We start from the raw sequence: 285,082 nt of genomic DNA on the forward strand, positions 1-285,082 counted from the left end.
AAAAGACTAAGTCCCTAAAATCATTTGAGTGCCACAATCACTTCACCTAGGATTTTTTACCTAGCCCCATCCCCCACTTCACACTTAGGGCACCTCAAGGGAAGTAGGACTTTTAGACCTATTTCCCTAGCTGTGCATCGCACCTACAATGATGCATGAACTGGGTCCTCAAGTGTGGGACAACATTGCATGCTCGACCCAACTCCCAGTTCCACTGACACCTACACCATGCACTACATGGAGAGGTAGATACACCCCTTAGGAAGTGCACAACTTTGTATTGTAGGTTAAGATCACGTCGTATCGACCTCAAAGGGCACGAGGAGGGATCCGTCCAATACCATCGTCAATTTCAAGGATAGATCCGTCCATCTACAATTCTCTAAGAAGGATCCGTCCAACACCATCTTCAATTTCAAAGGACAGATCCACCCACCGTTAGCATTGGAAAGGGACCTATCCCAACACCATCTTGAATTTCAAGGGTAGATCCATCCAAAACCATCCTCAACAAGGGCTTATATACAAATTCAGAAAGCCATCTACCCTATCTTCTAGCTACTACCCATTAGTGCCATGGGACTTGCACTCGGCTAGGATGGGGTATTGTTAACCTCAATGCAAGAAAAAGCAAAAAAAGTTGAAAAGCAAAGGTTGGGAGCCGAAAGAGGTGGCCTAGAAGGAAATTAGATTTGAAGAGCCCAAAAGCGCAAGCATGGCCACAAGAATTCCAAAGCATAGCCATGAGCCCAAAGAATGCTAAAAAAGAGAAGGTGCACCTTTGAATGTAAAGGCGCAACCAAAATCCTTGTAAAGAGCATCGAGCTCCCTCTTGTGCAAATTGTAAGGGTAGACGGATGATAGAAAGGAAGCTAGGAAGATAGGAGGACAATAGGAAAGAGGGCACCGCCATGTAAAAAAGGGGATGACTGTCCAAAATGGATAAGGGTTTTGTATATAAACTCAAAAAGTGAATGAGAAGCTCGTTCTTTGGTGTGTGGAAAAAGCTCTTCTGCTTCTTCTTCTTCTTCTTCTTCTTTTTGCCTTCTTACTTGTGCTTGAGAGAGGGAGTGAGTGAGTAAGGGAGTGAGTGTGTGAGGATGAGGGACTTGGGTGGAGAAGCTCCCACCATCTCCTCTCTTCTTCTTCTCTTCTCTTCTCTTCTATTCTCTTCTCTTCTCTTCTCTTGTCTCGTGTGGCTATGGAGGATGGAGTTTGAAGGAGAGGGATTGAGGTTGCTCGAGCTTGCATCACGAATTGTGGAGCTACTGGTGTGCACGAGGGAGGAGGGTACTCAATCGGGCATCAAGGTAAGCTCACTACAATCATAAAGAGGGATAGTATGTCGGCTATGTGATTAGTACTTGGCTTGAAACACTTGAAAGAATAAGCGATTAGTGGGTCTTGGCGATCGAGCATGAGCTCCCATCAACCACAATGGTCATTAAGGCGCTTACCATTATGCTTGCTCGTAATAGTCAATTTATGAGAAGTATAGGTTGCATCCACATTCTTTATAGTTATCTCCTCTATGAGTAAAGCACCCCTAACCTCCAGGATTTTCAAGCCATTCTTAGGCATATTAGAACACATGGTTGTATGAAAAGTGTTCCATGACTCATAAAGTATCACAAGTAAGAATAAGGGAGGTAGGTTATCCTTTAACTCAATGTCGTGTGAAGTCAATTGGCTTAAAATAGAATGAAATTCATTCAAATGTGTACACATACTAGTCCCTTCCTTCATGAGAAGGCCTATAAGTTGTTTCAATCAATACATTTGTGATGCAAAACTTTGCTTGTCATGAATATGGCATATCTTTTTCCATAACTACTAGCCATTATCCTTAGGTGCAATAACATTGAAATAAACATGTTTAGAAAATGATAGTCTAACGGTGGATTTACATAGCTCATCCAACTCATCCTAGTCATTATGATCCATGCCTTCAGGCTTTACACTCTTGGTTTTCAATGGCCTAGCTTGCTTCTTTTGACCCAGTATACTTGCCATACCTACATCTTTCAATAGGTAAAATTAGTGCCATCAAGCTCTTCAATATTGAAAATAGTACTACCATTTAAAGAAATAGCCATAATGATAGTATATCAATGCAAAATCTAAGAGATTGGGTTGATGTAAATGATCGAAAATCAGCCCTAAGAAGTCAAACATACCAAGAGCAAAATAGGAGAAGTACTAAAAGTAGAGAGCTATCTACCATTTGCAAGCAATAGATTGCCAAAGTACAATGTTTGCTTTCCAAGACAATGCTGAAAACTATTATTACAAACATTGTTGTAATAAATGTAATAGTATGAGCAATACCAATGTGGGCAAATAATCAAGAAATACCAAGATTTTATTGCCAACAATATTTGGGTAACAAGCGAGATATGTAAAAGCAACTAGCAGTGAATAGGTCTATAACCGATAGTGAAGTCTGTAATAAATTCAAGGGAGTCAGTAACCAATAAATCCCATAGGCATAGACATAGTGTGTGTAAGAGATCTCAAGATGAAGTGCAAAGATATGTCAAATATAAAAGTGACTGAGTAGAGAGTAATGAAGCTCAATGCGTAATCAAAAAATAAGTTAACATAATTGAATCCTGCTATAACAGAGGTAAGTGTCAATGTGCAAAGCATGTAAATCAAATCAGCCCACTAGTAGGTGTAAAGGCATCCTAGAGCATCCAAAAGAGCATGTACATAAGGCATGAGTTCCACTATCTCAGTTAACTAAGCTCAACTGCATAGAAAAACTAAAGCTCAAATGCAATGTATCCAAATAAATGCAAATATCTTAAATGCACATCCACTAAAGTATATTCGGAGTTTAAAAGAGAAATGCAAGGCCTATTACATCAAGTACATGACATATAGATGCCCAAAGACATCAGTTGATGCATCTTGGAGCATAAAATCCATGTAAGTCTTCAAACTTGTAAAATGACAATCACAAAAGCAATCAAAGCAGGTAGTCAAAGCTCTAAGACATCAAATGTAGCTCTAATCCAAGTATCAAAGCATTCCATAATCTTATGTGGGTTAAAACATCAATGCTAAACATCAATACATTCAAGTGGAATACTTGAATGGAATCAAACCTCAATAGGTATAACCTTCCCAATTAAAAAGTTTGCTGCCTAAACAATGTATATCAATCAAACCCTACATAAATTGAGCTATTCTAGCTCTAAACATCCCCAACAAGAATCTAAATACATAACCATGAAATCCACCAATGATCCCAACATCAATCTATGAACATATGGGCATAGATGAGCTCTAACAATGAGAGATATGGTTGTCCAAACCTGTATACAGTAGGTTTGCTATAAATAACAGCTAATGATAGGGATATATCACCTCAAGAGAGTGTCAAAATGAAGCCAATCAATACAGGGTACAATGCTAAGTATTATTCAAGTGCTAGATAGTGTCTAGGCGAAGTGATTACTGCAAGTAAGAGAAGGAGGCTAGAGACTCCATGTTGAATTTATACTTGTTTGCTGATCTATTTGTTGATCAAGTAAGTTGAACCTACTAGAGGTATAATGGTTGTTGGCAGTGCTTGAAGTATCGATCATAAAATCCTTGATAAGTATAGAGAAGCTTGAAGAGAGTTGAGCATTGATAGCTACCTTGATGTTGAAGCAATGGCTACCATGAACTTGAGTTGTAGGTATTTGAATTGGGACTAATATGAATGATGAAGAAGCTCTTTGAATGGTAGGCTTTGATACCAGTTGAATGGTGAAGTCTAAGTGGAAGCATGAGCAAGCAAAAGTGAGAGAAATATGAGCTATGACAAAATGGAGCACGAGAGAGAGAGAGGAGAGAGAGAGAGAGAGAGAGAGAGAGAGAGAGAGAGAGAGAGAGAGGTAGGGTAGTTTATTATCATCCATGGAAGGCCAAATTATGATCCATGGGACCTTTCCAGATATACAATGATTCTCCTCCCCCATGGTAGGAAAGGGGTAGCTACGATGAAAGAATGATCTATGCAGCGTGATTCTCTCGAAAGTGTAACATGTAGGTGATGAGAACCCCTAACTTTGATATAGGAGTAGTGGTCAAAAATTTGTGAAGTGGCCCCTCTAAAGGGATATCAAAGTTAGCCCGTATGTGTGCATATGCTAGGCATGTGATAATCATGTGCTCCTTTGATTCTACACTCTATAGTCCACATAGTTTGCATAACCTTGTCTCTCTTGCCTGTCCACTCCATGCACTTGTCTTGATCAATAAAGTGTGTGATCGAGTTCAAAGTCATGCAATTCTCCATCTAAATACCATTGAGAGCGGGTTGGCTATGTATGGTTGCGTGTGTTCCTTTGCTTGCATGTAGGATCCCCAAAATGAAGGATATATATGCATACTGTAATAAGCAAGTTTTCCATTTGCTCCCTTGCTTTGATGTTTTGCTTGATATGCTTGTAAGAGGTTTGATTGAAATGTGTCCATGCATAAATCTTCGATTGCCATATCTAGATATCTATCCACTCCCCACTCCCCACTCTTTAAACCATTTTCACATATCCAACACCCATCCCGTTGAAAGCAGTTTACTTTTCCACATTTTTTGTAGCCGTGTGCTAGCATCCCATGCCAGTTTGGGAAGCCTATTGTCATCCATTCAACGTACTCAGGTGGCATATCTCAGTACTCAGATCATAGCATGTACCTCAATTGGCCAATGGCCATTTTCCAAAAGCATAAGTACATATGGTGTGGTGCTTTTCATGCCCAAATGTCTATGAATAAAAGCTTTTTGCACCTTCTCAATGTTGTTCCATGCAGATGAGGAGATGCTCCCCCCCAAACTTCCACTCCATATAATATTGTCTATAGAACATATGCATAAAAAATCATACAATATATTTTTCAACATTTAGTATTTGTATGGTTGCAGTCATTTTCAAAGTGATAATACTTGCTTTTCCCTACTGCTAATCGCCACTCCACGCATGTATGCCATTTGTGGTCTGCAAGGTATCTCAATCCCCAAGTATTTGAAAGTAGATACTACCTCTATAGACTGTCCCGCATAATGTACTCTTGGTGGGGTCTTTGATTGCTTGGTACGCACAACCATTAGCTTTGTTTTTTATACATTCATCGTCAAACCACTATCTTGACAAAACCATTCAAGAATCCCCATGAACTGCTACATACATTCCCCTATATATGTAAAGAAGACCACATCATTTGCATAAAGCAGGAGCAAGATGGCAAACATACCAATATGCGGGCCTTTGGCTTCCTCTTCATTCATAGATGTGAGAAGTATTTCCTCCAGCTTATCAATGCATAAACCAAATAATGTAGGGGAGACCGAGCAACCTTGTTTGACTCCCATATTACTCTGAAATACTTGTGACAATCTGTTGTGACCTTTGAGGCGGCACACCACTTGTTGATATATCCTATTAATTCCCATGCATAGATTATTTAGGACCCCTAATTCTTGTATTCGTTACCATAAGCCAACTCTTGGCAATTTTTAGGCATGACTTGAAGAGATATTGTGTGTCTTTCATGTTTTGATCATGATTTGTTGCATGATGGAATTTCTAGATAGTCAATGCAATTTGACAGTGGGTGCAATGATTCATCTCTTTATTTTTGTTCCATTTTCAAAATTCACTCTGATTTCTATATCTGATTTGTCATTGTTAGTATTGTAGAGTGTGGTTCTATGTCTTTACGTCATTGTATTCGAGTTTTTGGTTGATTGCTTCATACATCATTATGTATTTTCTACATTGTCTAAAGTAGTATACTCTATTCTTGTATGGGGCAATTCAATTCTGTAATGCATTTTGCATAGATTTGGGGTTGAAACACCTTGACGATCCTACCATGCTTTCCTAAACCTTTCCTGTGAAAGTTTAATAGAAAAAGGCCTTTGTTTGATGACAAACATTTGAAATTTTTTACAAAGACCTAAAATCGTGATATACTACTTAAAGTAGCATGATACAGTCCAAAGCCCTTGTTAACCCCAAGCTGAATCTGCCGAATGAAAAAGTGAAAAGAAGATGGAAAAGGAGCAAGGACACATAGGCGGTCTTCAAAGCTAAGATGGGGCCAAAAGCGTAGTTTTAAATAAAAGGCACCTCAAAAACTCCAAAAACTCTTGTAAAAGAGCACCAAGCTCTCTCCTGTGCCACTTGTAAAAGAATAGTCGAATATAGGCCTAGGGCACGAAGCGAAAAGAGGGAATTAGAAAAAGGGACCTTGCCACAATGGTCAGTCATGTAAAAAAGGATGGGTGCCCATGGGGTTTTAGGGTTTGTATATATACAGTTCAAAAAGTGAATGAAAGCTCATTCTTTGGTATGTGCTCAACAAGAGCTCTTCTCTTCTTCTCTTCTTCTCCTCTCCTTGCTTGTGTATGCTCTTGAGAGAGGAAGTGATTGTGAGAGTGAGGGAGGGAGTGAGTGGAAGTGAGGGATCAAGGGGGCGAAGCTCTTCACCATCTTCTCTTCTCTTCTCTTTCCTTTCCTTCTCTTGTGCGCACGGCTATGGCGACTGGAGCTTGGAGAAGGAGGATGCTTGAGCATGTTTTAGCTAGCATCTAGGATCGTGGAGCTACCGGAGTGTGGAAGAGAGGAGGCAACTCATATCGGCATCAAGGTAAGCTCACTACACTTGTAGGATCGAGGGTGCATCGGCTATGTGAGAGGTAGCCATTAGAGCTCGTTTGGAACGCTTAAAACAATAAGCGGTCCGTGGGTCTTGGCAGTTGAGCGAAAGCTCCCACGTTTTGGTTCCGTTGCCAGGACCAACGGATTCAAGCTTGAGCACTTGCGCGCCCCATAGCAAGCATCGAAGTAAGGGATTCTCCCTTGAAACGGAGCTTGAGGTAGGTAGGAAGGTTGGGTGTTTTGATCTTTGAAACAAGTAAGTATTTTGGGTTAGTTAGTTTGTTTGATGATTGGAAAATAGGGAGAAATCATGTCAGTTTGTTGCTTTCGATTCTCGTTGTATTTAGTGTAGGATACCATTAGGGAATCGAACCGGGAAAGGGTAGGGTTTATTGTTGCAAACATGGCAAAACAAGGTATAAAACATGCAAAAAATGGCAAAAAGCTACCTTGGGATGCTTAATGCTGGCAAGTGAGTGATTGAGAGTGTCAAAGCCCTGCCCGGGAAGGGGTTTAAGGGCTAGGAGGCCAAGGGAGAGCTCATTTGCAACCATTGCAGTGAGTGAGAGCGAGAGAGAGAGAGAGAGAGAGAGAGAGAGAGAGCCCCTGCAAAGATTCGATTTGATCGTGTCGTCAGAGAGCCTATCACTCACCCTGGGTATACCAATCACTTCCCTTGGTGCCTTAGCCAGGATCTGGAAGTTTATGTAGGGGATGATTGCCTGACTAGGGAGATTCAATCGAAATCGTCATTACGTGGCATTTGTCGTGCCGCGTTCGGCCCATCCGAACGGCCCTTGTTAGGCCGAGTCCCAAACTCGACCCTCGGACCCGCCCATTTGGACCTCGACCCAAAAATCCTAATCGGCTCTCGGACTTGATACTTGACTCAGCCCTTCTGAGTTACTCGGCTCGGCCCATTCGAGTTACTCCACTTGGCCCTTTGACCAAACCAACACTTGGCCCGAGTGTCCACTCGGCCCATGACATGATACTCGGCCCTTGGCCCAACATCTGGCTCGGTTCGTCCGAGTTACTCCACTCGGACCTCAGCCTATGAAAAACCTTTTGCACTCGGACAGGAGAGATTCGGCCTGTCTTAGTCACTCTCTCGACCCCTGCAATTCGGACCAATTGGGCCGAGTGTGTGCCTAACTAAGTCTCAGAGATTTGACTTGACCTAACTGGAGCTCAGCGGCACAACATGTCGTAAGCCCTCTTGACTTTTAAAGCCTGATTCTAGCACACTAAGGAGACAAAATCGTAAGGCATGGCTGCTTACCAGTTTGAGTGGGCTGTTGCGATACCTAGAAACTCAGAGACCTAGAGGTAACCCACCGAGCCATAAACCCTGATCAAGCCCAAAAAACAGCAAGGCAACGTAGTCGAAAGGCCCTAAACCCCATCTAGATGGCTAGAGAATTGATCTACCAAGCCTATCAAGCCCGAGGGTGCATGAGACGCATAGAGGCTATTTGGTGCACTCACCTTGAATTTCCACACTTGAAGTGTACTTAAGAAAAACTGAAAGACTGATTGAATACACGTGCACCAGAAAAAACACACGCACGGAGTGGAGATAACTTGAGGACTGCATTTAATAAGTCAAAGAACTCACTCAGATAAGCCACTCAAGGAATCCACGAATAGGAGAGAACCCACGGACGGAGACAAACCATCAACACGCAAAGTAGGACCAAGAAAATGGCGCAACCGAAGGGGATTTGACAAACCCACTCAATCTGATTGATAGCTTGGTAAAGCACGAGAACTTAACTATGGCGGAGGAAAGCTCATACCTCAGGTCTAACAAGGAACTCAACTTGGGCTTCTTCCCAGAGGCTATTCAGCAATTGGTCAGCAGCTACGATGCACATGCCCGATATGAGCACCGCGGTCGATAGCAGATGCTATCATCGCAGACTTAGAAGAAGAGAGGAAGCTAGCCCATAAGGCATTGCAAGGCCTAGCTACGTACAACAGAGACCAGTAGGTCAGGAGGCAAAGGCAAAGCACGGAGTTGTGTGAGGTACAGCGAGTGCTGAACTTAGCCGACAGAAACTGAATGGATCACGAGAGAGCCCTAGAAGGAGACTTAACGTTGAGCGAACTTCTTACGAAGCGATTGTTAGACAACACCGCAACAGAACAAAGTGCTGCAACATTAGCAACCTCATTGCTGGCAGGGTTAGGAGCAACCCAAGGCTCTAAGAGCCAGTCTAAAATCGTGATAGTCGCAAAGCAGCTCGACAAGTACCAACCCCATGACAACCCATACAGCTTTGTAGAGCAGTTCGAGCAAGTCTGTGAAGCCAACAACCTCAATGACTTGACTCAGCGTTCTCAAGCATTCGGACTCTACTTAGGTGACAAGGGCAGGACCTGGTATACAAGTTTAGACGCTGCAGAGAGGAAAAACTTCAATAGCCTCAAGCATCTCTTCATTAAGAGATTTGCTGAGCCTCGATACTCCGACAATCTGCTGGTGCAATTAATGAATTTCAAGCAAAAAGAAAAGGAGGACATTCGTGATTACATAACCCACGTAAGGAGCCTCTTCAAGAGAATCCATACAGGTGAACGACCGACTGAAAGAGTAGTTTCCATTGTGTTCATCAATGGAATTCGAAACAAGGAACTGTATAAGGCTTTGGCAACCAACTCGAGCTTGCAGCGAGACATGGTAGCTAGGGTTTTTGAGGAAGCTATCAGAGTTGATGATCAACTAAAAGAGAGGAGCTCCAAGAACTCCAACTCAGAAGAAACCATCTCGCGAGGTTTGGAAAGAGCACCAACCTCTGGTGAGAAACCAGCACCATCATCCCAAGATAAGGGGAAGGCCACTGAGACGAACCACAACTTGGATGATGTCAAGATGGAGATAGTCAAGCCGTAAGACCTGTGGAGATGACCAACGTGGCTACACATCCAATGTGTGTACTGTGGCGGAAATCATTTGCCAGTCGAGTGTCAAGACCTTCGGTCGAGTCCTTGCGCTAACTGGGGCAGGTTCAGTCATGACACTATGCACTGCAAATTGCCCAAAAGACTTCTGTACTCCCAACTATATAGTTAGCCTTACCTAGCAAATAGAGCACAGCCACTTTTTGGAAGGGGAGCCCCATTGGCCCTTCTTGCACCTAACGACATGAAGCCGGATGTCCCCAGGATGGACATAAACCCTACAGGTATACCTAGGCAGCCTGGTCCCTATGTGACCCATCCACCGAGTGATGCTCCAGTTCACTACGTGGAAGAGCCAAATGAGAAAGAGACTTGCTTATACCCTTATGTCTCTCACAACGAAGAGGGTAATGCCGTCCTCATGGACTATAGACCAGTACGAGTGATGGCATTAGGAAGAAGACGAGGTAGAGGCCTAGGGGGGCAGACGTAGGATCCAATCATCTGTTGGACCTGTGGACATCCAGGCCATGTCTCATCACGTTGCCTTGAGAGGGAGTAGCAGAACAGAGACAAAGCTGACCTAAGGTGTGTAGAGTGTGGAATCCCCATCTCTTTGTCAATTTCCCAAAGCGGAACCTTCTATAAATTCAGTCGAAGTACCATCTGTCCCATTGGGGCTGTTCGGCATCAAGAACCTTGATGGGGAGGCCACACCCATCTCGTTGCGGGTCATGACCCGTGCCCAGACAAAGTAGGCCGGCATATCACTACCAGGGCCCAGCAACCTCGATGTAGCCTTGATGGGAAAAAAGAGCTGCAGGCAAAGGAAGAGGAGGCCGGAGGCTAAGATTGCATTGAAAGCTGAGAGTGCCACAACTCTACCTGTTGGAAAGAAAGTCGAGGACTTAGAGACAGAAACTTCAGCCCCCGAGATGGCCAAAAAGGGGAGTGCCAAGGTAGGGGAGTACCCGCATCCAAAGAGCCAACTCGAGGCCATAAAGAAGATGAGGGACTGGGTAAAAGAGGCACAAGTGCACTTAGGAGATGCTGAGCCCGTCCTAGAGGACGAGAGCGAGGATCTCATCAACATGAACATGGCAGACTCACCCCCTCAACCAAAGTCAGGAAGGGCAACCGCACCCCAAACAGCACCCCTTAGGGCAAACCTTGATGCCAAAGGCCCACAAATTAGTCACGGCCATTGGCCAGGACAATTCGGCATAGGAGAGGGATGAGCAACTGACAGCCTCCTCACCACGCTAGTGACCACCCCAGTGACGTTAAGCCTAGAAGACATGCTTAAGCAACACCCCACCCTATGGCGAAACCTCAAGTAGTGGGTCGAGGAGTCACGAGAACATGCATCGGATCTGCAGGATCAAGACGTAGAAACACAAATATCGAGTCTAATGCTACACTCTGTGCCAAAATCCTTGCACATTAATGCTTTCTGGGAAGGCACTGAGATGCATGCAATGTTACCAATCCTAGCCTTAGGAGACACAACAAGAAAGGGGATCATAGACACGAGAGCCGGGGTTAGTGTTCTAAGCCATGCAGTACTGCACACCTGGGGAAACCCACCTATTGAGACCGCTCGGTTTAACATCACATTAGCAAACGGCATGAGGGTGAGGCCATTCGGGCTACTTAAAAACTGGCCAGTGAAAATCGTAGGTGTCTAGTTCTTTGTCGACTTTATAGTCATGAAGGGGGTGGACTACGATGTATTGTTAGGCCGGCCCTGGATGGCAATGCCAGAGTTATTGAAGATTGGGGTAACAGCTTGATATTCTTAGGCAATAGGACAGAAGCTGTGAGGGTGGAGATGGACACTTGGAAAACCTCACCAATCAACTTGGATGCCATCTCCTCAATGCTCAAGGGCGACAGTCAGGTCAAGAAGTCTTATGGGCCCCTGACCAAGTATATCCCATGTCCAGAAGACGAGCGGGATTGGATGCATGTCCTTGCTACAATCGACCTGCCATTCTCGAACCAAGAAGTGCATGAGCAAGCCATCAAGATGATGGGCATGATCGACAGCATTCCCTCTATACTAATGTGCTCGATGGAGGGAACCCATCTTGGGAGACCTAAGCCCGTCACCTTCCAAGTGCCAGGCAACAAGAAAGAACTCCAAGAAGCCCTGTAATACTTTACAGACAAGCTGGCTGACACTTCAGCATCAAACCTCACACCTCTCTAGAACCTCTTACTAGGCGAATCCGAGTGGCAACGAACTAGAGTGCATGACTTGAACCTTATGTACAACTGGGCCTTAGTCCCGGATCGGCAACAAGAGAAGTACCAAGCCCTACGAGACAATGAACTGGTTGGCGTAGAGGACTCTGACGACGAGTACGAAGACTGCCAACCCTTCAGGGATGAAAGTGAGGGTGAGGTGGATTCGGTGGTAGAGTACGACACGGAGGGACATGAAATAGAACAAATACAAGCAGATTCCAAGCCGCAAAAAAGAAGGGCCTACAAGACAGAACGAGGACTCATGCACATAAATTGTGACCGTGCCTGGTTAGGACACGTAGCAGCCATAGACCTTGAGCAAGCGGGCGTAGCTCAACCAGGGGCAACACAGGTGCTTAGAGCAGAATCACCATCAGAACTGCGACCACCAAGGGAGACCCCCTCTTCTAGCGAAGACGGCGACGGAGTCAGAAGTGAGCTCGGATAGCGACCTAGAAATACCTAGGCCACCCAAGACCCGATGCAGAGCCAGGGACTTACCTATCCACCTGAGGCATAAATGATTGAAGCAAGAAAGGGCAAACCAACCCAGGGATACCCGAACAGACGAGCAATGAAAACCATGGGACCTTCCAAAATGATTTACGAAATTCAAGAAAGGAGATAGGGTGGTGATCTTGCTGGGTGCCAAATGGAAAGGGCAAACAAGCGAACCAATCGAGGGACCAGCCAGGGTCAAAGAGGTGAACTTAGCCCAGGAAGGGGAGACACCTTGACTAGTCTTCGTTGCCGATGACTTGGCTAAGGACGAGGAGGCGAGTTTTGGTTGCTCTCGTGCGAGAGTATGTGGATGTGTTTGCATGGTCCTTGGAAGAGATTAAAGGGGTAGATCCGAGTGTAATGACTCATAATATACCCATGACACCAGATGCAACGCCCAGTGAAGCAGCGACTGTACTCAATGAATCCTAAGCATGCTCATGCTGTCAAGGAAGAAATTGATAAGCTGATGAAAGTAGGATTCATTTACGAAATTGAGCACACAGATTGGGTATCACCCATAGTCATTGTGATGAAAAAAAACAGAAAAATTAGAGTGTGCATCAACTATAAAAAGGTAAACGTTGCTACCAAAAGGATAATTATCCATTGCCATACACCGAGCACATGATTGAAAGAGTGGCAGGCAAGGAGGCCTACAGCTTTCTGGACGGCTTCTCAGGATACAATCAGGTGCAAGTGCATCCTGCCGGCAGGCATAAGACTGCCTTCGCCACCGAGTGGGGCGTCTTTGCATACATAGTCATGCCTTTCGGGTTGACTAATGCCCCTGCCACCTTCCAATGTCTCATGTGCACCATATTTAAAGACATGCTTTGCAAGGCGTTAGAAGTCTTTGTCGATGACCTCTGCGTTCACTCGACCTAGATGGAACACTTGAACAAACTCCAAGCAGTCTTTGATCTGTGTCGCCTATATTGTCTCTCCTTGAACCCCTTGAAATGCCAGTTTTGGGTGAAATATGGATGCATCCTCGGCCATGTGGTGTCGAAGAACAGCATTGCCACTAACTTCTCGAAGGTCAGGGCCATTGTCGACCTTCCACCCCCAACCAACTACAAGGGAGTGGGAGTTCAATGCTTCTTAGGCCATACGGGATACTATCGACGGTTTGTGTTGAATTACGCATTGATAGCAAGACCTTTATACAAACTGTTGATTGTCTTCGAATGGACTGAAGCCTGCCAACGCGCATATGAAGAGCTGAAGAGGGCTCTAACCACATCACCAATTCTACAAGCCCCGGATTGGACCATAACCTTCCACATGCATATCGACGCTTCTAAAATTGCTGTGGGGGCAGTGTTGTGCCAACCTGGCGAGCACAACCTAGATTATCCAGTGAGCTTTGCTAGTAGACAACTGACAGAGACGGAAATGAATTACTCAATGACCGAAAGAGAGGGCTTGGCCATGGTGTTTGCTGTGAAGAAGTTCGGGCATTATCTATTGGCTATGCCCTTTACCTTCTTTGTAGACCATCAAGCCTTGCTATACCTAGTGAACAAACCTTGTGCTACAGGATGCATAGCTCGGTGGCTCCTTCTGCTTTTGGAGTTTGACTTCTCTATGGTTGTATGGAAGGGGAAACAACACTACATGGCTGATCATATGTCACGCATCCCCACAGGGGAATCCGCTGTAGAAGGCATTGTCAATGAATTGCCAGACGCCCACCTCTTTAACCTCTCCAATGGGAGGGATTTATTCAAGGCCGATTTAACACCATATTGAGCGGATGACATAGGCCAACTGCTTGAGCACGGGCTACCTAAATGACCAATAGAGAAGGCAAGACTGAGGCAACTTATTCTAAAAATCCAACCCTACTAGTTGATAGCATGCTAGCTATATCGCTTAGGGCAAGATGGATTGATGCACAGATGCATGTGCAAACATGAGATGCACAACGTGCTCTCAGAGGCACACATTGGGATTGCTGGTGGATACTTTTACGGAGACACAATGGCCCGCAAGGTGTTGCAATCTCAACTATGGTGGCCAACACTATTTCATGATGCCGTGCGATTTGTTAAGAATTGTGACGAATGTCAGCAAGGAAGAAGGTCCCGATTTGCAAGGATCAGATGGAGTTGACCCCAGTCATTGCACGACAACGCTTCGAAAAATGGGGGATCGACTTCATGGGACCCATCAGCCCTGCTGCACAGTATTCTCAGGCCAAATATATCATTGTGGCCACAAACTACCTAACGAAGTGGGCAGAGGCGAGAGCAACCCGAAAGAAGGATGCTCGAATGATTGCCAAGTTCTTATGGGAGGAGGTGATCTCATGATTCAGATGCCCAATTGAACTAGTCAGTGACCAGGGGACACACTTCATCAATGAAGTGATAACTCATCTCCTATCCACCTTCCTAATTATCCATCGAAAATCTTCATACTACCCTCAAGCAAACGGCCAGGCAGAATCCACAAATAAGATTCTTGTCAACATCCTAACCAAGGTAGTCTCGACCTCACATAGCGATTGGGCCAAAACGACCGTTGGACAGACCCCCTTTAGGTTGACCTACGGAACCAAAGCAATTCTCCCCGTAGAATTCTTCATGCCTAGCCTACGAATTGCACTTCAGGAGTGATGGGAAGGAAAGGAAGCATGGACGTAACGCCTAGTAGAACTCGAACGCCTCTCGGAGACCCGTCTTCTAACCACTCATGCATTCATATGCGAGAAGGCACGACGCAAGGACTGGTTTAACAAACATGTCAAGCAATGCGACTTCGAACAAGGTGACCTAGTGCTCCTATACTCAGTCAAGGGGCATAAGCAAAAAATGAAGTTTCGGGGTCTTGGACCTTTCAGGGTCCGTGCGATCAGCCGAACGGCAATGTCGAGCTCGAGACTCTAGCTGGCGAAGGAATAGGATTCTTGAAGGTTCGCCCTAGAAATACTACCCCCCGCGCATCCTTTACATGAACCACCAATGTTGGAACCACCAGTCAACGTCCGAGTAGCCACCATCACCGAAATCGATGACGCGGATGAGGAAATCTTGGAACCTGCATACCTGCACATCATGGTCACTACCAAGCAAACATGCATCTTCAATGCCTTAATTGACGCGAGGGAGTGGACTTTAATGTCCCGACTCATGATCATTGGACCCAACTTGGCAAACCCCCACTACAACCCACTAATGCCAGGTTAAATCCATATGGGGACCGCTCTTATGCACTCCTCGGCAAGTGCAGGACCGTCGTTTCTATCGAGACTGAAACAGTACCAATGATCTTCTACGTGCTGCCAAACACCAAGGACGCAGGCACGGAGACGCTGCTAGGGCGAACCTTCAAGAAGCAAACTCGTTGCCATGTCGATTATGAGTCACAGTGTGTTCACCTCACCATAGGCAACATCCGCATTGATACACCTTTCAACAAGGGTTGCGCGATGGAACAGTCCGCACGAACACCGATAGAACTATTAGCATTCGAATCTAAGGAGAAGGGTACGGCCACCCCCCACCACCTCTCAAAAACCACTACTCGTGGTGACAAAAGTTAAGGCTCAACAGCTCAATTTCGAATGGAGGTCTAAACAGCCGCAACTGCTGCCTAGGAGTCGTCACACATGACCTTACAAGACCCATAGCTCTAAACCTAGGACATGAAGGCACACTTACAGAAATCAAGGCATGATCCGGTGAAGATGGGTCTCTAAATCCCTCCTGCACGTGCAAGAATACTATGAGGGAAACACCTGGTTATATATCCCTAAAGCCCACCTGGCCGAGACCGCCACTTGTATGCTACCCCCGAGCTTGATCACCCTCAGCCCCATCAAACCTCAAAACCATGAGCTATAGTGCTCCCCAAGCCCACATCCATCAATCCCATCTACACATATGCCCGAGAGACTCGAACAAGCCTACTAGCCCAAATGACAGACACCATCGCATGACCCATCACCCAACCACTAGAGTCCATTCAACTACAGTGATACACTCTGAAGGCAACAGTCCATCAGAAGTAGCTGCTGCTCCCCCAGCCCTAAGCCAGGAAGCCCAACTGCTACCTAAGGTACACCTGCAACCAGAACTATCCACTGTCAAAGGCTCTAGTGCCATCAAACCCCAACCACCAGCACGTCTTAAACCCTCCTACGAGCAGAAGTCATTTTTTATACTGGCCTCAGATCTAGCCGCAGATACAAGGGATGACGTGGTTGATTGCATTAGACGGCTCAATGCCACCTTTAGAGAGCTAGCTCTGAGCTATGACTGCTTGGACTTAGGCTTGTTGCCCAAGTCTTTTGCAACCGAAATTTGCACGGTGCCTTGTTCTTTGGAGACGTTTGAACTTTCCTTCGCAAAGGCAGCAAACTCTGCTGCTGTATTGCTCAACAGCGAGGTCTTTAAAGAGCAATCCCTCAAACAACGCCTCATAACGTCATACAATCAACGAACCACTTCTGCCATCACCAACCAAGAAATCACAGAATTATCCCAACTTGCTGGGATTGAATCCCCATTTTTGCGGCACTGGTACACTCTTAGGTTGCAATGGGAAGTAGAGGGATGCCGAGTCATGACCAATGTGGAGTAGTGCTGCGCAATCAAAACAACGGAGTACGACCCCACTTATATCGCACCAACCTCCTAAAGAGTGTTAACCACTCTTCGCAATCGCCCCTTGGAAGAGCACATCAAGGGACATCCTTACCTCGATCGCCTACTACTGACTGAGGAGGAGCTACACATTGCTAGCCGCGGTGCCTCCAGTGACTTCCTAACAACAGATGTTCTCACTTACATAACACACGTTGGCACTCGCCCGTTTGATCTCGATTGCATAGCTCAGTTTGAGTACAACCCCGATTTCTACACTTGGTTCCTACACTGATGACTCCTAAGACCCATTGCCGAAGGTCCTCAGCCTCCCACCCCTTCAATCCTAGTAAGGATTCTTCTCAAGTTGGGAAGGGAAGGGGAGTAAGGTGAATCAAGAGATCAATTAAAACCAGTGAAATCCAAGAAAAACACATAAGCGTAGACAACAAGAAAGGTAGAAAGATGCCAATAGAACTTTAAAATAAAAGGCACAAAGTTAAAGCTGAAAGGGAAGGCTCCAAATTGGATAAGATTTTAAGGCTCTCATTCAATAAACACATAGAGTCTTTCCTTTTTAGTCTATGATGTTTTTGTATTATTAATTTGGAAGAACTAATGAAAACTGGGGTTTATGACATGAACGAAATATGTCGCAACAAGACCGTGCCCATCGACTTCCATTCACGGAAGAGGAGAGAGCGCAGTACAGCATCACTCTGGAGAGCCGCGCCTACAACCAGCTAAAGTTCCGAACCTTTCACAACATAGAAGGTTTGGTGGCCAAGGAGGAGGTGGCCAAGAGAGTCGTTGAATAATGCAACTTCACCAAGTACCTGGAAAGATTCGCACAAGAACCCGACCACACAAAGTGTGTGGAATTTCTCAACTCTTACGACCCCACAACGAGTGCGGTACCATCACAATAGGAAGGGGACGAAATTCCAAGCAGGTGCTGGTTCGCTTAACCCCCACCTTGGTGGAGAAGGCATTGGGACTGGAGGCGAAGATAGAAAAGAAGCAGAAAAGAGATGTGTACACCATGCTGAGGATGAGAAAGGAGGACGTGCTGACAAATGACGGCATCAGCATTGAGGACATCCATGATGTAGAAACCAAATTGCAGGCAAAACTGATACACACGCTTTTCTCCAGCCAGTGCTACAAGGCATTGATGCACCGAATCAGTGTGCCTGTGCTGGAGAACGTAGCGGCTCATACCTTGCATGAAGTCGATTGGAACGGCTATGTGCGCGAAACTATCGACCAAGCGGCTAAAGCACTGGCCTTAGAAAGCACGCCCACAGGAGGAGAGTCTCCAGCATCTAGGGCCATAGAAAGAAAGAAGGCCTCGTCCAAGGCCTCATTCATGGCCTACAAAAGCATTTTAAATGCACTTATCCAGGAGGCAGTGAAAGAGACGCAGGATGCAGAAGAGGGGGAAGGGGAAACGCTTGACAGGTCACCCCCTCATCACTTCCAAGAGAGGTCCAGCAGACAGGATTGAGACTGATAAAGAAGGACAGGGGCAAGAAGAGAAATCAAGCAAAAAGCAGGTCAAGGAAACCAAGAAGAAGACAACGCAGAAGAAAAAGAAATTGGATGAAGGCCACAGGAAGGAGAAAGAGGATTTGGAAAAAGCAAAAAGACAATCCCTCAAGGAGGCTAAGGAGAGGGAGAAGAAGAGGAAGCAAGAAGAAGAAAAAACAACAGAGCAAGTCAAGAGGGCTAAAAAGGCGTCAAAATAGGAGGCTGAGAAGAGAAAAAGAGAAGAGTAGGAAGAAAAGGAGAAACTGGAGGGAGCATACAGGAAGGCCAAAAAAGAAAGGCAAAGAAGAGCTACGGAGAAAGAAGAGGAACTAAGAAGAAAGGAGGAGGAGGACTTGGCCGAGGCCACACACCGGTCCATTGAGCAACAATGCATGGCTGATGATCTAGGAGCCTGGAGCCAGCTGAGGGAAGAAGGGCCTAGCTCTAGCATGCAGGTACCAGAAGTCACACTGCCCACAGCCCTGGAAGGCAAAGGCAAAGCCCTCCTCTATCCCATCCCCACCCTCATAGCACCCTCCACTGAACCCACTATACTCACCCCTAGCATCCCCACCAGCATGGAAGTTTCCAACTTCGTGGCCTGGATGCAATACTTCATCAGTAAAGAAATGGCCCAAGGGAAGAGCACAGAAACCATGGCCATGGGGCAAGAGAGGCTAGCCGCAGATGATGAGTCGAGGCAGGACCAGAAGCGTCCGCACGTGGAGGCCTCGACCACCCCCACCCATGCAGCAATGACGGCACCATCTAGTTACGATGAGTACGTCACTGAGCTGCTCTTCCAATTGGAGAGGGCGAAGGAGGAAAAGAGAATGGGAGTGGCTGAGTTGGTGGCAGAAAAGGAGTCAGTACCCGCCTTCCAGCTAGAGAAAACCCGCATAATAGCCATGCAAGAACGACAAATCCTTGACCTCAAGCAAGAATTGAAAGCCAACAAAGACATGGAAGAAAGCTACAAATAGCGACTTGAGGAGGAAAATCAAGAACTGGTGCAGATGCAGCGGAAATACAAGCTCCTCCTGATGCAACATGGGAAACTGGAGGCGAAAACCGCCAACATCGAGCAAATGATGGAGGAACTAAATGCCAAAGAAGAGGAGAGAAGACAAGAGAGGGAGCAGTAGTGAAAAGAGATCGAGTCTATGATCGATCAATTGTAGCTCAAAAGGAAAGAGCACGAGAATATGAGCAGAGAACTTAGAGCCCAAGAGTAGAAGCTCGTAACCCTCGCACAGAAGCAGGGAGAGAGCATGGAAGGAATGAACAAAAGGGTAGAGGAATGGGCCACACAGAACGAGAAACGGGTGAAGGCACTGGCGCGGTGCCTCGCTTTGGTTGAAAAAGAAAAAATCCAGGCATAAAGTAAAGCAGACGCCGTCTAGACAGCCTTCAGTGGGTGCCCAGCAACAGGCCTTCCTCAACACATTACTGGACACGACCCGACCAGAGGGAAAGGAGTCGTTGGAGGTGGTGTAGAAGAAACTGAGCATCGCATGTAGGGCCTTGCATGCGAGGCTACAGATGCCACCCCAACCTGTAGAGGTTAGGCTGGGCTTACAAGAACAACGAAAGTGCCTACTATTGGCCGGCCTAACCCCCCAAGAGTTGGACGCACTCGGCTTTGAGGAAGGAGCGCAAAAAGAGGACCAACAGGGGGAGGAGGTTGACATTGAATTTGTCATAAGGAGAACTAGCAAAGAGATAATCCCACAACCCCCCTCATCGCATGATCAACAACAACAACAGATTGACCCGCCCTCCGACAAACAAACCGCGCTCAGGGAGCGACAGAGGAAATTAGTTGAAGAAACCAGGAGGCAACTAAGAGCCAAACCAGTCGTGCGGCCATCCGCACCCCTCCCACCGTGCCTCGATGACCTCCCTGTGGGATTCCACGCTGAGCTGGTGATTTGGGAACGGCAAGAGAACGAAAAGTACCCTTTCATCTTCAGCTTCCTCGTGCCTAACAACCTGAGGAGGGTCCTAGGAGGTGATCATGACTGGCGGCCGACTGGGCCAAAAATGGCTGGAAGAAAGAGAGAAGACCTTCACTTTGTGGGGCACGGAGGAAGCAGAGTTTTGGCAAGACATGGTGTTCGAAATACCACACACAGTACATGGCTACAACTGCCAACCTCTTTGGAGGAGGCGAGTGTGCGATATTAGCATGCTCTCCAGGATGGCGTTTTGCAACACCCTACCCTACGAGAGGAACGACCCCACATTCATGGCGTATCCTCGTAGGGTAGGTGTGGATTTTTTTGCCACCCTCCATGGGCGGCATGATTTTCCCATCATCTACAACTCCAACACCGCCTCCTTCGAGCATGCCCTCCTTTTTGACTTAGGAAGCCTAGATGATTCCATGATGCGCTTTCTCGCAGACTTCTCCTCCTGTCTCGATCCTGCCTTTATAACTACCTGTAATTACCTTAGGCTACTTAAGCTATTACTCAAGGAGGACCTGACCCCACAAGAGCGTGGCCTACCTCCCCTCTTTTTTGACCCCAATGCTATTGATAGCTGCACCATGGTGCACCTAATGATGAGAGCTAGCCTTCTTCCCTCCTTTTGCCTAGCTCTCCTAGAAGATATGAATGACAACCAGTTTACTAGGTGTAACCATCCCTTCCTCTCCACCACCTCTCTCCACGTCTGCATGAACCTCAAAGGGTACATGCAAAGCTGTCAATTTTTGAGCAAGTCCATCCGACCCCCTTCTCTGCCTCAATCAGACAAGGAAGATTAGGTACAGACTATTGTTCTCCTAGTATAACGCCAAAAAAAAACACACACACACACACACACTGCGCAGGTGGATCCTTACGCATGGAATAAAAAAAACAACTCACTTCCATAACCACTCAGCACCACATAAAGCACAATCACCGCACCTAGGGGTCCTCAAGTTAGGCGTGCCCGGTGGCTTCAGTCGACCGGCTCCACTCCTAACCCCCTAGCCCTTTTTGCTCTCCCGATTCATGCTTAGGGCCCATCAAGGGTAGGACATACCTAGGGAGGCCACTTGCCTATGGTTAGACCAGTCACCCTGAGCCATTCGCACTGCACACTAAGATAGACACCCCCCTCCTTAGGTGGAGCACCACCCCCTATCCTTCCAAGCACCACCAGCGCGCCCACCCACCAACTTCGAAGGCCCCCGTCAACCACTAGCTCTCTGTTACTTCTCCAACCAACCTTACTACCATGCTTCCACGAGCACCTGAGTCTACATGCTGCCCTACCCTCACATGACTGCTTTGGCAACTCCCTCTTAAAACACCAACAGTCGACAAGAGTGCCATGGGACTGGCACCCGTCTCGGAGGGGGGTAATGTTAACCCCAAGCTGAATTCATTGAATGAAAAATCAGAAAGAAGATGGAAAAGGAGCAAGGACACGTAGGCAGTCTTCAAAGCTAAGCCGGGGCCAAAAGCGTAGTTTTAAATAAAAGGCACCTCAAAAACTCCAAAAACTCTTGTAAAAGAGCGCCATGATCCCTCCTATGCCATCTGTAAAAGAATAGTCGAATATATGCCTAGGGCATTAAGCGAAAAGAGGGAATTAGAAAAAGGGACCTTGCCACAATGGCCGGTCATGTAAAAAAGGATGGGTGCCCATGGGGTTTTAGGGTTTGTATATATAAAGTTCAAAAAGTGAATGAAAGCTCATTCTTTGGTGTGTGCCCAACAAGAGCTCTTCTCTTCTTCTCCTCTCCTTGCTTGTGTGTGCTCTTGAGAGAGGGAGTGATTGTGAGAGTGAGGGAGGGAGTGAGTGGAAGTGAGGGATCAAGGGGGTAAAGCTCTTCACCATCCTCTCTTCTCTTCTCTTCTCTTTCCTTCTCTTGTGCACACGGCTATGGCAGTTGGAGCTTGGAGAAGGATGAGGCTTGAGTATGCTTGAGCATGCTTGAGCTAGCATCTAGGATCGTGGAGCTACCGGAGTGTGGAAGAGAGGAGGCAACTCATATCGGCATCAAGGTAAGCTCACTACACTCGTATGATCGAGGGTGCATCGGCTATGTGAGAGGTAGCCATTAGAGCTCGCTTGGAACGCTTGAAACAATAAGTGGTCCAGGGATCTTGGCGGTTGAGCGAAAGCTCCCACAGCCCTATTCCCGCTTTCTATGACAATTACCCATATCAATCAAATGTTATTTTGACCATGTGAAAATATAGGGAACTTAGAGAAGTGTGGGCACAACCACATCAACATAGAGGCGTGAAGGATGATAGTGAAGCAGTGGGAGGACTCAACAAAATGGATGAATAACAATTTTCAAACTACAAGGATGATTATGGAGGTGGGGTATGTCTAGTACTGCCATAGTCTACCAATCCCTTGCTACATCTATGGAGTCTCCCACAACTCCTCTGACCCCTTCAAGTTTACCAAGATTATCGGATGATGATGAAAAAATAATATTGCCAAAGGATTAGGATACTTCTCCTAAGCAGGCATTTGAAAGATTACAGCATATAGTACTACTATGGAATACAAGAGTGGATGCATAGAAGTCTTTGAAATCCAACCCTTTACCCCCATTAAAGAAGCCTAAGAAGTAATACACAATGAATCCTAATTAGTCGATCAATGCTAAGGTAAGAGCCTCCAAATTCTCTGGCAGGAAGAGAGAAGACTTGGATTGCCATGTGGCTCAATCTGAGATGAGGTGGGTTACAAGTAGCTTTAATACCATGTATAAGGATCAAGTTAAGTGATAGCAATTTGTGGCAACTTTCAAAGGGAAGGCCATGGATTGGTATAGTACTTATGGAGCTACTCACTTTACTACATATACAACACTTAAATATGCTTTTCTTAGTAGATTTAGGAAGCATTAAACTACTACACATGTTTTGAAGAAGTTGAAACAAATCAAGCAGAGATCAATGCTTATGCAAGGTTATGCACAAAAGTTTAAAAATCTTCTACAGAGATTGGGTGCAGTGCAGGCAGACCATCTTTAGATATGCAAAGCTTGGATAAAACTATTGCTAGTGCAATATCTCATGTGGAATTAAAGTCAAATGCTACAATTGATGTGTTGAAAGAGACTATCAAGAGGGTGGAGAAGAGGCTTGGCAAAAGCAAGTCCAAGAAGAAGACTACTAAGGACACATTTGACTCTGATTTGGAGGATGTAGATTTAGAAGATCGTAGTGATAATGAGGATACCTCATTAGGTTTAGACTCAAATATGGAGTCAAGCGATTTGGAGGATGAGAAAGAGAAGAGGTGACAAAGATGCTGGAAGAAGAAGTCTAAGAAAGGCAAATGAGTTTCTAAAGATAAGAAGAAGGGAAAAGAAACATAAATAAATATAGCTCTTGAAAATATAATAGAAATAAAATAAAAAAACAATTATTGGATATGGGAGTTATTAATATTCCAAGGAATGTTAAGTCATGCAGCATATGTCTGATGGGCCTTGAAGCCAAAGAATGTCGGTACAACCCAATGGTATAGAATGCAAGGATGCAAGCACCATCACTAGTGGCATCAATTAATTAAATTGCACCAGAGATGACACACAACATGGATTTAGAGGTTTTGGCAGGAAGGGTCAGCCAACAAATCAATGGGATAATGATGGTAATGACTAACCAAGATAGTGGAATAATGCCCAATAGAGGTAGCGAGGGCCTTGGTACTACTGTGGCAGGTAGGGGTATATGTCAGGACCTAATTGTGAGTTATGGGTACACCATAGGGTTGAGAGGGGGATGCAAATGAGAAATCAACAAGAAATGCAATTGGCAAGAGCACCTTGTGGACAATAACCATTGGCATGTGTAGTAGTAGTCCTAGTCGGGATCCCTACAAAGACCATAGAGGGCCATGTCATAGGCCAATAGCTCAAGCAGAAACTTCTAAAAGATAAGCAGGAAGATGTGCTAAATAAGGGTGTCTTTAGTGCAAGTCAACAAGAGTTGGAGCCACATGTGGGCTATGATTGTTCAAACTGCATCATTATGGGGGACTGTCTGGATGATATAAAAGTCTTGGTTGTAGCTAGATCTGAAACTAAGAATGGATTCAATTGGAATGAATAGGAAAAGGCTAGGGAAGTTGCAGAGGAAACAAGAGTTAAAACACTGCAACTTCATAGACCCACTATAGGGTATACAAGGGAATTTATAGAAAAATGAAGGTAATTATCTTATTGTGTGCCATTGATAGGGAAATTCTTAAATGGATAGCAACAAAGTCTCAATCGTGATGATTACTCTCAAGGCTCACATGAGTTGTTTGTAGCATTAGCTAAATCCTCTTTATAGTTAACTTTGGAGAATATCCTTGATTTGATCCCAGAATTTAAGAAGAAACTCTTAGAAAATATTATGTTGAATCAAGGAAAAGTATGGTATCAATATGTGGAACAATGAAATGATATTTCAAATGATTGCCAAGTTGTAATTCCCATAAAGGTATAAGTGGTAGATTATAAGGTTCCTACCATCCAAGTGGAGTACTTGGGTGATGATGCTCTATTAGACGGAGGTTCATGATGAGTAAATATTATTACTAAGGAATTATATCTTGCTCAGAAGTTACAAGGACTTGTTCTAGCACATTTTCAAGTAAAAATGGTAGACTAGTAGAGGCTTCAACTGTTAGGAATCCTTAAGAATCAAATTATTCAAGTTGCAAGTTTGAAATTTAAAGTATGTTTTATGGTTCTTTGCATGGAAGGTTTAGGAGATTCATATTATATGCTTTTGGGAAAACCTTGGTTCAAATTGTCCAAATTAGTAGCAAGATTGGGGTGCAGATACTATGATTATACCTCATGGTGGTAGTAAAGTAAGGTTATCCACCCACAACCAATCAGCTTGTATTGAAACCTAAATACCATCCGTTGGTTGCTCAAACCATAAATATTGGTTGCTCAAACAATAAATATTTCACTTGAGATAGATGATGATGAGAAAGAATTGTTTTTACAAGCTAATTCCACCGTTGTGCTCATTTTTGAAGTGGATGTTGAAAATATTTTATCAATATATAATGTGTTTATAACAATACTAATGCAATAAATAGGTTTGCTGCTACAAGTGGAAGGTTCATCGTTGTAGGAAGAGGCTTTACCGTCATAGGCAACATGTTCACAGCTACAAAAAAACAATGACTTGATGCAAAAAAATAGTAAATTTGATGAAGTGAGCATGGACAGTCTTAATGAAAGCATAGAAATTGATGTTAAGACTCAAGAGGAATAGGGTAGTGCTTTAACAAACACAGAAGAAGATTTGGGTAAGGTTAGTCAACAAGCCATTATTGATGTTGAGTTAAAGTATGAGCATATTACGAGCAAGTCTGCTAGAATACTTGAAGACAATGTCTAGGAAGTTAATTTGGATGTTGAAGCAAAGTCTAAGCCTATCAAAACAAGCATTTTTTTAAAGGAAGATTTCAATGAGTGGTTAGTTCACTTATTTATGCAAGGAATTTCAATACATTTTTGCATGGGAATACACAGATATGAAAGGTTTTGACCCAAGATGTGTCAACATAGGATCAATTTGAAGGTTGATGCTAAACCCATAATATAGAAGAGATATTGCATGAATTTGAACTATGCTAAACAAGTGAGGAAGAGATTGAAAATTTACTTAGAGTTGGATTTATTAAGCTTGTGAATGAGGTTACTTGGTTCTCATCTATTCTATTAGTGCCTAAAAAGAATAGAAAAATAAGGGTTTATGTTGATTATAGAAAATTGAATATAGAATTGTCACTGATCCATTTCCTTTTCCATTTATGGATTCTTTGCTAGATGATGTAGTTGGACATGAGATCTTTATTTTTTGGATGGTGTGCATTATAATCAGATTATAATGCATTCAAATGACATGGGTAAAATGGATTTTATAATTGAATGGGGAACGTAGGACTATTACAAACTTTGGATTAAAGAATGGAACACTGGAGTTCTAGGGGGGTAGTACATAAAACTTTTGATCTGTACCTCACTACCTTTATGAGAGTCTTCATTGATGATTTTTTGCATTTTTGGTAAGAAAGCATATCATTTACAACATCTACGGCTTTGTTGTGAAAGATGTCGTGAATTTGGAATGTCTCGTAACCCATTCAAATTAGTATTTACTGCAAAAAGAGTTTGCTTAGGACATATCATCTCAACAAAAGGGATGACAATAGATCCAAGGAAATTTAAATCAGTTTTGAAAGCATCAACTCCTACAATCATCTAAGAAGTCATGATATTTGTGGGATAGGTGAAATGGCATAGTAGATATCTTCGATACTTAGCCCGTATATGTGCCCCTCTAACATTGATCACCAAGAAGGATGTACAGTTCATATGGAGGGGAGAACAATAGAAAACTTTTGATATATTGAAAAAAATGTTGGTGGTGGTACCCATCTAATTACAGCCCCTACAATGGGATATTCTATTTCATCTCTTTGTCGATGTTTCGAACATTATGGTGGTAGATAGAAAATATTCTAGGTTGGTTTAGACCCATTTACTATGCTAGTAGAAGGCTTACAATGGAAAAGAAGAATTATACTATGACTGAGAGAGAAGCTCTTAGAATGGTATTTGGATTACAAAAGTTTAATCACTATTTGCTAGGAAATCAAGTAAATTTTCATGTGGATTATCAAGCTCTATCGTATCTTGTTAAAAAATGATAGTTGATGGGAAGGTTAGCAAGGGGGATGCTCTTGTTACAAGAGCATCCAAAATAGTGCATACACCAAGAAAAGATCATGTTGTAGCTAATTTTTTGAGTAGAATTGAATTAGCAAACCCTAAAAAAGGGGTGAATGATTAGCTACTTGATGGAGAATTATTCCTAGTACAAAACTTTAATTCATTCTATGATCAATTGCTTTACTTTTGGCTTGATGGAGCAATGCCTTCAGAGTTGTCTAGAGATTAGTGGAGAAGGTTGGCATTGCAAAACAAGCACTTTAAGGTTATAATGGGAGTATTGTACAGGTGAGGAATTGATAATGTCTTTAGAAGATGTGTTCCTATTGAAGAATAGCCCGCTGTACTTTGTGAATACAATATAGGATTATTAGGAGGACACTTCTTGAGTGAAATTATAGGAAAGATGATCCTCCACGCAAGTTGATGATGGCCAACCATACTCAAAGATGCTTATCAAAAAGTAAAGGAATGTGTTACCTGTATGTAGGAAGGTCAACCTCAACCAAGGGATAGGATGCATGATCATCCGAATTTTCCATTGGAGCCATTTCAAAAATGGGCATTGACTTTGTAGGCCCTATTAAACCTGTAGCTATCAAGAGGAAAATCCAATATATTTTGGTGTGTATAGATTATTATAAAAAGTGGGTTGAGGCTAAAGCTCTGTGGGATAACATTGTAGTGAGTGTTTCATAGTTCCTCTACTCTAATATCATGACACAATTTGCATATCCTAATGAATTAGTAAGTGACAAGGGTAAACACTTTCTTCATGAAGTTATCCGAGAGTTGACTTCCAAGCATATGATTCTTCATAAAAAGTCAACACCATATCATCCCTAGGAAAATGGACAAGCACAGAGCTCAAACAAGATTTTTTAATGGATTTTCAAGAAGATAGTAAGTGATGACCTCAAAGATTGGGATACTAAACTAGATTTAGCATTGTGGTATTTTAGAATCGCTTATAAAGTGACCATGAGACTTACCTCGTTTAAGCTGGTTTATGGCATGGAAGTTGTTGCACCAATCTTAGTTCCTAGCTTAAGAGTGGTGGTAATTCATTGGTTGTCTCACGAGGGTTCAGTGTAGGATAGATTGGAAAAGCTAATGTAGCTTGATGAGGATAGGATAATTACACACTACTTGTTAGTGGTAGTGCACTCAAGACGATAAGCTTGGATCAATAGACTTATAAAAAAGGGAATATTTAAGGAAGGAGACCTTGTTATGGTCAATAATTCTAAGCTTGACAAGCATCTAAGGAAGCTTAAGTTGTGGTATATAGGCCCATATGAAATTATCAAGGATGTTGGCCAAGGGACCTTTCTCCTATCAACACTGTAGGGTGACATTATAAAACTAGCTATGGTTTTAGGTTGTAGAGATTGAGCCAACCTAATTATGAGGATCTAAAGCAAGAGCCAAAGGATAGTTAAATTACTTAAGGTTTCTACAATGATTCTTGAAGCAATAAACTATGATAATTTGACTCTCTTGGTTGTTTGTAAGTTTGCAAGAATTCATTCTTTCAAGGAAGTGCCAAAATATCATTGTGATATAGTTGTGGATGTCTTTATTCTTCAAGTTATTTTTGGTTCTTATCAAAATGCCCAAATCTTGTTGTAGGGGGTGCGGGGCATCATTCCTTTTTTTGTAGTCCTACTACAGGAAATGGATGAGTTAATTCTATTGCGGCATTTTGTGTAAAAAGGGCTTTTGGATGTCTAACCAAAAGTTCATGGTTGATGGAAGATGTAATGGATTGAAACTAACTAGAGGGAGTTGTCCACTTAAACTACATGAAGTGTTGAATTGGTGATTGTATGAAGTACAATTGATAGGCCAAAGGTCAAGTGTTACATTTGGGAGTACCACATGCAATTAGTGTTGAGAGCATTTTCTCTTTTTGTGGAATATCACCATTGTCTAAGTGAAAAGGGGAAAAGACAAAGGAGAATGGCTAAAAGGCAACCTCATTCTCTCTCATATGTGTTTGTAGATGCGAATGACTAGTGTCCCCCCCTCCCCTCCCCCCTCCCTTTCTCATAATTTTCTTCATCTCTCCACAAATGCTCACCTTGTCTCATAGCTACCATTTTAGCCGCATGCCAAAATTCCAAATGTATCCATAGTAATCGTATTAGTCTTAATGAAAATCAGAAACCTTTCCATAAACCATCTTATGAAATATCTTTGCTTAGGGTTAGCATGCCGAAGTGCATACTAATTCCTAGCACCTGTGGCATTACCGAATTCCTCCTACATGGCTTCCTCCATACAACAACAATGCTTGATATGATCATTGAGTTCAAGAGAAAAAAAATTGAATAAAAGAGATTATGTGATCTCTAATTTAGCTCCTATTTTACTTGTTTCATGGAGAATAGACAATTGCTATTTGGCATGAGGGTTATTGGCCTGCGATGATCAAGGCAATTTAGCAAATTTCAAGAGACTAATTTGCATTAACCCCTTGTATTGGGCTCTAATGTGTCTATGTAAAGAATAGAATCAACTAAGGTTGATAGCTCACCATCCTCTTCACTAGAAGCATTTGATGTAGGCTTAGGAGTTGAGTCCTTTGCTCTTGAAAGTGTCAATTCAAGTGGATTATCACTCCACTCCTCCTCTTCCACATGGACTTCCTTTTGCTATTGTCGCCTCCTCTTGATAGGTAGCTTCTAAGACTTTTTATTCCTTATCTTCACCATGGTCCCAACTATGGTATGTTGAAAATGTGGGCATGCCCAATTAGCATGGGACATTTCATGATAAGTTTATATAGGAGGTAGATGTTCCTACTATGAGGAAACAACAATAGAAAAGTTGAATTGGCTCAATGCTTGGAACTTTACATGGACACTTGCAGGTGGTATGCCCTAACATAAAGCCTTCTTTAGATGAGGGACATCAAACCTGGGAAAAGCTTACTACTTGCAAGAGGAAGAGGATGGTTGATGGTATTCTTATTGATGCCTATGACAAGGATATGGGTTCTTTTGGTGCATTGGGTGATAACGAGACTGATCATGCATGTAAATGACTTGCTCCTTTGAATGTGGGATTTGGTTTGCATGATGCACAATAGGATGATGCTTTTGTTTCTTCTATGCCTTTGGACTTTGTTGAGTGTCTCAATTATGATACCAAATAGGATGTGTCTCATGATGATGTTGTTATCACGGGTATGCAAAAGAAAGTTTAGAGCCTAAAGTCAAGATGGAGACAATGCATACGACACATGACTTGATGTAGCATCAAGATGTTATGCATACAAAAAGGAAACTAAAAATTGTAGCTTATGTGCCTAACAGTCTTGGAGAAGCATGCTCCATCATGATAGGATTTCATGAGTTCATGATGGATATGTATGCAAGTGGTGTAGTTAAGCTTGATGTGGTTTGGTCTCTCATTGTAGCATCAATTGGCTTGTGAAAAGTCAAAGAGGCTATCATGGTTGAGATGGATAAAATGAAGCAATTGCATGAGAGTGAGATAGATGCATTCAGAAGGAAAATTGATGAATATGGACATATGCTCCATAAATGTAAGATATCTTCATCTACTTTCAAAGGAGTAGATAACAACTATGTAGGGTAGGTTTCAAAATGAGATTGATATGGTAGCATAGGAAAATGCTAAACTCAAAGCAAAGAGGATTCTCTTGGATGCACGAATGCAACCTTTGTTGAAGGTTGCAAGGTAGCTGTTACATGACATGGAAGTGGATTTGGATAGTCGATATTCCTAGAGAAAGATCTAAATGCCATGAAGAATGCATTGAATAAGTCTATGTGTGATAAATGGAATCTCACTATAGGGAGAATGTCTCAAGTAATCTCTCAACCATATGGATTACTCTAGTAGGGTCTTGTATCTGAGAATTTGAAAGTGTTAAAGCATGAGAAGGGTTCTCTAAGGAGAGGTTGGATGGATTGCAAGTTGAGTATGATAAATTATTGGTTATGCTTTTGGGTTATGCGTATGATCTAATATTAGGGAGGTCTTGCAGGATATCAGTTAGCACATCATTAAGATAAGAGAACTCATTGTAGAAAAAATTCATCAAATGGATGTAGTACCTTTTACATCACATGATCATCATGTACAAGAACAATCTCGCATGTGATGTCCACTATTGAGTCTCATGATTCTCATGAGCAATCTAGCTCATGAGGTGTTTTGGTAGCACTATCAAACTTTATATTTCCATCATACTATGATATATATAACTTTGTTTTGTCTTGATTGTCCTTTGGGTGGTTTATGCAACTACATATAAGAGCTATGAATGTTCTACTGGAGAGGCTCTGCTCATGGTCTCTTTGTATGGCTTACTTCATTGCGTGAGGCTTTGGGTAAGGCATAATCTATCTCACTTGATATGTCTCTTTTGATAAGGCATTTGACATTGTCACATGCAAGGGTTTGGGTCATGGCTATGCTAGCCATCCATTGAGTTGTGCCAGGTGTTAGCCATTGGCTTGCCACATTATCTTTCCCTTAGCATGATCTATTACCTTGGTCTTTACTATTTCCCATATGAAATAGGCTTAAAATGTCTCATGAAGCTAGATGGCTCATGAAGTGTAGTTGTGTAGGCAATTTTTAAGTGTGATTTGAAGAGGTATTGTGTGTGTCTTTCATGTTTTGATCATGATCCTTGATCAGGATCTATTGTATGACCTAATTTTTGGATAATCAATGCAATCTAACAATGGGTGCCATGATTCATCTCTTTGTTTTTGTTCCATTTCTAGCATGAACTCTGATTTCTATCTTTGATTCGCCATTATTAGTATTGTAGAGCGTGGTTCTATGTCTCTATGTCCTTGTATTTGAGTTTTTGGTTGATTGCTTGATACAACATTATAGATTTTCTACATTGCTTGAAGTAGTATACTCTATTCCTGTATGAGGTAGTTTACTTCTATTATGCATTCTGCATGGATTTGGAGTTGAAACATTAGGGCTTGTGAGATTGCTAATTGAGCTCCCCCACCACATAGAGGTTGTGGGCCATTTGTGTATGATTGAGGCCTGAGAAGCCTTGTTTTTGTTTGAATGGAATTGTATATTTAATCATGTTGTGGCATTTGCCATCTTCTTTATTAGTAGCAAGTTTGAAGTAGATCATAGTAGTAGATTACCCATAGATTGTTTTATGTTTAACTCTAGTAAAGCACTATCCAACTAGAGTGGGTAGCAACATAAAGGTAAATGCATTCAATCTACGGTTAAAAAGGGGTTTTCAAGGGAAGATCCTTCTCATGTCTTGAAGAAAGTTTGAACTATGAACGACAACAAACATTGATGACAATAACAATAGTAATTACATATCTACGACAAATAATGTGGTAGGTCAAAATAAAGAAAAAAGGTCTAATGGTATGATCCACTAGAATTTAGAACTCTATATTGATAAGTATAAAAGTCCTTTTGCTACTTTCTATGCTAGAGACATTTCTATAGATACTAGACACAATACAAGTCTATTTTTACTAAATTTGCAAGCTTGAATAGACTAATTTTGGTATGTAGTAGTAGGGGTTTTGCATGGAAAAACATCATCATACTTTTTAGTAGAAGTATTATTTTTCTTATCAACTCATGAACAATAGATCATTGATTTGAATTATCACATTAGAGAAGCAATTGAGCATTTGAAAAGTAATAATTTGTTTTTTTAGAAAGAACCACTGGCCAATAGAAAGATAGATCTAGGAATGTTTGAGCTTTAACATGAACAACAACATTGTCACTAAAAATTTTATAATTTTAGTCCATTTGATTAGCATTATATACTAGAAGCACTTGCAATGCTTTATTAAAGTTGTGAAACTTATGGTGATTTCAACCATTGCAAAAAAAATTTACATTGTAATTCAAACATCATGAACAAGATCTATGTGCTAGTTTTACTTGCATTATGGACAAGATTTGCATGCTTATTTGATTGTGACAAACGAGATCTATCATAAATAAGATTTGCATGCTAGTTTGTGGAGAGAGAGAGAGAGAGAGAGAGAGAGAGAGAGAGATTAAAAGTTGTGTGGGCATTTGAAATATTTCTTGAAAAGAACTATTTTTGGATTGATCCATATTAGGCAGGCCAAATTATAGAATAGCAATGAACAACACTTCAAAATCCAAGAATCACAAGAAGTACCTCATTCTAGCATCATATCTGAGAGAGATGACTACGCATTTAGGGCCTATATTGAACACTTGAGGGGGATGGCAAGAGAGAGAGTTTAATGGTAGGCCCATGTTGTGTGTGTGATTTAAGATTCACCAAATCAAAAATAAAGTGTGTGGATGCCTTTGGGCAAGCCAAAACGTTTGTTAATTACAATATAGACTTATAGATGAAATATTCTAGCTATGTCTAAACAGATCATACTTTTACTAGTTATTCTAACGTTCTTGTTAATAATGGTAAGATCCTGGCGTTTAAATAGCTAGCCTCTTTCTTGGTATGAACCATTTTGTGCTCAGCTTAAAACTCTCTTTGTGTGATCCTAGTAAATTTGCAAGTCGGGCTAGTAGGTAGAGTAAGGATACGATATAAGTGAGTGATTCTCTCGAGTTAGCGTCAACCTCATATAGCAGTGTCACAATGGGCATTAATGTTCATGCATGCTCTCGTGCTTTTGCTTCTATGGCGGTTGTTGTTAACTGTCGTCGAATGATTTTAATAATGCTAGTTTATGGGCTGGGAGGAGTAGCTATAAATTATGCTGATGATTCATCGCAGTCCATAGGCCCCAAGAAATTATGCAAGTGTCTTCCTCAGTCGGATTGTTGGCCGAGTGAGGTGACCTGGAATGCTTTGAATCAGTCGTTAGGAGGGGCTCTTGTAAAGCCATCAACGCCGGGGGCAGCTTGTCAGAATGACAGTCCTACAATGACTACTGGTGATGCTGGTACGTCGTCGTGCAAGGCCGTGAGCGGCAACTGGCACAATCCCTTTTGGCGGGCTGATCAGATCGGGGCAATGCAATACACCAACTGGGAGGGCAGTGCTAGCGCATGCATCGATACCACGTCCAGTTGCTTCCTGCCGGCTTATGCGGTGGAGGCTCGCCACGCGTGGCAAGTGCAAATGGCGGTGCGCTTTGCGGCGCAACACAACCTGCGGCTCACCGTGAAATCTACCGGCCACGACGTCCTGGGCCGAAGCACGGGGGCTGGCTCGCTGAATGTGTGGGTGCATCGCATGAAAGGCGTCCAGTTCCACGACAGCTTCGTGTCTGAGGGGTGCAGCAGCCGCAGTACTACTGGTGCAGCTATAGGTAATGATTCAGCTGTAGCGCCTACTAGTGCTGTGACGGTCGAGGCGGGCGTCCAGTGGCAGGAGGTGTACAACATGGCGGACACGCGGCAGGTGGTGGTGGTGGGAGCCATGGCCGGCTCGGTGAGTGCGGTGGGCGGGTACTTGCAGGGGGGTGGGCACAGCCCGCTCTCTCCGAAGCTGGGCCTATCCGCCGATAACGTGCTGGAGCTGAAGGTCATCACCGCCGACGGCCGCCTGCAGACCGCCAACGGCTGCGGCAAGAACCAGGACCTGTTCTGGGCTCTTCGCGGCGGCGGAGGCGGCACGTTCGGCGTGGTACTGTCTGCCACGCACCGCACCTTCCCTGCCCTCTCCAACTCCTCCTTAGGCGTCTTCGTGTACGCCTCCGCCAACAACCCCAGCAGCCTCCGCGGCCTCCTCGAAGAGGTAAGCCGCGTGCACGCGACGCTGACGGTGGAGGACCAGGCCAGCAGCTGGGCGGGCTACACCGAAGTCCTGGCCAGGCCGCCAGGGCTGCTTAGCCTCACTTTCCTGCTACCCAATTTCGACAACGTCTCTGCCGCTCGCGCTGCCTTCCAGCCTCTTGCCGACTTCGCCGACCGGCAGCCCATGAACGTTACCGTCAACATCACCATACGCGCCTTCTCGTCCTTCCTCGAATGGCAAAGCGCAGTGCTGTGCACGGCCAACCCGGGCGTCTGCTCCGACCCCAGCGGCTCCAACTCGGAGGTGGTGTCGCGCCTCTTCCCCAGCCGAGTCTTCAGAGAGAACGCATCTGCGGTGGCCGACGCGGTGATGGAGGCCGTGTCCAGCCCGGAGGTTGAGCGAGTGATCGGCCACTTGGTGGGCGGGCCCGGTGTCGCCGCCCAAGCCTCGGTTTCCTCCTCCTCTGTAAATCCTGCATGGCGGAAAGCTGTGTGGCACCTCGTAGCATCCGCAACCTGGCCCAATAACGCTACCGAGAAGGACAAGGCAGCCATATCCAGTCGCTTGAGCTATATCAATCAGGTCTGGCACCAGCTCACCCCTGATTCTGGGACCTACTTGAACGAGGCTAACTTGTATGAGCCTAACTGGCAACGAAGCTTCTATGGTGATAACTATGATCGATTGGTTGAAATAAAGCAGAGGGTGGATCCAGGCAACCTCTTTGCATGCAGGCTCTGCGTAGGTGCCGAGCTCTGGACTGACGATCTTAATTGCCAAATCTAAACTTTGTCATCGTGAGCCCCGACATCTTGGAGAGAGAAATCAGACTAATATATTCTCCTTCGATTTGTATATGGACGACCTTACAAATTGGCATATTTAGACATGATACCCCTGCAATCCTAGAGATAGCCATGTTTTTTGGTGGTGGGTTAACCTCTTATATGTAGTTTTGGCCATCTTTAGACATGATATTACAATTCTAGAGATAGCCATGTTTTTGAGTGGTAGATTAACCTCTTACACGTATTTTGAGCTACTTAGGAGGCTAAAGTGAATATGCGATTTGCATTGGCAATTTTTTGAAGCAAGAAGGTTAAAAGTAGTAACTTTAATTTTTTATTTTCAATGCTTAGTCTTGGATTTCATTGATATAAATGAGATTTTGCCATTAGAACTAACCTATCATGTATAATTTTGGTGATGGCTAAGGAAGGTTCAAATCTGTGGAGGACCCCCCAAACCTATAGGATGTGTGAAACATCCCGAATTTGGTCTTTGAAAATCCTCTCTCTCTCTCTCTCTCTCTCTCTCTCTCTCTCTCTCTCTCTCTCTCTGTGACAACCAACATCACTTGCGTGTGCATGCACATGCCCGACTCCTGATGCACCAGAAGATGAGGTAGCCATAAGAATCATCTATCCACACTGCACCTACCTGTAGAATGGGGCTCTCATTGGCTAGGAAAAACTTGAGATAACATAGCAGACTTAGATTCATTTGACTTTTGTGCATCAAACTATCTAGCTTTCTTTGCGAGCATCATCTTCCTTACTGTCACAACTTTGAAAGGCTTGCAACAACATCATTGAGCAAGTAGGAGCATAAGTCTTTAGTGGGTCGATAGGATGTGTGGGAGTGGTTCAACATAGCACTCCATGCATAGACCTTCTCATGATTACATCAAACACATTAGCATCAATAAGAGCAAAGTTATCTCACTGTACTTTTTTCTCACTAGCTCGCTCCATCACACGGACTGAATCCATTGGGAGCACTCAGGAGGGTCAAGCCTCCTAGCAATTGATATTGCATCATCACGTAGCCATTTGTGGGAGCTCTCACTCAACCACCAAGACCCATGGACCACTTATTGCTTCAAGTGTTTCAAGTCAAGTGCAATGGCTACCTCTCACATAGCCATACACACTCTCATACTAACGAGTGTAGTGAGCTTATCTTCATGCTCAATCGAGTTGCCTCCTCCCCTAAGTTCTTTGGTAGCTTCACGATCCAAGGTGCAAGCTCAAGCAATCTTGATCCTCATGCTCCAAGCTCCAAGGTCTATGCTCCATTGCCACGCATGCAAGAGAAGAGAAGAGAAAAGAGAAGAAGAGAGGAGAAGATGGAGAGCTTCTCCACCATAGTTCCTCATCCTCACACACTTACTCCCTCACACTCGCTTTCTCAAGCACAAGCTCAAGCAAGCAAGAACAATAAGAAAAAGAGAAGAAGAGAGCTAGTTTTTGCCATGCACAAGAATGATACTCTTCATTCACTTTTTCCTCTTTTATACATGCCCTCCTCCTCTTTGGGCACCCATCCCTTTTTACATGATCAGTTGTTTTTTGCCTAAGCCCTATTTGTTTATTCCTTCCTATTTTTATGGTTTCTTCACCCATGCCCATCTATGTTTAGAAATTGCACAAGAAGAGAGAGCTTGACACAGAACACACCAAAATGGATGAGAGGTTGTGGAGACCGAGGATGGATTGAGTGGATAATAGGGGCTTTCAATATCAGTGGTTGATTGCGGATTGCCAAATGTACCAGAAAGGAAAAGGAAGTGTACTACTTGGGGGTGTGTCTTATACCTTACTGTGCAATGCATGGTGTCTGTGCTAGTGGAACTAGGAGTTGGGTTGAACCTTAGGCACAAGCCCATGGTGTTGTCTCATACTTGAGGAACCAGTTCATGTACAAAGGGAGGTGTTGTGGATGTGACTTAGGGAGACGGGTCGTAGGAGCTCCCTAGGTGTGTTCTGCCCTTAAGGTACTCTAAGTATGTGAAGTGGGGGAGGGGCTAGGGTGGTCCCTAGGTATAGTGCTTGTGACGCTCGTAGAGTATAGATGGATTGATTTCCTTACTATACTTCTTTTCTTTCTACTTTTTTTCTTTCTTATCCTTGTTCATTTTCTCATCTTTTTTTTCTCTCTTTTACTTTTCTTTTTCTTTTTCTTTTTCTTTTTTTTTTGAATGAATAAATTTAATAAGGGAACATGCTAAGAGGCATCTTGTTGGTGAGCAGGGGGGGAGGCTGCGTAGTGGCTTGAGGGCTTTATTGAGGAATGCCTTGCTCTACGGATACCCTTTAAGTTGGTTCTTATGTCGAGTGGGGTAGATGACAAAAACATGTGGTTACACCTAGTGAATCTACTATCACTCGTATCTTTTAAGAGGTTCATAAAAAATACTGGCAAGAGAGTGGCTCTCATCATGAGAGATGCACCATTACATAGCTATCTATCCAAGCATTGAGATAAAAAAAGAGGGGTGGCAATCTCTTCCATCGCCTTATCTCCCCAATAGTTTGTATGTTCCTACTATCACCTTGTGCGGTGCCTCCTTCGTTCCTGTAGCCACCGTCTTTCTAGTCTTTCCAAAAGCTCGATGACATCCTCCATCACCCTAGGAGACAATAATCTGTCCAATGTGCGAGGGAAAGTGAAGGAGAACTCGAAGGGATGGCCGTGATTCTCCCCATTGCTCCCACACTACAAGTTCCTGGCCCTAGTTGATGGGATCCCACTCCTTACTTTGAGGGATGGCCACTTGTGGAACTTGTGGTGTCTTGGCTTGTAACTTCTTGTGGGCATGTTCCACTTGCTCTTTGCACCTATGCCTTATCTCTAACATCTATTTAGATGACCCTACTTCCTCCCCTTGCTCTTCTAGTTGCACTTGTGTCTGCATAGGGAGGCTTGGTTCCTAAATTTGTTTTTCTTCTTGATAGTCTGGTTTGAAATCAGGCCTTTCTTCCCTCCCTCGAGATCAGCTCTAGTGGCTCCTATTGAGGTAGCTGCACTTGCTCCTTTGGCTCCCCAAGCCCTAGCAAGGCGAGTTCTTGTATGGCTAAACTAGCTGAGAATAGGTAAGCGTATTTGTAACGTGCCCGCCCCTCAAATCACGGGACATGTCTTAGCAGACCATCGAGAGATATATCTGGAAGACGCCGCCCGACACTCCCAAGGAATGACACGGGGTTTGCCAACTAGGGTCTCTCGAGTTTGCCCCACAACGGAACTTATTCGGCCGTTCCCACTAGGATCGACTTGAAGTCCAGGTTCCTAGTCAACATTGTCTAAGGTCATAGACCGACTTTTTCCTAACATTTCTCGTTAACATTTCCTTTGAGGAAAGCTCTCGGCTAACCGAGACTACCCTTCCATAGGATAGACCCATTGGTCACATCCCCCACGCTTCCTCGAGGGTTGTTTTAGTTATCTAATTACCTACCACGTTATGCTTGGCACATAAAAGCAGCTTCCTTAATTAACCCGTTAGTCACAGGTTCCTTTACGTAATTTAGGCCACAGACACAAAGACAAGATAAAACAAGATAAAACACTTCCTTAACTTATCTTTGGATTAATGTGTGTCTCCTGCCCATATAGGAGAATTAAGTACTCATTTCTGCCTCCGCATAAAAATCCTTCCGTATTCCAGCAATAAAACCCGAAGATTTATCCTTCCAAGATTCCACCTTGTAACTAGTATCAAGACCTCGAGATCCCATCTCAAGTCACGTAGAACACTTGTGTAGGGCCCGGAGGCATTGGGATTTAAAGCCAGATCCCCCACTAGCACCCAAGCATCCTCCTACGCCAAGTGATTTCCACGGAGAGACCTCTCGCGGCAGGTTCGGTCCACATTCCCGATGTGGACTCATAACCCCCTTGGTTAGGATTTGGCGGCTTGCGGGGGGTAGCTAGCGCCATCCTTCCTTAATTATCCCTTTAGGAAATCAACCATAGCTGAAGCAAACAGCATAGTAACAATTGCTGGGGAAAACATCCCTTTTGTTTCCATAGCAATCAGTCATCTCAGACCCGGCCATGAAATCGTCAAACACTCCCCCCTTGGGTTAACATCCAAAACCACATTAACAAACAATTGAAAGCACAACCTCTTGCTTCAAGGCATCGCAACCCCATTTCATGCACAATCAGAATTTTAACTGGATGTATCAAAAACACTTGCTTAAGGGACTTACAACCTTTTCAAACCACCAAGCATAACTTGGGTCAACAATCCATTTAAGGTTAGGTCACTAGCTTTAACTAAGCTAGGAGCGTATCCATTTGCGATAGTCCATAGCAAGATCGATAAAACAATTCGTAGGCAATTATACACATTCCTAATGCACCAGATCACATGTGACTTGCGTCTATGAAAGTCTAGGGTTTTGTCTAACGATGCAAGTGTATCTCAAAAATTAACATTTCATGTGTTTCTTTTAACTATGATTGCGAAATATGAATTCTAAATGACTATTCATGCACTGAACTGGTTAAAAAGCTATCATTTTATGTGAAGTAAGGTGATAACCTGATCATTTTATGTGTGTAAAAGCTATCATTTCATGCCTAAAATCTTGTGTAAATTCGAAACTCTACCATTTCGCGCATGCAACTTAGTTCTTAGAGTAAACAAAACCCTATGCATGACATCAATCCTTTCATCCCTTCCACGAGAAATAATTTCTAAATTAAATTTTAATGCTTAGAACCTGGGCTTGATTTGTGTGTGCTGCGTTGGTCGTTCAGCTCGCCCCTCCAGCATTACCGGTGGCTTGGGCGCCTATGCTTCCCGCGACTTTCTTCTTGGGAGCCATTCACCTTGCGGAGATTGGACAATCTGGACCTTAACGGTTTCAATTTGACACGTTCGGTTGGGAAAGACTGCTGGATGGGATTCGTTGCCGAGAGAGTGGTTTGGGTAACTTATGGCGGTTATTCTCTTTCTCTCTCTTCTTCTTCTTCTTTCTTACACTCCTACTCTCTCTCCCTCTCCTTCTCTTCTTCTTCACTACAAGGATTTGGGCCAGTAGTGACGCCGATTAGCGACGGTGGATAGTGGCGTCGCTATTTGCATTGCATTTGAGACGCAAATAGCGACACCAATAGCGACGGGTTGCAGGGAAAAAACGCGACTGAAACCGAGCACGGTTTTCATTTCTTGTTTGCTCCATTGAGAGTTTTGAGAGCGAGAGCGAGGGAGAGAGCGACCATCGTGAGAGAAGGAGAGGAAGAAGACTTGCTAGCCGCCGCCGCTGTTGTTCGCGAAGGAGAGGAGGAGCCTTCATCGCAAAGAGAAGCCGCCCACGCTCGCCATATCTCATCGGTGAGTCTCCCTCTCTCTTTCTTTTGCTTGTTCAAGGTTTAAATCACTCTCTTTTGCTTCTTTAGGAGAGGAAATGAAAGAGAAAGAGAGGGAGAGGGAGAGAGAGGGAGAGAAAGAGAAAGAGAGAGAGAGGGAGAGGGAGAGAAAGAGAAAGAGAGGGAGAGTGCATTCTCTCTCTCCCTCTCCCTTTTGCTTGTTTAATGTTTAAATCACTTTCTTTTTTGCTTGTTTAGGAGAGGAAATGAGAGAGTAAGAGAGAAAGAGAGGAGAGAGAGGAGAGGGAGAGGGAGAGAGAGAAAGAGAGAGAGAAATTGAAAGAGAAAGAGAAAAAGAGGGAGGGGGAGGGGGAGGGGGAGGAAATGAGAGAGGGAGAGGGAGGGAGAGTGCATTCTCTCTCTCCCTCTCCCTTTTGCTTGTTTAATGTTTAAATCACTTTATTTTTTGCTTGTTTAGGAGAGGAAATGAGAGAGAAAGAGAGGGAGAGAAAGAGAGGGAGAGGGAGAGGGAGGGGAAGGAAATGAGAGAGGGAGAGAAAGAGAAAGAGAGGGAGAGTGCATTGTCTCTCTCCCTCTCCCTTTTGCTTGTTTAATGTTTAAATCACTTTCTTTTTTGCTTGTTTAGGAAATGAGAGAGAAAGAGAGATAAAGAGGGAGAGAAAGAGAGGGAGAGGGAGAGGGAGAGGGAGAGAAAGAGCAAGAGAGGGAGAGGGAGAGGGAGAGGGGGAGAAAGAGAAAGAGAGGGAGAGTGCATTCTCTCTCTCCCTCTCCCTTTTGCTTGTTTAATGTTTAAATCACTTTCTTTTTTGCTTGTTTAGGAGAGGAAACGAGAGAGTAAGAGGGAGAGGGAGAGGGAGAGGGAGAGGGAGAGGGAGAAAGAGAAAGAGAAAGAGAGGGAGAGGGAGAGGGAGGGGAAGGAAATGAGAGAGGGAGAGAAAGAGAAAGAGAGGGAGAGGGTGAGGGTGAGAGAGAGAGAGAGTGCATTCTCTCTCTCACTCTCCCTCTTGCTTGTTTAATGTTTGAATCACTTTCTTTTTTGCTTGTTTAGGAGAGGAAATAAGAGAGAAAGAGAGAAAGAGAGAAAGAGGGAGAGAAAGAGAGAAAGAGAGGGAGAGGGAGGGGAAGGAAATTTAAGATAATAGACTTATCGATAATGGTATGCAATGTGCTTTGCCATGGGCCACGTACATTGGTAACTCTTTAACATGGCTTAAAATTGGTCATGTTCTTCATAATGTCCAAGTAGGGGATCTAATTGTGATATGCATAATTCATTGTTTTTGTATTAACTTTATAGGCATAACAAATTAGAAATCATGCCAACTAGTCAATGGAAGGACTAAAAGAAAATGATACCCTAGCTAATGGTCATTACGGTACTTCATCAAAATGAACCCAAAAGTATTGTTATAGAAGAAGAATCCCTTAAATTGAGTATAGGATATTTTTTCTCAGGTCTTATGACTATGAGTAGATTTGATTGAAATAAATTTTATTACTATAGTTGATAAATTTCATAGATGGCATTAATTTTAATACGCAATCCTAGGACAAAAAAACCACATTTCTAAGATGCTTTTTGTTGAGACTGATTTATTATTAGACTAAGAGATCCTCAATGATGCTCAAAATGGATTACTTATACTCAAAGCCCTCTAGTGCAGTTTTTTACAATAACGAATAATTATCTACCGGGACAAGCAAATCCTTGAGCATGATACAAGGCCGAGATATAACATCGGAAAATCTCTCAACTACTATGTACAATGCAAGATTTATGGTCAACTTGCAACTTGACATACATCTCCATAAAGCTATCCATTTAAGCCTCGTTTGCTGTAATGTAGATAAGATGGAAAACGAAGAAGGTCTTATTGTTCAAGACCGCGAGACGTATCTTAATCAGCGTGTCCCATGTCCTTGCTCTCAATGCAAGTTGGCAATTAGACGAAAACGCCATTTGTATATAGAACACGTACGACGATCTGGCGAGTTTCCATCTGAGATCATTGATCAGGCGATTGCGGATTTTCAGCAAACAGTAATTTGAAGTTAATATTAATCATGCATTGTACTCGCAAGCTAATTGAAAACCATACACAATAAGATTGGGTCTTGTTGGAAAATTTTCTATCCAGGGGGGTGATGTCTCGACCCAAGGGGGAGTGCACCCTTTGCGGCCAATTAGAAGAGTTCGTGGACGTGCGATGGATGGATTGCAGGAGCCAATCCACCACTCGCAAGGCCCATCTATACCGTCAATGCTAGAGGAGACAGACAACCTTCCCGACCTACCTACAATCTTGGAGCCTGAGATGGAGGCAATGATCGATGCATTGATTCCCATGGATATTGAGACATCTGACCCGCTTAGAGAGGAAGCATCCATACCATTATATGATGGGTGCCGAGTATCTCGATTGAAGACATTGCTTGCACTCTTAAGTGTGCAAGCAAAATACAGTTGGAGCGATACGAGTGTGACTGAGTTATTCAGGTACCTTGCACATAGGCTTTATTGATTTTTTTTTTACAGTATTATTGCAAACATTTGTGCTTTTTCAAGGTGTTTTATGATTTTTTTCAGGTTATTGAAATATCATATATTACCACCTACAAATACCATGCCTGAGTCTCGTGATGATGCACGACATGTTTTACGAAAGCTTGGCATGGACTACAATAACATCCATGCATGTATCAACGACTGCATATTGTTTTGAGATGAATACGAGAGTATGGAGACGTGTCCAAAGTGTGGTGCTCACATGTATTGACAGGACTTGCAAGGGCAAACCATCCCTCAAAAAGTTCTCAGACACTTTTCGCTCATCCCCCGCATAAACCACATGTTTCACACGTCTGGCATGGCAAGCTTGACAACGTGGCATGTGCAGAATAGGTCCACGGATGGAGTTCAACGAATATCAGCGGATTCGCGCACATGGAGTCACATTGACTCTACCTTCCCAGGCTTTACGCGAGAGCCAAGGAATCTTCGGCTCGGTCTCACCATGGAGGGTGTGAACCCATTCGGTCTGCGCTCGACTTCTTACAGTGTGTGGCCTATAGTGCTTGTCAACTACAATATCCCTCCATGGTTTTCTACGAAGAAAGGACATCTCATCCTTAGCTTGCTCGTCCCGCGCCGCTACAAAGTAAAAAATATGGACGTGTATCTTCGTCCATTAGTCGATGAGCTTAAGATTTTGTGGGAGGAGGGGGTCACTGTGCAAGATATGAGCAGGTGCGATGGTCGGCAGTCAGCCAACATTCGAGCCATTCTCATGTGGACGATGCATGACTTTCCGGGATTGGGAGAGTGCTCAAGTGAGCAAACTTCTCGCTGGTAATATCTATATTTTATTTCATTCAATCAAGTATTCACTAGGTCGTGGCTCGCCTTACAGGTCTGGTTACCTCAGGTTATCATGCATGTCCATTGTGTGGGCCACAGTTAGACTCCCGAAGGTCACGAACCATGAAGAAGATGGTATATCAAGGACACGCCGCTTTCTTGCCGGAGGATCATGAACTCAGGGAAGGTTTTCTTGGACGACCTCCAGCACCTATGAACGCTGCAAGCTGGTATGAGCTGAAAATGGTAAACCCGGAATCACATCCAAATGGAATGCGACGGTTCTCAGTTTTCTACGAGTTGCCATATTGGACCCACTTACAGGTCAACCACTTATTGGATCCCATGCATATTTTCAAGAATGTGGGCAGCTTGCTATGGGACCACATCACAGGAAAGAGAGACACTATAGGGTCACGAATGGATTTGAAGGAGGTAGGTAAGATGGAGGTGCTTTGGCCGCAGTCGAGTGCTGAAGGGGGAGTCCAGCTTCCTCGCGCTCCCTGGGTTTTCTCTACCAAAGAAGAGCGCATTGTGAAGCAAGTAATCAAGTCTATCAGCACTCCGACGGGTATGATGCGTTCTCTCAGGTCCGCATTTTCTAAAGATGACCAATTGTCGGGGCTAAAATCCCATGATTGGCATAAGATATGTCAAGTTTGTGAATAGAATGGATTGTAATTAGCATGGGCATTTTGCAATTTGAAGAGTGGCCATTATTCATAATGCTTTCTCATTTGTGGCAGTTTGTCCTACCGATCGCGATCGCAGGATGCCTTACTCCAGAAATTCGCGGGGCCATTTACAAGTTGTCGACTTTGGTGCAATGGATCTCACAGAAAGAGATTAAGAAGTCCTCTATTGAATCCGCAAGGCGGAGAGTAGTTGAGACAGTCTGTCTCTTTGAGAAATACCTGCCCACTAGCATGTTCACGATACAAGTTCACCTTCTTGTGCATCTTATGGACGAAGTGGAGATTGCTGGACCTGTCCATACGCGATGGATGTTCTTCCTGGAGCGCTTCATGAAAACCCTGAAAGGCTTTGTGCGACAATGAGCTCATCCAGAAGGTAGCATGGCGGAAGGTTGGTTGGTGTCAGAGGCGTTAATGCATATCTCACAATGGCTACCAACGGTGGAACCAGACAATGAAATGCTATGGACGCTAAAGGACGATGATAGGCTGACTAGAGATGTGGTGGTTGGAAATGGGGTAGAAAAAAGAATGGATGCCTCAATGGAAGAGAAGGTGAATCGCTTTTGTATGTTGCACCATGCCTCCATGGAGACGTGGCTCGCCAAGTACCAGATTGCAAGGCAAGATCGAGAGGAAGCGTGAGCTAAATTCCGAGTCAGTACGCGTCACCGACCGATTCGATATCCCGAAGGCATGGAGGAGATGCCGCAGTTTATGTCAACACTATGGTTGCATGGAGCCTTGACCGCAGCATCCAGCAAAGGGACAGAGGTCTCAATGGAGGAGTGGGAGTTCTCGAGGGGATGTAGTCCAAAGGTAATGAGGGGTTTAGAATGTGTTGTATCTAAATTTGCTTGCTACATCTAATTTGAGTGTTTGAATGTACATTACAAAATATATAGTTCAGAGTGGTCGCGCGGACGGCATTTTCACGTGGAGCATATTGACAAAATGCGCTCCACAATGGACTGTGGTGTCATGGCAGGGTTTGAGCAAGAGAGCCGACGACGAGCAACGGATCCGAACACGGTTGTGGATGAGATGGAGTATTTTGGGAACTTGCAAAGTATTATTACAGTGGATTACCGTAGCTTCTCCATGATACTATTCGATGTGCAGTGGTTCAAAGTGGTACTTGGAGGAACTGGAGCAACAGTTCAACGAGGTCCATCTGGATTTCTCGAAATAGATTCCGAAAAAAAATGGACAGATTTGCGCGACACCTTTGTGTTGCCGGCCCATTGTGAATAGGTGCAAAGAGTCATTTGCTTGCTAATTGTAATACGACATGGTTTATGTCACAATGGTTTGAACTCGCTTTGTACGTGTTTGTGAACAGGTAATCTTCTATCCAAACCCCCGACAACCTCGATGGTGGTATGTTATACCTTCAACTCCTCGAAGTGCGAGAGTATATGATCAAAGCGATGTTCCAGGTATAGATGAAAAAAATATGCAAATAGAGGGGTCGATATTACAAGGGGTGGAGGCCACTGCAAGTTTGGAGCCCACAACGGCTAACAATGATGGAAATACAGAAGTCTAAGAATTTTTTGAGAACGAGACAGACTCGTTCTTTTGTGGTGACATGTCTATCGACCTTCCAGTGTATGCAGAGTTGTGTCAGGAGATTAACATGGGACCATAGAATACTTCATTCTTGGAGAATTGTATTACTCAATTCGTTGTTTAGATATTCCATAAAGGTACATAAGATATGCATTTTAAGAGGGATTTTTCAAAAATGATTTATATTACTATACTTTGTATAGTTTAAATTGATTATTCTAACATCATTTTTTATCTGTACAGGTGACATTTTCAGGATGAGTCGAGGGATGAGCGATGAGGAGTTTCAGGACATGATGGCATGCATGTCTCCAGATCAGCTCACGAGATTCAGAGAGATGGCAGACCAGGAGCTATCTCGTTCTTCGTCAGGGCGCTCTGCTAGATCTGCTTCAGCGCGATCAGATGCTTCAACTTCGAGCAGACGATCTCGACGCTCACGACTTGGGCCAGAGGGAGGGACTGCATCGGGATCAGGGGGTGCTGCTGTGGAGACACGAGCGTGGTGTCTCCGTCTCGTCGTTCAGCTGGAGCTGCGTCACCTCCAGGATTTGTCACACCTATGGGGACGTCTACTCCAGTTACTCCGGCTTTTGCGCAACCGTCAGCAGGTGGCACCCCTTTGAGTGGCACTCCGAGAGAGGGTATCCCCATCGGTACACCGGATGTACAATGGTCTCCTGGATATGCCCAGGAGCGTGGACGGAGATGGGAGAGGACCCATCTTAGGCAGACTCCTAGGGGTTACGGATACCTAGTTGATAGTAGGTCAGGAGCGGTTATCATGAATGATGAGGGGAGGAGGGTGATGGCTCGCATGAGGGAGTTGTGCCAACAAGTTTTTTGGCACAACGTCCTGGATCATTGGAAGAACATACCGGAGGGGAGCAAGGACTACATAGTAGCATCCTTGCACGAGGAGTTTCCAGTGCTAGCCGCAGTAGATAGATTCTCTACGGGCTGGATGATGGATTGCATGCGTGCATACATGTCACATAGACGATCCGATACACGCAAGGCAATCAAGAGTGGGGCTGCAAAGCCCGAGTGGTTAGATGTAGAAGACTGGCGTCGACTGAGGAAGGAGGGTATAGATTCGCCAGGACGTTGGAGTCAGCACAGCGGGAGGCGGCGAGGGCACGACTCGAGGCTGGAGTGGTGCATCATCTTAGGAGTGGCGGCCACAAGACATATTTGGAGGAGTTTGTAAGTTTCTCTTTTGTTTTTCTTATTTGTTTTTTTGAAATATTCTTTGTACTGACAATCATATTTCTGACAATTAGCATTTTGTTTTCTTTGCAGCACTCCATTATAAATCGCGATTGGATTCACTCGGAGTAATGCATCTTGCAAGTCCGTTGGGCGCATTGATTCCAATCGAGTGTTTATGGGTGGATTTAACCCAGCACAGAACTTTGACACCTGTTGTGTCATATCCATTGGGGGTGCATACTTTAGGAGTGAAACGAACTTTGAATAGTATGCTTCAAGGAATAATCCTAGCTGCTTCAAGTCATAGAATTCATTCATCTTTTGTGTGCGGTAGGCAAGTGGCAGATAACTCCCTCACACAGCTTCCTTAAGCTTATCCCAAGTGACTGTCCCCTCCGAGATTGCTTGGTCTTTGCACCAGTGTTTCCACCAAAGTCTCGCTTCACATGTAAGATTAAGTTTGGCGAGCATGGCTTGGTTAGTAGGTTCAGTTTCTGCTGCCTCAAAATAGTCCTCCATGGACTCAATCGAGATCTCGGTGTCAACTTGAATTGTCCGTCCCTTGCCATCAAACTCGGGTGGCTTAATTTGCTTGAGAAGGAATTTCTTCTCTTGCATGTCAGCATTCGTGGATGCAGAAGGTGCTTGACAATCAAGCCATACCACTTAGGTTATTTGGGATATGTCTATGATCCAAACATTAATCAATCATGCATCATTAAGAAGTTTTGCTTTGATACCAACTGTAATGTGCCTGTCGCTCAAATCGCGAGACACGTCTTAGTAGACCATCGAGATATATATCTAGAAGACGCCGCCCGGCACTCCCAATGAATGACACGGGGTTTGCCAACTAGGGTCTTTCGAGTCTGCCCCGCAACGGAACTTATCCGACTGTTCCTACTAGGATCGACCTGAAGTCCGAGTTCCTAGTCAACATTGTCTAAGGTCATAGACCGACTTTTTCCTAACATTTCTCGTTAACATTTCCTTTGAGGAAAGCTCTCGGCTAACCGAGACCACCCTTCTGTAGGATAGACCCATTGGTCACATCCACCACACTTCCCTCGAGAGTTGTTTTAGTTATCTAATTACCTACCACGTTATGCTTGACACATAAAAGCAGCTTCCTTAATTAACCTGTTAGTCACAGGTTCCTTTACGTAATTTAGGCCACAAACATGAAGACAAGATAAAATAAGATCAAACACTTTCTTAACTTATCTTCGGATTAATGTGTCTCTCCTACCCATACAGGAGAATTAAGTACTCCTTTCTGCCTCCGCAGTAAAATCCTTCCGTCTTTCGGTAATAAAACCCGAAGATTTATCCTTCCAAGATTTCGCCTTATAACTAGTATCAAGACCTCGAGATCCCTTCTCAAGTCATGTAGAACACTTGTATAGGCCCCGGATGCATTGGGATTTACGACTAGAGCCCCCGCTGGCATCCAAGCGTCCTCCTACGCCAAGTGATTTCCACGGAGAGACCTCTCGTGGCGGGTTCGGTCCACATTCTCGATGTGGATTCATAACTCCCTTGGTTAGGGTTTGGCGGCTCACGGGGGGTAGCTAGCGCCATCCTTCCTTAATTATCCCTTTAGGAAATCAACCATAGCTGAAGCAAATAGCATAGTAACAATTGCTAGGGAAAACATCCCTTTCGTTTCCATGGCAATCAGTCATCTCGGACCCAGCCATGAAATCGTCAAACACTCCCCCCTTGGGTTAACATCCAAAACCACATTAACAAACAGTTGAATGCATAATCTCTTGCTTCAAGGCATCGCAACCCCATTGCATGCACAATCAGAATTTTAATTGGATGTATCAAAAACACTTGCTTAAGGGATTTACAACCTTTTCAACCGCCAAGCATAACTTGGGTCAACAATCCATTTAGGGTTAGGTCACCAGCTTCAACTAAGCTAGGAGAGTATCCATTTGTGCTAGTCCACAGCAAGATCGATAAAATAATTCGCATGCAATTATACACATTCCTAATGCACCGGATCACATGTGACTTGCGTCTATGAAAGTCTAGGGTTTTGTCTAACGATGCAAGTATATCTCAGAAATTAACATTTCATGCGTTTCTTTTAACCATGATTTTGCGAAATGCGAATTCTAAATGACTATTCATGCACTGAGCTGGTTAAAAAGCTATCATTTTATGTGAAGTAAGGCAATAACCTTATCATTTTATGTGTGTAAAAGCTATCATTTTGTGCCTAAAATCTTGTGCGAATTCCAAACTCTAAACAAAACCCTATGCACAACATCAATCCTTTCATCCCTTCCACAAGAAATAATTCCTAAATTAATTTTTAACACTTAGAACTTGGGCTTGATTCATGTGTGCTGCGTTGGTCGCTCTGCTCACCCCTCCAACATTACCGGTGGCTTGGGTGCCTATGCTTCCTGCGACTTTCTTCTTGGGAGCCATTCGCCTTGCGGAGATTGGGCAGTCCGAACCTTAATGGTTTCAGTTTGACACGTTCGATTGAGAAAGACTGCTGGATGGGGTTCATTGCTGAGAGAGTGGTTTGGGTGACTTGTGGCGATTATTCTCTTTCTCTCTCTTCTTCTTTTTCTCCTCTCCTCCTTCTTTCTCTCTCTCTCTCTTCTTCTTCTTTTTTCTTACTCTCCTACTCTCTCTCCCTCTCCTTCTCTTCTTCTCCTTTTCTCTTATTCCTCTACTCTCTCTCTCTCCTTCTCTTATTTTCCTTCCCTCTTATTTCTCTACTCTCTCTCTCTTCTGCTCTTCTTTTCCTTCTCTCTTATTTCTCTACTCTCTCTCTCTCTCTTCCTTCTTTCTCTTCTCTCCCTCTCTTCCTCCTCCTCTCTCTCTCCCTCCTTTTGTTTCTCCCACTACTTCCTTTTTTCCTACCACTCCTTCTTCTCCTTCTACTTCTCTCTCCCTCCTCCCCCTCTTCTCTCTCCCTCCTTCTTTCTCTTCCCTCCTTCTCCTTCTTCTTCTCTCTCCTTTCCTTCTTTTCTCTCCCTTCTTCTTTCTCTTCCCTCCTTCTCCTTCTTCCCTTCTCTTCCCCCTCCTTCTTAACCTCTCCTTCTCCCTTTCTCCTCACGGCCAGTCGGGGTGGCAACCAAGGGGGGGCTTGTACGTCAATAGGGGGGAGAGGGGGGCGCAGCGTCCGTCGGAGGGCCCAAGGGGCTACCTGCAGCAAACGGGGGGGGGGACATTATCGATGAGGAGGAGGAGGAGGGTGGCCTTTTAAAGGGGGGGCACAGCTGTAAGCCGCCACCTGGGCGGCATGCACCCCCTTTCCTACTTCACTCCCTCTCTCTTTCTCCCCGACGTACTGTCGGGGGGGAGGGAGAGGAAAAAAAATTTGAAAAAAAGAAAAGAAAAGGGGGGTTTCCTATGGGCACGGGGACATTACAGTATTTTTCCTTTACTCCCAAGCTAGTGCTAGGCTTGGGTGCCTTGTCATGAAGTCCATGTTGTAGGGCCCTCCTTGTTAGCTCTAGTTTTATTCTTAGCTGCTCCAATGTCTCTTCCTCTCCTGGCTATGTGGCATTCAACACTGTGCTTAAGAACACGTGTTGTTGCTCCAACATTCCCATCTCGATAGCTGCAACTTTCCTTTCTGCCACGAGGTGCTCACTCTTAGAATGGGCCAACTTGTAGGCTAAGTTTTTGATTCAATCTTTGTTCTTGGTTGCCCATTCTTTCACTTTTTTTTTCATCTGCTCTAATCCTTGGTTTTGGTATTGTGCTAGGGTGGCAATCATGTGCTCTTGCTCTCGTTATAGTGTATGCATTTGCTCTTGCTCTTGGTTTTTTCATTGCACCCACTTTTTCAGTATGTTTTGTTCGTGGATAGTTGATTGTAGGTGGTTGTGTAGCTCTATCAATTTCTTTGTGTTCTTCTCATCCCTTTGGTTCCTTTCCTCCTACAGCTCTTTCCTAGCCTCTTCTCTTTGCCTCTTCAACTCCTTTATCTCTGGCTCTAACCATTTATTTTCATGGGAGTTGAAGACACACATTTTCCTAGCTATTCATTCATTTTTAACATGTGATAAGCTGGTGGCAAATATCGACCATGCACAACTTCTTTCAGCTTTTCCCAAGTAATAGCTGTCTCAGCAAGTCCTTGGTCTTTACACCACTTTTTCCACCACAGGCATGCCTCGTCGGTCAATTTCAACTTGGTGATCATAGCCTGATTAGCAAGGGTAGTTCGTGCGATAGTAAAGTAGTCCTCCATGGTCTCAATCCAAATCTCTGCCTCGGCTTCAACATCTTTGCCCTAGCCATCGAATTCCGGTGGCTTAACCTGCTTAAGGAGATACTTCTTCTCCCAAATTTCAATTGGACTAGTGATAGTTGTATTACCCTAGGTTATCATAAGTTTCACAAATTAGTTTAGCACTTAAAATTTTTAGCTTCGTTTCCACATTAACATATCTTACTAGTTTTGTAAAACAATGATGGGCCGAAGAGCACAATATTTTTACAAAATCTAATCGATGTTATCTTTTATTTTAGTAGCCATAAGCTATGATTTAAACAAGTAAGGGATATTTACAAATGATAGATGTTTACAAGTAGAGATACATAAGCATTGATAGGATAGACTGGATGCTATGTACAATTTTCAAAACATGATATCATTATATATTTCTTTTTCAAGGATGGATATCAGTAACATTCATGTAGAAGAAAGTAGGCCGATTGTTGTTATGTCCAAAAACCTATACTATGGAAATGGCAGATCTGAAAAACCATGAATATGGTAATCTTGATACTTACAACATCCTTGGATTATAATCTTGTCGGCTGGGATTACCTTTAGTACCTTGTCATAGACATAATGGTCTAGACGTACCTACCGACCATTGGTAATCATAAGTGGATTCCTTTTGGACGGACAAAATATGAAGGCCTCAACTACTTTTAAATTTTCCATCCATTCAATGCATTTCAGATTAGTTTGCATGTTGAAGAATTGATTGAATTGATCGGCCTCAATGTAACAGTAATGCTAATCACAGAACCATCTTCTTTTACGATTCACAGGGGATGGATCGTATAGGCGATCGAGTATCCTCATCATTTCTCTTATCCACTCATCATCTATGGAGTTAGTGCAAATGTGTACATTGCTCGAAAAATAAGGAACTGGTTCCAAGCTTCATTAGTCTACCAAAGTTTATTCCTTAACAATTAGCAAGCTGATTATTACTTAGATAAGTTGGGCTTAAAAACCATAGATATTTTTAATTTCGATTATGCTTTGATACAACCTATCACGTACCTGCCAACAATTCCCTAGTAGCATGTTTTAGTGGTTCATCGGGGAACTATCTTAGACGGCTTCGGCCATCACTTGTGCAAGAATACACGGGGTCTATCGTTTAGGTTTCCTAGATTCCACCCCGTAATGGAAGGTACCGGCCATCCCCACGAGGATCAACTTGTAAGCTCGGGGTCCTAGTTTGACAACTGAGGTCTCTATACATCAACTAGCTCTATCAAAGGTGTCCCATAAGGGCTTCTCATCCGATTAGAGTGATTGTAGTTACCCTTGGTTCATGGAGCGCAACGCTTTTTTCCAGTTAATTGGTTAGGATTCAGGGAACCTTAATGGAGTTCTGGCATAGCCGCTACACCTTTCCCCTCGGGGGGGTCACTCATGAATATATGTATATATAACATGAGTTCAAAATAAGGGATTTTTAAAACACAATTTTTATACATTTTTTACATACAGAAGGGTGTCATATAAAGGGGTTACTTACAGATTGAATAGAAAAGGGTTTTGTTTTATTCAAGAAAAATTCACAGATTAGGATATTTATAATTAGGCCATGAACGCATGTTATATAGAGAATATATATATATAATGAACCCCCCGAGCCTTTCCCCTAAGATAATTTTTTATCAAGGTTTAAGACCTGAGCCTAAGTAAGTCAACACTTGGCTCTGCCTAATTTTTCCTAATTAACATTTCCCACAAATCTGACCCATCTTGCCCACCCGCTTTCCACAAATGGTTTTCTTTAGTTTTCTAATTACCTATCACATTAAATTATTGCATATAAAAGCAACTTCGTTAATTAACCCATCATCATAGGTTCCTTTGCGTAATTTTATGGCACAATACAAAGATAGAGAAAACAATCTTTTGATAATTTACAAGGATTTTTTCCTTCTGCCTACGTAGAAGATAAACCTCTGTTCACCAAAAAATCCCTTATGTCTGCGTACAGAAGAAAAGAAACCCTCCAAGATTTCTGTCCCTTCACTAGTTCTGAGGACTCCAAGATCCCATCTTGATTCATGTGAGGGTTAGGCAGGTCCTAGGAGCAATCAAGAGATTTATGGCCAGAGCCCCCTGGCACTCCTGCTTCCTCCTAATGGATTCCTCATCGAGCGACCTCTCACTATCGGGACCGGTCCAAAGCTCCTCGTAGTGGTACAAAACAATCCCCTTGGAGTATGGTTGCATGTCTAGCCGTGGGGGAGGCATAACATGATCTTTCCTCTTATTATCCTGATTATATATTTACAATTAGATCTAACTGTTGCAAGCATAATCAAATTTTCCTATGCAACCATCAATGTGTGCACAAATAGAAAAGAAATAGCAACAAGTGTTTTTAGCATAGGAAGCAGCCCCACCCAAATCTAGGGTTTCTTTTTAAGGTTCCACCTTATTCTTAGGGTTTCACTTTCTACTTGCAACTCTTTTTTAGAATCCACAAGTTATTTCATGAATCTGATTAATTATGAGAAGGCTATTTTATCCTTATGAAAAATTTAGTATTTTCACCCTAAAAGATAATATGGGCATTTTTGCCTATGGGGGATGATAATCTTGTCATGGACCAAATAAGGCTATGCTTGAGCTAATATTGGGAGTTTTTAGTGTGCTACTTGCCCTGCCCTAACCTACGCTTAGTAGGATTTCAAATGCTTTTCCAAGTTTGTTTAGACTTTAGAATTTGTATTGACAAATTCTTATCAATGTTCAACAAGTCTTATAGACTTCTAATATTTATTTAATTTCTCGATACTGATAGTTTCAATTGAATTATATTTTTACACACCTAATTTATACACGTCTAGTATATATTTTTCTATGCATTTTTTCATTGATTTAATGCATTGATTATTTTATGATATTATCTAAGTATTTTTTATCAATTATTATTAAATTTATATATTTATTTATTTATTTATTTATTTATTTATTTATTTATTTATCATTAAAAAATAAAATAGAGATAGTTGCTTTTGGAAAAAAATTATAAAATATTCCCTTCCCTAACAACGTCTACCATTTTATTATTATTATGATCACATGCGTCATTAATGAAAATTAAGATATTTTTGTAATGACACGTATATAATCCTTTTTGAAGTGAAATAGTCTTTTCACGAAATAGCTAATTATTATATTACTTAGGTTATTTTCTTAAGCGGTACTTCATATGCATTTTCATTAGAATGCGTTTATAATCGTTTAAAGTCAAATAAAGCGATAAGCTTAATTTTTTCCAAACCGATGAGATGTTACCTCTCTCAGGTTTTCTGTAATAAGGGTCTCGCCAATTCCTACCACATCATTTTCTCCATTGGCTGCATTCCTTGCTTCTCTTGCTTCAAATGTGTTTTTTGAATTTCTATGACATCGCAGACCATTAGATGTTAGGCAAAATTGACATAGTAGTTCGTGGATAGTTGGTGGTTATCTTTTTTTTTTTTTTTGCCAAGGTTTCTCTTAGCGATATGGTCGTATGGGGCGAAGGCATAGTAGGGGGTAGAGAAAATAAAAATGAGGTAGAAGGGGAGTATTTTTCTCTTTCAAGGCTCAAGCTTCAATGGATAAGAGAAGTAGATAAATTTTTCCATCATTAGGAGATTTTCCTTCTTGCTTTTTTTGTGAAGGAGAGGGGATGTATTTATAGGTATGAGGGGGAGTATGCAGTTGATTGATTCATTTGACTACTTGTCTAGTTCCAATTGAGCTTGATTAAATATTGATTTTGATTGCTTACCTATTGGATGGTGGCATGGGGATGATTTTTTAATGCTTTCTCTCCCTCTAGGAGTAAAAAAGTCATGTATTTTGACCTATTTTTTCAAAAACGTATTTGTTTCCTTCAAAACGACTTCTTTTGGTGGTTTTTGGCCTAGTTACTTCATGACTTATCTAGTATATAAAGTCATGCCATACTCTTTGATACTTAACTTACTCAATATCATGCTCGTTCTTGTGTGTTCTTCATCTATCGATTGAGGCTTTTACAATTTGTCTTGTGCTTATGAAATCAATGCGATCCTCGACACATTAAATGGAATCGGGAATGCCAAATCAAAGATAATGCAGGAAAAATCATATGATCAAGCTGTCGTAATATTATTTACAAGGCGTCTTTGCTTTTTGTTGGCTGGGATCATTGAGGCATCTTCTTATGTTGGATTGCAGAATTGATTTAATGAGAGAACCTATGATGTATAAGTGTCCAAAGTGTGATGTTTGATCAATTTTCCAAGGATGTGCAAGGGGTCATATTTCTAGCTAAGGTTTTTGACACTTCATGATTACATCTACATCCAAAAACTACTTAGGTGTAAAATTATTACCTTTATAATGTTTTGACACTCTAAGAGTTGGCCAATGAATAGGGTGCTACACATCTCTACTGGAAACAAAACTAGGAAGTTTGTTGAGCACATAAGATAAAGTCTGGAAAAGAATTTGAGACATTTGTGGGCTAGGCCTTGCATGGACAAGTTCAATCCTTTTGTCCAATGATCAAAGACTTATAGTGTCTGAATGATGGTATTGGTGAACTAGAATATCCCACCATGTCTTGCCACAAATAAGGACTATCTAATCCTTAGTATTCTCATTCTTATAAAGTAGAAAGCAAAGGACATGGATGTCTATCTTTTACATGTACTAGAAGAGCTATAAAATTTATAGTTGGATACGATTAGGCATTTAGAAAAGAAGACTGCAATCATTAAAAAATCATGATTGTGCACGAATATTCTAGTTGTGGGGATGCTCAAGTATACAAAATTTTTTCATGTTTTTAGTTCTTCTTTTATGTATGTGCAATCTATGGCAAGACTTCTTACTAGAGGTTACTATGATTGCCTAATTTGCAAGCTAGTTTTGAATGCACAAAGGTCAAAGGATTTGAAGGAGATGATATATTAATGCCATTACATGTTCCTTCAAAAAGGAAATGACATGATAGAAGGCTTTTAGGGAGACAACCAAGACATATGATGATAGTTGGTTGGAAGGCCTCTACTTGTTGCAAGGGAATGAAATGTTTCCATACAATATTAAGAGGCTCTCAATATTTAATGGTCTATCATATTGGGACTAGTTTTTGGTCAACCACGTATTGGTTAAGAAATAAGATGTCTACTATGGTAGCATCACCTCAGCTCAAGGGACTCTCTTGCCACATGTGAGGACCTTGTGAAGACAAACATCATGCAAGATCCCACAAGCTTGCAAAGATGAGAGAGTCATAATTTGAAGGCCCCTTAGTTGTTGTTGAAGTAAGAAGAGCAAAGGGTGAATGGCAACATTTAAAAGATTTGCAATCTAACTGGCCTCATAGATATTCTATTTAGGAGGGAGGGGGGCTTCATGGGAGACATGAATCATAGTAGGGTGAAATCCCACAACTTGCTCCTAAAGTGGAAAATTGACTACCATACCTTAGATATAAGTTTTCTTTGAAGTGCATTGTGTAAGCTGTTATTTACTTTGATGTTTTTTTTTTTCAATTCATTCTTTTAATTAGACTAATTAGATCATTAATTCAAGAAGCATGCTTAGGAAATACATTATCTCACATAGTTGGTACAACGGATATAAAAAAAGGAGATCCCAATCACATCTATTATGGTCTTTAAAAAAAACTCCCTCAAAGTGACAGTGCTCATAGTGAAGAGCTTCCCAAGTTCTATTCTTGTGAGTTGAGTGCATCTTCTAGTACACAATGTGTCTGAGGTTGTTGTGGCAAGTATGTTCATTGTAACTTATAGAACTTCATGAAGCATCAGGCCAAAAATTCTTTTAAGAAGGCACATGTAAAAAATAATTAAGTTGATAATTAGTTGAGAATTTGGAAGAATGAAACCTCCAAATTTTGTTGCTTAGATGTGATTAATGAGAGAATATTTGGTTCATTGAAGGGGTTGCCCTCATCATTTATTTTATGTCAGTCACCTTTTCGACCATTTTTGTCTTGGAAATTGAGAGAGATTTTATTTTCAAGATATTTGCACCAAAATTGTGTTTGTTTGCTCCCACGTCTTCTTTTCACACACCATTCTCTTTTGCATTCTTTTCTTTGCATTTACTTTCTATCACTGTGAGATTCTTTTGTGGTTGATTTGTTATAATGTTTAGTAATGTCTCTTCAAGTAACACAAGTGCATGTACATGAAAGTACAAAATTACCATTCAACTAGATCTTATTTATATATCTTAGAGAAATATACATCATTGAGTACTGATAGATGAGATGGAGGCTAACAAATTGTGAATACCATGAAAGAAGCATATACATTTGTGTGTGGATGGAAATATTTATCCCAAGGACCATTCTATAGCTAAACCTCCTCCTTTTTTCAATATTCATGACTACATAAGACATGTTGAAAAAGGTTACAATGGGATGCTTGGCTACTATATAAGGTTATGCTCTGAATCTTACATATACATGGCTCAAATGCACGAAATGAAAGAAGCATTATTAATTGCACGAAAATTATTTTCAAGCTAATAAATAAGATTGAAATTTGGAAAAATGCTAATAATATGTCATTACAATACAAGCTAACATGTTTGAAGAAAACCCTAATAAAATTTAGAAAGGGAAAGAGACCACTAAAAAATATAATCAACTTATGTGAGAGAGTAAAGAAAAGGAGACTAAATCTTGCAAATAATATTTGTATCTAGCATATTAGAAATTCTTAAGCCACCTAAAAATGTGGACTACAAAAATGGTTAGGGTCATGCACCACTACATAAGTTCCAGTTCGAGATGGAGATTTGGTGGGTTGGTGTAGCTCGGGTACCAATTGAGAATCATCGAATATTGAAATGGTTGTTCACTCATATAGGTATTCCAAACATTATAAAGTCTCAAGTAAAGGAGAAATGTTAGTACTTGATGGGGTTGGTAATTTTAATATGGAATGACATATTATCATTGACTTAAAAACTATTAAATATATGCTTAGAATATGTAATGGGAAAAATGTATAATATCCTTGTGTTTATTACATGAAAAGTGTTGGGTCTAAAGATTTGAGCAATTTGCACCTAGCAAGAAGAGCCCTAACTAGAGACTTTATATATTTGAGCAAATTTGAAAACATAGAAGATATATGAGCTCCCATTCTTTCAATTTCTCTTAGGAATATTTCATACTTGCACTTTGCATGCAAATATTTGAATAATTGACAAGCTTCTCAAGTTGCATCTCTACTATGCATACTCAATTAAGCCATTGTCTTTATCAAATGAGTGTATTGACAAATGTGAGGCATTACTCTCAAAAATGGGTTTTCATGGGGATCAAGTTCACTTAAGACAAGATCCAACACTTTCAAGGAAATAAGAGATTTCTCGGTCAATGTCTCTATGGAAGGCTCAAAAGCCAAACACTTTCTAAGAAACCATACAAAAAACATGTGAGCATTGCTTGGGAGTATTGTAGAGAGCTGTGTGGGATCACAGCAAATATTGCAAGCACACAAGAACTTGCTTTTCTAAGGATAGAGGTTTGGAGATACCTTGATGTCTTTCTAAAGCTCAAGATATAAAAGAAAACATACACATATCCAAAAGAGTTCATATGTTCAATTATAAATCTTGTTAAAGAAATAAAGGAGGCATGTGGAGAAAGGATATAACATTTTATTTGGTAAGATAGAGAATATTTAATGTAAGTTTTCTTTGACAAATTTACAAATGGTGTAAAATTATTATTACTCTCTTGTATTGTTGCACATCCTTCATATACATGGGTCTTACTTTGTGGAGGAGCAAGAACCCCTAACAACTTATAGTGGCCAAGGCATGGAAAAATCTCACTATCAAGCACGTGAAAGTTTTTTTCAAAGCACAAGACATTGGGGGGGGGAGGGGGGAGATTATGAAAAACAATGCTCTTGAGGAGCTATTCAATTGGTTTTTTTAATGACAATGCCAAAGAATGAATACTAAACATGACAATGAAATGTGAGAATTCATAGTATTTTTTAAGATAGAAAAGTACAAAGCTAGCTTTCAAGAGCTTACACATACTCTTCCTCTTTAGGGATCTTTCCTCTTTAACATATAAATTTTCTTCTCTTTAGAGACAACTATGTATTTTATATCTGTTTGATTGCTGCCAAAGCATATATGAGAGGGCCAAAAAGTATCTTGCTCTAGAAATAGAGTAGCCATGACCATAACCAAATATCCTAATTGCTATTGTCTTCTCCAAAAACATCACCATGTGGGCATTATATTGTAACCCAAAGAAACTTAGTAGCATTGTAAGTGCCTTACTAACATAGTATATGCCATGTTGCTTCCTCTAAGAAGGTATTATGGAATACCAAGAAAACACGAGGATCAATCCTAGCCAAGTAATGCCCAAGTGCAACACCCTTCAATGAACTATCACACCAGCTCTCGACCCTTTGCCACATCCCAAGAAGTTATCAAAATCTGCAATCTCTAACTACAACAAAGATAAATACCAAACGAAAGTCAAAGTCAAACATATCAATGTATCTTACAAAATCATAGATAATATTACCACTTGTTTTTCATCATGCTCTAGTTTAGTTGGATTCCATAGATTGATTGATGATGGTGTCTCATTGATATCTTGCAATTCTTTAACATAGTCTAACTATTCTCTTCCAAAATTGGAAATTCCAAGTTAGTTGATCTTGAAGATGGTTAAACTCCTCATATGTTATCCCCAACTCTTTCTTTGCATCTCTTGCCGTGTTGAAACAAAGAGAAAGAGCATCCCCTACATCAATAAACTTGTCATTGACAATTTCTATATTTAGTTTAAGTAACTCTTCATTGGATTCATTCTCAACATCAACTATGCTATTTCCAACATTGGAAGCCTTTGCATGCAACGATTGCTAAACAATAATCCTCTCTAAGATTAAAGAGCGTTTAGATGTCTAATAGTAGTATGTATTCATTGTCCTTGATAGGAAAAGTTGGAAGAGAGGGGACAATATATGTAATATTCCTGCCACATCATTTATATCAAGAAATGAATTCGGGCTTGAGGCGTTTTAGAAATTACTTGTCGAGGTGTCACACAAGTGACCACATGTAATTTTCTTGATATCGAGTCTCACATTAAATCAATTCCGTAATCCAACATGAGAAGATGCCTCAATGATCCTAGCCAATAAAAATAAAAAACGCCTTATAAATAATATTACGACAGCTTGATCATATAAATTTTCCCCATCATATTTGATTTGACATTCCCAATTCCATTTAATGCGTCGAGAATCGCATTGATTTCATAACTGCAAGACAAATCGCAAAAGCCTTAATCGGTAGATGAAGAATGCCCAAGAACAAGCATGACATTGAGTAAGTTAAGAGTCAAAGAGTATGACATGACTTTATATACTAGATAAATCATAAGGTAACTAGGCCAAAAACCACAAGAAGAAGTCGTTTTGAAGAAAAAAAAACGTTTTTGAAAAAATAAGCCAAAAAAATGATTTTTAAATGCCTAGAGGGAGAGAAAGCATTAAAAAATGATCCACATGCCACCATCTAATAGGTAAGCAATCAAAATGAATATTTAATAAAGCTTAATTAGCTTTTGAAAAGTAGCCAAATGAATTAGTCTATAATATTTCCGCACGAAATATTAATGACCCCGCACACGACGCACGGTGCAAAAAGCGGTTCAAAACAATCTTCTGCATCGATAAATGTTGGTGGCTAAGTGTTCCCTCCGCGCGCATTAATAAATTCCAGCTTCGTGTTGTGTATGGAAGACCGTGGCTTGAAACAACAAGCCCACACGGGAACACCCTTCACGAGAAAAGGCAAATGGATAATGGACAAAATTTTGCAAATTTTTTTACTATTAATTTTCTCCCCTCAGTCGATGCATGGCGGGGAGAGGGAGTATGAGGGTAAGAGGAGTTATGTGTTGGAGAAGCATGGGGGGGAGGAGGCATGCAAGTAAGCCACATGGGTGGCTATCTCCCCCCCCCCCCCTTATTCTATATAACCTCCCCCTTAAGCTTCGGGGGAGGAATCGAGAGAGAGCAGAGTCGTGTTGCCGCCATCATCGCCATGTCACGGGCTGCTGCCACCAGGCCGCATTGCTACCGCCTCCCTCATCACCGTTGCCATTATCATCATAATCATCATCCTCACCTCCTTCATCATCATCCTCATCCTTTTCCCGATCACCATCCTCTCCACGCCTTCTGTCAGGAGGCAAAAGCTTGGAAGCTTCCATTAAAGGCCTCCTTAAGCCCTATTCACCCGTGCCTTCCCGGATTGTTTTAAACCCGCAACCGCAAGGCCGTGTCCTGTGCGGAAGAGGGAGACCGCAGACTGAGAGACTTTGGAACACGCGAGTAACCCAAGAGGAAGTTGCTGAACCGAGATTTAATGGCTCCCAAGCAAAAGATGCGAGGCGCACACGTGGGAGCTTCCACTCCGAGTTCGCATGTGGATAACACCCGGAACCTCAATGCCCAGGTTCTTAAAATTTGATTCCGCATGAAAAGAATGCACTAGGCATGTCCAATTCTCGTAGGCAAGTTTAATTACATTTGGAAATTTTAATTGCTTGCCCGATTTACAAGATTTAGTTGCATGTCATACATTTGAAATTGCTTGCACTTCCAAGTTGCAATCCTGAACGCATATTGCATAAGTAAAAAGGTGGATTTGTCTAAATGCATCCTTGATTGCCTCGTGGAAAAATAATAGCGCATAATCCTCTTAGGTAATAATTTCCTAGTTGTGATTCGTATGAGATAATCGTTGACGTCCATTAAATGTTGTCCGAGTAGTTGCAATGCATGAAAGGGATTTATGTACCTTGCTAATTGCATGAGGTGATAATTACATCCTAGGTTGGGCTAAGTGTTGAAGGACGAATTAAATCAATAATGGTCTCATGGCATTCGCTCATGCATGGAGTTCTTTCATCAAAGTTGTATCTAGGAAATGATGATTTGCATATTAAATCTTGAATTCAATGCATTAAACGAAGGGTTTATAAGCATAGTACTTGATGTAAATCAACGTAGGTTTTATACCAGTTAGCATTGAATTGTTGATCATATAGTTAAGGCAAGGAAAAGTAACGATCATTGTAGAACATTTAGCTGCATAGAAGGAAAAAGTCTATGAATCGCATATTTGCATGGAATGTTATATCTTGCAATTATTTACATCTTTTAGGACAAGTATTTTCATCTCTAAGGAAAGATCACCTCTTGTAGCAAGACAATTAGATCAATTAGGTAAATTACTTGTAATGGTGTAACTCAAATGATGATCACCTCAATGCGCTAGGTAAAGCTAAGCCGTGATAAAATTCTGCCTAGTATCGCACTCGGAAAACCGACTCCATATTTTTGACCTCAAAGGTCCTACCCACATTCACGAATGTTAGGGTTAGTTAAATGCCCATGCAAGAACAATCTAGGGTTCTTACCCTAGGGTCCATAGGCCTAATACTAGACTTCCGTAGGGAAATTAAAAACCCCAGGGCTAAGCGTTATCGGCCTAGCAGGGTTAGGGTTGGATTGGATCGAGAGGACTCCCAAACCCTACATCTCGACCAAAGGTATTCTTGACCAAGGAATACCATGTGATGGGAGAAATAATCCCACAAGTTAGGTGTGACACTTGTCTCGTGCAACAAGTTGCAACATTGCATGATCTTGTGTTAAATCACAAAATAGTATTGCCACTCCTTAGAACAAGGTTGGCGAGTTCTACGTACAAGTCTAATTTGCAAGAGGATGAGTAGACATCCTGCTACATCTCCCTTCTTTGAGGCTGAACTGCCAAGTTAGGGAAATTATGAATTGCCTAGCAAGAAATTGACCAATCAAGATAGGACAATGGGGTTGTCACGGATTTATTGACCTTAATATAAGGAACCTGAGGTGTTTGTTAACTTGGGTTAGCTTAGTATAAACCCTAACCCAAGGATAAAAGGGTTAAACAAGCAACTTAGCTTATGAAACCCTTGGGGATCTTTTCAAGTCGCAGCTGATCCCGGATCGAATGTTGGATGTATTCGAAGAGAAGGATTCACACCTTAGCAGTTGGCCATACAAACGACCACTAGAATGCTTGTGTTTGTACACTTAGGAGCACTGTTTGTACTTCTTTGCTCAAGGAACTAATGCTGGAAAATAACTAATGCTTTAGGTTGAAAGCCTGGAGGGAGAGGCAACATTAGTTACCCCCAACTGTCTGCCTGACCCTATCCAAGGGGGTTGTTAGCCGCGTCGGGTACGTGGACCGAACGCGTCGTGAGAGGTCTCTCCGTGGGTGCTACTTGGAGCAGGAGGATGCTTGGGTGCCAAGGGGGCTCTGGCCATAAATCCCTTGCCTCCGGGTCTTGCACAAGAGGCCGATGTGACTCGAGATTGGATCTCAAGGCCCGCATGCTAGTCTACGGGCGGAAACTTGGAATAGCGATCCCTGAGGATTGCTGGAATTTCCTTTGGGCGGATTATGGATTAGCCTTCGAGTAGATTATGGAATAGCCTTTGGGTTGGATTATATGTTGTATTCCAAAGACTGATAAATAAGGTCAATTGTTGAAAAGGAGCTTGCTTGACATTGTTTTTCTATGTCAATGCCTAAGTTACGTGAAGGAACCAGTGATTAATTGGTTAATTAAGGAAGTTGTTTTTGCTTGTCAAACTAAATGTGGTTTGTAATTAGACAACTAAATCAACCCGAGGAAAGTGTGTGGATGTGACCATGGGTCCATCCTACGGAAGGGTGGTCCAGGTTGGCCGGGAACTTTTCTCAAAGGAATCGACAGTAAGGTAATGATGACCTAGAATCTAGAAAGCTAGAGACCCGATTTATACTATTTTAGGGGAACAGAATGGGACTATGCCTTATGGGCAGAGAGGTCGAGCTCGCATCCCTCTGGTTTCCCATTCTCCTTGAACCAAGTGCAATATAAATCCGCTTCGACCCTGATGTTTCTGCGTAAAGTAGTTCGTCTGGGGCTCGATGTTAGTTACCTCTGAGGAATTTGACCATTAGGGAAACCCCAATTCAGGTCAATCCTAAGTGGGAACGACCGGAATACTTCCGCTTCGTGGTAGATTCGGGAAGACCTAGATCGCAAACCCCGTGACATTCCGTGGGAGTGCTGGGCGGCACTTTCTGGACTCTCTTCCCGATGGGCTGCTAAGACGTGTCCTACAAGTGGACAGGCGGACACGTTTCAGTTGGTATCAGAGCGAACCAAGGAGGATCTAATATTTACAAGGAAACTTAATAAGGAGAAGTAAGCAAATGTTGCTGTTAAAAAAAAAAGACATCTCCTTACTTACTTATCGATACTTACCTGCAGAGTCGCGAAGCATGGAACAAATTCTTGGTGTTCCAGGTTATATTTATGACTGCAATGCGTGCTTCGGATTACCAACGGAGGCTAGGTATGATGAATATCCTAGATCGCATCTACAATCCTTCACCCTTGTACGTGGAATGGAGATGGATGGGTGATTCAGGAATTTATTACATAGCTGCCCACCGACTTGCGTACCTTTGGACCAACTTGAAGAGAATCAAGTGGATGGAGAACTTAAAGATCGTGAAGCTGTTCATCTTTGTTGAGGCTCATGCAAACGCAACCCTACATGTCAGCAGTCGAAAGGTTAATTAGAACAAGTATGTGTACGAGAAAGTGACTCGAGTAATCCCTACCGATAGAATCAAGGTGTTGGGACGTTATGAGAAGAACGGGTATCAAAGGAAAGGATACCCTAAGCTTCCTATGACCTATCGATTCTTGAAAATCCATGACCCCAATCCATATTATTACTCACTTCTCGTAGCTGAATGTAACACAATCTTATTCTCCCCAAATTAATGTATCAGCTTGTTCTACCCTCCCAAATAATTCTACTCAAAAGGGCTATGCCCTCATGAATGAAAAAGACTTTTTTATCAATGACTGTCTTGGCTGTAAGTGTTGATAAAGGAGTTAAGTGATTAGGTCACTTGGCTAAAAACTGAATTGGACATGTAATGTAATGTAATGTGAGAATCATTTAGCAAGATTTTAACGCAAAGGATCTTATTGCCAGGCACAAACTCAAGTGCAGATTCCTAGTCTGACCCCTACACCAAGTACAACTGTAATTCAGGAGAAGAAGTTTCTTCTCAAACATATCAAACCACTTGAATTTGATGGCAAGGGAAGGACCATCCAAACTAATATCGAGATCTAGATCGAATCCATGGAGGATTATTTCAAAGTAGCAGGTATTGCACCCGCTAACCAAGCAATGCTCGCCAAGATGAAGCTTACCGGCGAAGTAAGACTTTGATGGAAGCAAAGGTGTAGAGACCAAGGGATCTCGGAAGGTTCAGTCACTTGGGAGAAGCTTAAAAGAGATGTGCGAGGGAGATATCTACCACTTGCCTACCGCACACAGAAGATGAATGAGTTCTATGAACTAAAGTAGCTTGGTCTATCCCTTGATGAATACTATTCAAAGTTCATCTCTCTTTTAAAGTACGCATCGCAAATGGATATGACACAACATGTGTCAAAGTTTTGTGCCGGATTAAACTCACCCATAAACACCCGCCTGGAGTCAATGCGCCCAACAGACCTACAGGATACGCTCATTTGAGCTGCACCCATAATACAGGAGATGCAGACCAAGCCAAGAAATAACAAGACTTGGTCTTACAAGGATCAGAACAAGGGAGTGTACAGGTCTCAGGCTAGGAGGGCGCATGGCCAAAATCAGGGACAAAGGAAGAAAGCTAGGACCAACATTGTCAATAATTTCGTTCCTACATAGGGTAATGGCCACAATTTCCGTTGTTTCCATTACAACAAGCCCCGTCACTTTAAAAGGCAGTGTCGCAAGCTTAGCAGAGAACAACGTCAAGGGCCATCCCAAGGAACCGCCCGTGGCCAAGGAGCCGCCATCATGGCCAGAGGAAGAACCTCTCGTGTTGCCACACAGCCACTGGTTGAGTTTGCCTACAATGCTTCTTACCAACAAAGCATTCAAATGACCCCTTTTCAAGCATTGTATGGACATGACTATCGTAGTCCTCTAAACTTTTCGGATCCAACCTTGAGGGTTGAAGCTTCAAAGCAGATGCTGGAAGACATGGATGACCAAATCAAGTCAATAAAACAGGACATCCAAGCCACCAAGGACAGACAAAAGGCTTACGCGGATTTGAAACGTCAAGATAGATCCTTCATTGAAGGTGACATGGTCTTCATTTGTGTACGTCCAAAGAAGAGTTCCCTATCCTTGGGTGAATGCAAAAAGCTAAGTCCAAGGTATTGTGGATCCTACAAGATTCTCAAGTGCCTAGGGCCTAATTCTTACCGATTGCAACTCCCTGAGAACCTAAAAGTTCATAATGTATTCCATATCAGTCTATTGAAAAAGTATGTACCTAACCCTAGTCATGTGCTTGATGATCAACAAGTTGTAATGCCTAGCCAAGGAGTCCTTGAGCTACGGCCTGACAGGATCTTAGATGTTAGGGAGAGGCATTTGAGATCCAGAACCTTGAGAGAATACCTTGTTCAGTGGAAAGATTATCCCGAAGAGGATGCCACTTGGATGGATGAAAGTACTCTCAACCAACAATACCCCTAGTTCTTCTCGAGATGAGGACATCTCGATTCCTCCAAGAGGGAGAGAATGTAATATTTCCACATGAAATATTAATGACCCCGCACACGACGCGCAAAAGGCGGTTCAAAACAATCTTCCACATCGATAAATGTTGGTGACTAAGTGTTCCCTCCGTGCGCATTAATAAATTCCAGCTCCGTGTTGCGTATGGAAGACCGTGGCTTGAAACCGCAAGCCCACACGAGAACACCCTTCATGGAAAAAGGCAAAATTGATGGCCTCTTTATTACAAGTACGCTTGAGAGGGAGATTGCTAAAGTTAAGCATGGTCTTCATATAGAATTTGATATAAAGGAACTTGGTTTGTTGAGATACTTTTTGGGCATTGAGGTCATTGATACACCTCATGGTATTTGGTTGGTACAAAGACAATATTCTTTGAGATGTTGGAGAAGTATGGAATGACAGAATGTAAGCCAGTGGATACTCCCTTGGATCAAAACATCAAAATGATTGATGATGGGCAATATGTGGAAGATGTGACTATGTTTAGAAAGATGGTTGGTAGGCTTATCTACTTAACCATCACAAGGCCAGATTTGAGTTATGCAGTTGGTTTGATTAGCCAATTTATGCAAAGACCATGTAAATCACATTTTGATGCAGCAAGGAGAGTTCTAAGTTATGTGAAGAAGACAATTGGATTTGGCTTATTATGAGAAGGGAATAAAGCTTACCTTGTTTGGGTATACTGATGCAGACTTGGCAGGTAATCTTATGGATAGGAGATCCACCAGTGGTTATGCATTTTCATTTGGATCAGCCATGGTAAGTTGGAGCAGCAAAAAGCAACCTACAATTGCTTTAGCAACAAGTACATAAGCTGAGTATCGAGGTATTGGATTGGCAGCATGTGAGCAGACATGGCTAAGATTGGTGGTTTTATGAGACATGGGGATTGAAATTGATGGTGGAGTCATCATATATTGTGACAATATTTGTAGCATCATGTTAGCAAAGAACTCACTCTACCATGCCAGGACAAAACACATAGAAGTGCACTATCACTTCATTAGAGAGAAAAGGTCATTGATGGAGAGATTGACTTAGTCCATGTCAAAACAAATGACCAAGTTACTGATATCTTTACCAAAGCATTAGGTAAAGATAAGTTTGAGCATTTCAGGAGTGCACTTGGAGTATTACCTTTGCAAGCTCATTCTAAGCTTGAGGGAGAGTGTTGAGAAATAAGGCATAACCTAAGCCTTATCCTATGGTTGTATTGGAGTATTACCTTTGCAAGCTCATTCTAAGCTTGAGGGAGAGTGTTGAGAAATAAGGCATAACCTAAGCCTTATCCTATGGTTGTATTGAGTAAGTGTGTGAGAAGCTGTGTAAAGGGTCCTAAAGGTCAAAGTGTATATCTCTTTGTGAGAGACTTGGAAAAGTAGATGGTAGAGTAGATAGAATGAGAAGAATGAAGAAGAACAGTATGAAGAAAGCTTTAGCCTCCATATCCATGTTTCAACCACCTTCCATTGTGCATCCCCATCGAATCTCTCATCTATTTTCAACCTACTTAGAGAGTGATAAAATGATTATGGACTTACATAGCTCATCCAGTTCATCCCAATCCTCAACCGCAATATTTTTGGTTTGGCACCCCTATTTTTAAGCAATTAAACTTGCAAATTCTGCACTAAAACCTACCATATCTGGGTCTTCTAATAGCTTTAATTGGTCCCATCTAGTTTCTCAATATTGAAGATAGCATTGTCGTCACGAGAGAACCACTAACCATAATGAGACCAAACAAGTACAAAGAAGGGCAAGAAGGGTTGCTGTAATACCCTACAAATCAGTTCCAAAATCACTGCTAAATCTTGCGAGAGACAGGAAATATTATCAAAGTAATGAGCTATCCACAAACTGTTAGCAAAAAATTGTCAAGTCCAGGTGACTACCCTCAAATAGAATGCATAAAATTGAAATGATAGGCTATTGTAATAAATTGTAGCAATATGCCAACAATCAATTGTGAGTAACCAAGAACGAAGAAGCTAAAAACAATTGGCATCAAAGATTGTCACAACTGCAGTGTGTCAAAAACCATACATGCAAAAGGGCATATACATCATGCACAGGATAGATCGCAAGGGTAAATGAAGAGAACTTCCAAATGCAAAATCCACTGAGTAAAAGCTCAATACATAACCTAGAAGCATATAAATACCACTAATAAAACCCTAACAGACATAAGTACCAAGTCCAAGCCAAGAGATCAAATTAGCCCACGATAGAGTAAGTACATCCAAAAAATATCAAAACAGCATGTACATGTCAAATGAGTCGGACTACTTCACTATAATAAGACGAACCTCAACTGGATAAACCAAATGCTCTGTAGTACATCCAAGTACCAAGTGGTTCAATACATAAAGCTGAGTAGCTCTTACTAAAGCAAAAAGTCAAATGCTAAAATGAGCAAACAAATCTCAAAACATCATGTGAATGACATCCAAGTATCCAAGACACATAAAGCATAAGGCGAGAATATAAAACCCAATAGATTTTTCAAGCCCATAACAACATAAGCCACTGAAGTAACCAAAGCATATAACCACAACCAATATTAATGTAAGGAAGTTCAAATCTCAACTCAAAAGCATACCATAACATATTAGAAAGTATACATAACAATTGAAGTAGCAGTACATCCAGTAAGTATCCGATAAATCATTAATGAGCATTAAGCTTATCACTGATAAATGCTTATTGCCCTATTACTATAGCACTAAAATGACAATGAAATTTGAGCTATGTTAAGCTCAAATCAAACCCAAAAGCATAACCATACCATCCAAACACCAAAATAGCATCCCTGGAGCATCAAACATGCATTATGGAATTACTCTTTGTTGCCCAAACCAAAATTGTAACAAAAAACTAAATAGAATCAACTTTATGAGTGTCCAAATTTGTAGCTCTAATTGCGCTCTTTGTTTCTAGCTACAGAATATTTAAATCCAATCATATATACAAAAGTTCAAGCGGCCATAGCTATCCACGACTTCTACATCATACTCTATATTCACTCAAAATAGATAAAATGACTTCTCCTCAACTCCATAAGTACTCAACAAGGCTCAGCTAGGCCTTGGCAAGCTCCTCAACAAGCATGGAGCAAGCTGGAACAAGCTAGAAGAAGGAAAGACTCAATGCATATCTCGAGAGAATGAAACAATGGCTGCCATGAAACCTTGAGTTGAATCTTTGAATTCGAGCTAAAGCAAAGGATAAAGAAGCTCCTCAAATGGTTGGCTCTAATACCAATTGAAGGGAGTGATCTCAAAGTAGAAGCATGCGAGCGAAAGCAAGAGCTATGGTGGAAAGAGCAACAACAAGAGAGAGAGAGACACACAATATATGGGAACTCAAGTCACAATATGTAACTAGCCTTCCCTTTATTCAAATGTCATTGAAAGAATAAAAAATGAAGTGACAATAATGGGCATGCGCCATATGCACTGTATAGGTGTACATGTATTGTCAGTGTAGTAATACACGAGCGGTTAGGCACATATGCCTTTACCCCCAACAAACACTTCATTCCCATAATGCAAGAATAGTCAAATGCATAGAATGATTACACAAGCAAATAACAATGCTCAAACTCTAGTTATACACAGATCATGACAACAAAGATAACTATAATCTATCCTAAAACAAAACAAATATTAAAATCCCACTCTTAATATCCCTCTATGTTTATAAATGCATGTGTGTATGGGAAAGTTTGGCATTGTCTATTCTTTCACCTCACTTACATCCACTTCTTACAACTCCGATTATGGTTCCATGTACTTCTTCTATCATATGATGGGGAAAGGGTGCTATTGAGACTTAGGTTGTTTGTACACAATTTCTAAAACCTCTTCATCAATATCCTTTGTTCATGTGGACAAAGGCATCATTATCAAATGTTACATAAGATTGAAGAGGACTCCCTGGACTGGAAAGTTATATGTATCCTGTAATGTGTGAGTTTGATCAATTTCTCCATCTCTCAAGTAGTAGAAAGATAGAAATGGAAAGAAAAATATAGATAATTAATAGCTCATTACAAATTTTATGTATGCCCTTAAAATATGTTCACACAATTTCGACAAACTTGCAAGTGTACTTTAAGCTTATACCCATAGATGCATGAGATAGGTTGAAATATAGGAGACCAAAAGATAAAACTCATGTAAGTATACTTAAGCTAAAGGGGAGAGAGAGAGAGAGAGAGAGAGAGAGAGAGAGAGAGAGAGAGAGAGAGAGAGAGAGAGAGAGAGAGAGAGAGAGAGAGAAAACTAAATTACAATAACCAAATTTTATTTGATTATATCTTTGTTTTGAAGACTTTGCAAGATCTAATGTAAATATTTCTTTAAGATATGGTGAACATACCAAAGAAAGATGAATGACAAAGAGATAGGTGGTTTTGCCCGAATTAAGGTAATGATTAGTGTTAATGAAAGTCTTTTCCAATCAAAGTATAAATTATCTTTGGATGCATTCATACATGCATTTGTTCATCACAATATATATCAAAAATCCATTCGGTAGTGGTGGGTGCCATTTACGTTTTGTAAGGCCAACTCCAAGCTTTCATTACTCTCAATTCATAGCATGCCTTGCAATGCAAATGAACACACAAACTTTGGAGAGCATTAGAGAAGGCATAGCAACCGCAACATTTGAGTGGCAAGATCACAAAAGCATCATGCATATCATCCCAAAAATGTTTATCACCAGACATGAGAGAGAGAGAGAGAGAGAGAGAGAGAGAGAGAGAGAGAGAGAGAGAGAGAGAGAGAGAGAGAGAGAGAGAGAGAGATATGGCCACTCACAACTCATCAAATGCATTTGCCTCTCACTTCTTTCATAATTGGTCCATTACCTGGTTTTGTTTCTTCAATGCAACAAATATCTCTATTCCTTGATTATCGAGGGCATTGGAAACTCGCTTAAAAATGCTCACATTTTTTCATGAAGTTATTTTCCATGGTTATCTACTACAACTAACACAAACATTGTATCTTAGTTTTAGGATCACAATCTTGGCACACAAGTGTGCTATTATGTGGGAACATTTGAAGCATTGTGATGGTTTGTATATACAACAAAGACTATGGACATGGGCGTGACCAACCTATCCATGGTGCCCACCATTATAAACATGTGAAACCTCCTCATGGTGGTCCCTTTGAAGGTTCTTTTCATGACCGTTATGTGCCACCCCTCCTAATCACCTTTGACTGTTGGTTGATTAAGTTATTTTTTCATCAAGCACAAGTATTTTGTGGGATCCTTTTATATTGTTTTAGGCTAATCACAATGACTATATGTAGACATTCCCTCTTCTTATTGAAGGGTTAGAAGGGCTTTCTAGCCTTGTGGACATGTTAAAGGAGGTAAAAATGGAAAGTAGCACGGTTACAAATGATAGCTTTGCTTAGTGAGGGGCATTCACCTAAAGAAGGATTTCAACATTTCTTAACTATGGATGTACTTGTTGAGTACATAATGCACAACTCTTATATGACTATTCAGAGTATATGTATTAACAAGTGCTTTGAAAATTTAGACAAGTTTTGCATTTTAATGGATGTTCATGTTTATTAATGAGAGTTTGCTTGGGTGAATTTGCCACCACCACTAGCCAGTTGAAGTTATAGAATGAGTAAGTCACTTTGTTCATGAACATGGCTTCACCTAAATACTTCAATTTCATGCAACAAATAATCTCACAGCTGCAGTTACCCATCTTCTACAAATTTGATTGTCAACCTTTGTGTTTTGCAAGGTTGTTTGATTAGATTAATGGGAAATCCCTTGTGCCATATCCAAAGGGGACCTTGTTTTGACCTCTCAAAAGGGGAAGCATGAGAGTGGGAAAAACAACAATAAGACATAGTTAGATAATGAGGAGTAAGGCAAATTTCCCACATGATTGAAACCATTTTATAAAAATGTCCCTAAGAAAAATAGTTAAGTACTGCTAGCATTGCCAAAAGTAGGGCACTTTGATGAATGTTATACAAAAGGCCAAGGGCATTCCACCCAAGTCATTACCCTCATACTCCATCTATAAACTCGAACACATTGCCCCTTCTCCAATCAAGAGGGCATCATGCTCTAGTACTTGGGGCTTATCCACCATGTGAACAAAGGTGCCCACATGAATCAGTGGAGACTCATAGCATCACATGGTTACAAGACCACCCTCTTAGCTAACACCCATCACTACACTCGAGGGATTGTCTAATTAGTCCACTACCCCTCCTATGGACTTTGGTGCTTAGGCACTCCTCATCTCCCTTAAGGATAGATAGGATGTGGCGTTGACTTCTCCTTCTGAGTTGCCATCTACATGTTTTGCCTATCCAGTAGTGGCCGAGCTCATTCCTAAGAGAGCTTATGATCTAGAGGATTGTGGAGAATTGTGCCTCACTTGATTCAAATGTATGTGACATTGATCAAGCTCTGACCTCACTTTATAGGTTTAGTAGGCATGCTATTTTTTCTCACATTTTTGCAGGATATTTCTACTCTTACCAGTATCCTAAATCTTTAGCATGCCTATCCTTTGGTAATGGGAACTCTTAATCTAACTTAAAAGAATCTAAATCATCTTTATTGAAGTAGAGGCATGCATATCCTATGGTTTGATATGGTATTTATCTTTATTGCTTATGTTTTAGTTAGGATGGGAGCATAGACTTGCATAGTTTGGTAGTTCTATATCAATTGCTCCTTTTTGGTCGAGTTGCACACATTTGGACTACTAGCATGTAGGCTTCTCCTCTTGAAGCTAAGGTATAGCCTTTCTTGAGACCCCCATGGAGGCTATCCATTTTCTTGGTTTTCAACTGGACACATACTTCACTCTTCTTCATTAGATGTTTCTCCTCTTCCCTTTGTGCATTGGCATGATGGGATGAGAGGGGTTGCTTTCTTATGTTTCCATCATCCAATTTAGAGAGGGGGAGATATCCTTGTCTTGATCTTAAAGGACATTGTTCATTATATTGGTAACTTCATGCATTTGTATTATCGTATGTTTGCATCTTGGTGATCATGCTTGTAAAAGGATGTTTAAGTAAGTGGATAATTCCCTTATGATTTTTCTAATTTAGTGGTTACCACTTGGGTTTCATTTTTGGGATCATAATTTTGGCAAGCTACAATTGCGCTATTCTATGGAAACATTTGAAGCATCGTGATGTTTTATGTATACTACACCAAAGTAATAGGAACAGTGAAACCATCGTGGCATGGGTGTGACCAACATGTTTGTTTGGTGCCCACCAACATGAACACGTGCAAAATCCTCGCAAGGTTGTTGTTGTGCCCATTATTTGCTCCCTCGAGAAGAGATGAAGCATGATTTGCAAACCTCTATGCACTGGGCATGACATGAGGCCTACTATGGCTCTACACAGCAAATTTTTGGATGCCTTGCACCCCTTATCAATCAAACACCTTAGGTGAACATCTCTGGGCTTTAAGTTAGCCACTCCCCAACTATTGGTTGATTAAGTTATTTTTTCTTAAAGGGCAACTATTTTGTGAGGCCCTTCCATATAGAATCTTGGAAGATAGACACTTTTGTTGTTGAGAGAGAAATATTTGTAGAATCAGATATTAGTTCTTAAAAGTTAGGTTGTTTGCCTCTTTCAATATGAGAGTCATGTGTACAATTCTTTCTCAAAGTTGCATTGCATTCTTGGAATTTTGTTCATTTGCTTTTGAGAAATAGATATTTTGTAAAAATGGAATCGAGATTTTGAAAGTATATTTTGCCGTTTGCGATTGTTGGGTTTTTTGAAGTCACTACATGTGGAGCGTGCGATTGGTTACGCATGAAAATGCGGTGCTTCTCTTTGCTTGTAAACATGAGAGCTTCGCAAGGACGCCAGCTAGTGCATATTGCCTTGATGCAAGCCTCTATGAAGAGTATGTTTTAAGCACAATGTTTTGGCAAGGGTCGACAGGCGGCTAGCTTACATAGCGGGGCGACGCAGGGCGGGTATATGAGTAGCTTGATGGAGCTCAGTCCTGCTCCTGGAATTCAGGGGGTTTGAGACATGTTATCGTCCCGGGTCCGACATACGGACGCCAGTGTAATTGTTTACTCTGCCTTGTTCCGGGGTGACTTGGCAAGGGTAAAATATTTCACCGTGCGTCCTTTAGCAACTAGTCTATGGTCGAGTTTATGTGAAGCGAAACCTTCGTCACCTTTCAAGGAGTCTCCTTACTCTTGTCTAGTATCGAGTTTCAGCGAAGTAGAACCTTCTGTCACCTTGAGCAAGTTAGCCTCCCTTCGCTTTCCATAAATTTTTTCTCGCAGAACAATCCGTAATCTGATCATCTCCGCGATAACTGTGGAAACTTGAGGAGGTAAGCACGGGCTTCTCAGGATTCTTCGAAGCTTTCTCCTTCTCACAGGAAAGAAACGACATATTTATGGCAAAATGTAATCATGATGCTGTGCATAAAGCTTGAGTTTGCATGGGAATTTTCGTGAGGCGTCGATGCAGAGTTTTGTTCTTTCTTTGTTTTGGCCTCTTTTACAAGCAATTAGGGTAAATGTGCGCGTTGAGGTAACTGTCCGGCATCTAAGCTTCCGCTCTATTCATAGAGAGATCTCTATATTTATGCCATAGCTTGTTTTAGGCTATTTCTCTTTGGAAAATGGCGAATTTTTTTGATCAACACGATAGAGACCTTGTTGCGTCTTTCATGTTCAGAATACTAGAAGCTTCTCGAACCTTTGTTTTTCAAATTCTGGATGTGTCTTCGCAGTTTCTATGATGTCTCCGAAGCGACATTTAGAATTTTCTGTTTCCATTGTGTCTCCGAAGCCACATTTAGAAATTATCCGCATGTTCTCGTTTCTTCGAAATCGTTAGCCTTGAGCATAGCCTTTAAAGAGCTTGTTTTTGTTATTTCCATTTAGGCACTAAAGCTAGACCTAAGCAGATAAGTAATTAGTTCATACAGGCAATAATCGATTGCTATCGATCTTCACTATCAGGTACGGTTGTAAGCAAATTAGTTGTGTGTCTTGCATTTTGTACATGGTTGGATTGAAGCATTCTTTTCTGCTGGAATTGCAGTCAAGTTTCGGGATAATTTTGTACTTTAATATTGTCTGATTAACCAGTTTGAAGTTTGTGAGTTTACAGTTACAACTTTCAAATTGCAAAAAAATTTGAAGCCGACTGCAGAACCGGTCTATTTTGAATGATATCACATTTATCTCCTTGTCTACCTGTTGAAGATGATCACATGCAACTTACCAGAGAACATGCAAAGCAGTTCAGGGTGGTAATTTACTTCATAAGTCATCAATAGACGTGCCATTTATACTTTCTAGATCCATGATTGAATTGATTGCGTGATTGCAACAGCATTTTAGATGCATCGTATGATCCTGACGCTTTGAAGGCGGTCTCTTTCTTGCCACCACAGTTCCAGTCTATTTTCGAGTTCAGGTATGTCATCATACATAAGTAGTGATAGAAGTTGTACGATACTGCACGTAACTGGATATTTTGGTTCTTCTTGATACAGATATCGTATCTAAAAACCACTTTCTAGGAATAGTGTAGTCCTAGTCGTTCTTAGCTCTCCTTATATTCTTCCTTAAAATGGCTATCCAGAAAGGAACCAGAGGTCCAATAACTCGCAAATAAGCTTTCCGTCAGAGACACTATGAAACATTATACCTTTGGGAGGTACATGTGGAAATTTGTCTGTTCCATTTACATTCTTTGGTCATCTGACCATAAAGGAGAAGCAAAACATAATGATGAAGTGATTGGGCTGAAAATGGACAATCCAAGGTAAGTAGGTATAGAGAGAGAGAGAGAGAGAGAGAGAGAGAGAGAGAGAGATTGATGGAGTGGAGACTGAGAGCGATGCAGGAAACGATGGCGGCTGCCCAGCCCCAGGCCTCCTGCCCCGCCGCTTCTTGCTCATGCCCTGTTGCCCTGCCTGTGGGTTTCCTGTAGCAGCCCGCTGCCCTGCCCGACAAGCAGACCTGTTGCCCGCTGAAGAGCAGACCTGTCCCGCTGTGGTTTCCTGCTCAGGCGGCGCCTCCTGTGGCAGCCCGCTGCCCAGTCTGACAACCGGACCTGTTGCCCTCTGAAGAACAGGCCTGTCCCGCAGCAGTTTCCTGTTCAGGCCCTGTCACTCTACTTGCACACGTCCCGTCGAAATGGACCTTCCATTCTGCGAATGCCCACTGGTTTCGCCTGCCGTGCTGGCCTGCAGTCCTACTGATCGTGTTCGTCCTGCTCAGCTTAGGCACCGCGCTGTAGAACACCCTGATTTGACCGTTTTTTGCCAGCAAAAGGAGAAGCGGCCTGTTACACCCAGGTTGCCACACAGCGAGAGTGAGAGCATGAGCGAGCAAGGGCAAGAGGCCTCGTGTTCCCTGCCTGTGGACGTGCCCTCTCTGCCCAGCGGGCATCTGTTCCTGTGTGCGCGCTGCCTAAGCCCCGTCATCAGTCCAGTGCAGGGTCCGTTCTGGCCGAGAGTGAGAGACAGAGGCCTGCACTGTTTCTGCCTCCCGTGGGCTCCTGGCTCGGCCTCTGACCGGCACACATAGTGTTATAACATGGCTGGTTTGGATATGGCTTCTATAGACCAAACGGTGGCAGCCCTTGGTCCGGATTCTGATACAGAGGAACCAGAGGATATGGTTCCTTGCATAGAGGAGATGCCCCCTGGTCCTGACTTCTAGCCTGCGGGCAAACGCACCAAGCATACTTTGGAAGAGACAATGGATCATCAGGATCGTTCTTATGCTCAGGTTGCCTCTGATTCTGTGGACTCTCAAGATGTTGACTGGGAGCATTTGCTGGATTTTGCCAACACTCTGCTTGGCGATTATGTTCAACATAATCAGGAAACGTTTTCTGACTCTGGAACTGAAGATGTTCTGGAAGCCACTGTGGACCCGAAAAATGTATTGCGCTCTTTTTCAGCCTTTTATGAACGTGCTGTTATACTCTTCTTCACTGGTAGGATCCCAGTGCTTTCCCGTATTCGCCAGTGGCTGCACAGTCTGCTATAAGGGGAGTGTGTTGAAGAGATTTTTGTTGGACCCCGAGGCTTTTATGAGGTGCTGTTGAAATCTGAGAAGCATTGTGCTGATCTTCTCTTTAAATTGCCATTGTTCTTTGATCGCCGTTTGGTCTATGTTGTGCCATGGCGCCCAATGGCAGATTTTCACCACCTGCTTCAACGTGAATGCCCGGTGTGGGTTGAAGTGGAAAATTGTCCGGCTGTCTATTGGCCAATGTTAAAGGATGCCATGGCTGTGGTGGGCACTGTTCTGGTCCCCCTGAGCCTCAGAGCCATGAATCATAACCGTTTGTGTATGTTATGGGACATTGCTAGGAAAAGCCCGGCTTGGTTACGTCTTAATTGCTCTGGCATGCATCCTTTGCATTTTCGTTTTGAAATGGGGTAACTTTTCAGGGCATTGCTTTTCATGTGGGAAATTGGGGTATTTTATGGCCAAATGCCCAGAGAAGCTACCGACTTCAGATGCTGAGCATGTTGTGCTGCCCATAGAAGATATGGTGCTTGATGCTCCGTCGCTGGATGCAACCCAGCCACCTAAAGTTTTGGATAAAGGTAAACAACATGTTTCGGGTTTGGATTCCCATGGCAATGATTGGGTAGATGTACGTGCAAAAAAAGGTAAAAGGTTTGATGCTGGCATGGTGGATACTGTGCCTATTGCCTCACAAGATTCCATGCGCACTTATATGCGCAGGAAAGAAATGTTGTCTTTAGAGCACACTGCTTCTGCTATAGTTTCCTCTGCTTCCCGTCATCAGCCTCCCAAGAAAGTGTATACAGATGGTCCAAGGGGTCCACCTGCTAAGTTGGCTTTTGATACTAGAGGTAACGTGATTACCCCATGGGATTGTCGTTATCCCCGTTCCATCCCTAAGACAGCGGATATACTGTCTACCTCCAAATTTGCCCGTCAGAACTCTTTTGCCGTGTTAGCTGATTTTTTGGATGAGGGAGCCTTGGACATTCTATCAAAAAAGGTTAAATCGAGGCAAGCTGTGCCTCATACCTGATTTTCTTTTTGAATACACATGAAGATAGCCACGTGGAATGTGCGAGGCATTTGTTCTCGCCATAAGCAACATGCCATATGGACTGTATTGCATGAGAATCAGTGGGATGTCTTGTGTGCTGTTGAGCACAAGAGTCACGGTGAAGCAGGAAAAGTTGTGGTGTCACAAGACTGTGACAACTATTACCTTTTTGTCGATTTCTTTATTACATATTTTATTTGGTTTTTCTTTTTGGAAGGAGCCCTCTTGAAATCTAAACGCCTGAGTTGCATGGCCAGTATGTGAAACGGACAGGAATGTCTAGTGAGTCAAGGCTAGACAGTTAAGGTCCAGTACAAGTCTGGAAGAGACTGATGGCACTGTAGATTGACAAGCTTGGAAGAGACTTGTGAAAGTGTATATGGACAAGTGTGTTGAAGAACTAGCCTGGAAGAGACTAGTCCAAAGTGAAGATGGACAAATCTTCAAGAGATTAGTCCATGTGGGGTCATCAGTGGAAATTCACTTTCAGTTGAGCTACATTACAAATTTGGATGTAGCCATAGTCTGCAAAGATGGTTAGAAGACTAGTGGGGATGCAATGGAAGCAACTCCTAAAATTTAGGGAGTTACTATTTTTAGACCCCAGAATTTGTTCACGCCATTATCTTCGTTTTTGTACGAGGATTAATTCTCTGGTCGGTATCGAGGTCAAATTTTGAACCGAGGATGGAGAGTTTTAGACCGAAAGGTTTAAACAGGAAAATTGTTACATGTATGCCATGTGTCACAATTTGGGCATAAATTCCCAAAAGAGAGAGAGAGGGCAGCACAAAAACGAGTTTCAATGCATGGGGGGCTCATTTTTGTGAAAGGGAGATGGATTGCTGCAGATGGAGAGCTCTTGAGAGCTGGTCTACCTTGTCTATGATGCACAGAGGCTTGAGCTTGCTTCCTACTCTCTCTCTTTCTCTCCCTGACAGTATGGTTATGCTACAGAATCAAGGGCCTTTCTTCTGATTCAGGTACAACTGTGTGGAATATGCTGTTTTTGCATGAGGCAAGAGCCTCTTTTCTCCAGGAACAGGAGCAGTTGTTTGCTGCCCACAAGCAGGAACAGGTGAGGGCGGTAACCTCACCAAGCAAGTGTCTGAAACAACATTAAATCAGTTCTGATTCTGGACTGTTCAGAGGTTATTTCAGAGCCCAATTGATGTCAAAATCAAGGGGCACTTGGTCCAGATGATGCAGGACAGTGCAGGGAACAATATGAGCTGAGAACAGGTGTCAGAACAGGTCTGAACCAGTAATTACAGTGGGCTGAACAGTACAGGTAATAGTATGAGTTGTAAACAGGTTTCAGAACAGGTCTGAACCAGTAAATACAGCAGGTTGAAATGGTCAATTCTGCACTCCAACCAGAAGATTCAGACTTGGCAGGGTTTCCCCTCCTGGTCAACTTGATTTGGGTTAGTAATTGTACTGTTATGCTATCAAATTTCACCCAGAATAGGTGAAAGACAGCCCATTGTACTTTCTCTTTTCTAAAGATAAAGAAATACCGCAAGGGCCGCCTAACTTAGGGGCCAACAGGGTGTCTGTGTGGCAACAGGAGCATTCTAGCTTCCTGTATTTCTTCTTGATTTTGTGTCTTTAAGTTCAGGTAAAGTGGGCGATTGTTAAATTGGGTGAAAGCATTTATCTATTTTGGTTGTACACTACCGCCCTTCCCAGTGAACAGGCCGGTTATATGGTTCCATTGCCGGGATCGAATCACTTTTTCCCTAAAGAGTGAGCCAGGGTTTGTTTGGGTGTAAGACACAGAATTGTGCATTATGGCTGATAGAAAGGAAGACACCAGAGAGGAAGCGTCTTCATCACAGGAGATTCCTATTGTTCATGAGGCGGGAGAGTCTTCTAGACCTCCACAGTTTGTTACTCCTCCTGTTATGGTTGAGCCACAAGTTCTTACTGCTTTTTCTATGGATGAAGACATTTTCAAGACTCAGTTAGTTGCTGCTGTGAGTACGTTTACTCAAGTGATGCAGAATCCAAGGTTTTTGGCATTTTTGCAGCCCTCCCTTCCTTTACAGCAAGTTGGGCAACCTGCAAAGATTTCGGATCCAGTAGAGGTCCAGGATAAGGGTAAGCATGTTGCAGATTCAGTGGAAACACCAAGGCAGCTTGTGGAGTCAATGGAGACTCCAAGATTGGTTCCGACTGTCCAGGAATAGGTGGCAAAAACACTAGTTACACAGGCATTGCCAGTTCAGCCTGCCATTTTACAGCAGCCAAATGTTGGCCTAAATGGACAGGGAAACAGTTTTCAGGCTTTACGACAGGTTTTCCCACCGACCTCTGTACATCCTGGGTACTTTGGAAGTGGATCTGTATTTCAGAGTATGGCTGGTTATGCACATGGAAACCAGATTTATGTACCAGGAACAGTGTTCGGGGGTACACAGGGTTTTATGCCAAACCCCATGTATGGCAATATAGGCATGCAGCCTGGATTTCAGGGAGTTCAGGGCAGTTTTGGCATGCCACAGGGCACTTTTGGCATGGCTGGTTATCAAAATCAGCAAGCAAGTATTGTGTCTATAAGCCCTGTAGTCAGTGGTCCGGCAACTTCCATGCCATCTGTTAGTGTTCCTATGTTACAGGCATATCCTACGGATCCTTTGATGGCTCATGAGAAGCCAAAGCCATAAAAGGAAGGTGGTGCAGCTGTACAGTTTGACATCTTTCGAGGATTTGATGATAGGACTAAGGCTCTCTCTTTCTTACAGCAATTTGATGCCGCATTTGCAAGAGGGAACTTTACAGAGCCTTCTAAGGTCCGGAAAGCTGCCACTTTTCTTAAGGACAATGCTAGTCAGTGGTGGAGTACACTATTGATGCAAGGACAGGCTCCTACCACTTGGACTTACTTTAAGCAAGTATTTGCTTCTGCTTGGTTGACCAATGAATTTGAGATCGATGTATCTAAATGCAAGGATCTAGAAGACTATAAGAAGAAGTTTTGGGAGGCTTTGCTTCTAGTCACTTCTTACAGGGTTGTGCCATTGACCGAGCAGATAGAGAAATATTGCTGTGGGCTGCCCAAGGAACTCCGGAATTATTGTACAAAGACAAAGGTCACCACTTTGACTCAGTTAATTGAGAATGCCACTAGAGGAAATGCATTATTGTTGGGATAGTCAAGTGGTTTTGGAGGCAGCATTAAACATGACAAATCTGAAAAATTTTCAGCAAAGAAGCCATTTGGTAAACAGGTTTCTCAGATTTCTCAAAGCATAGGTAAATCTTGGCAGTTCAAGAAGAAGCCAGCCAAGTTCTTTAGACAGCAGTCAAAGGACCAGAAGAAACCTTTTGTGCGCAAGTCTCTTGAAGAGAGAGGCTTTAATGGCTGAGAGGAAGTGCTTTATCTGTGAGCAAACTGGTCATATTGCGTCTAACTGTCCGGACAAGAATAAGAGATTAGCTGATGATGATAAAGAGGACAGGAAAGGAAAGAAGCCCAAACCTTCAGCAGGTTTAGTGCCAGATATGTTGGGAGACAAATCACACTTGGATGCTAATGAGCTCTGCAGAGCTTGGGGTAAAGTTAGGGATCAACATGTACTCATTTTCTTTGATTGTGGAGCTAAGGCAAACTTTATCTCACCAGAGTTGGCTTCTACTTTGGGCATCAGAGCAGATGAGATGGGCTACACAGCAGAGGCAGGGTTGGCATGTCCTGGCCATCAGAGTCTGTGACACCCATTCTTGGAAAGCTGCGTCTTCATGTACAGTCTTATGTTGATGCAGAAGAATTTTATATCATGCCACTTGAAGGCTGTGATGTCTTGTTGGGAATGCCATGGATGTTCAGAAAGCATGGTGTGATGGATGCCTTTAACAAGACACTGACTTTGGAACATAGGGGAAAGACTCATGTGCTTGATGTGAAGCTTAAAGGAGAGTCTGTACCTGTTGTATCGGCTTCTGTCATTACATCTGTAATAAAGAATCATCTTTCTGCGTACTTGATTTTTGCACGTGATGTCAAGGATAATGATGAGTCAAATTTTTCTATGTTAGATAGAGACAGGTTTGCTTTCTTGTCTTAGTTCAGTGATTGTTTTTCTGACTCATTACCATCACAGTTGCCACCAGAGAGGTCTGAGGATCATGCAATAGATTTGGTGCTAGGCAGTAGCCCACCAAATAGACCTCCATATAGGGTCAGTGCAGCCCAACAGAAAGAGATATTGAGCCAGGTGAATGAGCTGTTAGAGAAAGGGCTGATTCAGCCAAGTTCATCTCTCTTTTGCTCACCAGTGCTCTTAGTGCAGAAGAAGGATGGCTCTTGGCGCATGTGCATAGATTATCGTGCGTTGAACAAGAGTACCATCAAGAATAGGTTCCCCATTCCAAGGATTGACGACATCCTTGACTGTTTGGAAGGAGCGTTAATTTTCAGCAAGATAGATCTGAAGAGTGGATACCATCAGATCAGGATTAAGCAAGAGGATGTGCATAAGACTGCATTTAGGACCACGTTTGGTCTCTATGAGTTCTTGGTAATGCCATTTGGACTTACTAATGCTCCTGCTACGTTTAATCGAATGATGGACAGGATTTTTCGTCCATACAGGCAGTTTGTTGGTACATTCTTTGATGACATGATTGTCTTTTCAAAGAATGAACAGGAGCATAGAGAACACTTGAAAGCAGTCTTTGATGAGCTTTGCAGTAATAGGTTGCTTATCAATGGCAAGAAGAGCGAGTTCTTCTTGGAAGAAATCCAATTCCTGGGGCACATAGTGTCAAAGGATGGTGTCCGAATGGATCCTGCTAAGGTTGAAGCAATTAGAACATGGCCAGATCTGAAGACTGTCCATGATGTTAGAAGCTTCTTGGGTTTGTGTTCTTATTACAGGAGGTTCATTTGCAATTTTGTAGAGATTGCTTCACCTTTACATGCTTTATAGAAGAAAGGAATCCCTTTCCAATGGACACAGAAAGAGATTTCAGCTTTTAATCTTCTTAAAGAAAAGATGACTTCTAGTCCAGTGATCATTCTGCCAGATCTTAGGAAGTCATTTGTTGTCCAGTGTGACGCCTGTGGCAATAGCATTGGTGCAGTGTTAATGCAAGATGGCTGGGTAGTGGCTTATGAAAGTAGAATCTTGCGAGGGCCAGAGAAGACTATGCAGGTCTATGAGAAAGAATTGCTGGCTGTGATTCATGCGCTTTCTTGTTGGAAACACTACCTACTTGGGGCAGATTTTGTTGTCCAAATAGATCATCAGACATTGCGTTATTTCTTAACTCAGACTAAGCTGTTAGAAAAGCATATGCGTTGGGCAAACTTTTTGTCAATGTTTCATTTTCAGATTATGCATGTGGAAGGCAAAAAGAATGTTGTGGCTGATGCTTTGTCAAGGAAGCCACAAATTTCAGTTGTGTCAATTTCTTATCATCATGAGCTTGATGATATGAAGGAACAGTATGTTGATGATGAAGATTTTGCAAGGATCTTTGATTAGCTTGTCAATGGACAACATCATGAGCATTATCTTCTCAAGGATGGTTTCATGTTGATGCATGGTAGACTATGTGTGACTATGCCTTTGAGACGGAAAGTTATGATAGAGAGTCATTCTCCACCGTATGTAGGGCATCGTGGTATTGATGCAACGGTCAAAGCAGTAGAGACATTCTTTTATTGGCCTACTTTGAGAAGAGACGTGGATGCTTTTGTGCGGCAGTGTTTGATTTGCCAGAAGGTCAAGTTTGACAGGCAAAAAGCACCAGGGCTTTTACAGCCATTGCCTATTCCAGATAAACCATGGGAAAGCATAGCTATGGATTTTATCTTTGATCTCCCAAGGACACAGACGGGAAATGATGGGATATGGACTATTATTTGCAGGTTTAGCAAACAGGCTCATTTCATTCCTGTCAGGAAGAAGATAAAACCAGATCAAATGGCATGTTTGTTTATGTGCAATGTCTTCAAGTACCATGGTATGCCATAGTCTATTGTCAGTGACCGTGATCCACGGATGACAAGTCTATTCTGGAGAGGCATATTTGAGAACATGGGCACAACGCTTAAGTTCTCATCGTCATTTTATCCATAGACTGATGGACAGCCAGAAGAGGCAAATTCTACTGTCTTGGATCTGCTTAAGTGCTATGTGTCAGAGCACAAGTCAAGGTGGGAGCAGTATTTGCCTTTGGTCGAGTATGCATACAATAATACTGTGCATTCGTCAACAGGCAAAGCCCCTTTTGAAATTGTTGAAGGTGGTAAAAAGGTTCCTCCCATTTTGCATACAAAGGATAAGATCTTTCAGGCAGATTAGTATGTGCAGAGTATGGGGGAAATGTATCAGAAAGTTAAGCATGCCCTTGAAAGGACTCAGGCAAAGCAAAAGAAAGCTGTTGATCATCACCGTCGTGAATTGTTGTTTTCACTTGGTGTTGGGTACTGTTGCGGTTTGAAAAGGCACGCTTAAAGAAGTGGAAAGGCAAGGAAAGTCTTTTCACTAAGCTTAGTATGCGATACTATGGGCCTTTTCAAGTAACAGAGAAGATTAGTGATGTCAGTTATAAGCTGAAATTACTTGACAATTGGAAGATTCATAATGCTTTCCATGTAAGTCTTCTTAGACCCTATGTGGGTGATGTGCCAGAAGATATGCCAGCTGAGGAACAGCCCGAAGTTGAGGAACTTGATGAAATTCTTGTTCCAGAACAGGTATTGGCACACAAGGAAAGGAAAGTGAAAGGCAAGGTTGCTAGAAGGTACTTGGTTAAGTTCAAGAACTATCCAGCTATAGATGCTAAGTGGATGGACGAAGGTGAACTTGCAGAGTCACCTAATGTGTTGGAACTTTACCTTGAAGCATTTCGCTTGCAACCTACCTTGACCTCTTGTATGTCTAAGCTGAAATAGATTGTCAAAGTGACAATTTCTTAAGAAAAAAATTATGTACAGAAATAGATTTTGTACAGGTTAACACTTATTGTGTCCATATGGTTTTCTCAGTGCTAAAGAAGTAAGTATTGCTTGCAAGAATACAATTTTTACTTCTATTGAATTGAATACATGTTGTAACAATGGTTACTCGATCGGGCATGTATTCTGTGAATTGACTCAGTGGGGATATCATTTTGATGTACCGGCCACTAGATCTCTAGTCAGGGTGTTGTGGAGTCATCAAATGAGAATCTGCCACTATGGGGATATCATTGTGGTGTATCGGCCACTATATCTGGAAACAGTGATGTGGAGTCACATGATGATAGTCTACCATGTTTCACAGTTAGAACATACATGTGTTAACAGTGTGTTCAGTACATAATGTTGACTGATAGCATGTATGTGTTGTACATGTGCTGCTAAGTGTAAGTTCACTGGGTTAGCTGGAAGCATGTATGACATTCATGCAAACGAGGACGTTTGCGATTTCGAGAGGGAGGTATGTCACAAGACTGTGACAATTATTACCTTTTTGTTGATTTCTTTATTACATATTTTATTTGGTTTTTCTTTTTGGAAGGATTCCTCTTGAAATCTAAACGCTTGAGTTGCATGGCCAGTATGTGAAACGGACAGGAATGTCTAGTGAGTCAAGACTGGACAGTTAAGGTCTAGTACAAGTCTGGAAGAGACTGATGGCACTGTAGATTGACAAGCCTGGAAGAGACTTGTGAAAGTGTATATGGACAAGTGTGTTGAAGAACTAGCCTGGAAGAGACTAGTCCAAAGTGAAGATGGACAAATCTTCAAGAGATTAGTCCATGTGGGGTTATCAGTGGAAATTCACTTTCAGTTGAGTTACATTACAGATTTGGATGTAGCCATAGTCTGCAAAGATGGTCAGAAGACTAGTGGGGATGCAATGGAAGCAACTCCTAAAATTTAGGGAGTTACTATTTTTAGACCCCAGAATCTGTTCATGTCATTATCTTCGTTTTTGTACGAGGATTAATCCTCTGGTCTGTGCCGAGGTCAAATTTTGAACCGAGGATGAGAATTTTAGACCGAAAGGTTTAAACAGGAAAATTGTTACATGTATGCCATGTGTCACAATTTGGGCATAAATTCCCAAAAGAGAGAGAGAGGGCAGCATAAAAATGAGTTTCAATGCACGGGGGGCTCATTTTTGTGAAAGGGAGATGGATTGCTGCAGATGGAGAGCTCTTGAGAGCTGGTCTACCTTGTCTATGATGCACAGAGGCTTGAGCTTGCTTCCTACTCTCTCTCTTTCTCTCCCTTACAGTATGGTTATGCTGCAGAATCAAGGGCCTTTCTTCTGATTCAGGTACAGCTGTGTGGAATATGCTGTTTTTGCATGAGGCAAGAGCCTCTTTTCTCCATGAACAGGAGCAGTTGTTTGCTGCCCACAAGCAGGAACAGGTGAGGGTGGTAACCTCACCAAGCAAGTGTCTGAAACAACATTAAATCAGTTGTGATTCTGGACTGTTCAGAGGTTATTTTAGAGCCCAATTGATGTCAGAATCAAGGGGCACTTGGCCCAGATAATGCAGGACAGTGCAGGGAATAATATGAGCTGAGAACAGGTGTCAGAGCAGGTCTGAACCAGTAATTACAATGGGCTGAACAGTACAGGGAATAGTATGAGTTGTAAACAAGTTTCAGAACAGGTCTGAACCAGTAAATACAGCAAGTTGAAATGGTCAATTCTGCACTCCAACCAGAAGATTCAGACTTGGGCAGAGTTTCCCCTCCTGGTCAACTTGATTTGGGTCAGTAATTGTACTGTTATGCTGTCAAATTTCACCCCAGAATAGGTGAAAGACAGCCCATTGTACTTTCTCTTTCCTAAAGATAAAGAAATACCGCAAGGGGCGCCTAACTTAGGGGCCAATAGGGTGTTTGTGTGGCAACAGGAGCATTCTAGCTTCTTGTATTTCTTCTTGATTCTTTGTCTATAAGTTCAGGTAAAGTGGGCGACTGTTAAATTGGGTGAAAGCATTTATCTATTTTGGTTGTACACTACCGCCCTTCCCAGTGAACAGGCCGGTTATATGTGGATTGCCATGGGTTTCGTTTGTTCTATGCAGGGACACAGGCCATGCATTATTCTGGTGTGCTCATGATTGTACATGAAAAATATCAGCCTATTCTTATTAAAAATGATGTACATGGCCGCTTTGTGGTGATTGAAGTTTTATTTGAAGGAGGTATCTTATGGTTACTTAGCCTCTATGCTTCGAATGATCCTTTATCTCACCGGGATCTTTGGAATACTTTGCAAACCTCCTTGTCACTTGGCAGACGGGGTGTTTTGATGGGGGATTTTAATATGTGTGTTGATTCTTCACAATCCACATCAGAGCATTTGGTAATAAACTCTCCGGAAAGTCGTGTGTGGAATGCGTTGGCTCTTGCCGTTTTTAAGCAAGATCTCTGGTCTTGGCTACACCCTTCTTCTACAGGGTTTACTTTCCATTCTGCGTAGTATGCAACTACATGGTCGCGGTTGGACCGCATGTACATCTTGCAGAATGATGATTTTCTTCCTGAGATGCTCGAAATGAAAGTGTTGCAGCAATATACCTTGTTGGACCATTTACCTCTACAGCTTGAGATGCTTGCACAACCCATTGCACCTTTTAAGCAATTTCTGGATAGACTCCCTTTGCGTTTCAACTCGTCTTATTTGAAGCATTCAATCTTTCAGGGCTACATGCAGCAATTGATTGATAGATTCTTATTGGACTTCTCCTCTGAGGGCAATACTTCGTTTGAACGATTGCTCTCTAATGTGCAGCGGGTTGTTCTGCAGTATGGGATCCATCATGCCTCTCTTTGTCGGCGGCATCGACAAGCTGCAGAGGAATTACTGGCTTTGGTTCGTTCTCTGCTAGTGGACACTCCAGATGATGTATTTTTGCTGTCACTGGCGATGCGTTTGGCTGATCTTATTAAAGAGTTTCAGTTGAAATCTTATCAGCAGGCCAAATTGCAACATCTGACGGAGAATTTGCAAGATAGTACTTGTCAGACTCATAAGTTCTTTTGAGCTCTCCATGCCTCTCCTGCTCAAGAGAATATGACTAGACTCCAGGATGCAGGTCAAATGGCCGTTGATCCGCAGACTATTGTGAATATGTGTAGGAATTATTTTCTCGACCTACTTGGTTCCACTCCTTCTTCAAACCAAATTACTCATGCCCGCTTAGTTTTCTATAATCTGGTCTACAATTAGGTTCCACAGGACATGCAAGCTACTTTGGAGTCAGATATTCGTGAGGCGGAGGTTATGGATGTTTTGTTACACTTGCCCAAGGATAAAAGTCCTGGCTGGGATGGTCTCACCAATGAGTTCTTTGGGGTTTTTGCTACCCAACTGGTGAAACCATTGACGGCTTTGTTTCAGCAGGTGTGGGAAACAGGGTTCATGCCTTCCTCATAGAAAGAAGGACTTATTAAACTGCTTCCAAAAGTTTCTTCGCCATCTATGTTGAAACATTGGCGACCAATTTCTTTGATGGGTTCTATATATAAAATCTTTTCCAAACTAATTGCGAATCGGCTCCATAAGTATCTTCTTGCCATTGTGCATCCTCTCTAATATGGTTTCATTAAGGGCCGAAACATTCTGCACAATGTATTAAATGCGCAACTGGCTATTGACTATGCAAGGCATTCTAATCAGGAGGTAGTGTTGATTCAATTGGACTTGGAAAAGGCTTTTGATTATCTGGACCGGTCTTTCATTGCAGAACTTATGTCTACTATGGGCTTTGGTGCTCGGATGTCTCATCTGATCTATACCATTAGTGTTGCGGCTTCTTCGCATGACTCTGCGGCTTCTTCGCGAGTCATGCTGAATGGAGGTGTTACCGAGCCATTTGTCCTTGCCCGCTCTATGAGGCAGGGTTGCCCTTTGAGTCCTCTCTTCTTTGCCCTTGTGACTCATCCAGTTCTTTCGATGTTATCTCATATGGCAGCTTCTACTCAGTTGGTTGGATTGTTTCTTCCTTCTGGACAGCACTTCATTAGTCAATCCTTGGCTGATGACAGCTTTATGATTCTGCGTGTGGATAAGGATAATCTTTGCAAAGCATTAGATGTTTGGACTCTCTTTGGTCAGGCTTCTGGTCTTCGCATCAATGCTTTGAAATCGGCCATTCTCAGCTGCACGGAGTCGGATTTGCAGTCATTGGACTGGCAGGGAATGGTTGTTCCCCGTGGTTCCATTGTCAGGCATCTTGGGTATCCTTTGGGTGTTGATGTTCTGCCAAAGCAGCTTCTAGAGTGGATTTCACAGAAACTAGTGGCTAAGTTTCTGTATTGGAAATCACAGGCTTGGCCCTTCCATGTTCGCCTCAAAGTGGCTCAGACAATAATGTTGCCAATGCTCATATATTTCTTGCCATTGTTGCCCTGGACTACTACTACATTGAATGCTCTTACTCAGTCTATTCGTTTCATGTTATGGAAGAAGGATTCCTTGCATGCAGGCATTTCATGGATTTCTTGGTCGCATGCGTGCACCCCCAAACGCATGGGTGGTGGGGCGATTTTAGATGCCAAAACTCATATGCTGGCACTCCGTTGGTCTCTTTTTCGTGCCATGTGCTTGTATCATCACCCGTGGGTCGTTATAGCCCATTATTTTCTTGAGGATCATGGGCTTCTGCATGGTAATACCCAAATTCGGAGTTCTTGGTGGCATGTTCTTAATGCAGACTCTCGGTTTTCCAGTCCTTCATTATCTCTGCTTGCCCATTTGGTATATTCCTGGAGACTGGTCCTCCAGAAGGCTTAGTGGCATCCAACGGAGGATCGCTTGGCTACTAACTCTTTTCGACTGGAATTGTTGGGAGTATTGCGGGTACTTTCGTAGGAAGGCAAACATGAGCTTCGACCAAAATTTAACTGCATGGCACGTTTGGGCTTGACTTCAGTCGTCGCAGATGCCACCCTTGCCAGTCGCGATGTGTTGATATCGTTTCGTACAGCCAGGAGGCTTTTCAGGATCCCTCGTGGATACAGGGATTTATGGGGACAGCTTTTGATGGTGCTCCAGAGCAGACAACCCTTTTCTGCCCTTGCTTCGGATCGTCCCTGGTAGGACTGGGACCTTGCAGGCCGGCTGAATTTAGAAAAGGCTTCCACTAACCAGGTGTATCATCTTCTGATTAAAGATCATCAATGGCTGGTTACTAAAGCTAATACTCTATGGGGATTGCATAAATCCCGGTCATGGTGGAGGGTAACTGTGATGGAGGGCTGGTTGAATAAGACACCCTTCAAATATAAGGTCTTTCTTTGGAGGGTGATGATTGGTGGTCTTCCACTTGCTTCAGCCCTTTCCAAGCGTCGAATCTCCAACGGCAATTGTTTCTTTTGCACCACCAGTGTGGAATCGGCCCGTCATCGATTTATTTCTTGCCCTCTCGCTAAGAAAATCTGGTCATTCTTGTCAGCAGTTTGGTGAGCGGTGGTCGGTTTCTCGCTACGCCCGTTTGATTGGGTTTTTGTGAAGCCCAAATACCCCACACCGACATAGCCACATATGAAGATCTTGTTTCACTTTCTTAGATATTGGGGCTGTTGGCATAACTAGACCATTCGGAATGCTTTTCTTTTTGATTCCGCCTCTAATGTTCACGGGCATATTGCTAGGCTTAAAGGTCTCTTTCTTTGGCAGATAGACCTTATTCGGCACTCTGACTTGCTCCCTCGGGAGAACTTACTTCCCTGGCATATGGCAATTTCCTCTGCGTCTTTGCCATGACTTTTTGTAACTCTTTAGTCGTTTAGTTCTTGTAGAGAGACAGAGAGTTTTTACACTCTTCTTTGTAACTCAGGATGAAAGATACAGAGAGTTTAATTCTTTCTGCCATCGTGTATCTTGCAATCATGTTAACTTGTACCTTTTTTGTAATTAATACAATTACCTTTTACGAGAGAGAGAGAGAGAGAGAGAGAGAGAGAGATGGCGATGGCGGATCAGACTAGCCCTGTACTGCAGGCGCGCTTCCCTGCCCTGTGCACAGCCTGAGATCTTCCCTCAGGCCTGTGCAGGTTCGTCGACTCAGCCCTGTGTGCAGAGAGAGAGAGAGAGAGGAACGGTGGACGCGATCTCCTGTCGGCGCTCGTGCTTCCCCTGACCAGTGGGCGTGTGAATTTGCTTCGCGTGCTGCCTGAGCTCCCCCATCTGTTCTGCGCAGGGTTTGTTTTAGCCCTACCTCAGTTTGCCTGCAATCTGTCGTCGACTTGAACTGCAAACAGTGCGGCTCTGTGACCTGACGTTCCAGTGGTGCCCTGTTCTACGTCCATGCAATAGGGTCTGTTTCAGCCTTCAGCGAGCCCTACCCCTGCACGCCTGTATTCTGTCGTTGGTGAACACTCCTGCTCTGTGACCTATGGTTTGTATGGCTCCCTGATTTGCTCCTGAGGCACGGACGCTGCATAGGGACAAGGGACAGATCTGCCCTGCCTCTGCGTGGACAGCCCTCACGTACCTAGGCAGCAACAGACCTGCTGTCTGGGCAGTCTTCAGTGCACTCTCTGAGCGCTCTTATACAGGCAGGTAACGGCAGCACCATATTCAGACAGAAACGACGGATCTGCGCTTGGACTGAGGATTTCTGATGAGCAGAGCCTGCGGAGCGGTCATTCTTCTATTGCACATGCAATCTGCCCCTGTGCACCGATAAAGAGAGCAGATCTGCCCCCGTACACAGAGAGAGAGAGAGAGAGAGAGAGAGAGAGAGAGAGAGAGAGAGAGAGAGATAACCCTGCCGTCACCTGTCCGCGTGAGCTGCTCCCTGCCTGAGTTCTCCCCTCAGGCGTCTGCCGGGTCTGTTTTGCCCCATCGCCACAGTGTTACGCGCTGGTCGTCCTGTGACTACCCCGTCGACCCCTACTGCTCGCTGGCTGCGACCTTCCTTCTGGGGTCGCCCTGGTTCGAGAGAGAGAGAGACAGCGAAAGTGCGACCCTGCGCCTGCGGGTGTGCTGCTTGTGTGACGAAGGCCTGCGTGCGTAACACTGCACCCCTGTGGGACTGTGACCTGTGAGCCACCCGTTTGCATCTCAGCTGCCTGCCGCCTGTTCCTGCAGCGATTGGCAGAGAGAGAGAGAGAGAGTTCTTGGCAGCGAGAGAGAGAGAGAGAGAGAGAGAGAGAGAGAGAGAGAGAGAGATGGCTGGTTTGGATCTGGATTTCATAGACCAAACGGTGGCAGCACTTGGCCCGGATTCTGATGCTGAGGAACCGGAGGATATGGTTCCGTGCACTGAAGAATTGCCCCCGGGTCCTGACATCGAGCCTGCGGGTAAACGTACCAAGCATACCCCGGAAGAGATAGGTGTTACTCAGGATCGTTCCTATGCGCAGGTTGCTTCGGATTCTGTGGACTCTCAGGAGGTGGACTGGGAGCATCTGTTGGAATTTGCCAACACTCTGCTTGGTGAATATGTTCAACATAATCAGGAAGCCTTCTCTGACTCTGCTCCAGACGATGTTCTGGAAGCTATCGTTGACCCAAAAACTGTCCTACGCTCCTTTTCGGTATTTTATGATCGCGCGGTGATACTCTTCTTCACTGGTCGCATCCCGCTGCTTTCCCGTATTCGCCAATGGCTGCAGAGTCTGCTACAAGGGGAATGTATTGAAGAGATTTTTGTTGGATCGTGAGGTTTTTTTGAGGTCCTCTTGAAAACAGAGACGCACCGTGCTGCTCTCCTGTCTAAACTGCCTTTGTGGCAGTCTCGAGATTACTTTCATGGGAAGACAAACATGAGCTCAGACCAAAATTCAACCGCATGGCTCTTTGATCGTCGGTTGGTTCATGTGGTTCCATGGCGCCTGATGGGCAGATTTCCAGCGCCTCCTGCAACGTGAATGCCCTGTGTGGGTAGAAGTGGAAAATTGTCCGGCTGTTTATTGGCCGCTCTTGAAGGATGCTATGGCTGCTGTGGGCACGGTTCTGGTCCCTCCCAGTCTCAGGGCTGTGAATCGCAACCGCTTGTGCATGTTATGGGATACTGCAAGGAAACGGCCTGCCTGGTTACGCCTCAATTGCTCTGGCATGCATCCGTTACACTTTCGTTTGAAATGGGGCAATTTTGCAGGCCATTACTTTTCCTGTGGACAGTTGGGGCACTTTATGGCTGAATGCCCAGAGCAACAACACGTTTCAGATGCGGGTCATGTTACTCCACCCATGGAAGATATGGTGTGTGATGCTCCGTCGCTGGATACTATCCACCCGCCCCAAGTTCTGGCCAAAGGTAAACAACAGGTTTCGGGTCTGGATTCCCGTGCCAGTGATTAGGTTGAAGTACGTGCCAAAAAAGGCAACAGGATTGGTGCTGGCATGGAGAGTACTGTGCCTACTACCTCACAAGATTCCATGCGAACATATATGCGCAGGAAGGAAATGAATTCTTTCGAGCGCTCTGCTCCTGCTATGGTTTCCTCAGCTCCCCGTCATCAGCCCGCCAGGAAAATGTATTCGGATCGTCTAAAGGGTCCACCTGCACAGCTGGCTTTTGATACCAGAGGCAACGTCATTACTCCGTGGGACCGTCGTTACCCATGTTCCAACCCCAAGCAAGCAGATATGCCGTCTACTTTCAAATCTGGTCCTCAGAACTCTTTTGCGGTGTTGGCGGATTTCTTGGATGAGGGAGTCCTGGACATTCTCGCTGACAAAATCAAATCGAGGCAAGCTGTGCCTCGTACCTGATTGTGTTTTGTATACACATGAAAATAGCCACATGGAATGTGCGAGGAATTTGTTCTCGCCACAAGCAACATGCCATGTGGACTGCATTGTATGAGAATCAGTGGAATGTCTTGTGCGCTGTTGAGCACAAGAGTCACGGTGACGCCGGTAAAGTTGTGGATTGCCATGGCTTTCGTTTGTTCTATGCAGGAACACCGGCCATGCATTATTCGGGTGTGCTCATGATTGTACATGCCAAATATCAGCCTGTTCTTATTAAAAATGATGTTCATGGCCGCTTTTTGGTGGTTGAAATCTTATTCGAAGGGGAAATCCTATGGTTACTTGGCCTTTATGCTCCGAATGATTCGTTATCTCGCCGGGAGCTTTGGCAGACTTTGCAAACTTCCTTGTCACTTGGCAGACGGGGCTTCTTCATGGGGGATTTCAATATGTGTGTTGATTCTTCCCAGTCTACATCGGAGCACTCGGTCATGGATGTGCCGGAAAGTCGTATGTGGCAAGAGTTGGCTCTTGCTGTTCTTAAGCAAGATCTTTGGTCCTGGCTACACCCATCTTCTCTAGGCTTTACTTTCCATTCGGCCCAGTATGCCACAACATGGTCGCGGTTGGACCGTATATATATCATGCAGAATGATGATTTTCTGCCTGAGATGCTCGAAATAAAAGTGTTGCAGCAATATGTCTTGTCGGACCATTTCCCTCTGCAGTTCGAGTTGCTTGCACAACCCATTGCCCCTTTCAAGCAATTTCTGGAGAGACTCCCTTTGCGTTTCAACTCGTCCTACTTAAAGCATACAATTTTTCAGGGCTATATGCAGCAATTACTTGACAGATTCTTCTTGGACTTTTCCTCTCAGGGCACTGCGTCATTTGAAAGATTGCTCTCTAATGTGCAGCGGGTTGCTCGGCAATATGGGATCTATCATGCCTCTCTTTGTTGGCGCCGTCGACAGGCAGCGGAGGACCTGCTGGTTTTGGTTCGCTCCCTGCTGGTGGACACTCCGGATGATGCATTTCTGCTTGCACTGGCCATGCGGGTGGCCGATCTTATTAAAGAATTCCAGTTAAAATCGTATCAGCAGGCCAAATTGCAACATCTGACAGAGACTTTGCAAGATAGTGCATGTCAGACCCATAAGTTCTTTCGAGCTCTCCATGCCTCTCCTGCTTGAGAGAATATGACCAGACTCGAGGATGCACAAGGCCACCTTATCCTGGATCCACAGACTATTGTGCATATGTGCAGGAATTATTTCCGTGACCTTCTCGGTTCCGCTTCTCCACCTTCAGCCCAAATTACTCAGGCCCGTTCGGTTTTTTATGACCTGGTCCGCAATCAGCTTCCGCAGGACATGCAAGCTACTCTGGAGTCAGATATTGGTGAAGTAGAGGTTATGGATGTCTTGTTACACTTGCCCAAAGATAAAAGTCCGGGTTGGGATGGTCTCACCAATGAGTTCTTTGAAGCTTTCGCTACCCAACTGGCGAAACCATTGCAGGCTTTGTTTCAGCAGGTGTGGGAAACGGGGATCATGCCTCCCTCATGGAAACAAGGACTTATTAAACTGCTTCCAAAAGTTCCTTCGCCATCTAAGTTGACACAGTGGCGCCCAATTTCTTTGATGGGTTCAATGTACAAAATCTTCTCCAAAGTAATGGCGAATCGGCTCCATAAGCATCTCCCTGCCCTTGTGCACCCTCTCCAGTATGGTTTCATTAAGGGCCGAAATATTCTACACAATGTTTTGAATGCCCAATTGGCCATTGATTATGCCCGACATTCTAATCAGGAGGTGATACTGATTCAACTGGACCTGGAAAAGGCTTTTGACTATCTGGACTGGTCTTTCTTGCTGACCTTATGTCTGCTATGGGCTTTGGTGCTCGGATGTCTCGTCTGATCTACACCATTAGTGCTGCGGTGTCTTCGCGAGTCATGCTGAACGGAGGTGTTACTGAGCCATTTGTCCTTGCCCGTTCTGTCTGACAGGGGTGCCCTTTGAGCCCTTTATTCTTTGCCCTTGCGACACATCCAGTTCTTTCCATGTTATCACATATGGCCGTCTCTTCCCAGTTGGCCGGGCTGTCGCTTCCTACAGGACAACACTTCATTGGCCAATCCCTGGCGGATGATACTTTTATGATTTTGCGTGCGGACAAGGATAACCTTCGAAAAGCATTGGATGTTTGGGGTCTCTTTGGTCACGCGTCAGGCCTTCGTATCAATGCGCTCAAATCAGCCATTCTAAGCTGCACGGAGTCGGATTTGCAGTCCTTGGACTGGCAGGGTCTAGTTGTTCCTCGAGGTTCCATTGTCAGGCATCTTGGATACCCTTTGGGTGTTGATGTTCCCCCAAAGCAGCTTCTGCAGTGGATTTCTTAGAAAATGGTGGCCAAGTTTATGTATTGGAAGTCTCAGGCCTGGCCCTTTCATGTTCGCCTCAAAGTAGCCCAGATAATTATGTTGCCAATGCTCACATATTTCTTGCCATTGTTGCCCTGGACTCCTACGACTCTGAATGCTCTCACTCAGTCTATTCGCTTCATGCTATGGAAGAAGGACTCATTGCATGCATGTATTTCCTGGATCTCGTGGTCGCATGCGTGCACCCCCAAACGCATGGGTGGCGGAGCTATTTTAGATGCCCAAACTCACATGCAGGCACTTCGTTGGTCCCTTTTCCGCGCCATGTGCTCCGATGATCATCATCCGTGGGTCGCTATCGCCTGTTATTTCCTCGAGGGCCATGGGCTTTGGCATGGCAATACCCAACTCCGGAGTTCTTGGTGGCACGTTCTTAATGCTGATTCGCGGTTTTCCAGTTCTTCTTCTTCGTTGCTTACTCATTTGGTGTGTTCCTGGAAACACGTCCTTCAAAAGGCTCAGTGGCACCCAACGGAGGATCGCTTGGCTAATAACTCTTTTCAATTGGAATTACTGGCAGTCTCGCGTTTACTTTCGTGGGAAGGTAAACATGAGCTTAGACCACAATTCAACCGGATGGCACGTTTGGGCTTGTCTTCAGTTGCGGATGCCACCCTTGCCAGTCGCAATGTGCTTATATCGTTTCGTACTGCTAGGAGGCTTTTCAGGATCCCTCGTGGATATAGGCCTTTATGGGAACAGCTTTTGACGGTGCTCCAGAGCAGAAAACCCTTTCCTGCTCTTGCTTCGGATCAGCCCTAGCAGGATTGGGACCTACAAGGCCGGCTGCATTTGAGCAAAGCTTCTGCTAACCAAGTGTATCATCTCCTGATTAAAGATAATCAATGGCTAGTTACTAAAGCGAATGCTTTATGGGGATTGCGTAAATCCCGGTCATGGTGGAGGGCAACTGTGATGGAGGGCTGGGCCAACAAGACACCCTTTAAATACAAAGTCTTTCTTTGGAGAGTGATGATTGGGGGTCTTCCGCTTGCTTCGGCTCTTTCCAAGCGACGAATCTCCAATGGCACCTGTTTCTTTTGCACCACTACTATGGAATCCGCCCGCCACCGATTTATTTCTTGCCCCGTCGCTAAGAAAGTCTGGTTATTTTTGTCGGCCGTTTGGCGAGGGGTGGTTGGTATCATACTGCGCCCCTTTGATTGGGTTTTGGGCCAGCCCAAATACCCTACTCCCGCACAGCCACATATGAAGCTCATGTATCACTTTCTTCGATACTGGGGCTGTTGGCATAACTGGACCATTCGGAATGCTTTTCTGTTTCACTCCGCCCATAATGTTCAGCGGCATATTGTGAGGCTTAAGGGCCTCTTGTATTGGCAGTTAGCTCTTCTCCATCGTTCTGATTTGCTCTCTACGGAGGACTTCCGTCCTTGGCATATGGCAATTTCCTCCGCATCCTTGCCATGACATTGTAACATGTAGTACTTAGCACCTCTTCACATGATGGCTTGGATTGTCGTCATGTATCTTGTAATCAAGTAATCTTGTATTTTTTTCGTAATTAATACAATTACCTTTTACGAAAAGAGAGAGAGAGAGAGAGAGAGAGAGAAGGAATACTGTGATCGGAATCTGGTTCTGCTATGGCTAATCTGCAGGAATCTAATGGTATCGATATGGCCTTTCTTGATTAGCAGATTGGGCAAGGGGATGACAAAGACTTGGCCGACTCGGATGGTGATTCGTTGGCTGATGAACTCGGTCCGATGCTGGATAGGGAAGAGATGGGCAAACGTCGTAGGATGTCGGTTGAAGAACCGGTCTTAGGCCCGAATTTGCCTCAGCTAGAGGTTCATGTTTCGTGTTCACAACCCGATGGATCTTTACAATTTATGTTGGCCACTTTCAATCATCTTACGTTGGATTATGTCCATTGTAATGAGGATAAAGCTAACGCATTACCGGATGGAGATCAAGTAGTTGCAATCATGGGAATTGATCTGGTCTTACAATAGATAGCTGCTTTCCATGAGAGGGCAGCCATATTTTATTTTACTGGAAGGACTCCTTTGATCACCAGAATTTGTGCTTGGTTGCAGTCTATGCTTGCCAGTTTTGAACAATGCTCTGAAGATGTTTCAGGCCGTATGTAGGTCCCCCTGGTAGAAGAGATTTATGATGGCCCGAAGGGGTTCTTTGAGGTTCTTTTTCGTTCTGTAGAAGTTCGGGCTCTTATTATGCAACGCATTCCTTTGTTTATGGATGGGCAACTAGTCATGTGGTCCCTTGGAGGCCCATGGCTGAGTTTTAGGAGGTGCTGAGACAGGCATGCCCAATTTGGGTAGAGGTGGTGGATTTTCCTATGCATCTCTGGAGACTTCTCCCTCTGGTTTTGAGAACTGTTCGGGAGGTTTTGGTGGAACCTCACCTGGCTTCTCGCAATCGGAGTAGGGCATGTATGCGTTGGAATACAGGGAAACCTCGCCCGACGAAGATTCGTTTTGAGGTTCCAGGGTTACAAACATTGGTGTATGAGCTGAAATGGGGTACTTTTGCAGGGCATTGTTTCAAATGTAGCTAGTTGGGCCATTTCATTTTGGAATGTGAAAAAAATATGGAGGTAGGGCAATGCCCTATGGACCCAGATATGGAAATGCAACACCACCTCCCTCAGCAGACAATTTAGAAACCTGTGGCTGTTCCTAAGCAGCTTTTCCAACATGGTCGTAATGAAGCCAACAAGGACGTTTCCCATGGTAATGGGGAGCATGCTTCGCTTGTGGGTGCGTGGAATTTGCCTCTTAAGGAGGATTCTTGGGTTACAGTGGTTCGTCGTAATGCAAGACAGGATCCTCGCTCCACTCCTGCCCATCCTCCGCCGCCCCCTATCACTCAAACGTTTCAACGTAGAGGAAGGGGGTTTTATATGAAGTCCCAATCTTCGCGTGCTCCGGCTGTAGAAGATAAAAGGCCTTTTGATTTTGCTTTGTGCTTTGATGCACATGGGAGGCTTGTGCCTCCTCGGGATACTTTCCCAGCAACAACACTTCCCTTCCCATGATTCCATTGCTGGCTTGTAGAGGGCTGATCTTGTTGATGTTATTCGAGGTGAAATGGAGAGATTCTAGGCTGCCAAGGCTATTGATGTAAAAGGGAAAGGGAAAGTGGTGGTTCAATAGTTCTTCGCATTTGTGATTCATTATGAAAATTACTCTGTGGAATGTGAAATGTATTTCTTTGGGTAGAAAGCAATATTGGTTGTGGAAAGTGGTGCTAGCTAGAAAATGGGATGTTTTCTGTGCTATGGAGCATAAACAACACGCTTTGGCTGGATCTTCATATGTATATAAGGAGTATGCAATCTTCTTTAGTGGCCGTCCTCCGCACAAATTGGGAGTTATGTTGGCTGTCAAATCCTCCCTACAACCATCGTTGGTCTCTCAAGACCCTCTTGGCCGATTTTTGATTCTTGAAATAATTTATGAGGGTGAGGTTTTGTGGATTGTAGGCGTGTATGCTCCTTCTAATGCAAGGGAACGTCGCCAGCTTTGGGAAGACTTGCACTGCCTTGCCATGGCTCGTCAAGGATTTGTTATGGGCGATTTTAATGCTTGTGTTTCTACAGATTAGGCGACCTCTCCACATTCGGTTATGGATGGTCTTGAGAGACAAGCCTGGGATGCTCTTGCAGTGGCATCTTTGAAATAGGACATGTGGTCCTGGATGTATCCATCACAAGCTAGATACACTTATCATTCTCTTCAGCATCCAAACACTTGGGCCAGACTGGATATGATATACATCTGCCAAAGTGACTCTTTTCTTCCTGCAGTCATTGACATGCGTGTGGAAAAGCAACATGTTTTGTCAGATCATTACCCTTTGGTCCTGGAAATGAGCCACAGACCTGTTCATGCATTTAAGGCTCTCCTTGCCTGTTCGCCTCTTTGGTTTAATCAATCTTTTTTGCGGAAAAATCAGTTTTTGGAAGGGGTTCAGCAAACTGATAGCCTCCTTTAGCTTGAGGGTCCTATCTACAGGGATGGAAGCATGGGTGGTTTTTAGGGATAACGCGCGAGCGTTATCCCGACAATATGGTATTCAGCATGCTTCCTCGTTTCGAGCTGAATTGCAACATGCTCAATCCTTATTAGCTCATTCCTTGTCTTTATGTCAGACTAGGGATTCCAATGATGACTTGCTCACATACATTGAATGGCTAAAAGGTAGGTCCAATCTCTTCAGGAAAAGGAATATGTGAAATATAAACTGTTGCCCAGAGTTGAAGCTTTACATGACAACAACTGTCATACTCATCAATTTTTTGCTCGTCTGCATCAAAAATATGCTCGGGAAAATATTGTGCACTTAAAGAACGGGCAAGGTGATATGGTTACCGATCCTGCCTCTATTATTCGTATGAATGTTGACTTTTATAGGGCCTTGTTGGGTTTGCAAGACATTCTTTCTGATGCTGTTCTCTCTGCTCGAACATATATTTGTGACCTGGTTAGTAATCAGGTCAAACTAGAATGGGTGAATCTAATTGAGACCGATATTTCTGAAGATGAAGTGGAAGAAGTGCTATCTCACTTGCCTCGAAGGAAAAGTCGAGGCTGCGATGGGCTTCCTAATGAGCTGTTTTCAGCCAATGTGCAATTGCTCAAGCACCCATTAACTTACTCGTGTCAGCAGGTGCGGAACTCTGGTATGATGCCTTCGGATTGGAAGATTGCTGTAATCAGGTTGTTGCCCAAGGTTCCCTCTTCGACCTCTTTGAAACAATGGAGACCCATTTTTGTTATGGGATCGTTATATAAAATCTTCTCCAAAATTATTGCCAACAGATTGCAAAAAGTTTTTCCCCACCTCATTCATCCACGTCAGTACAGTTTTATTAAAGGTCGGAATATAATGCACAACATTTTGAATGTTTAGCTTGGAATTGATCATGCCAAAGCTTCTAGCCAGCAGGTTGTTATGCTTCAGTTGGATATCGAGAAGGCTTTTGATCATGTCAGCTGGTCTTTCTTGCGGCAAATAATGTCTACAATGGGTTTTGGGCCCTATATGATTTCTCTAGTTGATACTATCAGTTAGGGTGCTCTGTGGCCTGTATTGCTCTTAATGGAGGGATTACTGAGGAAATTGCCTTATCTTGGTCCCTTTGGCAAGGCTGTCCTCTCAGCCCTTTGCTGTTTGCTTTGGTAACTCACCCCATGCTCTTATTATTGGATAAACTAGTAGCTAAAGGTGAGATAGTTGGCTTGACTCTTCCTGGTGATGACTAGCTTGTGGGTCAATCTTTGGCAAATGATTCTTTTATGTTTCTTAAGGTGGATTGTATTAATGTTAATCGGGCAATGGTGGCTTGGAATCTTTTTGCTTTGGTATCGGGTCTTCACATTAATACTTAGAAATCCACCCTTCTCTCTTGTACGGAGAATGATCTGCAGGCCTTTTGCTGGAATGGGATTGTGATCACAAGGGATAATCCAACAAGACACTTGGGATATCCTATTGGTGTGGAGGTTGCTCCCGGAGCATTGTTGGATTGGATGGCTTTCTGAATTCATGACAGGTTCATGTACTGGAAATCCTAGAGTTGGCCACTACATGTTAGACTAAAAGTGACTCAATGTATAATGATCAGTATGATCTCATTCTTTCTGCCATTGCTTCCTTGGACTAAGAAGTTCATTTTGGATTTGGTTCAGCCTATCAGATTTATGCTATGGAAAAAGAAAGGCAATTGTTTGGGGCAGGTATGGATCTCCTGGCGACATGTGACCACTCCGAAAAGGATGGGGCGTGCAGCTTTGCTAGATGTCAATTTGCATATGGCCGCTTTGAGGTTATCCCTATTGCAGAGTCTTTGTATTCAGTGTCATCCTTGGTCAGACATTGCCAAATTCTTCATAGAAAAGACTGGCATCTCTCATGGTAGCTGTGAGAGTGCGCAGCGAAAGAAGAACACGAACACAGAGGAGAGGAGAGATGAAGCAGAGAATGAAGGAAGAAAATCTGCTCTGACTGAGATGAATGCTGAACTGACTGGGGGGGCAGCTATAAATAGCCCCCAGCCAGAAAACTGGCCGACCAGCTAAACTGGCCGACCTGGCCAGATCTGGTCCGACTGGCCAGATCTGGTCCGACTGGCCAGTTCTGGTCCGACTGACCAGAACTGGTCCGACTGCCCAAAATAATGGGCAGTCACCCCAAAAACAGCCCAGAACTGGGCTGTAAAATGCCCAGGGCTGCATACATACTAAGGCAGCCTGAAAACACACTGACAGAGCTCCTCTGTCTCCTGTCAGACTCTGACAGGAGCTCACAACCAGGAGATGACAGTCTGAGACTGAATAAGAGCAGGCTAACACCCCCTCTCAACTCCTGGGAGAGACTGAAGACCCAAGAACCGCATGTGATGAAGCAAAGAAGCCTGAGGCAAAGGCTTCGTAAAGAGATCAGCTGCATTGGCCGCCGTAGGACAATAGACCACCACCAGCTCCGAATCCACGATCCGCTCTCGAACATAGTGATACTGAACCTCAATGTGCTTCGTACGAGCATGAAACACCGGGTTCTTGGCCAGAGCAAGAGCACTCTGGTTATCCACGCGCAGCTCCGTAGGTCCGGTCTGGGTAAAGCCAATCTCCGCGAGTAAGCGACGGAGCCAAACTGCCTCCATAGCGGTCGAACATAGGGCCCGATACTCAGCCTCTGTAGAAGAAAGTGCCACAGTAGGCTGCTTCTTGCTGCTCCAAGAGACAGCACCAGATCCAAGGGTGAAAGCATAACCTGTAGTGGATCGTCGCGAATCCACATCACCTGCCCAATCAGAATCACTCCATCCAGAAAGGGTAATCCCATCTCCATACATGATCCCAAAGGATCGAGTCCCTTGCAAATAGCGAAGAACCCGCAGGGCCGCCTGCCAGTGATCCTGGGTAGGAGTCTGCATAAAGGAAGACAATAAAGCCACCACAAAGGAGATATCCGGCCGAGTGTGAAGCAGCCAGATAAGAGAGCCGACAAGGCACCTGTAACGGGTGGGATCGGTAAGAGGAACTCCAGCTGTCAAAAGCTTGGACTCAGGGTCCATAGGGCATGAGATAGGCCGACACTCAGCCATATCAAACTCCGAAAGAAGCTCGGAGATGTACCTGTGCTGTGAGATAAAAATGCCCTGTGCCATCTGATAGATCTCCAGACCTAGAAAGAAGTGAAGGATCCCTAGATCCGTCATGTCAAACTCCTGCTGTAGAATGGACCGTGTATGCTCCACCTGCTGAGTGTCGCTCCCTGTAATAATAAGATCATCCACATACAAGATGAGAAACACCGAAAGAGAATCCACAACCCGGAAGTAGAGGTTGGGATCATAAGCGGAGCGCGCAAAACCACTCTGTAGAAAGAAGCGGTCAATCCGCTGGTACCAAGCACGAGGAGCCTGCTTTAGGCCATAAAGAGCCTTCCGCAGCCTGTAGACATGATCCTCCTTCCCCTGCACAAGAAAACCAGGAGGCTGTGAAACATAAATCTCCTCCTCAAGAACGCCATTCAGAAAAGCAGACTTGACGTCCATCTGATAGACAGGCCAACGGTGATGTGCAGCAAGAGCCAAAAGCACTCGGATGGTGGACATCCTAGCTGTAGGAGCAAAAGTCTCAAAGTAATCCAACCCTGCACGCTGGGCAAAACCCTTGGCAACAAGCCTAGCTTTATGCTTGTCCAAGGAGCCATCTGCAAGATATTTGGTCTTAAAGACCCATTTCACACCAATCACCTTCCGTTTTGCGGGACGCGGTACAAGCTCCCACGTATGGTTTCGCTCGATGGAGTCGAGCTCGGCCTGCATAGCCTGTCTCCAAATATCCTGTGCAAGAGCCTCCTCCACTGTGGAAGGCTCAGAATCCTGAAGAATCTGTGACATAAGAGCATAGTTCACACATAGTGAACTGTCCCGCTGGGCCTGTAAACGGGCTGATCGACGAGGACCTGTAGAAGAGGCAGGAAAGTGTGTAACACCTGAATCCTGCATGAGCCGGCGATACCATAAAGGAATCCTAAGAGACTCCTTCTGTGAGGGAGACCGGGGGGTCTCTGGAACCTGTAAAGCACCCAAATCGGAGAGGGACTCCCCCTCACCGAGTGAAGGTAAATCCTCCGCATCTGAAGAAGGCTGTATATCCCGTGAAGATCCCGAAGAGGCGGTAGAAGAGCTCGTAGAAGACGAAGGCACATCCACCAAAGGGGAAAGGGAAGCCGAAGGAGGAGGAGGAATAGGGGGGGTGCTAAGGGTGATCCTGGAAGGAAGTGAAGGGAGAGAAGGTGGGGGGGGGTCCATCGATGATGAAGAAACATCGGAAATAGAACCATCAATCGGATCCTCAGAGGCCGAAGCCTCATCAAAGATCACATCCCTGCTCACCTCAACCTGCCGCGTCGTCGGGTCGTAGAGCCGATATCCCTTCGTGGTCGTACTATAACCAACGAAGATAAGCTTTCTCGACTTAGAGTCGAACTTCGTCTTCCTCTTCTTCTTGTCCACATGGACAAACGCATCGCACCCAAAGATGCGAAAATGGGACACGGAAGGCTTCTTCCCAAAGAAAGCCTCATATGGAGTCATGTCCTGTAACGCCGAAGTCGGAGAGCGGTTGCGTATATGCACCGCTGTAGCCACCGCCTCACCCCAAAGGAAATGAGGAAGACTCCTATGCTCCAGCATAGATCGGGCCATCTCAATCATGGTCCGATTCGCACGCTCCACCACACCATTCTCTGATGGTGTGTTCGGATGGGAATACTCCACCCGAATACCATGATCCCTGCAAAACTGAGAGAAAAGGTGAGAAGTGAACTCTCCACCGTGATCAGCTCGAACACCACGGACTTTGGAAGTTGTTTGGGTCTCCACAAACACCTGCCACTCACAGAAACGGGAGTACGCCTCGCTCTTGTACTCCAAGAAATAAGGCCACACATAACGACTAAAGTCGTCCACAATCAGCATCAAATACTTGGCCTTCCCAAGGGAGGCCGTGCCCATAGGTCCGCAAAGGTCGGTATGAACCAACTCAAGCGGTGAAGTAGCCCTCCTAGAAGCAACCTGCGGGTGAGGCTGCCTGTGCTGCTTGCCCCTCAAGCAGCTAGGGCACAAAGTGTGAAGAGGAGGGAAATCAGGAAGTCCCTCCACCATCTTCCTCCTAGAAGCCCGGCGAAGAGAATCAAGGTTCAAATGACCATACCGAGCATGCCAGAGTAGCCCAAGCTCATGGGAAGTCCGCGCAGCCAAGGCTGTGAGCGTATAAAGCCCACCCTCCTGTGTACCTGTCCAAAGGGCATCACCTGTAGAAGCATCCTCCACTGTGACTGCATCCTGAGTAAAAATAACGCGGGTACCTAACTGAGTAAGACCATGCACAGATAATAGGTTAAAACCCAAATCAGGCACATAGAGCACTTTGGCGGAGGAAGACCGCCTGTCAGAAAACATAGGTAAAGTCCCCACTCCATGAACAGGAACTGTAGAATTGTCACCAATGGTGACTGTACCCCCTCTGGAACGAAGATCCTGAAGCCAATCCTGACGGAAGGTCATATGTGAAGATGCGCCACTGTCGACGAGCCAAGGCTTCTCCGGAGTGGTAGAAGCTAGGGCAGTGTCTTCCTCAACAAAGAGATGCACAAACGCAGATTCTGTTGTGGCTGGGGCCGCCTTCGAGTCCTTCTCCTTAGGCTTCAAATGGGGATACTTCTGCCAACACTTCTCCTCGGGATGAGTGCCCTTCCCACAATGGGGACACTTGGGCTTCTTCTCCTTCGCATCCTTCTTATCTTCCTCCTTCTTGTCCTTGGACTTCTCCTTCTTTTGTTTCTTCTTCTTGCCACCACCTGTGGCAGCCGTAAATGCCTTGGTGGAGCCACTGGCTCCCACCTCTTTGAGTCGCTCGTCATGCTCCAAGACAAGCGGGGAAAGCTCCTCCCATAGGAGAGTCTCACGGGTTCTCGTGGTGATGAGGCTGGTGTAGAAGACATCATAGCGGGGTGATGGCAGCTGAGTCAACAGAATCATCGCCATATCCTCAGACGATATCAGACGACCAAGAGAGGCAAGCTCGCCTCGCATATCCTCCATCTTCGTGATGTGCTCCTTCATGGAAGAAGAACCATCAAGACTGAGCATCCGCAACTTCTTCTCCAGGGAAATCTTGTGGGCAAATGTCTTGTGCTGATACAAAGACGCAAGCTTTGTCCATACTTCCGCCGCGGTCTTTAACCTGTGAACATGTACAAGAACAGAATCATGGAGACTCATAAAAAGAAAGGAACGGGCTCGAGAGTTGAGCCGATCCCATAAGGCTGCACGGTCCATAGAGGTGCCATCGGACGAATCCACGGGGGGTCGGTCGATGGGCGAAGAAACAAGATCCCACAGGTCAAAGGTATCAAGGATGCAAGCCACCTTGCATGACCATAGGGAATAGTTGGAACCATCCAACTTGTCTTCCTTCGGAAAGGAAGGGAGAATCGGCACCTGGATAGAGGGAATCAGAGAAGGCATCCGCACAGTAGATGCAGTCTTCACTGAAGAAACCTTCGCAGTAGATGGAACCCTCTGAGATGCATGGACTGAAGAAGGACGAGTGCGAGGAGGGTCATCCCGTTGTCGAACTTCACGATAGTCCCGCCTCCGCTCAGAGGAATGATGAGAAAGAAGCTCATCCTCTGAGTCTTCAAAGCCTGAAAACTGGTAAGACATCTTCCAATCTGCAAAATACCAAAGAAAATTGTGCCGCTGACGAAATAGGACCAACAGTGTGGTCACCAACCACCAAGATGCAGGCAGAAAGTGCCTACAGCCACCTGGATCTGCAAAACGCAAATAGATCTGATGGCGAACACCAGAAACGAGACCACCAGCACCGGGAACTTGCCCAGACAGAGGTCGCCTGCAGGAGAGAAGCAGCCAGGGTAGAAGCGACCTGCAAAACAGCAAAACGCAGGCTGTAGGAGGGTCGCCCTGCAGCAGAGGAGGTCGCCTGGCAGCAAACGCAGGTTTGCTGCGTCACTGGATGACGTGGCAGCCCCTGTGTACAGCAAACGCAGGCTGTACAGCCTTCTGATGCAGTCGCCTGGCTGGTGTAGACCTGTTGGCAGCCTCCTGAAGGAATCGCCTGGCTGTTGTGGGACTGTGAACAGCAGCAGTAAGGTATTTCTCGCGTCCTCCGTGCTCTCAATCAGGCGATGATACCATGTGAGAGTGCGCAGCGAAAGAAGAACACGAACACAGAGGAGAGGAGAGATGAAGCAGAGAATGAAGGAAGAAAATCTGCACTGACTGAGATGAATGCTGAACTGACTGGGGGGGCAGCTATAAATAGCCCCCAGCCAGAAAACTGGCCGACCAGCTAAACTGGCCGACCTGGCCAGATCTGGTCCGACTGGCCAGATCTGGTCCGACTGGCCAGTTCTGGTCCGACTGACCAGAACTGGTCCGACTGCCCAAAATAATGGGCAGTCACCCCAAAAACAGCCCAGAACTGGGCTGTAAAATGCCCAGGGCTGCATACATACTAAGGCAGCCTGAAAACACACTGACAGAGCTCCTCTGTCTCCTGTCAGACTCTGACAGGAGCTCACAACCAGGAGATGACAGTCTGAGACTGAATAAGAGCAGGCTAACAGTAGCATGGTTATTTACACTTCCTGGTGGCATGCACTTAATTCTACGAGGCCTTTAAAGGTTTCCCAGTCTTTTCTCCTTTCTCATTTGATAGCTTCTTGGTAGGAGTTGCTTCGTTTTGCAGTTTGGCGTCCCTCGGATATTCGTAAAGAGGAAAATTTGCTGCAAGACGAAATATTGGCTTCCTCAAAGTTGTTGGATTGGCTACAAAAAGATTTGCAGCGAGACAAGTTCAATCGGATGGCTAGGTTGGGGTTGAAGACAGTCCGTGATGGGGTTATTCCTAGGCAGCCCCGTCCTTATTCCTTTAGGCGTATTTGTTAGTACTTTAGGGTGCCTCGTGGATACAGGGACATTTGGTCATCCATATAGGATAGTCTTTAGAGGCTCTTTCCTTTGTTTGTGTTACAGCCTTTGGATCCTTGGCATGACTGGATGTTTGTGCTTCTTGATGATTTTGGGAAAAGGCCAACTAATTAGATATATCATTAGATGGTGGAAGCCAAGAGATGGGTCACGGGGAAAGTGAATAAGTTATGGCATTGTAGGGACAGTGAAAAGAAGTGGCGGGAAATATTTATCTAGCTTTGGAAGTCTAAGGTCCCGTATCAGGGAAAAGTCTTCATGTGGCGGCTGCTCATTGGGGGTCTACCAACGGGAAAAGGGCTCCGTGCTCGAAAGATCTCTGCTGGGCGTTGTGTTTTCTGCACTATGTGTGATGAGACATTGCTTCACCTCTTTGTCTCCTGCCGTATTGCGTGACAGATTTGGAATTTCATTTTCTGTGTGTGGGCCTCGGTGACTCAGCACCGCCTATCAGTTCGTTCTTGGATTATGGGAAATATGTCCTCTATGCCCTCTTTGAGTTCAGATTGTTCTTGCCTATTTCATTTCCTTAGATGGATAGCCTTGCGGCATATATGGCGTACTCGCAATGCCTTTATTTTTGATTCAGTATCGGGTATCCATGGGCATGTGCCCCATGTGCGTGGAATAGTGTTATGGCAAATCTCCTCTATGATATCAGCGGACCTGGTTCTTCTGGATATCGCTGCTCCCTAGTTGGCGATTGTTCGCCCTACTCCAGCTGTTCCTTCGGTGTGATCTATTAGTACTATTGATGTAATAGGTTCTTCTGGTTGTTCTGAGAGCCTGCAGGCCTCATGTAAATATTAGTTACACAGAGAGTGAGAGAGACAAAGTATGCTGACCTGATGGTCTCATGTAATAGAAAGTAAGAGATACAGAGAGAATGTTGACCTGATGGTCTGATGTAACTATTCACTATCTAATTCAATTATCTTCACGAGAGAGAGAGAGAGAGAGAGAGAGAGAGAGAGAGAGAGAAGAAAGAAAGAAAGTTATATTAACGTCTACAACAGGCCAAGTTGGCCTATGAGACCAAAATGTTGCATACAAATGTCTGGGAGATTTCAAAAGTCCCAGTGAAGCTAACATTTATGCTATGTTGAACTAAATTGAGTAGGTACAAAATGATATCTGGACTAGATACAATCTGAGAGAGAGAGAGAGAGAGAGAGAGAGAGAGAGAGAGAGAGAGAGAGAGAGAGAGAGAGAGAGAGAGAGAGAGAGAGAGAGAGAGAGAGATGCCTCTCTTGCTCCTCTTCGAGCGGTCTCCCCTTCTCAGATTCTACAAGCAACGACTGAAGATATTTCACCCGCGACAACAGCAAGCTTTGTCGATCCAAGTCTAGGGGCGGCCCCCCCCCTCCCCCCCCCTCCCCCCCCCTTCCCCAGCCAGAGGTCCATGTTTCTTGCTCGCAGACTGATGGGTCTCTTCAATGCGGATCATGTAGCTGCAGTCATGGGAGTTGACCTGGTCTTACAGAAGATTGCTGCTTTCCATGAGAGGGCAGCCATCTTTTATTTTATAGGAAGGACTCCCTTGATCACCAAAATTCATGCTTGGTTGCAGTCTATGCTAGTCAGTTGGGAACAATGCCATGATGATGCTTTAGGACATATGCAGGCCGCTCTTGTATAAGAGATTTACAATGGACTGAGGGGGTTCTTTGAGGTTCTTTTTCGTTCCTCGGAAGTGCGGGCTCTCATTATGCAACGTATTCCGTTGTTTACGGATGGACAGCTAGTTTATATGGTTCCTTGGAGACCTATGGTTGAGTTTTAGGAGGTGCTGAGGCAGGCATGCCCAATTTGGGTGGAGGTGGTTGATTTTCCTTCACATCTTTGGAGACTCCTCCCTTTGGTTTTGAGAACCCTTGGTCAGGTCTTGGTGGAACCTCGGTTGGCTTCCCGCAATAGGAATAGGGCATGTATGCTTTGGGATATAGGGAAACCTTGCCCAACCAAAATCAGTTTTGAGGTTCCAGGATTGCAAACTTTGGTTTATGAGGATTCTCTGGATGATGCTTTTTTATTGGCTATGAGGTTGGTTGATCTTATTAAACAGTTTCAATTGATCTTATCCACAGGCTAAATTATAAACCTTGAGTGAGAATTTGCAAGATAGTTCTTGTCAGGCTTCTAAATTCTTTTGACGCTTACATGCATCCCTTGCTCGAGAAAATATGGTTAGACTTTAGTAGACAGAAGATTGAATGGTTACACATCCCTAGACCATTGTGCATATGTGCAAAAGCTGTCATGGGGACGTGAAATTTTGAGATGCTATCATCTTGCTGCTAAAATTTGATTAAGATATTAATAAAATGTGCAAGCTTGTTTAGCACATATGATGCATATGGTAGTTATTTCATGGTAACAGGCCAAGGACCCTCGGTAATACAAATTAGCCTAGCCAATTTAATTATTGGTTGGTGGAATTAATTTTTTGAGCACTAGAATAATTAATTTGATAAGGTGGACAATGCTGGAAAATGGAATTAGAAGGTTGTCACTTGGCAAAACTTGTCCATGCAAGTGGGAAAAACGTTTTTAGGGGCTGGTGGAGTGTATTTAGCCATTGCGAGAGAGAAGGAGGCTGTTAGAGAGCAAGGAGAGGTTGCTAATGTGATTTGAAGTCACTAGACATCAGTCCTAAAGGATGTGACACCAATTTGGAGCTCTCTAGAGGCAGATGATAGCAGCCCAAGATCCTTCTGGTGCAATCTGCAGATGACAGCATATAGGAGGGGACAACCAGTCTTTTTGGTGGTCCTAAGCTGTAGGTGACAGCTTCTATGGTCGTTTGAGCAGGGCAACAACAGTTTTTTATTGTTTCTCGCGATGAAACTTTGAAATTTCTCTCTCTACAGCATTCTCTCTCATCCCCCAGCCATCTCTCAAGTTATCTCAGCATTTTTCAATAGTTTGAGCCATGAGAGGAAGAGATTTCAGTCAATCTCTGTTGTGAGCCCTAATTTGCAGTAGAAATTAGGGTTTTGACAGTTGCCTTAGGATGCATGCTCAGAATTGAGGGTCTAGGACTTGAATTTCAGCACCTGAAATTGAGGAATTTCAGGGAGATTCAAGAGGCTTGCCAGCCAATATTAGATTTGGGGATGAATTTGTCTTTGAAGGAGCAGGGTGAGGGCCAATTCCCCAGCAAACCAAGGGGTAAATTGGTTTGAAGGCTTGTTGTTCAATTTTGATAGTAAGAGGCACTTGGATTAGTGGAGGAGATCAAAGGATCTCGGTTGTACTCTTTCCATTTGCAATGTAAGATAAAGAAATACCGCAAGGGACATCAATTTTGGGGCCAATAGGGTGTCCAATGTCCAAGATTAAAGTGGCAAAGTGTGCATTTTCAGTTTATGTGATTTATATGCTTGCTATAATTAGTGCTTAATCAGGTTATTTACCACTCTATCTGAGGAAAGAAGGTTGGTTTCAGAAGCTATCTTGGTTGCACACAGGTACCTTTTGAGCAGATTTTCCATGGCTGTTTGGTTTTTTATCTCGATTAGGGATTGAGTTTCACTACTAGTGACATTCAAGTTGCCCTAGAGGTTGATGTTCATAAAGGTGAACTTATGGATGTGTTGTTACACTTACTCATAGATAAAGGTCCGTGTTGAAATGGTCTCACTAATGAATTCTTTGAGGCTTATGCTACTTTCTTGGTGAAACCCATGACAACCATGTGTCAATAGGTTTGGGAGATGGGGATTATACCTGCATCTTGGAAGGAAGGGGTTATCATATTGATTCAGGATGTGCCTTTTCCATCAACGGTGAAGTATTAGAGACTAATCTCTTTGATGGGGTCCATGTATAAATTTTTTTTGAAGGTAATGACTGATTGTCTCCATAAGCATCTCCTTGGCATTGTGGATCCCTATCAATATGGATCGTCAAGGGCAGAAATATTTTGCATAATGTGTAGATGGGTATTGACTATGCAATGCATTTCAATCAAGAGGTGGTCTTGGTTCAATTAGATTTGCAAAAAAGCTTTTGACTGCTTGGACTAGTCTTTTCTTGCAGAACTTATATATGCCATGCATGGGCTTTGGACTATGTATGTCTCATTTGATATACACTACTAGTACCAATGCTTTTACGTGGGTTATGATGAATGGTGGTGTCACTGAGCCCTTCATCCTTGCATGGTGAGTTGGACAAGGTTGTCCTTTGAGTCTTGTATTTTTTTCCTTGGCGATCCATCCAGTCCTCACCATGTTATCCCATCTGGTGAATATTGGACAATTGGTTGGCTTGTCCCTTCCTTTTGGTCACCACTGCTAGTCATTGGTTGATGATGTAAAGAAATACTCTGACACAGAAACACAAATAACAATTTTACGACAAAGCACAGATTGATAAAAGAACACAGTTAGGGTTAGGGTAACTCAGAGACAATGAACACAGAAAATAACTGAAGTGACATAACTGCTGAATATACAATGCTCATGCAGCAAACACACTATGTAGCAAATGAATACTAAACCTCGAACTCCTGTATCTCAAGGATCAAGGCAGGGGTAATGAGCTAGAGAGTGTCGTACTCTAAACGGATCCCGAATCGCAGCAAGGCAGCCTTTGGATGTTGAACACTAGCAAATGCAGGAGTGAGAAGGTGGATCTCATGTAGACGGCAGTGAGGAGAGAGAAAGACTAGAAACACAAACTGTAGGAGAGAGAGGCTCAAAACGCAGGCAGGACAGCCTGCAGGAGAGAGAAAACTGCCAAACGCAGGCAGAATAGCTTGGCGACAGTGTGTAGGAGGTGGCAACTGCTGAAGGAGAGAGAAAACTGTGAGTGTTGACAGGTAGGATAGTTGGATGACAGCCTGCAAGAAGCAAACGTAGGGCCGTGATGATGTGCAGGCTGTACTGTAGCAGGTTTGCGCAGAAACAACAGTTGCTTGGTGGGATCAGCTCCAAACTGCAGTTAGAGGGTTGGAAATCAAACGCCAACTGATGGAGAGAGCAATGGATAGCCTTAGCTGAGATGTCCTCTACGAACGGGGTGTGGACAACAAGCTGAAACACCTGAAATTTGCAAAAACGAGATTGTTGGCTGAATGGAGGGCAGCATACGTATTTATAGAAACTTTGGGCCCTCCCAAGTGGGTTTATGCTTATGGGACACAGAAACTCTCTAGGATCGCGTTTCTTTTAAATAAACTAGGTTTTTTCATTAATTAATCAAGTTTTGGGGTTGTTTAAGTAAAGCTAATGCATTTTTAGCTCAACACGCCCTCTCAGGCCCAACAACGGTGCCACGAGAAAGATCTTTTACCCCAAGGTGTCCCACCCCAAAGCAGCCAGAGCATCAGACAAAGGGTGTGTGTCGGTTGCCCAGTGGCCTACTAAGACTACAAAGGTGATGGTTATCTTACCAAGGGAGCCCAAGTGATCACCCTGGAGAGGATAGGGCATCAGACAAAGGGTGCATGTCGGTTGCCCAATGGCTTACCAAGCCCTACAAAGGCGAATGGAATTAGCTATGGACTGGTTTTTTTTGTTTATTGCTGTTTTTTTTTTTGGGAATTTGATAGATTTAGCATTAAGTAGGGGTTCAAATCGGTTTTTATCCTATTGAGTATTTGTGCCCCAAATGGGAGAATAATAAATGACCCAAGACCTTCACAAAACAAGCACACTATCCCTACCATTACTGGGCGTCAGTGAAGAAGGAAAAAGGCTTAGGGTATAGCAAATATGTGAAGCAAGCAAGACAAGCAAAACAAGCAAGCAAGCTAAGGAAAAAAATTTGCCTTGGAGACTGCCATGGCAATGGTGCGAATATGGTGGATCCAGAGTCGACTAGTCCAAAAGACCGAAAATGGATAAATGCCCACAGATGCATGTTTACATGAACAAAATGCCAATGCACGGGGTAATGCAAAGGGTGATGCAAGATGTCATACCCACGCAAGATGCAATGCAACGGTGCCACTTGGACAATGCCTCGCAGCGGAATTATTCACTTGCCCAAGTGCCCTTTTACAATCAGGTCATCTTGACAGTGCGGATGAAGTTACAAATGTCCAGAATACAATAAATGAATGAATGTCTAAAAACGGTAAGCATCATTATTGTCACTATGAAGAGTAGAAGCCGCCCCCTCTCAAACTGGAAGAGAAAGCAAGAGGGAAGCATCCTCTTCCCATTAAGCTAAAGAAGTAAGGGAGGGTGTACCCAAATCAATCCTGGGTAATAGGTACTGAAGAACTGGCAGGTTGACCGCTTTGGTCAAAATATCTGCAAAATTATCGGATGTAGGCACAAACTCTAGGTGGATGGTGCCTAGCTCCAACCTGTTCTCTAGAAAAATGGAAGTGGACTCCCACTTGCCGTGTCCGTGGTGTAATGATCAGATTGGCTGCAAGGGCAATGGCACTTTGGTTGTCGCAGTAGACAACAGTGGGAGAGTCGCATGGGAAATGAAGTGCCACTAGTAAACTCCTCAAGTGGATGGCCTTGGTGGTGCCATCGAAGAGAGCTTGGTACTCAGCCTTAGCCGTGGAAGCCACCACCGTCTCTTGCTTACGGCTTGACCAAGAAATGGGAGCCGTGCCCAAGGTAAAGAGGTAGCCGCCATGAGAATGCCGGGTGTATGGATCTCTTGCCAATCAAAATCAGTGTATCCCTGCAAACATAAACCAGAACCATATCTTAGGCCATAAGAATAAGTACACCATAAATAACGCAATACATGAAGACATGCAATCCAATGTGACATCCTAGGTGCTGTGAAATACTGACTGAATAAGCTAAATTTGGCCTAGTATGAATTAACCAAAGAAGTTTTCCTACAACAGAGCGATATGTATGTGCATCGAAGGGCTGTCATAGGGTATCCTTCGACAATTGGACAATAGGATGAAGAGGTGTGGCCACTGGCCGTGTTTGATCCGAAGTGTGTTGTTCCACTAGGTGAAGTGTGTACTTCTGCTGTGACACAAAAATGCATCTCCCAGAACGAATTGCCTTCATCCCCAAAAAATAAGACAAAACAAACCAAGGTTTGTCATCTCAAAAGTAGCACTAAGCTTTTTCTTGATGTTTGCTAGGCCAGTAGAATTTGAGCCTGTAATGAGGAAGTCGTCAATATATAGCAAGATATAGCTGACCCCCTTTGCAATAGATCGAATATATAAGTTCAGATCATAAGGGGTAGAATGGTATCCATGAGTTCATAATAACTCATCCATCCTATGGAACTAAGATGGCGGTGCTTGCTTCAACCCATAAAGAGTTTTTTGCAAGCGGAATACCTTATCCCTCAGGTTCCCTGAAGGAAAGCCTGATGGTTGCTCCACATATACTTTCTCCTCTAAATAACCATTCAGGAAGGCACTCTTGACATCCATTTGATATATCGGCCAACTGTGGTGAGCGGCTAGTGCGAGAAGCAAGTGGAAAGTTGTCAACCGCGTAGTAGGAGCAAAGGTCTCTTCATAATCAATACCATGCTTCTATCGAAACCCTTGTACGACAAGGCGAGCCTTGTACTTATCTAAAGTCCCATAAGCTTTTAGCTTGGTCCTAAAAATCCACTTTGTCCCGATGACTTTCTTGTGGCTTGGACGATCCACCAATGTCCAAGTCTTATTTTGGTCAATACTCTCTAGTTCCTTCTCCATGGCCTCTCGCCATTGAGGGTGCTGAAGAGCCTCTTGCCATGTATTTGGCTCAGAATGCACTATATAATCGGCTGTAAATAACGACGCAAATGAAGCTTGAGGAGAAAATCAAGATCTTCTAGGTCCCTCCGGAGTAGAAGCCGGTGGTAGGATCCCCGAATCCTGCATGGTTTGCTGGTATCAGCGAGGTAACGGGTCTCGCAGAGGGGGCTTGGGAGATGAAGAATCTACAGGAATGTCAGGAGTGGGAAGTAGACCAGGCTCAGTAGGCACGATCTTCGATGATGTGGAAGGAGGAATAGCATTGGCATCTTGTGTAAAGGATTGCATGATATCCCTCTTGTAAAAAACGACGTCCCTACTAATGATCACCTTGTTTGTCCAAGGATCAAATAAACGATAGGCTTTCGCTTTAGAGGAATAGCTGACAAAAATAAGGAGATAAGCTCGAGGAGTGAGCTTCCTATCTTATTATCAGGCATATGTGTGTAGGCACGACATCCGAAGACTCTGAAGTGGGAAATGGCAGGCCGAGAGCCAAAAAATGCCTCATATGGGGTCTTTTGAAGAAGAACCATAGTTGGGCACCGGTTGAGGATGTACACCGAAATGTTAACAACCTCGACCCAAAGGCGCTCATGAAGCTCTGTTGCGAACAGCATCGAGCGTGCCATTTCCATGACTGTCCGGTTTCTACGCTCTACGACTCCATTTTGAGAGGGGCAGTTAGTAGAGGTGAGCTGGCGAGAGATGCCATGCTTTAATAGAAACTTGGAAAACTCGTGGGAGATAAACTCACCACCGCTATCACTCATGCAACTAACACGATGACTAGTCTGGTTATCAACGAGTAGCACCCAAGCAGAAAAATAGGTAAAAGCATCGGACTTATGCTTAAGGAAGTACACCCACATGTATCTAGAATGATCATCTACTATCAAAGAGAAGTATAGCGCGCCATTCAAGGCGGCTGTGGATATTGGCTCAAAAAGATTAACATGAATCAATCTAAGAGGCTCCTCGGCACGATGTGTGGACTGCTGAGGGAATGGGGTACAGTGCTGCTTTTTGAGCTGACAAGCTTTACAAACATCGCGAGCTAGTTTTAGGCGGGAAAGGCCCTCAACCAGTTGACGGCAAGATAACTCATAAAGAGAGTCATAACCAAGATGCCCTAAGCGAAAGTGCCAAATACGCTCATGTTTGTAGGCTCCCGAGATGTGGCTAATGCCTGAAAGCTGTGAAGCACAGAGTCCTCGACTGTCAGCTCAATCAGAAAATGTGTCATGTAGTAAAGGCCATTAGGCTTGCATCACTGTGAGCAATAACTAAACCAGTCTGAGAGTCAAGGATCTCGACTCTGGTTGCTGTAAATAAAAGTGCTTGCCTCAACCGGCAAAGTTGCTGAACAGATAACGAGTTCACCCCAAGCTGGGGGACATGGTATACATTGTCCAGTGAAACCAGATTCAGACTCTTATTAGTGGCAAAATTGACGCTCCCTTGAGCCTGAATCTTGACTGAGGAGTTGTTTTCTACGCAGACCCACCCAGCTGCAGGGGCTCAGGTACGGAAAATGTCCTCTATAGGAGTCATATGATGTGTAGCTCCACTGCTCACAATCCAAACAGGAGCTGAAGTGCTCAGCTGTGATGAGTGGGCCTTTGCGGTAACCTCGTTAGGAGGCAACTCACAGATGTGGACAAGACTTACATCTGATGTCTCTATGGAGACGATATGGGCCTCTGCAGACCAGTCAGACAATCCCTCTGGAGTTGAGAATATTGTTGACTGAGATAGTTGAGCGGTGGCAGTATGGGTCTGACCTTTAAACTGCCCCTTGCCATCACCCTGCCTCCCCTGCTAGGGGTTGCCCGACTGAGGGGCGGGGTCTAAGGCTTAGATTTGGGTGTTATGCCTCTGGCCTTTGAGCGATACTCATCATCAAAATGACTAGCCTTTTGACAATGTTGACAACACCTATTCTTTTTAGGTACATTCTGTTACCCTTGTTTGAGTTGTGACTGGGAGTTTCCTTGGGATTCCCTGGATTGATTTTGTTTCTGATTTTGAGTGGAGGTTTGATTTGTTTGCGCTTCCCTTGTTGTCCCTTCTGAGAATGAGCAACAAGGGCCCCCTCTAAGGAAGAATTCATATGAAAGTGATCGAACAACTGTGTGTAACACAACTAACACTCAAATTCATAGAAAGTAGACATGGTAGGTTTTGAAACTATACCTTCCACAAAATTGAAGTATTTTCTGGGGAGCTTGTTCAGAAACAATGTGACTTGATCGTCAGAGGACTTGGGAGTCCCCGATGCCCCATAGTGGAGAATTCAGCAAGAAGTCACCGATATTCAGCCAACTTGACTTTCAAGTCATCCCGGTTAGTGATTTTAAAGAGTTGGAGCTCATGGTCAAGATTTATACGATGGGTCGAGCCGCATAGCGGTGAGTCAAGTGTGCCCATCGCTTTAATGCTAAGTTAAAATGTTGAAGCTAAGAATGAAAATCAGGCAATAAGCCCTGCATCAGCTCGACAATAATGGAGGCATTCCTAGCCTTCCACGAGTGGACAACCTTATATGGAACAAGTGCGGGATCAGGTTGGGGTTCCAACCCCTACATAAGATCCCATAGGTTTTGGGAGTCAAGGACATGTCTCATCAAGTTCAACCAAGTGGTAAAGTTTGACCTGTTAAAATGAGTCTTATCATTGAAAGCATGCTTGGCAAAAGATGAGGTGGAACCATGAGGTGTCGGGTAAGATGGTGGTGGTGGGTGTGTCTGATAGGAAGAATGAGGGGGAAAAGATGGGTAGGCAGAAATAGGCTGGGAGTGTCCACTGAGTGCCAATTGATGCAGAGGCACTGAAACATGAATGTTTCCATGAGGTGCCGATGGAGGTGGAGGCACTGGGACACGAAAGCCCTGTCCAAAGCTTGGTTGGGGCACATCACGACCAGGAGGTCCACTACGTAATGCTAGAGGCAAGCTGTGGTATCAATTGATCCACAATCGGGAGAGACTCGGGGGGATACCCAGGCTGCAATGATCCTGAAAGTGTATGAGAAGTAGGTGGAACACCACCCAATGAAGGAAAGGATGAGGTCCTAAAGGCAGTGCCTATGTTTCCATAACTCCCCGGTGTGGTGTGATGTGCAATATGAGGTGTTTGATAGGGAAATGTAAATGGTGTAAAAGGAAGTGGGGAAGCATCGGAAGAATGTGGTGGGATGGGTGGGTTTTGAATTTGTAGTGTGAAATGTGCATATGCATTTTGTTCATTTTTACCATTTAATGATTGAAAATGAAATGATGATGATGATGATGATGCACGATGCAATGTAGAAATAGGAACACCAAATTCATTTTGATTTTGAGGAGTAAACTGAAAAGAAGGAAGGTTAGAAGAAGAGGTACCTAACTTTTTCTTATAATCCCCACAACGTGTGTTAACATACAAGAATTGGTCCTCAAGAGAACCTTTTCCGTAGTCAACTAATTATACTCTATCTTCCTCATGATTTCTACTAGTATATTGCAAAGTAGAAGAGGTAAAAGATGAAGAAACAAAAGACGAATCTAAAGTACCTTGCACCGGAGTGGACGGAAGAGGATGAAAGAATGGAACATACTCCGGATCTCTTTCTCCAACTGGGGGACCCATCCCTAAGAGAGGTCTCGACGGCCCTCTTATATAATCAAATTTATGCGCAACATCTAAAGAGAGAAATTCATGCATACCTTCATTGAGTAGTTTCTCTTGAAAGGCAATCCTTCGATCGAGATACTCAATCTTCTTTTGTCTATAGTCCATGATCACATGATATTCTTCAGTGGAAAGCTTGTATAGCCTTTCTTCTGTGTTGTTAGAAGTGTCTTCCAGCATGTCGGAACTTTTTGGAGCAAGCAATGCATGGCGTATTGCTTGAATAACTTGTTGAAGGATATTGGGGACTTGCCATGGATTGCATCTCTTGTTGCGAAAGGCAACAAGATTATCACATTTATATGTAATCATTAGTACTTGCATGCTGAGTTTCGCAAGAGAAATGACAAATAACTTCTTAAATACTCGGATACACGATTTGCATATAACTTTCTTATTCTTGGTCGATTGCACTATTGCAAAGGTGCAATTAGGGAGCTATTTGCTAGTGATGAGTATGAAAATTGGATTGAGGCTGCTACTACTACTATTGTGTTATGTAATGCATATGTCTCTGATAGAGATTTTTGGGATGAGGTGAATCGCACCAACCAAATGGTTGATCCTATTATGCACATGTTGAGGCTTGCAGATGGCATGAATCCATGCATTGGGAAGATCTATGAAGAATGAGTATGACTCTCCTATGCATGCTGTAGCATATGTGCTTGATCCTGAGTTTCAAGGAAAGATGCAAGAAAGAGACCTTGAGGTGGTCAAGGCTTGGAACACATTGCTTGCAAGGCTTTATCCTAGCCGTGAAATGCAACGCAAAATTAAAAATCAGCTCTTTGTATATCGGCAAACATTAGGGATGTTTGGTACTGAGGATGCACTAGAGGACAGGACAAATATTGGGGTTGCTTTTATGGAGGGAGGACTACGGGGTAGAAGCTCCAGAGTTGCAGAGTTTGGTATTCGTATTCACAAGATGTGGTGACCCTTGGCAAGGGTGGTAATGACCTGATTATTCAAACACTGAAAGACTACAAAACATGCAAAGAAGCTGAAATGGTTTCCCATAAGAAGTGATAGCCTCTAAGAACATTAAAAAAATCTTTAAACTAACTGGAAGGACATGAAAATGAACTGCATAGACAAAAGCATATCATTAACGGTAATCAACCCAAGCCTTGCCATTCTATTCCACATGGCCCTCACTTGTTGTTTGGCTTCCCATGAAACAAACCTGGAAGCAGCCAGCAATTCAGCTTGTAAAGAATTAGCCTATAAGTTGTCAGTAGGAGGACGCCAATAAGACTTTGCAAGCACCACACTCCAAGAATGGGTTAAGTGAGTCAACATTACGGAAGATTTGATATGAGTCAATATTACGGAAGCTTTGATATGAACATGCTGATCAGCATTAATAACATGCCATCACGAAGCTGGATCTGGGTATTTTCATGCAAGATACTCTGATCTTCGAGGAATAATCTTGCAATAGAAACCCAAGGCTGCTGTCCAACACATAGTCTGAAATAGAGTCCAATGAAGGGCAAACATGTGTGTCTTCACATCTAAAATAGCCGCACCTCCCATTCGTTTTAGAGTATAGATATGAGTCCAAGAGATGTCATTCTTTGCAACTAATAAGAGTATTTAGGTTGGTAGATCTCATTTTGTGCAACTAATAAGAGTAGACTTGGAAATGTTAACATAAAGCCCTGAAGCAAGTGCAAACAAATCCCATATCTCCATTTCTTCATGAAGATTATCTTGTTAGCTTTTAGGAACATAAATGTATCATCAGCCCCATCACATCTCCTTTTGCAGCCAAATGTGACAACATTGTAAAAATAGGGTGGGTGGCCAAAACAAAGAACAGAGGGCTTAGAGGGAAGCCTTGTCTAATAGATTGAGAAAAGAGTAAAAGCCTTGCATGGACAGAGACTTCACATTGAACCTTGGGAAAATGAAAGTGATGGTATTCAATACCTCGGGAGCATGGTTGATTAGATGTATGTATCATTTCACATTCCGAGGGGATGCAGTGGAGCATGTAAGGGAATATATATACTTGAGAGTCATGTTTTCTTGCCCAAACTTTTCACTAAGGGGTTAGCTGAAGCTTGATTAGCATAAGGCTGTGCAACACTTGGGGCCCTCCATAGTCAATGTGCTCGTGTGCAGTTTCAAGAACCTCGCATCAAGTTATGGCTGTTTGACACCTTAGTCACTCCTACTCTTTTGTATGGAGCCGAAATATGGAGCTGTAGCCTATACCATGGACAACTAATGCCACTCGTAGACCACATTGGCCCAGAGAGAGACCATCATGATGGCTGCATCGTGTAATCAGTGCAGAGGTAGGGGCAACAACCATAGTTGTAGAGGCATTGTTTAGAGCAGTGACATTCCTATATAGCATATGGGAGCTCCCATGTCATAGATACTCTAGATTGGAATTGGCCTCTTCCAGAAAGCTAGCAGAGGAAGGCGAGAAAGGTTGTTGGTATTGATAGATGAGAACGTGGATGAGCCTACATAGACTGGGGACATCAACCAGCTCCCACCATTTGACTATAGATTGGATTGCCATAAACTCCCCCTTACTTAGATCTGAGCTGAATTCAATCATTAGAGCTAACATTATTAGAGTGGAAATAGGGAGAACTTGGATCTAGGCACCTCTCCCTCTAGGATCAAATATGGAGCATTACTGGGATCATTTTCTACCTCTCTAAGGATGGATTCATTTTTCGACCATAGTACATGGACACACAGCTCTCCTGTGGCATGCAAGCTGCTATTGGATAGATGTGAACATCCTCCCACCAGTTGAGATTAGAGACAAGTAAATGGATAGATATTACAGTAGAGGATAGGGTATGCCAACTTTGCGATCAAGAGTGTGAGACAGAGGAGCACTACATATGCAAATGCACAGCTTACTATGATATACAAGGGAGATATCATTGTTTCTTCCATGAAGGTTTTGGTCCTCTCCATTGGATCATGGAGTACAAGGGCCAAAGATGCTTAGGGCTTTTCCTATTGGAGCTTCAAAGGCGCCGCACAACATTGTTACGAGATAGGAGACCAGCCCACCCAGAGGGACCTAGGCAGAGGGCAATGACAGACTTCTTTCACAAATTAGACTCCATAGATACCAATAGTTCAGCAGGCCTAGACCCATCTACCCAGATTGTATCTATATCATGCTGCTGAGTCACATTTGATAGGGCCATCGCACTTTGCAGAATGTGACGACCCTGACCACTTGGCCTTGGATCAGAGCCATCATTGTGAGATATTGGAGACTCACCCCTTGAATCATTAGCAGAGCAGCCCTGGACCATTTCAGGATGGAGATTCTATTGCTGATCTTGAGACTGAGAGAGGGACCACTGGAGTCAAATATTGTGTATATATAGACTTAAGCTTTAGAGACTTTTGTGATTTTAGTAGATTTTAGCCTTACATTTATTTCATGTTTTTTCATTTCAGTTTTATCATGATGAGATGACATTGGATATAGATGTATTGCTTCTTGTTGGATAGGCCACATTGGTCTTTTGTAGACCTTAAGCTCTCTTAGAGGCTGCTTCCACTGTCTCTTCAAGGAGGGATTTGAACCACTCTCCCAAACACTAAGACTTCCCCGACCAGAAATGCCTCGGGCTCTTCCTCCTGGAGCTACGCCGACATAGAGACCACCTTCTACGGGTCTGGGACTCAAACAGCCGGGAACACACAGCAACGCACCCTCCAAGAGTTCTACAGACCCTCGGCCACCCCCTCTACAACGAGGACTGCAGCCAACCAACCAGTGGCCCCACCCCGAGGAGTCACCTGGGATAGAGCTACAAAGAGAGGCAGAGCTCGCCGCCCACACCCAGCAAGCCCATGCTCCCGCAGGAGACATCACCTACAGATACAGCGGATACTACAGCGCCATTGGGGAGCCATACCCCACCGCTTCAGCCTCTCCATGCTAGATAGGCCCAGCGGGATATCTTAAGATGACCATGCCCTATGAGTAGTTCCACACTGCACTTGAAGTGCATCTAGATTGCATGGAGTCTGTATACCATTTTGTACCTACTCACCTAGTTCACCATTACACTAGATACAGCGGATACTACAGCGCCATTGGGGAGACATCACCTACAGATACAGCGGATACTACAGCGCCATTGGGGAGCCATACCCCACCGCTTCAGCCTCTCCATGCTAGATAGGCCCAGCCGGATATCTTAAGATGACCATGCCCTATGAGTAGTTCCACACTGCACTTGAAGTGCATCTAGATTGCATGGAGTCTGTATACCATTTTGTACCTACTCACCTAGTTCACCATTACACTAGATAGTAGCTTTACTGGGGCTTGGAAAACTCCCCACACATTCTGTATGTAACCTTTTGGTCTCATAGGCCAACTTGGCCTTTTGTAGACGTTAATATAACTTTCTTTCTTTCTTTCTCATTGCCATTGGTTTGCCCCCCTCTCCCAGAATTGCCCTCACTTATGTGCATCTTGCACTTGCTTGGGGTTGTCATCTTGTAACTTGTTCATTGCTTCTATCATCATGGAGACTCTTCAGCTTCTCAATTCATGTCTTCATTTTTTTTCTGCTGCCATTTTTTCAATTTTAGGCACACTTCTATGTGGATCTCCACCCAACCCCTCTCTATACCCTGCCATATATATCCTCAAGAAGCGGGATGGTGGTATCCACATCACATTTTTGCCCATCCTTTGGTCTCCAAGCATTTATGCACTGCGGCTATTGTGGATCAGAGGGAAAATAATCTTTTTCTTCATCTTGCTCTCCCACATGATCTCCTCCTCCTACACCAAGATAAAAAGCATACACAGTCTCCCATCACTCAACACAATACTTGTAGAGGGCTCCCAATCATAATATCATGACTTAAAGTAGGTTATCCCATATTTCATCCAAATCCACAAGTACATTATGCACAACATCCTCCTTTATATCTCAAACCATAACTTGCATCAGCCCCTCTTCATCCCTCTCATCTTCATGCTTGTCAATGTTTCGATTTTTGGCCATCATCACAGGCATGGATGGGTAAGAGTGCACCATGGTGTGTGTCCTCCAAGATATCTCCTCCACTGTCTTGAGCGTCACATAAAACAAGTTCCTTCAGAACTTCACATCCTATCACTTGAGGCTGGTCCACTAGTGAACCCTTGTTCCGGTGATGCAAGTCCCTGTCACATCAACATCACTATACATGTACATCTTAGACATCAATCGCTGACCACAGATTTGTTGAATCCTCCACAATTGAGGATTCCTTCTCTTTGACAGTGAGATTTGATCCAATTCCTAGATCGCTAAGAGCTGCATTGGACTCCACATCACTGGAAGAAGCTGAACTCTCACTAGAGCAGTCATCATCATTGCAGTCTGAACCTGGATCTGTAATCTCTTTTCTCCTCACTGGGAGATTGCATCCTTGTTGAAGATCCTACATCCATGTCTGGACCTACCCTAGAGCCTCAAGACCAATCCTGTTAGAAGTATTTTCACCTTCTGAACCTGTGTAAGCATCATAACAATGACATGTGAAATGATTCTTACCTTCATTAAATTGATCATTGTTAGTGTTGCTGATACTGTTTACCACCTGCTCAATGTTGTAGACTGCTATTGTACGAGCAAACTGATTCCTATGATCCTTATAGAGTAATCCCCTGTCCCTCAAATCAGTAAGTAGCAAGACCATACCTCTTTGAATCTGTTGAACTATATTCTCATTATGGGTACCAGTTCAATGCTGGAAGAAAAACATATGTGAAATGTGTCGCATGCCATTCTGGCTGTAGCACAGTTTGACCTGTACCTGATCAATGAACCACTGGGCATACCCATTCAGACCCAGATAATCAAAGTCAGCTCTTTCATTATCATAAAAAATACTGCAACCTGCATGAATGCTCCACTCTCGCAATCCACTCATGCATGTCCTTGTATCTCCCTCCATTCAAGTAGCCCTAATATCCTGCATTTTTACCTTGTCACCCACTGGAGGTACCAAAAGCTTTTCCCAAGATACTTTCCTCCTATGTGGGGGCACCAGAGCCATGCTACAACTCTAGGAAGAATGAAAGTGTGCCCCCATAGCCAATCACTGAGAGCAAGGACCAGAAGACCACCTCGAGACCCTCCATGCTTCAATGTCAAACACATTGGAAGACACTTGCATCTGCTTCACAACTCCACCCAGCCACACACCAAAAAGGAATAACAAGGCCCCAAGTACATCTTATCAACAATCAAGACATTTCATACATCATATCTCAATTATACACACAAGTCCAATTGTGCCAACTAAAGCCGAGCAAGAAACCCTATGGAAAACACTATGAAACTACCATAATATTTGTGACCAATAGGCACACGAGTAGGAGACATGTTCATTATCATAGCATGGATCATTGACTATCATATATCATTGAGTGGGCATGGATGCTATCCACGAATATGCATCAAAGATGGAAAGGACATAGTAGTGTCATAAAAAAAGAACTCATAACATCAATACCGTGGAATGCTGTCCATCATAGTTCGTAAAAGATCTACCATCATATTTGTGACTAATAGGCACACAGCCATTATCCTACATGTTTGTGTTGGAAGCTCCTGGTCACATCATGCGAAAAAGATGTGAGAGCTCTATAACTAGCCAGAATCTTGGTAAATCCATGCTACTGTGCCACAAAGACTTGCACTATAAATGTCTGCCAACAGGAGAGAATTCTTCCTTCTTGTTGCCCACCAAAACTTTTCATTTGGCATTAAAATGCTCATGCATGATAGGCTACTCTTCACCGATATAAACTCTCAGAATATCTTGGCTTCCTCTGCAAAACTAACCTTACTCACTGTCCAGCTGTATCATCTAGCAGTGCCAAACCTACTGGTTGCTCCTATTCTTCTGCAAGCTCCTGGATCACTTTGGATGGTCAATTCCAATAGATTCTCCTCCCATGACTGTGCCCCTGGTAACATCTTTGCTCCTGTTTGTCCTCTGATTGCAGCCTCTGAGCTTGAGAAGGCCAGCAGTATGTCAGTTTCCTTCTGGACAAGTCACATCATCCTTAATCATGGCTGGCCGTCTCATGATGAGAAAAAAACCTTCTCATGCATAGGCTCCACAATGTCTTCAACTTTACTTTTTTCCTTCCTATGCAGCTCCTCTTCATGGAAAGGTTGATCCTGTGGATCCACACACTCCCCCCCTCCCCCCCTCCCCCCCAAACCCTCCCTGGCCCAAGGTTCACTATCAGATAAACCTTCTCCCATGCAAAGGCTCCTCCTCTCCTATTGATCCTGCTAGCACACCTCATCTCTCGTCCCATGCAAAACTAAGAGTTGGTGCCCTCGATGGTGATAGCCAGCAGTTTGTTTTCTTTTATCTTTAACTTAGGACCTTACCTATCATACATAATTTTCTTTTTTACCCAACCCTTATCATCACATGAAGCTTTTCCTTTATGAGACATTTGTCATTATGTAGGCAGCTGACACTGCACACCTGCAATGAACATCTTGCTCCATGTCAAGACAATAGCCATAGACCTCTATACCAAACAATTGTATCTATAGGCCACCTCATATGCCCCATCTAGCTCTTGATCCACCATCAGATTGGCCTAGCCTTAATTCTCCATACATGATCCAAGTATCTTTATCTTCATACCTTTATATCACTTAAGGTACACTTCTATGAGGATCCCCATCCTCAGAGGTCTCTCCGCTTACCCTACTGTACATATCCTCAGGGAGTGGGATGATGCTATTTAGCTTATTTGCGGGTTGTGACAAAAATGGGTCACAACAGGAGGATCAGGAGAAGAGGCAGGGCACAAGGAAGATGGGAAGACTGCCCAGGTGAGAGGAGGTGGACAGTGCCCGGGTGACAGACCAAATGGAGCTCTGGTTATAACACATACTAATAAGTTGAAAAATCGGAAACATCTAAGTTTTATCAGTTGAGATAGCTTTAGGGTATTGGCAAACTCTTAGCACAGATGTTGACTGTGAGACAATTGTTTTTAGGACTCTTTAAAGCCTTTTCCACTTTGTGCTCATGAGGCCTTTCAGTGTCAGAAACACTCTCTCTCTTCTAGTGTTCTGCTCCTTCTATGGGTGTTGGATCTTTAGCTGCTGGGATAGGCTGTAGTCTCTTCATTTTAAGATGAGTACTAAATACTGAAATTGTGGTTTTACCTGACTCCCTTTGGATTGTATCTGCTGTCTTTCTTGATACCCACCCTTCTGCTTTCTCTTTCTTGAAAGTTGTTGTCTCACCTGCACATATATTCTATATTGCTCGAGGCACTTATTCAGTGCTTATTTTATACAATTAAGAATTTAGTCTAGTGTCATATTTCATGATCATATTAAGAAAGGGATACTTAATACTTTTATTAAGTATGAGTCTCTTGGGCTAATTTCTTTTCATTATAAATCTAGATGGACACAGCAAAAGTAAGACAGTCCATAAGTTTCAAATATTTTGGGCATGCTAAATGTCTCTTGTGAATTCACACCAGTTGTCAAAAAGGTTTCTTTCTAATCAAGGCAACTGTTCAAAGAAAGGCCATGTTCATTTCAGATTAACAAGGGGCAAAATCTTTTGGATAGTGAAAACTAAAAGGCCATTCTTAATTTTCCTAGCTGCATCTTATGTTGGTCCTGGAGCTGTTCCTTTAGAGAAAAATACTCAGCTCACAGCTTAATTGTTATCAAATTAACCTCCAATATCATAACCCTGCTAGAAGTCATCCTGTTATTATGATGGTTTGTAGCTTTTTCAGTTTAAGAGGATTGTATCTTTACAAGAGTATGTCTCTAATCATCTGCTGGCCAGGCTATTTAAATCTGGTTTCTGATAGTGTATTCCAGATAACTCATTAAAATGAGGAAATCAGTAAATATGGTCATGCCATGTGGTTTTATATGCACCTATTAAACTCTTCCAAGCTTGATTATTGATCATCTTCCTCTATGAATAGACTATACTATTCCTCATCATTTCATCTTCCCTCATGCGTTTGTAAATCCCTTGTTTAGTGTCATATGCATCCAAAAGTACATGAGTACTCCTAGTTTCCAAGCTCACCCTTGAACACTTTGCTTTAATTTATGTGTTTACAAGGAATTTATATTTATTGCATTCATTTTTTTGTATGCACTGAGTATCATCTGCTGTACACCTGTGTGTGAGCGTCCTTTCTTAATGCAGGTGCAAATGCACAATCTTTGGTCAAGCTCTATTAACGCTTTCTGATATTTTACAAAAAATGAACTGTGTTTCAGGTACTTCAATTCTGTGCAAAGTGACAGTTTCCAGGATGCATTCCTGTCAGACAACAACATGATAATCTCAGCACCAACAGGAAGTGGAAAAACTGTCTTGTTTGAGCTCAGTATCTTACACCTTCTTACAAGATTTCTCACACCTGATGGAAAGCTAAATTATATATCAGGAAGTTTGAAAACAGTAAGTCAGTACTGCAAACAGAAGCTTTTAAGGTTGTAATCTGTAATAGTCAATTGAACGTTGCTAACCAAGTAAAGCTATATGCTGTGGAGTTAGCAATATAATTGAATTGAAGCACATTCAGAAAACAGGATAGTTTTAGGGTAAGATGCAAAAAGTCCATTAGGAGGAGGCAGATAAGTTAGCATTTTAAAATGAAGTCCGACAGTTTGTAAATTGTCATGCATGATCAAACAAAGATAGTCAAGCGAAGGTAGATGCCTTGGACTCCGACAGTTTGTAATTTGTCATGCATGATCGAACAAAGATAGTCAAGTGAAGGTAGATGCCTTGGAGTTTGAAATATAGCACATTCAAATGAGATGATATGCTGAGGGTAAGATGCAAAATGTTGATTTAAAAAAGGCAGAGAAGTTGGTACTTGATAAAATAAGTCCAAGTTATGTCATAGCATGATCTTGTAACTTTGAAATGACCATGAGAGTTGAATTTCCTTGTGGTATCAGGTTTACATTGCACCTTTAAAGGCTTTGGTTCAAGAGAAGCTGCGGGAGTGGAACAAAAAGTTTGGCCATGCATTAAATTTGAAATGTCAAGAGCTTACAGGAGACTCTCAGTTTTCTAATATTCGGGATCTGCAGGATATGGACATAATTCTAACCACTCCGGAAGTAAGTAGGGTGTGGACTCAGCATGTTTCAAATATTTGTTTTTCAGCAACTTAAGGATCAGTCCTTTCTTTTGTCCTTTGCAAATGGCCAAACAATCTGGAAAAGTTGTGAAATTTGACCAGGTCTAAGACAGTCAAATTCTGAAATAGTACAGAGTATATTGAACTTGGTTTTTTATGGTGCATTGAGCTCGTGCATGGATGTTACTTATGTAGCCGGAAGAGTAATTCCTGATAATATATCTCCTTTTGAATGTTAAAGCTAATATAATCTAGAATTTAGGTGGAAGAAGAATAACTGCAAATAAAAACAATTCAAAGCCATTCTTTCCCTCATCATTGGGCTCCTTGCTAGACTCCTTATTACTTTAAACATAGTTTTACATTGTGAAGTTTGCCTCCTAATATTGTGATCTTCAATAGCAACATATTAACCATACGGCTAGATAAACAATCCTAAATTGTCCTAAATCCTCTTTACAAAGCTATTCATTTCAAAGGTGATCTTCACCTTTTAGCATCTCAAAGGTGATTTGCACCTCACACTTCAGAGGTGACCATTCATCTTCCTTTTCTAGTAGATCCTTTGCTCAGGTCATACTGATGTTTTCGCATTCGTGTGTAGAAGTTCATGCCATTCTCTTGTGGCCACTTATTTTGGGTGTTAACAAAATCTAGTTTCTATCCAGTCCTTATCTTGTACTAGAAGCACTCTGTTATTTCTTGGTGCAGGTCCTTGAGCCCCCAAGTCATACATGTGATAGTCGTGCACATCCCAGTTGGTCTTTTTGTTTCAAAGAAGAGAAGAAACTATATCAATGAACACCTCAGAAAATGAATGCAAGGTAAAAATTACAATTAGAGACATGTCTAGGACTTAAAAATAACGTCCAAACACTAAAAGGAAGTCTGATACAAAAGGTCTAAAATGCCAGACCATGCATGCATCAAGATGGAAAAAGGTGTCTGAAAATCAAGTTTGTAGAAAAGCATCTCTCCTCCTCATGAGCTGTGAGTCACCCTGTAGAATTTCACATCTCCCCTGGAGAGTGTGAACTATCTTTGCCCAAATTTTGGAGACTGTCTTTGTAGTGGAGACATCATGTAAAACCATAGCATGGATGCATGTCACAATCTAGATGGACCAAGCAATTGTGCTGCCAGTCATCTCCTATCTAGGGCATTATCCCTTAGTTCAAATTGATTGTGAAAAATCAAGAGTAGGAACCCTTCTCATATGTCAATCAGAGATGGGGAAAGGAAGGCTGCTGCGGATATCCTTATAACCATATGCTGGGCCTTGATTAATGACCCATGCAATTGGCCCCCAAGTGACTATCATGGACTCTCTTGTGCCGTGGAGGACCAGCCTAAGAGCTCTCCTCCATAAGTCTTGAGTTCATAAGTATTGCCTCCAGGTCTGATTTGGCTTGCAACATCTAGCACAGTTTGTAAAAGCCCACCGTAGCCTAACAAATGCCAACTGCCAGAATCCTATGAGCAACCAACCATAGGAAAAAATCAATCTTCCTAGGTCTTTAGCTGTTGTATGGTTTTCTCCAGAAGTCTGCCAAGAACATTGGAGAGATAGCTTGTTTGGTCCAATGTTGAGAAGTGGTTGGTACCACTTTGATCCTATTTATCTGAATCCTCCTTGATGGTCTGGTGGTATATTTCAAAGTAGGGGCCATCTCTAGGTCTGTCATGAAAGGGCTTTCTCGATATCCACCCCCCTGGATTCCCTTGTAATATTTCAAGTGCCCACATTTGATTGATAAATTTGGTCTTATATTGATAAACCTTATTTTATGTGCAAGAGATAAAAGAATTGAAAAAGGGATATAATGAAGCTAAGGGAAAGAAAACAAAACTAGAAAGAAAGGAAAAAAGGTTTAATGAAAAGATGAAGTAGGACCGTTGACAAAGACAAATGATTGATAATAAAGCTAAACAGAAGAAACATAATTAGGTTCAATAAGGAGCAAACTATCGACAAAGAGAGAATGAAGATCAAGAAAGTCTTCTTTACTGGAATGTAATGAACCTGCTTGCTAAACCTGTAAATAATATTCCATATGCCGTCATTGCCATTTGCTAATTTTGGCAAGGCAAAGATAAAATCAATAGCATTGCTTTCCCAAGGTTGGCCTGAGATTAGTAATGGTTACAAAAGTCTTGTAAGCTTTTAGCGATCAAACTTTATCTTTTGATATACAAGACAGTCTTTAACAAATTGTTCAATGTCTCTTCGAAAACTTCGCCAAAAGAAATACATTTCAAGTACCTTGGTTGTTGCCAAAAATACCCTGATGAGCCATGTAGGGGGAGCATTGTGCACGACATTCTTCTATTACATTAGGTGTGAGATCTTTAGCAATACATAACTTATTCTCCATCAATAAAAATCCATCTTTGATAACATTAGATTTTACCCTTTTACCAAGATATAAACTTTTCCAAATGATTCAAAAATCTTCATTAGAAGCATCCATGCCCTTCATACTATTGAAGTCTGTATGATAAATCATGGATATTGCATGAATCTGAGGCCTTCATGAGCATCAGCCACCTTGTTTTTCTTCCCAAGAATGTTAATATCACAAAGTTGAATTGAGCTAAATAGTTGGCTCATCGAATATGCTATTTAGAAATCTTTGGTTGGTTGAGAAAATGTCTCAAATTGTCATGGTTAATTTTGATGAGAAAGTCTCCAATTTGCAATCTTTTGCTTGGATAAGCAACTGCATGTCCTTCTTAATTTTAGACTATACCAATGCAATCTCCTGAAGCATCACATTCCACAAAGAAACGTTTTCAAAAATTTGGTATAATCAAAATAGGTCCTTTGCTAATATTATTGTTTAAATTATGCAATGGTCTAGCAACCATAGCAAACCATTTAATGAATCTCTTGTAATAAGAGAATAATCCCAATAAACTTCGAACTTTATAAACACTACTTAATTTTGGTCATTTTACAGTAGCCTTGAACTTTTCTTGATTTGTTTGAATCCATCTTTGGATACAATATGGCCCAAGTAGTGAATCTCTTATAGGGAAAATTCACTCTTTTTGCCATTAACATAAAGTTGGCGTTTTCAGAGTTCTTGAAACACTATTTTTAAGTGCTGCTTATGCTCTTCTTTATCTTTTGAATAAACCAAAATATCATCAAAGAGAAAGTACCTATAAACTTTTGGTATGCTCTAAAAATTATTTTCATCATTCTATTAAAGGTTGCAGGAGCATTGGTGAGACTGAATGGTAATACAAGAAACTCATACAAACCAAATATTGTCTTGAATGTTGTTTTATGAAATATCTTCACAAGCAATCCTTATTTGATGATAATTACACTTCATCATGATCCGCTTGGATATTTTGGATCCATCCAACCTATCTAAAATATCATCAAATTTGTCTAATGTATCATTTCCTATGTGGAGGAGCTCCCACCATTGCGCCGAATCGCTACCCCTTGCCTCTGACTAATTTGCCGCTTGCGCAGTCCTTCCCTCCGCTTGTGCCAGTCCCCTCCCGCCACCCTGCGCCAGGCCTCCCCTCCGTTCTATGCCTCCTTAACAGTCATTCCCCTCCCTCCCGCTCGACAGTCCTCCCCACTCCCCCCTCCCCCGAGTAGCATAGCAACGTGATTAGAAGGCTCCCAATAGGGACGTGCAATGGAAACCCCTGGTCAGACGCCGGCGCATTCTGCGAGAGTGTCCCCTAGTTAAACACCTTGCACATCATTCTCTCCGAGGAACAACTCTTAGCCATCCGGGCCACAGAGTTGGAGTTGAAAGAAATAGTGATCTTTGGTCAGGTTGTTGGACACTCCCTACCGAGGGCCCAGTTGCGGGATCGGCTCCACTCCACGCTGTGCATTGGCACACTGCAGATCGTGGAGGCTATTGAGAAACCCTTTACTCGCAGTTTGCGTTTTTGCGTTTTGCGTTTAGGGTTTGTAGCCCAAAAAAGGGGCGCCATCCTAGACTGACTGTGCCTATTTATAGGCCACTCTCTCATTCATTCCTCACGGCTGATTCATTCAGTCCATCACCTCTTCTCTCCGGCATCTCCCCTACCCTCACACCCCTTTACGAGGACATTGCAGTTCGTGGTTCGTGGCTGTCTTCATCATCTTCCTTGTGCTACGGTACCCTTGTTCCCTTGTATCACATTCACTCCATGATTCAGAACTTCATCATTTCATTCATCAGAGTTTCTTCTCTCTTCTCTTCTCTTCTCCATGTTTGCTGAGTTCACTCCGCGTTCCTCCCCGCAAACTCTATTGTCTCGCTGATACATCATCTTTTGACATGGTAACAGAGCCGGATTTGCTCACCTAGCAACAAAGATCCTCCACTCCAATGAAGGCAAAGACCGGTGGCGGGTTTGGCATCCACTTCTCTTCTTCTTCCGCTGCATCAACACTTTTTTTGGCGGATGTTCTAAACTGCGTTTGCAGCCTGCAGCTCAGCCAGCAGCTCAGCCAAACCAGCCCAAGGCTCAGCCCCACTTGCCTTTACAGCTGGCTGATCTCTGCCTTCTCTACCCAGCTCTTGGCGGCTGTTTTTCTGCCGCTGGCCGGCTCTGCCCAGCTCTTGGCAGCTGTCTTCTGCCACTAGCCTGCTCTGCCTTGCATCTTGGCAGTTGTTTCCTGTCTGCCCCAGCGACTCAGCTTCTGTTGCCGGCGGCTACACCCAATCTGCCTGCGTTTTTCAGGCGGCTGCTGGTGGCGCTGGTTGCAGACTGGCAGTTCCACCCAGCCAACTGGCAGCGCTGGCTGCAGATTGGCGGTTCTACCTAGCCAGCTGGCGGTTCCTCCCTATCTCCTTGCGTTTGCACAGGTTACTGTTGGTGGCTCAGCCAGTTAGTTGGCGGCACAACCAGCACTGTTGTTTCTTAGCTGGCATTTTTTTTTTCCACAACCGGCGGCTGCACCTTAACTGCTGGTGGTTTTTCCTGACCACTAGTGGTTCAGCCCATTTCCAGCCCTTCCCCGACCCTCCCACCCCTTGAGCAGTGGATATTGTGGCTTGTGGTTTGTGGCTGACCTCTTCCTTCTTCAGTTTGCCACACCGGTACCATGGCGTCTCCACCGACAAATTGCTAGTCTACTAGGTGTTCCTACTGCAGCACGAACGGTCATCCCACCGAAGACTGTCGACATCGACCTTTGCTCCCCACACCTCTGGAGTACATGCGTCTTCCACCAGGCACTCCTTGTGCCACCTCTCCTTTCTGGGCTACAGAGATCGTTCTGCATCGGCTATTAGAGTACTATGCTCAAGGCAATAAGATGCATCCGATGTCCACTAAGTCCTTTCGATCACATGGAGGATCGATTGGCGCTACGACCTCTTGGAGATTGTCGCAATGCCAGTGGCAGTCTTCTCCCACCTATTTTCGGGTACAGTGGCTACCACGACCCGCGGTTCTGCAATCCGCTCCATCAAGAGACAGTGATTGTTTGATACCATCTCCTCATTAGTCTGCTCCTTCGAGAGACAATGGTTGCTCGACTACTTCCTCTTCTTCGGCTACCCAGTCTGCTCCGCTGAAAGACAGCGACTGTTGCCCACCTCTTGTTCATTCTGAGCCCCACTCTTCCCCACCCTCGACTCCTTAGGTTTGAGAGGCTATCTTTGGGAGCTCTTCAGCACCCTAGATACCTTTTTCGGCACGACCGACGGCACTTCTTTCGTCATCAGACATTTTGGAGTCCGTGATCCATGAGTTTTTGGATTCCCTATCTACTTCAGAGGGGGATTCAGAGGGGGATGTTATTTCTTTGCCATGAGAGGGGGCATCTACTTCTTCTTCGACTTCAGCGGGGGCCCCTCCACCTCCCACCTCAAAGGGGGAACCTACTCCACATGAAGTTCTTCACCTATCCTCTACTTTATTGGGGTGGCTGTCTTCGACCAGTCATCTCTTCTACTGATACCCAGGATCTTCAGGTACCACCTAGATCGGGACCTCAAAGGTTCAGTTGCGACTTGGTGACGAGGCCTTCATATTCCTTCCAGCATGGATGCATGGAGCTAGTGGCTTCTCTCCCGAGGTTGTATTTTGGGTTCTCCAGTTCACTCTGTCTATTGTTCTTTGCTGCAAGTTCCTTTTTCGGTGGAAATCTTGGATCTTAGGGATCCTCTACATCTTCTTCCTCCTCCTCTTCTTGCCTTGGTCACTTGGTTAGCATGGAGCCACCTCTCGAGATTGAGTACAGGCATATCCTTATGGTTCTCGGTACCACACAAAGTCCGACATTCCTCCTATGCATTGCATGTTTTCATCATCTTTGTACTAGGGCGCTTGGGCAAGTGAACAATTTTCCCACGAGAGACACTGTCCAAGTGACACCTGCTGCATGAGCATTCTTCAACATGTAGCATTGCATCTCCACCTCACTCTTCTCTTGTTCCCCTTTTTTGGGCCTGAGAGGGGGTGTTAGGAAACCCTTCACCCTTCACCTGTAGTTTGCATTTTTGCATTTTGCGTTTAGGGTTTGCGGTCCCAAAAAGGGGTGCCATCCTAGACTGACTGTGCCTATTTATAGGCCACTCTCTCATTCATTCCTCACGGCTGATTCATTCAGTCCGTCACCTCTTCTCTCTGGCATCCCACTACCCTCACACCCCTTCAGGAGGACATTGCAGTTTGTGGTTCGTGGTTGTCTTTATCATCTTCCTTGTGCTACGGCACCCTTGTTCCCTTATATCACATTCACTCCATGATTCAGAACTTTATCATTCCATTCATTAAAGTTTCTTCTCTCTTCTCTTCTTTTCTCCATGTTTGCCGAGTTCACTCCGTATTCCTTCGTGCAAATCCTACTATCTCGCTGGTACATCATCTTTTGACAGAGGCAGTCCTCATGGGCCGAGGGATCTTCACGGTTCGACTCACCTCTACGGACGCAGCCCGTGAGTTAGTGGAGAGCTTGCCCTATGCCTCCATGAAGGGGGTCATTTACATGGTTTCTTGGTATAGCAGCCTCACAGTGGAGACATTTGCACTCCACAACAGTTTTCTCAAACACCTAATCACCCTACTAAGACACAAAGAGTATATCAAAGTTCCTGGAGATTGAGGCATGAGGTTACTCGTTTAGGCAGCCGGTCATTGTGATTGGGCAACTAGGGTAGTGCCTACGCTGCCATGACTTTGGGCATCAGGCAACAGATTGTACGTGTTTCGGAGCCAAGGCGGCTCTGCTGACATGCCCATAGATGGACAGTGATGGCTTTACATGGGTCCAGAGACGACAGAGAGAGAGACGGAAGGGGGGGCCGTAGCCAGCTCCTCAGACCCAGCCTCGGCAACAGGGAGTAGGAGGGTAAGCGACGCCCCCTCAGCAGAGCACTCCGTAGCCCCCTCTTTCCCGCCCCACCCGGCAGGACCGCAGTCTCCCACATCCACCACCTGTACCTTAGACTACCTCACCTGAGATCCCACAACCCCCACACCCACCCTATTGAGCTAAAATATGCATTACTTGCTGATTAGCCTCTTAAACAGTCCCAAAACATACTAAAAATGCTCTTTTAGAGTAAAACCCTAAAACGGGGAGTAGTTCGAGAGAGTTCTGGTGGAAACCCTAAAACGGGGAGCGGTTCAAGAAAGTTTAGTGGAAACCCTAATTTTTGGGGCGCCCTTCCATATCTATAAATAAACAGGTTGCCCCCATTTAGCAATCATCCTTGTTTTGCAGGTTACACCAGCCCACACACCCTCTGCTGCTGTTGGTGCCCAGTTTCCAGCTTGCAGGCCACCTCTATTTGCTGTCCAGCCATCATCGACTGCAGCCACATCATCTTCAGCCTGTCTATTGCTGTAGGCGACAGCTCTCGACTGCTGGCGACTGCTCCAGACTGTCCCAGCCTGCTGTCCATCATCTCCAAGGTCAGCCAACTTTACTCTTACATTCATTTACAACATTCATTCACTTCAGAGTTGTGTTCTCTCTCTCCCTTCTTTTGTTTGTGTTTGAGTTTTGAGTTTTGCATTTAGGGTTTGAGTTTTGAGCTTTGCGTTTAGGATTTGAGTTTTTCCCTTTGTGTCTGTGTCAGTGTCTTTGTGTTTCTGTTGTGGTCGTGCACTCTGTGTGTCCTTAGTGCAAACCCTAGTAGTCTTCTTAACACACCCCCCCCTCCTATGTCCCCCCCACTGACCCTGGCCCACAGCCCCCCCTTTCCAGGGCCACCAGGCCCCCCCACACCTGCCACATACCTTCAATCATTCCCCGATCCCCTTCTTTCCCCCCACCACCTCCCCTATCGAGCACCCCCCCTGTCTGCACCTAGTTCAAGTGATCCCCCCTAGACCCACTTCCCCTCCTCCCATAGGAGGTGATGAGCCACACATGCCTATATCCTCCTCGTGTCAGTAGTGCTCCCCCTCCCACACAACCACCAGCTCATTTGCCCCTGCTGCCCGTCACACTTTCCCGAGACAGGCATAGTTATTGCCACAGGAGTTCTTCCGTAGTGGCCCATGGTCCTACTTAAGAGTTGTGGAGCGCGGAGAGTTCCCACTACCTCTTGAGGTGGTGATCTTCGTGGTTCCTAAGTCAAGGAGAGGCAAGGTTCATCTACTAGCACCACCGGATGGACCAAACTATGCTTTTTTCCTTCAGTCCTCTTGCTCAGAGGATTGGATGACGACATAGATAGAGGAGTTGAAGAGTTAGGTGGCGGACCACACCTCCCAATGGATGGGAGAAGGACTAGCACTGTTTGCACAATAGTGGCTTGGTTCCATGATAGACATTGATTGGTGGGCTGGTGCTGAGGTCCCACACTTGAGCATTATCTTTCGAGCCCCTCCACAGTGGAGAGCTCCGCAGGATGTGATCGAATGGCCCCTGGCATAGGCGGCCTGTTTCTACAAGTGTACAAAGTCACGACTCTCAGCATGGTTGATAGATGCATTGATAATACCACATGGAGCATCTATCACCCCTATGGTCTGATCGAGGGCCACCATGGGGGATTGGAGTTCACCGTCCAGACCGGCGGAAAGCATACTTGTATGCCCCATAGTTTCTCCTCCTCGTCAGCAGCCTCCATGCCGAACAGATGCTTGTTGAGTCAATCACAGGTCTTCCCATGAGTTTACACCTTGCATCCTAGAATGTGAATAGCCTCCACTATAGTGGGGCAGGTGGTTCCAAGAAGTTGATTGTTCAGCAGGAGTTGTAGCCTGCCCTTGCCGGACGGATCGACATCTTACTTCTACAGGAGCACAAGCTCAGTTCCACCTGGGCTTAAATGGTAGGGAAGGTACTCCTGGGCAGCTCGCACACTTACTGGGAGTATGCCATCGGTGCCCACAGCAGGAGCGGAGGCGTATGCACCTCTATTGGCCCGAGTCTCACCGCTTGTGTATGAGACCACGGGACAATAGTGGCAGGGAGGGTTCTATGGATCAGATTGGATATTGGGGACTCATGCCTTGGAGTCCTCAATGTCTATGCCCTTATTGAGGTTAGGGCATGCAGCAGGTTCTGGGTGGAGATCGCGGATGGACTCTCAGATGTGGACTCTTGGATTGTTGGAGTAGACTTCAACAACCTAGAGGCTTTAGAGGACTAGCAAGGCAGAGGAAGAAATTACCAGGGCATGACTAGGGAGGAGTAGGAGGTCTTCCTATTGACAGTAGGAGCACGCTATGCCTAGAGAGATCCTACCTTTCACAGGAGGGAGAGGTCGCTGGATTTCTCTTCGGGATACAGGCGGCTAGGTGGTGTCTTGCTAGAGCAGTTGGACAGGTTTTATGTGGGAGAGTGGGGATGCTCTCGCAGAGGCCAGATTGGGCAGTTGGTGGGCACCACGCTGTTCGATCATTGCTTGGTTCTTGTGACACTTGATTCTCCAGCATTTGACCTCGACGCACGATCCTACCGGATCGCGGACTTGATCTATAGGAGGGAGGAGGTGACGAGAAAGATTGAGTAGATTTGGACCAGGGAGTGGGGCAACAGGGACCGGATCGTAGAGGAGGTTGCAGAAGTCCTACCCGAGTTGAGCCATATTTGCCAAGAGGCAACTATACAGGCCGGGCAACAAAGCTGGGAGGAGAGAGCACTTCGGCGGGACCTTGCAGCCACGCAGAGATTATTATAGGAGGCACTAGGGGATCCCACTCTCCATGCACAGGAGGTGCGTGCGCGAGCAGCCATTGCTGGCCTAGAGGATAGGCGCTCGGAGTTGTCTTTCTACACCTCAACAGCCTTTTGGGAACGGAAGGGGGACATGATGTGTAGGGAGTTCTTCTAGGTGCACCAGACTTGCACCGTAGGAGAGTAGATACGCAGCCTTCAAGATTAGTATGGGAGGACTCGTTCTAGCCCAGACGAGGTGATGGAGATTGCCATCGACTACTACAGGCACCTTTTCTAGCAGGAGATAGCCTCAGCTAGAGGACAACGATGTAGACAACAGGTGTGGGATCACATCCCATCCCTCGTCATAGAGGAGATGGGACGCTCCCTCCTAGGCCCCTTCACAGAGAAGGAACTAGAGGAGGCTTTCCATACACAGCATGGGAAGAAATGCTCGGGAGAGGATGGCCTCTCTAAGGCCTTCTTCACTATCTACTGGGAAGTGGTGAAGGACCCCCTACTGATGGCCTTCCAAGAGACTTTCACTTCACGATAGATGCCAAGGAGTCTTTTGGCAGGCCTTATCAGTCTTCTCCCCAAAGGGGGAGACTGGTTGGAGCTTTCCCAGTGGAGACCGATCACCTTATTGTTAGTGGCCTATAAGGCACTGGCAAAGATGATTGGTAGGTGGCTATGCCCCGTACTTCCAGACATCATCCATGACATAGCCACGAGGATAGGAGCATCCTAGACAATGTATTTACCTTCTTTTAGGCGATAGAGTGGGCTAAGCACAGTGGGTAGAGACTAGCCGTACTACTCTTGGATTTCAAGAAAGCTTATGACAAGGTGGACTAGGATTTCCTAGAGGACACCATGGTGAGGTTGGGTTTCCCCCAGGTTTAGATTCCCGGGGTCTCCGCACTTTATAGATCGGCGAGTAGCAGGGTTCTCATAGGTGGAAGGCGAGGGGAGGAGTTTTGGCTAGAGAGATCGGTCCGATAGGGCTGCCCCCTGGCCCCATATCTATTCCTACTCTTTGCAGAGGCGATGTCTCACTTTCTCAGGTCACGTGTGAGCGGATTTCATGGCCTCCGACTTCTAGTGAGAGAGGAGATTGAGTTGTTAGACTCAGAGTATGCAGATGATACAACACTCTACATAGAGGATGATGAGTTGATGCTGGAGAGAGTGAGGTTGGCTTTTGAGGTGTTTTGCAGTGGGAGCGAAAATCAACTAGTGAAAGTCGGTTGGTTTCCTCAAAGACCCGGAATCTAGCATGGAGTGGAGCGTCCACTTGGGATTTAGATGGGTGAGCAGAGGGTAGACCGTCTGGTACCTAGGCTTCCAAGTGGGACTAGACATCACTCTTGTCGAGCAATTTCTTCTTGTCCTTGATTCTATTCAGAGGAAGCTGACCTACTAGAGCATGGCTCGCCTCTTACTAGTCAGCTGAGCCTTGGTGGTTAACTAGGTCCTTTTAGTGACGGCTTGGTACATCGCCTCGTGTTGGTGCTTCTCCTCATCCTGCATTGTGTAGCTTCTCCGCCTAGTGCGGAACTTTCTTTGGTTAGGGTCAGACGACTCCAGGGATTCCAGGGGGCCAAGGTGGCGTGGGCGACCATCATACGGCATCGGTCAGAGGGAGGATTTGGGATCATAGACCGAGAGTATCAGAGTATGGCCCTCTTGGGCAAGCTAGTTGTCTGCGGCCTCACACCAGACGGGCAGACCTGGTGTGAGACTTTGGGATCATAGACCCAGAGTATCAAAGTATGGCCCTCTTGGGCAAGCTAGTTGTCTGCGGCCTCACACCAAACGGGCAGACCTGGTGTGAGGATTTGGGATCATAGACCCAGAGTATCAGAGTATGGCCCTCTTGGGCAAGCTAGTTGTCTGTGGCCTCACACCAGATGGGCAGACCTGGAAGGTCTTATTGCAGGAGGGACTTTAGGATTGTAGACCGAGGCTTGGCGGGTGGAGGCCGTCCTTGAGATGGATCTTCACATTAGCCTAGATCACCCCCCCATATCACCTTTCCTATGCAACTTACTCCGTGTGTGGTAGAGCCTCCGTAAGGTCCTAATCCAGAGCTCCCCAGGTTGCCAGGAGGAGATAGATTGTCAGCCGGTGATCTGGAACACCCAGGTCAAAGATCGGGAAGGGGGACAGATTGGCGAGATTCCCCACATCCAGTGGGCTAGTTTGGAGGCCGGCCCGGCTTGTACCATCAGGACATGGCGGAAGGTGTACAAGATGGCGGATGAGGAGGTATTGCAGCATGTATCACGCTGCCAGAGAGGAGTGGAGTTCAGGAGAAGGGAGATAGATGCAGCAATTCCTCAAGAGTGGCTTGTTCCCCCGATACGAGAGCCGATAGAGCTAGGAGAGGTATGGGCCGCTAGGTTTTCACCAGCAGGCATCCCCCTACAGGTGGCAGGTAGAGTGGGCGGCGCTCCACTTGGGACCTTCTTCACCATAAAGGGGGGGGGGTTGTCTGGCTCTTGATAGAGGACAATAGGATGAGGGGATAACTGTTCTTTCATGGAGGAGGATCCGGGTGATTGGCCTTCAGGGAAAGACATGGCGGCTGGACCCTTTTGTCTTTTGGGAGGAGCTTAGGGAGTGGCGCCTCTGGATGTGGGAGGGTAGGCCACTTGATGAGCTGGAGTGGGATCCGGGAGAGTGGCTATGGCCGGCCACTGCGGTCGCCAAGAAACCACCGAGGTTCTTGGAGTACACTGCCAAGATTGATAGACACATAATGATGCAGAAGGATATGGATTGGGCGTCGTCACGTAGCAGACAGTGGGCGGAGCACAGCATCATGGAGCCTTTCCAACAGACCTTTTGGTGCCACCTATGGGATAGCTGGAGGCCGAGGAGGGTATTGTATTTCTTATGGTTGGTGGTACATGGAGGCTTGGCGGTGGGAAGCTGGCTTGCCTAGATGTAGAAGGAGGGAGGTTGTAAGTGCTGCACACAGCAGCCTTTGGAAACCTTGAAGCACTGCCTTTGGTCATGCGAGGAGGCGCAGCTCGTGTGGAGAGGAGCATGCCGCATCCTTCGCCGTATAGCACCCAGCCTTGGATGTATCTCATGGGGAGCTTTTTGTTGGCAATCAGCCAGCTAGGGCCGTCACCTTCTATATGAGGCTGGGATGCAGGACACGATATTCATTATCGAGATAGGGTCGTGCGCAGTGGTCGGTTTGGAGGCTCTACCCATCCGCTAGGTACTGGAGCCCATAGCAGACCGCTCTGAGGTATGGAAGATCATAGGGAGTCTTACTACATGGCATATCTAGAAGGCGCGGTGTCAGGAGGCTTTCGGCGGAGAGAGACTTTCAGTACAGGCGACCTTAGCAGAGCTATGGACCTCCATCATCCATTCCCTCGGCCGCTGATGGGATCAGGTGCAGGGCGAGTCTAGGGCTCGTTAGAAGCTCCGTTGTCATTTCATGCGCACTTGGGGCGGCCAGGACTTGTTTTTCGTGATGCAAGCATGCAACCCCAGATGGCGTTACACCCCCCCTCATAGCTTCTTGCCCTCATCCCCCTAGACCACCTTGAGAGGCTTGTATACATGATGTATTTGTGACTTTGCATCCGCTTTAGCTAGTCTGTTGAGCATGAGCACTCCGTTGTGATCAGTTTTTTTGAGTAATATAATCAGCCACATTTTACTTGCCAAATTTTCTTTTCCAAAATATGATGAATTCTTGGTATAGGCAACCTGTTCCAAATTGTAATTTTTTTAAGGGCCTTGTAGTCCATACACATGTGCCAAGACCTATCTTTTTTCTGCACTAAGAGGATTGGAGAGCAAAAAAATAAGGAGTTGGGTCTTATTACACCCTTCTCTAAGAGACTGTTCATCTGCTTTATAATATCCTCTTGCTATGTTGAGCTTACACGAGAAGGTTGCCTATTTGTTCTTGTTGTGTTGAGCTCACTTGATAAAGTTGCCTATTTGGAGGTGAGCTCCTAGGAATGGGGTCAAAGTGATGATATTCTAGCCTCTTTGGTAGTAACTCATGACCATGTGATGACCTTCTGTCCTCTCTAGGAGTAGCTCATTAGGTAAAGTGTTTGCAAAACAATCTTTATACTCCTTTAAGAAATTCATTCACTCTTCATTGATATTTGAGATGGACTCTTTAGTTTTGGACTCTTTGTTAGAATCTTTGACAATAATCAAGTATGATAAAATAGAGTTTTTCATTGCTTTACAAATTTGTACATGGGATAAGATAGAAATAAAAGTTTCCTTTAACTCCCATACCTTACCTTAAAAGGAAATCTAAATATATTTTGATTTCAATCAGTGGTTCGGATCTACTCTTCTATGCTAAGAAAACCTAATATAATACCACAATGGCCAAATTTTCCCTTGGCAAAACTCTCATGATCTACATAGTCTCCTATCTCAATTCTTAGTTTCCCAAATATTAGAGTAACTTGAGATTCCATTTCTTGAAAAGTAGTGCCTGACATTTTTGGTGTTCCAAATGTCTCCTTTGGTAGTTGTAGACCTTCGACAATCTGAGGATGAATATAATGATACGCAGCCCTTGTGTTAAAATAAATAAGAAATAGCTGATTAGCAATCTTACCCGAAGCCATTAAAAGCTTTAATCTCTCATCTTGTTGTAAAGATTCTTTAGGTACAATATTCGCTTGAGATGCCTTGTGGGGTTGGTTCTCCTTCTTTGCCTTGTTAGAGCATTGTCCAACCATGTGTCCCTTTTCTCCACAAGAGAAACATTGCACTTCTCTTGTATATTGTGCTAATTGCTGATATGTTAGCTTCTTTTTGGATGGCAAAGATGGTGTACCATCCTTTTGTTTTGGATCCTATTGATCTACTTTCTTTTAGTTAAACATCTTAGCTATCTTCTTTTGTGATTCTTATTTGGAGGACTTACCAAGCATCCATGGCATTTGTAGTCCTTGATCTTCAAGGGTTACATTTTGGGTTGTTTCCAAAGTATCATGCTTTGTCATCTTGACAGCTTATTGTAGTGTTGGATGTAACCTACGGATGAGCTTTCTCATCTCCATATTGGAAGGAACTTCCTTAAGAGATGTAAATTTAAGAGAAATAGTTGCAAACTTGTTGATATATGTTTCTACATTTTCTTCTTGGCCTTGCTTTAACTTATTCCACTCTTGTTCCACATCATCTTAAAAAGATGGAGGCAAAAACTTCAAGTTGAACATCTAATTAAACTCCTTCTAAGACTTGAGTTCCTTTCCCTATTGCAAAACTTTGAGCCATCAAGTTAAAGTGGTATCCTTCAAGTGCATTTTAACCATCCTAATCTTTGATCTTTCTGTATAATCTTTGTTGAGATATTTGCAATCACACCTAATGTAGCCTCTTAGTATGAGGCAGTTCTGGGCTTAGAACATGCAGGCAGATTGAATCCTATATGCACAGAAAGGGAAAACTACTACCATCCAACAACTATAAAGCATTGTACTTGACTACCACTTTTCATATGAAATGAATACAATGTCATGATGCTTTGTACTTTTAGTTAAGTATCTTGTCTTTATCAGTCCTACACAAGATTGTGTTTATGAGTCCAAGCTACCATCTTGGAACCTAATTCACTTGTGTAACAGTTTGTCTCTACTTGTCTATGTCATCATGAGTTTGGTCTTCATCTTCTATCCGCCATAGCATCTGCCATGCTCTAGATCCGCGTCTTCTCACATGGTATCAGAGCTCAGCTGAGCATGGCCGAGCTCTCCTTTCACTCCTCTTAGCTCCTCTTCATCTTAGTCCAATACAGGATAAGTGCACGACTTCATTTTCAACTTCATTTTCATCTTGCACCTTGTGGCAGCCATAGCCAGTCTGCACCCTGCCTCCTTTGAGCCCTTGGATCTCTTCATAGAGGCCATTTCAGCTCATGATTCCTTCTAGGCATATCTTCTTGGACTTCTTGCGCTCCTCTCTGGCACTTCAATCAGTAACATTGCTGCTGTCTGGCTTCAGCATTGCTGAAATTCATTACGTTGTTCAGAATTGCGCCTTTGACTGGTTGTACAGTTCATGTTGCGGGTAGAGGCCACCATTTGTCCTGCGATGATAGGGCTTTTTAAGCTCCATATCCAAAATCCCTTCTCATGAAATATCTTGCCAAATGATGTACTCTGCGCCCTACTACGACTGAAAAACCAGTCGGCTTGTTCCTGAAACCTTAACTCCATAGCCATTTCAACATCAAGCTCTTGAAAAATTTCAGTTTCTCTCTCTTGCCACTCAAATCATATGCCTACCACTCTGATCTGAGTTCTACTTAGTGCCAACAAAGATTTGAGCATTTAATCAAGAAGATTTGGAAGACTTCAAGCACCTACATCAAAACTCAAGCTCCTCTTGTACTTCATCTTCTCACTATTTCTTCTCATTGAAGTTATCAATAGTAATTTTAATCATTAAGTTACATTCCTTGGAGGTTGCCGAAGTTTTGGAAGACTTTACGGAATAGAAGGCATTTGCAAGCTGGCACACAAGAAGCATAACCATCAAGATAGTGCTTGTTAGCACTAAGCGTAGTGTGTTTTCATTGACACATTAGGTTTCAACTCTTTTTGCTGGTCAAAAAGTTAAGGGTTTGAAGTTGAGTTCCAATGCCAAAGATGAAAATTTTTAAGTGGATGCTTCTCATGAAAAGTAACATGTATCTTATGGCCCATTTACATTACATAGAAGATGTTATTCTACCTACAGGAAGACATGGAGCTGCCTATATCCAAATGCCATCAATGTATCCATTTGAAGACCTTGAAGACATGAAAGTGCAAAAGTTTGAAGTCATTTCCGTTGCCTCAAAGATGATACCTTTGCTTGAGGGGAACATGGACATGAAGGCTAATGCATATGCAAGCAAAGTCAATGAAGAAGCAGATCAGGAGGACTTAGAAGAAGAGGACCAAACGATCAAAGAATAAGAAGCAGCAGCATAAAAATCACGAAGACTTTGAAGCGGCAAGCAAAGTGAAGAATAAATACATGATAAAAAAGAGCAAGCTGGACTACATCGACATCTGCAATGTACAAAAGATCTATGTCAAAAGAAATGCTAAAAACCGCAAGGGCCTCACAATCCTTGATCCTATTTTTTACTGAATTTTTAGCCTTGTATTGCCTAGCCCTAATACTTCGGACATAAGCTTGTAAAAATCCCCATGTAGCCTTGTACTACAGCCTCTGTATACTTTATGAAGCCCCTGATACAGCCTCTAAATGTCCATCATGTTTGTGGTATCCACACTTAGCCTTTTCTGCCACAGCCTCTGATGTTTTTGCCATGTTTATGGTGTGACCACACTTTGCAGATGTTGCTCTCACTAAAGCCTCTACACACTTTGTACTTTCTGGTTGTGATTGAGGAGGGGTGTTGAGATATTTGCAATCACACCTAATGTAGCCTCTTTGTATGAGGCAATTCTGGGCTTAGGACATGCAGACAGACTGAATTCCATATGCATAGAAAGGGAAAACTACTACCATCTAACAACTATAAAGCATTGTACTTGACTACCACTTTTCATATGGAATGAATACAATGTCACGATGCTTTGTACTTTCAGTTAAGTGTCTTGTCTTTGTCAGTCCTACACAAGATTGTGTTTATGAGTCCAAGCTGCCATCTTGGAACCTAATTCACTTGTGTAACAATTTGTCTCTACTTGTCTATGTCATCATGAGTTTGGTCTTCATCTTCAATCCGCCATAGGATCTACCATGCTCTAGATTCACATCTTTTCACGAGCTTCACTACAAAAAACAATATTAAATTCTCTACTAGAAGAGACAATTTTTGGAGAATCTCTCTTACCATAGAAAACATCAAACTTGATGCTCTTCTCTCTAGACTTGAAGTCTCTACTGGCATTGTCTTCCTTCGCTAACCGCATCTTTAGAGATTCAACTACCATGGAAATAATTGGTTCTTTGACTTCCTTATTGCCCTTCTCCATGGAGAGATTCTTGGGACAAGAGGAGGTGGCTTGTGCATGACTAGACTTTGAAGTCACAGCTTGGATGGATCCTTGATTAATAGGTGCATCGACTTTGTTGCATCAACAACATTGATACCTTTCATATTGAGATAGGCCTTCGTAGCCATAATACCTACCATTTGTCTTAAGAGCCTTCTCGGTATGGAAATCTTCAAAGACCTTTGCTTTAGCTCTCACTCTTGCCCTTCTCTTTATCAAGCTTGAATTTCACGATCAGCTTCGAGTTCCTTGTATCTTTGTATCTTTTTGTAAATAGAGAAGCATATTGATACAAAGTGTTAGGATCCTTCCGGTTTTTGGCCGAGATTTTCTTATTTGCCTCTTGACATGGTGAACCTCAATGATGAACTTGATTCCAAAGATCTTGCCAACCCAAAAAGGTTCTTACAAGGAAGAAGTCCTTGCTTTGAATAAACCATGAGCTCAAAGTGACTAAACCATATACAATGGGGCTGATTTGCTGCAAATCTAAGAGTCAGGGTTCTGAGACCCTAATTTTTGCATGCAATGGATAACAAGCAGATTTCCTTCTCATCTGCTTTGATGTGTTCAAGTTGAGTAGAAAAAGCTTCTCGAATGAGTGCTAGATAAGTAAGTAGAAAGCATGTGGTTGAAACTTCAGGGTTAAAGCTTGTTGGAAATGAAGAGGGAGACCTCCAATATATAGATGTAGGGCTTGGGTACTCAAAAGTGGAAAGTATAGGCTACAAATGACAAGTCTTTGTTAAAAATGTTAAGTGTTGAGAAAAATGACAAGTGTAGGGACATTCTCTTTCAAAATGACACATATTCTATTCTAGATGCTACGTGTCAAATTTTCTAAAGAAAGAAGCTTCTAGAATCTAAACTTTCTACTCTAAAAATCTATTAAATGGTCAAGAATTTGAGATAGCTGTTGAGGAGAAAATTGTTTCTTGCTAACTTTTGGAGCTTTTGACGTGAGCAAAATTTCCATTTGAGTAATTTTTGAAAATAGTAGCCTTGTAAATTTTAGAAGTTGTTGGATTTTGCATCAACCTTTATATCTTTCATTGAAACTCTTAACTAATAGTAGAATGACTCCTTGACTGGAGGACCAATAAGGACACCTTATAGACATGGATTGGGCCCTTCACCAGAGGTGATATCCTTCTTCTAGTAGTAGCCATTAGTGGAGGGATTGAGTTTACTTTCTCAGCACAAGAGGATGGTAGACTCAGGATGGAAGATGTGGATGAGTTGGAGTTCATAGGATGTTCTTGATAGATGATTAGGGTTGCAGGTCATTGTGACATGACTTGGCACCTAGACCGAGATCTTGAGATATGCATGATGGATGTATAGAGGAATTAGGCATACAAGAGGAGGCCTCTTTAGAGACTATAATGGGATTTGAGGAAGTGGGTATGGAGAGATCCATTTGCACAGATACCTAGAAATGTTCCCTTTTTTTGATACACAACTTGATTTGGGGGGAGGATATAGATGAGCAGGATTACGGTGGCACTAGAGGCACCTCAATGTTGGGCTTGACAAGGTATATCATCACCTTTCCTTGTTGACTTCTTGAGGAGATTGGAGGACAGTTTTAGACCAAGAAAGTTCTCTCTCTTTCTTTGGTTACTAGTGTACAGGAGTTGAGCAATAGGTACATGGCTTGGCTATGGTAGAGACCCTATTTGTTGTGTTAGATGCAGGGACACAAAGGAGATACAGAAGGCACTGCATTCGGGATTGCCCTAGGGCTGAGGAAGTCTGGAAGAGAGCCCTTAGGATGATGTTTCATGGTATTGCAGATTCTATGATTGTTACATGGGGGTTCACAATTATAGGTCTAGCTTGTAGATATGAGGATGTATAGGGGTGCTGTGCTTACCGTCTTGGGTAAGCTTGTTAGCAGGATTGCCATGCCAGATTTCTCACAGACATTGTAAACCTAGGGGCAGTACATATGGACTGCCAGATGCAGCCACGCAACAGATTGGACATGTCTACTGGAAAGACTCTCTATAGGATTTGGACAGAGATTTTCCACTCTCGATGGGAGATGGGAGAGGATATGAGGCAGTTTGGACACTATAAGGAGGAGAGATGGCTTTCTTAGGACTTGTGGATCAAGGCACTTTCTTTTATTGTTAGTCCCATATAGTCTAGTACTAGAGACCTCCCAACCAGTTATTTATTGAGACCTTGTAAGACAATTCCCTTTGCTGTATATGTCCTTTGGAATGGAAATCCCTTATGGGGCTGCTTTGTACTTTGTATTTTGCCTTGGCATACTTTGTCTCGAGGGGATTTATTCATAGACTTGCTTCCCCTCTCTGAAAAAAGAAAACTGAGAGTAGAACAATGGTTGTACATGATAGAAAGACTTCTGTAGGAAATGAAATCATTATCATTTGAAGGCTTTCTTTCATCTCCATTTTGTGGCACCATTTTGTGCTCTTTGAGGCTTATACAGTTTATCACTTTATTGTGCAAACATGGTATTGTTTAAAACATTCATCTTCAAGAACTGTTTGTATACATTCTTCAACTTGAAGTGAAAGGTTACTTAGACATAATTATGTTGTATGCAGAAGTTTGATTCCTTCACACGCCGTTACAGGGACTGTGGTGGGCTCAGCTTTTTCGGAGATATAGCTTTGATTTTAGTTGATGAAGTCCACCTTCTAAGTGATCCTCGTGGAGCAGCTCTTGAGGCTGTTATTAGTCGAATGAAAATGCTTGCACGTTACCCAGAAATGCATAGCTCTCCTGTAGCTAAAATTCGATTTGTTGCAGTTTCCGCTACAATACCCAACATTGAAGATCTTGGTAACTTTTGGACGATGATGTTGCCCTCTTTTTCTTCTGAAGGGCCAATAATTGAACTTCATATGACTGGTTCTCTTTTGGTATGCAGCGGAATGGCTGCAAGTCCCCAAGCAGGGCATAAAAAGGCAAGGAACCACTTTTTTGTAAAGCTCAAGCAGTTCAGTTGGTCAGCTCCTTGTTTGCTATGGAAACTTATGAATTATGCTCTTTTTTTTGGCATGGTGTTCAAACAGATTTGGAGAAGAAGTGCGGCCTGTCAAGTTGACAACAAAAGTCTTTGGTATGTGTAGAACTTGCACTTGGACTATCTTTAAACTCTAAAAGTTTGTCTTTGTGGAAACAATTTTGAAGGCTAATTAGAGCCCTTAAAGGTTTGTTTGTGTGAATCAAAAACCAACCTGACTAAGCACTAGTTTATTACACACAAAGAGATTTTTCCATTATGCCAAAGCTAAAGTGACTTTGTCACCTGCAACTCAAAGCTATAAACTTAGAGAATTGGTTATCTGAACCTCTATGAACCTTTTTGCTTTGATTGCTGTCGATTTGTTCGAGGAAAGATAGTGCATTTATTGGCATAAGTCCTTACTGTGTCATGACGTGGTGTAGCTTATTCAAGAAATAAAACTATTGGACATCCAAACCCTTACTCAAGCCTCTTGTTCCTACAATCTGTTATCTTTCTTATCTCATTTCCTAGTAATATATCCTAAGGCTCTAAGTAACATTTTTCTAAAATGTGCACAAAATTCAAAGTTCCTTTGTTTTCAGAAGGGATTTGTACAATTGCATATATGATCTGTCGTCTGCAACTATGCGTTTGACAAGGTTTTTTGTGTATCAGGTTATGCTCCTGCCAAGAACGATTTCTTGTTTGAGAGGGTAACCAGTCACTCGCTTTCTTTTAGGAACTCAAGCCCATGATAAGAACATTCAAGATGGTTGCTATTTATCTTCTTTATTATTGGTTTATTATTTGACACGATATGGAATGGGCATTTCCATGCTCTTCTATCTATGGATTCATCGATGCGATATCAGAGACTACAGAATTTCCTTTTTGGTAAGACAAAGCAGACATCCAAAAAGTCTGAAAACAATCTCTCTGAGATATCAGTACATGCATTGTTATCTAGACAGATTCAGACTCAAGTAAACAATGTCCTAGAACTCAGTTACTTTTGCGATGTCAGATATACTCATGCAGCATTCAAAAGGAAAAGCAGCACTTGTCTTCTGCTCAACAAGAAAGGGAGCCCAAGAAGCAGCCTTAACACTTTCTGCAGCTGTATCCAAGAATGTTTCTGCAAACCCATTTGTTCAATCTTATGAGCAGTTTGAACGGTTACATGTTGCTGCACTTGCATGCAGTGATAAGCGCATGCAGGCCTGCATAAGGAATGGAGGTTAGAAGGACCCTGAGATTCGCATTTTCATATCTGATATCCTAAAATGTGGACCCCTAAATTGAACTTCCTTTTATTTTCAGTCGGGTATCACAATGGAGGACTTGGCTTAGCAGATAGAAACCTAGTTGAAGAGCTCTTTTTGAAGGGAGACCTTCAAGTATTATGCACTACCAACACTCTTGCACATGGGGTGAATCTACCAGCCCACACGGTTGTCATAAAATCCACCCAGTTCTTGTGAGTGCCAAGTAAACATACGTTCCTGTTTTACATGGAAGGCTTTCAAATCTCTGTCAGGTTCTTTTAAAATGTATGATGTCAGTTATTGATTACAGATAGCACATCTAATGTTGTACATTGTATGTAGGATATGTTGCACTTTTATATAAGATACATTGTATTGTGTAGAATCATGCAGGTACAACACAGATGAATATTTGTAACGGCTAATCAAGTAACACCTCATGCAAATGTGAGATGCCAAAGTTTTATTAGTTGCACAACCTGGATATTAAAGAGAGAGAACACTAGTGGAGGTAGACCTGTAACAATAGAGTGACAATGCAATCAGGGACATTAGCTCATGTGACTTTTGCTTTTCCCCCGTCAATCTTGCGCCTATTATCACTGCGCTGAACTCTGAACAGCAATCCAAGCCATACATGGAGCTGGAGAGGGTGCGCAACCAATGAGGACATGTTGTACACGAGTGCATTCCTCCATCCTTGCCACCTTTCAAGTCCTTAGTCAGCCCACTTATACTATTCTGTTGGGCTACATCATTTCCAGGATGCTGAAGCAAAGCTGTGGAGTAACCTTGGAAAGCATATGCATTCAAGCCATGACTTAAGTTGTTCCTCAGAAATGGGCTTGTACACATGCTGGATGGATCAGTACGAGAGAGATTTCAAATTTTATGAGTATAGAGGTCTATGATCGAACAATAATGTATAATATATAGTATACTTTCCTTCATGATCAGACATGTACTTTGAATGCAAGTTATGACAATCAATTGAGTAAAACTTCTGAGCACCATCTTCTATTTTGCATCCAATGTTCAATGAAAATATTTGCACAGGTGTAAGATGGTGAAATATGAGTTGTGCAAGCCACCTTAGAGAGAAGAGAAGAGCACCATCTTCTATTTTCCATCCAATGTTCAAGGAAAATATTTTCACAAGTGTAAGATGGTGAAATATAAGTTGCGTAAGCCACCTTAAAGAGAAGAGGAGAGTAGACGAAAGGAGAGGAGAGAAGAGCAGAGCAGATTTCAGATCAGATCACAGATCACAGATCACAGAGCAGAGATCAGTCAGATTATTTGGCGAACATAACCCGTGTACTTTGCTGCTACAGCAGTCATGCCTGAATTGAACACCACTTTTATCAATGAGGTGGTGGAGGCTTCAGGGTTCGATTTGGATGCAGAAGAGGGGGAAGAAATGGTTCCATGTACCAGGATGGCGGTCCCTTGTTCCAAAGTTCAACTTGGTCCTGATGTGCAACCACTAGTCAAATGCAGCAAACATGCTTCTGATGCTTTTATGGAAGACAATGAGGAACCTGTGCCAAATGATCACCAGTCACACTCCTATGCACAGGCCACGTCTACCATTGAGGAATCACAAGATTTAGACTCGGAACACTTGCTGGAGTTTGCTAATGCATTACTAGGAGATTGTCCAACATAACTGTGAGACATTCCATGTCCAAGATCACGATGATGTTTTGGAAGCTGGTGTGGATACAAATACAGTGTTGTGTTTATTTTTGGCTTTTTATGAAAGAGGGTTTATCCTTTTCTTTATAGGTGGAATCATGGTGCTTTCTTGGATTTGCCATTGGTTGAATTCCCTTTTGTTGGGTGACTGTGTGGAGGAAGAGATTTTGCAGGACCACAGGGTTTTTATGAAGTAATGTTAAAGTCAACCACGCTCCATGATAATCTCCTAGCCAAATGTCTTTGTTTTTTGATCACCGCCTTGTTCATGCCATGCCTTGGCAACCGTTGGCCGATTTCCAGTGCTTGCTTCAACAAGAGTGCTTGGTATGGGTAGAAGTAGAAGCTTGCCCTGTTGTGTACCTGACCTTTGCAAAAGGAAGATATGACAACTATTGGTACAATCTTGGTGCCTCCTAGTTCAAGGGCCACAAATTGTAACCGCACGTGTATGTCACAAGATACTTTCACAAGAGGCCTAACTGGCTATGGCTAAATTGCCATGGCATGCCATGATTGCAGTTTCGTTTGAAATGGGGCACTTTTTCCGGCCATTGTTTCTCTTATGGGCAGTTGGGGCATTTTATGGTGGCTGAATGCCTAGAAAAACATGTAGCTCTAGAGGCTGGGAGTGCCACGGCTATTAATGAGGATCTTATTGTTGATAGTCTTCTGGATGATGAGGCCCTTGCCATGATCAATCTAGACAAGGGGAAAAAGCCTATGCATTCTTTGGATTGCTTGAATCAAGGTTGGGTGGATGTATGCCCTAAAGGATGCAAGAAGAGTATTGATGACTTTTCAGCTGCCGTGCATGCTTGCCCAAGATTCTCTACCTACATGTGTTCATGAAAAGATCAAGTCCCCCATGGCACGTCCAAATAATGACATAGTCTCTTTTGCCTCTTGGACACCTATAACGAAAGGTTTTGTGGATGGCTTTAAAGATCCACTGGCAAGACTTGCCTTTGACACACGGGGTAAGGTGATTATGCCATGGGATCGCCATTGTCTAAGTCTGCTTCAAACAAGGGAGAGGATCCCTCTACCTCAAAATCGGCAAGTTAGAGGAGGAACTCATTTGCAGTGCTGGTTGATTTTCTTGATGAGGAAACTCTTGAATTGTTAGCACAAAAAGTTGAATCGATGTAAAACCAGCCTCGAGTTTGATATTCTTTCTCTGAATAGATATGCAAGTTGCCACTTGTTGGAATGTGCATGTCATTTGCTTGCACGATAAGCAACATGACATGTGGCTCATTCTACATGATAACCAATGGGATGTTTTATGTGCTCTTGAGCAGAAGAGTCACGATGATGCACGATCATTTTCTAGCAGTTGAAATAATGTTCGAAGGGAGGTCCTATGGCTAGTAGGCCTATGTGCCTTGAATGATCCCTTGTCTAGACGTGGTTTGTGGGAGAGCTGGCAGCCTGCTTGGCACTCGGTAAAAGATTGGGTTTGTTGATGGGAGATTTCAATATGTGTATTGATGCATTGCAGTCTACCTCTAAGCATTTGATGATGGATGTTCTCGAGATTTCTTCGAATGTTCTTTAACAAGATTTTTGGTCTTGGCTTTACTCGTTGGATCGAGGATTCACTTTTCACTCGACTCAACAAATCACTACATGGTGTAGATTGGATTGTATATGTGAGATCAGAGGATCGAGGTACAGCTAGGATTCAGTAGACAGCGTGAGAGTGAGAGACAGAGTTGAAGCACGACTCCCAAAAGAATAGACTGAATGAGTGTAACCTGAAAGTACAAAGTACAACCCTTAAACCTTAGGGTTGTAGGGGGTGTTCACACCCAACACACACTAAGTGCCCAAATGTGTGTAACATAAGCACATAAGTACATACGACAATAAGACCATAAGTCTGGGGGAAAAAACCTCTCCTACCGAGAGTAAAAAGTGCCCCAGTGTCCTACTGATCACCGACACTCCCATATGAGCGTAGGCGTAAGTAAGGCGTGAGTCAAATACCCAACAAACCCCCCTGGAGTGAAGAGTGATCAAGAGTACAAGGATCATCCGCCACCAAAGGATATCAAATTTAAAGCATCTCGAAATGCTTCAAATTTGTCACGAGGAAGAGCTTTGGTGAAGATGTCTGCCACATTACTGGTGGTAGGACAATAGACAAGGCTGATATCACCTGCATGTAGCCTCTCTCTGACAAAGTGATAGTGAATCTCAATGTGTTTCGTGCGAGCATGAAACACTGGGTTCCGTGCGACTGCAATGGTACTCTGACTATCAGTGAACAAAGGAGTAGGCTCAGTAACAGATACATCCAAATCAGCTAGCAAGCGTCTAAGCCATACGCATTCAACTGTGGTAGTGAAAGCTGCCTTGTATTCAGCTTCACATGACGATGTGGCAACAGTGGATTGTTTCTTGCTAAGCCAAGAAATGCAAGAAGAGCCAAGAAAGAAACAATTGCCACTAGTGGAGTGACGTGTATCATAATCACCAGCCCAATCAGAATCACTGTAAGCATGTAACTGCAGTGGTCCCCCCTTGGCATAAAGCAACCCAAGAGAACGAGTACCCTACAAGTAGCGAAAAACACGCTTGACAGCTTGCCAATGTGACATACGTGGCTGATGCATATACTTGCTCAAAGCTGAAACTGCAAACTGTATGTCCGGCCTAGTATTGCATAGATAGATAAGATATCCAACTGCAGGAGCATATGTATGTATATCAAACAAATCACTGTCATCATGTAATGACAGTTTCAGTCCAGGTTCCATGGGAGTACAAACTGGCTTGCAATCCTGTAAGCCAAACTTCTCAAGAAGCTGCCTAATATACCTTGACTGTGATAACCCAATACCTCGAGCATTATGTATGAACTGAATGCCCAAGTAGTAATGCAAAACTCCCAAGTCAGACATGTCAAAAGTTTGCTGCAAATTTTGTTTGAATGCTGAAATCTGATCAGCATGTGTTCCAGTGAGCAAAAGGTCATCAACATAAAGACATAAAATCAGCATAGATCCCCTTTCTTTACATACGTAAAGGGTAGACTCAGATGAGCTGTTTAGAAACCCCTGACCAAGCAAGAAAGCATCTATTTTTTCATACCAAGCCCTAGGAGCTTGTTTCAAACCATATAGTGCCTTTTTGAGCTTGCATACCAAATGTTCTGAGCCTTCAACTGCAAAACCAATGGGCTGCTGTACATAAACTTCCTCCTGAAGTTCCCCATGTAAAAATGCAGTCTTGATATCTAGCTGATGTACTCTCCAACCATAATGTGCAGCCAAAGCAATCATAGACCTGATGGTCGTCATACGGGAAGTAGGAGCAAATGTCTCCTCATAATCAATGCCCTTTTTCTGTGCGTAGCCTTTAGCTACTAGCCGTGCCTTGTATTTATCAATGGATCCATCTGCTTTTCTTTTCAATTTGTAGACCCATTTCGTTCCAATGGCTTTTTTCCCAAATGGCAAGGACACCAAATCCCAAGTTTGATTCCTAGTAATAGAATCTAATTCAGCTTGCATGGTTGCCATCCAATGCACACTGTGTTGTGCATCCTCATAACATTCAGGCTCTCCATTATCAAAAGTACTTGCTGCCATAATAAACTCCATGGTATGTGATGAATCATGCAAACGAGTTTGTCCTCTAGTACGACCAGCCATGGGTGCATCCAAAGGACTATCTTGCATAGTCTGCAAATACCATCTAGGTAGCTGTCTAGCATCCTGGCTGTGTGCAAGCTCTTACTGAATTTCAGTTTCAGCATGATGCTGAATATCCCGATCAGCCAATGGCTGAATTTCTGCACTTTCCATAGGAGCAGCTGGCTGAACATTAGGTTCATTTTCTGAACCTCCAGCTGAATCACCAAAAGTAATGGGCAGCAGCCCTTCAAAAACATCACGGGCAGCCTGATATGTATCCAAACCAGCCGAGGATAATTCTGATATTTCATAAAAAACAACATCCCTGCTAACAAAAACCTTCTTCGTAACGGGATCATAGAGTCTGTAGCCTTTGCTCTCATTGCTATATCCCATAAAAATGCACTTAATAGCCTTGTTGTCCAATTTTTTTCTAAGTACCTGTGGAATATGGGCATAGGCAAGACACCCAAAGGTACGAAAGTGACCAACAGAAGGTTTACGGCTGTTCCAAGCCTCAAATGGTGTGATGGTCTTCAAGGCTTTGGTAGGGCATTTGTTCAAAATATGGCAAGCACACATGACTGCTTCCATCCAAAAACTATGAGGCAAGCTCTTTGGCTTCAGCATATATCTGGCCATCTCCATGAGTGACCGATTTTTCCTCTCTGCTACCCCATTCTGCTGTGGAGTATAAGCTGTAGTATACTGATGGACTATGCCCTTCTGTTGCAAAAAGGAATTCAGCATAGAGGACATGTATTCCCCCCCTCGGTCCGAATGGAGAGTCTTTATCTTGCATCCAGATTGGTTTTCAACAAGTGCAGTGAAAGCCAAAAATGCATCATACACTTCTGACTTCTTTTTCAAACAGTAGACCCAGCAAAAACGTGTAAAGTCATCAATGAATGTCACAAAATAATAACAACCACCCAATGACATGGTCTGTATAGGCCCACAAACATCTGAATGCACCAACTACAACCTGGTTGTTGCTCTGAAAGCAACGTCACGAGGAAATGAGAACTGATGCATTTTCCCCAAAATGCATCTCTCGCATAAGTGCTCAGGAGGTCTCTCCAAGAGAGGTAAGCCATCCAGCATCTGAGTACGCTGCAAAAGCATCAAGCTGTCAAAGTTTACATGCCCCAAACGAGCATGCCATAACTCCGCCTGTATCATAGCAGGAGTAAGAGTGGATGTCAAGTATGCTGACTGATCTACTGAAAGAGCATCCAACTCATATAAACCATGACACAAAGATCCTGTCAAGACCAAAGTCATACATTCTTTTTCTCTAACTATGCAACGGTCATCATCAAAGGTGACCTGCAAACCACAACGTGCCAAAGAAGAAATAGAAAGCAAATTCTTCTTGATTCCAGGCACAAACAACGCATCCTGCAGGCGGAGAATAGAGCCATCAATGGCTGTGAGCTGAATCTCCCCAATACCACGAACAGGGTATGATGCATTATTGGCACACTGTACCGATTTCCCAACGGGAGGTGCACTAACTGAAGCAAATAAATCTCTGCGAGATGTAATATGTCTAGAAGCACCACTGTCAAAGAACCAAGTGTCAGCATCCTCTGTAGAGCTAAGTGTCCTATCGGCCCAAGAGATGTCATAACTGCAAGTGTAAAAACAATAGTCCCTGTCCACAACAAAGGACGCGTACTCACTAGCAGTGGAAGGAGTAGTAGAAACAGACATTCCAGACTCCTTCTCTTTGGCAATGCGTTTCTTGCACTCAGTGATATAGTGGCCGGGCTTCTTACAATAATGACATTTTCCTTTCTTTGCTTGCGTCCCCCCTTGTGACTGATTCTGCGATGTGCCCGAAGTGCCAGAACTCTGTGGAGCATTTTTCACCTTGCTATTCTTGCCTTTCTGTCTTGCCACAAAAGCCTACTCAGAGACTATAGCATCCACACCACTATTTTTCCGTGTTTGCTCCTCCTCTAGAAGCAAACTAACCAGCTGAATAAAAGTGAGTGGGTGCTCAGCAATCCTCATGGTGAGGTTCAATGCAGTATGAAAAGATAAGTACGAAGGAGGTAAGGAATTCAAGGTGGTAGATATTAACTGTGCATCCGAAAAATACTCATCTACATTCATGAGCTGCTCCCTCAAGTCCTGAATCTTATTTAAGTGATCCTGCATAGAATCACCTTCATGCATCTTCAGAGTTTCCAACTCTTTCTTCAAGAAAGAGATTCAAGTCTCATTCTTTCTTGCAAACATATGCTCCAAAGTCAACCATGCATCTTGTGAAGAAGATGTTGAACGGATATGAGGTATGATGGACCGCTGAACTGCTAGAGCAATCAGCGACAAGGCCTGTGCATCACGTGTATCCCAAGCTTTTTGAGCTGCAGTTCTTGGAGGAAGTGGCTAAGGTGGAGTGGGCTGAGGTCCCTGTTGTCCACGTGCGCCATGGGGAGGAGGAGTAACGGGAGCTACAACTCCCGGTCGAGTTTCCTCTCCACTGATATAATCCCATAAGTTTTTGGCCACTAATACATTCTTCATCATGAATGACCAAAGGGAATAGTTGTTTCCGTCCAATCTGTCTTCCTTGGATACATACGTAAAGACATCACCTCCTTGATTTGCCATGATGACAAATTTCCAAAGACAAAATGAGCAATGTCAAAGCAGTATGAACTGGAAACTTGCAAATTTCTAGAAATTGCAGCAAACACGTTTCTGCAATTAATGTGCAAGGCCGTACTCTGTTAGAAAACTGTCTTTTAATGCACGCTTCCCAAGGTGCAAACAGTGCACTGCAACACTGTTATCTCAAAATCCCCAAAAATTTTGCCAAAATGTCTGTCAAAACAGTCTTTCTGTGACTGTACCAGCAGTTCGAATGCAACTGTCCATAAAATACACAAAAGCCCCAAAATTTCTGATGATCCAGTCTAGAAATTTGCATGAAATTTATCCCCCATGTGTTCTGTGCTTGCCGCATATGAACCTCCTCTTCCAAAGGTGTGTTCTGGGCTGAAATTAAAAAAAAATTGTTTAAAATTTTACTTGACGTGGAGCAGGCTGGCGAGCAGAGTGGCGTGTGCTGGTCAGACAGGCGGGCAAACAGTCGCGAGCAGAGCTGACGTGGAGATGGCCAACGTCTGACGGGTGGGCGGACTGGCTGATGTGGAGATGGTCAACGTCTGACGGGCGGGCGGACAGGCGGTGCAGGACAATCGTGTGGCAGGTCGTCTGACGGGCGGACTGTCTGACGTGGAGCTGCTGGACAGTCGCGTGCTGTGGGTTGAGTCGGGAAGCGCTTAGGAACAGCGCGCCTGACTGCTGACTAGACTGACTGCTGACGAGACTGACGACAGGCAATGCTGATTGTTGACAAGACTGACGACGGGCTGTAACACGGGCAGACTGACGACGAGGTGGCGCCTGACTGCTGACGAGACTGACGATGGGCAGTGTTGAAGACAGGTTGCATGGAGCTGTGCGCCGACGGCCTGGAGCAGAACTGGCGTGGGCTGCAGACTCTAGACTTGCACATTGCAGGCAGAAGCTGAGTTCAGAGCTGTGCTCTGATACCAAATGTGAGATCAGAGGATCGAGGTACAGCTGGGATTCAGTAGACAGTGTGAGAGTGAGAGACAGAGTTGAAGCACGACTCCCAAAAGAATAGATTGAATGAGTATAACTTGAAAGTACAAAGTACAACCCTTAAACCTTAGGGTTGTAGGGGGTGTTCACACCCGACACACACTAAGTATCCAAATGTGTGTAACATAAGCATATAAGTACATACGACAATAAGACCATAAGTCTGGGGGAAAAAACCTCTCCTACCGAGAGTAAAAAGTGCCCCAGTGTCCTACTGATCATCGACACTCCCATATGAGTGTAGGCGTAAGTAAGGCGTGAGTCAAATACCCAACAATATATACATCTTGCATGATGATGCCTTCATGCCAGAGATCTTGGACATGCAAGTCTTGCAAAGCTATGCCTTGTTGGACCATTTTCCTATGCAATTTGAGATGCTTGCATAGTCAATGGTACTTTTGTGCGATTTCAGGGCAAGCTTTCATTGCACTTCAATTCATCTTATTTGAAGCACATTCTTTTCAATGGTTGTATGGGGTAACTGCTTTGACCAATTCGTGTTTGATTTCTCATCTTAGGGCGAGCTCACTCCTTTGAGAAATTGATTGGAAATGTACAAAGGGTTGCCCAACAATATGGTATCCATCACGCATCCCTTTGCAAACAATGTCAACAGACGGAAAAGGAACTATTAGCCTTGGTGCGTTCATCGCTTCTTTAGTCCCTAGATAATATATTCTTGTCTTGAAGTGGCAATGTGATTGTTTGATCTTATCCAACAGTTCCAATTGAGATCTTATTAGTAGGCTAAACTGAAGTCTTTGATTGACAATTTGCAAGATGCCTACTACCAGTCTTATAAATTCTTTTGGGGTTTGCATCCTTCCCGTGCCCGTGAGAATATGGTTAGACTACAGCATCTAGATGGGCACATGGTTACAAATCTGCAGTCCATTGTTCACATGTGTTGCGACTATTTTTTGGAGCTTCTTGGAACAGCCACGAGCATGTTTCTATAGCTCGTTTGGCTTTTTATGATTTGGTTTAGGATCACGTTTCATTTGACATACAGGTTGCATTGGAAAGTGATATTCATGAGGATGAGGTCATGGATGCTTTATTACACTTGCCCATGGATAAAAGCCCCGGTTCGTATGGCCTCACTAATGAATTTTTTGAGACCTATGCCGCTCGCTTGGGGAAGCCTTTGGCTGTGATGTGTCAATAGCTTTGGGAGATGGGAGCTATGCTAGCATCATGGAAAGAGGGAGTTATTAAATTAATTTGGAAAGTGCCGTTGCCATCAATGTTGAAACATTGAAAACCCATCTCCTTAATGGGCTCGATGTATAATATTTTCACTAAAGTGTCAACCAACCATCTCGATAGATGTCTCCCTGCCATTGTGCACCCCAATTAGTATGGCTTCATTAAGGTGTTAGAAGGACAGATCCAAGCTCAGCTGAGAGTACAGTTGACAATGAGAAGAGTGTAAGAGTGTGATAGCACAACACCCAATGCAATAATCTGAAGAGTGTAAGGTGCAAGTGCAAAGTACAACCCTTAAACCTTAGGATTGTAAGAGGGTCTTCACATCTGAAGGGTGTAAAACATGATAAGTGCCTAAATTGTGTAATAGAGGCACATAAAATAAAAGGAAATAGACCTGGGGGGGAAAACCTCTCGTAAGGAGAGTAAAAAGTGCTCCAGTGTCCTACTAAGGATCACCAACACTCCTTAGTGAGCATAGGTGTGAGTCAAACCTCAACAAACCCCCCTGGAGTGAAGAGTGATCAATATATAAGGGTCATCCATCAAAGTAGATTAAATTTAAAGTCAACAAACCCCCCTGGAGTGAAGAGTGATCAATATATAAGGGTCATCCATCAAAGTAGATTAAATTTAAAGTAGTGTGAAATGCTTCAAATTTGTCACAAGGAAGAGCTTTGGTGAAGATATCTGCCACATTACTGGTGGTAGGACAGTAGACAAGGTTGATATCACTTGCATGTAGCTTCTCTATGACAAAGTGATAGTGGATCTCAATGTGTTTCGTGTGTGTATGAAACATTGGGTTCCATACCATTGTAATGGCACTCTGGCTGTCAGTGAACAAAGGAGTAGGGTATGGGACAGATATATCCAAAGCAGTCAACAAGCGTCAAGCCATATGCACTAACTATGGTAGTGAAAGCTGCCTTGTATTTAGCTTCACATGATGATGTGGCAACGGTGGATTATTTCTTGCTAAGCCAAGAGATGCATGATGAGCCAAGAAAGAAACAATTGCCACTAGTGGAGTGACGAGAATCATAATCTGTAGCCCAATTAGAATCATTGTAAGCATGTAAGTGCAATGGTCCCCCCTTGGCATAAAGCAATCCAAGATTCCTAGTACCTCACAAGTAACAGAAAACATGCTTGACAGCTTGCCAATGTGACATGCGTGGCTGATGCATATATTTTCTCAGGGCTGAAACTACAAACTGTATGGTTGGCCTTGTGTTGCATAACTAAATAAGACATCCAATTGCTAGAGCATATGTATGCATATCAAACAAGTCACTGCCATCATGCAAGGATAGCTTTAGCTTAGGTTCCATTGGTGTACAAAGTGACTTGCAATCCTATAAGCCAAACCTTTCAAGAAGTTTACCAATGTATCTAGATTGTGACAATCCAATGCCTTTAGCATTATGAATGAGCTGAATGCCCAAGTAATAGTGCAAAGGCCCCAAATCTGATATCTCAAAAATTTACTGCAAATTTTGTTTGAATAGTGAAATTTGATCAACATGTGCCTCTATAAGCAAAAGATCATCAACATAAAAACATATGACCGGCAAGGATCCCCCCTCTTTACATACGTAAAGGGTAGACTCTGATGAGTTGTTTATGAATATTGGGCTAAGTAAAAAAGCATCAATCTTTGCATACCAAGCTCAAGGAACTTCAAACCATATGAAGCCTTTTTCAGCTTGCACACCAAGTGTTCGGATCCCACAATTGCAAAACCAATGGGCTTGTGTACATACACTTCTTCTTGAAGTTCCCCATGTAAAAATGCAGTCTTTATATCAAGCTGATGCAGAGTCCATCCATAATGGGTAGCCAAAGCAATGATAGACCTAATGGTAGTCATGTGGGATGTAGGAGAAAATGTCTTCTCATAGTTTATGCCTCTCTTCTGTGCGTAGCCTTTAGCCACAAGCCTGGCCTTATATTTGTCAACAGATTCATTTGCATTTCTTTTCAGCTCATAGACCCACTTTGTACAAATGTTTTTCTTCCCAACAGGCAAGGACACTATATCCCATGTTTGATTCTTTATGATGAAATCAAACTTAGCTTGCATTGCTGCCATTCAATGCACGCTATGCATCCTCAAGACATTCAGGCTCCTCATCTTCAAGTGTATTTGTTGCCATAACACACTCCATGGTATGTGCACCATCATGCATACGAGCTTTCCTTCTAGTACGACCAGCAATAGGAGCATCCAAATGACTATCTTTCATAGTCTGCAAATACCATCTAGGCATCTGCCTAGCTTCCTGACTATGTACAAGCTCTTGTTGAATTTCAAATTCAGCATTCAGATCAGCCATAGGCTGATTTTCTGCATTACCCAACGGAACAGTTGGCTGAACATGAAGTTCACTTATTGACACTCCAACTGTATCACAGAAAGAAATAGGCAGTAACCCTTCAAATATATCATAGGCAATCTGATATGTATCAAAACGAGATTGGGATAATTCTGATTTTTCATCGAAAACCACATCTCTACTGACAAATACCTTCTTAGAGACATGATCATATAATCTATATCCTTTGCTCTCACTACTGTACCCCACAAAAATGCATTGAACAACCTTGTTATCCAACTTCTTCCTGAGTACCTTGGGAATGTGTGCATATGCAAGACACCCAAAAGTACGAAAATGGCCAATAGAAGGTTTCTGGTTGTTACAAGCCTCAAAAGGCATGACATTCTTTAATACCTTGGTGGGACAGTAGTAGTGCACTAATGAACAATGGCTTTTTGCTTCAAAAAATAATTCAATATAGAAGACACGTATTCCCCCCCTTGGTCTGAACGGAGAGTCTTAACCTTGCAACTAGATTGATTTTCAGCAAGTGCTACAAAAGCCAAAAATGCATCATACACTTCTAACTTTTCCTCAAAGAATAGACCTAGCAAAAGCAAGTAAAGTCATCAATAAAAGTGACAAAATAGTAATAGCCACCCAATGACTTTGTATGCATAAGGCCACATACATCCGAGTGCACAATTTGTAATTTGGTAGTTGCTTTAAAAGCAACATCACGAGGATGAAAAACGATACATTTTTTCCAAAATGCACCCCTCGCATATATGCTCAAGAGGTCTCTTCAAGAGAGGTAAACCATCAAGCATCTATGTATGCTACATAAGCATCAAGCTACCATAGTTTACATGCCCCATGCGAGCATGCCATAACTCTGCCTGTGACATAGTAGGTGTGAGAGTAGACGATAGATAGCTCAATCGATCAATTGAAAAAGCATCCAACTCATATAACCCACGACATAAAGTGCTAGTAAAAACCAGCCATGTGTTTCTTATCTCTGACCATACATTTGTTATCATCAAAGATGACTTGCAAACCACACCTTTTCAAGGAAGAAATAGATAGTAAATTCTTCTTTATGCCTTGCACTAAAAATGCTCAGCAGCACTGAAAATGCAAAAGCCCGAAAATTTCTTGTCCCAAAATGCATGAAATTAGTCTATTTTAGACTATCACCGATGTACATTTGCTAATCTTTAAGCTGACTACAAAAGCCCCAAAATTTTGATCCAAAATTGCACAAAATCTCTATGTAAAATGTGTCCCAGACACTTGTTGAAGTAGAGAGATGCTTCTTGGGCACAAGCCCCTTTTTGTAGATCAAATCTAAATAAAAAATTAGTAATTTTTTCTTTTTACCTTTGATTGAGACTGAGTAGAGTTGGACTCCGGCAAATTTGTGGTGGGCGGACCTGGCCTATGGGGGTAGCATAATCGCCGGACCAGGCAAGCGGGCTTGGTGGGTATAGGCGCAAGATCAGGGCGCTGTAGTAGGGTGTAGGCTCAGGTGTAGGTGCGCAAGGAACTGGGGCGCTGCAAGTGCCGCCAGGCAACTCAGCTAGCGGCTGGGACAGAAGGCGTTAGAGTTGGGGCGGCATTTATAGACTAGTGGCAACCATTGGAGTAGGCAATAGGTACAGTAGTAACGCTGGCAGTTGCAATAGCTAGTGGTGGTGCTGATGGCATTGGCTGGCAGACCAAAAGGTGAACCAAGCGCTACTGGTGGCATTTTGCAGGTTGAAGGAGCAGTTGACTAGTCTAAAGCTGGAGGAGAGCACCCCAATTCTGTTGGTTGTAGAGAGAGAGAAGATTGAGCTGAACTTAGCTCTGATACCAAATGTTAGGACAAATCAAAGCTCAGATGAGAGTATAGTTGACAGTGAGAAGAGTGTAAGAGTGTGATAGCACGACGCCCAATGTAATAATCTAAGGAGTGTAAGGTGCAAGTACAAAGTATAACCCTTAAACCTTAGGGTTGTGAGAGGGTGTTCACACCCAAAGGGTGGAAACATGATAAGTGCCCAAACTATGTAACATAGGCACATAAAATAAAAGGAAATAAATTTAGGGGAAAAAGCCTCTCGTAAGGAGAGTAAAAAGTGCCCCAATGTCCTAGTGAGGATCACTGAGACTCCTCTGTGATCATAGGTGCGAGTCAAACCCAACGTAAGGGTAGAAACATTTTGTGCAAAATGTACAGATGGGAATTGACTATGCCAAGCACTCTAACTAGGAGTTTGCATTAGTGCAATTGGATTTGGAGAAAGCTTTTGATTATTTGGACTGGTCCTTTCTTGTAGAACTGGTGCATACTATGGGTTTTGGGCTGCGTATGTCCCAGTTGATCTATACCATCAGTGCTGATGCTTCTTCTATGGTTATGTTAAATGGTGATGTTATTGACCCCTTTCCCCTTGCATGCTCACTCCGATAGGGCTGTCCATAAAGTCCTTTGTTTTTTGCCTCATCATGTTCTCCCATATGGTGAGCATTGGGCAATTGGCAGGTTTATCTCTTTCTTTTGGACAGAATTTTGTTGCAGAGTAGAGGAGGACAATCTTCGCAAGGCATTGGATGTTTGGACACTGTTTGGGTGTGCTTCTGGTCTCCATGTTAATGCTGCAAAATCATCCTTCATCAACTGCACTGAATGGGAGTGGGTAGTGGTGCCCTGTGGCAATGTTATTAGACATTTGGGATATCCTTTGGTGTTAATGTTCAGTCAAAATACTTGCTGGAATGCATATACTGAAAGATGGAGGCAAAATTTATGTATTGGAAAACAGAAGTGTAGACCTTTCATGTACGCCTCAAAGTAGCCTAGTCCATCATTCTACCCACATTTATCTACTTTTTGCCACTTCTGCCTTGGAACACTGCTTCTTTGAATGCACTTACCATACATATCCATTTCATGTTGTGGAAAAAGGACTCTTTGCATGCAAGTATCTCTTGGATTTCTTGGAGCCATGTTTTCACCTCGAAAAGCATGGGTGGTGGGGTGATTTTGGAAATCTTGACCCATATCGTAGCTCTTTGTCGTCATCCTTGGGTTAGTCTGCTTCTTTTTTAGAAGACTGAGGTGTTGCACTTGGTAACACTAGCATATACGCATCATGGTGGCCCGTTCTTAATTCGTATACTCACTTTTCCACACGCTTCTCAATTTTGGTAAATCATTTGGTTTCTTCTTGGAGGCTTGTTCCCACTAGCATCCTGCAGATGATCGTTTGGAGGCAAATTCCTTTTAGTTGGAATTGTTGGCAGTGTTGCGGGTGCTCTCTTGGGATAGGAAACAAGAGCATTTAGGCCCAAGTTCAACCGTATGGCACGTCTGGGTTTGTCTTTTGTTGCGGATGCCACTTTGCTAAGCGGTGGGGGACTGATGTCTTTTAGTACAATGAGGAGACTTTTGTGGTTCCTCGTGGATGCCGCGACTTATGGGGCTAGATTGAAAGGTTGATATAGCCTACGTAGCTTTTTCTGGCACTTGACTCGAATTATCCTTGGCAAGATTTGGATCTTGCTAGTCGCCTTTGCCTTGAAAAGACTTTAGCTAACCAAATGTATCATCTCTTAATTACGGACAAGCATTGGCTGGTTACTAAAGCCAATGCAATTTGACGGGTGCATAAATACAAGGCTTGGTGGAAAATGATAGTGATGGAAGGATGGTTAAACAAGACCTTGTTCAAATGCAAGGTCTTTCTTTGGAGAGTGATCATTGGTGGGCTTCCCTTTGCCTTGGCCCTTTCTAAGTGGTGAATCTCAAATAGCAACAACTTTTTTTGTACAACCAGCTTGAAATCTTTGCATCATAGACTTATTTCATGCTCTGTGGCTAGGAAAATTTAGGCTCTGCTGAAATATATTTGGTAAGCAGTTGTTGGTCCATCGTTCTGCCCTTTTGATTGGGCTTTTGCCAAGGCCAAATATCTCACCTAGGTGCAACCACATATGTAGGTCTTGTTTCATTTTTTCAGATTTTGGGGCTGTTGGCATTATTGGATCACCCGAAATGCTTTCGTGTTTGACTCTACCATGGGTGTCTAGGGACACATAGCCAAACTCAAGGGTCTTCTACATTGGCAATTAGATCTTGTGCAGCATGTTGATCTCTTCCCTAGGGAGGATTTAGCTCCTTGGCATACGAACAATCTTTGTTGCTTCTTTGCCGTAACTTTTGTACTCTTTTAGTTATTTGATCTTTTGTAAAGAGAGTTTATGCACGATGCCCTAGAGCCAGCTTGCATCTTGTAATCATGTAATCTTGTACTTTTTTCATAATTAATATAGTTATCTATAATGTGTGTGTGTGAGAGAGAGAGAGAGAGAGGGATAGAGAGATCTATTAACGTCTCTAGAAGGCCAAGATGGCCTATGAGACCATAACCAATACAACTAGTATCTTCATCTCTCATTAGAGAAGAAAAACAAAATTATGTCTAGATCTACACGATAAATTGAAACGAGAAATGAAAAATATGGAAAGAGTATAGAATATCTCCCTCTCAATCTATGGAATCCACCGCTAGCTATCTCCAATTGAGTTAGTGTGGTAATCTTCGTCTGTAGCGAGTAGTCGTGGCGCGAATGTGCCGCATATGAGCATGCCTACGTTGCTAAGTACGTATCCTAGGGCGTTGTGCTTTGCATAACGCTTTAGCTTTGTCTACTGTGATGCCACCTAATGATGTCCCTCGATGGCAAGAGATGTAGTGTCTAAGGTGGCAGTGGCCCGTGGGTTGGCTATACTGAAAAAGTCTGTAACTACTCTTTGGAGGGGTGGACGTGGTTGGGATTGGCTGTGATCCCATAACAAAGCTACTCTACGCCATTGGAGCTCCAATAAGAAAAGACCCAGACATCTCTAGTCCTCATAGTCCATCACCCGTCTCAATGGTCTAAAGCTCTCCTTAAAGAGGCAATGGTAGCGGCCTTGGATATCATAGTATACAGTACATCTACAAATGTAGTGTTCCTTCATCTTTGGCTCCTATTTGCAAAGCTGGCATATCCTCTCATTTGCTGCAACATGACTTCATCAACCTGTCTCAATCATTAGTTGATGTGATGAGATGTGGATCTGTCCAATAGCGACTCGAAGCCCCTGAGAGAGTTGAGCATCCATATATCTCGGTCTTACTATGATATCATTGAAAAGATGACGTACCAGTGAGACAGTAGGGTTTGCGGGGAGGAACACGGAGTGAACTCAGCAAACATGGAGAAGAGAAGAGAAGAGAGAAGAAACTGCGATGAATGGAATGATGAAGACTTGAATCATGGAGTGAATGTGATACATGGGAACAAGGGTGCTGTAGCACAAGGAAGATGATGAAGACAACTAGAAACCACAAACTGCAATGTTCTCCTGAAGGGGTGTAAGGGCTATGGAGAGGTTGGAGAGGAGGTGACGGACTGAATGAATCAACCGTGAGGAATGAATGAGAGAGTGGCCTATAAATAGGCATAGTTAGTCTAGGATGGTGCTTCTTTTTGGGGTTGTAAACCCTAAACACAAAACGCAGAAACGCAAAAATGCAAATTGTGGGTGAAGGGTTTCTCAACACCCCCTCTCAAAAAGGGGAACAAGAGAAAAGTGAGGTGGATATGCAATGCTACATGTTGAAGAATGCTCATGCAGTAGGTGCCACTTGGACAGTGTCCCTCGTGGGGAAATTGTTCACTTGCCCAAGGGCCTTAGTACAAAGATGATGAAAACATGCAATGCATAGGAGGAATGTCGGACTTTGTGTGGTGTTAAGAACCATAAGGATATGCACGTACTCAATCTCGGGAGTTGGCTCCATGTTGACCAGGAGACGAAGAAGATCCACCCTGTAATCTGAGAATACCACTTGAAAGGAGACCTTTGAAGATAGTCAGGAGACACGATGAGATGTAGAACTTGAAACTCAACCTCGGGACAGAAGCCACTAGCTTCGTGACTCCATGCTGAAAGGAATAAGAAGGCCTAGTCACCAAGTTGCCTACTGAAGATCCAAGGGCCCCGATCTAGGTAGATCCTCTAGATCTTGGGCATGAGTAGAGGAAATGTCTACTCAAAGGAGAGCCACTCCTCGAAAGTGAAAGGTGGTGGTGTGTGAAGAAATTCATGGGACATAGGGTCTCTTTCTGAATCGGAAGGAGTAGAAGTAGAAGCCCCCTTTGAAGCCGAAGAAGAACTGGAAGCCCCCTCCGAGGGCGAAGTAAGAAAATCCCCTTTGAATCCCAATTTGAGAGAGAAAGGATTTCCAACCACTCATGGCTCACGGATTGCGAAGCATCAGATGTTGAAGGAAGTGCCGCTAGTCATGCCAAAGAAGGTATTTGGGGCTCGCAAGAAGAAGCCGGAAAGCACCTAGAAGTGACCTCTCGAACCTGAGTGGAAGAGGGTGGGAAAGAAGGAGGCTTAGGATGAGCCAAGGGTGGGAAACAGTCGCGGGCTCTCAGGAGAGTAGACCTGTGGAGGAGATGTGGGCCGGGGAAGCCACTGTACCTGGAAGTGGGTGGGGGAAATCTCCGCGCAGTGGGGTGGTCTCTAGGAGGGCTTATCTCATCGTAAGGTCTTAGAGCCTCCGTGCCCTTGAAAGGACTTAGTGCGTGTCGGGTGCGGCTTATTGCCTTGAGCATAATACTTTGATAGCCGATGTAGAACGATCTCTGTGGCCTAGAAGGAGAGGTGGCACAAGGATTGTCTGGTGGAAGAAGCATATACTCTGGAGGGGTGGGGAGGTTCTCACCTCGAGGGAGAGGGTCCTCACAATGTATGCATAATGACATGTTCCCACAAAACATCACCTTGTCACACTTCATCGTCCTGGTGCCTCAACTCTCAGTTTTCATGCAAGTGGGCGTCTTCCTTACACTTCTCCTGTTGCAACACGAGGAAGAATACTTGACACGAGAAAACAATGTGCTGGATGGTTCCAAAAGAAAAGGCTCTCTCACTATTTCCCCAAGACACATCTGGTGCAACGAGGGGGAGTAGAAGACAAGGGTCCAATGGAGCTACATTGAAGGGCCAATATCTCCCAAATGCGCAGTGGAAATGATAGAGAACTCAAATGTTGATGCCGAACCCGCCACCGGTCTTTGTCTTCTTTGATGAGGAGGAGAGAGAGAGACTAAAAACGCAGGCTGCAAGAGAGACAGAGAGACTAAAAACGCAGGAAAAACCAGTAGTAGCAGTCAGCATGCTGAAATCAGCTCCGAATAGTGTGTGGTAGGCTAGAAACAGGGGCCAGACTGTTGTAGACAGCAATGGCCAGCTTGGACCGCGATGTCCTTCGTGTCCAGGGTGTGGGCAATAAGCTGAAATACCTGAAATCTGCAAAAACGAGATTGTTTCTGAATGGAGAGTGATCAGCAATGGTCGCTCTGCTATAAATAGTTGCAAATTGCGGGTGGAAGGTTGGAAACAGGCGCTAGACTGTAGATGATAGCAAGGGACAACTAAGACTACGATGTCCTCCGCGAAAGGGGTGTGGGCAGCGAGCTGAAAACACCTGAAACCTGCAAAAACGAGATGTTGATGCAGCGGAAGAAGAAGAGAAGTGGATGCCGAACCCGTCACTGGTCTTTGCCTTCACTAGAGTGGAGGGTCTTTGCTACTGTTTGAGCAGATCCAGCTATGATACCATGTCAAAAGATGATATACCAGCGAGACACTAGGGTTTGCAGGGAGGAACATGGTGTGAACTCGGTAAACATGGAGAAGAGAAGAGGAGAGAAAAGAAACTCTGATGAATGGAATGATGAAGACCTGAATCATGGAGTGAATGTGATACAAGGGAACAAGGGTGTCATAGCACAAGGAAGATGATGAAGATAGCCACTAACCACGAACCGCAATGTCCTCCTGAAGGGGTGTGAGGGTAGTGGAGAGGCTAGAGAGAAGAGGTGATGGACTGAATGAATCAACCATGAGGAATGAATGAGAGAGTGGCCTATAGATAGGCACGGTCAGTCTAGGATGGTGCCCCTTTTTGGGGCTGCAAACCCTAAACGTAAACCCTAAATGCAAAATGCAGAAATGCAAAAACGCAAACCTGCAGGTGAAGGGTTTCTCAACAACCATCATGGGAAAGCTGCAAGAAGTGACACTAGAATTGTGCCATCTTCGTGCTTAATGGAAAAGTGGGCTTGGACCAAGTCCTCTCTGTCTCCACTTTAGTGATGTTTGCTCTGATCACTCTATTCAACTCTGAATGGTTGAGACTCAAAGTAGGACAATCAAGAGTATAATCGAACCGTGGCAAGTTCAGCCTCGCGCACATATGTGCATACCAACATTGTGTATCTTCCTCTATTGCATACTGTCTTGAAGACTCCAAAGCTAGCCTAGGGTATTGGTCTTTGGGTAGTTGCCATATCCTCTAGAGGAGAGTGATTGCATGGAATAGTGCCTCCACTACAATGGGGTTGCACCCAACTCTGCTCGGATGATCTCTTGTGGTATTGAGGCCTTTGTCCTTATCATACATGCTATCATGACCAGTAGTCTCTCCATATGTTCCAAGCCATCATAATGTTGTGCTTCAGGTCTGTTGTTACAGTCCAAGAGAGGCACCTGTCTAGTATGACAAAGGCTTGGGCCCCAAATGGCTGCCTCATAGAGTAGTGTGGGCATAACTAAAGTGTCAAAGAGCCACAATTTGGTACGGGGCTCCTGGAACTGTATGTGTGCACATTGTCGCTCTGAGTGCCCAAAGCTACATGTTCGTGCAAGCCTAGCCTCTGAAGTCTCCTTCCATGAAAATTGTGGCCCTTTGAAAGTGACCGCGAGGTATACATATTGTCTAACCATTTCCACAGACTGACCATCATACATAAAGTGATGCTTTGAGTATGTCACCCAAGCTGATGAGGTGTTAAAGACCATAATTTTAATCTTTCCAAGATTAACCTTGAGGACTTTCTCTTCACAAAACACATGCAATGCATCCAGATGCCGCTAAAGCCCCGCAAGTAAATTTGAGATGAGCACAATATCATCTGCATATAGCCAAATTGGTATCAATACCCTTACCAAGCTGGCTTCCATACCACCTCATCTCTGTATGTAATTCGGAATCTTGTCAATGACAATCCAAACAACGGACAGCCTTGCTTCACACCAACTGTGCTAGACACTGAGTTTATTGTGCCTCCAAGCACTCATACTCTATCTGTCTACAATGTATAAATGCACCACTCCATATCCTTTGGGACCCCAATGGTTTGCAACCTCTGCATGAGACTTGCACCCGGTACCATATCAAAAGCTTTGAGAGAATCCATGAAACAACAATAGATTTTTTGCCTTCATGATCGTTCCTCCTCAATCAAGGCCCTCAGTGTGAATATATGGTCTAATGTATTGTATCCTTGGTAGAAGCCAACTTGTCTTGTAGACCCTATCCCCTTTGTTTTAGTCCACCAACTCAACTTATGCTCCGCAATAGAGGCATATATCTTCGCTATCATATGGCCAATCATAATAGTGCAGTAATTGTTATTGACCGATGGATCTCCGCTCTTAAAAATTGGCACTATTGTGTGGTCACACCAACTTGCTGGAAACCCCTCGCATACAGCTCGATTGAAGATATTCGACAAGATAGGGGCCAATGCATGACATGCATGTGCAAAAGGTTCTGCCACCACAAGGCCATCTTGATCATGTGCTCTCCCATTCTTTGACCTCCAAATGGTATACCTCATCATTTTTTCTGTAAAGAATCCACATTGTGTTGGCCTAGAGTTTGCCTAGAGTTTGATGGACAAGCAATCTGCTCTTGTGATGGAACATCATACAGTGCACTAGCATGTTCATGCCATACCGTAGGTGATTTCAACTGAATTGGGGGTTGTCTAACATGAAATTTCCTCCATGCCTTCTTGTTGTCCTTGCTCAAAAAGAGTTGATACATCTCATACTCTAGTTTGGCTAGATAATCCCTCTTCTTTTTCCACACTAGACGACGGAAGACATTCCTTGCATGCTCGTGTGTACATGTCCCTAGCGTAATATCCCTCTGTAGGCGGATCCTAGTCTGTCTGCACTCATCATTATACCAAGCATTTTGAGGGGCACTACATCTACGTGGTGCAATAGAGCCCATCTTGCATGGGAATGCCTCTATAACTACTATATGTAAAACCTTTGCCAAATATTTAGTGACATCCTTTAGTGGTTCATGTTGGTCTAGTTGGCTTAAGCCATCTCGTACTGCATGACCATAAATATGCGAAGTTTGGTCTAGAAACTCATAGTGTGGAAATGTGTGTATATGTGTGCATGTTTCCTGTATTTGACCACATGCTAGGTTTTAGGATTGCATGGTCAGTTGCTATACGTATCGACTTGTCAGATATCTCAAAATGCTTAATTTTTGGAATTAATATTGATAACTTCATTACATAGTCCACAATGATGGCTCCCTTCTCGCTATTCGAACATGTGAAAGCATCCACTCCCGGCCATCTTGATAAGCCACTGAATATAGCTAATCCATGAGCACTTCCTAATGCTAGCAAATGGGATCCATATGATGTTATCTCCTTATCTTGAGATGTCTTGTCAGCTGAGTTCAATTCCTTAAACATCTCATGTTCAGTATCATAAAAGGCTGACTATTCACTTCTTGTTCGAGCATTAAAGTCTCCCATTAGTAGTATGTCCCCAATTCTTGCATACCTCATAATGTCCTCATGTAATACTTCAAATGGTGATCCCTTCCTAGGGGCAAATGTTGAATTGGCAGGTGGGAAGGTTACTTCCTGCAACATATAGATCCCTCAGGCACCCTATCCTCAGTTTTACCCACATATATCTAGCTTGCACATCTCGTGACACCACATGAATCGTGTCTTAGAGGCTCTCATGATAAAGAATAGCCACCCTATCTGACCCTCTAGTTCTTCCTGGCCTATGAGACTAAGGCCTGTAAACACTCCCATTTGTATCCTACAACATTTGGTAATCTAGAACTTATACATTGGTGTGTTTCTGTATACATAGCTATATCAGTCCCATGGAAAGTATCCTCAAAATAACCTGCATCAAGTATCATTGAACCATTACAATTCCAAAGGGACATCCTTAATGTTTCATAGACTGCGTACTGTCATTGTGACCTTTGTTCTGCTATGATTACTTTACCATCTCTATAAACAGCAAACTTGCCTTCTTTACATGCCTCCAACACCGTTGGCATGCTAGCCCTTCTATGCTCTAATTGTGCGGGTGTGAGATCCTCATCGAGATAAAACTTTTTGCCTTTCAAAGTCTTTCTTTTTGAGAGAAAGGCCCTCTTATTATCCACGTCTTCAAAATTCAGCACGAGGATTCGACCTCTTTTGTCACTCGGATTACCTACCCTCTAGGCATCCATGATGCGTGTCTCATTCACACCCATTGTAGCACAAAGTGTTTTAGCATCCTCTAGAGGGGTTCCTTTTTTAGCCCATCTAACCACATGAATAGGTAACGCATGGAGTTTTCTTTTTGCTTCCTCTTCTAGTGTTGCGTTCATCATTTCTACTTTGTTCTAAGGCATCCCTTTGTTTCTTTTGAGCATTTTCTTTCATTGTATGTTTGACATTTTCTACTTTCTTTTGAGCTTCCTCTACCACATTCACCCATGTGTGTATGTCCTTTTTTAAACTTTCCACGTCTTTCTTTAATTCTGGTGCAACTGACATTGCTGTTTGTGCATCCATCATTGACTTGTGTGTTGCTAATTCTTTCTTACATGCCTCTAATTGCCTTTTCAGTTCAGCAATCTCCATATTCTTGGCTGCTATGCATGCATTTGTATCAGATATCAATGCATCCATATCTACTTTCGAGGCATCACTTACTTTGTTCAAGTTATCTGTCATATCAACCTGAAAGTTAGCCTTGATTTCTTTGTATTTTACATCATCCTAGCCATTAATGCATCATTTCCTGTTTGCATCTATAGCAGCACTTAGCTCCCTTTTGAATGTCTCTTGCAATTTGTCATATATGTCTTTTTGCTTTGTATCCATGCCATTCATCACTTTTTGTTGCATGCTGCCCCACACCTTCATACATGCTTTCAGGTTTGCATCCATTTTAGCATTTAATTCCTTTCCCCATGTTTCAAGCATTGCATTCATGTCACTTGTTACCTTGTCAATCATTGGTATACATATTGGTGCAATCTCAGCTCTTATGAGGGCTTTCATGTCATTCAAACCATTTGTTGCAATCAGCCTTCGCATCTTTGTCCATCACTTGGCACTTGTGGGAGTGTCATTTTCACAAGCTCTCCTTTTGTTTTATCTATAGTAAAACTTTTCATCTTTAGTTGGAGTCTTCTACTGCCCCTTTGATGCGTACGCGCACACACACATACACACACACACACACACACAGAAAGAAAGAAAGAAAGAAAGAAGAAAGATATATTAACGTCTACATAAGGCCAATGTGGCCTATGAGACAAAATCCAAAGTACATCCATGTCTAATGCCATCTCATCAGTAAGGTAAAGATAACATTACAAATAAGTGGGTGGCCTATGAAACAATACTGAAAATAACTATACGATGGGACTATACTAGGGTTGAACCATGTGTAGTGTTATTCCATCGATAGAAAATAAAAGGAAAGGAAAAGAGAACCAAATCTGATAGAACAATGTACAAAAGTGTGGTGGGGACTATGGGTTGTAGCTGATCTCAAGATCTGCACATGATCTCAGCTATGATGCGGTCCCTAGCTGCTTCACTGATATGCCTGGTGGTGAGTCTGCGGTGTCTCGTGATAATGGCTCTAATCCGACTGTGGTGTGGTCTCCTCGGACGTGGTCCTGGTAGACGGGGTCGTCATGCTCGACGAAGGGAAGTGGCTCTATCCAATGTGACACCACAGTGTGGCCTGTAAGGTGTTTGGCGGGGTGGCTCTGTCTCTGCTAGGTTGGTAGTGTCAGTAGGGTCGGCTCTGTAGAAGAAATCTTTCACTGCTCTTTGTGTGTGTCTCTCTGGGTGAGCTGGCCTCCTGTCTCGCAGTAGTGCAGTTCGATGCCTCTTGAGCTCCAGGAGGAAAATACCCAGGCATCTTTGGTCCTCGTATTCCATGACGCGACGAAGGGGTCCAAATCCATTACGGAAGAGGCAGTGGTACCGTCCTCATATATCATAGTATATTGTGCATTTACATATGTAGTGCTCCGTCTCAGGCTCTCGACCACAGAGTTGGCAAGTCCTATCCTCTGCTAGGGTATTTGTCCATCTTCTTGTCTCCATCTGAAGCCTATGTGAGGAGGTGCGAATCTGTCCGATAGCAACCCATACGCTATGGGAGAGATGGGTGTCCATATATGCTGGCCGAATAGTGAAAACATCATCAGAGAGACACAAGAAATGACTCCTATAGAACTCCATCCTCGATCCTAGAGGGAGTGGTGGATGGATCCATGTCCTTGCTGTCTCAATCCTCAAGATACCAGCTTTGATCACCTGGTTCAACTCTGATCGGCTGAGAGAAAGTGTAGGGTAGTCAAGGCTATAATCCAAAGGTGGAAGACAGTCACTATCCAAACCATGTAGGCTCATCCAAGTAATCATCTATGAAAACCAACAGTTCTTCTCACCTCCAGTTGCTAGTTGTCTAGATGAGGTTAGTGCCAAGCTAGAGTATCTATGGCATGGAAGTTCCCATAGTCTGTGCCAAAAGGTCACTACCCTGAAGAGTGCCTCTGTAACTATAGGTGTTGCCCCTAGCTCTGCTCTGATAATGGGATGTGGGGTGGAGGGCTTACTCCTAATCATGCGTGCTATCATCATGATCAATGGCCTTTCCACGCTATCCCAACCATCATAATAATCCCTCTCTATTCCAATCTGATCAGTGAGTGGGCTAAGACGCTTGTGGTACAAGCTGCAACCCCATACCTCTACTCCATATAGTAATGTAGGTGTGACTAGCGTGTCAAACAACCTGAGTTTGGTGCGGGGCTCCTGGAACTGTATGTGAGCACACACACTCTCTCTCTCTCTCTCTCTCTCTCTCTCTCAAGTTGTATTAATGCCTACAAAAGGCCAAATCAGCCTATGAGACCAAAATGTTACATTTGAAAAGTCAGGGAACTTTTCAAGTCCAAAATAGCTCTCATCTAATGCTATGACCAACTAAATGGAAAATAAATAACAAACAATATATAGCCGATGAGTACAAAATGATGTCTAAGCTAGATAAAATGTGGAATTTCTTAGGAGGCACTCTTATCCCAAGATATCTCTCATGGGCCTATCTAACATAGAGAAGCTGAAGCACGGGCTATGGTCTCTAGATGAGAGTGTAGTATCCTCTATATTTACAGATGATGTCTCCTGCGTGGGCGTGGACCGCCAGGGCATGGATGACGAGCTCTGCATCTCTCTATGGTGGTTGTGTCTAGGGTGATCCCTTGTGGGTTTTATGAGGGTTTTATAGTGGAGGGAGTAGTTGATGCTCTGTAGAACTCTATGAGTGTACACTAGTGTGCGGCTCCTTGTCTTTGCTTCTGGGTCCATAAGAGGTGCTCTCTCTGCCAGTATAGCTCTAGTAAGAAGAGGCCGAGATATCTTTGATATGGGAAATCCATCACCTTGGATAGTAGCCCAAATCCCTCTCTAAATAGGCAATGGAAGTGCCCTCTGATCTCATAATACATTGGAGATCTGCATAAGTAGTGCTCCTCTATCTCTAGCTTGATCTGAAAGAGCTGGAAAATCCTATCCCACGGGGAAAGGGACTCTGCACCGTATTTACCTCTCTCAATCCATAGTTGGTGTGAGGATGTACAGAGTTGTTCAATGGCCACATCATACCCCATGAGATAGATGTGCATCCATGTATCTTGGGCAGATAACAAAGTTGTCAGGGGATGTGTAGAAGATGCTTTTGGTAGAAAGCCATCGTCGTCCCTAGATCCTCAGTAAGTGTCACCCATGTCATGGATGTGTGTATCTGAATGATGTCCATCCTGATGATGCAGTTCAGCTCCTCTCGACTGAGCTCCACAATCTAAGTTATATTGGAGTGGTGGGAGGTGATCCATGTGTAATCTATGTAGTGTTATCATACCTCTATCTAAGCATACTAGCACTCAATATCTCCCCTGTAATGCTACTAGCTATTTGGATGACTCTAGTGCGAGTCGGAAGTATTTTGTCTCGTCAAGGTCCAAAGCCTATATAGGAAAGTCACTATCTAGAAGATGGCCTTTGTCACTATGGGTGGTGATCCCATCATTGCTCTAATAATCTCATATGGTATAGAGGGCCTACTCTGAATCATCAATACTAGGGGTCTCTCCATTTGCTCCCACTCCTCATAATTTCCTCCCCCCTAGGTAGTGGCTAATCTTGTGTGGTAGAGGCTCAATCCGCATATGGGGCCCCCATACAAAAGTGATGGTGTGACCAAAGTGTCGAAGAGCTAGAGCTCCATGATCCTAGAGCCATATAGCCTTGTGTCAATCTATCCTTTGCTACCCTTCTCAAAGTGAATCTTGGCGGTGAAATTGTAATCCCCAAGTAAACGTATCTTTGGACCACCTCCATTGTCTCCTTTCAATATGTGAAACGTACCTACACAAGAGGCTAGACGACGACTCAGGTAGAGGAGGAGGTGAAGAGCTAGGTGGCAGATCACATTCCCTAGTGGATGGGAGAGGGTGGGCTAACACTTTTCTCCCAGCTCTGGCCGGCGGGCTGCATGATGGACATCAACTAGTGGGCAGGGGGCGAGGTCCCTCATCTGAGCATTATCTTTTGAGTCCCCTCCGCAGTTGAGTGCGCTAGTTGAGCATCAAGGTAGGGTTGCTGCCAGAGACCAAGAAGAGACAAAAATAGGTCCATGAGAAAATCAAGCGCCTGAAAATGGCCTAAAACTTGTTTTGAGCCTTAAGATTCTAAGAATAGCCTTGTAAAGAAAAATACCTTTGTACTTTATACTATAATACAAATACATTTTTCCTTGTAATCTCTCTTGTATTGGTAAGATCACCATTTTTTTGACATTTTTAGGCTTTTTGGGCCAAAATTGGGTACTCTGCCCAGTCAAATCACAAATTTTTGACTTATAAATTTTGTGGCTCCTTGCATAGGCAGCCCGTTTCTACCAGTGTACGGAGTCTTGCCTCTCAGCTTGGTTGATTGATTCCTTGGTGGTACCACCAGGCGTATCCATCACCCCCATGGTCCATGGGGGAATGGAGTTCACCATCCAGGCCGGCAACGAAGCGTATCCACATGCCTCATAGCTCCTCTTCTTTGTCTGCATCTTCCACACCGAACAAATACTTGTTTGGTCAATCATAGGTCTCTCCATCAGTTTACACCTTGCATCTTGGAATGTGAATAGCCTCCACTATAGTGGGGCACATGGTTCCAGGAAGTTGATTGTTCAGCAAGAGCTGCAGCCTGCCCTTGTTGGACAGATCGACATCTTACTTCTATAGGAGCACAAGCTCACTCCCACCCGGGCTCAGAGGGTAGGGAAGGTACTCCCAGGCAGCTCGCACACTTGTTGGGAGCATGCCATCGGTGCCCACGGTAGGAGCGGAGGCGCATGCACCTCTTTTGGCCCGAGTCTCACCGTGTGTGTACGAGACCACGGGATGATAGTGGTAGGGAGGGTTCTATGGATCTAATTGGATATTGGGGACTCATGCCTTGGAGTCCTCAATGTCTATGCCCCAATTGAGGTTAGGACACAGAGCAGGTGCTGGGTGGATATTGCGGATAGATTCCCAGAGGTGGACTCTTGGATCATTGGAGGAGACTTCAACAACTTGGAGACTTTAGAGGACCAGTAGGGCAGAGGCAGAAACTACCAAGGCATGATTGGGGAGGAGCACGAGGCATGGGAGGTCTTCCTACTGGCAGTAGGAGCACGGGAAGCCTCGAGAGATCCTGTCTTTCATACGAGGGAGAGGTTGCAGGATTTCTCTTGGGGATACAGGTGGCTAGGTAGTGTCTTGCTAGAGCGGTTGGACAGGTTTTATGTGGGAGAGTGGGGATGCTCTTGCAGAGGCCAGATTGGGCAGTTGGCGAGCACCATGCTATCCAATCATTGCCCGGTTCTCGTGACACTTGATCCTCCAACACCTATCCTTGACGCATGATCCTATCGGATCCCGGACTCGATCTATAGGAGGGAGGAGGTGATGAGACAGAGCAGATTTGGACCAGGGAGTGCGGCAGGAGGGACCCGATCATAGAGGAGGCTACAAAAGGTCCTAGTCGATTTGAGCAAAATCTGCCAAGAGGCAGCCATACAGGCCAGGTAGTAGAGCTGGGAGGAGGAGAGAGCACTCCGGCAGGACCTTGTAGCCACCCAGAGATTATTACAAAAGGCACCAGGGGATCCCACCCTCCAAGCACAGGAGGTGCATGCGCAACAACCATTGCTGGCCTAGAGGACATGTGCTCGGAGTTCTCCTTCCACACCTCAGCAGCTTTCTAAGCACGGATGGGGGACACGATGTGCAGGGAGTTGTTCCAGGTGCACCAACCTCGCACCTCAAGAGTGCAGATACGCAGCCTTTGAGATCAGTATGGGAGGACTCGTTCTATCCCAAACGAGGTGATGGAGATTGCCACTGATTACAGGTGCCTGTTCCAGCAGGAGACAGCCTCAATCAAAGGATAGTGATGTAGACAGCAGGTCTGGGATCACATCCCATCCCTCGTCACAAAGGAGACGGGACGCTCCCTCCTAGTCCCCCTTCATAGAGAAGGAACTTGAGGAGGCCTTCCATACACAGGACGAGCAGAAATGCCCGAGAGAGGATGGCCTCTCTAAGGCTTTCTTCACTACCTACTAGGAGGTGGTGAAGGACCCTCTACTGATGGCATTTTAGGAGATTTTTTCTTCAGGGACAGATGCCAAGGAGTCTCTCGGCAGACCTTATCAGTCTTCTCCCCAAAGGGGGAGACAGGTTGGAGCTTTCCCAATGGAGACTGATCACCTTATTGTCAATGGCCTATAAGACACTAGCAAAGATGATTGGTAGAGGTGACTACACTTCATGCTTCCAGAAATTATCCATAACACACAGACAGGCTTTGTCCAAGATAGGAGCATCCTCAACAATGTATTCATCTTCTTTGAGGCGATAGAGTGGGCTCAGCATAGTGGGCAGAGACTGGCCGTACTACCCTTGGATTTTGAGAAAGCTTATGACAGGGTGGACTGGGTTTTCCTAGAGGGCACCATGGTGAGGCTGGGTTTGCCCCAGGCTTGGATTCGTGGAGTCTCCGCACTTTACAGATTGGCCACTAGCAGGGTTCTCATAGGTGGTAGGTGAGGGAAGGAGTTTCGATTAAAGAGATCAGTTCGGCAGGGCTCCCCCCTGGCCTCGTACTTGTTCCTACTCTTTGCAAAGGCAATGTCCCATTTTCTCAGGTATCGGATGAGCGGATTACGTGGTCTCTGACTTCCCGTGAGGGAGGAGACTGAGTTGCTAGACTCAGAGTATGCAGATGATACAACACTCTACATTGAGGACGATGAGTTGATGCTAGAGAGAGTGAGGCTGGCTGTTGAGGTGTTCTATTTTGCAGCGGGAGCAAAAATCAACTGGCGAAAGTCGGTTCGTTTTCTCACAAACCCGAACTCTAGCACAGAGTGGGGCGTCCACCTGGGATTTAGATGGGTGAGCAGAGGGTAGACCGTCCGTTATCTAGGGTTCGAGGTGGGACTCCACATCATGCCTACCTAGCAGTTTCTTCCAGTCCTTGATTCTATTTGGAGGAAGCTTACCTACTGGAGCACGGCTCGCCTCTCACTTGCAGGCCGAGCCCTGGTGGTTAACCAGGTCCTTCTAGCGATAGCCTGGTACATCGCCTCGTGTTGGTGCTTCTTCTCATCCTATGTAGTGCAGCTTCGCCGCCTAGTGCGGAACTTCTTGTGGTCCAGGTTAGATGGCTCTAGGGATTCGAGGGCCAAGGTGGCATGGGCGACCATCATACGGCATCGATCAGGGGGAGGTCTCGGGATCATAGACCCACAGTATCAGAGTATGGCCCTCTTGGGCAGGCTAGTCATCCGCGGCCTCATACTAGGAGGGCAGACCTAGAGGGTCCTATCGCAAGAGGGTCTTCAGGAGTGTAGACTGAGGCTCGGTGGTGAGTGGGGGCTGTCCCTGAGATGGATCTTCACGTGAGCCCAGATGACCTTTTCTATGCAACTTGCTCCACATGTGGCAGGGCCTCCGTAAGGCCCTAATCTAGAGCCCCCATGCTGCCAAGAGAAGATAGACCGTCAGCCCGTGATCTGGAACCCCCAGGTCAAAGATCGGGATGGGGTACAGATTGGCAAGCGCTCCCACATCTAGTGGGTTTGGTGAGAGGCTAGCCTGGCTCGTAGCATCACAACATGACGGGAGGTGTACAGGTTGGTGGATGAGAAGGTGTTGCAGTGAGTATCAGGCTGCCAGGGAGGAGTGGAGTTGAGGAGAAGGGAGATAGATGTAGCAATTCCTCAAGAGTGGCTTGCTTCCCCGATACAAGAGTCGATAGAGCCCAGGGAGGTATGGGCTGCTAGGTTTTCACCAACAGGCATCCCCCTCCAGGTGGCAAGTAGAGTGGGCGGTGCTTGAATTGGGACCTTCTGCATCGTGCAGGAGGGGTGGCGTCTAGCTCTTGACAAGGGGCAGTAGGATGAGGGGATTGCTGTCCTTTCCTAGAGGACATTCTGAGTGATTGACCTTCAGGGGAAGACATGGCAGCTGGACCCTTTTGTCTTTTGGGAGGAGTTCAGGGAGTGGCGCCTTTGGATCTGGGAGGGCAAGCCACTTGATGAGGTGGAGTGGGACCCAAGGGAGTGGCTATGGCCGGCCATTGCAGTCGCCAAGAAGCCACCGAGGCTCCTGGAGTACACTGCTAGGATTGGCAGACAGGTTCTGATGCAGGAGGATATAGATTGAGCGCCCTCGCATAGCAGGCATTGGGCAGAGCACGGCATCACGGAGCCTTTCCAATAGACCTTCTGGCGCCGCCTATGGAATAGCTGGAGACTGAGGAGGGTATCATATTTCTTATGGTTGGTGGCACATGGAGGCTTGGTGGTGGGAAGTTGGCTTGCCCAGATATAGGAGGGGATTTGTAAGCGTTGCATAGAGCAGCCTTTGGAAACCCCAAAACACTGCCTTTGGTCGTGTGAGGCGGCACAGTTAGTGTGGAGAGGAGCATGCCGCATTCTTTGCCGCATGGCTCCCAGCCTTGGATGCATCTCTTGGGGAACTTTCTGCTAGCAGGTAGTCAGTCAGGGCCGTCATTTTCTGTATGAGATTGGGATGCAGGACATGATATTCTTTATCAAGGTAGGGTCATGCACAGTGGTTGGTTTGGAGGCTCTACCCATCCGCCAGGTATTGGAGCCCATAGTAGACCGCTTTGAAGTATGGGAGATTATAGGGAGTCTTACTGGATGGCATATCTTGAAGGCATGGTGTCAAGAGGTTTTTTGCAGAGAGAGACTTTCAGTACAGGCGACCTTAGCAGAGCTTTGGACCTCCATCATCCACTTCCTCCACAGATGATGGGATCAGGTGCAAGGCAAGTCCAGGGTTCGTCAGGAGCTCCGTTGTCATTTCATGCACACTTGGGGCGGCTAGGAACGGTTTTTCGAGATGCAGGCAGGCAGCCCCAAATGACGTTACACCCCCCCTCCATGGCTTCTTGCCCCCATCCCTCCTAGACCTCCCTGAGAGGCTTGTACATTTGATATATTTGTGACTCTGCATCAGCTCAGTTAGTCTGTTGAGCATGAGTACTTCCTTGTATTTCAAGGTTTTTTCGGAAGTAATATAATTAGCCACTTTTTATTTGCAAAAAAAAAAAAAGAGTGCAGAGAGGTCGCTCAATCTGCAAAAACAGAGGCATTAAAATCACCCATAACAAAGCCTTGACGAGCCATAGCAAGGCCGTGCAGGTCATCCCAAAGCTGACGACGTTCCCTTGCGTTAGAAGGAGCATACATGCCTACAATCCACAAAAGCTCTCCCTCATAAATTATTTTGAGAATCAAAAATCAGCCACGAGGGTCCCTTTTACATTGAATAGCCTTGGTAGCATGGAATCTCTCCATTTCACCTCGGATAACATCAACAAGATCTGCCCTTTGCAAACCGGCAATCGAAGCACAGGAAGGGAAGTGCTGTTGCTGAGAGCAGAAAACATCCCGAGGAGGCACAAGCCTCCCACACGCATCAAAGCACAAAGCAAAATCAGAAGGCCTTTTATCTTCTACTGCCGGAGTATGTGAAGATTGAGGTTTCATATAATATCCCCTACCTCTGCGTTGAAAGGTTTGAGTGATTGGGGGCGGCAGAGGATGGGCAAGAGCTGTCTTGCATTACGACGAACCACAGTGACCCAAGAATCCTCCTGAAGAGACAAATTCCGCCCACCCGCAAGTGAAGCACGCTCCCCACCACAGTGGGAAACATCCTTCTTACCTTCATTACAACCATGTTGGGAAAGCTGCTCTGGATTGGCTACCAGCTTCTGAATCGTTTGCTAAGGGAGGTGGTCTTGCATTTCCATATATGGATCCATAGGGCATTTCCCCACCTCCATATTTTTGTCGCATTCTGAAATGAAATGGCCCAACTGGCCACATCTAAAATAGTGTCTTGGAAAAGTACCCCATTTCAACTCATATACCAACGTTTGTAACCCTGGAACCTCAAAACGAATCTTTGTTGAGTGAGGTTTTCCTGCATCCCAAAGCATACATGCCCTATTCCGATTGCGGGAAGCCATCGAGGTTCCTAAAGGAATGCGCTGACGTATTCCCTGAGGAATTGACTGAACTTCCGCCTCCAAGAGAAGTTGATCATGAAATAAGGCTAGTGCCTGGAGCTGCGCCAATTGCAAAGAGACCTTATAGAATGTCCATACCGGAAGCTATTGAGTTGAAGGAACAACTCAAGCAACTGTTAGATCAGGGTTACATCCGGCCTAGCAACTCACCATGGGGAGCTCCAGTACTATTCCAGAAAAAGAAAGATGGGACACTTCGACTATGTATTGATTACCGAGGGTTGAATCAATCAACAGTCAAGAACAAGTATCCTATCCCTAGAATAGATGAGCTTCTGGATCGCCTTCAAGGTGCAAAGATCTTCTCCAAAATTGATCAAGGGTCAGGTTACTACCAAATAAGGATCAAGGAAGAAGACATTCCAAAAACAGCCTTCAATACAAGATATGGGCACTTTGAGTTCTTGGTTATGTCAAAGGCAAGCTTAGTTGGAGGATCCTTCAAATGAACTACAAGGGTTTTTATAGCAGAAGCATTCTGAGGGACAGAACAAACTACGTTAGTAGGCATATGTGCCATGGGCTGCTTATCCTTACATTGCATATCCTAGGCCAAGCTAGACTTAGCAAGCATAATGTCCACATTGGTCTTTTTTCTTTTCTTTGAGCAAACATCCATCCAACCATGTTTCGATTGATCATGGGACTGTATAGGCTTTTTCCCTTTGTCTACATTCATTGATGTTGGAGTCTCATCTTCCCAAAGGCTGTCAACCATGAGATCTTCATCAACAACCTGGGCAAGTCCCACCTCAACCATGAAATGCCCTAGTTTCCCACAAGAGAAGCATTGACCAGCAAAGGTGCCCGATTTCAAATGAAAATGCAAAGATGGCATTCCAGAATAGTTTAACCTTAAACAGTTAGTCCTCTTTCGAGCAGTGTCCCATAGCATACACATGCGGTTACAATTCATGGCCCTCAACTTGGGAGGCACCAAGATCATACCAATAGCTGCCATAGCTTCCTTTGTAGAGGCCAATACACAATATGGCAAGCCTCCACTTCCACTCAAATCAAGCATTCCTATTGGAGTAAGCGCTGAGAGTCACCATCGGTCTCCACAGTACCACATGAACAAGGCATCAATCAAAGAACAAAGGCTCCTTAGCCAGGAGGTTATCATCGTGCTTTGTCAATTTGAGTATTACTTCATAAAAGCCTCGTAGTCCCACAAGATTTCCTCCACACAATCACTCGACAGCATGGAATTCAACATTTGCGGATCCATGAAAGCACCAAGATCCTGCCCATAAAGAAGAGGATGACCTCTTTTAGATAAAACACCGAGAAAGGACACAACACCATCTTTGTGTCAATAGTTGCATCTAAAACATCATCCCAGTCCTGATCAAAAAATTCTTCACAGTTGTGCTGAATGCAATCGCCCAGCAAAGTATTGGCAAACTCCAATAAGTGTTCCCAGTCCATGTGTTGAGATTCCTTAGAAGCAGACGTAACCTGTGCATAGGAGCGCACCTGAGGGTCAGTTTGCAGCATTTCTTCAGATTCTTCCATCAAAGCATCAGAAGCATGTTTACCGTGTTTAATCAGTGGCTGCACATCCAGACTGAATGGAACCTCAGACAAGGGAACCACCATCTTAGTGAAGGGAAGCATTCCTTCCCCTTCCTCGGCATCGGAATCAGGCCCGAAAGCCTCACCACTTGGTCAATAAAAGCATTGTTTAACTCTGGCATGTCTGCTGCAGATCAGATTGACAGCACTATAGTCCCTTCTCTGCCTCCACCACAGGCCACCCAAAACACAAAAGTGGTTCCCCTTGAGATATTACCGGGCTGCAGGTCGAATCAGTGATTACAGAGGATGAGGGATGCCTGTAACCAATTCGCTGCAGTATCTATCTGCTGGTCTCTCTCTCCCTTCTGCTACCCCTCCCTGATCTGCACAGTCCTTACACAGAACCTGCAGGTGATCAGGAAAGAAAAAGGCATGCACGGCTTGCACAAATCTGCCCAGCCTGGGGTGTGCAGGCCAGGACAGCAAATTGATGCTTCCCTCCTGAGCTTTGTGGCAGCTCTGTCTGCAAGCTTTCCTGCATGCCTGTTTGGCACAAAGGCACAGAACATGACAAGAGGCAGGACCCTGTGGAACCACAGTCCTGCATCTGGCATATGTGCTGAATGCTTCTGCTGTATAGTGCCAAGAAGTCCTGGCGCTGCAGGCACAAACCCTAACTGGATGGCGTGCTGCTGTCCAACCTGTTGTGATTGTGTGCCAAGAAGGCCTGGCACTGCAGGCTCAAACCCTAAATGGATGGCACACTGTTATCAGACCTGGTTTGGTTGCTCGCCATCATCTCATCTCTCTCTGTGTTCTCTCTCCTCTCTCCAATTGTAAGCTCTCTCTTTTTTTTTTCGTGAAGGTAATTGTATTAAGTAAGCTCTCTTTCTCTCTCTCTCGCCACACACACACACACACACACACACACATACATATATAGCACTCTACCTTTTAATTTCACGGTGATATTGGAACAAGTTGGATAGCTTAAAGTATTCTCATTTTCACATTCTTCCCAGCATTTACACAATCATAACTTGAAAACCAATCTCTTTCAGGCCTTGATCTTGATGATCTTTGAGTGTGTTGATTATGGACTGCTGATAGTTCATGTGTTGTTGCATCGATATGAACGAAGTAAAGGGTGGTCATGTGGGGCGGATTTTCTCTCGGAGTAATAAGGACAAGAGTTTAAACAACAAATTTTGCCAATCTCTAAGCCTACATGGATTTGGCAATGCAAGATCTCTATTTCTGTCTGCTGTAATTCAGCTTTGGTATATGTGGAAATCACAGCAGTTTCATAAGTTCATTCTCTTATCTACATGCTTGTGCTTGACAAGTAAAAACATAAATGGAATGTGTTTTGTGTGTGTATGCATGCTTTGTAAACCCAAGCAATGAAAACCAGTTGCTGTCACACTTACATCATAGCTAGATTGTTTGTTGCTCAAAGTTGTCTTTCCCAAACAGTTCAATTTAAGTAGCCCTCTAAGAGTTATTGTGTACAATGATGCTGTCAACACAAATTTCCTTTGGACCTTTTTCATGATGATCTTTGAGCGTGTGATTTATGAACTGCTAATAGTCCATGTGTTGCTGCATCTCTAGTAACAAAGAAAAGGGTGGCTACGTAGAGTATGATAGAAGCTCAATACTACAGGTATGATTTACCACTTTTTTTGTTCTATATTGTGTTTGCTAGGAGAGTGTTAAGATACTTGCTAAAATGTTTCAGATGTGTGGACGTGCTGGACGCCCACAGTTTGATGATAGTGGTACTGTTATAATTATGACAAGAAGGGAGACAGTAAGTGGCATTTATCCATCTGTTATCAGCACCATTTTTGGTCTCTCAAGTGTTACATGGATGTTGATTTATAGAAAATATTAAATAACCTACTGAAATATCAAATTTCTGCCTCATTTTGTTAGTACAAGTTTTCAAGTTTACGTGTGTTTAAGATAAGGTTCCCTTTTTCTTGTCTCTCTGTGAGATTCTCCTTCTAGTAATCGATTTCATATAGGCTACTTTTGAAATCAGCATGTGGAACAGGCCAAAAGGCCAATCTACATTTGTCCTACAGCACAAAATACTCCTTTATGTTTGTACATTATGTAGTAATCCCTACTGTCTTTTGCATAGTGTTAATATGCACAGATAAGCAAATGTGATTGTGGACTGTATCGCAGATCAGGCACATGAGAACTTTCTCTTTTCTACAAGATTCTAGGCATGGATCCGTTCTTCAAACATGCTAATCCAAGAGGATAAGTTATTCTATTCACCTCAACCACCTTTCCACGTGATCCTTGAGAATGATTGGTGGTATTTATCTCAACACTGTTCTAAATACCTACACATCAAATACTACTAACCAAAACCATCATGTAAGTGTAGATTGATCCTAGCTGCCCTCATAAAGGAGTGAAGACCTAACATCACTCAAGTGTACGAAGCAATGAAAATCGGTCCTTGAAAGAGAAGTGCATCTACGACCACATAAGATCTTTCACCATTAAATAGGTGGGCTAGCATCCAAGAGCACTCATTAGAACTAAGTAACTATTTTGTCCTATAAAGGCTGTTTACCCATTCCCAAAAAAATCCATTTAGAAAAGATAGTGCCTAAGGAAGTTGGTGTGGCCAAAGAAGTGGACTTTCTGGATTTCCTTGTAAACTTCGTATACAAGCACAATTTTTTACTCCAGTGTGGAATCTTCTCAGCACAAGTTAATCTTCTATCAATTAGCTAGGATGATTTAGTCTCTCCTGTTTGAGAGTCTTGCAAACACCAGTTGTGAGGCTCCTTTGAGCCCCAACCTGCACAGCTGGTGATGACACCTGCCCTGTGCACCACCTGCTGCCCCTGTGCACATCCTCTGCCCCTGAGCGTACCTGCTCCTCTGCATGCAATGTGAGACAGAAGAAAGGAAAAGAATCAGGGGGGGGAGGGTCCTGCACGACCCATTGCCACTGTTCCTGCAGCATGCAGGGGCAGGGCTGCTAAACAGAAAGAGAACAAGGAAGAAGAGGAGTGACCTGTGTGTGCAGCTTGTGGGGCACCCTCTTCTGACCTGCGCCACTACTGTTGCACCCTGTTCTGTGCAGCACTTGTGCTCATCCTGCAGGCCCTTTGCGCATAGCAAACACACATGCACACACACACACAATGTGTGTTGTGTGTGTGTGTGTGTGTGAGAGAGAGAGAGACAAAGACAGGGTGACTGCAGAGAAACACGGTGATAGAGCGCGAGCAAGAGAGAGGGCCTTTGTTCCAGCTGCAAACAAGATATTGACCATGCCAGAGTTGAATATTGCCTTCATTGATCAGGTTGTTGAGGCTTTGGGGTCTGACTCAGATACGAAGGAGTTGGAAGAAATGGTTCCTTGCACTGAAATGATGACACCTGGTCTAGAGGCACAGCTGTGCTCTGAGGTTCAGCCACTAGTAAAATGCAGCAAACACACCCTTGATGAGGTGCTGGCCAATTCTAAAGATCCTCTACAATCTGAGCATGACGCACATTCATATGCATAGATTACCTCGGCCAGTAATGATTCCCAAGAGTTGGATTGGGAACATCTATTGAACTTTGCCAATCCATTGTTGGGTGAGTATGTTCAACACAATTGGGAATCCTTTCTAGATTAGGACGACAAAGGATGTTTTGGATGCCACTGTGGACACTAAGACCATGCTGTGTTCCTTTTCATCCTCTTGTGAAAGAGGGTTCATCCTCTTTTTCATTGGCAGGACTCCGGTGCTTTCGTGGATCTGTCAATGGCTGCACTCCATCTTGGAAGGGGATTGTGTGGAAGAAATCTTTGTCAGCCCACATGTCAGCCCACAAGGCTTTTATGAGGCGATGCCCAAATCAACAATGTATCGGGATGATCTTCTAGCCATGTTTCCTTTGTTTTTTGATAGACACTTGGTCCATGTTGTGGCTTGGAGACCACTGGCCAACTTCCAACAATTGCACCTGCAGGAATGTGTGGTTGTGGGTTGAAGTTGAGAGTTGTCCTAGAGTATATTGGTCTTTTCTTAAAGAAGCTATGGGAGAGATTGGTACTTTTTTGGTTCCCCCCAGCTTGAGGGCTACCAACCACAACCATATGTGCATGCTCTTGAATACCTCATGCAAAGGCCTAACTGGTTGTGCTTAAATTGTCCTAGAATGTCTCCACTGCACTTTCACTTGGATTGGGGCACTTTTGCAGGGGCATTGTTTTTCTTGCAGGCAATTGGGACACTTCATGGGTGAATTTCCAAACAAGCCCAAGAAGAGTCATAACTGCAAGTGTAGAAACAATAGTCACGCTCTACCACAAAAGATGTGGACTCCGTAGTGGTAGAAGGTGCATCAAAAACTGACATCCCTAACTCCTCCTTGGTTATCCACTTCCTACGTTCTGTGATGTAGTAACCTAGCTTCTTGCAATAGTGGCACTTGCCCTTCTTGGCTTGCATGCCCCCTAATTTCTTACTGCTCTGTGAAGTACCTAAAATCCCAGAACTCTGCAAAGCATTTTTAGTCTAGCTGCCCTTGCCCTTTTGCCTTGCTATAAAAGCTTGCTCAGAGGCTATAACATCCACCCCACTATTCTTTCTTGTTTGCTCTTCCTCTAAGAGCAAACTAACCAACTAAAGGAAAGTAAATGGCTGCAAAGAAATTCTCATGGTGAGATTCAAGGCTGTATGAAAGGTTAAATACGAGGGCGGCAATGAATTAAAAGTAGTAGAGATCAATTGCGTATCTAAATAATACTCATCTACGTTCATAAGCTGCTCACGCAAGTCTTGAATTTTATTGAGATGATATTGCATAGAATCACCTTCATTCATCTTCACATTCTCAAGCTCTTTCTTCAAGAAAGAGATGTGTGTCTCATTTTTTCCAGCAAACGTCTGCTCAAGTATCAACCTTGCTTCTCGTGAAGAAGCTGCAAACTGTATATGCGAGATGATAGACCGTTGAACTACCAATGCAATCAGCGACAATGCTTGGGCATCTCATATGTCCCAAGCCTTTTGTGCTATTGATCTCTAGGAAACCGGCTGAGTTGAAGCAGGCTGAGTAGGCCTTTGGCCATGTCCTCCTGGAGGAAGTGTAGTAGGAGCCACAACTCCAGGACGAACTTCTTCACCACTAACATAATCCCAAAGATTCTTCACAGTCAGCACATTTTTCATCATAAAAGACCATACAAAATAGTTCTTGCCATCCAACCTGTCCTCCTTGGATATATGTGTGAATACATCACCTTATCCCTGATTGGCCATGGTAAATGTCACTAATCAAAGAGCACAAGAGCAATACTTCAAGCTGGACCAACTTGGAAATTTGAGAATTTTCAAAAATTACAGTAAGTACCCTGGTGTAATTAGCAAATCTAATCACACTCTGTCAAAAAATTGTCTAACGTGCACACTATCCAATGCACAAATAGTGCTCAACAACACAAAAAATGCAAAAGCCCCAAAATTTGTTGTCCCAAAATGCACAACTACAGTCTACTACAGAGTGACATTGATGTACATTTGCCAATGTCCAAACTGACTTCGAAAGCCCCAAATTTCAAGCCCGAGAATCACAAAATCTCTCCAATAAATGTATCCTAGACACGTACAGGACCAAAGATATGCTGCACGGGCAAAAGCCCCTTCCAGAGGATCAAATCTGAATTAAAAATTTAATAAAGTTTGCCTTTTTACCTCTGATATAGTCGGTGCAGAGCTCAACCAAGTAGATGGACATGCTTGACCTAGTGGAACATGTGGTGGCGTAAGCAGCTCAGCTGGCATTTTCAAGACCAGGGCATTGATGCAAGTTGCAAGTAGACTAGGGCTAGGCAAGTGGTGTAGAATTGGAGGTGCAACCTGTCTAATGGTGGCACAAGTGACAGATAGGGCAGGCGGGGCATTTGCTGGCGCTAGTGAGTTGAGGATGGGCATGGCGGGCACCTGACATAGGTGCAAGAAAATTGGGGGACTAGGTGGTGTCGCAAGTCAGGACCAAGCGCAAAAAGCAGCAACTGCGCCAGTGGTGTTGGTTGTTGGCGGTTATTGTAGGTGGCTTTGGTGGAGCTGAAGATAATGTAGATGGAGCTCAGCTGGTGGTGCTGCCTACAATGGCCAAGGAGCTTAGTTGAGCTGAAGGTCTGCTCTGATACCAAATGTGAGATGTGAGAGGATACATAGAGATCAAAGCTCAGCTGAAAGTACAGTTGACAATAAAGAGAGTGTGAGAGTGAAGACAACACGACTTCCAATGCAAAATCAAAGAGTGTAATGTACAATTATAAAGTACAACCCTTAAACCTTAGGGTTGCTAATGTGTGTTCACACCCAAAAGGTGTAAAACATGATAAGTTCACAAATTGTGTGACATATGCACATAAAATAAAAGAGAATAAAACTGGCGGGAAAAACCTCTCGCAAGGAGTCAAACCCAACAATGAACCTATGTGCAAGCAAAGACAAGCTGTCCCCGGTACACACTACAAATGATACGGTTTCTTTGGCCCCTTGGAAATCCTATGTTATGAAGGCTTTTGTTGAGCATTCGAAAGACCCGTTGCTCGACTTGCTTTTGATCCCTATGGTAAAGTGATCACCCCTTTGGATCATCGCTATCCAAGGGCTACCCCAAAGGAGGGGAGTGTAAGGATTAAAATTTATTTGTGGTACTATTTAATTTTCTTGATAAGGACACTCTTCATATTCTAGCTGAAAAAGTGTAATCGAGGCAGAACCAATCTCGACACTAATCCTTTCTATCATAATAATTGTGTCTTGCCACTTTGAATGTGCGTGGCATTTGCTCACACAGTAAGCAACATGACATATGGCGTATCCTTCATCATAATTAATGGGATGCATTATGTGCTCTTAATCGTAAAGTCGTGGTGAAGCAGGCATAATTGTGGATTGCCATGGGTTCTATCTGTTCTATGCAAGGGGTTCAACATGACACTATTCAGGCATGCTCATGGTCATGAATGCGAAGTTTTAGTTTTTTTTGTCAAGAATGATGTTCATGGACACTTTCTGGTTGTTGAAATTTTGTTTGAAAGGGTGATTCTATGGCTGGTCAGGCTCTGTGCACCGAATGATTCATCATCTAGATGAGATCTATGAAATCGCCTAAAAAGCTAGTCTAACACTTGACAAACAAGGAGTGTTGATGGGAGATTTGATATGCATGTTCATCATTTGCAATCTACCTTTGAGCACTCAGTGATAGATGCACTTGAGAGCCGTGCATGGCATAATTTTGAATTGGTTGTTCTAAAGCAAGACCCATGGTCTTGGCTACACTTATTGGCCTCCGTCTTTACTTTTCAATCAGCACAGCATATCTGCCACTTGGTCTTGATTGGATCACATGTATATTATGCAAGATGATGCTTTCTTAGCAAAGATTTTGGGCATGTGAGTGCCACAATAATGTGTTGTGTGATCGTTTCTCTTTGCAATTAGACATGCTTGCACCACTTGTCGCTCCTTTTGTGCAGTTTTTCGCAAGGTTTCCTTCGCATTTCAATTCATCTTACCTCAAGCATCGGGTTTCCAATGATTATATGGGGCAGCCGTTTGACATATTTCTACTTGATTTTTCCTCTAGAAGCAATGATTCTTTTGAGCAATTGATCCATAATGTGCAAAGGGTTTCCCAATATTATGGTATTTATTTAAGCTGTCCAAGAAGCATATACAATGGGCCAACTTTTTTATCCATGTTTCACATTCAAATAGTGCATGTGGAGGGTAAAAAGAATGTTGTGGCCAATGATTGTCCAGGAAACCATAGGTTTCAATAATGTCTATAGCATATCATCATGAGTTAGATGAGATAAAGACACTGTATCTAGAGGATGAGGACTTTGCTAGAGTCTATGATCTATTATCAGGTGGTCACCACCATGAGCACTATACTCTTAGAGAGGGCTTTCTTATGATGCATGGTCGATTATGTGTTACAAAGCAGTTAAGGACCAAGGTTATGGTTGAAATTCATGCATCTCCGCATGCAAGGCATCGTGGCATTGATCCTACAGCGAAAGTGGTTGAGACTTTCTTTTACTAGCCAACTTTGAGACATGGTGTAGATCACTTTGTGCGCACATGTATTGTATGCCAAAAGGTCAACTTTGACTGACAAAAAGCATTAGGTTTGTTGCAGCCCTTGTCTATTCTTGATAGACCCTACGACAACATAGCCATGAATTTTATCTTTAATCTTCCTAGGACACCTACAAGGAATGATGGCATATGGACCATTATTTGCACATTTAGCAAACAGACTCATTTCATTCCGCTGACGAAAAAGATAGGTGTAGATCACATGGCAAGATTGTTCATGCAAAACATCTTTAAATATCATGGCATGCCACAGACTATTATGAGTGACAAGGATCATTGCATGACGAGTCTCTTTTGGAGAGGCATTTTTGAGAATATGGATACCACCCTAAATTTCTCGTCTTCTTTTCATCCAGAGATAGATGGGCAGTCTGAAGAAGCAAATGCTATTGTTTTAGATCTTTTGAAATGCTATGTGCTTGAGTGTAAAACGAAATGGAAACAATTTTGCCTCTTGTGGAATATGCTTACAGCAACACAATGTAGGTTTCCACTCGGAAAGCACCGTTTGAGATTATGAAAGGGGGGAAGAAAGTCCCACCCATTTTGCATATAAAAGATAAGATCTTTGAGGTTGACAAGTATGCTAAGAGTTTGGATGAAGCTTATGCTAAAGTAAAGACAGCTCTCCAAAAGACTAAAGCAAAACAAAAGAAAGCAATTGATCATCACCAAAGAGCTTCGGTATTTCCAGAGGGCAATTGGATCTTGTTATGCTTTGAAAAGGCTAGGTTAAAGAAAATAAAGGATAAAGAGCATCTTTTCCCTAAACTTAGCATGAGATATTATGGGCCTTTCCAAGTGTTGCAAAGGATCAATGATGTGGCTTACAAGTTGAAGCCACATGATCATTAGAAGATTCACAATGCTTTTCACGTGAGTCTTCTTAGGCCTTTCCATGGTGATGTGCTTGACGATATCAGTGATAAGGTGCAGCCAACAGTTGAGAAACTTGATGAAATTTGGGTTCCTAAGCCAAATCTTGGAAAAAAGTCTCCCATCGCTATTCGGTGAAGTTTCAAAACTATGCATCTCTTGATGCAAAATGGATGGAGGATGATCTCATAGAATCATCTCACTTGTTTTACAACTTTACCTTGATGCTTTTCAATTGGATCTAACTTCAAGCAAGCTCAGCAGAGCGTAGAACTGGAGCATTACACGATGCTGAAGAGAACGGTCGTGCTTCTACTTCCTTAGTACAAATATGCTCACGTATCTAGTGGCTGTTCGGAGATCTTTTAGATTCGATACAGGTACTTCTATGGTCATCCTATGAGTAAACACTTGTGTTTCTATAGTTATGTTTGGTTATTTACTAATGTAGTGAGTACCATTTTCATAGCTTTGGATTTATACTGTTGTGCTTGGTTGTATACTAGGGTAGTAACTACTATCTTTCTAAAAAATATACATTGTTAAAACAAGGTGTAATAGCAATGTACTTGGTTACATTGAAATATGTATGGATAATTGCACATTGGCACTACATGGAGTAACAACAGTGTGCTTGGTTACTTGGAAACATGTATGAACAAATGTGCATTGACAATATATGCAGTAACGATAGTATGCTTAGTTGCTGGAAAATATGTATTGGTCATTTAGTATGCCGTGTTGAATCTCAACTGCATGCAATCAGGGTCACTTGCAATGTTTCAAGAGGGAGATATGTTACCAGAGTGAGAAATGAACTTAATGATTTAATTAAACTTCACGAATATTTTTAATTAAAATCAAATTCAATTTCGGTATACCTAGCTCTTGGTATGGTAACCATTGTACTAGCAGTGAAGGATTTTTTAAAAGGACATATGATAGACAAGTATGCAGGCTATGTGGTACATGGTCAAGGGTAAAGGAACAAGGTGCAACATGAAACTTTCATTAAATTGAAAGTTTGCACCTTAGAATTGAGTTACATTGAAAGTTTTGTCTAGTAAGCAACTCAATTCGGGCAATTAAGTTATTAAGCAAGCCTTAAGCTAAAGTACTCGGTGAGCAACTCACTTATGATTAATGAGTAAGCAATTAATTAGCCATTAATCAAAAACGTGATATGATTAAGAAGCACTTGGTTACTCATTTGGAAAGCTTATCTTGGCTATTTGGGGCTTCTTCTCTCTCATATTTGGAGCAACCCAAGTTTGAAGAGCCACTCTTTTTTTTTTGCTACAAAAAATTGTAGATTTCAATCATGGAATGAGCTTATAACATAGATGGAGTGTGGACAGTACCAATTTTTCTCCTCTTGGCATAGGGATTCCATTGGGTAACCTAGTAATTCCATGTACAACAAGGTATACTGTTGTTTTTGGGCTAAATATTTTTAAAAAACAAATTATGATAGCACTATGGTTTGAGAACCTTTCTTTTTCTTCGAGATCTTAAGCCTGGTGCACTTTCTGGGCAATTTTGATTCAAAGAAAGCAATGTTCTTATAGTCTCATCGCCAAAACTCCCTTTTGTTTATGAGAGGAATAGTGTGAAATTGCATGGGGACTATGCTAATGCGTCGCGAAATTGGGTTCAAATGTATGCTATCACTTTTTTGGCAAATTGAAGTATTTGTTCATAGTTTTGAGCAATCTACAGTTGGTTGAAGGCTAGCAATGAAGGTGTCAAGGCCATTGTGCACCCATGGATCAACTATGTTACAAGAATTGTTGAAATACATTCACTTTTAATCAATTTCTAATGAAATACCTAAAGGGATACTATCGCAAGGATATGAAATTTTGTAATGCTCAAATCTTGTTGATAACATTTGATTAAGATATCAATTAAATGTGCAAGGTTGTTTAGCACATATAGTGCATATGGCAGTTATTTCATAGTAACAAGCCAGGGACCCCAAGGGTACAATGCATGTCAAAGGCAAAAGTTGTGATAAGTTATGTCAGTTGGGCTTTGGGGAAAAGTTGGGCTTTGGGACTAGCATTAATCAATTAATTAATATCAGTCTAAGGATCGACACAGGTTGGGGACCACTCCAAGTTGCAAATGGCCTAGCCAATTTAATTATAGATTCACACACTTAATTTTGGGCATGGTCAGAAGGGCTGAAATTAATTTTCAAGATTATTTAATCTTGAAATTTAATTAAATTGCTAGATAATGCTGCAAAATGGGTTTAAAAGGCTACCACTTGGCAAAAATTTCCATGCAAACTAAGGAAACGTTTTTGGAGGCTAGGTCTCAACCATTCAGTTAGTTTATAGCTTGGGGGAGAGAGAGAGGGAGCTGTTGGTCTATTTTTTTATCAAAGAACAGCAATTTGCTACAAAAGACAACAGGGCCTCAACGGGCAGGGAACAGTAGGGAGACACCTTCCAGGGAGTGGCAACAGCATTGTTGATCAAATGACAACATTTTGGAGATGCTTGGTGATAAGTGATTGCATTAATTGTAGGCTAGAGCAAGCATCTCGCAAAGAAAATCAGATTTCTCTCTTATCTTGGCTTTCTCTCACCTTCTCCAACCCCTTCTCAAAAGATCTCAGCATTTCTCAGCCATTTTGAGCAGATCTCAGCCAAAGTTGGTGGATAGTAGAGGGATCTCTACTGCAGACTCGAAATTTCTGCAAAAACTAGGGTTTAGTAGCCACCTTCGACCCATGCCAATAGGAGAAGACATCATACATTGGATTGAGCACTTAAAATTCATGGAATTGACAAGGATCTCAGATGCCAAGCCATCCATTGTGAATTGAGGCAACGTTTAGCCAGTTTATGGTTCCATTTGTGTAAGTCTTGGGTGAAAATTGAGGGGCGATTGGCCTAAATTGCTTGTTGATTGTTTGTACAGCAAGAGGCTTTTGAATAAACAAAGGAGATTGTGGAATCTCAACTTGTACTCAATTCATCAGCAATGAGAGTTAAAGAAATACCAAAAGGGGTACCAATTTTGGGGCCAACCGGGTGTCTATTGTCCAAGATTGATAAGGTAATACGTGCATTTCAGTTTATGCTCATTTGTTAATTGTTGTAATTAAGCGCTTGATCAGGTTTTACCACCCTCTCCAAGAAGAAAGGTTGCTTTCAAGCACTTAGCTTTGGGGCCAACAAGTATCGTGTGGCACAAGAGCACTCTAGCTCCAGTTGTGTGTGGATTTTTCTTGCTGAATTTATGGTCGAGCTGAAAGTGTTTGCTAAATTGTGGTTTACTACCCTTTGGCTTCCAAAGGCTGATTTCAATTACCATCTCATTCTACAATCCTTGTTTCCAAACTTCTCTCTCTTCTCTTCAAGCTTCACTTCTCTTCTCTTTCCTGTAGGCTTCCTATCTCTAGCCCCTTGTCTCTAGATTTCTCTCTCTTCCCTTTTATCTCGAGACTTCTTTCTCTCTCCTCTTTTGTCCAGACTTTTTGCCTCTAGCCCTAGTCTTCGAGACCTCTCTACCTTTATACTTTATGCACTTCTCTCTAGACGTAGACCCCTCTCTCGCTAGACTTCACTTCTCTATCTCAGCTCTTCTCTCAAGATTTCCCACTCTCTCCTCTTCCCAAAACTTCTTTGGCTCCAAACTTCTCTGTCTTCAGATTTAATGCATCCAAACTTCTCTTCTTCCCTAGAGTTTTTTGTCTTCGAACTTCTTGCATCCAAACTTCTTTGTTTGATTTCTTTGCAACATTTTCTCTCTTCCTTCCGAACTCCCCTTCCCCTTCCTATTCCTAGACTTCTCTCCCCTCTTTTGCTCGACCTTCCCCAGTCCTCTTCATATTAACAAGAAACATTAAGGAATTTGGAGGCATTTGCATTGATTGGAGAGTAATCACACTACTCTAATTAACCTCTTGCACTTCGTACACGCATCGATATATAACGAGGAGCCCTAAAAATGTAAGGTAAGAAAAAACCATCACTAATAATGGCCTTGTTTTATTCTAAGAAATCAATATAAATTCAGATTTTTCTATCCTTTTTAGGAACAACTACAATAGGTAAAAGCCATTTCGAGCTTTCAATGGGTGTGATAATCTTTGTGTCAAGCATTTTATATAACTTTTGCTTAACTTCTAATGCATACTTAGGATTAAGCTTATATGCACACCCACATACTAGACAGACATAACCATGGAGTGGAATATGATGTTGGCCAAATTGAGGGGGAATGCTTGGAAGATCCTTGTAGCTCCATGCAAAAATGTCAGAGAAAGAATGGAAGAAGGAGGTTACCTTTTCAAGATGAGAAGGGAATTCCCATAACCATGCTACTAGCAAGATGAGTTTTGGGACTTCCAAACTTCCAATGTTGTATTTCTGCAACTTGTCTTGGAAGCGTTCCAGCTCCAATGGTTGATCTTCTTCCATTGCTTGTATAAGAACTTTTGGATCACAGATAGGGTATCATCAATCTTTTGTGTTGCAAATCACTAAGCCAAGATGCTAGTAACTTATCATATTCAGCATGCATGTCTTTTGTTCTAGGTTTTTGGGGAGAAGGCGCAACTTGTTTAATAGTGATCCTAGTGATGTGATTTTGAGAAGGTGCTCTCCGTCACCCTTGACATGTTTCGAGCAAAGGATGGCATCCTTTGCGTCAATGACCATAAAAGTGAAGAGTATCTAGTCCCCAAGGGTCAATCTACTTGATGTCCAAAGAATTTTTGAGTTGGGATCCTTGATTTACCAAGATTTTCCTCTTGGTAAAAGTTTCCTAAATCAAGGAAGTGGGCACTCTATATTATCTATGTCTATCATTCTCTAAGTGATTGTTTGCCTTATTTGATGGGTTTTCTATACTAGTGGTATCAACCTCTAGGTTTTAGAGACATCTACAAAAGTCGCGAACTTAAGGACTTTTGGGATTTAAAAACTAAGGCTCTATTAGAGTTTTGTATTGGTTGCTCTTTTTCTTTTGGTAGAGCAGCATTCTCACTTATTTGCACCATATTGCATGAGAATGCCCCTCGCCATAGTCTAAGAGAGCGGAGTCATCTAACAATTGGAAGCTAGTTGGTCAAGTAGGTATGGCAACTTCCACAATAGGTACCATGACAAAAGGAGAGTCTAGCCCCTTCTCTAATTATAGTGGTATTAGCCTATTGTCATGCTTAATCCATATCTCATCCATATCCTAATCTTGGCATACCCTGTTGAGATTCAGCAATCACACTCACTGACAGCCTCTTTGTATGGAGCTTCAGGGCCAAGGACATGCAGGCTTACCTATCCCATATGCACAGTGGTGCCTACTGCAGTTTCCTACTTTCCTATAAAGCATTGTACTTGCTTCCTTTTCTTAATGCAATGATAGTACTCTTTTCTTATCAATAAAGTGTCAGTGTCATTGTCCACATACACAAGATTGTGTTTATGAGTCCAAGTCTCAATCTTGGAACCTAATTCACTTGTGTAACAAACAGTGTCTTTGTCTCCTCCATCATGAGTTTACTCTTCTCCTTTCATCCACCATAACTGACTGCCATGTGCTAGATCCCGCTCATTCCGACATAGTATCAGAGCTCAGTCGGGCATGGCCTAGCTCATTTCACTCCTCTCTCAGCTCCTCTTCACTCAGGTCAGCTCAAGTCCAGCTCAGTCCCAGCTAATGAGCTCATTTCTAAACTCTATCTCCACTTGACCTGTGGCAGCCATAGCCAAACCTGCACCCTGCCTCCTTGGAGCTTCTTGATCTCCCTCCACAGTCAATATTTCAACACGCTTTCTTCTGGAGATATGTTCCTTGGCTCAGGGCGCTGCCTCTTGTCACGTCAAACTTCGACATTGCTCATCGTGTACTCCAGCATTGCGTGAATACAAGCTCGCTGTCCAGACTGTGCCGTCTACTGTTCATACGTCGAATGCCGCCTGCACACGTCGCGATGCTGACGAAGATCATAGGGCTTTGATAGGCCTTGGAAATAGCTACATTTCCATTTAAAAAAATTTGGAAATGATCAACCATAGCTCCTGCAATCTGCAAAAAACCAGGCCCCTGTCTGAAGCCCTAAACTGTCAGCCATAGCCAGTTTTATCAAAGCTCAAAAATCTCATCATTTTCTCTCTCCTGTCATCTGGAGCAACCCACTGCCACTCTGATCTACTGTCCTAGCACCAAATCAAGGAGGGGAAGGACCTGAGAAGATTGAAGAAGAATCGACGACCCCGAGCAAGGAAGATTTAAGCTCAACATCAAGTCTCTACACAGTGTGTTTTCACACTACCATTACTTGTGTCTCTTGACACATTGTAATCTGCTCCTTCACCTGTAACATCTGAGAATCTTGGAGCTGATTTGCTGCTGCTTCAGCCATCCAACATGGGAAAAGACTCTCCAAATGCTCGGTTCAAGGGAGTCAGGTTTCACACCTGGCAAATCCGCATCAAGCTCATCTTGATGAAGAAGGATCTCTGGGCCATCACAAATGGCAAAGAGAAGAAACCTCGAGATGCGGACCTTGCAGTTACTTGGCAAAAGAATGATGACAAGGCACAAGCCATCATTAAACTGGAATTGGATGACAGCTACATCCATCATGTGGATGCGTGTGACACGTCCCATGACACTTGGGACAAATTGGATACCTTATTTGGTGCACAGTCAAAGTCATCTAAGTATGGTCTATTAATTGAATTTTTCCAACTTGATATGAAGCCTCATACATCCCTGGCATCCCATCTGAACTACATGGAAAGCCTGCTTACTCAACTTGCAGGGATAAAGCTAAAAATGGATGAAGATGTTTGTATTAGTGTCTTGTTAAAAAGTCTGCCTCCTGCCTATGATAATGTATCAACCACTCTAACCAATATGCTTGATCCTCAACTTGTTGACATTAAAGCCTCTGTGTTAGAGGAAGAAAAGAAACTTAAAAGCAAAGAAGATCCTAGCACTTCAAAGGATGAACAAATGTTATATGTAAACAACAGATATAAAGATAAAAAGGAACTGCTCTTCTGTGACTTCTGCAAAAGGACCGGACACACTGAGAAGTTCTGTCATGCTAGAAAGAGGTCCCAAAAGGCCTATCTTGCAGCTGTCAAAGAAGAAGAAGACCATGGACCAAAAGATGAAGATGAAGATGAAGATGAAGACCACCAGGATCGGAAGGACAAGCCTCAGCAGTCCTTCTACTCTCATTACTCTGATAGACTGTTTTAAAAAGCCTTGTATTTCCTTGCCTTAATGCTTCCTACCATAAGCTTTGTAAACTCCTCATGTAACTTGGCATTACAATCCCTGTACACTTTGTGAGGCCCTTGTTACAGCCTCTGGATGACCATCATGTTTTGGTGCCCACACTTAGCTTTTTCTGCGACAGCCTCTGGTGTCTACCATGTTTGTGGTGTGCCCACACTTTGCAGGTGGTTCTCATTACAGCCTCTACACACTTTGTGCCTTTCTAGTTGTGATTGAGGAGGGGTGTTGAGATTCAGCAATCACACTCACTGACAGCCTCTTTGTATGGAGCTTCAGGGCCAAGGACATGCAGGCTTACCTATTCCATATGCACAGTGGTGCCTACTACAGTTTCCTACTTTCCTATAAAGCATTGTACTTGCTTCCTTTTCTTAATGCAATGATAGTACTCTTTTCTTATCAGTAAAGTGTCAGTGTCATTGTCCACATACACAAGATTGTGTTTATGAGTCCAAGTCTCAATCTTGGAACCTAATTCACTTGTGTAACAAACAGTGTCTTTGTCTCCTCCATCATGAGTTTACTCTTCTCCTTTCATCCACCATAACTGACTGCCATGTCCTAGATCCCGCTCATTCCGACATACCCTTGCTATATGCAACCACAGATAGCCGATAAGCAATGGGTATGATCCTTCCATGGCCAAAATGTTCTACTACAAGGAAGGACATACAACATTGGAGGTCTAAGGTCTTGTATATGCACTAGGACCCCTTCAACCAATCCCATTGGTTGCACTTTCCAAATATATGTTACACGGATGGCAAAAGGAGTGGGTCAAGTAATTGAAAGTGTGGTCTTAGGCATTATGTTAACTCCCAAGCTGCCATCCACTATGGCCCCTTTAATAGTAGCTGAGTCTCATCATGGTTACCAAGTTGTAGGGGTTGTCATGGTGCATCGATACATGTACGAGGTGTGGGGGGTTCCTCAAAGGAATATGTTTTCTCTACAATCAATGCATATGCGGCCAAATTCCTTAATGTTACTCCTTGATGCAAAGAGGACTGGGGAAGGTCTAGCAAAACAGGGGAGAGAAGTCTAGAAAGGGGAAGGGGAGTCGAGAGGAAAGGGAAAATGCTCCAAAGAAATTTGACAAAGAAGTTTGGATGCAAGAAGTCTAGAGCCAAAGAAGTCTCAGGAAGAGGAGAGACTGGGAAGTCTAGAGAGAAGAGCCAAGATAGAGAAGTAAAGTCTAGAGAGAGAGAGAGAGAGGTCTATGCCTAGAGAGAAGTGCTAAGCATTTTAGAGTAAGTATAGAGGCAAAGAGTCTCAAGGACAAGGGCTAGAGGCAAGAAGTTTGGAGGAAATAGGATAGAGAAGGTGAAGTCTGGAGAGAAGAGGGAAAAGGGAGAAGTTTGGAGACAAGGAGCTAGAGTGTTTTTGAGGAAAGAGGAGACAGAAGTGAAATCTAGAGAGAAGAGGGAAGAGAGAGAAGTTTGGAGACAAGGATAGTAGAGTGAGATGGTGGCACATAGAGTGGAGAGAGAAGTACACAAATTCGCAAAGAACACACTTTTATTAGCATAAAATGATTTCTTGATACATTGGTCAATTCCCCTCTCTTTTTATCATTGGAGAGAGGGGAGGATAAAAGATTGCCATACAATATTTGGAGACCTTGCAGTGTGGAGGAGGTTTTGTTTAGCTTGTCGCCCAAACATCTCTTCTTTGGAGCAGCCTTGCAAATCAGGTCCAGTAAACAGTCTGGTGGAAGAATCTTTAGCAGGGCAATTCTTAAGGTTAGTCTAGATCAGGTTTGCCTAGGTCCAAGAAGTCTCCTAAGAAAATCTAGTTTGGAAAAAAATCAAAAAAATCTCTCTAGAGAAAAATTATAATTCACTGGAATGCAACAGTAAAAAGTAACCTATTAAACTACCTTATACATGAGAAAAGATTGTTCCTATGCTATATACAAAGTGAGTACAACTCAAACACTTTCTGCTATATACAACTATGAAATAACAACTCAAAGCTTTTTTATGCTATACAAAGGAGCTCATGTGTGGTGTTCCTATGTATTGTAATCACTCAGCTGATCACAATTTCAGCAAGAACGCACTCCTTTATCTTGCACCCAGGTGCCTCAGGCCCACCTACTAAAGGGAGTTGATGTTTCCCAACAACAGAACCATGAAACCAGCCTTCTTTCTTGGCAAGGGTGGTAATGACCTGATTATTCACTAATTACAGCAAGCAATAAAATTCAAATAAACTGAAAATGCAAATGTTACCATGTAATCTTAGACAATGAAATACCCTATTGGCCCCAAAATTGGTGCTTTAACTTGTATTGCTAAAGGTTGAAGTACACTAAGATCCAACCTGATCTCCTTCAATCTTCAATACATCTTGTTGTCCATAGCAATTAGCAAGCCTTCAAACCAATTTGCCCCTTGGTTTGCTTGGGGATTGGCCTTTAGTTTGTTCCTTGGATGACAAATTCTTCCCTAAACTTAATGTTAGCTGGCTAGCCCCTTGAAATCTTCTAAAATTCCCAAATCTCAGCCAATGTATTTTAAGTACTAGGCCCTAAGTTCTAAGCATGCTTCTTGAGGTGGTTACCAAACTGTAATTTGTACTATAAGTTAAGTTTTACAGCAATGAATCTCCAAATTCTTCTTCTTCAAACTTAATGTTGGTTGGGTAGTCTCTTGAAATCTTCTGCAATAATTCTTCCTCTTAATGTTTACAGTAATGTTTTGTAAATTAAGGTTTATAGCAATGAATCTCTTAACGTATCCAAGCCAAATTCCAATTGGTTGCAAATTTCCTTGATCTCCCTTAGTGACCTGCTCCAACTGTCTCCGCCCTAACTAGTAGGCTTCCAAAATGACTCTATCCTTCTCTGTCGGCCTTCAACCAACCTTCTCTTACTTGCATGGACAAGTTTGCCAAGTGGCAGGGTTTGGATTGCATTTTTCAGCAATTTTCAACCAATTTAAATTTTTTTTAGAATATTCATTCTAAAAATTAATTTAATTACTAATTCTTGCTCAGAAAAATAATATCACTAGCTTGAAATTGGCTAGGCCAATTTGTCACCCAAGTATTCCTAAGCATTTATTAGCCCCTAAACTTGTATGAATTACTTACTTCATGCCTAGGTCCTAGGCCAAAATATGTCACTAGGTACCACCTAGTACCTATCAAGTACAACATTTTCCTTTGGCACCCACTGATATTTTGGTGTCCCTGGCCAAACATTATGAAATGACTAACTTGCACATCACATGTGCAAATGACTCTATCCTTCTCTGTCGGCCTTCAACCAACCTTCTCTTACTTGCATGGACAAGTTTGCCAAGTGGCAGGGTTTGGATTGCATTTTTCAGCAATTTTCAACCAATTTAAATTTTTTTTAGAATATTCATTCTAAAAATTAATTTAATTACTAATTCTTGCTCAGAAAAATAATATCACTAGCTTGAAATTGGCTAGGCCAATTTGTCACCCAAGTATTCCTAAGCATTTATTAGCCCCTAAACTTGTATGAATTACTTACTTCATGCCTAGGTCCTAGGCCAAAATATGTCACTAGGTACCACCTAGTACCTATCAAGTACAACATTTTCCTTTGGCACCCACTGATATTTTGGTGTCCCTGGCCAAACATTATGAAATGACTAACTTGCACATCACATGTGCATCTCACATTTGCATTTTTGATTAACAACTTAATCAAATGCTAAGCAAAGGATCATATTTTCACATTCTCATTCGAGTTTCACTCCCAACTTTAGCATTTTAACCTCAAGTATCTAAGTATTGGGCACATCTAGTTGACTACTATGCAACTTACAATCATGCTTGAAGTATCAATCTCAACCATGAGCTCCAAAGTTCAAAATCATTGAGAGGAATGACTTGACAGTCATCTCAAGAGAGTATCTATGTTTCCTTGTGGAATTCGCCACCACTAGCCTAGATTACAATCAAGTCACTTTGTTCATGAACAAGCTGCAACCCAAATTTTGCAATTTCATGCATTAAGTTATTTCATAGACCTAGTTACCTACCTTCTATGAATTTGAATGCTGACTTATGCGTTTCACAAGGTTTTTTTATCAAGCTCATAAGAATTCCCCTGTTACTTATTCAGAGAGGGGCCTTGCATCCAAAAGGGGAAGCAAGGGGGTGGAAATGACAACACCAAGACCTAGTGCTATACTGAGGAGCAAAGTAAACCCCCCCATCCCCAACCTCCCCAAAAGATTTAAACCGGGTTGGCAAAGTGACCTCAAGGAAAATAGGTGCTACCAACATTGCCAAAGGTCTGTGAATTTTGACAATGAGTTCTTCTCAAAGGCCAAGGGCAGTCCACCCAAATCTTGAATCCTCCACTCCACCTAGGAACTTGAGCACATCAGTAAAGGGCAATGCTAGCCCTCCTCCACAGCTCTAAGAGGGGGTCGTGCTTCAACACCTACAACTTATCCATGGCTGCAAGGTGCTTGCATTGATCAGTCAAGACTCAGTGGTCATTTGGTTTCTGGGTCATTACCTTAGCCAACCTTCACTACACCCAAGGGGTTATTTGATTGGTTCTTCACCCCTCTGTCGGACTATGGTCCTTATGTGCTCCTTGTCTTCCTTGAGGATAGATAGGTTGTGACCTTGACTTCCCCTTATGCGTTTCCATCTATGCCTAGCATAGCCAAAAGCAGCTGAGCCCACACTTCTCAACTAGCATGTAGGGTTTCTCTCTGAAGCCGAGTTACAAGATTCCTTGAGGCTACCATGGAGGCCATTCATTTCAGAGGTTTCCAGCTTGACACATGCTTCACTTGTCTTCATTGGATGCTTCTCTTGGCCCCCTTTTGCATTGATGTGTTGGAGTGAGAGGGGATGCTTACTTCTTCCACCATCCAATAATGAGGGGGGATCCTAATTGTATTTAGTAGCCCAAAAAAGCAGTTAATGCTCAATCATCAAAAAAGAAAAAAGCTAAGTTTTGACAATAGAACAAGCCCCCAATCCTCCATACATATGAGTTTGTGTTAGTGCATCCACAATCCCTCATTACACCTGCCACAGCCCTCAGCAATCTCACCCTCTCACTCCTGCCCACACGCCTTCCGAAGGACATCATCAATTCGTGAAGGATCTTCTGAGTGCTGCCCATCTATCCACAATGTCTTCTCCAGATGGTGACCTGATTGGGAACACTTCTCCTGCATTGTTGTCATCATCTGCACTTCGCCCAGCTGCATCTGACCTCAGTCTACACTAGTGACCTGATCATCTACCTGGACTTAGAGTGGTGATGTCATCATTAAGTCAGGATCTGGCTGCCATCATGTGACATCATCAAACATCTGTGGATTGTTGCTACTGCGTGTCAGGATTTGTCTCAAGTATGACACACTCCAACATCACTTTCAGACACCTCTTCACCAGTGGAGACATGGAGATTCAGGGCCCCCTGATTGTATCCTTTGTCATTTTCACCCATTCATTATCATTCCACATTCTGAAGCTTGTGTTCTATGTTTATCATACACTTTGCATTTTTGTATGTTTGCCATTGTCACTACATTGGGCTGAGCTCAAAACATTGGAGAGCCAGCAGTTTCCATGTACATGCCCTACCTTGTTTGGAAGCTTCACATTCTTGCCAACCGGTTGCTCCAATTGAGATGCACCTTAGAGGTCTGGCAGAAATGATGTTGAGGCAATCATGAGGATGGGATGCGCCTCAAGATGAGTGAATCAAGGGTCCATCATTGTTGAAGGAAATAAAGATAAGGGGTTGGAGAAGTGCTCAACAAGGGAAAGAGAACAAAGGCTTTCAGGGTGATTGCTTAGGAGAAACACACTGAGACATCAATAGTTAGCCTATGTGCTTTGGCAAAACCTAGCACTCATCATATCTTAGTTGTTAAGTGCACCTAGCCCTAAGACCATGTGAAAATACACTCGGCTTTGCAGAGAAAACATAGAATGTATGAATAACACATGAATAACAAGTGAACTTAAGAGACCGAATGAGAATGAAAGATTGAACTCATGAACAAACCTAATACAAGAGGTATGAGATACAACAGATGCTTAAAGAGCAGAGTGTTTTCCATTTAGGTCTCAATCACTCAAGGAGCATGCTAAAAGATGTAGGAGTGTAATCTACTATCATAGAGGACGTGAAATTTTAAGATGCTTTAATCTTGCCGATAAGATTTAATTAAGTTATCAATCAAATGTGCAAGGTTGTTTAGCACGTGTGATGCACATGGCAGATATTTCATGGTAACAAGACAAGGACCCAAAGAATGCAATGGGTATCAAAGAAAAAAGTTGTGATAAGTTATGCTAGCTAGGCTTTGGAGATCAATTGGTGTCAATTTTAACCCTAGCACAATTGTTTAGCCAATAAGCGTCCCTAGTGACACTAGGGACTAACATTAATTAATTAATTAATGCCAGTAGTCTGAGGGTCAACAGAGGTTGGGGACCGCTCTAGGCTACAAATGGCCTAACCAATTTAATTGTGGATGGGCACATTTAATTTTGGGCAAGGTCAAATTGGCTAAAATTAATTTTCAAGATGATTTATTTCTAAAAATTAATTAAATGGTTAGATAATGCTGAAAAATGGATTTAGAAGGCTGCCACTTAGCAAAAAATGCCCGTGTCCATGCAAACTAAGAAAACGTTTTTTAGGGTTGGATCTCAACCATTCAGTTAGTTTACAACTTGGGGGAGAGGGAGAGAGGGAGGGAGGGAGTTATTGGTCCATTTTCTAATCAAAGAACAACAATTTGCTGCAAAAGACAACCATTTGGGAGCCTTACCAGGCAAGGGACAGTAGGGAGACACCTTCCAGGGACTGGCAATAGCATTGTTGATTAGCTAACAGCATTTTGGAGGTGCTTGGCAATAGGCGATTGCACTAAATGCAGGCAACATGTATATTTTAGGGCTTTTCACGAAGAAAATCAGATTTCTCTCTCATCATGGCTTTCACATTCTCTAGTAATTTCTCAAAAGATCTTAGCATTTCTCAGCCATTCTCAGCAGATCTTGGCCAAATTTGCTAGAGACTAGAAGGATTTCTACTGTAAACCCTAAATTTCTACAAAAATTAGGATTTGACAACCACCTTGGGACCCGTGCCAATAGGTATAGCCATCTTACACTGAAATCAGCACCTAAAATTCATGGAATTGACAAGGATTTTAGATGCCAAGTCATCCAATGTAAATCGAGGCAGCATTTGGCCAATTAGTGGTTCCATTTGTGCAATTCCTAGGTGAAAATCAAGGGACAATTGGCCCAACTTGCTTGCTGATTGTATATACAACAAGGGGCTTTTGAATCAACAAAGGAGATTGTGGAATCTCTACTTGTACTGGGATGCATTGCTGCCCGTCACTTCTTATTGCCTCGTATCCCTTCATGAGCAAGTAGAAAAATATGTTTGTAGCTTGCCAAAGAAATCAGTGGTTTTTGCATTAAATCCACTGTGCCTAGCATGTCTTAGCTCATAGAGACTACTGTTATAGCATATACTTTGCTGCATGTGGGAAGGATTCACACTTCCTAAAGAGTAGGGAGAAGCCAAATAAAAAGTTGTTTAAGGCTGAGAAAAGGGGAAGATCTGAATATTGGCCTGAAAGGAGGCCAAAACAGCAAAGAAAGGACTCGAAAACATTGGTGTAACATAGGGAATTGATGGCTACAAATAAATGCTTCATTTGTAAACAAGAGGGTCACATTACAAGAGACTGTTCCAATAGGCAGCAAGCTGGAAAATCAAGAAATCAGGGAGATCTTAAGGGAGAAAAGCCCAAAATATCAGTGGGATTGATACCCGATGTTGTTAGTGATCAGCCCAACGATAATGCTATTGAGTTGTGTAGAGCATGGGTAAAAATAGGGATAAACATGCATTGATTTTCTTTAATAATGGTGCATGAGTCAACTTCATCTCTATTAACATGGCAGCTTGCTGTCTAGGTATCAGAGAAGATGAGATGGGATCCATGGAAAAAGTTTGAATGGCATATAAAGGCCATGCAAAGCCTATCACACCACTCATTGGAAAGCTTCAATTGTATATACAAGGATATGTGGACAATGAAAAGTTCTTCATTGCTCCACTTAATATGCATGCAATGATTGATTATTGTGCAAAACAAATCACTATTCGGCATAAGGAAAAGACATTCACGCTTGATGTAAAATTGAAAGGTAAATTTGTCCCTGTTGTATCTTCAGCTGTTATTTCTGAAGTAATGAAAAATCATATTTTAGCATAGTTGGTTTTTACTAAGGATAAAGATGATAGTGAGAATGTTGGGAATATATCTAAGTTAGAGGAGAATTGCATGTCATTTCTGAAAATATATGCTGATTGCTTCTCTCAGTCACTTCCAGGGCAGCTACCGCTTGAAAGGCTAGAAGATCATGGCATCAATCTTATCCCTGGAAGTAGCCCACCTAATAAGCCACCCTACATAGTCAATGTAACCCAGCAGCAGGAGATTATGCATCAGGTGAATGAACTATTAGAAAAAGAGCTAATTTAGCCCAACTCATCTTCTTTTTGTTCTCCAATGCTTTTGGTGCAGAAAAAGGATGGTTTATGACATATGTGCATTGATTATCATGCTCTGAACAAAGTTACAATAAAAAATCGGTTTCTGATCCCTCAGATCGATGATGTTATGGATAGATTGCAGGGGACATCCATATTCGGCCGTATAAATTTGAAAAGTGGGTATCATTAGCTACGCATTAGACCAAAGGATGTGCCTAAGATAGCGCTTTCAGAATATGTTTTGGGCTATACGAGTTTCTTGTCATGCCTTTTGGACTTACGAATTCTCCTATCTCTTTTATTCAGCCAGTGGACCATCTTCAAGTCACATGTGATGTGCCACAAGATATGTTTGCTGAAATTCAGCCTGAGGTTGAGGAGCTGGATGAGATTTTGGTACTTGAGATGATCTTACACATAAGGAAAGAAAGGTTAGAGATAAAGTTTACAGGAGATATTTGGTGAAGTTTCAGAATTATTCACCAATGGAAGCAAAATGGATGGAAAAGAATGCCTTGGCAGGCCATCCCCAGTTGTTGCAGCTTTACTTAGATGCCTCTCAGTTAGAGATAACTTTAGTTCAGGCTCAATCAAGTTCAGCAAAGCAGGGATCCGGAGTATTACCTGATACTCAAGGGAGAGGTAGCACTTTCACTCCTCTAGTTGTGGACAGCTCTTGTATGTAATGGACCTCGAATGTATTCAGCATGCATCCAAGGTACTGTACTAACAGTATGTCTACCATGGATATGGAGTCACTAATCAGTGTACTAGTCATTGTGAGATGTATGCAGATGAGTATTGTTGTTACCGCGGCTCTAAGACTATACTTTTGCATCAGTTTGGGATTGATTCATGGTTAATTCAATTTTTGATCAGTTTTAGCTCAGTTTTTTATCAGTTTGAGAACTATTTGTAGTCACTTTTGGGATCGATTTTACATCGATTTCTGCATCGATTGCAAATTAGTTTTTGCAATCAGTTTGTGATCAATTCTTAGATCATCAAGTGATCTATCTATGATCAAATTATGCTCAATTTCCAATGGTTTGCAGCTGGTTCTATGGACAGCAGCATGTTAGTAAATGCCATTGACAGTTTTAGGGATGGTTTATGTTGAGAATATGCTTTTCTATGGTTGTGGAGTCAAAACAGTCAAGAAACATAAGTTGTGGATGCATCCAATGAGTTTCTAGCAACAGTTCAAGGCTAATTCTTAGTATTATCTGATATTTATGTTGGCTTAAATTTTCAACAAGGTTTGGGGCATGTGGCATGGTTGAACAACAATGGCTAATATAGTGACTATGATGCCTTATGGAAATTCTAGTGTGGTATGCCTTTTTTTTTGCACAATGCAGTGTAATCAACGACGATTGAATGGATTTCAAGGGGAAAGTTTGTCATAGGGACGTGAAATTTTAAGATACTTTAATCTTGCTAATAACATTTGATTAAGTTATTAATCAAATATGCAAGGTTATTTAGCACATATGATGCACATGGTAGTTATTTCTTGGTAACAGGTCAAGGACCCCAAGAATGCAGTGGATATCAAAGGCAAAAGTTATGATAAGATATACCAAATGAGCTTTTGGGGTCAGTTGGTGTCAACATGGTAGTTATTTCTTGGTAACAGGTCAAGGACCCCAAGAATGCAGTGGATATCAAAGGCAAAAGTTATGATAAGATATACCAAATGAGCTTTTGGGGTCAGTTGGTGTCAATTTTGACCCTAGCACACTTGTTTAGCCAATAAGTGTCAATGGTGACATTAGGAACTAGCATTAGTTAATTAATTAATTCTAGTCTCAGGGTTAACAAAGATTGGGAACCACTCCATGTTGCAAATAGCCTAGCCAATTTAATTATGGATAGACACATTTAATCTTGGGTAAAATCAGAAGGATTGAAATTAATTTTCAGGATGATTTGATTTTGAAAATTAATTAAATAGCTAGATAATGCTGAAAAATGAGTTTAAAATGCTACCACTTGGCAAAAATGCCTATGCAAACTAAGGAAACGTTTTTGGAGGCTAGGTCTCAGCCATTTAGTTGGTTTACAACTTGGGGGAGAGAGAGAGGGAGTTGTTGGTCCATTTTCTAATCAGAGAACAATAATTTGCTGCAGAAGACAGCCATCTGGGGGCCTCAGCACATAGGGGACAGTAGGGAGACACATTCCAGGGGCTATCAATAGCATTGCTGATCAGGCAACAAGATTTTGGAGGTGCCTAGTAATAGGTGATTGCATTAAATGCAGGTTGGAGCAAGTAACAAGCAAATTTTAGAGTCTTCTCGCGAAGAAAATTACATCTCTCTCTCATCTTGGCTTTCTCTCACCTTCTTTAGTAATTTCTCAAAAGATCTCAGCCATTCTCGGTAGATCGTAACCAAATTTGGTGGATAGCAAGAGGATTTATGCTATAAACCCTTAATTTTTGCAAAAATTAGGGATTGGCAGCCACCTTGGGACCCTTGCTAATAGGAATATGCATCGTACACTAAATCAACACCTGAAATTCATGGAATTGATAGGGATTTCAGATGCCACGTCATCCAATGTAAATTGGGGCAGCATTTGGCTAGTTGGTAGTTCCATTTGTGCAATTCCTGGTGAAAATCAAGAGGCAATTGGCCCAACTTGCTTGTTGATTGTATGTACAAAAAGGGGCTTTTGGATCAGCAAAGGAGATTGTGGAATCTCAACTTGTCACTATCCATTAGCAATTAAAGATAAAGAAATACCGACAGGGGCACTAGTTTTGGGGCCAACCGGGTGTCTATTGTCCAAGATTATCAAGGTAATGTGAGCATTTCAGTTTATGCTCAGTTATTAATTGTTGTAACTAAGTGCTTGATCAAGTTTTACCACCCTATCCAAGGAGAAAGGCTGGTTTCATCTACTTTGAAAGATCTCAAATGTGAACAAGAAAAACGCCACCCAATGCCAGATGGATGATGGAAAGTCCATCATCTTTGGGCATGCTGGAACTCCACACTGGGCATCAAAAAGAGTGTGCTTGTTGTATATGTGCAACCACTTAGTGAAATCTCATTCTCTAATGGGGCTAAAGTGTGATAACAGTATTCATTGTACTAGCTGTTATAGGGAAACTACTGTGTCGGAGTGTGCTTGTCTGTGTGCAACCACCAAGTGAAATATCATATTCTAGAGGGGATGAAGTGTGACACCACTCTTCATTGTACTCGCTGTTCTAAGGGACTGCACTTCATTGAGCATGCCCTGTTAGGCGCTGCTGTGCAGATGGCATATGCTCCACAGGGGTGTAATTTATGTACCAAGACTATCACAAGCCCCTTTAGAAAGCTGTGAGGGTTCTGTGATAATTCTGCACAGGCAGCAGGCACTTGGATCTGCACTCAGTGAGAATGTTATTCCTGCAATAGCCTGAATAACAACATACTTCTAACAGGGGTCAGAAAGTATACAACTTGCATAGATGAAGAGATGAGGTGATTGAAAGTCAATTGAGGGGCTGCCATGTGATACCTTGGGAGATGTGAAGGGCTGCATTATATTCATGGTTTATGTGGAAGTGCAGGAGGACAAGGCTTCTGCGGTATGCCCAAAAGAACCTGATTAGAGGTGCAATTTACTTAGAAATGCATATCTTTCCCTTAAATTAGATCTGATATATCTGAATGCATGACCTTGCCATCAAGCACATCATTCCAGGGCAACCATCTTTTCCAAAACAGTTTGAAAGTTGAATATTCTCGATCAATATGGCTCGCAGCTATTTTTCTAAGTTCAGAAACAGATCCATAACATGCATTTACAAGTTGAATCTTTGGATCAGTGGCTGCCTTTTAACATGAGAAGGATCAAAATTACTACGAGTTCTATACTTCTGACATTGTACTTTCAAAAAAAGAGCAGTTCTAGGATTCTTACTGATTACTAAACAGGTGCATCTGTACCAGAACCTTCTTTCTGGATGTGAACCAGTAGAATCGGAGTAAGACTTTGAGGTTTTGGTCCCCCTCCTGTAAATTGGTTAAAGAATTTTATAACCTGTCAGATGTGCTGCGCTTCCAGGCTTCTTCCTTCAATTGCGGAGCATTTAAATGCAGAGATTGTGTTGATGACGGTTTCTGATGTTAGTTTGGCAATCGATTGGTTGAAGTGCTCATTCTTATATGTGCGGATTAAGAAGGTAACATTAAGTGAATTAGATCTTTAACAGTCCTGAATACTGATTTCATGACTATTTGACAGACAAAAATTTTGTGTATTGCAACACAGAATCCTGAACACTACAACATCCACCATGGTGGTTCTGCAGAGCAGCTAGAGAACAAGTTAAAAGGTAACCCAGATCATGACAGATGCTTAATGTTTACGCTTGAGCTACTTACTGCTAAATGACCTAATTCTCTTCAATCTTTAGTAGTCAAGATGAAATCTTGTTAATCTTCCTGTTAACTTTTGTCTGATAGATATTTGTTTGCAAAATGTGAATGAACTATCAAGATTTGGTCTACTTCAAACTGATGAAGATGGCTTCATCTTGAGACCTCTTGGTAAATAACAGCTCACATTTTTCGACATCCGTGCTGTGAAAGGTGCAGCATATTCACCCTTAACTAGACTTTTCTAAGTAGTACATTGTTGATTGCATGGGAAAAAAATGCACAACTTCATTAACAGAACCAGGAAGATTGATGGCAAAATACTACCTGTGTTTTGAGACTATGAAACATGTTGTTCAATCAAAACCTGGGGCTACATTAGAAGACCTCTTACTTGTTCTTTCCTGTGCGCAAGAGCTGACAGGTCTGCAAAAGTTTCTCACTCCTTTAGTTCAGAAAACTGTGCAGTGTTGCTTGAACTTGAAATCATGTCCAACTGGGCTAAATTACCAGGTATCAAGTTGAGGAGAAGTGAGAAAAAACTTTTGAATGACATCAACTCTGATACATCCGGGAGGTTAAGATACCATGTGACAATGCCAAATGGGAAGATCAAGAAAAGAATTCAGACAGTTGAAGAAAAAATATTCATCCTAGCTAATGATGCATTGTCAGGAGAGCCATCAACCTCGGATTTCAGTATGACTCAGGTGAGAGCAAACCCAAATTATGGATTAACTTCTGTTCTGGTCATAAATAACATTGTGGATATTGACCATGTTACTGTCCAGGACATAAATAGAATTTGCTCAAACGGAAAACGGATTGCAAGATGTATGAGTGATTACTTTATTTTTAGTAAGAGATTCAAAGAATCTATAAACTCCTTGTTACTTTCAAAGTGTCTTCATCAAAGACTCTGGGAAGATAGCCTGTACCAGCTCAAACAGCTTGTTGGTGTTGGCATGGCCACAGCAAAGGTCTTATGATGATTCTTGGATGCAATCATTGATCCCCTTATGAATGACATCAACATAAGTAGAAGAACCATTTTAACATGTGAAAAGGAAAAGGGTGCAGGCATTACTGCAAGCAGGAATAAACTCATTCGAAAAACTATCTACAGCAGACCCCCGTCGGCTTGAGAGTCTTACAGGAAGAAAGTATCCTTTTGGAAACCATGTTAAAGAATCACTAGATGCATTGCCACCTAAAGTAGACATGAAATTTGTAGGGGAAAGCTACTCGAAGCAAGGTGCCAAGTTTACACTGCTGCTTACACGCACTTCCAATTCAAGACAGTTGAATAAAAGGCACTTTGCAGATCTGGTAAGATCAATGGTTGCTGACACTTCAGATAAGATCGAGTTTCTGCCAATTTTATTATGTCTAATTAAGGAGCAAATAAGAGAAACCAAACACAATTTTGCAGGTTGTGGGGACTGAATCTGACAACAAACTATTGTTTCATGAAAAAATCAGGTACAATCCCTTTCTGCACCTGTTTGTTCAGAGAGCATTGCAAGTGCCTTTGATTAGTGCTTGTAAATTCTCATGAAGGTCCAGTAACTTTGATCTGAAAAGAAAGCCATGAAACCACTGCACTTATGTAATAAATTTTTCTGCAGGCCGGAACAATTCTCTAGGTAACTCATGACTGTGGTGGTTCCCATACAAGGCAGCTTTCAATTGTATGAGGCTAAGCTGGTTTGCTCACTCTTCAGTCCCTATCAAGTAAACATAACATCCTCAAATGTGCCACAAAAACCAGGGGATGTAATCGCGGCCATCATCTCCGAAGAATATGGTACAAAATTTGTTACTTCACATATTACATGCTTATCAAGGACTCCACATTGAGATCCTCATTTAATTGCAGTGGGTGTGGATGTAACAACAAAACTTACGAGTACTGTAGATGAGGAACAGAAGGTAGTTGGAAAAGGAAGTGGTTTTGAAGGTCTGGCAGGACTGGAATCGTGCAGAGGTGAACCAGTGCAGCTGATAAAGGGCCATGACCATGGAGTAGAAGAAGAATCTGACCGTTTTTACATGGACAGATTATCCACCCAGCCCTTACAAGGCAATGAACCATGGTCAGCTGCATCCTTTAGCAGGTAAGAGTCACCAGGAAGGAGTTAAACTTAATTAGAGCTTGTAATGCAGTTTCATGCTGATTTCCATGCTGTATTCCATATTGCAGACCAAGTTTCAATCTCTTCACGGACCCTGCTCACAATCAAGGTAGATGGCCTTATAAATATCTGAAGCTATTGATGTTCTCATAACCCTTTTGAAGGGAGATTGAAGATCTTAAGACTGACATCTCTTTCACGATAAAGTATAAAGACCAGACTATTTGGATGCAACAGATAAACCAAAGTCGATGTCAAAAAAGCATTTAGATTCAAAGGGCAAGGTAACCACAGGAAATGTATTTGATCACATAAAGAAGAAGTCAAAAAGACTCCCTTCTGCACTGGAAAATCTTCAGCAGCACATCATAGAAGGGAAACAGTACGAATCGCCAGTATTTCCACATTTTGAAACACAAGGGGATCCACAAACCTTCATACCTGCAAAAGAGGTAGCAAATTAAAGTACATTTGAATTAAATCAATCCGAGGGTTTCCTGTGATCTGTTTGCTTCTGTTTTCTTTTCCGCAGGAAAGAAATTGTCTACAAGGGCCATTGAGATCAATAACCTGATATACATCCTATGTAATCACATTTTAATGGGACATCATCTTTGGCATGGTGTATGTCTTGCTTCTAGGGGTCGGCATACCATCCTGACTAGTCATGAGACTCTGAGATGCACCATCAAATAAAATCTCCTGGTTGATCACTTCACAAAGGCCCTTGAGACCTTTTCAAATTCACACTCATGATGGCATAGAATTTCTGGTATTAGGGACTGGTTCGATTGATCTACAAGGCACACCTATTGTAGAGCCTATGTAGGATTTATGCAGAGATCAACCACATGTTCCACAAGTGATGGGAGAGATTACAGGGTGACCTTTCACTGCATGAGGAGAGATGACTTTCTTCATACTTGAGACTCTTAACACCTTTCTTGTAGAGCCACTTATGGTTTGGCATTATAGATTGCTTGTTTGGCTTCACCCAGCCTCTAGGCAACAATGACTTCTGGGATGTCATAATTCAGCCGAGGCCCTAGATTTAGATGTGGTTTGGGGCTAGACTCAAATTGTTAGACCAGAGCCTTGTTTGATTGGTAGAGGTCTTCTTCTCAGTAACGACACGTGAAAGAAGTTATTGAAATGGAGACTAAGGACCATTACACTTGCTCTTATAGGACGAAAAAATCCTAGCATACATTGGATCTTCCAACAAATCAAAGCCAACAATCTTGGGAGGGGATTGGAGTTTAGATTTGCAGCCGCCATTGTACAAGCATGCGGATCTCTATCATTTGGCCTTCCACCAATTAGCCTAGATGTGTCGCATAAGTTATTGTGACATTTATGGGGAAGCATCTTTAGGAGTTGTAACCGTGTGTGTATTAAAGGATATACATGTGGGGTTTTGGGGGCACAACTAATAATGCACGTGTTATGTGTCACTAGGGGCTCACATAGTTGCCAGGAGTTTCGAAAAAAGAAAACAGAAATGCATTTTGAAGTCTTGAAACAGAATGTTGTCCCGAGGCCAAAAAATGAAACGGAAAAATATATTTTGTATTGATTTTTGGGAATATGTTTATACTACACATATACAAAGGGATAATACCATTTATAATTTGAACCTCTGCATCAAAAGCACTTAAATTCTTCAACACTTGAAGAAGAGATTTGATGAGGCCATACTATGAAAGACTATAAAATCACAATACATGTCTCAAAAACTTCCAATATCAGCACATAATATAAAAGACTGCTTGATGTCATTTAGACTCAAAAAAGAGAATTTGAGGCCTGCTGACTCGAGACTCAAGACTCATGAGTACATGCCACATGGTAAATAGTAAACAATGATGTGATAACAAATACATCATCCAAATCTTAATGATCCATGAAATGAATCATGATCAACTACAAATCACAATATAGTATGTACCACCAAAATGATCATGATCTATCTAGTATGATCTAGTGTCATGTAAAAAGAATATCACTGTGCATCATTTAAAGGCATCTCCTCTATTTCATCCTCCTTCGGGCTACTATTGGTAGCACTACCACTACCACTAATAGAGAAAGAGCTGGCGTCATCATCAATCTAAGAAGCCAATGAAGCTGCAAAGGTACTATGTGAACCTAATAGTGAGGTAGAAGTAGTTGCGTGTCAAACTCAAGCTCCTCTCTGTTTAGATGATGAGCAGTGAGATCAGGTCTGATTTGTAGGTGCAAACATCTCCTCAATAAAGCATGTTGTAGATGTCTATCTTCTCCTCTAGAATGGTGGGAAATTGGAATGTCCTTAACCTTCTCTGTGTCAATCTTGTCTATATTCACCTGCTTTGGTTCTAGAGTGTCAACTGAATTCTCAAGCAAACACAAGTTGCAATGACAAAATCTCTCTAGTTGGGCAGCCTTCAACTTGTTTCTCTTCTTTGTGTGAAATAAATCCTGTGTGCTCTAATTTCTCTCAACATGACCACTATCACAATCCTATGAGAGAACACAAATAGCCATTCTTTTCTACTGATAATGTTAGGAAGTATTAGCTAAATTCAAGTACTTAGAAGTTCTAATAAATAAAATTATAACAGAGAATGAACAATAAGCTTACCAAGAGTAAGATTGCTTGGAGTGCAAACCTGTGCGCTGGGAAGCAGTCCCCTTGCTTGAAGTAGGCCCCAACCAAGCACATTTGACAACAGCCACAAGTCAATGTGATGTGATGCTGTATGACTGGCGATGCCTAATGTGAACTACCTGGGCCCTGGCTGCCACATCTGACATGGCTTTAGTCTTCTGAAGTGATGACTGCTGCTTTGCCCACCACCACAATCCATCAACTCAGCCCTGCCTGTCCACCAACTCTCTGCCTGTCACCAACTGCAACAGCTGCTCTGCTGCCACCACAACCCTGCCCTCCACCTCAGACTTGCCTATCCAACAACTCCCTGCCTAACACCACCTGTCTGCTTTGCTAATTCTCTACCCTTTGCCTCACTTCAGCCCAGCATAATCTCCCACTCTTGCCTCTGTCCACCATTCTACCTACTACTTCCACCCACCACTGCGGTCTGCCTCTCCTCCTACCAATTTGTCATACCTATACTAGCCACCCAACAGCTCACCTTTGCCCTCTTTCAGCCATGCATACTTCCTCACCCCACCCAACCACTTCCCCCCTCCAAATAGGTGCTCCCTTCCATCCAACCTGTTAACATGGATGCATCTTTAGCCTCCTCACCCACCCTTGTAGCCTTTGTACGATTCCTTGCCCATGCAGCTTCCATCTCCCCTATTCTCACACAGCCCCAAGAAGCATTACCTCAGCAAAGCCTGGCTCCAATCAACCAAGAAGCATTTGCATCTTAGACACCTGGAGCTAGTGTGTTGCCTGAGATTGCAACCAGTCCACCACCTCCAAGTGGCTCCAATGCAGCCCCTTGCACACGTTCGGCCAATGCCTTCCCATAGATCCATTGCACTCCAAACACATAGTTGGTACTCAAGGATAGATTGATGGCCCTTAAGGTGTTCTTTGGCCTATAGAATGGTTGGAGATCGGGTGCCCATTCACATTCTTAAGGACTCCATCTAGTCACCTCTTAACAATATTCCAACCAAGTTACACGAGTAGTACCCCTATAGAAAGGGGTGCTTCAGGCTGTAGTTCAGCTTACCTAAGCAGATGGAGGCAACACTTGCCACTAGCCCGCTCAATGTCAAATCTTCAATGCGTACTTTGATAAATGGATCAAGGATCAGGACTATTCATTGCTCAAAGATGGCACTACCATCACCATCTCTTTTGCCCAATCTCAATGAGGACTTCAAGCCATACCTTTTTGGATTGGGAGCGCCTTCATCCATGTCATACAAAGAGATAGGACTTCTACCATTGCAGCCTCGAAAGGTGCAAACAAATACTCACAGAGTCCATACCTTTGAGTTATCATATCCACAAAGTTACATTCCCTCCCCCAGACTCTTAGGATTTGTTGCAGATGTATCACTATCTCCCAAACTCTTTACTCACTAGGCGAAGATTCCAAAGGTGATCCCATCTTAGGTACCCAACAACTAGCGACTAGAGGACTCCAATGAGATCCAGGTGAGTAGGAGGTAGAGGACTTCAATGCATATTCTAATGACTTCCCCCCATTACTCACTGAAGTAGAGCTGCACATTGCGAGAGCAGAGATTGATGCTACAAAGGAAACCAAATCAAAGTGTAGGGTTCACATGAGAGCTTTCTTCTAGACTCAGTCTAGTTACAGGGTTAACAAAGACTCTTTGCCAAAACACTCTAGATAGGATGTTTGAAGACTCAAGAGAGATAGAGAGACAATATGGCAAAGTACCAGGAAGGTGATTACAAATAGGATGAGCAGATAACGTATGGCCCATTTTACAGGGGAGGAGTTCGAGAAGGCATTTCAAGCACTACTATCAAGCAAGTGTCTAGGAATGTTGGCATACCATCTGACCATTGACTAATCACTTAGTGGCCATCTTTTGCCCATTTTCAGCCCCTTGAAATTTCATTATTTTGTAGTTGAACTTTTTCTAACAGCTTCTAGGCTCAAGTCTTATTCATCAAAACAGCAAGCTCTCACTCTCTCTATTCTAAACAAGCAAGGGGATAAGGTCTCTCTCTCTTCTTCTTTTTCGTGAAGATAATTGAATTAAGTAGAAAATATGTACGTCAGACCATCTGGTCAGCATTCTCACTAAATCTCTTACATTCTGTTACATCAGACCATCAGGTCATCAAAGAAAGTGACGAAAGACTATCAAGGCTTCACACAAAGAGAAAATCACACAGCTGGAGTAGAGCAAACAATAGCCAGCCAGGGGTCAGCAATGTCAAGAAGACCAAGGTCAGTTGATATCATAGAAGAAATCTGCCATAGCACTAGACCTCGAACACAAGCCACGTGACCATGGATGCCCGAGACCGAATCAAAAATAAAGGCATTCCGAGTACGCCAAATATGCGACAAGGCAGTCCATCTAAGGAACTGGAAAGGCAGGAATAATCTGAATACAAAGAAGGCACAGAGGGCAGCTTTCCCATAATCCATGAATGGGTTGTTATCCGGAGCTGAGTCGCTGAGAGCCACACGTGAGAAATAAAACACCAAATCTATCTTGCAACTGGACAAGAGGCAAAAAGATGAAGCAATGTTTCATCACATGTAGTGCAGAATACACAACAACCAGCAGAGATCTTTCAAGCATGCAGCACCTCTCCAATTGGAAGACCACCAATAAGCAGTCTCCACAAGAAGACTTTACCTTGAAAGGGAATCTTAGACTTCCAAAGCTGAAGAATCTTTCGTGCCACTTCTTTTTGCCATCCCTAATATGCCACAATTTATTCACCTTTGTAGTGACCCATCTCTTGGGCCTCCACCATCTGATGGTATATCTGATTAGGAGACCTCTTCTCGAAATCATCCAGGATCACAAACTTCCAGTCACACCATGGATACAATGGCTATAGCACTAGTAAAGGAGAGAACCTATGAAGTTTGACCTGCATGGATAACCAGATGTCACAATATCCACGGGGTACCCAAAAGTGTTGACGAATACGCTGAAAAGAGTAAAGCCAGGACTGCCCAGGAATAACACCATCAAAAACTGTCTGCAACCCTAAACGAGCCTTTTGATTAAACTTGAGTCTATGCAAATCTTTGTCCGGCCAATCCAACAACCTAGAGAAGACCAAGACTTCTCCTTGCGGCGATTTCACCTCCTTGTGAATCTCAGGGCGGCGACAAACTGAAAAACATAAGATCTCCTGCCATGACACAATCAAATGAGAAAGGAGAAAAGACTAGGTGATCTTAATAGGCCTCGAGGAATTAAGCACATGCCACCAAGAGGCATGAATAACCATGTTACCATGAGAGATGCCAGTCTTTTCAATGAAAAATTTTGCAATGTCTGACCAAGGATGACTCTATACACAACACCTGCAAAAGGGCCAACCTCAAGGCTTTCATATGCAAATTAACATCCAACAAAGCTGCTCCCCCCATTCGTTTAGGCATAGTCACATACTGTCATGAAATCCAGACTTGACCCAAATGATTCCCTTTCTTTTTCCACAACATAAACCTGATAGGCTGAACTCGTTCCAAAAGGGACTTCTTAGTCTAGGGAAGCAGTGGAAAAAAGAACGATATCATACTGATCATAATACTTTGAGCAACTTTAAGTTTGACATGTAAAGGCCAGCCTTGAGATTTCCAGTACATGAACCTGTCCTGAATCCGAGAGACCATCCAATCCAGTAAGGCCCGGGGTGCTACCTCCACACCAATAGGATATCCCAACTATCTGGTTATATTTCCCTTTGAGATCACAATTTCATGCCAACCCAAGGCCTGCAGATCAATCTCCGTACAGGAGAGAAGTGTAGATTTCTGAGTATTAATATAAAGACCAGATGCCAAAGCAAAAAGATTTTACACCACCATTGTCCGATTAAAATTAGTGTGATCAGCCTTAAGAAACATAAAAGAATCATCTTCCAAAGATTGACCCACAAGTTGAGTACCACAGGGAAGAGACAAGCCAACTATCTCGAGAGCCTTGATCAACCAACTTATCCAACAATGAGAGCATTGGGTGAATGACCAAAGCAAACAGCAAAGGGTTGAGAGGGCAACCTTGCCTAAGAGATTGAGATAAGGCAATTTCTTCCGTGATCCCTCCAATAAGAGTAATACGAGCCACAGCTCCCTCACCAATAGTATCAACAAGAGAAACCATGCGAGGGCTAAATCCCATTGTAGACAATAATTGCCGCAAAAAAGACCAGCTAACATGATCAAATGCCTTCCCAATATCGAGCTAAAGCATAACTACTTGCTATCCTGAAGCTTTAGCATAGTCAATTTCCAGTTGAACATTCAAGATGTTATGCATTATATTCCGACCTTTAATGAAACCATATTGACGTGGATGAACCAGGTGCGGAAAAACTTTCTACAATCTGTTGGCAGTGATTTTGGAGAAAATTTTATATAACGAACCCATAACGGAAATAGGTCTCCATTGTTTCAAAGAGGTTGGAGAGGGAACCTTGGGCAACAACCAAATGACAGCAATCTTCCAGTCTAATGGCATGATCCAGAGTTCCACACTTGCTGACACAGGTGAGTCAATGGGTCTTTAAGCTGTTGCACATTAGCTGAAAACAGCTCATTAGGAAGCCCACCTAGCTAGGGCTTTTCCTTCGAGGTAGGTGGAATAGCACTTCTTCCACTTTATCTTCTGAAATATCCGCCTCCATTAAATTCACCCATTCTAGTTTGACCCAGTTGCTAACCAAGTCGCAAATATATCGACAAGCAGAGAGAACAGCATTAGAAAATTCTCTTGCGGACCCAGCAAGGACTTATAAAAGTCAACACGCACACGAATGATGGAGGCCAGATCAATCACCATAACACCCAGTTTATCCATCAAATGCACAATATTTTCTCGGGCATATTTCTGGTGGACGCACAAAGAATTGATGGGATTGACAGTTATTATCGTATAAAGCTTCAGCTCTGGCCAACAGTTTGTATTTTGCATATTCCTCTTCCTCAAGAGAATGAACCCTGCCTTTCAACCATTTAATGCATGTGAGCAAGTCATCATTAGAATCTCCTGATTGACTTAGAGACAAGGAGTGGGCCAATAAAGATTGGGCATTCTACAATTTGGCTCGTAAAAAGGAAGCATACTGAATACCATACTGACAGGATAACTCTCGAGCATTATTCCTAAAAACAGACCATGCGTCCCTCCCTCTAGATAGGACCTTCAAGCTAAAAGAAGCGATCGGTTGCTAAACATATTCCAAAAACTAATTCTGCTGCATAAAAGATTGATAAAAACGAAGTGGCAGCCAAGTAAGAAGAGCCTTAAATACATGAGTAGGTCTATGGGTCATTTCCAAGACCAAAGGGTAGTGATCTGATAAGACATGCTATCATTCCATCCACACATCAATAACTGCAGGAAGAAAGGAATCACTCTGACAAATATATATCCGATCCAGTCTGGCCTAGGTGTTAGCCATAGTTATCAGGTACGAAAGGTACAATACAGTACGGTACGATAAAATACGGTACTAATTGGTACCTTATGATTTTATAAGGTACGGTACGATATTAGTATGAAAAAAAAATTAAGATGACTTTTTAAATAACAAAAATTATAAAATATTAAATGATAGATCATCGAATACATGTTTAAAGTGGAACTAGCCATTTCATTACAAAATAATATGAATACACGAGGGTGACTATCACAGTCGCATGGGCTACGCAAAACCTGCGATACAACTACAGTCTACAGTCTAGTATATCTGATACAAAAAAAAAAAAAGACCTATGTCATATGAATCTATGATGAGGCATCACTATCATTATTATCATCATCATCAGAACCATCTGAATGCTCATCAAGAGAGTCTGAAGATGACTACTCGGCATCCGATGATGAGACACACTCATACTCATCCTCACTGATGAGGTTACCATCATCATCAAATGATGGCTCCCTAGGTAGCGGCTGTGTAGGCAAGGGAGGAATGTCATCATGAGGCACAGGATGTGAGCTACTAGAGCCCCGCCTTATATATGTCTGCAAGCCACTCGAACCACCCCTCCTCGATGATGGAGGGCGTCGAATGACCATGCCCCTACTACCACCTACTCGAACTCCTCGCCTACGAGCACGCTGACTGCGAGTGTCACAAGTATCTACTGCTATAAGCTCTCTATAGAGCTCTGCAAAAATCATCTCCCCCTCCTCCACCTCCTTATGTATACTCGGAAGAGTGTTGCCCGTCAACTTAAATGTATCAACATCCACCTAGACAGTACAGTGATGCATGTAAGATTGATCATTGATCATTGTAAATGCTAAAGTCTAAATTGTAAAGAATAAAGTTTAAACTTCAAAGTTCAAAGTTTAAAAGTTAAAACAAAAAAAAATTAATGTTATGGTTAAGTGTTTAAACTTTACCTGCTTTGGACTACCCATGCTCATCATAGCCCTTAGTGCGGAAATAGACTAGCCGCTCTAACTGTCGTGTGCTAAGCCGATTACGAATCTTTGTGTGAATGAGAGAATAGGCACTCCAATTTCTCTCACATGCACCCGAAGAGCAATCCTGGGCAAGGACCCTCATAGCTAAGGGCTCAAGGGTCTCTAGTGCGTATCCAAAGGTTTACTACCAAAATAAAGGCTTCACAAGTGACTCTCTTCTCCAACAAGTGGGAGAAGCAAAAGCCACATGCCCTCTCTAATCTGCATAGCATCCTAGCTCCTCTAGCACTGCATTGTGGTTATCCACAGGGACCACACGAGTTAAATAAGCAAGCTGGTCTAAACGCAACTCTCTATCATCCATGACCGCCGATGACTTGTAGGCCGGATGTACCAATGCGGCAAAACCATGGATGGGCTTATGCATCCACGCCCATCTCCTCTCTGCTATCTCTAAAAAACGTGCACGTTGTGTCTCTATCATCACTGTACAAGCACGTGCCTCCACCAATGCCGCTCTCAAGAAGTGAACGAGAAGGCCCATGCCTCGCAATCACTCATACGTAACATCCTATAAAAGGGAGTCACGACAATGACAATGGCACGGACTTTTTGCCAAAACTACTCATTAAGGCACAAGCACTGCATGGCTTTGGCCTCCTCTATCTCATGCTCATCCCACTCATTCCATAGAGTGGACACCACTGTCTGGCGCAAGGCGGACTGCACCTCATAAAGGCGCTCCAGCAACAACCACATGTAAGCAAAGCGAGCTGAAGAAGGCTTCTTCAACTCCAATGTGCTATGCTCACGATACATCGCAAGCACCTTTACCTTTACCGTGAAGAATGTGACAATTGATATAGCTTTGTGGACCACCCTCTTCACCCACTTGAGCTTCCCAATGTCCTCCATGAGCAAGTCCAAACAATGACTTGCACATGGAGTCCACACAATCGCAGGGAACTCGGCCTCAAGCAAACTGCCCATGCGCCAACAATTCGATGCATTATCGGTAACAACTTGCACCACATTTGAGGGGTCCACCTACAACCACAATCTACAAATTACAAGTTATGTATAAATCAAATTTCAATCATGAATCGTGATATTATCATAATGAAAGAAAGTGAAACAAATTTAAAACACAAATTGCAATGTATACCTCAATGATAGCTTGTCGAATGTGGTGGCAGATAAATACGCCCGTCGTTTTTCTCCCCCTCTTGCTGGTATCTATGGCCCGCAAAAAGTAAGTGCCAAGTGGACATGAGACGAGTATGTTGATGATGCCCCGTTTCTTACGATCACTCTATCCGTCGGTGAGAATGGAGCAACCATATTTTATCCATGTGGCTCGAATAGGATCAAGGGCTCTATCAATCCTCTCCTTCTCTTCATCAATTTTTCTCGTCCTCATGTCGTTGTATGTGACACCGGTCCATCCTTCCATGGACCCACATTGGCAATGGCTTTTACCATCTTCTTCCATTGCTCTTGCTTTAGGAAATTGAATGCAAGATTGCACTCAATCACCGTGCGTGCAATTTCAATGTCCGCAAGTCGTTGCATTTCTCTAAGAAAGGCAACTGATCCACACACACATGACTGGGTGCTTGAGAGAGAGACGATTGTCTCTCTGCAATCGCATGAGCCTCCACTCTTTGTCTTTTACCGGAGCCGGATGTAGATGTGGAGCCCCCACCACTAATGGTAGAGGCCTCTCCCGCATCGGTTGAAGATACGCCCACATTGGATGCTTCCTCGTTAGTAGGCATAGGAGTTGGTGCCGATAAGCCACTTCCTCCTCCTCTTGTGGATCCCCCTCTCATCTTGGTGAGAATCTCCTCCGCAATGTTTTGAGGGATCTCCTTGCATGGAGCAACTTGCCCGCCCATCTTGGAAAGATGTTGGAGAAGCCGAGTTGCACCACTTGTATAGCGCTTCCTACAATACTTGCATGTCCAATGGTGGGAGTTGGACTTCTTTGTGTCCCTCTCCACATGGATCGCATGCAAATTGAAGGCCTTGTGCTTCTCACGAATCATGGTGCCGATGACGGATAAAGAGGCCTGAGAGAGAGAGAGAGAGAGAGAGAGATGCTTGAGTCTCGACTCTTGAAAGTTTAAAGGGAGACTTGAGAGACCCGAGGGTTGGGGTAAAGTTGAAAGAGCAAGAGTGAGAGAGAGGGGATGGGAGATGAGAATGGCAAATGCTTTGATAGGGTGCACCGTGCAGGATAGAGGGGATGGGAGATGAGATTTGAGAATGGCAAATGCTTCGATAGGGTGCGGAAAAGAGGAGATGGGAGGTGACTCATGAGATTCGAGAATAACAAATCACAGGTCCATTCAAGAATCGAGCAACGAGATCCAAGAGAGGAAGATGAGAATGGTAAGTCACAAGTGCTTGCTGAATTGGTATGGAAGCATGGAGAAGAGGAGCACCTTTTGTAGATGAGAGAAGGGTCAAAGTTCAAACAGTCAAAGAGGGGTTAACAGCAAAGAGAGGCCTGCCCTAGAAGGAATCCAAAGAGGCCTGGGGAGGGGAGTACATGGCTGGAAAAGGGGGTGGGGTGAGGTATCCAAGGCTTCCCACCCCCCAAAAAGTGCCACGCAGGCATGTAGAGAAAAAGTGGAGGCGCAGAAAACGCGGGACGCAGGATCTAGGCGGCGCAAGCAACGTGGCCAAAATAGGCCCAAAATCTCGTACGAATTCGTACGGATACGTACCGTACGGTTCGTATTGTACGAACTAGTCCATACCACGTATGAAGGCAACTATGGTGTTAGGATACGGCAAAGATCGATAGGTATAACTAGATTGTGATGGATACATCCAGGACCACATGTCCTGCTACAAAGATCCAACTACAATGGCATCCCAATCTTGTCGCTCAGGACCATCCATAACTGAGTGCAGAGAAGTAGTCTAATCCCCAGATTTACATGCATTAAAGTCTCCCATGACAAAACCTTGACGAGCCATGGAAAGGCAGTGCAGGTCATTCCAAAGTTGACGACGTTCCCTTGCCATGGAAGGAGCATACACGCCCACCAACCACAAAACCTCTCCCTCATAAAGTATCTCCGGAATCACAAATCAACCTCGAGGATCTTGAGAAACCAGCAATGGTTGTAGGCAGGATTTTACAGCCAACATAACTCCAAATTTATATGGAGCTCGACCACTGAGAAAAACTACGCAATCCTTATAAACATAAGAGGATCTAGCCAAAGCATGTTGTTTATGCTCCACCGCACAAAATACATCCCACCTTCCAGCAAACACTACTTTCCACAACCGATACTACTTGTTGCTCGAAGAGATACCTTTCACATTCCACAAAGCAATTCTCATAATAAGTCAGAAATGAGAAAACTACTGAACCACCACTTTTCCTTTGCCTTTACATCTATAGCTTTAGCTGCCTGGAATCTTTCCATCTCGCTTTAGATTACATCTACAAGGTCTTGCCCTTTACAAACCAGTAATCGAAGCACGAGAAGGAAACTGTTGTTGCTATGAACGAAGAACATCCTTAGGAGGCACAAGCCTCCCCTGCACATCGAAGTGCAAAGTAGAATTGGAATTCCTTTTATCATCCCCCACCGGAGCATGTGAAGATTGAGGGTTCATGTAAAACTCCTTACCTCTGCGTTGAAAGGTTTGAGTGATGGGGTGCGGCGATGTGTGGGTAGGAGCTAAATGAGAAGCTTGTTTTGCATTACGTCTAACCACTGATACCCAAGAATCTTCCCGAGAAGACACATTCCGGTCAACCGGAAGGGAAGTACGCTCAAGACCCACTTGATAAACCTCGTTACCTTTATCAAGATCATGTTGGGGAATCATTTCAGGATCAGCTTGAGGCTGTTGAAGTATGTGGGGAGGATGGTGGTCTTGCATATCCATGTCTGGATCTACAGTTTGCTGCAAAACCTCCGGATTTTTATCACATTCTGAAATAAAATGGCCCAATTTACCACGTCTGAAACAGTGTCCTGCAAAAGTACCCCATTTCAACTCTTAAACCAAGGTTTGCAGTCCTAGAACCTGAAAACGAATTTTAGTCAAGCGAGGTTTTCTTGTATCCCAAAGCATCCATGCCCTATTCCGATTGCGAGAAGCCAGCCGAGGCTCTACCAACACGTCACCTAAGGTTCTCAAAACCAAAGGGAGGAGTCTCCAAAGATGCACAAGGAAATCAACCACCTCCACCCAAATAGGGCATGCTTGCCTCAACACCTCCTAAAAGTCAGCCATGGGCCTCCAAGGGACCATGTGAACAAGCAACCCATCCAAAAACAAAGGGATGCGTTGCATGATGAAAGTCTGCACTTCCGAGGAGCGAAAAAGCAACTCAAAAAACCCTTTCGAACTATCATAAATCTCTTCAACAAGAGGGGCCTACACATGCCTTGAAACATCTTCTTGGCACTGTTGAACATTTACAAGCATAGACAGTAGCCACGTACAAATCCTAGTGATCAAGGGAGTCCTTCCCGTAAAGTAAAAGATGGCTTCCCTCTCATGGAAGGCAGCAATTTGCTATAGAACCAGTTCTATTCCCATGACTGCAACTACATGATCCCGTTCCGGAAAAAAGTTAGCTTTACTCTCATTAACATGGACATAATCGGACATAAGATGATTGGCAGTGGCCAACATGAACTGAAGAGACCCATCAGGTCGTGCCTGAACCCCTGGCTGAGGCAAATTTGGGGGGCATAATAACAGTTATTCAACCGACATCTTCTGACGTTTACCTGTCTTATCCCCTTCTATCAACTACCCCAAATCCTCCACCAATGAATCACTATCTGAATCCGGCATAACTTGGTCATTCTCATTCCCTAAATGCTGGTCAAGAAAGGCCACATCGATACCATTTGTCTCCTACAGATTATCCATTATTGAACTAGATGTTGAGCATGAACTGCTTTGTCTCCCCTATTGCAGGCTTGCAGACCACAAGTGTCTCTCTCTCTCTCTCTCTCTCTCTCTCTCTCTCTCTCTCTCTCTCTCTCTATGCAGGCTGGTGAGCACTCTGATCTATGCAGGGTCGCAATCACGCTTTGCCAGATTATGTCTCTCTCTCGCTCTCGGCACAGCAGCCTGCACACTGTAGGCGCGCAGGGGCAGCAGACGCAAGACTGATGGCTAGCTGGGCAGCGGATGCAGAATACCTGGACATGATTGGTGCGATCAGGCACTCCCTTTCTCTGACGAAGACAGTAGCTAGCTAGGGTTACTGCAGCACGGCGCCTCTCCAAATATGGACGAGCACGATCACGAGGACAGCAGGGCAGCCGAATCTGATGGGTGTCTGCAGCGTGGCGCAACATTACAGGGCAGGAGATCGGCGCGTCAAGTCGCAGCTCTGTCCGACAAGCTGCACAAGTCCACGCGACGGTAGTGACACGCAAGTCAGGCGGGCAGTGCTAGGGCTTGGCGCACAGGCGACGGCATCCTCTCTCTCTCTCTCTCTCTCTCTCTCTCATAATGGGTAATTAAATTGATTACAAAAAAAGTAAAATATATCAAGATTACAAAGAGCAAGTTGGCTCTAGGCCATCATGGATAAACCAAATACAATGGATTCAGCAAGTACAACAAGACGAGAGTGCAAAAAGCACCCCAAGACTAGATAGACACAAAGGATTTAAATTTTTTACAAGATCTAGCCACATGGGCATGGGCCTTAGCTACCAATGTCTCCACTACACCATATTCAAAGAAGTCCCAATATTGCAAAGGGATTAGGCATCTAGTGTTCAGCCCATGAGAAAGAGGGTACATCGGTTAGGTGGGGGGAAGAAACTAGATGCCGACGATCCCATGGAGTGATGACTCTACCAGCAGCATCAAAAGCCAACTAGGCTAGAGGGTCGCAGGCGCACGACGATGATCGGGATGATTCTTGATGTTGTTGTTCTTTGGGGGCAGTGTGGCCTTGGCAAATGGTAGGTGCATCCAAGGATTTATATTGGCAACACGAATAAGTGTGGAGGGGGGCGTGTGAAGAAGGGTCAGCATGTACTATGGGGATAGAGGCCTCCTTTACTTTTCCTTTATTGGGTTTGGCTTCCGTCCACCAGGGGGTATCCAAGTCTACAGAAGGAGCAGGTTGCTTGCCTTATGACTGATTGGGCTGAATAGACAAAGTGAGGGAGCATCTTTAGGTCCCTGTCCATGGGCTGATCCACCAAAGCACTCTTGTGATCTAGCGTTCACCCATGAAATGACCTAGTTGACCACATGAGAAACAATGGCTAGCAAAGTACCCCACTTGAGCCACAGCCAAAGAGGCCACATGTGGGGCCTCTTCAAGTCCCTATCCATGGGCTGATCCACCAAAGCACTTGTTTGATCTGGACATTCGCCCATGAAATGACCTAGTTGACCACACAAGAAACAAAGGCCAACAAAAGTACCCCACTTGAGCTAGAACCAAAGAGGCCACATATCCACACAATTGAGGTGCAACCAGTTGGGTTGCTTCCTTGCAGTATCCCACAGCATGTGCAATATGTTGGTTGCCTTCAAGTGAGGGGGTATCAACACATAGCCTTTGGCAGCCATTGCATCCTTCAAAAGGGAACAGTAAACAGCCAGGCAATTCTCCACGTCCACCCAAACAGGACATTGTTGCTTCACTAAAGATTTGAATTCTGGCAATGGAAACTATGAGACTATGCGCCAACTCTTTCTCAAAGAAGAGGGACTTCTTTTGCAAGAGGAAATCACGGGCTGAAGCTGAGGGAAGAATGATCTCATAAAATCCACGTGGACCAGTGAAGATCTCGTCCACACTGTCAATCTGAAGAATAGATGTCAGCCAATGGCGGATCCTAGCAAGCACAGGAATCTAGCCTATGAAGAAGAGAACGACACCTCACTCGTGAAAAGCTGAAAAGAAGCGAAGGGTCTCATGAGTCGGCACTTCTGTATCAAGAATCTCCTCCTTGCAAGAGATCTTGCGAGCATGCAGCGCATCCCTAGTGGGAAGACCCCCAATAAGCAATCTCCAAGTGAAGACTTTCCTCTAATAAGGAATCTTGGACTTTCGCAATTGAGGAAATCTATCCCCCACTTCCCTCTGCTATCCTAAACATGCCAAACTTTGTTGGCTTTCTCAATGACCCATCTCTTCCCTCTTTTTTTTGTAATGAGTAGTTATATTATATCAAATGATTAAAAGAGTACAAACTCACATGAGTAAAAGAGTACAAAAGTCATAGCAAAGTAGCAGCAAAAATTTCCATACGCCAAGGAACCAAGTCCTCCTTGGAAAGAAGAAGAGTGTTGAATAAGATCCAACTACCAATGTAGGAGATCCTTCAATCTTGCAAGCTGTCTCTAAATACCAAAAGCAGAGTCAAAAACAAAAGCATTCCGAGTGATCCAATTGTGCCAACAACCCCAAAATCGGAGAAAAGGAAACAAAATCTTCATATATAGATATGCCTGAATGGTCGGCAAAGGCCCTATCAAAAGAACGCAGCGATGTGCCAACCAAAACCCTCAAAATATCAAACAAAAGGATCCATATTTTTTGAGCCAAAGGACATGAAAGAAACCGGTGTTGGTGAGAGAATTTTGTATGAGTTAGGCCAAAAAAACTTGCCATTGGAAATCTGGCATTTTGAAAGCACAAAAGCAAGGGGAAGCCCACCAACCATCACACACCAAAGGAAGACTTTACATTTATATGGAGTCTTGTGGAGCCAACCCTCCATGATAGTCATCACAATGAACAAATTATAGTCCTTTATCAAAAGGTAATACACTTGGTTAGCCGAAGCCTTTTCAAGATGGAGTCATCCCGCAAGATCCCAATCCTACCATGGACAATCAAAATAAAGGGCTTACAACAATATCATCAAAAGCTGGTCCCACAAATCCCAGTATTTTCAAGGGATCCAATATTACCTCTCCGCAGTGCAGAAAAACATCAATTATGTCTAGAAAACATCTATTCTTTAGGTCCCCACCTGCATCCCCATCCCGATCTTCCCTTCCCCGTCCCCTATTTTCCACATAAACTTGGCTTCCAATCTTTGAGAAATCCATTGCAACAATTCCTTTGGCTGAACACCGACGACTTGCATTGGCCAAATAAATCGCTGTTCAAAAAGAAGTTGAATAGAATGTCATGATTAGGTCTCATGATGATGGGAGATTTCGCAGTCTATACTTTATTCTTTTTGTTGTCAGCAGCAACAACACTTCCAGATACCTAAAAATCATCAGTTGTTGTGGTCTATGTTGGAGGAGAAAATTGGGCAGCATGTTCCTCTTCCTTTTTTTTCCCCTTTGATCCTCCGCGAGATTGAAGTTTCACTCGCCCCAATGATTTTCTGCAGATTTTGGCACATGCAATGTACCATAAGATACTATAGGATAAAAGATGGGTTAGTAATAAGGCTAATAAGGTGTGGTCATGTAGAGATGGACACACAAAATGGCACAATAGATTGCTACAGCTATGGAAGTCAGAGATCTCATAACCTAGAGAGTCTTTGTTGGAGGCCTCCCTACTGGTGATATGGTGCAGCAACGCAAGATTGTTGGTGGCCATTCTGTATTTTGCACTACAGGTGTGGAAAGTGCATCTCGTCTATTTTTTCTTGCCTGGTTGCTAGACAGATCGGGGATTTTATTTCCAGGGTTTGGACTTCAGTGACACGCCAATGAATTACTAATCATGCATGGGTCTTCAGAGATTACCCTAGATTGACACATTGCAGTTGCAACATTCTCATTCTTTTCATTTCTTGCATTGGATTGGATGTTGGCACATCTGGCATACTGAAATGCTTTTATCTTCAACCCTATCTATGGCTTTCATGCTCATATTAGTCACATAGAGGCTTATTGTTGTGGCAAGTGGCTTCTATGACATCAGCAGGGGTTGTCATTGCAATGTGGCTGCTCCATGGTTAGAGATTATTCACACAGCTTTGATGACTGCTCGTGCGTGATGGTGCAGCATATTGTTATTGTTCAAGGGCTTCAACAACTTTTCTCTTTCCTAGTTCCACACTGTTAACTTTTTGGGGTTTTGTTTTTCCTAGTGGTGAATATGGCTTTCGCATGCTGGCCATGGCTTCTTGTACATCTAATTATTCTTCAATTTCAGCAACCTCTAGGCACACGCGTGTGCACACACACACACACACACACAGAGAGAGAGAGAGAGAGAGAGAGAGAGAGAGAGAGAGAGAGAGAGAGAGAACTTTATTTGGATTTGCATGTAGGCAAAGATTCTGGATGCAGATTCAGAAATGGCTCAAGTTGACATTCCCATGATACACACCCATTCTTCAGTAGGCCATGAGAATGTTCACAGCCCAATTTATGAGACTAATGCCCCAAAACTCTCATCTGATGAAAATCAGCATATTGCGGAAAGTAAGGCTGATAGGAAGGTACACAAGTATTTTGAGGAGTCTTATTTGCTGTTTTGGAAAAAATGTCAGCTGCCATCAAGTCTGAATGTTAACTTTGGATGATTGGATGTAGGAAACAAGCCTGGACTTTGGAATCCAGGAAGCTTACATGCAACCATTTCTAGTAACAACTAAATCTCACTGTCCTGCTACAAAATCACACAAAAAGATTGAGTTTCTCCACGGGTCATCCAATCATGCAAGTTTCATGCAGAGCTGCAGCCAGGGAGACCGGCAAGATGTTTCTGAACTGAAGCTAGCCTCATCACAACCATTGTAAGTTGCTTTCACTTTGAGCAGGCTGCAGTGTTACATAAAACTCTCTTGCTTAATTTGAGTCAATGGCCTTTCTTTATTGTTTTGTATGTTTAGGTTTCCTGATCCTGCGCCAATCGGAACAACTCCTGTTGATTATTCCTGTGTTAGACAAAGCAACTTCATGGGTTGTCAGAGTGTTTTCTCTTTTCTTTGACTTGTCAGTTTTCTCTTAATAATAACTTATTCACAGATACTTCTCAACTGGAGTGTTCTCGAGGTTTGGGTCACTGTTGCATGCAGCAGTCATTGTAGCGACCATTGATAGGGCACCTATAATGAATTCAAGTATATGAAAAGTCATTTAGTTGTGCTAAACTAGGACTTCATTTCAGGCATGTATATTCTCTCTCTTTTTTTTTTAAAATGTACTCTCTCTCTTTTCTTTTTTTTTCGTGAAGATAATTGAATTAAGTAGTAAATATTTACATCAGACCATCAGGTCAGCATTGAAAATAACAGACATGAAGGAAAGTCTACAGTGGCTCTAACACAGAAATATCACACTGAAAGTACAGCTGGTATGTAGCAAACAGTATCCAGTCAGGGAGCATCAATATTGGGAAGAACCAAATCGGAAGACACCATAGAGGTGATTTGCCACAACACTAAACTCTGAATTCGGGCCACATGACCATGAATACCAGATACTGAATCAAAAATGAAGGCATTCCAAGTACGCCAAATATGCCACAAGACTATCCATCTAAGGAAATGGAAAAGGCAGGAATAATCTGAACTCAAAGAGGTCATGGAGGTCATCTTCCCCAAGATCCACGAACGAGCTGATATCCGTTGTCGAGTCAACGAGGACCAAACACGGAAAATAAAACTCCAAATTTGTCTTGCAACAGGGCAAGAGAGACAAAAAGATGAAGCACTGTCTCATCACATGTAGTACCAAATATACATCGCCCAGCAGAGATCTTACGAGCACGTAGCACGTTCCTTTGTCTTACCACTTCTTTTTGCTTTCCTGAGAATGCCATGCTTTATTTGCCTTATCCGTGACCCATATCTTGGCCTCTACCATCTGATGATATATCTGGTTGGCTGACCTTTTCTCGAAATCATCAAGAATCACAAACATCCAATCGTGCCAGGGAGACAAAAGGTGTAATGCAGGCAAAGGATAGTAGCTCATAATTATGTCGTGTATGGCCGTCCAAATAACATGATATCCTCTAGGCACCCGAAAGTGCTGACGAATACACCGAAGGAGTAAAGACGGTCTTGCCCAGGAATGACATCATCCTGGACTATCTGTAGCCCTAGACGAGCCATCCGATTAAACTTCTCTCTCTACAGATCTTTATCAGGCCAATCCAACAACCTAGAGGAGGCTAGTATCTCACCTAGCAGGGAATTCTCCTCTTTGCAAAAATCCGGGGGGGTGCCAAACTGCAAAACGTAACATCGCCTACCAAGATGTGATCTTATGGGAAAGGAGAGAAGAACTCAGAGACCTTAATAGATCTTGTGGAGTTTAGCACATGCCACCAAGAAGCATGAATAACCGTGCTACCATGAGAATGCCAGTCTTTTCTATCAAAAATTTTGCTATATCTATCCAGGGATGAGTCTGTACACAAAGTGCTTGCAAAAGAGCTAACCTCAAAGCAACCATATGAAAATTAACATCCAAGAGAGCAGCTCCCCCCATCCTTTTAGTAGTCACGTGCTACCATGAAATCCATACCTGACCTAGACGATTTCCTTTCTTCTTCCATAACATGAATCGGATAGGTTGAACCAATTCCAATAGGGACTTCTTAGTCCAAGGAAGCAATGGCAAGAAAACGAAATCATGTTATGCATTGAGCAACTTTAAGTCTCACATGGAGAGGCTAGCCTTGAGACTTCCAGTACATAAACTGATCATGAATACAGGATGCCATCCAATCCAACAAGGCATGAGGAGCTACCTCCATACTGATAGGATAACCCAAGTGTCTGGTTATATTCCCCTTAGGGATCGCAATACCATTCCAATCCAAAGACTGCAAATCATTTTCCGTATAAGAGAGCAGAGTGGATTTCTAAGCATTAATATGAAGTCCCAATGCCATAGCAAAATTACATGATTAACATTCGAGTGATCAGCCTTAAGAAAAATAAAGGAATCATCTACCAAAGATTGACCCACAAGTTGGGCCCTGCTAGAAAGAGACAAACCAACGATCTCACCTTGATTAGCCAACGTATCCAACAAAGAAAGCATCGGGTGAGTAACCAAAGCAAAAAAACAAAGGACTGAGAGGGCAGCCTTGTTGGAGAGAGCAAGATAAGGTAATTTCATCAATGATCCCTCCATTAAGTGCAATACGGGCCACTGCCCCCTAACCAATAGTATCTACAAGAGAAACCATCCATGGCCCAAAACCCATGGTGAACATTAGCTGCCACAAAAAAGACCAACTTACATGATCAAATGCCTTTTCAATATCAAGCTGAAGCATAACCACCTGCTGGCCTAAAGCTTTTGCAAAGTCAATCCCCCGTTGAACATTTAAAATGTTATGCATTATACTCCAACCCTTAATAAAACCGTATTGGCGTGGATTAACCAAATGCGGAAATACTTTCTGCAATCTGTTGGCAATGATTTTTTAGAAGATTTTGTATAAAAAGCCCATAACAGAAATGGGTCTCCATTGTTTCAAAGAAGTAGGAGAGGGAACCTTGGGCAATAACCAAATGACTGCAACCTTCCAGTCCGGAGGCATGACACCAGAATTCCAAACTTGCTGACATAGACAAATCAACCGATCCTCAAGTTGTTCAACATTAGTTGAAAACAGCTCGTTAGGAAGCCCATCCCAACCAAGGCTTTTTCTTTTAGGCAAATGGGACAATACCTCTTCCACTTCATCCTCTGAAATATCTGCCTCCATTAAGGCAACCCATTCTGGCTGATGAACCTGATTACTAACCATATCATAAATGTATCTGCGAGCAAAGTGTACAGCGTTAGAAAGAATCTCTTGAGGGCCCAACAATGATTTGTAAAACCTACACACATCTAAATGATGGATGCAGGATCTGTCACAATAGCACCTTGCTCATTCTTCAAATGCACAATATTTTCCTGAGCATATTTCTGATGTAAACGAGCAAAGAATTGATAAGATTGACAGTTGTTATCGTGCAAAGCTGGTACTTTGGACAGCAATTTGTACTTAGCATATTCCTCTTCCTGTAATGATTGAACTCGGCCTTTCAACCATTCAATGCATGTAAGCAAGTCATCATTGGTATCCCCCCCCCCCAACGGACACGGAGACAATGAAGATTGTGCATGTAGCAATTCAATGTGTAAAATGGAAGCATGCCGAATACCATATTGTCAGGATAACATACGCACGTTATCCCTAAAAATAGGCCATGCTTCTGTCCCTTCTGATAGGACCCTAGAACGAAAGGAATCAATTAATTGCTGAATACATTCTAGAAACTGATTTTGCAAGAGAAAGAATTGATTGAAATGAAGAGTTAAATGAGTCAAGAGAGCCTTATAGGCATGAATAGGTCGGTGTGTCATTTCCAAGATCAAAGGATAGTGATCAAACAAGACATGTTGTCACTCTATCCACATATCAATGACTACAAGGAGAAAAGAATCACTTTGACAAATATAGATCCTATCCAGTCTGGCCCATGTATCTAGATGCTGAAGAGAACGATAAGTATATCTTGACTGAGAGGGATGCATTTTAAACCACATGTCATGTTTCAAAGACTCAGCTGCAAGAGCATCCCAAGCCTGTCGCTCAGGACCATCCATAACCGAGTGTTGTGAAGTTGTCTAATCCAAAGATGTACATGAATTAAAATCTCCCACTACAAAGCCTTGATGAGCCATGTCAAGGCAGTGCAAGTCATTCCAAAGCTGACGACGTTCACGAGCAGTAGGAGGAGCATACACGCCTACCAGCCATAAAGCCTCTCCCTCATATTCGATTTCCAAAATCATGAATCTGCCTCAATGGTCCTGAGAAATCAAAGATCTAACGGCCAACATTACTCCAAATTTATGTGGAACAGAACCACTAAAGAAGACAGAATAATCCTTATATACATAAGATGATCCTGCCAAAGCATGTTGTTTATGCTCCATAGCACAAAGAACATCCCAATTGTCGGCTTAAACAACTTTCCACAACGGATATTTCTTACTAGCTGAAGAGATACCTTTAACGTTCCATAACGCAATTCTCATGATGGATTACAAAAAAGAAAACTACCGAATCTCCACTTTTCCTTTCCCTTTAACATCAACTGCTTTGGCTGCTGGAAATCTTTCCATCTCGCTTCAACCAGATCTGCCCTTTGCAAACTAGCAATCAAAGAACGAGAAGGAAACTGTTGTTGCTATGCACGAAAAACATCTCGAGGAGACACCATCCTCCCTCGCGAATCAAAGTGCAGAGCAATATTAGAAACCCTTTTTTCATTCGCACCAATTGTAGATTGAGGTTTCATATAGAACCCTCTACCTCGGCATTGAAACATCTAAGTGATAGTCTGGGGAGTTGGGTGAACAAGAGTAGACCGAGGCTCCTGTCTAGCATTATGGCGAACCACTGTAACCTAGGAATTATTCTGAGGAGACAAGTTCTAACCCATCAAAGGTGATGCATGTTGAATACCACCTTGAGAGCAACCTTCTTTCCAACTACTTGTCCCTGCTGGACAATCTGCTCAGGAACAGCTTCAGGTTGAACCATTTGCTAGGGAAGATGGTCATGCATATCTAAATCACGAACCATAGACAATTGCATTACCTCCTGGCTTCTATCACATTCTGAAATAAAATGTCCCAATTGTCCACACCTAAAACAATGTCCAACAAATGTGCCCCATTTCAGCTTAAAAACAGTTTGCAATCCCGAAACCTCAAAATGAACTTTGGTCAAGTGAGGTTTCCCAATATCCCAAAGCATACATGCCCTATTCCTATTACGGAAAGCCAACCAAGGCTCCACCAACACCTCACCCAGAGATCTTAAAACGAAGGCAAGAAGTCGCCAAAGATGGGCAAGAAAATTAACCACCTCGACCCAAATTGGGCATGCCTGCCTAAGTACCTCCTGAAATTCCGCCATATGCCTCCAAGGAATCATATGGACTAACTAACCATCCATGAACAATGGGATTCGTTGCATAATATGAGCATGTACTTTCAAGGAGTGGAAGAGGACCTACAAACCTACAAATCAATGCAACCCCAGAAAGTTGATACTGGAGCTTGAATGTTTTGCACTGTAGCATAGATCACTCCAGATAAATATATTGTTGCTGGGTCTTAAATGTTTTATACTGTAGCATAGATCAATCCTAGATAAATGTGTCATTATTTGAAATTGAAGCTCTACTATTGATAAGTGCACCTTGGTGAAAAGGACACGATGTGCATGTATGAGAAGCATATGTTTATGAACTATGGATGGAGAAGGTGCCTTTGCCATCATTTTGAAAAGCATGCTTGAAGATTATTCAAAACTAAATCAATTTCCTATTTTCGCACCCTTGGTGATATCTAGATATTTACATTTATAAAGTACTTTGCTCCATGCAACTAATGGAACAGCCTAATTTAGAGGACCTCCTTTGATGTTTATCTAGTGGTTTATGTGTGGCCCCTATCAAGACATCACGATTTTCACAGAGTCTTAGGAAACTTTGAATACATTATTGTTGGCCAAAGATGCAATAGGTAGTATCGGAGTTTCTTCAAGGATGTGAAACATGTCAAAGCATCAAATTACCACCTCTAAATACAAGACATTTGATTGGATTGCTTTTGGATTATAAAGTGTTATCTAAGCTCATGGGGGGAACATCATCCCAAAGTTTTAAGGACATTAGGTGTAGTAGTCATGTCTTGCCAAGGCCCATGGGTAACATCAATTAGTATTGCATTATGTGGTAAATCAATATTTCAACACATGAAGAGCTTGTTAAATATCTTTGAGTTAGTTATTTCTAGTCTAAATGAAGGAATTTTTTGAGCTTGCTTTGATTATCATGAATTTAGACTTGTATTAGGCAAAAGATTTGGTGATTGTATTCAAGCAAGTGTGAAATAACCCTTTTAGGCTAATTTTGAAGAGCAATCATTATCTTAAATTTGTTTCATGCATGCTCTACTTTGCCATCTACATGACTAATCCTTTTTTCCCAAACTTGAAATTCTATCATCTGTCCAGTATGTGTTAATTAAGAAGTTGTGAATCGGGTTCTTTTTACATGTTTCAACATTTCTTTGACATGTCACTTGCCATAATCCCCCATTATTTTTTGGATTCAGAGCACAAATTGATGGCAACATGTGAACACGTATTTGGAATTGGAGGTTTTGCTAGTGTTTCTCAATGTCTATGCAAATGCATTGACTATTATTTACCAATAAAACTTGCAAGGTGATGTATAATCTTAAATGTGTGTGCCAAGGTACATTGTAAAACATAAAGAGATTGATTTGAGAGCATAAGTTGACCATATGTTTGTGCAATACCAATGTATAACCTTGACCATATTATGTGGTTGATTGATGATGAAATTTAAACTTTGGTCGCACTTCGTTGGTCAAAGATTGTATGCATGTGATGTAGCATGTATATCCATATTTCTATTCCCAAGCTTAACATGTGAGTTTATTGAATTTCAATTAATAAATATGTTCTTGGAAACAGTTCACAAGGAAGCACTTTTAAGTCCCAAGGGTAATCTCCATAATTCACATTTTTGAATTCAAATTAGCCAATCATGAATTTCAATTGATAAATATTTTATTAGAAATAGCTCACAAGAAAGGACTTTTGAGTAGTAAGGGCAAGCTCCACAATTTACACTTTTGAATTCAAATTCACCAATCATGAACTAAACTAGATTCAAAAACCTATTTACTCGACATTGCATTGCCATCCAACTTATCAAGGGTGTTATTGTATGTAACACAACTCAATTCAATTAAATCAATGTAACTAGCCTTGAAAAGTGATTATACATGTAAAGGAAAAGACTTAAAACTTCAACTTATTGAGGAACAAGGGTAAATTTAGTTTACGGCTATTTAATACCTTAGACCAACTAGTAGCATGCTAGCACTCTTTAGATTAGCTAAACCCTAGTCAAAATATATAGATTGAATATAGGGATGTAGCCCTTACCATAGAAGCGATGGAGATTATTTAGGAATGGCCCCTTGAGAGTCACATTGGTTGTACATAAAAGTCCATGTAAAGGCACCATGGTTAATATGAGAAGTGTGTGTTTTGGTCAAACCTTTATTGTGTTTAACTAGGGGTCTCTTTAATAACTTTGGATATGGTATCACAGCCAACTTGTTACTCATCTCCTTTAATCCACCATAGCTAGACTTCAATCTTAAGCTTATTCTTATTTGCATAATTAATCATATTAGTTGTACACAAAAGTTTATGTAAATGCACCATGGTTAATATGAGAAGTGTGCTTTGGTCAAATCATTATTGTTTTTCTCCAAGTGTGTTGCTCTACTTCTAAAACTTCATCAACAAGCCACAAATAGGGCACATCAACACTTGTGATTATATTTTGCTATTGGCTTACACTACCCCTATAACCATGATTCATGCAATCTCCCATCATTTGTTAAAAATTAAGTTGTCTCATCTATTTGATCAACATTGTTGGCAAAGTGTTCAGTGTTTACACTATCAACCTTAAAATTTTATGGGTTTTTTTGTTGAGATTTTACTTTGGCATTTTTTTCATAATTATCACTTGTATTTTATAAATAGTATACCTTTTAAGAAAAATAATTCTTGAAAGTAACCAAGCATCATCTCTATCATACCATCATCAAGATCTTTTGTGAGAATGGAGATGCTTAGGAAGTAAGAATCCACAAAAATTGCAAGGGAAAGAGGAAGCTGAGGTGACATCCAAATAAAATTTGAAGGTGCAAAAGAAGGTTATTACAAGAAGCAATCCAAAATAGGCAAACATCATTCATCACTATGGCCAACCTTATTAAATGTAACCTTTGTAATTAGATGTATGAGCCTTCATTAGAAATAGAGTTAGTGTGTTATATTTTGAGTCATCTTGTGTATCCTTTAAAGTTAATTATATTTTATCTTGTTGCTTCCTAAAAAGAGATAATGTTTCCTTGTAGAACAAATAAGACATGTCTATTAGCCACTAGAAGTTTGAATTTAAATGTGAAAATTAAGAAAACCAATGGTAAATTATTCCATGCTCAATCCATAAAAATATTAGTTCTCCCTATGGATAAGAAGCGTTATGGTATTGAATCTTGTGGGATACAAGAATCAAATATCTTGAAATGGAAGTAAAGAGAATAATAAGCCTTATCACTAATAAGACTACACTTAGCTCCTATCCTAATATATCTTAAAGGCACTATCAAAGGAGCTTGGAATGAATTAAATAAAATCTTACGAATTTTAGTTCATGTTAATCGTATGCACCTCTATAAGTTTTTGTTTTTCACTTTTTTGGATTTCTCTTTAAATTTAGATAAATTGACTTGTACATACTTTATGTGTTTTTTGTAAAGCCTAAGGTATTGTTATCACATGGTATAAAAGCCACTAAGAGACTTTGGGTTGCACAAGTGAACCTCATCAACTTATAATATCTTAATCGTTGGGGGAGTCACTCATGAATATATGTGTATATCATGTGGGTTCAACATAAGAGATTTTTTTAATACCATTTTCACACTTTTTTACATATAAAAATGTGTTATATGAAGAGTTTATTTGAATACTGAATAAAAGAGGGTTGTGTTTTATTCAAAGAAAATTCACAAGTAAGGGTATTTTCAAATAGGCCTTGAGGTAATAAACCAATGGTTTCACTTAAAGGATATCCAAGCCAATTCACTTTACTAGCATAACAAAGTAAAACATGAGCACTAGGTCATGAAGTAACCAAAAGGATTATATAATTATCCTTTGAGAAAAATAAAAGTCTAAAAATTCATAGGAAAAATCCTCATCTTGTTGACTCACGTAGCTTCCAAGGAAAAGTTGTGATTCCAAGGTTCCAACTTAGTTTCCACAAATTAGGATATATTTTAACTATTTTCCAATCTATAAAAGTCTAGAAAAACAGTTAAGACTCGTAATAAGATCAAGCAACCAACCTTTAACAAGGGTTATGAGCAAGATTACGAACAAAGACTAATGATAACCAAGGAAAGATCCAATGAAGAAAGACTAATCAAAATTTAGATTTGGAAAAGGGAACTTAAAAAAGAAAAATCCAAAGGGAAACAAGGAGAAATCCAAGAAGCTAAGAAGAAGACCAAGTTTTTTTTAAATCTTGGGGCTATTCCCTTTTTTTAACTACTTGAAGAGTTTCATGCAATCATGGTAAGTCTCTACGCTCATCAAAACCAAAGTTGAAAGTTTGTCTTCAATTGACTCCAAATTGATATTTGTGGTTGTTAGTTCAAGGTAAAGATGTTCAACAACAGGGATACCTCATATGCCTTGCTCTTGGCTTGGGAGATGATATATTGTGCTTCTTTACACATCAATCAAAACAAAGAAGCCAAAGTCACTTGTATGCATTGTGGAAGAACTAGGCACAAAGCAATGGCTTTCTATCAAGAAAACAAGACCAAATGTATAGCATATTAGAATATTGGATATTGGATACAAAAGAAATTAGTGCTAGACTAATCAAGCAAACCTCATGCTCACCTCATGTCGCAATAAAATATTAAACCAAGCACTTCATCAAATTTAAATATCCGTCTATAGAGCTCTTATATACATCAAAAAAAAATTTCAAACAGGGGGGAGGAGGGTTTGTGTGTATGTTAGATGAGGTCATTTTCAACATTTATTGGTTGAAATCTAATCTTAGATAGATTATTATGAAGCACAATGTGATATCAAGCTATGTGGAGAATGCGTCAAATGATGATCATCATATCCTTGCTTTCCCACAAGCATGTTTGAAAACCTGTATGGATGATAAATCCTTGACTCAATTTCTTTGAGATATTAGTCATGTTCATAGTATGCTTGATTATATAGATTATATAGAGTAGCTTAAGTAGCACCTTGCTTTTTAAATTGCATGTGTGCATGTTAGTGTGAATTTAAAATCAAGCCTTGGACACTATTAAGAAACCATGAAGTGAGAAAATTAAGGCAAACGCAAGAATACATCATATTATCAATAATAATATCAATTTTTTTCAAAAGTGTTAGCATTTTTTGTGCAAGGAATAGTACTTTATGGAGATAACCATTCAAGCTAAAAGTGTTTTTTATGTAAGGAATAGTACTTTTAGGAGGTTTCCATTCAAACTAAAAAGCAATGGAAGTTTTCAGTAGAGAGATGGCACCTAATGTTTGCAAAACTAACTACATCACCAATTAAAATTGAGAAACTTGGGTTGCAAGTATTACACCCATTTGTTGTACTACAAATAACCTCACCTTAGAAGGCCCCAAAGTGATCTTAGCAATATGTTCCTTCTTGCACACAACATATAAATTTAAAGTGCCATCCTTCATGCCTTCTTGCATACAAATATGGAAAGACACAATTTGAAATGCTATATTAATTCCTTTTTAGTTGGGATAAAGGCCTCTCTCTTGGGTTACATGACTCTACCATGGGTACAAAAAGACAAATTAAACAAATTTGATGAAACTTTTAATCAACCCACATTGGAGTGGTAGATGATTTAGGTTAGACCAAGTAAAGTCAAGTTAGTATGGGATTTTAATAGAATAGTTGACAAAATTAGTTAAAGACAAAGTTTATGATAGGGACCCCTCAACAAGGGTGAACATGGTGAGTGCTTGCACCATATTAAAGGGAGTGAGCTCAGAGTGGAAGCATGCAAGCAAAAGCAAGAGCTATGGTGGAAGGAGAGAGATGTGTGTGTGTGTGTGTGTGTGTGTGTGTGTGTGTGTGTGTGTGTGTGTGTGTGTGTGTGTGTGTGGAAACTCCAACAACCACAATGTGACTAGCCTTCCCTTTATTCAAATGTTACTAAAAGAATAAAGAATGAAGTGACAGTGATAGGGGCCCACCACTTGTAGTGTACAAGATGTGACTACTATCAATGTAATAATACACAAGTGACAAGGCACAAGCACCATTACCCCCAACAACCTCCCACTTAAAGGAGAATGTGTCCCTAGTGAGAAGAGAACAAGAAAAAAGTGAAAGTATAAATATACATAAGTACAAATGTACATAAGTACAACAGGATGAGGAAAGACATTATCTCCTCCAACGCCCATCAACTTCCTAAGCCAAAATGCTCAGCTAAGAGACTTTTCATGAGCTAATCTACAAGATTTTGGTTAAATAAGATCTTGACAAGGTCAATAATACTATCCTCAACAACCTCCCTAATGAAGTGGTAACGCAACCCAATGTGTTTTGTCTTCGCATGGGAGACCAAATTCTTGGCTAACTAAATAGCACTCATGGAATCCAAATGCAGTGTATGGACCATATCAATAATACCAAGGTCTACCAACTAACTAGAGAGCCTCCTTGCAAGCCTTTAAAGTGGTGGCTGCTCCAACATACTCGACCTCGGTAGTAGAGAGAGTCATGCATTTCTACACCTTGGACATCTAAGAAATAGCACCTCCAACAAAGGTGAAGACATAACCAAAGGTGGAGTTCCTATTGTCTATATGTCCTACATAATCAAAGTCAATGTATCCCACAACTCTTGTATCCTAGCCACCATAACATATGCACATAACTACTATGCCCTTGAGATAGCTCATGATACCCTTGATAGCATCTTGATGCCATCTGCCAAGTATAGCCATATAGCATGCCACAACTCCCACTGCAATAGATGCTATGTCAGGATGAGTGGCTATCATGGCATAGATCAAATTTTCTGCAACAAATGTGGGGATCTTGGCCATCTTCTCATCAAACTACTAACAATTGGTTAAGTAACCTTCACACGACAAGATAGAGGATAGCCAATTGGCTTACCATCCTACATATGAAACCACTCAAGGACTTTCTAGATATACTCATTTTGTGATAGATAAAGGAGCTTCTTAGAGCAATTTCACATGATGCATATCCCTATATGAGGCCTATCCCATCTCCTTCATCTCAAAGCTCTTTTTGAGCTGAGTTTTTAAGGTATCTAGCCCATCATGAGCTTTCCAACAATAAGTACATCATCCACATAGAGTATCAAAATCATAGGGATACCATCTGAGTTTTCTTTGTGTATAAACATGGATCCATAGCACTACGGCTATATCCCTGTGAATGCATAAAAGCATCAAACTTGTGGTATCCATAACACTACGGTTATATCCTTGTGAATGCATAAAAGCATCAAACTTGTAGTATCATTCTCTAGATGCTCACTTAAGGCTATAAAGGCTCTTTCTTAGCTTGCATACTAGGTGTTCCCTTCATTTTTCTTCAAAGCCCTTAGGCTGTTGCATATAGATCTCATCATACAAATCCCCATGTAGAAAAGCCATCTTTACATCCATCTAAGAAACGTCCAACTAAGCAACCAATGCTAGTAGCAAGCATAGGTTCGTCATTTTGACTACAAGAGAAAAGACTTCATTGAAGTCAACACCATATTCTTGCTTGAAACCCTTAGCTACCAATCTAGCCTTATAAGCGAGCTTGGGGCATCCAGGGATACTTTTCAGCTTATATACCCACTTGCATAGTAATGCCTTCTTGCCATTAGGCAAAGGAATCAAATCCCATGTATGGTTAGCCTATAAGGAGTCACACTCCAATTGCATAGTCTTGTCCTATGAGTGACTATCATCTCTATGCATAGCCTCACCACAAGAGAGAGGAATCACCTACATCTGTCACCATAACATAATCCATGGAGGGCATAAAGCGCTCAAGCTAACATCTAGCTCTAGTAGAGCATCTCAAAGAAAAGTTAATATTGCACAACAGGTGGGGCCTGGGTCACTAGAGCATCAGTTGTTGTAGGTTTTCTAGCTGGATATATGGAAGTAGGAAGCTCCTTCTAAAGATCATCCTACATACCTTAACTACTTTCTCGGGATACTTATGCATCTTTTTCTCATAGAAAATGATACCATGGCTGCAAATAACCTTGCGAGTTTACGGATCCCATAGGTGATAGCCCATCTTACCTACATCCCCATGACCAAGAAAGATACATTTCACAAACTTAGGATCCAGCTTATTACACTTGTCCTTGGAAACATGGTAGAATGCCTCACAAGTAAAGACGTGCAAATGAGCATATGATGGAGATTTCCTAGTCCAAGCCTCCTCTACAACCTAACAATCAATCGCAATGCAAGGGGATCGGTTAATCAAGTGTACGGCAATAGTAACTATCTTAGTCCAAAAGTACTGTGGTAAGCCTAGCTGGCTAAGCATACAATAGACCCTCCCTTGAATTGTCATGTTCATGTATTTGATAATACCATTCTGGGGAGGGATGTAGGGGGCAATCAATTGATGCTAATACCTCACTCATTGCAAACTACTCAAAAGCTTTCAAGACATACTCACCCCCATTATTTGACCTTAGGAACTTTAGCCTACATCCAGATTGGTTCTCAACAATAGCAAGTCAACGTTGAAAGATAGACAAGATATCTGATTTCATCTTAGAAGGGTAAGGCCAAACCTTATGTGAGTAATCATTAATGAATGTGACATTCGCACCATTGAGTGATTGATAGGGCATGGGACCACATTCATCCAAATCAACAAGAGCCAAAGGCTCACCCATGCACTTCATGCCAAGCTTCTTACATGTATTATGTGTCTACCTGCCATATAAACAATGATCACAAGACTCAAAACACTTATAGTCTAGGGACAGAAGATACTGCAAACCAATAAGTATTTTCATTCCTTCCAAAGACATGTGCCCAAGGCGATGATACCAAAGAGATACATGTAAAATTGCAACCGTGACCAAAACATTGTCAATTGATCCACATACAAGCAAAGAATAGAGGTACTAGACTTAGCATTATTGCAATAACAAGATTCACACAAGAAATCTTCCATGAGAAATCACCAAAAGAGACAACACAACCTACATCATCCAAGGTGCCAACAAAGAGAAGGCTCTTCATGAGAGTCGGTACATGGCATACATCATGAAGAGTGAATATGCTAATTGAATCAAAACACAGCTAGATATCACCAATACCAACAATCTCCAATGCCAGGTCATTACTCAAACAAATAGATATAGTCATTCTGTGGTATGAGTGAAACCACTCTCTATGAGGGGTCACATGAAAGGGGAGTCCCTAAATCTATCAACCAACATTGAGTATAGCTTGACAAAGCATCCCTTAGTTGTAAAGTATCCAAAGAAGAAGTTGATAATATAGGATCATCGGATACATTAGGCTACACTACATTAATCTCTTCAATCTTGACACTAGACTTGCTAGGCACAATGTTGCGATCATCATTCTTATCTTGCACTTTATCATTTCCCTTTTCCTTGTGCTTGTCTTCACACATTTTATGGCACTGTAGCCAAATATAACTTGCTTTCCTGCAATAATGATAAGTAAGACTGAACTTACAGTCATGGACTTGCTGTAAGACAATAAATATTAAGAGAGCATATACATGTCACAATGAGTCCCACTATCTCACTATAATAAGCTCAATCTCAATTGCACGAACCAAATGCTCTATAGTACATCCAAGTGCCAATGTGTCTCAGTACATAAAGCCAAGTAGCTCCCACTCAAGCACAAGTTGAATCCAAATAAGCAACAAAGCTCAAAACATCATATGAATGACATCTGAGTATCCAAGATCCATAGAGCATACATTCGAAATTATTGAGCCTAAGTAGTTTACAAGACTCTGACTATAGCGTCCAAGGATAAGGATGACACCCAATTTCAAAGCATCTAAGATCCAATCTCAACTTAGAATCATGTCATAAACATATCCATAGGTATACATGACAACCAAAGTGTCGGTACATCTAATATGTGATACCCAAGTAGCTTCAAAGCATAATGAGCACAATTTTTATCAAACAACTACTTGCTATCCACTATGAATAGTAGGTATATGATAGTCAAAACTAAGTGAATGCGAGCTCAATCGAAGCCAAAAAACATTCTAAGACATGTGTGAAGCATCCCTAAGTGTCAAGCTTAGGCATCACTACCAAGACCCCAAAGCATCAAGTGACAAGAAGCTTATGCTTTTTCCAAATAAATGACATTCAACTCTATTATTACAACAATGAAATCTCTAAGAAAAATTAGTGAAATGTGTGCTCAAATTAGTCCAAAAGCATAACCATATTATCTGGCACCAAAATAGCATCAAAGCATCAAACATGCATTATGGAATTCAGTGTTTGCTATCGAAACTAGAACAATTTTGTTTTGTGTGAAACAAAGAATAGAAAACTATATAGAATCAACTCTATGAGTGCCCAAATTTGTAGCTCTCATCATCGTCTTCGTTTCTAGTTATAGAATGCCTAAATCCAATACCATTTGCAAAAGTTATAGCCAAAATACAATAGTATTATCAAGTTGTTATAATTGTCCACGTCTTCTACAACATGCTCTATATCCACTCAAACTGGATAAAATGCCTGCTCCTCAGCTCAATAAGCACTCAACAAGGCCCAGCTAAGCCGCCTTGGTGGGAAGCTCCTCAACAAACGCAAAGCAAGCTAAAACAAGCTAGAAGAAAGAAAGACTCAATGCATACCTCAAGAGAAAGAAACAATGGCTACCGTGAAACCTTGAGTTGAAGCTTGGAATCTTGGCTAAAGCAAAGGATGAAGAAGCTCCTCAAATGGTTGGCTCTAACACCAGTTAAAGAGAGTGAACCCAGAGTGGAAGCACACGAGCAAGAGCAAGAGCTATAGTGGAAGGAGAGAGAGAGAGAGAGAGAGAGAGAGAGAGAGAGATGTGAAAACTCTAGCAGTCACAATGTATGATTGTCCTTCCCTTTATTTAAATGTTACTAAAAAATTAAAGAATGAAGTGACAAAGATGGACACCCACCACCTGTAGTATACAAGTGTGCGAGTACTATCAATGTAGTATTACACAGGCGGCAAGGCATAGGCACCTTTATCCCCAACACATATGTCTCAACTTTGTGAAGAGGATGATGGGCTCTTTTCCTAGTTAGCAAAAAGGTGACAACCTTGGATGCCAACCATCTATATTTAGCTCCTTAGCGGATATCTGGAGAAGATGCACATTATTGGCCTATGAGGAGGTGATACTTCACTTACCATATCAAATCTTAAGTCATTGCACTCCCTTTGCATTTCTTGGTGGTGCAAGATCAATGATGACTTTGATCAACATGTGTGGCAATCTTATTCCTTGAATTTATTTAACCCAAAATTGGCACTTTAATGGGTCAAATGAGAGTTGATAATCGTGGCATCTCATGAAAACTTGACTTAGCTTGTTATCTACTTGCAAAGCTCACTTGAAAGTCAACATTTCACTCACTAGCTTGACATAACATTGCCCTGATAGCAACCTTGGATGCAACAATATGCATGTTGAATATTTTTGTCCCATCTAGGGCCTTTAGGATAAGTGCTTTTAAAAGAACATTTTAAGGATTTATAAAATTTTTAGCACTCCTCAATCTCTATTACATATTAAATATAGCTATACAAGGGGTTTAGCAATGATTTTATAATTTGGTACAAAGCATCAATAATTCCTAATATGTCGTGACTCATAAGGAGCATTCCACTCCCTTTGAATTCCTTGGTGGTGGAAGATCACGATGACCTCAATCAACATTTGTGGCAATACTATTCCTTAAATTTATTTAACCCAAAATTGGCAATTTAGTGGGTCAAATGAGAGTTGATAATCATGGCATCCATGAACACTTGCCTCAACTTGTCAGCTACTTGCAAAGCTCACTTGAAAGTCAACATTTCACTCACCAATTTGGCATAACATTGCCTCGATAGCAATCTTGGATGCATCAATATGCATCTTGAATATCTTTGTTCCATCTAGGGCTCTTAAGATAGTGTATTTATAAGAATATTTTAAGGATTTGTAAATCCTTTGGCATTCATCAATCTTTATATACATATTAACTATGGCTAAGGAGCATTGCCTTTGCATTCCTTGGTGGTGCAAGATCAATGACCTTGACCAAAATTTGTGACAATCCTATTCCTTGAATTTATCCAACCCAAAATTGGTAGTTTAATTGGTCAAATAAGAGTTGATATTTGTGGCATCTCATGAACACTTACCTTAGCTTCTTAAGATATTCATACTGGCCAAAGTTAACACTACACAAAGACTCCCCATTCTATGGCAAAGGTGGTCTTTTACCTATCATTCAAGTGCACTTGCATGTTGTATCCTAAAATTTGTCTAAGAAGTTGTATTCTCCCCCTTGCTTGCAACTCTTTCTAGCATGTGCTCCTTATAAGGCCAAGAATAGTTTTTTTTCTTTATGGATGCATTAACCTTTTTAAAATTGATGCATAATCTAGTCTTACCATTCTTTTTAATAGCAATCATAGTGGGTGATGTCCATTTTGTAAACTCGCTTTCTTGTATGTCTCTTGTGGCTTGCAAAACAAAAACATAGTTTCTCCTCATCTTGGCTAGCAAATGACTAAACAATCATAAATCCTTTGTTATGTAGCTAGCCCATGTCTATATAAGGTCCTATTAGATTTTTAAGATGTTAAAGGTAACCTGGACCATTTTTGTCTAACCTTCATCGAAGGAATTTTGGGATTACTTAACTCATACCTATTTCTAGAAATCTAGTTAGGCATACCATCATTCATTCTTCTCATTGTGGTTATCATAAGTGCTAGACATTAATGTCAAATTCATGTTGATCATTGACATCAAGTATTGTATAGAAGATTCAATCTTTGGTGCTTTGATTTCAATGTGAATGGATGCTTCCTTGAACTGTTGGCCATTTGTGAATGGCTAGGTCTAGAGTTGAGAAGTTTATACATTTAGGATTTCTCATCCTTAACTATAATGTCTCACACACTAAGGAGTTCTTTTTCACATGCATACAATCAAAATCGAGCTTGGTGTGCAAACAAGGTCTAAGAAGTAGGAGATAACACAAAGGTTCATTAACCTCAAAACTTTGAAAATACTAACTCAACTACCATTTTCAATCCATCTTCACAACAAGTTGTCTATAATCCCATCATTGCATTAGGCTGCCATCTTAACAGACTGATCAATGGGCCGATCGAGCAATAGCACCACATCAATTCCATGTGATCATCATCATCATCATTGGCACTACCATGCTAAGAGATAACAAACTAATCATTGCAAGTTGTAACACACTCGTCTAACTTGTCAAGATTGAGGTCCAAACACCACCACCACCAATCAATTAGAGATCAAGACCAAAAAGGGGTAGATCAGTTAGGCAGTCCAAGCAAGAAACTCCTGCTTGGAGGGACGGTGTAGCAGTTGTGTGAATAAGGCTATAGAATGGCCTTAGCCTAATTGGCCAAAGGTATTTGAAAAGTTATCATCAGATTTTTGGGTTCTCTTAATAAATTTTCAAATCATGGTTGAGAGAAGGATAAAAAGATAAAGAGAAATTTGAGAGAGAGAGAGAGCGAGAGAGAGAGAGAGAGAGAGAGAGAGAGAGAGAGAGAGAGAGAGAGAGAGAGAGAGAGAGAGAGAGAGAGAGAGAGAGAGAGAGAGAGAGAGAGAGAGAGAGAGGTTCAAATAGATAGAGAGAGGGAGGGACATGGAGGTTGAGAGGAGAGAGAGGGGGGGTTTGTTAGAAGTATAACATGGGAACCCTGTGTAAGCAAGGCTGCATGAGGGAAGGTGAGGTGTGAATAGACTAGAGGACAGGGGAAACCCTAACTCTAGCTTCCAATGGCTATATAAACAACTCAAAGATCAATCTCAATGTAGATGAGAGAGTGTACTAGTCGTACTTGAGCAACTTACTAAGTAAGATTTTTTTCTTGTACCTGATCCATTGAGCTTCCCACAATCACATCTTGACCTAACTGCACAAGTGACCTTCACTCTCCATCTTAACCTCTCAACCTCCATAGCCAGAACTGGACCAGTAGTCAATGGCGGACCTAACGAGGGCAAAGGAGGCCATTTCAACTCATGGTCTCTTCTGGAGACCTCTTCCCATGCAACATCCTAGCATGACAAACCTCCACATTGCATGTTTTCTAACCTAGCATTGCTCAATTCCTAGAAAAAAGGTGCAGTTCAAATAGCTTAATGCTTAGCAAGGTGTTGTATGCTACATGAGGCACAATGTTGGTAGCTTTCATGGAGCTTTGGTAGTCCCCCCAAGTGGACCTCCCAACCCTAAAAGGGGTTTGGCCTTATTTAATCCTTGCTGCTCACATAGAGAAAAACCCTAATTGTGAGTCCTTGCAACCATGAAAGCGTCATTACAAGCTTTAGGGTTTTCTTAAACCTAATCATCATTTCAGCTCTATTAGTGATTCTAATTAGTGTCAAATAGTCTTATGTTCCCATTGCAAGTCTAAAGCCTCATCCTTGAAGGTCCTTCTCAAGCAATAGGGAGTGCATATAGTTTTACTTAAGCTTCAATCATCGAGTATCTCATAAGCTCGGTTGAGTGGTACTTCTAAGCATCAAGAGTGTGTTTACACTTTGAGCCACTACTAGTTGCTATTCAAATGAGTGCTTTTTAGCACTTGGAAGGAATTCTTAGAGCAGCACAAGTGGACAAGCATTTGTTTCAAATGTATGATCAACATCTAAACCTACATCTTATCATTTATTCTATACCATTGTAAAAGCTATGCAAAAGTATAAGCATAGGGTAATTCACAACATCTCTTACTTGTCGATTATTCAAAAATTTAAAGGTCTTTTTATCCTTAAGCACATTCACTAAGTACTTGATTAAAGCATTATCTCCCTTTTGTAAGTCTATGTGTAAGCTATAACACATAGACCACTTCATCTCTTAAATCACTTTCAGCCTGATATCTGTTGGTTTAAACAACAATTTGCTTCTACTTTTATTGTCTGCCTTGTAAAGGATTAGTCATTGCCATTGTCATGTGCAATTGGTAAGATCTTGTACTTGAGCTCTCTTCTCCCTCTTGTGCACACATTTCCATGTTTCCACTATGATACTTCAACAGGGTGAAAGAAGCATATACCCTCCATCCCTTATCTTGTCATCAATATCAAAGCTCCCTCATCATCATCACATCCCTCAAGGATCCTCCTCTACAAGTCCCTATTTTCTTCTCAAGATAGGAAGTCCTCCTATCATCCCTACTCAATCTTGTGAGGAATCTTGCATCCCCTCTCCCTTAACTCCTCAAGAAATCTACTTTTCATGGATTATGTGACAAGTTGTAAAGCTTGTGTACGATGGCCCCAAACTAGAGAAGTAAGCAAAGAGCACAAGTGTTGGAAACAAGATCACTCACACAAGTGATCTGCCACCTAATCAAACCAAGCCTAGTTTTTGTAACATACTTTAACATCATAGTTAATAAATTCACTACTATATCTTTCAATTAAGAATTGATTCTTGTAAAAAATGATAAAATATATACTCTTCCATGAACCTATTACAAAGTACTATCTTTCAAGTAAGAATCTTCTTGTTTGACCCATAGGAAAATCATAATAATGTTCTCCCTCTAGGAGAGAGATATGACTATTCAAGACCTTACCTCAAGAAGGGAAACGACCGTAGGTTCCCTTGAAAGGATTAAATATAAAACTAGGTTCCTAAATCACTAAGCTAGGAATTTGAAGCATGGGACAAATTACAATAAACCTAGTGATCCCTAAGTTAAATATTAGGAAAAAATATAAATGCCTTGTTATGTAGCAAGAAAGTTATCGTGCATGATAAAGTGTTATATCTTTTGGAGGAAAACTTATTACACATGAGAAGGACTCTGAATATGTGTTAACTTGACTTGCAACCTAAGTAATTAAAGGGATTTGGTAAACATTACTTCTCAAGTAGCTGCACTACTTGAAAGAGTATGTTGAATAAAGTTTGTTGTCCCTTGTGGAATCGTTAAAGGGATTGTTTGATTGATGCTATTATGAAAAAGGATTGATTTCCTTTGATTTCCTAGTTTGAGTCAGGCTTGGTTGCCTTTAGTTGCTTTCATTTAAAAAATGTCTAATCTATGTGGACTAGTGTCATAGAGAGGTGAGTTGAATATCACATAAGAGTCAACCAACTTATCTTGGCAAAGAAAAACTCTTTCTAAACCATCAGCCTTTTCTTAAAAAGACAAATTCAAAAAACCAAAATAATATGCTATGGATACTTTCCAAAAGTGGATGTGGTTCAAAACAACTTGTTCTTGTTATGTGAAGTGCAACAACAACTAGCATTAAGGATAAATCATTTGTTCCCAAATATGCAAGTGTACTTTCTTTAACTTGCATCATTTCAAGATACTAGTCCTTATAACACATTAGGTGATGAGTAGTTTAGGTATTCAAGGTTCTTTTTCTATAAACTTGTAGATTGTCCCTTATGTTCATCGTCATAAGATCTCTTGGGAAACTCATTTCCGCTATTGAGGTCAAATCATAAATATAATATAATACTACTTGTATGGAAGGATACCCTTTAGTCATAGACCCTCTTTAATTCTTAGGAGGGTCTCAAGAGCAAATTTTTGCTTTAGTAATGATATTTTTGATGCAAAATAACTCTTTTTAAGGTTTAATGAAGAGCTAAATACCAAAGTGTATATATATGGGAAGAGATATATCTCTTATTATCATGTCAAGTTTATCATTCCAATGGATCGGATTCATAACTCTACCTTAGCTTCTTATAGAGTGGTCCTTAGGTACTTCTTCTGGGGCTACTACAAGTCACATGGCTTGAGTTTAGCTTACTATCTCTGTAATAAAATTTCTCTAATTTAAGAATCTAAAACAATTCTTTTATCCCAAATAGTTCAAGTAATTTCCATTTAAAATCTATAATAGTATATGCCTTCTACATCAAACAACCCTCTCCATACAAGAGATATCCATATGCTTTGGAAGGAACTTGGTAGACTTGAATTGTGAATGGTGCAATTGGACTCATAACAATATCATGTTTCCAATTTTAAGTGCTACAAAGCTTCTCTCCCCCTTGTGATGGTAGGCATAAAGAACTAGCCTTGGCACTAGCATTCCTCATGCGATGATAAATTTTTGTCTTTTTCTCCCCTCTATCTCACTCTCCTTTTATCTCTCTCTCTCTCTCTCTCTCTCTCTCTCTCTCTCTCTCTCTCTCTCTCTCTCTCTCTCTCTCTCTCTCTCTCTCTCTCTCTCTCTCTCTCTCTCTCTCTCTCTCTCTCTCTCTCTCTCTCTCTCTCTCTCTCTCTCTCTCTCTCTCTCTCTCTCTCTCTCTCTCTCTCTCTCTCTCTCTCTCTCTCTCTAAATATAAATATAATACTAATTGTGTCTCAACCCAACAATGTAGGGAAAATCCCAATGCCTTGAGGCATTAAAGTTTGTATAACCTTAAGGAGGGGTACTATCCCCTCTCCTCTCATGTAACAACAAATGCTTCTTCATTTTTTTGCACCTAGTAGTTGTGTGTGACCACATGGCATAACAAGAGTTGGTTTGATCTGCATGATGGAGGAGTCAACAAAACCTACAAGGTATGGTAGTGAAGCTAGGATGATAGCAATTCGCATGGCAATAGTTTGATCAATGTGGCAATGCTTTTTGGTGGTAAGGAGTGGCACGATCAGTTCAGCTAAGGTTTTACAACAACAAAAGACCTAAAGGTCAACTAAACGTAGGTGACAAAGTCCCCCCATTCACATGGCGAGGGTGGGGACTTTACATCCTCTCCTCTTTAGAGGAATTGAGATGTCCTCATCTCAAGAAAACTTAGGGTTTATGATCTTTTAGGGGAAGTCATTATTGTATCGTAGAGCTTGTAGATTAAGACCTATCATGCTTTTGTTACACTACTATGATTATGATTGCACGAGTACCCAAACTCCAAGATAACTTCATGAAATCAAGGAAAATTTTATTGCAACATATTATAACTAAACTCTTATTATAATAGTAGGGGGTGACTATATATATAGGGCTTATTACATCTCATGAAGATTTTTCTAGGAATTCTATTCATCCTCAAAGATTCTAGTGGGCTCTAGATCTTCATAACTATTCAACTCTTGAGGAAGCCAAATGTTCAACTTGTGCAGCTTTACTATCTTGCTAGGTCCTCCTCTTCTTGATCCAATTCAAAGCGTTAACAATGGGCAATTTTTTTGGGACTTGAACCACCTATCATCACACCATTATATATGCATATGCTCTAAAGGGTAATGATAATATATAGAACACGAGTATAGGGGCAATGGAAAGGTTTAAAGAGGATTTACTTGGAATCCTCTTTCCATTTATGTCATGTATATATAAATTACATCTCATTCTTGTTCTAAAGTTGACTCTCAATACTTAATTTTTACATCCTACAATCACATGCATCTTCATCTCATCACACTTTACTGTAACAAACTAGGGTGATACTCTGATATAGGACGTAAAATCATTAAATGAATCTAGATCTCAAAGGGATTATGGATGCATTGTGTGTCTATGACAATTACATCATTGTAGTTTAAGAAGAAGGAAGAACTAACACACAATGCTAATGTGTGGTGGCAATCACAAGGACTTCACTAACAAGGTTCTAGTCTAGGTATCTATGGCTATGAACTTGTGCCTTTAAATAAAACTTCATTGTTATAGATTATCATTCATAACATTTGTATTCTACATTTTGAGGATATATGAGAATCCATAGAAAATTAGGTCAAAAATTCACAATCACAATTTATCATAGCTTAACAGCCCTCACTAACATTGAACAACAAGGGAGCCATACCATCCACTAGCAATTTAGATTGCATGGGATAGCTTACCAATATCCTAGAGCATGCATGCACAATTATGGTTATAAAGGCCTTCCATGTAACTATGTAAGGCTAGTGGCAAACGTGTCTTAGTAGTGGAATGGACAACCCATCACTATAGATAGGACATACTTGACAATCCACTAGACTCTGCGATACTACATATAGAAGTCGCCCTTCCAAAAACAAGGGTTGTCATTGAAAAACTACCTCTCCAATCTCTTTTGTTTGAGATGGAATCTCAAAGAACCCATAAGGGCCCTCAAAATCTTGAATAGCACCTCTCCAAAACCACAGTATTCATTGGGCAATATTGAATGTGGTTTTCCAGAAGGGTTCTTCCTATTAGGAAAACTACTACACCCTATAATTAGAGGTAATCTACACCACCACTTGATGAGTACCAATTTTGCCTCCATTTTCTTGGAAGAATAAGATGCCATATTCTCATGGACATAACTACTCGTTGAGTGCATTTTTTTTATGCAAGCATAGGAGAAGAGTTTTCTTACTCCCTTCCTATAGTATGATTGACAACCATGTCCTCAATAAGAATATACTCAACTATTAGAATGACTATTCATCCATCAATTTTCTATGATCTAGGTGAATTTGCTCACTTCCTTGAATAGAAACATAGCAATGAGTTTAAATTCAAAGGGCTTGTTGCAATCATACTACTTTCCATGGAGTAACCTTCCTTTCAAAAAGATCACTAAACCAATTTTTGGCATTTGGGATCATCATCCCCTTCCTAGATCTGGCCAATTTGACATACTTCTTATCCCTAACCCAACCCTCCAATCTAGGTGAATTTGCTACTTTCTTGAATAAACACATAGTAGCAAGTTGCAATTCAAAGGACTTGTTGCAATCGCACTCCTTCCCATGGAGCAAGCTTCCTTCCTAGGGAGATAACTAAAATGACCTCTAGTGTATCCAAGTCTAGAAGTCATTGTTTTTCTATGTTACTAAAGCAAAGGGATAAGACAATGACAAATATTATGCCTCTACTCCTCGATTGGTAATATTCTCTAGCTCCTTCCTTGAAGCATCAGTTAGAATTTTAGGCTATAAAACTAGAAAAGAGATTCCATTTTCAACTCCTCTGCTTTTATGTCCATCATTACACTTCTATGTTACTAAAGCAAAGGGATAAGACAATGATAAATATTATCCCTCTGCTCCTGGATTGGTACATATTCTCTGGCTCTTTCCTTCAAGCATCAATTAGAATTGTAGGCCACAAAACTAGAAAAGATATTCCATTTTCAACTCCTCCATTTTATGTCCATCATTACACTTCTCCACACCCTTAGTATACCATTGCACACCCTCATGAACAAGGATGTTGGACATTAAAAGATAAGCCAAGGCTTTTTTATCATTACCATCAATTACCAACTCAAATGCCTTCTTACTGAGGTCTAGGCTATCCAAATCTCTATGTGCAATTAGTATACTATTCTAGGACGCTTGATCAGGTTGGAGATGCATCTTATCTAGCATAGTAAGAGCTACACTGAGTTGTCCCAAATAGCCAAAGAGGTCAACCATGCAACTTTAGTGCTTAACAATTGGACAACTCCTTATCCATAGATGCAATTTACAATAGGCCTTTCTCTATAAGGCCTACATGACTATAGGTGGTGAGAACACTAGCAAAATCGATACTATCTGGTTGAATATCTTCATTGATCATCCATTCAAATAAGTCAAAAACGACTTTAGTGTTTCCATGATGAGCATATCTTTCAATCAATGAATTCCAAGTAACGAGGCTCTTTGTTGGCAATTTATTGAACACTTGTTGGTCATCAACCATGGCTCCACATTTTCCATGCATGTCAATAAGAGAAGCTTCCAAAACTACATCAACAATCTCTTTGTTAAAGTGGACCTAAGAATGGACTCTTTTTCCAACTTCTAGGGTTGATAGGATGCAACATGCTTTTAAAATGCTTGCAAAAGTAAACCCATTTGCTGCTAATAGACCTTGCTCATACATTTTTTGGAAACGTCTAAAAATTTTCTCACTTTGTCTTTGTTCAGCTCGAGAGAAGTGCATTCCATGAGACCAAGTTTAACTAAACAACCTCCAATTCCATCAGTTGAGTAGCATGTTCCATCAATTGAGCAGTATGTTCCATGATTCAACATATCCTGCAATTAGCATATTCCATGAAATACTGCCATCATCTTTCATGTTTCCAAACACTTTGTGTGACTCTTTGAGAAAGCCACATTTAGGCTACATGTGTATTAAAGCATTGCTAACAAATGGTTCTTGCTCAAACCTTTGTAATACCAACATGTGTCTCTAGGCCCATGCAAATAGCACTAGTTCTACCATTTCTCCCTTTAAGCCTTATTTGCTTCCAAATCCACATTTCTTCATCCTAGTTTATCTGATCATCCAATAAGGGCTCATTGGATTCATGGGTCTTTGTATCCTCACCCTTTGGTTCACTTATGGTGGCAAGTGGCTTGACTACTTTCTTCTTCTCCATCAAGATACTTCCCTTTTGATCCTTGCCATGCTTCACACTTGTTTGGGATTTACACCTGCGTGTAGATCCATTTTCAACCCTACTTGGACTTGCTTCATTAACACACAAGATTGTGCTTTCATCTACTTTGGACCACGTCCACATTTGAATCATCATCAAAAGAGAAGTTGAGTTCAAACTCCTTTGCCTTTCGTAGCATCAAGAGTGCATGCCTCAAAAACTTCGCTCTTTGATCTCCTTGGATTGTATCCACAAATTACTATATTCCATGCGACAACATCCTGAACAGGCAACTCAACAAATACATCCCATGCTTCTTCATATAAACCACATTTTGCATAAATATGCACCAATGTAATGCCAATAAAAGTATCCCTCAACTACAAGATTAGAGTGAGCACATTGACCACTATCTAAATCCCCTAGGGCAACACCAGCTTTCAAACCATATGTGAATGCAAAAGCTTTTGGGATCGCACCATCATACAGCATTGGTCACGAATAGTTCAATGCTTTCTCACTAAACCCCAATTCTAAATACCCTTGTTACTAAATTGATTGCTTATTACACATTCTCTATTTAGTAAATTTATGTCAATAAATTAATGACTCGCTTTTCTTTAAGTGTTGACGATGATCTAGCATGGCCATGAGACCATTTAGAGACCAATATTCCTAATGCATCACTTAATGGGGTGATTAAAGCACTATGACATGGATATCCGGTATAGGAAATACAAGTTATAAAGGGGAAAGGAAGTGTCTGCCAAGTGTAAGAGTGTACAAAAGAACCAAGAAGTTACACATAAATGGAGATGGATCGAGTTTTAAGAAGAGGAACTACATTAGCATTGTGTATATGTATTTATGTGTGCATCCTGGGACGCCTGGGAATGTTTACTTGTGTGGAATGAGCATTGCATTCATTTGGGGACATATTCTCCCTTACAAGTCAAGGTTTAAGGTCTTTTCTCTCTTAATGAATTAAGGAAAGAAGTAATTCTTTCACTAAGAAAGACAAGAGAGGTAATTCTCTCACTAAGAAAGACGAAAGGCATGATCCTCTAGAAGTGGAGAGAATTGATTTTCCCTTTCTAAGGTCTAAGATTACACAAGCTTTTGTGTGAAAGTCAATCTTAAGGTTGAGGCCCAAGGCAATCTAATGAACTCTCCTTATCTATAGCTCAAAGTGGTTGCATGGACCATAAGTTAAGAATAGAGTTAAAAAAGCTGCTTTTCTTAAAATATACATGGTGAATCCATTTTTAAAATATCTCGCAATAGAAAGTTGATCTCTAAAAACGGTCCACGAAGCTTATCAAAAAACGGTGAGATCTACAACTTTTGTTTTGGATGTTTTTCCATCCGAGCAATGCACAGAGAGATATTCCAAAATTGGTGATGTAGAGTAGGTCCTGGAACAGTCACATCTTACATGAAGATCAACCTTTCCAATCTTGGCACTCAAGTTTCTCTCCAAGAAGAGAAGCTCTTGGAGCCTATAAAAGGGAGGTTCTCCTTGGGTGTGGACGAGGTGAAGGAAGCATACATGCAAGAGGAGGGGAGAAGGCGGTTCGAGTCTCACAAAGTACTGCGAAAGCTCTGTTGAAATCAAGTTCCAAGAGGAGATCCCTACACATATTGTGTAGGAGAGAAGGTGCAAGTGTTGTGGAAGCTCTACTAAAATCAAGCTCCAAGAGGAGATCCCTACACATATTGTGTAGGAGAGAAGGAGAAACTCAAGAAGGATCAAAAGATGCCAACTTCCAAGTTGTGCAAGCATTAGCCGGTTGTATACCGTGCAAGGAACCGTGATCTTGTTTCCAAGATCTACAAGTTAAGAATTGGTTTATGTGTAACGAAGGAGCTTTCTCCTTGCCAATAATATAATTCCATTGGGAGGGGGGGACTGGCCCATCTTCCAATCCCTAGTGTGTTGTCAATCTCTCTATCTCTCTCTCTTTCTCTCTACATCTTTCTTTTCTCTCATCTGTTCTCTCTCTGCGCCAACATAATATTCACCATATATATTTTAAAGTATATAAGAGGGTCGAGCATGTATCTCAGATCTTATAACAATGGTATCAAAGCATGTCTCTTTGCTTTTCTCAAAGTAAAGGGGATCCTTGCAAGAAGAAGGTAAAGATGGCAATTGATGAAGTTCCTACAAGTGAGCAATTATAGGCTCAATTAACATAGTATCATAGCTTGTTGGAGATTCGTGAGGTATGTCAATTGATTGACAGCTTAAGGGCAAGGGAAGAAACTACTTATGAAGGGTTGGACCCTCCAAAAGATGGTGATACTAGAGGAAACACCATTGCACCATTTTATGGTGAAGGTGCAAAGCATCCAATTGCTGAGAAGCTTCCTAGAAGAAAGGACTTTCAAGTCAAGAAGAGTAAAAAGACCTCACCTCAAGTGAGGCGAATAAGGAGGAAGTCATCTCCCTCAACAACCAACTACTCCCCTAATTACTCAAGTTCCTCCTCCTCCTCCTCCTCATCTTCTAGTTCCTACTCTCTTGGTTCTAAGTCTCGTGCAAACCGCAAATGGACAAAGAGGGACCATAAGAGGAGCAAGCTTAAGAAGACTAAGACTTTCAAGTATGGGGATAAGGATATGAAGTTTGACTTTTACTCCAATAAGAGAGATCGTGCTAAGGTGTTAGCCTTTGTCACACAATTTGAAGTTGCTTTTTCTTATGGTAATTTCTCAAAAAAGTCCAAGCTCAAGCATGTAGGCATGCACTCGAAAGACACCGCTAGCAATTGGTGGTTGACTCTCATTTTGGAGGGAAGGAAACCTACAACTTGGGAAAAGTTCAAAAATAAGTTTTATGCTCAGTTCTTGCCTCCTAATTTTGAGAATGATGTCTCTCTCTCTCTCTCTCTCTCTCTCTCTCTCTCTCTCTCTCTCTCTCTCTCCCCTTCACAAATCGGCAGCAGCAAGGGGGAAAAAAATAGCATCCATCCTTTCTTTAAGGAGGGGGATTTTATAGGGGAGGGGAGATGGGTATTATTGGGAGGGAGAGCACTATCATAAGGAGCTTTAACTGATTTGGGTGGCCAGCAAGCTTAAGAAGACTAAGACTTTAAGGATATGAAGTTTGACTTTTACTCCAATAAGAGAGATCCTGCTAAGGTGTTAGCCTTTGTCACACAATTTGAAGTTGCTTTTTCTTATGGTAATTTCTCAAAAAAGTCCAAGCTCAAGCATGTAGGCATGCACTCGAAAGACACCGCTAGCAATTGGTGGTTGACTCTCATTTTGGAGGGAAGGAAACCTACAACTTGGGAAAAGTTCAAAAATAAGTTTTATGCTCAGTTCTTGCCTCCTAATTTTGAGAATGATGTCTCTCTCTCTCTCTCTCTCTCTCTCTCTCTCTCTCTCTCTCTCTCTCTCTCTCTCTCCCCCCTTCACAAATCGGCAGCAGCAAGGGGGAAAAAAATAGCATCCATCTTTTCTTTAAGGAGGGGGATTTTATAGGGGAGGGGACATGGGTATTATTGGGAGGGAGAGCACTATCATAAGGAGCTTTAACTGATTTGGGTGGCCAGATTTGGCCATCACATGCATGCTTGTTAAGGGGGCAGAAGGGATAGTTGGGGGGAGGGGGGGGGGGGGGGGGAAAGGGGGGTGTTTCTTCTTGGAGGTGGCACATGTGTGCCCCTCCCCCCCATCGATTCCATCGTCACGATCATCACCTGCTTCAATAGCTTCGCCATCGACCACGTCATCTTCCCCTTGTCTCCTTGATTCATCGTCATGCTCATCTCTTCACTGTAGCTCCCCCTCCGTCCGTCAACTGTGGCGTAGACAGTGGCATTAAAAAATTTTCGATTAAGTTTAATTATTAAGGGGGGGTTCTTATGCGCCACGAGGATATTACACAAGAGCAGCTATATGATCAACCAAGAGATAGGACTAATCGAAGAAGACCTACCTCTACCCATGCCCAATATTCAAATCTAGAGGATAACAAGAAGATGCGCAAGTATCTCTCACCCTTTGAGATACAAAAATACAAAGAGGAAGGAAGGTGCTTTCTTTGTGGTGGTGAGTTAGAGCATATGAAGCCTAATTGTCCTCACAAAAGTGAAGGGGAGCTACAAGCTCTACTCCGAGACCTACGGACCACTTATTGCTCAAGTGTATCGAACCGAGCGGCCATGGCTACCTCTCACATAGCCGACGTGCAATGCCTACCTTATGGGTGTAGTGAGCTTACCTTGATGCTCGATCGAGTACCCTCCTCTTTCTTGCACACCGGTAGCTCCACGATCCTTGAGGCAAGCTCAAGCAACCTCAATCCCTCTCCCATGAGCTTCATCCTCCATAGCCATGTGCGAGACAAGAGAAGAGAAGAGAGGAGGGGAAGATGAAGAGAGAAGATGGAGAACTTCTTCTCCAAGATCCCTCACTCTCACACAATCACTCCCTCACTCCCTCACACTCTCTCAATCCCTCTCTCAAGCACAAGCAAGAAGGCAAGAAACAAGAGAAGAAGAAGAAAAAGCTTCGGCCACACACAAGAATGATCTTCTCATTCACTTTTTGAACTTTATATACATGCCCTACTTTTCATGGGTGGTCATCCCCTTTTTTACATGGCCGGCCATTAGCCTAGGCCCATTTCTCATTTCCCACCGTTCTAATCTATCCTATTCCCAACTAATGCATACAATTTGCACAGGAGTGAGCCTGGCGCTCTTTTACAAGAATTCGGAAGCGCTTTCACACTTAATGGTGCGCTTTTTACTCTTTTACTTTCCTTGGGCGACTCTAAGACTTGCTGAGGGTTGTGCCCGTGCTTTTAATTTTTTCAGGGTCTAGTTATCGATTAAGGCGCCTTTTTCTTCCTTTTGTCCTGCACCTTTTGCTATTTCCTTTTTTCCATTTTCCGCTCCTCTGTGCTGCGGTAAACATTAGGTAAACATTACCCCCCTCCTAGCCAAGTGCCAGTCCCATGGCACTGTGGTGGGAAGTAGTGGGATAGATGATGATATTGCTAGGTGGAACTGGTGGGTACATGACACTGATGCTTGCGAATGAGAGGTGATGGAGTTTGATGACGATGACTAGGAGAGATTTCGGCGTGCTTTAGACTTCATGAAAATGCTCGGGATTTCACACACAGTTGTGGCTCCCATTCTGCGAGACGGCTGATAGAGGTTCCAATTGGCTGGTGGAAAATAGGTAGCCGGTTATCCTTTGGTCAACAGAAACGCTTGATCAATAAGCAATCCCTTAGGAAAATGGTGTTGGAGGGATTTATCCTGGAGAAACCCCCCTGAACTCTATCTTGACAAAGGTTTGCTTTGTCTTCGCATGGAAGATGTTTGTCTTTGTTTTGAAGATCTTGTTATCCTGAGGATCCTTGTCTTCGATTTGAAGATCTTCAGCTTTGATTTCAAGATCTTCATGTTTGATTTCAAGATCTTCAGTGCTGAGTTGAAGATCTTGAACCTTGCATTGAAAATCCTCAGGCTTGTGGAATCAATAAGCGATCCGTAGATCTTGAGGCGGTAAGCATACATCTTTGGAAGATGAGGTTCCAAAATCTAAGCCAATGGCAGATCCATCACTGGGTTATCCTTCTGCTTGATTTGGTTCAGTCATGGCACCATCAGTAGGCGGATGATTGGCAACATGAAATCTGTTGAGCCATTTAAACCTTCGCAGCGAAGCTCCTAAAGTTGCAGTAATGGAGTCATGTCCGACTCATGGAAAAATTCCTTATCATTGGAGGATGTAGTGGATGATCTTCTTCAACCAAGCAGCCAGTTCTTGAAACACGAACATAACCTGCAAGAAAAGTTGTGCACTTCCTAGGGGGTGTGTCTGTCTCACTATGTAGTGCATGATGCCCGTGCCAGTGGAACTGGGAGATGGGTCTAACCTTGGGCAAGCCCTTGGTAATGTCCCACACTTGAGAACCCAGTTCATGCATCGTTGGAGGTGTGGTGCAAAACTTAGGGTGACAGGTCTGAAAGTCCTGCCCTTGATGTGCCCTAAGTGTGAAGTGGGGAAGGGGCTAGGGAGAACCCTAGATGCAGTGAGTGTGGTGCACAATAACAATGAAGGGAGACTGCAACCACGTGTGAAGTGTTCTCCTTGTTAACTTGCTTAGTAGTAGATTCATCTTTCAGCTTTGCTATTTTTTGCTCTTGTCTTTCTCTCCAGTCACCTTGTCTTTGTTTCCTTGTGGCTTTTTCTCTCTTTGCTTTCTTTTCTTTTCTTTTCTTTTCTTTTCTTTTCTTTTCTTTTCTTTTTTTTTTTTGAAAATGAGAGAGGGAGTACAATTGTCAAGGCATATCACACCCATTTAATCACGGGGCGGTCGCAAGCATTGAGATAAGAATGCACGACTTTGTAGGTATTCTTTAATATCGGCCTTAGCTCTCAGAGGAGTGGTTGACAAGAAAGGGTGATTACACCTTGTGAAGCGGGTGTCACTCATATTTTCTAAGAGCTCTAGATAGAAGGAAGGAAGGAGAGTAGCCCGCATCATTAACCTAGTCATAGCTCTACTATCTATTCCTAGGTTGATATCAAAGAAGAGTGGGGGGAGATGGACTTCCTCTGCTGTGGGTTTTTGGAGTAGCAGGAATTTGATAAGTCCGAGGTAATTACAAGTGGTTAAAAACGCTGGATCTGGGCAGGAAGAGAAGTCTGCAAGGAAACGATTTATAGAAGGAAGTATATCTTCTAACCTAAACACTAAGCATTCCTCAGGGCTCCTAACATTTACATTATATATTTTTGGGAAGTCGTAATCCCCATGCAAGTCTCTATCATAGTCCACTCCATGCCTACGAGGGTAGGGCATGTAGATAGGATCATTGTGCTCTTCGGGGAGTGAACTGCAAAAGGCGGTCCATGCATCAAAATTGGTGTCCCAAATCCTCCTCTGCCATTTCGGTTGTGCCTCGTAGCCTTGGACGGTTTTGGGAACCAGATTGACCTTATCTTCCCAGTAATCCTGTGGTTCTTGTCGCCACCTAGTTATTATCAGGCTCCTCTCTTCAATCCACATGTTTGCAAGTTCATTAGCCAGATCCTTGATCTTGGCTAAGACTCCTAGAGGCAGGGTCCGATCCAAAGAGCGTGGGAAAGCAAATGAGAGCTCAAACGGCCTTTTCTGGAACTCTTGCTGACGCCAGATGACCAACTCCTGGGGCCACTCTACAGGATGTGCATCACCTCTCAGTGGCATGGGCTCTTCAGGAAGTTGTCTTGGAATTGTGTGTGCTCGGTGTTGGGCCTCCTCATCTAATTCTTGTTTTCTCCTCCTTGCTGCAACTATACGCTCAGGCAGATGGGCATCTGCAGGTTCTTCCTATGGGAGATCGGGTTGAGGCGGACTCGGCATTCTTTGTTGCTCTTCTTCATCACCTTGCTCGAAATCCGGACCCTCTTCGACATGTCACTCAACCACAGATGGGATGACTGGCGGTGGTGGTGGTGGCTGTTCATGCTCCTCAAAACCTAGCTCCTTGAGCTCAGCAGTGGAAAGGCCCGTACAGAGTAAGTAGTGGAATTGTTGCTCCTTAGTGATCCCTGTACTCGTTGGGAGCTCCTGCTCTTGAAGACCATATCTTAGAGCTCGGGTGGTCAGCTCCAACTTTCTTTTCACCTTTTCCACTGGATCATCGCCCTCAGCTTGTGTGACATGGAGTACCGTGTTGAGAAAGGCCTGCTGCTCTATTTTAGTAGTTATTTCGGTAGCTTGAACCCTGGCTTCTGCAAGCACCCTTTTGCATTCTGCCACTGCCAAGTGTTCGGTCAAGTCTCTCACCCTGTCAAAATTATTCATTTTCCAATCCATAGCTCTTTCTTTCATCCTTTTTCTCTCTTCCTCCAGTTGGCTCGCCAGGGTGGTCACTACTTGTTGCTGCTCATTTGTTAAAAACCACAACTGGTTCCTTTCTCATGACTTCTGAGCCAGCTGCTCTTCAGCAATCCCTTTGGCTTGATCTGCAATGCTGAGCCTTTGTTGCACCTCGGCCAGTACTTCTGATTTTTCCTACACCAACTGCTCTTGGCTTTGGATCTCAGCAAGGAATAGCCTTTTTTGATTGAAAGCTATGGCCATGAGGGCCTCTACATCTTCATGGGAGGTCTCCAACGCATCTTGTAATCTTTGTGCTTCATCTTGTAGCCATTTTGCTTCTGCTGCTGAGACTCCTGGCCCTTCACTCTTCAGAAACTCGATTTCACTTATTAATATGTTTTGTTCTTCTAGCTCCTGCCACAAACAAAGCTCCATGGTATGTTCTTGTGGTGTACTGGCTTCGCCTTCCTGAACCTCCTATCTTAGCGTTTCCACTTGAGCAACCTTTTGCTGTAGATCATTGTATTGCTGCACTAGTAGCTTTAGACTCCTTTGCTCTGCCACCAGGTTCTACTCTTCGTCTTCCAGCCTTTGTCTAAGGCGGCTTTCGTTGTCCTGGGCTTCCTTTGCTTTTGCTGCTAGCTGGTCTTGCAGGGCCTTCATTTCTCTTCGTCGGTCGGCTCCCTGCCTTGAGACTTCTAGCCTAAGAGCATCTGACGTTTCTTTTTCTTTTTCTAGCTCCATCAAGGCCACTTTCTTCTCTTCCTTCGCCTTGTCTAGTTATGTAGTAGCTCAGCCACATATGCATCATAGTCAGTGTCGGCAGGCATGGGAGTATGGGGTGTGGTGGTTGATGGCTCCAGCCTTTGTCTTTTAGGGTCTTGCCGTGACTCTGCATCTACGGCAGCGGGCCTTTTCAATCCGGTTTCTGGCACGATCTTGGCCACTTTGCTCACTAGCATTTGCATCATGTTCATTAGCTATGCCGTGTCGAGGGGAGGTGTGGGTTGTGTGGTGGTTGTAGTCGTGGTTTCAGTCGTTGCAGGCACAAAAGAGGAAGGAAGTGGATGTAGTAGGGACTTGCCCTTGCCTACAACACTGGAGCTGCTTCCACACTTGAACTAGCTTCGGCTTTATGATGGGGGCTCACAGGTTCGAGCTCTCCACCCCCATGGGTCTCTTGCACAAATCTTCGTGTAGCCTCTGCCAACTCAGCCAGCTCCTTCAGTCTCTGCTCTTCAACTTCTTCTTTCGCCCTTCTTTTCCTGTCCACTTCTGCCTTCTTTGATTATTCTCTTATCTTTGCAAGCTTTTCCTCATCTTTCCTCCTTCTTTCTTCCTCAGCCCTCCTAGACTCTCTTTGAGCCCTCTTGATTTCAGCTCGTTCTTCTTTGCTTAATTCCTCTTTCCTTTCCTTCTGTCTCCTGTCCCCTTTCTTTTGTCCTTCTGGTTTGCTTACTTGTGTAGGCAGCACCTCTTGTTCTCCCTTGTCACTTATCGTTCTTTCACTTGATTCTTCTCCTTCGTGGTGAGGTAGGCTTTGATGTGAAGCTTGCTCTTCCATGACTCCAGCATCCTTCATTACTTCATTTATGATGGCTGTCAAAACACCACCATATCTAATTGTAACCGCCTTTGAGGCAGGTTTCTTCCTTGTGGAGAGTGTTGTTGAGGCAGGGGATTCTCCTCCTGCTGGTGCTTCCGCTGGAGTAAGAAGGGTAGCTGAGCTTTGAATGGTTTTCTGCACGAACCCATTCCAGTCTACCTCCTCAAAAACTCCTACTGCGATGCTTTCTAACAACGAGACCTCGATCCTATTCATCAATGTGTTGTACCTTTGGCCCGAGAAGAGTGTGTGGATTATCTTCGCTTGCACCTTCACTGCTAGATCCGGGATGTCAGCCAAGCTGATTCCATCCACTGTGTGCACCTCTTCTTTCTTTACCCCCAGCATGGCGTAAACATCCCTTCTCGGCCGCCTCTCTTTCTTGGGTACGAGCCCCAATGCCTTCTCTACGATTGCCACATTGAGGGGCACTTCAACTCTTCTTTCCTGCTCCCCTGTCCTCACTATGACAGTGCCTCAGTTCTTGCCCTTGTCAAAGTTCCTCAGAAATTCAGCACACATGCCATAATCCACGGCCTGCCCCACCTTTTTCACATACTTGTGGAGGTGGCATTTGTCCACCAATTCTTTGACTGCAGGTTCCTCCAAGATGGCCTCATCTAGGTTCATCAGCGTGTGCTTGAAGGTGAATTGATTGAATCCTCGTGTCTCAACGCTGATGCTGAACTTGGTCATCTCTTCTTCAGAAAATGGGAGTTTGCCCCCTTTGTCTTGTCCTGCCATGATGGTTACCTGTCAACACACCATGCCGACATTAATGCTTAAAAATCGGCTTGTTTCTAACAAAACTCAATTTTGAGAGAAAAATGTATGTGTCAAAAATTGGTATTCTTGCTTAGAGGCTTGAATTTTAGAGACAGGCTCACAGCAGCAATTGCTATTGTTTTCCCTTTGCAGTATCTTCCATTGAAACTCAATTAATTATAACATTATGCTAGATAGCATGACTCTCATTTTGCTGACTCTCATTTTGCTCTGCTCTTGCTCACATTGCTTCCCCCCCCGTCTTGGATCTTTCAAGGAATTTTTCCTAGGATTAGCACAGGAAGTACGAGGCAAATGCTGTTTTTCGTGGATTGACTTACTTAGCCAATAACCAATCATAGAAGCTTGGATTGTATTCGAGTTGGGCATGACAATCAAGAGCAGATGGTTGGATGGAGACTTGGGAGATGTAGGTCAAGACATCGTGAAAGAGATCTCTAGTATTAAGGCGGCTTGCAACATGTAATTCCTCTTCCGTAAGGAATTGGTCAATGTAAGGGTAAACGAGCACATGGTCATCTAAATGCTGGTTGCGGGTGATGGCCAAAACCCTAAACGAGATAGGTGCCACATAAGTAGGGTCATATTCGATGGTTTTAACTGCCCTGCGTTGCTCAGCATTGGTCATTATCCGGCAACCTTTTTTCTCCCATTGGATTCTCAGAGCAAACCACTGCTGCAAGAACGTGGAAGGCGAGCTTGCCATCTGCGTGAGCTCTTGCAACTCATGCTCAGGAACAGAACGAGGAGGCTTACGATATGAAGTGATTAGTCTTCTGAGGGCAACTTGCTCCTCTGAGATTTCGTCGTTTGCTATCAGTTCAGTAGCAATTTTGGGGAATTTACCGGTCATAAGTTCGTATTCTTCCCAAGTGCACGGTAATGCACGAATATCTGAAGCAAGTGTTTTGTTAAGAAGACCTAGGTCTAGCCTCTCATAACTTCTAGCGAATGTAGTGAAAGTTTTATCCAACATCTTGATGCAGATTACTAAGTCATCCCGAGAAGTCGCGGCGAGGTCTTTAGCCAAGGAAAGGAAAGGTCGTGCCGCGTAGGAAGGTTTAAGACCTGTTGGTGGGAATGGTGCAAATGGACTGGATAGTGGTGACTCCATCATTGGTGTCACAGGTGTGGCTTTGCACTCCGAAGCACTTTGAGGTGCGATACGAAGCTCTGGGGGCATGGGAGTTGTGCTGGGTTCTGAGTGAGCAGTCATGGGGGTATTTAAGTTCTCTAGATTAGGTAAGTCTAAGGCTTGTGGCAGTTGCTTTGGTCGATAGATGAGCTGGGGCTTACTAGCCACAGCGGGCAATGGTTTGCTGACTATGCCCTGGGCACCATGTATGCAGCCTCCCTCACCGGGGTGAGATTGCTTGTAGATGAGCTTTTAAACTTGCCATTTTTAGGCACCCAAATCAGGGGTTGCCTTCGTAGTATCCTTGTACTCGCAAGAGATCTTTGGGGATCCATCACGGAGTGGTTGTGTGTCTGCGTCGATAGCATCTAGACTGCCCCTTAGGCCGTAATGGCCGATTATTTTGACGTTTAGAATCACGTTTGGGTGGTCTACTCGGATGTGGTCTTTGTCGTTTTGGCACCCATATAAGCTTGGACTCCTTGGTCTTGTGAGCACTCTTGGTGAGTTTGGGCCTAGGGTCGAGAGCCTGGCATGAGGCCTTAGTTTTCTTTTGTTTAGACTTGAGCTGAAGCGTGGTCGTAGGGGTTTCTACCGATGGCTTCGTAATGGTGGAGGAGTCAGGACAACCCTTGCTAAAAGTCGTCACTATACGCACATTGCTTGTAGCAAGATGAATGCGGTTTAGGTTGTAATCCACATTATAGTTCGTTTGCTTCTTGAAAGTACGACCTAATAGTGACATATTACCAGCTCCTTTAGTGTCAGGTAACACATGGAAGAAAGCTGGTAAACTTTCAGACTCCATAGAAACGACTACCTTGCACTTCCCTACGAGTGAATAAGCATTACCCCCAAACGGGATGAGTTTGGCATTAGTGGGCTGTAGTTTCGGTTGACCAATGAGTGTCCAATGGTCATGCTTCAAGATGTTGTAGTCGGCGCCTTTATCAATCAAGGCATTGAAAGAATACGTTGCTCCTACTGTGACTATGATTTGTAGATACGCCGGTGCCATTGCTTCTTCGTCCTGATCTGTAAGGTCGGTTATAGTAGCCATGCAGACGTTCATTGGGGGTTCTAGCATGGGTGGCTCATGTAATGGATGGGAAGGAGGATAGTACTTCTTTATGCGGCTGCCATTAAAAAAGCCTATTCCTTCGCCTTCAAGTGTCTCTAACTCAACATTCCCTGTTCTACCAATCATGCGTACTCTGAAAGGCCCTAGCCCCCGAAACTTCATCTTCTGTTTATGTCCTTTTACAAAGTATAGCAAAACAAGGTCCCCTTGTTCAAAGTCTCGATGTTTGACATGCTTGTCAAACCACATCTTTCGTCGAGCCTTCTCACAAATCAGAGAGTGAGTGGCAAGGAGTCGGGTCTCCCTTAGGCGCTCTAACTCCACTAAGCGATTAACTAAGATTTTATTCGTGGATTCCTTTTTCAACTCCTCATATGCGCGCTGGCATTCCTCAGTCCACTCGAACACTATCAACAACTTGTACAATGGTCTAGCAATTAGTGCGTAATTTAGTACAAAGCGTTGATAATATCCAGTGTGTCCTAAGAAGCACTAAACTCCCTTGTAGTTATCGGGTGGCGGTAAGTCAACAATGACTCTGACTTTAGAAAAGTCAATGGCAATGTCGTTCCTTGACACTACGTGCTCTAAGATGCATCCGTGTTTCACCCAGAATTGGCACTTTAAGGGGTTCAACGAGAGGTGGTACAACCTACACCTTTCAAAGACAGCTCTCAATTTCTCTAAGTGTTTGGCCCAACTAGAGTGTACGCATAAGTCATCTACAAACACTTCCAGTTCGCGCCTAAGCATGTCCTTAAAGATAGTGCACATTAGGCGTTGAAAAGTCGCATGTGCATTCCTCAACCCAAAAGGCATGACAATGTAGGCGAATACACCCCATTCTGTGGCAAAGGCAATCTTGTGCCTGTCGTCGGGTGCACTTGCACTTGATTATAGCCCGAGAAACCATCCAAAAAACTGTAGGCTTCTTTACCTGCTACCCTCTCAAGCATGTGCTCGGTGTAAGGTAAAGGATAGTTATCCCTCTTTGTAGCGGCATTCACTTTCTTGTAGTTCACGCACACTCAGATTTTTCCATTTTTCTTCATGATAATCACGATAGGTGATACCCAGTCCGTGTGCTCGATCTCATATATGAATCCTGCCCTCATGAGTTTATCAATCTCCTCTTTTACTGCATGGGCGCGTTTGGGATTCATGGGGTAAGGTCGTTGTTTCATTGGCACTGCATCAGGGACCATTGGGATATTATGAGTCACAACCCTAGGGTCGACTCCCTTAAGTTCATCCAATGTCTAGGCAAATACATCAATGTACTCTTGCAAGAGTGCAATAAGTTTGGTCTCCTCATCCTCCATCAAGTCATCTGCAATGAATACAGGCCTTGGCTTCCTTTTTAAATTTTGTAAACCGTTTGGGTAGATCCTGCGGTTTCTTTTGCCTTTCTGCTTCTGAGTCCTTTGCTTGCTTCCTGGCCTCCTCCTTTAGCCTCCTGCGCCTTAGGTGGACTGGCAAGTCTCCCTTGGTGCGTTTGACTTTAGAAGGTTGTGGTATCTCGGGATCACTCTCAGTGCTGACTTCCGACTCTGAGTTAAACTCTCATCCCTCACTTGAGGAAGGTGTTTCCCCAGGGGGTCGTAGTTCAATAAGGTGCATCCGTCTTGAGCACTGGGATTACCCATGGTCGTGCCACTCCGGCTTGCTCTAATCTACGACTCCTATATGTTCTAGCCAGGATCTGTCACACTCCATTCGCATGACTCCTTTTTCGTTCTGATTGGTCCTTCCTCTCCTAGGCCTCGAGTCTGCCCTGATTTGTTCTATCACTTTTCCTTCCGTGTCATACTCTATTGTATCTATCTCTTTTTCACTCTCCTCTCCCGTAGAGCGATAGTCCTCATACTCCTCGTCATCAGAGTCCTGTCCTTCTGACTGCTCATCATCACCTAAGCTTTTCTCTCCAGTCTCCTTGTCATCAGTAACTAAAGCCCAGTTATATAACAAATTCAGGTTGTGGACCTTGGTCCATGTCCATTCTGGCTTAGCTAATAGATCACGTAGAGGTTTTAAGTTAGCAGCCAAGTTGCCTTCTAGTTTATTGGTTAGATACTCTACGATTTCCTGAAGCTCTAGTTTGTTGTTGGGGATATGGAACGAGGCCGGTTTGCATGGGTTGAGTGAGCTTCCTGCCATCATGCAGAGTGGCACAATTGGCTCCTCAATTGGCATGGTTGCAGCTTTAGCAGCCTGTCGATATAGTTCTTTCTCATCCAAGAATGGTAGGTCAATGGTTGGCAAAACATGCATCCAATCCCTCTCATCCTCAGGGCAAGGAATATATTTAGTGAGTGATCCATAGGGTTTGGTTGTTTGAGTATCGCCTTTCAGCATAGCTGAGATGGCATCTAGGTCAACAGGGGTCGTCTTCCAAGTGTCCATCTCTACCCTTACTGCACTAGTTCTGTTCCCTAGGAAAACCAAACCATTGCCCCAGTCCTCAATGACACGTGCATTCCTCATCCAAGGTCGGCCTAATAGTATGTCGTAATCCACTCCCTTCATGACAATGAAGTTTACGGAAAACTGCACACTGGTAATCTTTACTAGCCAATTCTTTAAGACTCCGAATGGTCTTACCTTCATTCAGTTTGCTAACGTGACGTTAAACCTGGCAATCTCTACAGGAGGGTTTCCCCATGCCTCTAAGACTGCATGGCTTAGTACACTAACACTTGCGCCTGTGTCTACAATTCCTTTTCGCTTCATATCTCCTAAGGCTAGGACGGGTAAAACTACATGCATTTCAGTGCCTTCCCAAAAAGCATTGATGTGCAAAGACTTAGGAGTTGAGTGTAGAGTTAGACTTGGGATTTGTGTAACCGCATCATGATCTTGCGGATCAGCACCCGCAAGTCCTGTGTGTCCCTCCATCAAGTCTTTTAACTCCTGCCATAAGGAATGATTCTGCCTAAGCAAGTCTTCCAAGCTTAGAGTTACTGGAGTAGACAACAAGGTTGTGAGGAGGCTACTAGGCTCTTGTCTTCCCCTAAGGCTAGCATTTCTAGGCCATGCGTTCTGTCTGCCCTGGCAAGTTTCCCCTTGGCCTTACTGCTGAGTTGCCCCTAGTGGTGCAGGTATGCTCGCAACTTGTGGTTTTGAAGGTGAGACTGGTGTGCTCACACTGGAGAAATCATCAATAGGATCTTCTAATATGGGTTCAGCATCCTTGAGGTGCTTTTGGGCGTCCTTGACCCACTCCTTGACCTTAGCTATAGCCTCGAGCTACCGTTTGGGATGGGGATATTCCCCTACCTTGGCATTCCCTAGCTCGGCTGTCTTAGGAGCTGAGGTCTCCGCCTCTGCGTCTATGACCCTCTTTCCCGTTACTAACGTAGTCGCTTCCTCGGTTTTAAGAGTTATCTTTGCATCGGTTCTCTTTTTTCGTCTCCTCCGGCTTTTCTTTTCTATTGAGGTTGCGTCAAGGTTACTTGGCCCTGGCAAAGAGATGCCTTCCTGTTTTGTTTGAGCTCGCGCCATAACATGTAGTGGGATGGGTGTATCCTCACTGTCAAAGGTTTCCACTCCAAAAATCCCCAAAGGCATCGATGGCATGTTGGCAGAGCTAGTTGATGGCTTCCGCCTAGGACAGTCAGGAAATAGATGTGTGATTCCACACTCTGTGCATCGGAGATCCACTTTGTCCTTGTTAGCTTGTTCTCATTCTTGGCAGCATGATAAAATGTGGCCTGGATGGCCGCAAGTCCAACATGTGACTGGATCTTGGCTTGGCCCTCCAAAGCCTCTGCCTCTTCCTCTTCCTAAAGCCATCACTGGCGCCAACCGATAGTCCATCAGGACTAGGTTGCCCTCCTCGTCATAGGATATGTACGGGTTGACATATGTTTCTTCCTCATTAGGCTTCTCCACAAAGTAAACAGGAGCATCGCTAGATGGGTGGGTTACAAAAGGCCCTGGTGGTTTAGGTATACCAGTTGGGTTCATCTCCAGCCTAGGTACGGCAGGTCTTGAGTCAATCAGTGCTGGGAGAGCTAACTAGGCTCCCCTCCCAAAAAAATTGGGTGGCCTATTACCTAAGTATGGAGGGTTGTACTGCTGCGCGTATGGGAATCTCCTCGGCATTTTGCAATGCACTGCATCATGCCCGAATCTACCGCAATTTGAGCATGGCCGAGATCTAGGATCTTGGCACTCAATTGGGAGGTGATTGCCGCCGCAGTATATACATTGTACATGCGATCTCATAGTCTTCCTTACCAGCTCTTGCAACCGTACAATCTCCATTCTCATTTTTGCCATCCCTTGGTCGTGGTCTACACTCTTTCCCTTATCCTGCACACTAGCAGTTGCTTTTTCCCCCGAAGTAGTTGATCTCTCAGGGTCCCTCTGGCTTGCACTCTCTCGGTTGGTAGTCCTCATGTTGTGTTCCCTGAGTTGATCATCTACGCGTATTGCCTCCTCGAAAACTCTAGCTAGCACATCTCGTTGCAAGGTGGAGTTACTGGCCAAAGCCTTGTAACCGTCTTCCTTACCAGCTCTTGCAACCGTGCAATCTCCATTCTCATTTCTGCCATCCCTTGGTCGTGGTCTACACTCTTTCCCTTATCCTGCACACTAGCAGTTGCTTTTTCCCCCGAAGTAGTTGATCTCTCAGGGTCCCTCTGGCTTGCACTCTCTCGGTTGGTAGTCCTCATGTTGTGTTCCCTGAGTTGATCATCTACACGTATTGCCTCCTCGAAAACTCTAGCTAGCACATCTCGTTGCAAGGTGGAGTTACTGGCCAAAGCCTTGTAGAGCTCCTCACTCCGAATCCCGTTCATGAACACTGTAGACACTGCCCTCTTGGTAGGTTGCTCATTGACAGGGATTCTCTTGTAGAGGCTACGCACCTAAGTGACGTAATCCCTAACGTCTTCCTTCTCCCTTTGACTGATATTCATCAACCTAATGATGAGGTTATCCGAATAACCTACCTCCGAAAACCTCTTGATGAAGAGGCCCTTAAGTTCGTACGCTCTGCGTCATCTAGACTAGAATACCAGGTCCTCCCCTTATCGCCTAAGCATAGGCCGAAGGCTTGAGCTCGCAGCGCAGGGTCAGTAAGACTATTTGCCTCACATACTTGCTCGAACTGCTCCATGAAGCTGTACGGGTCACTGCTAGGTTCGTATCTAGCTAGTTGTTTTTCTACGATGGGGATTCTAGCCTGCCCTTTAGCCCCTTGCGTGACTCCCAATCCCAATAGTAGCGCGGTGGCTAGGGCAGTAGCACTCTGTTCCACAGACGTATTGTCCAAGAGTCGCTTTGCTACCAGTTCGCTCAATGTCATGTCAGCCTCTGCTGCCCGTTCCCTCTCTACATTCGGTCCAGATTTGGCCGCTCCAACTAGGTATAGCACTCGTCTAGCCTCGTACATACCTACGTCTTGCTGTAGCCTTCTAGCCCTTTGCTCATGGTTGTAGGCAATTATGCCTTCTAGCGTTCTCTTGATTGCTCTTCTCTCTTCTTCTAGGTTTGCTACCACTTCCTCTACAGGTCTACCCTGGATCACGGTCCTAGTGAGTAGATCGTAGTTATGGACTAGTTCCTGGACTGAGGTTGGAAATTCTCCTAAGTCTAATTGGTCCTCTCCTCGTTCGCCTCTTGATCCCGACATTGTTTCTGCTTCCAGCTCCACGAGGTTGTCAATAAATCCAAGCAGCTCCTGCAACGTCCAATCCTCTATATTGTTGCTTTTCGTGTCTTCGTGTCTTCTCCAAGTCCTACTAGTAGGGCACTCAGGCACCTGTCTAAGTCTTGGGGTCTTCTCCTACTAGTGGGTTCCTTAATGTTATTAGATATCATGATGTGTTCCTTGTTATTTAAAAGTAGCTGCAATCCTTATTCACACGTTATGCTTAGTGCTTTCGTGGTGCTTGGTGCGAAAACAGGCTTTTCTCTTTTCTTGCAGTGCAAACTTAGTGGAACACAAGAGTGAAGTGCTGATGCAGAAAGCGTTTAATGCGAACTCCACTCTATTTCTCTCCACATTCTTAGCCCGATTTGACTTCTAAGCTCGGTTCCCGGCTATTCTATGGTCTTTCTGAAGGTCTGTGCTACGTTTTCTATTCTGCTCTAAGTTCGATTGGTCTCTGAGGTTCTAATGGTCAAACTGGGTCTTGGGGGTGTTCAGGGTTGTGTCCTGGG

The 285,082-nt window shown here is 43.0% G+C and overlaps 2 protein-coding genes and 1 pseudogene across 2 annotated transcripts; all 3 read left to right on the top strand.

The window, feature by feature from the left end:
• The first annotated feature begins 33,765 nt into the window (after nt 1–33,765).
• On the top strand, nt 33,766–35,655 carry LOC148040376 (putative FAD-linked oxidoreductase ARB_02478). Its single transcript, XM_087663828.1, has one exon. It carries the CDS (start codon nt 33,766–33,768, stop codon nt 35,653–35,655), a length of 1,890 nt encoding a protein of 629 aa, XP_087519954.1.
• A 40,137-nt stretch (nt 35,656–75,792) lies between these two features.
• RCK (DNA helicase ROCK-N-ROLLERS) lies at nt 75,793–240,337 on the top strand. Its single transcript, XM_087698996.1, has 31 exons — nt 75,793–76,167; nt 76,956–77,087; nt 77,181–77,264; nt 130,693–130,876; nt 131,383–131,547; nt 152,252–152,489; nt 152,578–152,614; nt 152,723–152,769; nt 153,334–153,371; nt 153,531–153,552; nt 153,683–153,895; nt 153,979–154,135; nt 191,434–191,485; nt 191,561–191,632; nt 218,592–218,641; nt 218,722–218,839; nt 218,929–218,992; nt 219,123–219,206; nt 219,334–219,459; nt 219,549–219,745; nt 219,827–220,015; nt 220,116–220,364; nt 220,468–220,517; nt 220,664–220,681; nt 220,760–220,842; nt 220,915–221,152; nt 221,239–221,279; nt 221,408–221,622; nt 239,500–239,670; nt 239,765–239,967; nt 240,064–240,337. Exons 2-31 carry the CDS (start codon nt 77,014–77,016, stop codon nt 240,161–240,163), a joined length of 3,579 nt encoding a protein of 1,192 aa, XP_087555122.1. The 5' UTR covers nt 75,793–76,167; nt 76,956–77,013; the 3' UTR covers nt 240,164–240,337.
• Nucleotides 86,222–86,802, top strand: LOC148040378 (uncharacterized; annotated as a pseudogene).
• Nucleotides 240,338–285,082: the final 44,745 nt, after the last annotated feature.

Source organism: Lygodium microphyllum, chromosome 2, assembly GCF_053477565.2.
Source record: "Lygodium microphyllum isolate KBCC chromosome 2, Lygodium_microphyllum_v1.1.10, whole genome shotgun sequence".
In the NCBI taxonomy this organism is placed as follows: domain Eukaryota; kingdom Viridiplantae; phylum Streptophyta; class Polypodiopsida; order Schizaeales; family Lygodiaceae; genus Lygodium; species Lygodium microphyllum.

Bases quoted from the DNA above. Each gene is read 5' to 3' on its own strand.
- LOC148040376 (XM_087663828.1), top strand. From the start codon at position 33,766: ATGGGCATTAATGTTCATGCATGCTCTCGTGCTTTTGCTTCTATGGCG.
- RCK (XM_087698996.1), top strand. From the start codon at position 77,014: ATGATATCACATTTATCTCCTTGTCTACCTGTTGAAGATGATCACATG. The intron at 152,770-153,333 runs GTATGTGTAGAA...TTTGTGTATCAG, and splicing joins GTTGACAACAAAAGTCTTTG to GTTATGCTCCTGCCAAGAAC. The intron at 239,671-239,764 runs GTACACAAGTAT...GATTGGATGTAG, and splicing joins AAAGTAAGGCTGATAGGAAG to GAAACAAGCCTGGACTTTGG.